We start from the raw sequence: 274,893 nt of genomic DNA on the forward strand, positions 1-274,893 counted from the left end.
GTTAATATGATGTCTGCTGATCAAACTAAAATTTCCATCTAGTCTCCAAGAAATATAGCTACCATGTGGGTACTATATAATTCTGTTCTGTTCCTAGAGGAGTAAAGCATGTAAGAGATGTGGCCTTAGACACGAAGATTAACTCTCTTCTGGAGCTAAAAAGATAGGAATGACTAGGATGAGATTCTGCCTTTTAATGCTCAAAGTACATTTCCTTAAATAAAGTACACAAAGGAACCAAATCATTGTTACCAAGTTTCATATTTTTTTTTTAGTTTTTGCAAGGCAATGGGGCTAAGTGTCTTGCCCAAGGCCACACAGCTAGGTAATTATTAAGTGTCTGAAGCTGGATTTGAACTCATGTACTCCTGACTCCAGGGCCTGTGCTCTATCCACTGTGGCACCTAGCTGCCCCCAAGTTTCAATTTTAGAACAGGATCCATTTTCCTCCTTCCTGGTAAGTTATACATAGAAGAACAGATACCTCTTTCCTTGCTTTCATATGATCACAAAGAAGTTAGGGGTGGGAGGAGGGAACTAGTCTCTAATAGAGAAGCCTACTTCTACCTAGGGGCTGCTGAGCCAGAAGAATTCATCAGTGATATGAAATCAAGCTACTGAGCTCTTGAAATGCTCTTGCCATTTTTGGTGAATCATACTTAGAGCTGGTCCCAAGAGTTGATGGAAGAGGCAAGGCTGAGCAGTCTTCCACTAACTTCTATGTGGTTAGGGAGCGAAGCAGGCCATGACTCTTCTCATCGCCTCTTCCCTGATCTTTGATAGATGAATAGGGGGACATATTCAGGACTATCAGCAACATTGTTCTGAATGGTCAAGAGGTCTTGGGAAGCCAGCAAGAATGTGCCTGCAATGCCCCAGAGTGGCAATGGCTAATGGCAGAGGAGTCTGCATCAAGATCATAAAGACCACAAAAAAAAAGACAGATAAGGATATGAAAAGATAATCCCCCAATTCAATTTTTGAAACTGATATTTTACAACCAGAGGTAAAATGGAAATTGAAAGATTCTACCAACCACCTCCTGAAAGAGATCCCAAAATGAAAACTCCCAGGTATAGCCAAATCCCAAAGCTCCCAGATCAAGGAGAAAATATTGCAAGTAGCCATAAAAAATAAATCAAGTATCATTGAGTCACAAGAAGGATAATATAAGAGTTAGCAGATTCTACACTAAAGGATATGAATGCTTGAAATATGATTTTCAGGAGGGCAGAGGAGCTAGGATAACATCCAAAAATCACTTACCCAGCAAAACTGAGTATAATGATTCAGGTAGGGAAGTAGTAGGGATTAAATGAGATGGAGAATTTTCAAGTATTCCTGATAAAAGGACCAGAGTTAAATAGAAAAATTGACTTTCAAATACAAGATTCAAGAGAAGCATAAAAAGGGAACCAGGAAAGGGAAATCTTTTTTTAATTATTATTATTTAATATTTTATTTGTTTTCCAATTATATACAATAGTAATATATACCCATCATTTTTTGCAAGGCTCTGAATTCTACAATCCCCCCCTTTTCCTCCCCCCACGGAAGGCTGTCTGACGGTCTCTACATTGTTTCCATGCCATACATTGATGTAAATTGAATGTTATAAGAATAAACACCCCCCCCCAGAAGATGGGAAACCTTAAGAAATATAAGAAATGATTAGCTCAATGACCTTAGAAAAATAAAGATTGACTTGCACAAAATAATCAAGAGCAAAATAAGCTGAACCAAGAAAATATTGTATATAATAGCAATACTATTTTGCAAACAACTTTGAGTGATTAAATTATTTTGACTATTATTAATACCTAAATTGACTACTTATCTGTATCCAGAGAGAACTAATAGATATACAGAATGATTTCACATATAGTTACATATTTGTATCTAATAGTAACCTTCTCTGGAATGGGGGAAGGAAGAGAATAAAAAAGAGGGGAAAAAAAGTTACATGATATCTTTAATATAGATTTAAAAGGAATAGTAAATTGTACATAATAGATTTGCAATTTCACGGGCAACATTTTTTAATTGTGTCATGGAAATGATTTTTCATTTCTGAAGTTCTAAATAAAATAGATTTTAGAAGTCAATGAATTTGTCATTTAAACCAGTGTTGCTATTGGCTGTAATTTCTTTCCACTTAGCAAGGAAATCAAAACTTTCCTTGCTGGACCTTTTTGTCTCCTCCTTGTGACAACTATTTGATATTGATTAAACTTTTGCTGGGAATTGTAATTAAGGTTAAAATCTTTGCCACTTATCACTGGAGTGCACCAATTGCTTGTTTGAATAGGTCACTACTCTTGTAATTATTCATATTATCTTTTCATCTTTATTCTTTCTTCTAACTTACCATTAACTTTTACTTTTTCTTTAACTAGGTGACGATTTAATTGCACACAGCAGATTCTGACATGACTCACATCCATGACCAGTTGTTTCCTGTCTGTTGAGATATAGTTAATTTTTCCTTTTAGAGAATATTGTTTTTTGGGGATCATCATGTTCAATACCTTCCAACTCTTTTCTAGGAGAAAGAAACAACCTTACTTATAATTACAATATAATTAATATGATTAATAATGTGTAGTCATGAAGTTTTTGAACGATCTACAAGTTTTTGGCATCTTTCATTCTTTAGAACTGCAGTGTATTGGGCAACATTTTGACCTTCAGTCCTTATATTCACATTACTACTAAAGTCAGAACAATAAGTTACTTGTTAATTTGATGAATCATGTCAAGTTCATCAAATTGCTCTGCCTCTATCCTCTGCAACAGATGTAATTATTGTAATAGATGTACTATATATCTTCATGATCATCATTTTGTTCATGTTTATCATAAACACAGCAATATGACATGATGATGTATGCCATGAAATAATGATTCTTATTGCTTTTAGGTCTACCCTGAATCTAATTCTTCCAGATCTTTTGTTGGCATCTTAAAAGAAAATCTGTAAACCATCCTGCAATTTAACTTCAAAGTTCCTTTTGTCTCCCGGTTTCACTTATCATAAGAATATCAATATTTATGTGGTTCAATTCTTCTAAGAGTATGTCAATTTATTGGTCTCCAAAGATCTCACACTTAGAGTACCCAAAGTTAACACTAGACTTTTTCAATATATTGATTGTTATTGTTGCTTTTTTTTATTATTATAAGGGATGGCTCTCTGGAAGAAGGAAGAGAGAGAGAGAGAGAGAGAGAGAGAGAAAGAGAGAGAGAGATAAAAGACAGAGACAAAGACAGAGAGAGAGAATCAGAAATGTAATTGATGTAATAACAAAATATATCAATAAAGATTTGTTTTTGAAAATTACCCTAAATATGCCTCCTACTTACTCTTCTACTCATTGCATAAATGTAGTAATCCCCTTCATGCATTCTCCATTCCAGTCTAACTGATCCAGTGTGCCTTATCTGAATGTCACACATTCAATCTCACATCTCCATGCTTTTGCATAAGAACTATATGGATAGATAAAGAGATAGACAGACAGATAGACAGATAGATAAAGGGATGTGTGTATAATATCTTCACTTTCATCTCAGAGAATTATTAGCTCTCTTCCAAATACATATCAAGTCCAGTTCTCATAATAGATCTTGCCTGATTAGTATTCTTTCCATTTTTCAAATCACTTTTTTGTCTTTGCATATATATCTCACATTGACTTGTTTGGGTTAAAAAAAAAAACCTTAGAAGAATGTAAAACCTCCTAGAGGGTAGGTATTATTTCTATTTTTCTCTTTGTATTTCTAGCACAGGATCCTGAATATGGTAGGTACTTAATAAAATTTTAATGGAATAAATTTCTACAGTCAAAGAACTCATCTACTAACAATCATCCTATTAGTAACAAGCGTCTTCATATTTAGATTGATCTTTGGAAAGCAGACTCATAATTCTGTCACCAAGATCATATCCAGAGTTTTTTCCATTGTGGTAGAAATTTCCAGAACTTGGACTCTATTAACATAGTCTTCATTGTTCTCCCCACTCACCTCCTCCCCCAAAATAAAAAAAGTAGGTGTTAGAATACTAGGAAACATTCAAATCATTAACAAATCATGAACAAATTAAAAATAAATAATTGTAAAATATCATAAGTATTGTGCTTAAGGGAAACTGGTTTTGATTTGAATGGAGGAATTAAAATTTTGTGGAACAGCTAAAAGACATTTTTAAAAATTTAAGAAAATAGAGGTCAAATCAAGTCAATAAACTTTTATTAAATATCTACATCTCAGGCACAGTGCTAAACTTTAAGGATACAAAGAAAGGCAAAAAATAGTTCCTCTTCTCAAGGAGCTCTCAGTCTAATAAAGGTAACAACATGCAAATGTAACCTTTGCTTCAAAGGGCATTTTCTTGAGACTCTTTGATGAAGATTGATGACTTCATGCTCCTTGCTTGTGAGAAATGAAAACTTGGTTCTGATTTCCAGCTTTAAGAAAGAAGACCCATTGTTTCAGACTCTCTTTCGTTCCCTGAAAAAAAAGAGAAAGATGCTAAAACAAATCTGACTTGGGCAGGAGATTGTTCTTCAATTGTGTCCCTATCCCTAGTTTACTAGAGGCTTCAGGGAATTTCCCCCTAGGTGAGATAGACTCTTCTGCTTAACTAAGTTAACTTGCTGGAGAGTTCATTCTCTTTGAATATTGTCTGGCATATTCTTAGATGTATAACTTCTCTATTTTCTGTTTGCTGTTGATTTGGATAAATGGAATTTTTCCCAATATGCTCTATGTATTCATTAAGGAACTGGTATTTGTTGGGGAGACAAGCCTTGATATACTACTTGAGACACTTTGTTGTTAAGGAAGCAAGGCTTCCTTGTTTAGGAGCACAGTTTGAGCCTTAAAAAAAATTATGCTCCTTAGACTAACAATATTTAAGGGAGTAAGTAAATATAATCCTTACCTAGTACCTATTCTCTAAAGAGAATAAACAACCCTTAGCTCTAACCTTATATTTCCCTTCCTGGCAAGAATCAAAGCTTCCCTTAGAAAAGAATAGGGGGAGGAGATTATAGGGCTAGCTATTCTTGCCACCTTGTGAATCCCATCTGGACAGATCCAGGTGGACACACATAACCTATGTGGACAAAAGTACAGAGGGTACATATGCACGCACACATACACACACACACAAACACACAAAATTGTGCATAAATATGATATATGCAGAATAAATTCGAGATAGTCTCAGAGGGAAGACACTAAGATTAAGAAAAACTGGGAAAGGCATGTGATGGAAAATTTACCTTTAGCTAACACTTGAAGGAAACCAGGAGGCAGAGATGAGAAGAGAGAGTTACAGGCATAGCAGACGGCCTGGGGAATGCCCAGAGTTGAAAAAAGAGTGTTCAATCCACAAGAAACAGCCAGGAGGCCAGGAACACTGAATTTGTATTTTAACTAATTTCACTTTAAAGCTATATCTTTTATTATCCTTGATACAGCTTTAAGAATAGTACAACTAAGCATTTTCTTAAAACAGTTTTTTTGACTTACAAATGGAAAATAGAACTAGAAACGTAACTAGACATAATTTAGAAAATAGAGAAAGATAAAAAAAATCTTTGCTTAAAAGTGAAGTTGTCAATATCAAAATATTTTTTAGTGGTAGAAGAAAATGGAAAGAAGGTGGCGTAGTGGATAAAGCACTGGCCTTGCAGTCAGGAGTACCTGGGTTCAAATCCAGTCTCAGACACTTAATAATTAATTACCTAGCTGTGTGGCCTTGGGCAAGCCACTTAACCCCATTTGCCTTGCAAAAAAAAAAACCTAAAAAAATGGAAAGAAAAGAAGTACCTATCAATTGAGGAAAGACTGAAGAAAATGGCATATTAATATAATGAGAAAGTACTGCTATTAGAAATTTTGAATATCAATTCAATGGGAGGCTGGGACTGTCCATTAAGCCAGCTACTTACCATTGAGTCAGAACTGGAAAAGATTTTTAAAATCTCTTCACCTTGTTCAGCTTTCTGCAAAATCTGGTAGTTTGCTCTCCCTACCTTTCATAGTTCATAAGCTTGATTCCCTAATCCCTAATTGAATATTCCACCTGAGAAGAAGAAAAAAAAAAGACAAAAAAGACAGAAACAACAGCAGGGTCATGAGCTCATGTGTGACATGGAGGCCAATCCTTGTAGGGAGATAAAGGTCTGAGATTTTTCTCCCCACCCAAAGGCTAACTCAAACATAGTCTCATGGGGAAAAGGGACAGAATAATCTCATTAATAGTATTCTCAGTTCTAACCCTTTCAAACCCTTTCAAACCCTTCATAGGGTAAGCAGTCCTGAAACGATACCTTCATAGGCTCTGAAATGCATATGGGGATTGCATCAGCATATTGTGCTATACATGCTCATAAGAACAGGTTTCCCCTAACATGAGGAATTCAGAAAAACCTAGGGGAATGTATGAACTGCTGCATACTGAAAAAAGCAAAACCAGGAAAACTATAAACAATGGCAATGTAAATGAAACCAACCCTAGTAATATATTTGGCACACAATAAGCACTTTATAAATATTTTCTCATCCATTTACTAAAGGTAGGTGAATTCATAAACATGTCCTTTTCCTAAAGTAGACAATGAAAGATATCCCCTTCTTCTTGACAGAACTGAGAGATGACAAATTATCAGTCCTGGTTACTTGATGGGTTAGTTTTGCATAAATGTTTAACTATTATCTTATTGGCAATAGAAGATTCCACTAAACATAGGTGGTATTAAGAAATGTCTGGGGAGGGGCGGGGTGGGGCAGCCAGGTGGCACAATTGATAGAGCATCAGCCCTGGAGTTAAGAGGACCTGAGTTCAAATTTGACCTCAGACACTTAATAATTGGGCAAGTCACTTAATCCCATTGCCATAAATAAAAAGAAAAATTTTTTAAAGAAATGTCTGTAGTATAGAAAATAAAAAGTATCAAAAAATGTTAAAGTGAGAGAGTTCTAAGGGTAGAATTAGCTGAATTGTGCAGGGTAAAAGGCAATGGTAAACATGAAAACTTATGATCTCCTTGAGAGGGAAGAGAAGGCAGGAGAATGGGAAGGAGAGGGAAGGAAATGGTTTTATTAGGTTGAATCTAATACAGTACCACTATTGGTCCAATTTAACTTGGTTGTATTTGGAATGAATATTGAATAGAATGGTAGGCAGAGAGAAAGGACAATTTAGCTGTTCTGTGTATAAGGCAAGTCAAACATTGCTAATTCTTGCTCTTGTAAGAAATTTTATTGGAGTAGAAAAAGTAAAGAATAAAACTGGAGACTATCTAGTGAATCTAGTTACATAGTTACATAAAAAATCTGGAAAAATCAAGTTTTAGTATGAGTATTGAATGACTTCTGTTTAAAGATTTGTTTAGAATCCAAAACTGGTGTCCAGAAGGCTTGCTCCAGTTCCCTGGATCATTGTTTGTCTCTCATCTTCCTTGCCTTAGCTATGCAAATTTAGCCTCAGGAAATTATCCAAGTCCTTTTATTCAGTGATATGGGAATGTTTCATGAAGGCTGGCAAGAAGAAAAAGAGAAACAAATGTAGACCAAATCAGAAGGACGAGAGGAAGCAAAGAGAAAATAGAACAAAGAACCAAACACTTACTTGCCACCCTGCCACATGAAAACTGGAGCCAACTTATGATGCATTAACCATGTTGCAGTCTTTAAAAGGTACATAAGAGTTTAAAGCCTCCACCAGCTGGTGTTATAATGCCTTATATTTAAGTACTTAAATATTAGTTAAACTAAATTTAATATTGGAAACTGTCTAGATCAAATGGATAAAATGGTATTATAAAGATACCAGGATCTTCAAGTCAAATCCATATGGGGCAAAGAGAAAAATTTTGCTACAGAAAAGAGAATGCTTATGTTTTATCCCCATCAACTATAAAGAGAGTCAAGCTAGATAATTCACTTTGTGGTCACAGTTATTTACATTGACTTTCTCTATTACTCGACTTTAACAGGTAACTACCCTAGGGCCAGGCTTCAGCTGCACAGGCTAAAGGAACCTAAGACAAGTAATTGGTTGGTGAATTAAATAAACATATTTCATCTAATCTGGATAATCCAGGTCAAGAAAATTGCTTTTTTATGCAGAAATGCTTTTTCATGAAATGCCAAAAGTTATGGTGAGGTCAAGACTACAAAATGACATGTGTTAAATGAAGAGAAGAGTTCAAACGATCACCCAGATTTAGGTTAAAGGGGAGGAAAAAAGCAAACAAGAGTTTAAATGTAAACAAGAATTGTTGACCCAGAAGTTCTGCTGTTCAGGAAAAGGGTTTGGAATTGAATTGTCCAGATTAAGTTTTGACTTTGATGGAATTCATTACATAGTTATTACCTTTCTTCCTAGTCCGCATATCCTGATCTTCAGCCAGGAATTTCAGTTTTACCTGAAAACTAAAGTTTATAGATGGCAACATCAAAGGGAGACTATCACTACTATGGATGAGCCTTACAAATCTGGGCTCTACCTTCCCAGGAAAACCAGGAGCCTAATAGGGAGTTTTCATAAATCTTTTTATTTATTTATTTTTCTGCAAGGCAATGGGATTAAGTGATTTGCCCAGGTAAATTAAGTATTAAGTGTCTGAGACCGGATTTGAACTCAGGTCCTCCTGACTCCAGGGCCAGTGCTCTGCCCATTGGGCCACTCACCTGCCCTTATTTTTCATAAATCTTAATGTGACATCTGCTCTTTAAATTATGATTTTTATCTCACATCCTCAAACCAGGGATTAAGTTCCTAGTAGAATCTGACACGGTCATTGTCATAGTAGAAGACTAGATGTACTTAACAGTACTTAACAGGCAATTAAGGTGTTCTTAATTGTCAATCATATTACTTGTAATTGGAAAAAAATATGATTGAAAAAACTAGGGGTGGCTAACTGGCACAGTGGATAGAGCACCAGCCCAGAGTCGGGAGTACCTGAGTTCAAATCCGGCCTCAGACACTTAATAATTACCTAGCTGTGTGGCCTTGGGCAAGCCACTTAACTCCATTGCCTTGAGAAAACCTAAACAAACAAACAAACATAAATAACAAAATTAATTAATAGAAAGAATCATTCATAGTTCACAACAAGGCCTGACCAGCATCAGAATTTGTTTTGAAAATTTGATTAAACAGAAATTTCCAATCACTTTATCATGAATAACTTCTTAAAAAACAAATTAGATGATAGATATGGCCAGCACCAAATAACACCATAAAGAATGAAATAGACTATATTTTACTATATGAAAATAGCTATCTCTGAGTTTGGCATCCTATAATCAACTAATCAGAGCTAAGGTCAAAACCTATCTTTTTTTGTTGTTTTTTTTTGCAAGGCAGTGTGGTTGAGTGACTTGCCCAAGGTCACACAGCTAGGTAATTATTAAGTGTCTGAGGCCAAATTTGAACTCAGGTCCTCCTGACTCCAGGGCTGGTGCTCTATCCATTGCACTACTGAGTTGTCCTAGATCAAACTGTAGCTTTAAAAAAAAAAGAATGAGAAAAGGATATGGCAGGTAATTTAAACAATGTAAGAAGAAATTCATTGATAAGCTAATTTTTACTTTTTGAACATTTTTATTTGAAGTTTTGAGTCCCAAATTCTATCCCTTCCACCTTTCCTCCCCTCATTCCTCTCTGAGATAACAAGAATCAGATATAGATTATACATGTCTAATCATATAAACTATTTTCATATTAGTCATTTTATTCAAGAATACTCCAATAAAAGAAGAAAGTTAAAAATAACTTGTTTCAGTCTGTATTCAAACAATACCAGTTCCTTCTTTGGAGTCAGATAGTAAGCTTCATCATTTGTTCTTTGGGATTGTCTTGAATCATTGTGCTGCTGAGAATAGCTGTCATTCACAATTCTTCAAAGAATAATATTGTTGTTACCATGCACAACATTCTCCTGGTTCTGTTCTTTGCACTATGCATCAATTCATGTAAGTCTTTCTAGGTTTTCCTGACATCATCCAGCTTCTCATTTCTTGTAGCTCAATGATATTCCATCATAATACCACAGCTTGTTTAGATATTCTCCAATCAATGAGCATTTCTTTGATTTCTAACTCTTAGCTACAAAAAGAGTTACTATAAATATTTTTATACAAATAGGTCCTTTTCCCTTTTTTTTGTCTTTGTGATATAGAACTAGCAGATGGTATTGTTGGATCAAAAGATATGCAAAGTTTTATAGTTCTTTGGATATAATTCCAAATGGCTCTTCAGAATGGTTAGATCAGTTCCCAGCTCCACAGATATTAAAAACAATGCAAAATTAAATAATTTAAAGAAGAGCAAAATAAAAATAGGAACTAGATAACACAACTGACATGGATATCTACTCATATAATTTCAAAATTAAAAGAATGAAAATGAATTGTCACAATAAGGAAATTAAAAGAATCCAGAAAGTACCCGAGAAAGCAAACATCTAACTTATTTGCTATGTTAGAATATAAACTCTTGTATAAAATACATGAAGGATGATTGATGATCATAAACAATATGACCTCATATAGAAGAGAGAAACAAGGGAGAGTAAAATCAGTTTAAAACAAGGGTAGCAAGATAGTCAAGGAAACAAAATTATTACAAAGATATTCAAGTGTAGGGGAAGGTCTGGAATACATACACAAACCCCATCAGCTTGCTTAGTTGATGCAATATCTCTATGTGGCGAATGCTAGGGGCCTTGGAGAGACTTTGAGGTACGCTAACATTCTACAAGTGGTTCTGCTAACCATTGAACCACCAAAGGTTCTGTGGCCAATATGAAGTGGGAGCAGGGGATGGAATATCTCTGATTCACTTTAAGTTTATTCAAAAAGGTCGGTTAGGTTTAATGACTTCCTTTTAGTTTCTTTTTACTTCATTTTGAAACTCCTTCAGTTTCTATATCTAGTAAGGCATCATATTATAACAGAAGCCTTAGAGCCTTCTCCCCTATGAGGCCATATGGCCCCAAGAAGCAAGCTTTGCCTCCCTTTTTGTTCTTTTCCATTTAAAAGAAGTGCAGCCTCAGGACTTCATGAGTCCAAAAGGTAATCAGAAGGGGACCTCATCAACCCACTCTTCCAGAATCAGTGCAAAATGGAAAAGCTCCAAAATAAGAAGTGATAAACTTGGTAGGATCAATAATGTGTAGGAGTTGAAGGAAGTTTACAATCTACTCTGCAGAGAATGAGGTAGTATATGGAAAAGTATACCCTGAAAGCTTTTGGTGGTGTTCAGTTGTTTCAGTCGTGTCTGACTTATCACTAGGGAAAATATTTGTATTTTGTTTTTGTCATGCCTTGAAAGTAAATATACATTTATAAGAAAACAACATCAACAAAACTAAATGAGATAATTAATGGGGTCTTTCAATTTATACTTTACCCTTTGGTCCTAACATATATAGGAATTTTTTTCTTTAGAATGTCTTGAAATATGATTCCTAGTCCCTTTTTTTGATCATAACTATAAGGTAGCCCAATAATTCTTAAATTATCTCTCCTCAATTATCTCTGTCTCTCATGGAATTATTACCTTCCACTTGACCAATTCTGATTTCTCTTAAAAGAGATCCCAAAATGAAGATTCCTAGGAATGTTATAGTCAAATTCCAAAGCTTACATATCAAGGAGAAATATTGAAAGCAATCAGGGGAAAAATTATTCATTTATCATGGAGTCATAGTCAGGATCACATAACTTTTAGCAGCTACCACTATCAAGGACCAGAGGGCTTAAAATATGATATTCCAGAGGTAAAGGAGCTAGGATTATAACCAAGAATAACCTACAACAATGGAACCTTACTCTATTCTGAACTGATTCAAAGAGGGAAGAATGCAAACATACACACACACACACACACACACACACACACACACACACACACACACACACAAACAGCTGAGTAAAGAAATGCTCTTTGCCCAACTAAAGATAAAAATATGTACATTATTTATGCATATTATATACATATATATGAATATGATGGAATACTATTGTGCTATAAGAAATGATAAAGGGAATGATTTCAGAAATACCTGGGAAGATCAGTGGGAACTGATGAAAAGTGAAATGAGCAAAACAAGGAGAACAATCTATACAGGAATTGTAATATTGTAAAGATAATAAATTGTGAAACCTGGAATCTTTATTATATGAATATATGTTATCTTATATAATCTTTTCTTTTTAAGTAAATAACAAATTCAATGTTATTTTCAGCTGTGTTTTTTTCCAGACTTAGTTCTAATCATTTATGTATAATTGTAATGCTTTATTAACCCACTTTTCTTTTTTTACTTTGGGAGAGGTATAAAATCATTGCTAACCCCCTTTCACTACCAAATGCTCCAAAAATAGAAAACAGCAAAACCAAAATTCTTATAGCTAATTTCCTTAATCAAACAAAATAAATTTACACATTGACATGTTTGAAAATATATTCAGAACCTTGAAGTTATCACCTCTCTGTCAGGAGATAGATGTGTAGCATCCATCAGTCCTTTGGAATTATGGTTGGCAATTTATAAGTTGAGGGATGACTTGTATTTTTATAAATTTGACTCAGTTCTCTCTATATTTGAGAAATTAGTTCTTTATCAGAGATATTTTTCAAAAAAACTTTCTTCCCATTTTCTGCTTTTCTTTTAATTTTGGTTGCATGTGGTTTTGTTTGTGCAAAAACTTTTTAAATTTTAAATAATTAAAATTTTCTATTTTGTGATTTAGAAAAGTTCTCTGTTTTCTTTGGTCCTAAATTATTACCTTATCCATACATCTGACAAATAAATTATTCCATGTTCTTCTAACTTGCCTATGATATCACCATTTATGCATAGATCATGTGCCCATTTTTACTTTATCATGATATATACTTTGTTAACATTTTTTTGAGACAATCTGGGTTAAGTGACTTGCCTAGAGTCACAAAGTAAATGCTTGCAGCTGGATTTGAACTCAGGGTATTCCTATCTACTATGCACAAAGGACTATACCTTCCCTGCCTGTATCTTCAGAGTCCAGAATGAAGAGCTCTTCAAAACCAAGACCATGCAGCTTGCTGCAAACTTTCAGAGCCCCTCGGGCATATTTACTAATTAATTCCTTCTCAGAAAGAATTTTGAGGTTCTCCTACTTATGTCTTGGTCCAGAGTTCGACATAAGCTGCATTACCTTGAGGACCTCCCACCGGGGACTCTTCTGGGCAGGAGAAACTCAAGGCATTGTGCTTACTATCCCCATTTCTCTGGTGGGGCCCTCCCTAGTGCTTGTAGTCTTATGGGTGACTCTTTTGCCAACCTGGGCTGAAACAAGGTAATTAATATAATTTTATCCTTATTTTTTAATCATTATTCAATTGAGAACTTTTTAATTTAACCTTTCCCTGGCATGTGGGAATTTGACTGCTATAGTCCTTATTTATTCTACCACCTTGTACCAAAAATCAGAAACTACTATTTTTTTTCCAGAAAACTCAATAGCTAGTTTTCTCAAAACCCTAAAACAGTACCATAATCCAAACAAGTAAGCAGTCAAGGGTCATCATACTTCTTACATTATAAACCATTTTATGGAAAGAGAGAATAAATCAGATATTCAGGAAAGAAATAACAAACAAGACCCAGAAATATGGTATAATAGTGACAAGACAACAATTATTCAGATCTCTCCTCTTTTGTTTCCTTCTCTTCTCTTTCTTTTTTTCTCTCTCTCCTCCCCTTCACATAAAAAAGAACAGCAGATAATTTCCTGATCTGCTTTAATGAGAAGAATAAAGTGAAGAACACACAAGGAATAATTTTATTTTTTTATTTAATTCCCATCAACAGAAAGATTGCTGGAATAAAATGATGGGAACTTTGGAAGTGAATATTTTTTTTAAAGGTGTGGGGGGGGGGGTTAGGATAGAGGAGAGACAGAGAGACAGAGTCAGAGATAGACATAGATTTTGGGAGAGTAAATTTCAAAGAATTCAAAGGGAAGATGGACCCCATAGTCTAAAATTCTACAGAAAAGGTCATTCCAGGACATAAGAGCAGTTCTTAAGAATGAAATCCTGAAGACACAAAGGGAAACTATTCTGAATAAAGATGGAAAATGGGGGATAGTCTAAAGAGACTAATGGAGAATTCACCAACTAACTTAGATTTTTAAAAGACATTTGTAGAAGATGGAAGTAAGGGCATGACTTATCTGTAAAGCAGAGTAATTGAAGTTTAAAGATTAAACTGGGGCGGCTAGATGGTGCAGTGAATAGAGCACCGGCCTTGGAGTCAGGAGTACCTGGGTTCAAATCCAACCTCAGACACTTAATAATTACCTAGCCATGTGGCCTTGGGCAAGCCACTTAACCCCATTGCCTTGAAAAAAAATCTAAAAAAAAAAAGATTAGACTGGACTAAGGCTGATGAGGAAAGCAGATAAAGATAATCAAAAGAGATGGGCTCTTTTTCTTTAAGCTATACTGGGAAAAAGATGGATGGATGAAGGGATAGGACTGCTACTTGAGGGGGATGAGATAGTGTGTGGTGTTTAACAAGGAAAATTATTTTATACTGGAAAATATTAGACAAAATGGTCAATTGGAAACAAATTTTCAAGACAGATGAGAGAAACCTATCTGCTTTTGTTAAGTTCAAGTCACCTGGCATAGTTGAACTACGTTCTCAGGTAACTGACTGCCAGGTTAGTGCTCTCTTAAAGATTTCTGGGAATAGATTTTTTTTTTAACTGAAGGATTAGAGAAAGACAGATGCACTGATTTCCAGAAAAAGAAAAGATGATTGATTGATACTGTAAACTTTAGACCAATACAACTGACTTCAATTCCTGGCAAAAATCTAGAACATACAATTAAAGACATGGTTAATGTGTCTCTGGAAAAGGAAGCAGTGATCACAAAGAATAGCATGGTTACATAAATGATATATAACCATACTTCCTTTTATTTTTTATTTTTAATATTTTGGCATATTTTTATTATAAACTTAAGAAATAAAATAAGCATTTTCAAAAGAAAATGGAATAGAAAAAGAGAATTGTACCTGAAACTGCAGATCCATTATGTATAACTTTCTAGTCCTTTCTCAAATATACTATAAAATTATCATGTAACTTTCTCTTTTTTTTCCTCACCTTTCCCCTAGAGATGGCTACTTTAGGCACATAATATGTGTATGTGAGTGTATATATAATATATATATATATATATATATATATATGTGTGTGTGTGTGTGTGTATAAATATATATATAAGTGTGTATATATATGCTATATTTTGTATCAATATATATATGTATTTTTGTATCTATAGGTATTTGTATTTTATAGCTATAGCTATAGTTATCTATACATCTACGTCTATCTATGTCAGTACTTTCTCTGGATGCAAACAGTATCTTCCCTCATAGCATCATTGTAGTTAATTTGGGTATTTGTAATTGAATGCTTTGTTCGCTCAAAATTTTTCTAAAAAAACCAGTTATATATTATTACCATATACGTTTTTCTGTTGGTCCTGTTTGCTTTGCTCATTAAATCATGCAGGTTTATCCATTCTTTTCTGAAATTATTGAGTCTCATCATTTCTTAGAGCAGAATAATATTCCATCATGAACATATACCACAATTTCTTTAGCCATTCCCCAACTGATGGCATCACATAATTTTCAGTTCTTGCCACTATGAAGAGAGTTGCTATAAATAATTTAGAATATATAGGTTCTTTTCTTTGTTCCCTAATCATCTTGAGAAAGAGATCTAACAGTGGCATTGCTGGGTAAAAGGGTATAGGCAGTTTAATAATTCTTTGGACATAATTCCAAATCACTCTCCAAAATGATTGGATCAGTTCACAGATCCATCAGTAATGAATTCAGGTCTCAGTTTTTCTACACTTCCTCTAATTTGTCACTTTTTCCCTATAATTTTAGCCAATCTGATAGTTTGTTTTAATTTGCATCTCCAATCAGCAATGATTTAGAGCATTTTTTCATATGACTATAAATTGTTTTGATTCCTTCATCAGAAAACTGCCTATTCATATTGTGACCATTCATCAATTGTGAAATGATTCATATTCTTACAGATTTGATAAAGTTCTTGATATATTTAAGATATGAGACTTTTATCCAAGGAGCTGTCTATAAAAAGTGTTTTCCCAATATTCTACTTTCTTTCTGACTTTGAATACATGTTTTTTATTTCTACAAAACCCTTTTTTAATTTAAAGTAATCAAAATTATTTATTTTACACTTTACACTATTGCGTCTTTTTTGTTTGTGAATTTTTCTCCTATTCATAAGTCTGATAATGTGTTCCACATTCTTCAAATTTTCTTGTATTATTTCCCTTTATTTCTAGGTCATGTATCCATTTTAACTTTAACTTGGTAAGTAGAGTAGGATATTTGTCTATGCCCAATTTCTGGCAGACTGCTTTCCAACCTTCCCAATAATTTTTTTTCCCAAAAAATGAATACTTATTTCTAAAAGTTAAGTCTTCACACAACTCAACCACCAGATTACTAGCTTTGCTGCTGTAAATTGTTTTACTCTGTTCAAGTGATCTTCCTTTCTATTTCTTAGCCAGTACCAGATAGTTTTGATAATTACTGCTTTAGTTTAAGATCTAGTACTCCTAACTTCCTTTGTATCTTTTTTTTCCATTAGCTTCCTTTGATATTCTTGACTTCTTGTTCTTCAAAATGAATTTTGCTATTATTTTTGCTAGTTTGGTAAAATAAATTGGTATGGCATTGAATATATAGATTTTATAAAATTAGCATTTTTATTATATGGACTCTGCTTACCAATGAACAAAATATTTCAGTAATCATTTAAATCTAATTTTATTTGTATACAGAGGGTTTTTTTTTTTAATTTTGTTCATATCGTTTATTTTGCTAAGTATATTCCCAGGTATTTTATTCTATCTAGAGTTCTTTTAAATAGAGTATCTCCTAGTTATCTCTTCCTGCAAGGTTCTGTGAGTGATATAAAGGAACACTAAAGATTTATGTGAGTTTACTTTTGCTTCTTTGTTGCAGTTATTTCAATTAAATTTCTACTTGAGTCTTTAGGATTTTTCCAAGCATATCATCATATTATCTGAAAAACATAATAGTTTTTATACTTCATTCCCTATTCTGATCCTTTTTATTTCTTTTTTTCTCTTATTGCTTGGATTTTCAATACAATCTTGAATAATATCTGTGATAATGGTCATCCTTGTTTCACATCTGATCTTAGTGGGAAGGCTTCAAACTTATCTCCATTACAAATAATGCTTGCTGATATTAGGTAAATGCTTCTTATCAATTTAATGAAAAGTCTATTTATGCCTATAAGTGTTTTTATATGCCTTTCAAATGAGTGCTGTATTTTTATCAAATACTTTTTGTACCTCTATTGATATAATCATATGATTTTTATTATTGATATAATCATTTATCTTAATGATTTTCCTTATGTTAAACCATTCCTGAATTTCTAGTATAAACCATATTTGGTTATAAATTATAATATTTGCAATATATTATTGCAATCCTTTAACTAGTATTTTGTTTAGGAGTTTTGCATCCATATGCAATATTGAGATTGGTATATAATTTTCTTTCTCTGTATTTATTCTTCCTGGTTTAGGTATCAGTATCATATTTGTTTCATAAAAGGAGTTTGGTAGGACCTCTTTCTTTTCCTTTTATGACAAATAATTTATATAATATTGGAATTAGTTGGGCTTTAAATGTTTGATACCATTTACTTGTAAATCTATCAGGGATGCTTTTTTCCATAGGAAGTTCATTTATGATCTGTTCAATATATTTTTCTAAAATAGATTAATTTTCCATTTCTTCTTCTAATCTAGACTTATTTTTATAAATATTTTTCCATTTTAATTAAGTTGTTTAATTTATTGGTATGCAATTTGGCAAAATAACTTCCTATAATTGCTTTGATTTCATCTTCTTTAGTGGCATACACACTTCATTTTTGATACTTGTTATTTGGTTTTCTTTTCTTTTTTATAATCGAATTAATTAATGGCTTATTTTTTTCAAAATACTGACTCCTAGTTTTATGTATTAATTCAATGGTTTTCTTACAATTTTATTAATTCTACTTTTAATTTTTAAGATTTCTGATTTGCTGTTTGAAAATTTTTAATTGTTCTTGTTTTTTTAATTGCACACTCAATATATTGGTCAGCTCTTTCTCTATTATATTGATAAAAACACTTAGAGATATACATTTTCCTTTGATTACTGCTTTTACTGTATTCCATAGGCTTTGATATGTTGTCTCATTACCATCATTTTCTTTATTGAAACTACTGATTGTTTCTATGATTTGTTCTTTAACTCACTCATTCTTTTAAATCAGATTACTTAGTCTCCAATTAGTTTTTTTTTGGGGGGGGGTTTCTATAGTCCCCTAATAAACATAATTTTATTGCATTGTATTCTGTAAAAGAAGCATCTAATATTTCTGCTTTTAACTATAAAATTTTTATGCCCTAATATATGACTAACCTTTGTAAAGTTACCTGTCACCACTAAGAAAAAGGAATATTTCCTTCTATTTCCTTTCAATTCTCTTCAGATAGCTATCATATCAAGATTATCTAAAATTCTACTTACTTCCTTAACTTTTCTTCTTCTTTTTTGGTTAGATTTACATAGTTCTGAGAGGAGAAAATTAGAGCTTCCACTATCATAGTACTACATTCTATTTCCACCTCTAATTCATTTAACTTTTCTTTTAAAAAGTTGGGTGTAATAACATTTGGTGCATATAGGTTCAGTACTGATATTGCTTCATTGTCTATGGTACCTTTTATCATGATGTAGTTTCCCCTCTCTTTTTCTTTTAATTAGATCTATTTAACTTTGAGATATGATTGCTACCCCTGCTTTTTTTTCTGCATTAGCTAAGGCATAATAAATTCTATTCCAGTCCTTTATTGTAACCCTGTGTGTATCTCTCATTTTCAAATGTGTTTCTTGTAAGCTGCATATTGTTATATTCTGATTTTTAATTTATTCTGCTATTGATGTTTCTTTTGAGTGAGTTCATCTCATTCAGTTATAATTACAATTTGTATATTTTCCTCCATCCTATTTTTCCTCATCACTGTCCTTCTCATACTTTTTATCCTATCCTTTCTCTAGATTACTTCTAACTTAGTCTCCTCAGTCCACACATTTTTAAAGAATCTCTCCCTTATCCTTTTCCTAACACTCTTATTCCTCACTCTGCTTATTCTCACTCGTTTCCTCTCTTTCCACTCTTCCTAAATCTTAATCTACATACTCTTCTAAAATTCTCCCTCTTATCTAGTCCCTTAACACTCATATTATGCAATTCATATATTTTAAATTTAACTCAGATCTGAGGAAATTAAGATTCCAGCACTACTGTGCCCTCCACCTCATCTGTTTCTTCTATATCAGATTTTCCTCTTGCACTTCATTTGTTTGAGATAATTGTTTTTTACCTTTTCCTTGTTTTACATAATCACCCTTTCATACTCAGTTCAGCCCCAAACTTTTTTCAAAGTATTTAAGTACTGATGATAATCTTTTTTCTTTTATTGAAGATTTTATTTAAGTTTTACAATTTTCCCCCCAATCTTACTCCCCCCCCCCCATCCCTGGAAAGCAATCTGTCAGTCTTTACTTTGTTTCCATGTTGTACATTGATCCAAATTGAGTGTGATAAGAGAGAAATCATATCCCAAAGGAAGAAACAAAAAAAGTCTAAGAGATAACAAGATCAAACAATAAGATATCTGTCTTCTTCCCCTAAATTAAAGGAAATAGCCCTTGAACTTTGTTCAAACTCCATGGCTCTTTATCTGTTTACAGATGACATTCTCCATTGCAGACAGCCCAAAACTGTCCCTGATTGTTGCACTGATGGAACAAGCAAGTCCATCAAGGTTGATCATCACCCCTATGTTGCTGATAGGGTGTACAGTGTTTTTCTGGTTCTGCTCATCTCTCACTCTGCATCAGTTCATGCAAATCCCTCCAGGCTTCCCTGAATTCCTGTCACTCCTGGTTTCTAATAGAATAGTGTTCCATGACATACACATACCACAGTTTGCTAAGCCATTCCCCAATTGAAGGGTATTTACTTGATTTCCAATTCTTTGCCACCACACACAGGGCTGCTATGAATATTTTTGTAAAGTGATGTTTTACCCTTTTTCAAATGATGATAATCTTAAGAATACTGATAACATTTTCAAATATAAGAAGTAAACAGTTTGACTTTATTGAGACCCTTGGTTTTTGATGTTTACCTTCTGTTTCTTCTGAATCTTATATGTTGAATTCTTCATTAAGTACTTGGTCTTTTTTTTGACAAATATCTTATAGTGTGTCAATTCATTTGAATATTCTTTTATTTATTTTTCAGGATTACACTAAACTTTGCTGCTTAAGTTCATTTTAGTTGCAACTCCACTTCTTTTCTTCTTTGAAATATAGTATTCTAAGACCTACAGTCTTTACATGTAAAAACTGCTAGGTCTTGTGAAACCCTGACTATCTCTGCAATAACTAAATTGTTTTTTTTTCTAATTGCTTATAACACTTTCTCCTTAATCTTGGAGTTTTGAAACTTGGTATCATAATCCTGTTGAGTTTTATCCTGGGATTCTTTCACACAATGATCAATAGAATTTTTCTGTTTCTACTTTAACCTTTTGTTCTAGAAATTCAGGGCAATTTTCTTTAATTATTTCTGAAGGTATTGTGTCAAGGTTGGGTTTTTTTTATTATAGTCTTCAGGTAGTACAATAATTATTATATATTCTCTTCTTGATCTGTGCTCCAGATCAGTTGTTTTTCTAATCAGATGTTTCAGATTCTTTTCTAGCTTTTCATTTGTTCGATTTTATTATTACTTGTTGCCTTGTAATGTTTTTCAATTCCTCTCACTCAATTCTAGTTTTTAAGAAATTGTTTTCTTAAGATTCTGAATCTTTTTGCAGTTGATTAACTTTCTTTCATACTTTAAATTACTAGAATTGTTCTTGGTTTTTTTTTCAATTTTTTCCTCAATCTCAGTTATTTGGTTTTAAATGCTTTTTGAGTTCTTCAGAGAATTTGGGGTAGGGGGGGCTTATGACCATTTGACATTGCTCTTTGGGAAGGAGTGGATTTTCTTTTTTGCTTCAGTATTGTCCCCTGAATAATGAACTTAGATCTTTATCGCCATAGTAGCAGTCTATGGTTGGATTCTTTCCCCTTTGCTTACTTATTTTTTATTTTATCTTTAGCAGCTTATTATTATAATTAGCTCTTGTCCTGTGCTGCTATTTTCTGACCTTGACCTAGGCCCAACTTCAGCACTTCTCTCCTCCTCCAAATGGTTGCAAGCAGCAGAGGAAAATTTAGGTTCTGTGTAAGGAAAATTTCCTAACAATTAGAAATATTTAAAAAATGGAATGAGATGCTTTTGGGTATAGTGCATGGTCCTTTACTGGAAGTCTTCAAACAAAGACTGAATGATTTCTCCCCTGCCATGATGATTTTCTTCTCCCATTGGCAATTTTCTTCTGAGGTTGTTCAGGTTACTGGGTTGACCAACCTTCATTCCTGTCCAAGAGATGCTTCTGCCTCTTCAGACTTTGACACCTGCCCCACTCCCCTCTTCAGATCAATTCTGTTCATTGTTCTAGGGTAATGTAATGTAAACTCTTTGACAGTAGAGACTGTCTTTCTGGTTGTTTGCATTTGTGTCCCTAGTCATTAACAATGTTTGGCAGACTATTTCAGATTGTCTCCTATTGGGGGAGAGGAGAGGGGAGGGAGGGAGAAAGAAAAATTGTAAAACTCAAAACTTCTCAAAAAATATGATTAGAAACTACCATTGAATGTAATTGAAAAACAAGTTAGATATATTAAAAAAAATTTGACAGATAATAAATGCTTAAGTGATGCTTGTTGCCTTGACTTCTCATTGGATATGTCATGGAAGGGATTCCTATTGAGGAACATTTAAGCTATATGGTCTTTGAAATCTCTTCCAAACCTATAGTTCTATAATTGTATGATTCTGTGACTACAGAGTTCACTAAATACACTACCTACTGCCATAATCAATATGTACAATCCCAGTACTGCCATTCTTGACATAACATTCATTTTTTGAGAGTCAATTTCAGCTGCCTCAAGCTGGTACTAACAAAAATGTATTCTGTACTAAGAATTAGAGTTAAATAGCCTTTAAATTATTCCCAGTAAAGGCAATTTGAGTTGCTTTTTAATTTCAGATAGTGTGTATTTGTTGTTTTTTTGCTATGGTTTTATAAATATATATTCAATCTTTTCCCTTAGGATTCAGCTTTGAGGCACCCAACTATAGTCCCTATTACTACTCCAGAATCTGGAGCTGATGGATCTCTTGAGCTCAGAAGTTTTGAGCTTCAATCAACTAGGTCAATGGGGTATCTGTACTAAGTCTGTAAATTCCTAGGAGTCAAGAGTCATCTAGCTGCCTAAGAAGTCACCAACTGGCTGGGATCAGAAATGGAGGGGGTCAAAATGTCTAGTCTGTCAGTAATGGGATCAAGTCAATGAAGTCCCCTTCCCCTTTCAGCCTGGGAGGCATGGTCGGCAAAACAAAACAAAGCTAAAAGTACTGCCAATTACCCTTTCCTTTTGGTGATGAAATCAATGTTAAATACATCATAATGTCTTTTATACCCCTTGCCTTTTCTATATGGGTTTCATTTAATAGTTCACTTTGAAACTACATAAATTCTTCTTCCCCTTTGAATCATTTATGCTATTATACCGACTCTTTAAAAAACTCAGGAGCATAAAAACCATTGTCACAGGTGTTAGATTTGGTTTCATTCATAGGATGACATTTTAGATAGTGGAAGACCAGTGGATTTGAAAGTAAGAAGACATAAATCAGAGACAGATATGGAGGAGATCTTAAAAGCCATTAAGTACCATCCCTTCATTTTTCATATAAGGAAAATGAGGCACAGAGTCAAATGATCTGGCTCTCTCACCACTCCAATCCATCCTACACACTACTGCCAAAGTAATTTTCCCTAAGAGCAATATACCTTTCAAAGGAATTCTATTCCCATGGATTCTAGTCTCATCTCTATGATTTTGGATAAATTATTTAACTTTTCTTAAACTCAGTTTCCTTAATTAAACAGGGAGAAATATACTACCTCTTTCCTCAGTCTTTTGCGAAAAATGAATATACTTTTTTCAAATATTTAATTTTTTCTAATTATATGTAAAAATTTTTTGTTCTTTTTTTTGAGACTGAGTTTCACTGTGGAGTTTTAATGTAAACCAAAGCTTACTATTTTCAGTTTTTAAAAGCTGTCTTAGGTATTATGTTTTTTCTAATGCTTTTTTTCCATTTTGATTTGATTCTTCTTTTACAACATGATTCATATGGATCTATGTTTCATTTAGCATATGTATAGCCTATATGAGATTTCTTTCTGTCAGGGAGAGGAGGGAGAGGAAAAAAATGTAAAACTCAAAACCTAGCCAAAAAAAATGACTTTTGAAAACTACCATTGCATATAGTTGGAAAAAATAAATTAAAAAATATTGTTTCCTGCAAAAATAAAAAAAGATTGTGAGTTCCAAATTTTCCCTCTATCCCTCACTTCATTCCTGGTTCATTGAAAAGGCAAGTAAGGGAGCAGCTAGGTATCACACTAGCCTTGAAATCAGGAGGACCTGAGTTCAAATTTAGCCTCAGACACTTAAAACTTACTTAGCTGTGTGACCTTGGGAAAGTCACTTACCCCATTGCCTTGTAAAAACAAAAAAGAAAAAAGAAAGAAAAGGCAAGTAATTTGACAAAGGTTAAACAGGAGCAGTCATGCAGAATATATTTCCATCTTAGTCATATTGCAAAGAAAACAGACCAAAAAAAGAAAATAAAGCTTTTAAAAAGGGCTTCAATCTGTGTTCAGATGGATCTCTCTTTCTGGAGGTGAATAGCATTTTTCATCATGAGTCCTTCAGAATTGTCTTGGATCACTGGACTGCTGAGAAAAGCTAAGTTATTCATAGTGGATCATTTTAGAATATTGCTACTTCTATGCACAATGCTTTCCTGCTTCTTCTGCTCACTTCATTCTGTATCAGTTCATCTAAGTCTTTGTTTTTCTGAGTGCATCCTACTCATCATTTTTTTATACAATGTCATCATAATCATATACAACGGCTAGTTCAGCCATTCCCCAATTGATGGACATCCTCTCAATGTCCAATTCTTTTTCCTCTACAAAAAGAACTGCTGTAACTATTCTTGTACATATAAGTCCTTTTCCTTTTTTAAAAATCTCATTGACATAGTAGTGATAGTGCTAGGTCAAAGGGTAATTTTATAGCCCTTTGAGCATAGTTTAAAATTAATGTGCTTTAAAATAGTAGGTTAATGTGAGCTAGTATTTTAGCTCTGTCCAGTTTCTGTGATTTTCTAGATCACAAGAAAGGCAGTTGATTTCTGTCTATAAAAATATCTGCATATCTGCTTCACCAGAAAACACAGATAGCTATGCTAATATGTGTTATCTACATACTTCAAAATTTTTTAAACATTAATTAGTCTGGATACATCCTTCTGAGGCTCCTAGCTCTACTAATTACTATCCATTTCACCGCAGCAAAGTTGTGTAAACGTCTCTGGAACCTGTTTACTCGTTCTCAGGAGTTAGACTAACTAAGAATAAGTTAGACTACCAAATTCCCTTCCAATTCTGAATCCTATAATCCTACAAATCCCTCTATGCCTCAGTAGGTAGTCTCTAAGAATTATTTTAGAAAGAAAATGGAATAAAATAACCTGGTGTCAGTCTTATCATAAGCTTCTTCGAACTTAACTGGGGTAGGGTGGGTTTGTAGAGAAAGACACTAAGGTCATGCTGGCCGAGACGTGGAGAAGTCAGGGTCACCTCCAAACCACAAACTACCAGAATTCCTTCCCTTTCTTCCTTCCTCCTTTCCTTCTCTCCCTCCCTCTGCCCCTCCCTTCCTCCTTCCTTCACTTTCTTCTTTTCTCCTTTCTTTCTCTCCCTCCCTCACATTTCCCCTCCCTTCCCTTTCCTTCCTAGCTATTCAAGAGGAAATTCTTGTAGACTGAGTAGCTTTAAAAACAACTTATAGTCAGAAAGATTCAGACTTTTAAACTAATTACACTTGAGTAAGGATCTCTCGGAATCTATCAACTGGCAAGTTTTCAAAGGCATAGACACCTGGTGAACAGTAAAATTCATTGCTCTCTGTGTGTGTGTGTGTGTGTGTGTGTGCTGGAAGGCATGCTGAAAGTAAAGCAATATTTATAGCTGAAGAAATTTGACTTCATATAGTGGTCATTATAAACAAGATCTTTTCGCTAATAAAATCACTGCAAAACGAAAATCTGGGAAACCTAAGTGCTTCCCTATGGTGTCTTTTTTATTTCACTACAGATGCCAGGGTGTTTGCAGGTGAAAGGGATTGGGGAAAAGGGAGAGAGAGAGAGACACAGAGAGAAGAGAAGAGAAGAGAAGAGAAGAGAAGAGAAGAGAAGAGAAGAGAAGAGAAGAGAAGAGAAGAGAAGAGAAGAGAAGAGAAGAGAAGAGAAGAGAAGAGAAGAGAGAGGAGAGAGGAGAGAAGAGGAGAGAGAGGAGAGAGAGAAGAGAGGAGAGAGAGAAGAGAGACAGAGAGACAGAGAGAGAGAGAGGAGAGAGACAGACAGAGAGAGAGAAGAGAGGAGAGAGAGAGACAGAGAGAGAGGAGAGAGAAAGAGCGAGAAGAGAGAGACAGAGAGAGAGACAGAGAGAGACAGAGACACAGAGAGAGAGATGAGAGAGAAGAGAAGAGAAGAGAAGAGAAGAGAAGAGAAGAGAAGAGAAGAGAAGAGAGAGGAGAGAGAGAAGAGAGGAGACAGAAAGAGAGGAGACAGAGACAGACAGAGACAGAGAGACAGACAGAGACAGAGACGAGAGAGAGAAAGAGAGAGACAGAGAGAGACAGAGACAGGAGAGACAGAGACAGAGAGACAGAGAGGGAGAGACAGAGACAGAGAGACAGAGAGAGAGACACAGACAGAAGCAGAGGCAGAGGCAAGGACAGAGACCGAGACCGAGCCAAGGACAGAGACAGAGTCAGAGACAGAGACCGAGCCAGGCAGCGCGGGAGCGCTGGGGCCGGCGCGGCAGAGGCGCAGTCCGGCGGGGGCCGCCGGGGCCGCCTCTCTGGCCCTGGGCCGCCTGTCTCTGGCCCTGGCCCGCGTCCAGGCCGCCTCTTTCTTTCCACTTCACATTTCAGACCCAACTCCCCGAACTCTTTGATCTCTCTCCCTGTCTCCTTACCCGGAAGAGAACCCTTCGCCTTCTCAGCTGGGAGCGGGGAGCACACGTGGAAAGCCTGGCGCGGCTCCACGCTTTTGCCAAATTTAGTCACACAAAGGGGCCGGCGAGGGAGGGGAGCCGGGATGAAAGCGGCGGCCGCCGAGACTTCAAAGGCGGCGGCCGCCCCGCCCGGCCGGCTCGCAGCGCCGCCTCCGCCTCCATAAGGGGCGGCTGGCGGAGGGGGCGCCCTCCCCGCAGTCCGAGCCCGGGCCCTCGGCGCGCCCCCCGCGCTGCCCGCGGGGAGAAGGGCGACGAGGAGGGGCGCGCCCCCGCGCTGCCCGAGCCGCGCTGCCCGAAGCCCGCCCAGGGAGGCCGTGGGAGCGCGGGGGGCCGCGGCCCGGGGCCCCACGTGTACGAGCCGGGACCCCGCGGCGCCCCCGCCCCGCCGGGCCCGCGCTGGCTCGGGGTAGCGGACGGGCCGCGGCTCCCAGCCTCGAGGGCCCCGCCGTCCGTCCGGACGAGGGGCCCCAGCCTTGCGCGGGGCCCTCGGAACCCGGAGAGGGGAAGGGGCGCTCGCGCTCCCCGGCCCGCGCCCCGCCCGCCCGAGCCGCCCCGGGCCGGGGTGCGGAGCTGGGCCTGGCCGGGGGACCCTCGGGCCGGACGCCGGTCACCCTCCGGGGCTCGCCTCGCCCCGCGAAGCGGAGACGCGGGGCGGGGGCCCCTCGGCGCCCCCCGACGCCTCGAGGCCGGCTCCCCTGGCCGTCGCGCCGGCGGCCCGCCGGGGCCTCGCGTTCGGATCCGGCCGTTTGCAAAGTCAAACATCAGCCGACGGTGCGTGGCCCGAGGTAGTTTCGTTAGAAATGTTTCCAGAGACTAATAAAGATGAAAGGGAAGCCCCCGTCCCGAGGCCCGAGGCGGCTCCTCGTCAGGGTCCCCCCCCTCGGTCCCCTCCCGGCCGCTCCCGCCCAGGCCGCGAGGGAGCCCAAACAATTAACAGGAAGGAGAAAATGGGATTCGAATTAGGCTTATCGCTCGCGACCGTGGTGGTCCTCGGACTAACTGGGCCTGCAGACCGGCCCCGAGCCAGGGCCGGGGCCGGGGCCGGGCCGCCAAAGTCCGCCCTCACCCCCTCTCCTGGACTTCACCATGAGAAGGGCACCTTCGGCTGCTTTGGGGGGACCCAGTCGTCTATTTTCTTTTCCTTCCGATCGCCGTTCACATCATTAACTAAAGTCTCCCGTGTTTGCTCACATTTTCTTTAAACCCTCAGACGATATGAACGTTTATGATTGTATCTGGCATACAGAGATCATAGATGGTATCAAAGGAAGCTTAACACCTCCACGCTCCAAGAAAGAAACAATGAAAGAAACAAAGAAAGGAAGAAAAAAGAAAAAAGAAAGGGAGAAGGAAAGAAAAAACACAGAAAGAAAAAGGGAGAAAGGGAGAAAGAAAGAAAAAAGAAAGGGAAACGAAAGAAAGAAAAAGAAAGGTAGAAAAGAAGAAAAAAGAGAGAGGGAAACAAAGAAAGAAAAAGAGAAAGAAAGGAAAAAGAAAGGGAAACGAAAGAAAGAGAAAGAAAGGGAGAAAGAAAGAAAAATGAAACAAAGAGGGAAACAAAGAAAGAAAAAGAAAGGGTGAAAGAAAAAAGAAAGGGAAACAAAGAAAGAAAAAAGAAAGGGAAACAAAGAAAGAAAAAAGAAAGGGAGAGAGAAAGGGAGAAAGAAAAAAAGAAACGAAGAAACAGAAAGAAAGAAAAGAAAGGGAGAAAGAAAGGAAAAAGACAGAAGGAAACAAAGAAAGAAAAAGAAAGGGAAGAGGAAAGGGAGAAAGAAAAGAAAAAAGAAAATGTTTTTTTTTCTCTAACTCTAGCATTAGTCTACTGATATGCTGTGGCAAGATTTTGTTTTTGTTTTTCCTCTAAGGGATAAAATTGTCAGCTGTTCAAAGCGGATTGAATTTCCTTCACTTCCTTCTCCCCTCGCTGCCACCCCTTTTATCCTCATCCCAAACTCCCCGTATATCACTAATAATGTATCTGCCATGCATGCATTATTCATGGAAAAGTAAAGCCTTCAAATGTTTTCATTCTTTAAAAGTTGTTTAGTAACCCCCACGGCCAAAGTAGCCAGCAGTGGTGACATTTTCGATCCCGTGCCCAGCGCTGACACGATCCCTCACCCGAGGGGCAGTTTTGTGTGATTGTTGCCTCTGGGGCACAGCTGTTTTCGCATACTATAACCAACGTCCTTTTCGTCTCGAGCGGTTTGGGGGCTTTCCTAGATGGCCGGTAGCGGCCAGAACTCAACGTGGATAGCGAAATAGAATGACTTTCAGAAATTGTGTTTTCTAACCTTGGTTTCCCCTAGATGTAAGAAAGAATCAACACAAGGGCTGCCCAAGCATAGCGCCGCCTCGCAGCGCCGGGGACGTCTGAGGTCGGAGCTGCCTTCTCGGCTCCGTGCAGGGGTCCCTGGGGCGCGCGGCCCGGGCTCTGCCCGTGGGGCTGCGGCTCTCGCCCTTTGACAGCTAGGACGGCCTGTCGGTCCGCCCGCGCCCCCCGTGCGCGGGGTGCCCACCCTGTCGTGCGGCACCGTGGGCGTCTGCCTAACACGGCCCCCTCCCCACTTCGCGCGTTCGATCGGAGCCCGCGGGGGCCTGTCCGGGGCCCCGCGCGTTGGCCGCCCCGCGCGCTGACCGTCCCGGCGCGGTGGGGCGCACCGCCGGGGAGGGGCACCGCCGGGGGGGCGCGGGTACCTGCGCCGGCTCCCGCCCGCTCCCCTCCCCCTCCCGTGCCCCTCGCGGAGCCCGTCCGCGCCCGTCAATCAGAGCCGCGGCCTCGCTTTCATCTCTGCGCGAACCGGAGACGGGGCCGGACGGGGCGCGCGGGCGGGGCCTGAGCAGCGCCGGCCGCCCCCGTGCAGCCCTAGCTCCCGGCCCCCCGGGCCCGGCCTCCCGGGACGCGCCAGCGCGCGGAGGACCGGTGCTGCGGCTCCCAGCGCGGGGGCAGCCCGGCCGGCGGGGGGGGGGGGCGGCGGCCGGACGGCTCCGGAGCGGCCGCCGCGGAGGCGCGGGGGGCGGGAGGCGCGGGAGGCGCGGGGCTCACCTGCGGAGCGCGGCGCGGCGCAGCCCGGCCCCGCCGCCCCCCGCCCCGCGCGGCCCCGCCCCCGCCCCGCCCCGCCCCGCCCCCGGCTCCAGGAGCCCCGGGGCCTCGGCTGGCGCTGACGGAGGCGGCGGAGCCGGGAGAGCATGAGGGCCGGAGCCCGACGCGGCCAGGAGACAAAGGAGGGTCGGGCTCCCGTCTGAGGCCGCGCTGGGCCGTCCGGCCGGCCGCCTCGGCGCCCCGCGACTGCCGCGGACCTCGGCTGCCCGCTCGCCCCGGGCCCCGGCGGGCTCGGAGATGCCGGGGCGCCTCGGACAATAAGCCGCGGCCGCCGCGGCCGGAGCCGCCCGCCGCTGTGGCCGCGCCCGCGGAGCCCCTCGCGCCCTGAGCGCCCGCGGCCGCCGGGCCCCGCCGTCCCGCCTCGGAGAGCCGCGCCGCCGCCCGCGCCCCCCAGCCCCCGGCCCCGCAGCCCGGCGCGGCCCTCGGGGCCCCCGCCCGCGCCCCCAGCCCCCGGCCCCGCAGCCCGGCGCGGCCCTCGGGGCCCCCGCCCGCGCCCCCCAGCCCCCGGCCCCGCAGCCCGGCGCGGCCCTCGGGGCCCCCGCGGGGCCGGCCTCCGTCCCGCTCCAGCGGCCGCGGCCGCGAGCGCCGCCGGCATGCCGCAGCTCTCGGGGGCGGGCGGCGGCGGCGGCGGCGGGGGGCGACCCGGAGCTGTGCGCCACGGACGAGATGATCCCCTTCAAGGACGAGGGCGACCCGCAGAAGGAGAAGATCTTCGCGGAGATCAGCCACCCCGAGGAGGAGGGCGACCTGGCCGACATCAAGTCCTCCCTCGTGCACGAGTCCGAGATCATCCCGGCCGGCCCCGGGCACGAGGTGAGCGGCGGCGGGGGGGGGGGGGCTCCGCGGCGGGTGCACAGGTGTGTGCGCACAGGTGTGCGTGCGTGCCGGCCCGACTTCTGAAGCCGGGGCAGCGCGGGGCGGCCGCGATGTGCTTGCGCGCGTGGGCGCGTGGACCGTGCCGGCACCTGCGTCCGCGGGGCCCCGCGCCTCGGTGTCCCCGGTGCGCGCCGGCCTCGGCCGCCTCCCTTCCCGCTGGGTAGCCAGAGAAGCGGCCGAGGGGCCGGCGGAAGGTCTCCCTTGGAGGCGCGGCCCCGCCGGCCAAGCCCCCGAAACGCGGCCGCGCGGGGCGCCCCCGGCCCCCCCCGAGGAGCGTCAATAGAGACACGTGGGCGGCCGAGAGGAGCAGCCCCGACCCCTGACCCCCGCAGCCCCCGGGCCGGCCGGAGTGTCCGGAGCCGTCTGGGCCCGGACGGAGGTCCGGGAGCGCAGGCGGGAGCCCTCCCGGGCTCGCAGGGCGCGGACACAGAGCCAAGCAGGCCCCGAGCCTCCGCCTCCGGGGGGCAAAGAACGGGGAGCCCGGGCCGGGCCCCGCGAGCCCGGCCCGGGGCAGCGGCGAGGGGAGGCGCGGGCTCCGCAGGAGGAGGGGTCGGGCCCGGTCCGGCCCGGCCCGGGGCAGCGGCGAGGGGAGGCGCGGGCTCCGCAGGAGGAGGGGTCGGGCCCGGCGCGGCGCGGCGCGGCGCAACGGGGCGGCAGCTCCTTCCCGACTCCCGGGCAACTTCGGGGATTCCTCGGCCCGGGCCGGGGGCTCGGCCAGCGCGGGCCTCGAAATCTCGTTTTCAAGAAGAACACAGAATTTGAGATTCAGCCCTTCCCCGCCAAAAACCGTTCCAACCAGATCGTGGGCAGACGTGGGCAGATGTGGGCAGATGTGGGCATGTGGAGGGCATGTCAGAGCAATGGACTCAAAGGGGCTCAAAACTTTCTAATGGAAATAAGGCTCCACGTGGCCTTGAGATGGCTTCCTCAGCATCACTAAGGTCAGCTGTATGTAGAATCTAAGACGTATACACACACATAGACATATACTTAGATATATGTATGTTTATCTGTGTATATGTATTTGAAGCTGGTAAAGACTATCAAAATATTGAACAAATGCATGGTCAAAAAATACATCATAGGGTGAAAACTTAAAAGGGATCTGAGAAGCCACCTTATTAAAAAGTGAGTCTCAGAGGAGTTAGATGATGTGCTCAAGATGACACAAGTAATAACCGTCAGAAAGGAGATTCGGACCCAAGTTCTTGGCCTGAATCAGTACTTAAGTTGTACTGTTATTCTTTGATTTTTTTATAGGTAGGCGAGTATTAGCTTCCCCTTCCTCTCCCCTCTTCTTATTCTTCTTACTTTATGATTAATAGGCTTTGACAATACTTAATCTATATTTTATCACATTCTTAAAATCTGTTTTAAAATAATTTTAAAATTCTGATCCTCTTAAAAATACTACCATTGATAAAATATATATATATATAATTACATAGCTATTTAATCTATAGGTAATATAACTATAGAGATATCTGTATATCTTTGACTAGATACAGGTTATATGTAATTTTATATATATATTACATATATACATATATATTACATGGTTATAGAGATTTTAATATAACTATAGAGAGTGATCTCTTGTCTATATTCTAAATTACCACTATAAAATAATGTTAAGTTTGTTAGGCGGTTTAATTGCTATTTATTGTTGCTATAGACCATAACTCAAGATTCTCTTTCTTTTGCTGACATGGGTGGCTCGTGATTAGGTGGTCAGACAAGCACAAACTTCTCAGGACTCATACCATGACAAAGCCAGAGACCACCCGGATGAAGGTAAGAGTGCTGCTGAATACTCTAATCTGACATCGTCCTTCTCTTATATACACACAAGTGACCTAATTTGACATCACTTTGTGAGATTGTATATGTAAGGCTTATAAATTATAATACAAATGAGAAAATGTGACTGAATTATTTGTTTTTTAAAATCTCTATATTTTGGTGGACATGTAACTCTCTCCATCTATCTATCTATATGTATACATAGATACATACGTATATCTATGTATAGGATATAAACATTTGGAGTAACAATTTTTTCTTCTCTTTTTCCCCTTCCCCTGAAACCATTACCTTACATTTTGAATGATTTAAGCTACTGATATTTTATGCATTATATGAAGTTTAATTTTTCTTCTAAAATAAGAATTGTGTTTCAAAAAGTAAGATATGAATTATAATAGATAGCCTATGCCCTAGCTTTTTGAAGATATAGCTGTATATATTAACGTCTTGGTTGGGGTAAGAAAAGGTAGGCATGGTCTTTGTGTCCCTAGTTCCTAGCACATAATAGACTCATAATAGATACTGGATGATAAGTTAATTGATCGCTTAATTTTGGAAGATGTAGCTTTAAGTTTTGCATTTTAAAAGTCAGTCATAATTACAAAGCACTGATAACCCATCTGGGTGACCTTGGCCAAATCATTTAACTCCTGGGCCTGTCACCTCTGATTACTCCTCTCTAAAATGAGGGGGTTGTACTATGTGATCTTTCAGTGGTACCTTCCAGCTCTAAATCCTGTGATCCTTTAATCCCCTATGATCCATTTCTGGCATTTACCATTTGTTTTGTTTTGTTTGGGGGTGAGGGTAGGCTGTGAGGGGAAGATTAAAGGGAGAGCTTCATACGAGCTAATAGGTCCCAACAGTTGTTAGGGTTCTCCAGTATGCCAGACTGTATCTGTTCTCCTTAATTACTTAAAATTGGCATGACCAGGATGAATTGTTCATCCATGCAACACATCAGCCAGCAGAGGAAGTGAAGCTGACTTTATGATGCCATGCTCTCTTCTTGGCCACAAAGTCAGTGGTCGAGAGACAAAAATCTATATGCACAGAACAATTCCAGACACTTGCTGCTATTGACAGGATGTTGGTGTTGTTTTAAATCAAACCCCAGAGTAAACCTTTTATAAATTTAGATTCTTGCCCATATTTGTCAGATAAAACTCTCTTCCTGTCAGTTTGACATTTCTTTTCTGATAACTAAGATAGGGTTGTTTTTTTTTAACTGTTCCTTTTATTGGTGAACTAAATGAAAGACTGAGATATGTCAGGAGAGTTGATCTAGGTTTATGAAACCTTGGTACCATATTTGTTCTCCTCAGGGTCCCTATGTTGTCTTAGTCCACCTCGTCAAACTGAGTTGGATGGACAGAATTCATTTTTTTTAAAACATCAGTGTATAGTTTTAAGTAAATTAAACCATGTGTTTTAGAAACATCTGTTTTATAGCTTAGCTTTTTTAGAGCCCAAGACCACAGGTGCTGCCAGTTTAAAGTATAAATATAGAGTATAAAATCTTAATTAAAGTATTCTATAAACAAGTCTTTTCTGTAGGGTGAATATTTGCCTTATGACTATTGAGCTTTGAAATGCAGAAGTAAATTGACCTAGAAATTAAAAAAAAAATCAGTGGATCATTTGTTGTTTGCTTGTTTTTTTTTTTGTTTTTTTTTTTTTTTTTTTAGCAGCAAAGCATCCAGACGGAGGATTATACAACAAGGGCCCATCTTACTCCAGTTATTCTGGGTATATAATGATGCCAAATATGAATAATGACCCTTACATGTCAAATGGATCTCTCTCTCCACCTATCCCTAGAACAGTGAGTAATAAATTTCTATTTAAAGCTTCCCCTCACCCAAACTCCAGTGATTGTCTTTAAGTATTTGGCTAAAAAAATACTTGAATCTTTAGATGTTATACACCAACTCTCAGTGAATAAATGCTTTTATGATTGCCGGATTTGCTGTAACGCTGATTTTGGTGAGCTTGACCTTGGAATGTGAATTGGAGCTTTTGGATGTAAATACCAATTTTGTTTTGCTCGGTTTTAATAACTACAAACATTGTGCTCTTCATAGAGAAAGGAAATTTGTAATAAAATCTTCCAGTTATACAAGTACTGTATAGTTTTTAGTGTTCAAAGGTTATCAAAAAGGAGCAATATGAAGTAGAAAGAATTAGAGCCTACAGACAGATATAGGGTACCTTTCAGCTTAAAAAAGCAATGGCTTTCTGTTTATTTATCAATGCCAGTGTCACTTTTCAGCTCCACTTTGAATTTTTGCAACTAGTATATGAAGATATTGCATAGGGGACTGTTTCTCTTTAAGGTAATAGATTGAATGCAACTTTGAAAAAGTTCAAGCTGTGTTGGCATAATTCATTAGAATTTCATACTGCATTAATTGTTGTATGTTCTGTGTTCCTGGGAAAAGTAAATAAAAGACTTCACTAGGTAGAAGACAGTCTAATTGAAAAGTCTGATATATATAACATTTGAATATTTGTTTCAAAAACAAAAATAGGTTGGCCTTTTTTACAGAGAGATGACATGTCTGACCTGTGAGTAGAGCTTCTCTGAGTTGTTTGTCCTGTAGTGGTTATATATTTGTGTTGATTGACATAATTAATGTTTTTGTTAAACTGTGGTCTTAGAAAAAATAAAAAATAAAACTAGCTGATATCTGCAGCATCTCAAACCAGTCATCTTGGTTTTATTATAGATTTCATGGGGTATTAAATCCAGGGACAAATAAGGTATTTTAATAAAATTGGTGATTGATGACTAAGAAAAAAGTTATTCTGTTAGTATAAGAACCTTCCAGGATCCACCTAATTAATTAAGCCCTTTAACCTCACCCAAAGAAAATCCTCAAAATTACCCAAGGTTGATTAAAAAATATCAATAGCAGTCAATTCATGGTAATGATTATTTGTGAGGATCTTGAATATCTTTTATTTTTACCTTTGAAATGATAGAACATTAGCTACCTAGACCTAGAGTTATGTATTGTGAACTAGAAATGATTATTTTTTTCTATAAAACATAAAAAACATGTTTGAAGTTTTACCTAATGACAGTCTAGCAGAATTTGAAAAGTATTTTGTTTTTCAAGTAATTGATTTTATTTTTTAGACCTTTTGGTTTCATCATAGAATGTATTTAAAAATACAGACACTGCTCTCCTTCCTAAAAAAAGATGAATAGAATTAGACATTCTGATTCTTAATCATAAAATGTTCCTGACTATTAAAATTTTGCAGATATGCAAGAGAACATATTTGGTGGACTAAATAAACGTTAAATATGAGATATTCACTTTAATGTTTTGACTAAATGAAGTGAAGCTAGTCCTTATTTTTTATTTTAGTTCTAGAGTCCTCGTAGCCTTAATAAGGATCATGCAAGCAGCATTTTAGCATCTGGCTTACCAAATAAGAGAGCTTCTGTTGAAAAATATTTAGAATAACAAATTTTTTGAACATCCTGAATTATGGCATCCAGCATACTGATATACACATATGGCCATTAAAAAAATCTCATGCCTCTTTATTTATGATGAGACTGGCCCGACTGATCTTCCTTTTAAAGTTTTTTTATGAAGTTGACCCAACCCAAATTTTCTGGCATTGATAAACAAGACCCAAGAAAACCCAAATCTTTCCTGCTCCTTTGAAACCAGTGTTCTTCCTTTCCATTGCTCAACTTAGTCCAGGAGAAACTACTTGGGGATTTTGATTATGGGGTGGCTGGTAGAAAAGCACTTGGGTAAACCTCAAATCATTTGTATAAATGTGAGTTGTTGTTCTGGCAATTATTTCAGGGGAGATACTGGTGATCAAATGAAGCCCTGTATTTTCAGGGAATTGATTGAAACTCTGAAGTCAATCTGTTGAGTAGTTCTTTGCTTGGGAAACACTTATGGTGGAATCAATATAAAGCGTGCTTGTGCGGGCACGTGTGTGTGTGTGTGTGTGTGTGTTTTGATGTGAAGACTGTGGGTAGAAAGCATTTCTTGCTGACATGGTTACTTTTATCCACCATTTTTTTCTATTACACTTCTTTTTTTTTTTTTTTAACAGATTTCTCTTAGGCAATGTTTTCTCGTGGTACTCTTGAGTTTGCATAATTCCAGAAGCTGTTCAGGTCTAGCCACAAGGCTATGTGTGTTTAGTTACAAGTATGTTTTTTAGAGTCCAACTGAACTGCAGTCTTTGCTTTTTAATGCTTAACAGCTGGATTTTTGGGTTTTTGGTTCTTTTTTTTTTTTGTAATGTGTAAGAGATCAAAAACATTTAGCCGGAAGACAACCTCTCAGCCTTCCTCCCACTCCCTTCAGCCTTCCTGCTCCTTCTCTGTATTCTTAGATTCCTTGAGTTTCTAACTCTTCCTAGAGCCCTCACTAGCCTCAGCTCAGTTCCCATCAAAGGTGTTAGAGGCAGGTGACCATTTGTGTGAGCTTTTGGGTCTTGGGTAGCAGTCAGTCACCCTGTGGCATCCCTACCATTTCGTATTTGCATAACAAAGCAATCCCTTGTGTGCCGAATCTGTTGCCTGGAGGTGTTAGGACTGGTAACCTCAGTTCTTTCTCCCACTCCGTTCAGAGCATCCTCAATGATTTGTATTTATTGATAGATGAACCTGAAAATGCCATTGATGGCTAAAAAGTGATAGATAGCTACTGAGGGGTCTGTGAACGGAAGACATTTCTTTAATCCCAAATACAATTGCCCTCTATTAGGTCCACACACACTCAAACACTCGTTAAAGACTCTGGTTTTGTTTGTTGTTGATATTTTTACCCTTTCCAGGTTTATGCAGATAAATTTTTACAAGATGTTTATGGGACATCCAAGGGAGGGGGAAGAGAGTGGGTCTCAGAAAGTTGACCTTAAGAAGAAGCTGTTTAAAGAGAGCTAATTAGGTCTTAATGTGTTAACTCAGTAAAACTTTGAATTTATCTTGACAGATTAAAAAGAAGATACAGAAACTTCATTAGATGCTTTGAAGCAGGAACCTAGGAGAGTTTATTAGAAGCACACTGCAAAATTTTTCTCAAAACCAGTGAGTGAAATTGGTTTCAGCCTTGCTGACCTCACTGGTGAAAGTTGCCTTTATGTGGCTGTCTATTCATCGATGGTGTCAAACTTCCATTTGTCCCTTATGGCCACACAAAGACACTTACACCTCAGAAGAGATACAATTTGTTTCTCTTTAGCTATATAGAGAGAGCAAAAGCAGCATTGATAATCATATTCAGGAAGCCAGAGTGAAAGCTGCTGTTCAAATTCATACCCAAACTACAACACCACCTGGGCTGTGTAAATGTCATTCATTTAATCCTTCATTTTTTCTTTTTGTTGTTTCTCTGGTGAAGAGAGGAAAACAGTATCAGAATCAATTTTTTTGAAGGTAACATTTTTCATATACAGTAAGGTCTTTTTAATTTAATTGATTTGTATCATATTATTGAGAATTTTAACCTATTTCACTGTTACATGATTTTTATTTTAAAGAAGTTTACATTTTAATTGTTTGATGGATAGAATTACTCTCAAAATAATTTTCTTTAAATTCTTCTCAATCTCACATAGACATACAAATGTATGGACAACTTTGAAAAAAATCTTGGGACATGTTTTTGGATACTGAAGTGATTTGCCATTTCCTTCTTTAGCTTATTTTTCGGATGAGGAAACTGAGACCTATAGGGTTAAGTGACTTGTTCAGGGTCACACAGATAGTAAATATCTGAGGTGGCATTTGAACTCCCGGCCTATGTATCACTATCCAACCACATCTTTACTTGACTTTACTTGAATCCTTATTGATATGATCCATTCTGGCTTTAGATTTTATGAGCTTTTTCATTACTAAAAGAAATTCAGCATTTTCATGCCTTGCCACTCTTAAAAAAAAAAGTTCCATGAATTCCTCTGCTTTTTTTTTTTTTTTTAATTACTACCTGCGAGTCAGGGCCCAGGGATGAAGCTTGGCCTTCCCATAATCATACAGTCAGTCTCAGCCTGAGCCACATTCTGAGGCTTTCCAGTTTTGTAGCTCCTCTGAAAGCATGTGCTCTGCTAATAAAGAGAGAGAGAACTAAGGGGCCAGCCAGTTCTCAGCCTGAGAACTTAGGCTTGTTCTTTGACAACCTAGCGAAACGCATTCTCATTGAGGCATCAAAGTATGATGTTAGGGGAAGTACTTATTGATAATGTGGTTTATTTATTCTACTCCACCCCCAGCCTGGTCCAGGGAACATATTTTTAATTGTTTAATTTAATAGAAGATACGTAGACTATTGAAAATGTAATGTTTTGTTCCCAGACATAAAAGGTAGGAAAAATAAATGGGTGCAGATTTCTCTTCTGTCTTTCATCAGTTCAGCTGGCTTCTTCAAGGCTAAAACAAAAGGCCTTTTGCCCGATTGATACTCAGAAAGTAGAAGTCCAAATAGGGTTCTCCTTGGAATCTCAGGATCAGTACTGTTTCACCATGATTACATCATTTAAGACAAGTCATCTTGGTAGAAAGTTTACTACTCCAAAATGTAGAGATTTCTCAAGGACAAGAACTTTTAAAAAATACTTTTAGCTATTTTCTACATTAATGTGTTGGAAAGATATGAAGAAATGGTATTAATTTTAAAATTCCATCTCCTTTTCCCTGGAACAACTTTATGACATTATTAGTGTATCTCTAATATTCCTCGAATTATATATTTTGAAGTGTTAAGGTGGACTGTATCATTTATAGTTATGTATGGTGTTTGCAAAAACCATCCAGGTATAATACCTAGGTAAGGGAGGAGTTACTTCCTAAGTGATTTATTGCTCAATTCTTGGAGTGATAGAACTATCTTTGTAAAAGAAGAATCATAACTGTCACAGATGTTTATAAGTTAATTTGGAAAAAAAAAGGAAGACACTATGTCTGTCCTTCAGTTAGAAACTACTAATTCATATGGACTTTGAGTCATATTTCTAATAGTGAATCTGGATTTATAGTGATTTATCTATATTCTGCAACAATTCTCTTTGTGCTAAGAGGAGGCTCAGTTAGAGTTGGCCATTTAGTAGCAGGTTCTGAGGTTCTGGAAACTGGCCCATATGGATTATAATATGTGGCCTTAGTAGCACCATTATGGAACTGCTCTGCCATCTTTGATAGGCCCCTTTTAACTAATCTTGGGAGACTTATTCCTTAAACATAACTTTCCTTGATTTGTAACTACTGTATTTTTTTCAAATAAGAAATTAGACCAATTCTTGATTTTGAATCACGTTTTTGGTCAGAATTATCTTTTTTTTAAATGCATAATTATATCGAAATAGTTATAAATGGACCCCTGGGGGTGTCTGGGCTCTAGTTTAAAAACCACTCTCTGTGTATGTTATGTGTGCACATGTATATGCAGAATATACAGAAATTTCTGTTTTTGAACAAGATTTGAAACTAAGAAGAAAAAATATGTATGGCATCAGAAGGGATACATGAGAAAACACCAGAATGTTTGTTTTGACAAAGAAAAGTATACTTAGCTTATCCTCAGGTAAAACCAAGATTCAACAGTTTGTTGGTGTTACTGAGTTGGGGGTAATCCTTTAAAAATCTTCTTTTAACTAGTGTCTTAGTTACAGTGACTTTGTTTCCATTAAAATGAACCTCCCCTCCCTTTTCTCTCTCTGTATACCTCTATCTGTGTGTACATACACATACTGGATCTCCCCATCTCAACTGCAAAGTCTACCCATGGGCCTAATCCCATTACTGATCAACAGGGAGCTTTGACCAACATGGGTTGGTTCAATTTTCCTTAGCCTAACTGGTGCCCAACCCTCACCATATTAATGCCAAACTGAGTTCAGCCATCCAATTAGTAAAGCTGCCTTCAGCTCAAACTCTGGAGGTGAGAGATCAGCTGGCCTCAGGCTCCTCAGGAAGCCAGGATTACAGATGGCTGTGGCAGGTACCAGTATATTATCTAAAGCAGCTGTTCTTAACTTGGGTTCTGTGGTCTACCCAGGGGTCCATGAGTTGGTTAGGTTCTTTTTAATACATATTTTTATAACTTTTAATGTAATTAGTTTTCTTTATATTTTACTTTGAACTTTTAAAAAGGTCATTTTGAGAAAGGGTGGGTAGACTTTATCAGAAGTCTGTAAAACAATAGAAATTTAAGAACCACTGGTCTAAAGTGTCTCATCACTTCTCTTATCACATCTCCCATGCATTTCCCACTTGTATTCTACTCTGGACTAAAAACTGGGGAGAAGAGAAAAGTCAAAAACAATCCTTTTGTGAGAGAGTTCACAGTCTAATGGAGGAGACAAGACATGATTAAGGGTTGTGTCTTTGTTTTGTACTTCCAATGCTTAGTGCCTCAATATGAGGGAGACATAAATATGTGCAAAATACATAAAAATAAATACGAGCTAATTTTAGGAGGGGAGAAAAGGTACTAACATCTAGGCTTCTTGTAGGAAATGACATTTTGACTGGGGGAAAGACAGCCTTTGAACTTCATTGAAAGAATTAAGAGAAAGCTTTTTAGTTCTTATATATGTACATGTATTCTAAACCCATGGCCTACATGTTTATACACACACACACACACACACACACACACACATTTATCTACCTTTTTTTTTAACTTGTGACTCCATGGAGTGCAGTCACAAGACCTTTCCTCTGATCCAGTAGTCAGTTGTAGACTAAGTTGATTTCTCAATGTTCCTGGTTTGAGCTGTTGTCCCCAAAACTTATACAATCCTTAGAAGTTCTCCATGAGATAAATCTGAGAAGAAAAAGGGCCAGGAGAGAACACAAGGCCCTTTAGGATTAGATACCCAACTTCTAGGTTTTGGACTATTTAGAATGTTGTCAGAGAGGGAGATTTTAAGTCTCTAAATTTATATATCTCCATATATTTACATACTGATATTTGTAGCTGACCAAATCTCTTAAATTAAAGGTTTGTGTGGCTCATAACTCTAGGGAGAATGTGTTAGACATTATGCAATGTAAGCAGGAGACAGAGCAGAGGAGATAGGTTTGGTTGCCTGTCTTTTTCTTTTTCAACAAGTAAAACATGTTAGGGGTAGAACCACATAGGAGATAGTTGAAGAGTTTTTTTTAATTTTATGTTAGGCAAAAGTGTTTGTGAGATCTTTAAAAATTTCATTACTTACCAAATGTCCATTCCACTCTTCCAAAAATGATACTGGGCAAGATTTCTCATTCAGCAAGTATTGATCGACTACTATGTGTCTGTCCCTGGGTCTAGATGCTGTAGAAATAAAGTCTCAGAAGAAACAGTCTCTGCCCTCAAAGAGGTTACTGTCTGTGGAGGAGACACAAACACATGTATGTGTATTATGTGTTTGTACATGTGTATGTTGCACATGCGTGTGTGTTTGTACATGAGTGTATGTACATATGTGAATGTTTATTTTCATGCATTCTCTTTCTGCATTTATATATTATATAGAGTGAATGCATTAAAAATAAATTACATCTGCGGACATAAGGAAAAGCCTCTTGAGATGCCTTTTGATCTGATCTTTGAAGGAATCTAGGAATTCTAAGAGATGAGGTGAGGAGGAAGAACAATTCCAGCACGAGGGACGAGTTCTTTAGAAGCATGGAGAGATGAGAGATGAAGTGAATTGTGTGAATAAGAGTGAGGAAGGCCAGACTAGAAGTGTTGAAGGGAAATGAAATCTAATAAAGCTGCAAGAGTAGATGGGGAAGCAAGTAATGAAAGGTTTAAAATGCCAAAAGAAGTTGTATTTGCCCTACAGGTAATAGGGGAACCAATGGAGTATAAATTCCAATAATGAGCAGTATTGTGACATGGCCAGACTAGTGTGTTAGGAAAATCACTTGGGCAGTGGTTAACATGTTATTTGTAGAATTCAGTAGTTCCCCCACCCCCATAAATCTGTTGGTCTTTGAGAAGGATGGAGTAGGGGAATTTGAAGTTTTACTCAGCACTAACCTTAAAAAGAGAGATGTCTTGGAATCAGGGATGAATTTAAAGTCCCAAGATGTGAGTTTGAATTCTAGCCCTGCCACTTACTATTTGGTCAAGTCAGTTGGGCCTCAGTTTCCTGATCTGTAAAATGAAAATTGGACTTGATAGCTTCTATAGTCCCTTACATTTCCAAATCTATCATCTAAAATATGAGAATTATGAGAATAGGAGTGACCTCATTTTGTAGTTTTAATTTCCTTTTATTTGGTGGTGCTATCAACTTCCAAATAAAAGTATAGACTGAAAAAAGAATAACAGAAGTCTGACCTATTATATTTTCCTTAGAGGAAAAAAAATTCTCTTTTAAAAAAAGGAAATTGTAAAGGATTGCTCATGAACTTCAAGAATTTTATTTGCTTGTACTAAATACTCATTGCCATTCTTTCTTTACTTTCCAGTGTGAATGGTGAAATAGAAATGCTTTTTATTGTTGGACCTTTGTTCCCAAATAATCCATCATATTAAACCAAAGATGATTAGAAAAGAGCATCATTTCCAGTATTTTAAATTAATTAATTTTAGCATTTCTCTGATTTAAAATATTTTGCCTGGGGAGTTGGGAGGGGGGAAGTGGAAGGGGAGAGGAAGGCAAAAACAGCAGACTTGTTTTTTAATCCTGAATCTCCTCTGAACAACTTAAAAGATTTAATTATAGAATATGAAATTTTCAGGTAGAAATTTAACAGTCATTATTAGGTGCTAAAAAGAGTGAAATTTGGATCCTGATCTAGGAGGAATGTCATAATAAGTCATAGAATCTCTCGCCTAGGTCCTACCAGTCTGGCAGATAAAGGGCTGATAGGAATGTTTTTTTTTTTTTTTCAAAAGAGTGCTTGAAATGGAACGTATCAGTAGTAACAAGAAAACTGCCTTTGAGGTGTTTTAGTATCATATGGTTAATTCTTTGCAATTCATTTTTTGTTCTCTACTAGATTTGGAGGTGGGTGTTTTGGTTTGTTTTTTTGTTTTTTAAGCATTTGAGATATTTTCAGACATTAGAAAAATGTTTGGTGTGGTTTTTCTGGATATTGCAACATCACCATTCCTCTAATATAGTGAGTTATCAGCAGGGGATGTTCCTTGCAGGGTACAGAAGAATTTCTTGATTCTTGTGTTAGTAGATATGGGAGTAAAGAAGGCATAGGTGAGAAGCCAGTAGAGTGAAAAACTCCAGAAGGGAAATAAGATTTTTTTTTAATAAAAAAAGGAGGAGATGGAAAACAGCTGATCCTTGCTATTTAGTCTCTCCTTTGTCCTTGCCTTGTAAGGAAAATGGTGAATCAATGCTGAAAATACTTTTGAACATTAGGTAGAGGAATTTATATTAAGATATTTAAAAATCCTTTGACTAAAAAAACCAAATTCTCATTTTCCTAAAACGATCATTCTGTGATAAAAAGTGGACTAATCAATCACTCCAGGCTTCACAAATTTATTACCTGATTTTGAGACTCAGGAGAGTTCCTGACTTTCCTCTGTGTATCATCACCCTCAAGTAATTAGATAGTAAATACTTGCAGGCCAAATCTACAAATGAAAGTCTTTAATTCTCCTATTAGCATAGTAATCATAAAGGTAACTGATATCACTGAGTACTAGAAAGATGGGGAAGAATAGTTTAGGGTGAAATCAATCAAAATTTAAAAAAAAAAACCTTCATCAGGCTTATTTACCCCAGTGGAAAAATAACATGCAAAAATCTATGGGTCTATGAATGTACCAAACAAACAGATGAGTCAGTTTTTTTTTCCCTTAGGGATTTTATTGAAACCCACACTGATTTCTTCAGTATCAGTGTTACTCAACTTTTTTTCAGTGTCATGAACCCCTTTGGTAGTCTATGAACCCTTTTTTGTAATAATGTTTTTAAATAAATAAAATAAAAATATAGGATTAGGATAGGTAGATATAATTTTTCCTCTAAATTTATAAATTTCCTCTAAAATCTATCCATTGACCTTTGGAGTCAGTGTATGCCAAGTTAAGAACTTCTTCTCTAAAGGATTCAAAGACCAAGAGATTTCTTGAAAGGGCAGTGTGGGGATGGGGAAATTTAAGCTTCTTTGGGGGTGGGGGGAGAGGCAGGAAAGGAGTCAGTAACCTAAAAAGAACCAGTGTCATCTCATTATCAGGATTTAAATCTCTTGGTAAACTATTATGAATAGTAGATATATAATTGTTGTAGAGCCAACAGTTTACATTCAGGATTGAAAACAATATGTATGATTTTTCTCTTCTTTGTTTTCTTTAAAAAATAAAAAATCTTAGATGATTAGTTGAAACGAAGGGGAAAAAGTAGCTTACCAAGAAGTCTACTATCATCTTTTATACATACATTATGTTTTCTCTGAATCATTGAGATGGAACTAAAAACATGATAGGGAAAAAAACATTTGCTGCAACTGTGGTAATCAGTAAGAAAGCTATTTGCCAACAGCAGGAGGATAATAATAATCTAAGTATTCTTGGAAAACCTGGAATCCATTTATTCCATTTTTGATCATTACTTTTATATTTGAATTTTTTTAAAAAAAATCTCCAGTTTGAAATTCAAGATTTTAGTTAGTCCCAACAGATTGAGTTGAAGAATTTTTTTTATTAAAATAATCATTAACTGTCTTTGAATGTTAGACTAATTTTCAAATGATTATAAGCAAAATTGGTATGACTATATTGTAATTATGACTTTTTGATAATTTAATAGATTACCTTTAAAGTTGGTATTTTGAAATGGTTTGAGATGACATTTATTGTAGTCTGCATTTTTTATAAATGAAACCTTTTTTTTAAGAAAGATTTTATTTATTTTGAGTTTTACATTTTCCCCCATTCTTGCATCCCTCCCCCCACCCCCCACAACAAGCATTCTGTTAGTCTTTACATTGGTTCCATGTTTAAAGTCTCCATTTTTAGGACTTATTTTGTTTTTCAAAAGTGAAATCCTGATATTCTTCACACAGATAAATAAATGTCTAAAGGTTTCTGTTAAAGAAGTATCTGTTTATTCATTGCTAGTGGTTCATTTTTAAGAACAGATACCCAAACTTTAGGTAGCTCCTACTTCACCCAGAAGGATGCCTTAAAAAAAATATCTCCAATGTCTCTGTGATCTTGTTTTGTGGGGCCTGTATCTTGGGTACCAAATCACGAAAGTGAATTAAATCTGCAGTTTGTGTCAGATGTTATTGAAGTATTTTGGTTTTGCTTTTTGTTTCAACTTCAAAGATGATTCCAATTTTTATTTTTAGAGGATGTGGTTATTATTAGACTTAGTACTACAGAATCAAAAACTTTCACCCTGTCGATTTCTATGACATGTCAATGCTTCTTTTCTAGTTATCTAATTTTTATGTCTCCCAATTCAGATCCCAGTATATCACTTAAATAGGTTTTGGGAAATATTATTAGAAGAAATCTATAAAGAAGTTGCTGGACTTCCACCAGCTGCCTAGAAAAGTGAATAGTCATTTGGGCAACGTGAGAATATGATTCTCTGGTTCTTGTGTATTATGTACAAGTAAAGATAATAGTTTCTTCAAAGGAGTTTGAGATATATTTGTTAGTGCCATTTGTTAGAGAATTGATGAAAAAAGATTCCTTCTGCTTGTATGTGTATACATGTATGTTTAAACCAAACTGAATTATAAGGCTGAAGTTTACTCTGTAGGTTTTTGTGATGGCAAAATCCTCTCAGTTCTAAGAATACTAGAGGATCACTTATCTAGTTCTAGGCCTCATAGTACAACCTTTCATTTGATCTGCACAGATCATAGAAAAATCACAGGAAATAGAAGAGTTTGTTAGGGTAAGTGTTTTCAGAAGCAGACAAATACATTTTATTAAGATGTTGGGTTTTTTTTTTAAGGTAATTCTCAGTGTTTGTTCTCTCTTTCATTATGCCTCACTGTGCCGTTTCCCCCCAAGTCCTAAGTGGACAAGATAATTAACCAGATGGCTTTGGAGTGCAGAATTTTGTGCCTTTTGGAGTCTTTTAGGTAAATGGGGTTGCCTTTACCATGCCAGTGTTGACTCTTTATGAGAAAAATTATCCTGTCAGAAAAAAAAGTGTTCTTTGTACATAAGGCAATTAAAATGTGGTTTGTGTTTCATTTCTTAGAAGGAGTTGTTAACTATAATTTTTGTGATGCCATGATGTTAGGCTAAGTAAGAAAAATTAGTTTAGAATCATACATAATCATGATCACACCAGGGAAGTTGTGATCACTGTGCATTTGAGTTTAAGTAAAAAGGCAAACTCCAAAGAATATTTCTCTTTTTGAAGTTATTAGCCATGCACTATGTCTCCTTAGTAAAATGAATGATGTGTTTTTTTCCTCTCCTTTGTTTCATCCAAACAGATGGGATTTACCTATGTATGCTCACTCTAAAGCTACCTCACCCTGGGATATGACTTATTCTCTTATTATACTGGCTTGATCTTTTACCCATTTTATCACAGGAAGGATTTTACTGATCTTAAGAGATGGATATTTAGTGTGTACAAGAATTATCTCTGGGACTGTAAACATAAGTATAGTCTTATTTCTGTGCTTCCCCAAAATATTTTTTACTCTACTAGATGAATAAGCCATTAATTTTTTTAACCTATGGATAAGCTATAAGCCTTTGCATTCTTAGTTCTGTTACCATGTTAGTGTCTTCTTATTGACAAATGCACTAGAATTATGATCAAATGATTTGTCATTTTAGGAGTAGATCTATCTTATGTTGATAATAATTTGTTTGCATGTTGTCTTCATCATTAGAAAATAAACTCCTTAAGGACAGAGACTGTGACTTTGCCCTTCTTTGTATCTCCAGTGCATAGCATGGTATCTTCTCCATAGTAAATATATAATAACTAGCATTAAATATTCTAAGCTTTAAGATTACAAGTTCATTTTACAAATATTAACTCATTTGATCCTCAAAACATCTCTGTGAAGTAGGTGCTATTTTTATCTCCATTTTACAGATGAAGAAACTGAAACAGGCAAAGATTAAACAATTTTTCCAAAGTCACACAGATAATAAGTGTCTGAAACTGGACCCTTATTTGGTTTTGACTGATTAACTGAACAGCCACTATAAAGAAAATTTATTTCTCTGTCTTTCTATCTCTTTGTCTCTGTGTCTCTTTCCCTGTCTGTCTCTCCCTCCCCCCCCCCCCCACTCCTTCTCTCCAGACTTGTGATTCTGTTGATCTACAAAAACTCCACCAATAAAAATTGGCAATTTGTCTGCAATGTATAGTTTCAGAGAATTTCCTGGGCCATTTGCCTAGGATCACAAAGTCAGTCTATATCATAAAAAAGGACTTGAACCTGATTCTGAAGCCATGCTCTGTTTCTTGTACATGTGACAGCTAACTCTTTGGCATTTGGAGTTGTAGTTGTTATCTGACTTCATTCTCATGGAAGACTATAACATCAGTGAGGTAGGTGATGCCATGACAAGCAAGTAAGTTTTATTTAAGAGAAGGAGGACTTTACAAAGGTCCCAGCCTCACTTTCTCTTATAGAGCCATGGGGGTCCAGTGGCCAGATATGGATCAGGATGACTAGAGATGATCCTGGATGCAGGCGTAGACAGACCCAGGAGAGAGGACGTTTGATTTCCATACACTGACAAACTGTCCTTACAGGATTTGAAAAATTGGATAATTTTTCTTTGTCAGGGCTTTCTGTCCAGTTTCTCATCCATTCAGTGGGTATTTTAATATGTTTCCACTCTAAGAGATCTATGGGAGGAGCTGTGAGGACTGCCAGCCTCTGGGAGGACTTAAGGACTTTCCTGACTAGGAGGTATTTTTTGGACAGATAAAAAATCACTGCAAGTCTAGGGCTGCCTCAAGCCTGAGAAGAATGCCTAATTCCAGAGAAATGGGCCTAGGCCATCAATTTACTCCCAAGGGCACTATGCCAGAGACCTAGGCCTTATTTCTGTCTTTTGGAATTTAGTGTCTTAAAAGGTACTATTCACATTTGTTTATGAGTTTTGTTGTGGTTTTCCCCCGTTTTTGTTAAGAAAGCTTTCCATGCAATACTGTTATTTTAAGGTATTATATTTGGAATATTTGGTGGATTTGTTTCACAGGATATTATATAAGCTTATATTAAGCTTAGATTTTTTTTCCTTCATTGAGAATGTAAAATTGCTTGAAAAGTAATTGAATGAGAGTGGATATTAAGTAAACTGACAGACAAAGGCTCATGACTATTTATGGGGCAATTTCCTTTTTTAATTTTATATTTTATTTCCCCTCAATTACATGTGAAAAACCATTTTTAACACTTGTTTTTGACATTTTTTTTGAGTTCCAAATTTTCTCCCCTTTCCAGCCTCTTACTCCCCAACTCACCCCCATTGAAGAAGGCAAGCAATTTGCTATAGGTGAGACATGTGCAATCCTACAAGACATATTTCTATGTTAGTCACATTGTGAAAGAAAACATAAATTAAAAAAAACAAGAAAAATAAAGAAATTCATGTTTCAATCTGCACTTATAGTCCAACAGTTCTTTCTCTGGATATGGATTGTATTTTTCATCATAAGTTCTTCAGAGTTTTCTTGGATCATTACATTAATGAAAATAGCTAAGTCACAGTTGATCATCATTTGATATTGCTGTATTACTCTATACAGTGTTATCATGGTTCTACGCATTTCACTTCACATCAGTTCATGTAAGTCTTTTCTTATAGTACAATAATATCCACCATAATCATATGCAGCTTGTTCAGCCATTCACCAATTGGTGGATATCCCCTCAATTTTCAACTCTTTGCTACCACTAAAAGAGCTGCTATGAATATGTTTACACATATGTATCCGTTTCTATTTTGTTTTTTATCTCTGGAACATAGAACTAGTAGTTGTATTTCTTGTTCAAGGGTTATGCATGGTTCTATAGTCCTTTGGGCATAGTTACTCTACAGAATGATACAATTTCACCAACAGTGCCTCAGTGTCTCAGTTTTTCCCTCATTCCCTCCAACATTAGTAATTTTCCTTTTCTGTCAGTCTGATAAGTGTGAGATGGTACCTCAGAGTTATTTTAGTTTTCAACTCTAATCAGTAATGATTTAGAGCATTTTATATGAATTTTTTAAAAAACTCCCTTTTCATATCCTTTGACTATATTTGAGGAATGTCTTATTTCTATGAAGTTGATTCAGTTCTCTATATATTTGAGAAATGCAATCTTTATCAGATAAACTTGCTGTAAAATTTTTCCCAGTTATGATTACTATAGATTTCCCTCCAGTATACTCACTCTCTCTCTTCCTCTCCCTCTCCCTCTCCCCTTCCTTCTCTCCCCCTCTTCATTTTCTCCCCCCACCCCATCCATTCTCAAAAATGTTTTGCTTCTGACATTACTTACCCAGTTTGCCTTCTTTTCTATCAACACCCTTTTCCCTATTCCTTTTCTCTGTATGTTAAGATAAACTTCTACACAGAACTGAATATATGAATTATTCCTTCTTTGAGTCAATTATAATGAGGGTAAGGTTTATGTACTTCCTCCGTTCCCCCATTTCCCTTTCCACTCCACTATAAAAGATTTTCAAACCTGAAAAAAGTCTGATAATTTATTCCATTTTGCCTCTTCTTTCCTCTTCTCCCAGTGCAGTCTTCTTTATCACTCCTTAATTTTTTTTTTTTTGGTAATTAGCCCTTTGTATTCAACTCTCACCATGCCCCCATCTATATTTACCTCTTTTCAGAATGAGGAAGTATTTAGTAGTTGCCAGTATCATTCTCCCTTGAAGAAATGTAAGCAGCTTAACCTTAATGAATCTCTTATGATTTCTCTTTCCTGTATACATCTTTGTGCTTCTCTTAAGTCTTATATTTGAAAAAGAAATTTTCTATTCAGCTTTGATCTTTTCATCAGGAATGCTTGAAAGTCCTCTATTTCATTTGTTTGTTCATTATTCCACCTAAAGGTTTATACTCATTTTTTTCTGGGTAAGTGATTCTTGGATCTTTTGTCCTCCAAAATATCATATTCCAAATCCTTCTATCCTTTAAGAACAACTGCTAAATCTTGTGTTATCCTCACTATCATTCCACAATATTTGAATTATTTCTTTTTCGCTGCTTGCAATATTTTTTCCTTTATCTGGAAGCCTTGGAATTTGACTTTCCTGGTAGTTTTCATTTTGTGATCTCTTTCAAGAGGTGATTGAAGTGGATCTTTCAATTTCTATCTTACCCTCCAGTTCTAGAATATCAGGTAAGTTTCCTTGATAATTTCTTAAGGACATCAGCCTAGGTTCTTTGTTTTTGTTTTTGTTTTTTGATCATAGCTTTCAGATATTCCAATAATTCTTTTTTTTTTAGGGTTGTTTTTTTTTTTGCAAGGCAAATGGGGTTAAGTGGCTTGTCCAAGGCCACACCTGATCTGAACTCAGGTACTCCTGACTCCAGGGCTGGTGCTTTATCTACTGCTCCACCTAGCCGCCCCTTTTTCCAATAATTCTTAAATTATTTTTTCCTGGATCTATTTTCCAGGTCAGTTGTTTTTTCCACATTTTCTTCTATTTTTTTATTCTTTTGATTTTTTTTATTGTTTCTTGATGTCTCATAAAGTTATTAGATTGTACTTGCCCAATTCTAAGTTTTAAGGGATTACTTTGTTCAGTGAGCTGAGCTTATGTACCTCCTTTTCCATTTGGCCAACTTCACTTTTTAAGTAGTTTTCTTCAGTGAATTTTTGTACCTCTTTTCCCCTTTGATCAAGTCATTTTTCAAGGCATTCTCTGCATTGAATTTTTGTGCTTTTATCATTTGGCTTATTCTATTTTTAAGGTATTATTTTCTTCACTATTTTGGTGCCTCCTTTTTACCAAGCTGTTGTCTCTTTTTTCCATGATTTTCTTGTATCACTTTTACTTCTCTTCTCAATTTTTCTCTTGATTTTTAAAATCCTTTTTGAGCTCTTCCATGACTTGACACCAATTCATATTTTTCTGTGATACTTTGGATACAGCAATTTTGACTGTATTGCTTTCTTCTGAGTTTGTTTTGATCTGCCCTATAACCATGATGTAGTCAAGACATTTTTCTGCTGTTTGATCATTTTTAGCCTATTTCTTGTCTGTTAATTCTATGTTAAAGAGGAGCTCTGCTTCTGAAGTGAAGGGTGCACTGTCTCAAGCTTCAGGATTTTTTGTGCAACTGTTTTCAGAGGTAATTTTGGGGATCTGGAAATTTTCAGTTCTTCCAAGATGCTCTGCTCTGAGGAGAGGTATGTTTATTTCCTTCCTGGCCTGTGTCCCAATTGCCCTTGGGCCACTGGGACTAAGACCCAGAGTCCTGCCCCTGGTGCCAGTGAAGGGACCCACTTACTATCTGTGAGCTATTGAGAATTCCAGACATTGCTGCAGTGACCCTGAAGGCTTCCTAGTTGGTCTTCTGTGGCTTGATCTATACTGAACCGCACTCCTCTCTCATCCTGGGGCAATAGACCTTTCCTGCTGACATTTTAAGTTATCTTAGGCTGAAAAATTATTTCATCTTATTCTTTTGTGACTTCTGTCCCACTAGAATTTATTTTAAGGCATCATTTAAAGTTTTTTGGAGGGATTTGGGGGAGAGTTCAGGCAAGTTTCTGCCTTTTCTCCAACATTTTGGCTATAACTGTGTCTTAATATGATTCTTCGTGTGGGTTACTGTTTTAAATGAACAAGTTATTAACATAGCTGCCATATTAGTAGATCAGGTAGGTGCATGTGTGTAGAAACCAGCTCTTTTTGACATTGTGCTTAGTGTTCTCACACTCATTTATTAAAGCTGTCCCCTGGAAAGTTGTTTAGTCTATATTTGGATGGATTTATAACCCTCCTGATACAAGTGGAAATTCCCTTCTGAGGTAGAGATCCTATATGGTCTGTCTCTTCCTGTATGACTTGTCCCAGGCCTCATATATATATCCTTGCCATGGAGACCCTCTGTATTGAGGAGATTACTTTGTGTTGGGACCAGTCAGTCATCCCTTGTTCTGGCTCCATGACTCCCCTGATTCCTATTTAGGGTATAATTTCTCTAAAAACTATTCTTTATTTCACTTTTGTATAAACCTGAATGATGCTCTACAATTTATTAATACCTACCATTTATCCACTGATTTTTGTTTGAATGATCATTTTGTCTTTAATCATTAACTTATCAAATGTGACTAGTAATACTGTGTAAATACTACCATCCCTCTGAGGGTGGAGTTTACATATTCATAGAATTTGAAGCTGAGTATAAATGGATTAGAGAAGTAAGGTGGATGAATTTTTTAGAGTCTAAAAAGAGGGGCAGCTAGGTGGCGCAGTGGATAGAGCACTGGTACCTGAGTTCAAATCCAGCCTCAGACACTTAATAATTACCTAGCTGTGTGGCCTTGGGCAAGCCAACCCCATTGCCTTGCAATGTGTGTGTGTGTATATATATATATATGTATATATATACACACACACACACACATATATACATATATACATATATATATACATATATATATATATATATATATATATATATAATCTAAAAAGAAAGGATGTAGCATCTCTTTCTCTAACCCCAGTTCCATTCCAGGAGCTTCCTCTCTGGTCTCCCCAGCCTAAGTGCTCCTCTCTGTAGTCACAATCATTCCATACAGCTGTCAACAGAGGCTCCTTAAGGTCCAGATCTACTCATGTCAGTCTCATGTTTCAAAACTGTCATTTATTCTCTCTTATGTCTGGAATCAAGGACTTATTTTTCAAGGCCTGAAGTTCCCTCCCTTTTCATTATTGCCTTTCTAAATCCTTATTTTCCTCTTGGGCTTGGCTGGGGTGGTGCTTCCTCCTTGAAGTCTCCTTGGAACCTCCTAGGTTATGAATGCTCTCTTTCTCTCTTCACATTGTTTTATGCTTCTCTTAATTGTGTTCAACTTTCTAGTAGAATGTGAGTTCCTTGGGGCAGGAGGAACCCCATTGTTCTCCCCTTTCAGGACTTTTGCGTGGTTGATATTCCCTTCTGACTTCAGAGATCTCTGGCCCAGCTCTTCATTGGCCCCAGCCTCCCTGCTAGAGTTGCATCCTCCAGATCTGGAATTCTTCCTGGGCCGACAGACCCTCATCACTCTATGTCTTCATGACTTTCCTAGTGCTTTTCTGCCTCAGCTATCTCACAACTCCACCTCATTCACCCCTCAGCTACCAATGTAATTTTCCTAAAACAGAGATCTGATCATGTCACTCTTCCACTCAGTCCTCTCTTTTACTCAATCCAGGGGCTCCCTGTTGCCTCCAGGAATAAATTCAGAATACTTTGCCTGGCTTTGGAAGTCCTTCATCCCCTTGGCCCACTCCTTCCTTTCAGTCTTATCTGCAACAGGTGCTCTCTGATCCAGTGACACTGGTCTCTTGGCTGTTCTATGAGTAAGGCTTCCCATTTCTATCTCCCAGCATTTTCTCTGACTGAATCTTCTCCCTCCTGGTCCAACTCTGACTACTGAACTCCCTGGCTTCCACCTACTTACAAGCAGACTTCCCCAGCCCCTCTTGATTCCAGTGCTTTCCCTCAGCTAATAATTTCCTATTTGTCTTGTATATAGCAATTCTGTTTGCACAATGTCTGCTTCATTCAGTTCTAAGCTACTTGAGGACAAGGACTTTCTTTTTTCCCTCTTTTTGTATTCCTTCAGTGATTTCCTCTATTCTCTAGTATAGCATATAAGATCTTCAAGCTTTTCATGCTTGGATTCCAACTTATCTTTCCCAAATCATTTCACTTTACTTCCCTTCATGAATTCTACAGTCCTCCTAAATTGATCTGCTTCTGCATTCATAGCATCCCATCTCCCTTGATACTTGGGCACACGTATATGGTCTGGAATGTTCTCCCTCCTCAATATGCACTTCAGAGAATTCTGAGCTTCCTTAAGACCCCAGCTCAGGTGTCACTTCTTATGGAGTCCCTCTCCTGTCCTCGCCTGGTCTTTGTGCTCCCCACACAGTCTGGAACCATCATGTGTTAAAGTTATCTTTGAATATGGTTTTGTCACCTTTGAGAATACAAGCTCCTTAAAGTCTAGGATTGATTAATGATTAATTTTTGTCATTTAACACAATTTGGTATATAGAAAGTGGTCGGCACATGCTTATTGAAAGATCCAGATGGTTCAGAGAACCACTGCTTTCTCTTGAGATGGGTCCTGAAAGAGACAGATTGTTTTTTCAGGATAGAGAGCTCCTTGAAGTCTTCAAATACTAGGAGGTTGTGATTTACTCCCCCCAACAGGAGGCCCTTTTGATATAGCCAGCTCATTACTAGATGCTGAAGGTGGTGGTGACAGTAAAAATGACAGTTTTTTACATTAATAACTGGCAGGAGACAAGACTGGAAGTTGAGTCTTCGCTGCCTCTGAGGGTGACCCTCCATGCTGCTTCCCAGAAAGGGTCCTGATCCAGAAGAGTGATCAAAAGGAGCCAGGAGGACAGCTGTGATCATGAAAATTCTGGATGACTAGCTTGAAGCCATTCTTGGGGTTGAACGAATTGCCTTTGAAAAGCTCCTTTCCTCTTCTAAGCCCATACCTTGCCAGTTCTCTCCTCAGGGTTTACACTGCTCCTTCCTCCTAGTCATAAGGCAGATGACTGCCTTACCTTGAGGCATGGGGAGTCTGCCACAAGGTGTGAGATGCTTCCAGTTGTTGGTACTTGCACAACAAAGGGGTGTGATCCTTATCTCTTCTCTGAGTTCCTTGTTTCTGGACAGGCAGTTGGGTGGGTGAATCTTTCTGAGCATCTCTTAAGTCAGAGGTCAGATAGCCTCTCAACCTTGAAAGAAGGAGGAAAGGAATTATTTTATTTTACCAGATTTAGGGAAATAAAAGTGAAAGTCAGCAAAAAAAGTCAGTCTTGTAGATTGATAGATTTCGGGGAAGAATGAGATTTTTGTCTCCTATGAAATCACACTCAATGCTTCAAAAGAATATATTGCTGAGATTGTGGCCACCTGTTCTTACAGTGTTGTATAACCTTGACGATTCTCCTTTTGTTAAATGGTTCGTAGAATCACAGATTTAGTGTCAGATAGGACAGTAGATCTCTCTTTTTAGACCTAAGGAAACCAAAACTTAGGACTTGCCGCCACAGTGGTTCAGGTTTGAAGCGACAGAGACAGGATTTGAATTCAGGTCTTTGGTTCCCAGTCCAGAACTTTTGCCTGTTGTGTGCTAGGTGTTAAGGATACAAATACAATAAAAATAGGGCAGTTAGGTGGTGCTGTAGATAGAGCACTGGCACTGGAGTTAGGAAGATCTAAGTTCAAATCCAGATTCAGACACTTGATACTTAATAACTATGACCTTGGGCAAGTCATTTAACCCCATAGTCTCACCACCACACACTCCCCCCCAAAAAGAAAAAGGAAATGGGTCTAGAAAAAAAGAACTTGCATTCTAAAAGGGGAGACACCAAGTACATGCAAAATATGTGTAGTTTACAAACCAACTGCATAAATACAAATGAATGCAAAGTAGTTTAAATACAAGGGGATTTTTGAAGAAGTTGCCTGAGCTTGAAGGAATAGAGGGATTCCACAGGGAGAGGCAGTCAAGACAGAAGCAGAGAGGTTGGAGATGGGCTGGAATCGTGTGTGTGTCTGTGTGTGTGTGTGTGTGTGTGTGTGTGTGTGTGGCAGAGTGGAGACTGGGGTGGCTAGATCGAAGAGTGCAGAAAGAACAGTAACATCAATGAGTCTGGAGGGGGTTGGAAGGAAGGGTAGAAGGAAATTTTGTAATTTAAAAATAGACATATGCATATGGATGAATATTAAAAAAATGTTAGATGAACTTAAAAAAAATATTAGGGAACTACTTCCCAGAAAATTTAGAATATTTTATAATAAAAGACAAATCATTTCTATGTTGAGAGGGAAGTAATGGCTGCAGCTGTTTTTAGGGACAACAAATAAATGCAATATGGAACAGATTTGCCTGTATTTTAATAGCAATCTACTCTCATCATTAAAGACAGTGAAGCTAGGGCAGAGCCAAGATGGTGGCATGAAGGCAGGAATTCCCAGAAACTTGTTTCCCAAAAAACTCCAAAAGCCATCAAATTATGACTAGCCAAAATCTAGAGGGGCAGAGCCCACAGAAAGACTGAATGATACAATTTCCCAGTCCAAGACAACTTAGAAATTCTGTGGGAAAGGTCTGTTTCACTGGGACCAGGGGTTGGAAAAAGTCGCTGCAACCCACTGAGCACCTAGATCCCTGGGGGCACCTGGGTCCGTGGCAGAGGGGGTGGTTTCCAGACCTCCTGGCCCAGGGATTACCGGGAGCAGCTTGGAGGGGTGTTGAGAGAACTGTGCCACACCAGAGTGAGTGCTGAGTGAGCACTGGCCTCAGAGCAGCCCTGCAGTGAGAAGGGGAAGCCAGCCTGTACCTCCAGAGAGCAGTCCACAGATGGTAGAGGTGGAGGGAGACTGCAGAGATCTCTGCTCTCCCTGGGGCAGGACTCAGCTGTTTGCCCACATCCAAATCCAGGTTGCCGTTTGGCCTTCCACACCACCATAAATGAGCAGGGAACCCTCCTCACAGCTCCAGGGCAGAGGGGAGGGCCTGTGGGTCATCCACAGACCAGAGCACAAGCAAGAGAGCAGTCAGAGCCTCATAGGACCTTCGAAGAATTAAGATCCCTGTTGATTGTCCCCCAAACCCCCCAAAGCCTTGGAAGTGTGGTAAATCAGTCATAGGCTGAGGAAATGAGCAAACAACAGAAAAAGAAGAATCTGATCATAGAAAATTACTTTTGTCCCCTGGAACATTCAGAAGATGACAGAATTGAAATTTCTATACCCAAAATCTCCAAGAGAAATAGAAAATGGGCTCAGGCTATGGACGAGCTTAAAAAAAGACAGAATGGCAATTAAGGGAGGCAGAGGAAAAATTGGGAGGAGAAATGAAAATGATGCAGAAAAATCATGAAAACCAAGTCAGCAGCCTGCTGAAAGAAATACAAAAAAATACTGAAGAAAATAATACATTAAAAACCAGTTTAGACCAAAGGGAAAAAGCATCACAAAAGGCAAATGAGAAGGAAAAATGTCCTAAAAAGCACAATTGACCGGCTGGAAAAGGAAATAAAAAAGCTCTCTAAAGAAAATAACTCCTTCAAATGCAGAATGGAACTGAAGGAAGCTGATGACTTTGAGAGAAATCAGGAAGAAATAAAACTATTCCAAAACAAAACAAAAATTAGAACAAAATGTGAAATATCTCATTGGAAAAACAACTGACCTTGAAAACAGATCCAGGAGAGATAATTTAAAAATTATTGGGCTACCGAAGTCATGACCAGGAAAAGAGCCTAAACTTCAATTTTCAAGAAATAATAAAGCAAAATTGCCCTGAGATCCCTAGAAGCAGAAGGTAAAATAGAAATTGAGGGAATTCGCTGGTCACCTCCTGAAAGAGATCCCAAAAGAAAAATTTCCAGGAATATTATAGCCAAATTCCAAAACTCCCAAATCAAAGAGAAAATGCTAAACACTGCCAGAAACAAGCAATTCAACTACCATGTCTCTATAGTCAGAATTACACAGGATCTGGCAGTATCTACATTAAGGGCTATCATAGGGCTTGGAATATGATTTTCCAGAAGGCAAAAAGATCTTGGTTTACAAACAAGAATCAACTACCCAGCAAAACTGAACATCCTCTTTTAGGAAAAAAGATGGACTTTCAATGAAACAGGGGACTTTCAGACTGTTCAAACAACCAGAGCCGAACTGAACGTTTGATCTCCAAGTAGAGGACTCTGGTGAACCATAGAGGGAATAGACAAGAAGGACTAACTATGAGGAACCTAATGATGTTGAACTATTTGTATTCCTGCATGGGAAGAAGATACTGATAATTCCTATGAATTTTCTCATTTATAAGAGCAGTTAGAAGGAGTATATGTGGTCAAGTCATAGGAAGTAGCTAAATATAATGGTATAATACAGTGAAAAGATGGAGTCAATGGGTGATAAAGGAAAGTACTGGGAGGAAGAGAAAGGAGAGGAAGAAGGGGCTAAGATATTTCACATATGGGGCGGCTAGGTGGTGTAGTGGATAGAACACTGCTTGGAATCAGGAGTACCTGAGTTCAAATCTGGCCTCAGACACTTAATAATTACCTAGCTGTGTGGCCTTGGGCAAGCCACTTAACCCCATTGCCTTACAAAAACTAAAAAGATATTTCACATAAAAGAGTCAAGAAAAAGGTTTTGTAATGGAGTGGAATGGGGGGAAGATGAGATGGAATGACTGAGCCTTCATTCTCACTAGAAATGGCTCAGAGAGGAAATAACATACACGCTTAATAGGGTATCGAAATCTATCTTACCCTAGAGAAAAATGAGAGGAAAGGGATGGGATGGAGAGGGGAAGGGGGGAGTAGGTGTTAGAAGAGAGGGAAGATCGTGGGAGAGGGTTCTCTAATACAACACACTTTGAACAGGGCCAGGATGAAAGGAGAGAGAGAATATAAAATAAATGAGAATGGGGAAGGAATAGAGTGGAGGGAAATACAGCTAGTAATAATGACTGTGGATAAAATACTGAAGCAGCTTCTTTGGTGAACTCATGATAAAGAAGGCAACTCATTCCAGAGACAGAGCCACTGGAATCTGAACATAGACTGAAGCATATTTTTTTTCCTCTCTCACTATTCTTGATGTTTTTCATCTTTTTTTTTTAGGGGGGGGGTATGTTTACTCTCACAACATGATTATTGTAATGATATAAAATAAATAAACCAAAAAAATAAAAAAAAAGATATTGAAACTATCAGATTTGGACACTGACACCTCACTACTTCATATGCTATAGGAGGAAGAATAAATGACATTTAAAAAAATACTAAATGAAGTGAATAAGACCAAGTACACACAAAAGAAATCCATGCTAGAGAAACCACAATCTTTTTACCTTTTTGATGCTTGAAGTTTCAGAAATTGAAAACTTGTTTTAACTCTTGAAGTCATTGAAATTACAAAACTCACTGGAATTTCTCCTTCCCCTATTCTCCATTTTATGCCTCATAAAAGGTATGGTGTCCATTCATGGTGTCTATGAACTTTTTTTTAATACTTAGATAATCATATTTCAATATAATGAATTTAATTTGTAATCCTAAATTTGTTATTTTTTTGCATTTAATCCCATGTTTGTGAGAAAGGTTTTGTAGCTTTCATCAGATCGACAGAGGTGTACATGATACAAAAAGAATCCCTGCTTAATGGCTGTATTCTCAGATACATTGTAGGGGATGTTATCTTACTGTTTATTGTTCAAAAGGAATTGTTCCCTTTAATTAGATTGTAAGCATCATGAGGATAAAAACCGTGTCCTTTTTCATTTTCCTATTCCGTTGCACAGTCCGGCTGAATGGTGGGTGAGTCGGCTGAGCATTAGCAGGCTGTTGTGTTGCATGGGAGCCAGTGGGACTCTACATATACTAGAGTGTGGCCATCACCTTGACATAGGTCTCCATGCTGTGTCCTAATGACAGGGTTTGTTTAGCCTGGAGAAGAGACACTTTACAAGGTCTTTTGGTTTGAGGCAGGCTCTTCCTCAGTATCATTTTCCCATGAAAGACTAATGAAAAGAAATGGACTTGAACTTTATCAGGCTGGATTTAGCTGAGCCTTATCTTATCTGACATCAGAGTAGGTACAGGTTTCAGAATGAATGGGTGACCAGAGGAGAACTTGACATCCCCTTCTTTTAAAGAAAAGACACTTTTTATTTTTTAGGGGTGATTTTAATGAGAGGCAGAACTTCCAAAATAGATCGATACCCAGCCGCTAAGGCACATTGACTACTTTCTGGCTCAGTGACCCTGGGCAAGTCACTTAACTGGCTGTAGGCAACTTGAAGAATAATTGTTGAGGGAGTTTCCTCATCAAGAGTTCCCTATCAATTAGTCATTCAGCAAGCACTTATTAAGTTCTTTCTCCAGGGTGGTGTAGTGGATAGAGCTCTGGCCTAGGAGTCAGGAGTATGAATCTAGCCCCAGACACTGCTACTTACTAGCTGTGTGAACTTGAGCAAATCACTTAACCCTGATTGCCTCATAGCCAGGGCCATCTCCAGTCATCCTGATCCATATCTGCTCACTGGATACAGATGACTGTCGGAGAAAGTGAGGCTGGTGACTTAGCACAATCCCTTCTCACTCAATTCCAATTCATGTGCTTATCATGCTGTCAGCTCCCTGATGTTGTGGTCTTCTTTGAGAATGAAGGACAGAACATCATCTCCATCTTAGGCATTGTGTTAGATTTTGGAGATTACAAATAACAGAAAAGAGGCAATTCCTTTCCTTAAAGAATTTACATTCTAATGAGTAAGACAACACAAACAAATGAAAGTATATGCATAATAAATAGAGGAGAGGAGGCTGAGGGAGGGGTTGAAAGAAAGGCTCCAAGTAGAAGATGGTCTTCAAAGAAGAGGGGCGATTTCTGGCAGGGTGGCACGAAGCTCAGGAAGGCAGCATTGTGTGTAAGAAACAGCTCTAGAGTGAGAAAGAGCTAATGAGACTGGAAGTCTAGGAGGAGGTCCTGTCAAATCAGATAGAAGTTGAGGCCTGGTCCTAGAAGCAGTAAGAAGCCCCTGGAGTTTGAGTAGAGAGCTGGTATTGTCAGAGCATCCCTTTGGCAGCGTCACTGAAGCTGAGTTGGGGTGGTAGCCAACTAGACTTGTCCTAAGGTGGTCATGTGAGTAGAGAGAAGTTAGATGAATGATGATAATAGCATTTATAGAGTGCTGTAAAGTCTGACAAGTCTTCCCAGACACCAGGTGTCTCAAAAGTCTTGGTCAGGATGGAAACTATTGTAGTCTTGAAGGGCTTCGTTGGGATCTATTCAATTATCTCTAGCTTACAGATAATAACTGTGTCCAGCATTACAGTTAGCATGCACGAGATAGTGTGAAGGTAGAAATAGCAAGATCTGACCCTATACCAACAAAATTACAACTCTATACCAAAAAAAAAAAAAATACAAAAGCATGCGTGTCCAACCTTTTAGCTCTTCTGAGTCACATTGCCCAACAAAAATTTGTCAAGGAACACATACAGAATTTAATCTTAATTTATGACCACCAGGTAACCCTTATTTTCAATGAGTATAAATTTAAAATGTAATAATGCTGCGTGAATGAGCTTTGAGGGCCATATATTGGATACACCTACATAAAGGGTTCAGCGTCCTAGGGTTCCATTCTCTTGTTACTATCCTGTGTTCTAATTGCCTCTGTCAAGCCCCTTCCCTGTCCCTCAGCTCATACAGGTTTTTTTTTTATCTTTGGAGAAAAGAGCACAGATTTCCAAAAATCATATCCCCTTCTTTTTTTGTAAATGCAATATGAAGTTCAGTATAAACCTTTTATATAAAGGAATGTGCCAGACCCCCAATATAATAATCAAAAGGTATCACTTCTGTTTTTATATGTGCCAAAAAACTTTTAATTCTGAAGTGATTTTCACTAAAAGGGATGAATGTATTTCACTTGGGGGATATATGGATCTCAGGCATCCTGAGGTCCCCATCCACATCTTTTAGGTTGCCAGTACAGCTTCTCCCCAAATTAAACAGAAAGACCGGGGAGGGGGGCGGTTAGTATTCTATACCTCCTGATCATTCTCCTCCCCTTCCATTATGATTTTATAATGAGAGATTTTATAGGGAGTGATTCCATGTTATCTTAGTGGTTGTTCAGATAGAAAAGGCTTTTTCTAGTGATCTGAGCCCACTGTGGCCCTACCACAGAGGACCTTGATGAAGGTGCTGGGCTCACAAAGTGCTTGGGGAAAAGTGAACACTTGAGAAAGAAACATGAGATTTTTGTGTTCATAGCTCATAGTCATGGTTTTAGAGCTGTCATATACAACCTTCTCATTTTACAGATGAGGAAACTAAGGCAGTTTCCTCCAGGGTGATATGAGGAAGGATTAGAACCCAAGTCCACCTCAACTCCAAATCCATCATCACTACTCTGAATCAGTTCTGTGGTATGAAAAGACAGGGATGCCAATCAGAAGGAGAAGTCCATGCTTGTCTATCTGCCCCCTTGGACAGTGGAGGGAAGGGTAATTGTAATTATAAATGAAGTGGTCTTTTCCTGACAGTGAGCTAAATAAAATTGTGGGTTTGGGATTTGGGACATTGAAATAAGCTTTTTAGGAGTACAACATTTTTGATGGTACTTGGTTTTATTCCTGCAGGCCCTTAGAAATTTGACTATTAGCAATAGAGGTTGTTGTCATCAGAATCCAGAGGCAAGATGTAGGTCAGAACAACAGATGATGGTCCCTAACATTAGAGGCAGTGACTGGCAAAAGGTGTCTTGAGGGGTGAGGAATTAAACATGGAAAGCTTTATGTTTTTCTTTGAGGACAAAAGAGTAAGTCTTTTTTTTTTTTGGAAATGAACCAGAAATTGTAGTTTTGAAGAACTGTCAATTATCATTTTAAGATTGAATTAGTTTTTGTAACTCAGTTCATGTAATAACAAAACTTCAAAAAAATAAAAAGGCAGCCAAACAAATTAAACCACTCAGTCCCTTCTCAGGCAGCACTGATAGTCCAGCACTGTTATGGCTGTAACTTTTTACCCTTTATAGATAGCCAGAATACTAGAATTCACAATAATTGGAGGCTGCTTTGGTGGATCTGCAGTTTGCATTGAGCATTGAATTAGAAGTCAGGAAGACCCAAGTTCAAATCCTGCCTCAGATACTTTAACTGGCTGTGTGACCCTGAGCAAGTCATTTAGCTCACGTTAAAATTAAGGGGTGGGATTCAGTGATCTCTAATTTCTCTTTAGACTCCAAAACTTTGATTCTGTGATCTTTTGAATTAAGAGAGATACTGTAGTGTACAAATTGATTTTTGGACTCAATCAGCAAAATGTTGCAGCTTTCTTGTCCCTTTTGGATCATTTTTTCTAGACATGGAAAAAAAATGAAGTGTAGTAAGACCTTTGTAGAAAGAAAATATCCACAATTTTTTGGAAAAAGAGAATGATTTAATTTTTAATTTTTGTTTTTTTCTTTTAAGTTGACTTTTAGTTCTTCCTCTTTCCTCTACTGTTCTACTTTTACATTTCTCTATTAAATTAGGAATTTATTTCCTTATATAAGCAAGTAGTTTTCAGAGCTGCACTTGAGGAACTCCTGCAGAAGGGTCTCTCAGGGCTCTGTCACCAGAGATCAGGGGCTGGTGCCCGACCTCACCCAGCCCTGTGGACCTGGAGGGGTGGGGGAGTGATCAGCGTTGGTCTGACCACCATCATTCTCCTTCATGATGGCTTTATATTTAGCAGGGTGCTTTTCACAGGGCTGGTCTTGGTTTCTAAGAGTGCTTTTTGCTTATTTTTGCCACAAACTAAAACCAGAAGCGGCTCTGCCTCATGGCCTTCTTTGATAGGAATGGAGGGAGCCGTTCTCTTGATTATTTGGGGTTTCTCATGTTGGTGGAAATCTGTCGGATTTTTTTAGTGGCTTTTAGTCATCAGGAATATAAATAAATGTCATCCTGGCAGGCTGTCTTGGTAGGTAGTGTGTTTCTGTGCATCCAGAGGCAAAAGTGAGATGCTTGAGGAAGATTGTTTGACTTTTATTTTATTCCTTTCTCGTTCGTGAATTTGCCTGCATTTCTTTTTTCTAAAAGCAATCCTGTAGTTGGTCACAAATATCATCCAGGTTTCACTGAACACAAAGGATGACTTGGGGTGGGCAGGGGGGGAGGGCTGGTCCTTCAGCATTCGGGGCTTTCACCTTGCATCAGGTGTGTGGAAAGTCATCAAACCAGATGCAGGTTCCTGTCTCTTTCCTGATCTGAATCACTTACCCAGTCATTTTCATTTTAGCATTTAGGTTTGAAAAAAAAAGTGTATGTTTAGCCATCAATTCATTTTGTGTGGTCTGAGTTATAAAAATCCCCCCCTACCCCCTGCTGCTTTTTTTCCATATGAAAAACATGTTTTTCATTTGGGGGAAACTTATATAATTTTTGTGTGCTTTCTTTTGTAGTCTTTTAAATTAAAAACAAATGTACTCCCCCTCCCCCTCTGTTTCTGCCCTCCCCCCTCACCCAACCCCCCATCTTTGCATGTTCCAATTACAGAGTTGTGAAAATAAGTCATCTTTTCGGCTTTTGTTACTTTAAAACAGCTATCGGTGATGTCAGAGTCAATCCTAAAAGCATTAAGCATACTGGCAGAATGTAATACAGCTGCAATCCAACATGATGTTGGAAATGAGGTTGAGAGCATAAAGGCTCTCCGTATTCCCAGGACGCACAACTGCTTGCGGCGGCGGCTTTGATCTCTTCAAAGGCTGCTGCCTCCTCCTCGATGGGGAGACTTGGCTGCCACTCGCTCGCATTGAAAGAAGGCAGAGGTCTCTATTCAGGCAGAAATCAATCACTGGGCAGAAACAATTATGTGTAATTCAACCATCATGAAAACAGGACGAGATTATGGGTTTGTTACCTGAGTGACTGTGTGGAGACGGGCCTGGAGAACACAGGAGTCCCGCTGACACGCCTCGGCTTGATGACAATTAGAGACCCGCGAGTAGGGGGGTTGGGGAGGCCTGCTGACAAATGGGGGTCCAGCCGAGCAGAAAATGAGGCCACAATGGGGAGATAATGTGGGCATATGTAGCCATATGACTCCAGAGGATGGGCTATCACAGACTCTAGGCCCGGGGGTGGACGTGTGGGCACCATAGGACAAGAGCCTGAGGATGGGAGGAGGGAGGGAGAGAGACAGACAGACAGACAGACAGACAGCCACAGGGAGAGAGGAAGGGAACTGAACTTGGGGTTCTTCTGTTGGCTCCAGATTTCCTGAGGTGGAGGAGCTATCCTAATACCATGTGGAGAAAGCACTAGCCTTTGATGCCTCACAGCCAAGTAGTAAGCATTTATTAAGTGCATAAAGGGAGCCAGCCACTATTTTTTAGTAGTTTTTGGCTCAAGCCTGTGATTATCATTTTTATTTATCTTTTATTTATTTATTGGTGTTCTTGATTTGTGATCCACTTGGCAGATAATTTTTCATTAGTGTAAGAAGGCCATTTCTTCTGAAATGCTTTTATAATTTCTAAAATCAATCACTGAAATGTATGATCATTTCCTTTCCTTGTCAATTAAAGACTTGATTTTTTTATTCTTATTTGAATTTGTTCATGTGACCCAACAAAGGTTTATAATAAACCTTAAGATATGCCAGATAACCCTAAGGAGGGGAAAAAAAAAGATTTAAAAATCTAGCAAAAAAGAGGGTGGGAAACCTAGTTATAAATATGACCTTACTGCTGCTCAGTTTGATATATAGGACTGGGTTTAGCTTTTATTCAACTCCAGTTTAGACATCAGAGACATAAGAATTACTTCAAGTTACAAATCTTCAAATAATGAGCTAAAACAACAACAACAAAAAAAGACCTAGGGTCCCTGATGCAGTTAATATCTAAAGATAAAAGAGAAAAATAACGTTATACTCAAGCAGATAGAGGAAAGGAGCTGCTGTGCCGAGGAAAGGCAGAGAACAAGCAGAGAGTTGAAGCGGGCCTCTTGTGAGCCAACATCAATGAATTTTTATCTTATCAAAAAGTTTTTAGGGTTGCCAATTCTTTTCAGACTGAATCCAGTCTGCTTCAGGGCTGCCTGAAGCACTGGCTTCAGTAGAGTTGCTTCTTTTTCCCCACCCTCCCTCTTAAATATAACCACATAGGAATTAGATTGCTTTTCATTCAAGGTATAAAACTTGCCGCAGACTTCAGCAGTAAATTAGGGGGTTGATAATCCCTTGATATTTTGAATATAAATTAAGTGAGTTTTTTTCTTTGACTGTTTAGCAAAAGCTGTAGATTTACATGAAAAGCAAGCCAAATCTCTACAGTTAGTGTTCTAGTTTCAATTTTTGAGGAGTGCTGTAAAAACTCTATACTTTCATTTGTAGGAAATAAAGGGGTTTTTTTCCCCTTCATTTCTTGTGAAAGATCCAGGTTATTTTTTATGAATCCAAGTTCAGTAAATTAAAACCTGGTATGAGTATTCGTTTTCTTAAAGAAAATGACACTGGAGACATCACTGATCAGTTTTCTTCCCAAATGAGCTTGGTGATAAGCTTCATGGTCTCTAGATCTACATTCACCCTTCTTACCTACTCACCTCTGCCCTACTCCCACTATGGAAACTGATTTTTCCTGTGTAATTCCTGCTGGACTATTTCATGAGATAGATCCTCTCAGGAATTCAGTTCGAAAGCTCTTCACATTATCCTGAAACCAATCAATAATTTTAGTATTTGGCAAATTCAAAATTCTGAACTAAGATACCCTGATATTAAGGATAACAGCAAAAAAAGAAAAAAAGGGAAATCCTGATGCTTTTCATTTGGCTAGTTTAAAGGCTGCTGGGGAGCCTAGAGTCAGGAAGACCGATCTTCTTGAATTCTAATCTAGCCTCAGAAATTTATTTAGTTGTGTGACCCATGAAAAGTCATTTACTTAATCTTGTTGCCTTGGTTTCCTCATCTGTAAAATGAGCTGAAGAAGGACATGGCAAACCATACCATTATCTCTGCCAAGAAAACCCAAAAAAGGGGTCATGAAGAGTTAGACAGGACTGAAAAAAATGATTAAACAACAACAAATATCTTGAAAAACAAGCCTAGTCAAAAACCAAACAACATACTGTTTGTTTCAACTTAAGTTTCCTAGTACAAACTCCGGGAACAGGAAAAAAAAATGGCTTTCATATCCACCTAGCTATGGTTTTGTTATTATTAAAGGTTTTACTCTAGCATGAACATTGTAGTCCAATAAGATTTGCCCAAGGCAAATAAATGGAATGGGACTCCCTTCTAGTTTATTGTAACCTGACTACTCTGCAGATTACAACTACCTACCATTTCTAATATAAGTACCCTCCTTTCCATATTTCCGTGCCCACAGTCTTTTTTTCCCCTATCCTTTTAAGCCTAAATATTAGAAAATGGGCTAAATGGACTGGTTGGGTACATGTAAGAAAAGACAAGAGAGAAAGAATAAGGACCCCACAATAGGGATGAGGTTAGAGATACCAAGCTCCTCCTAGGTCTTGGATAGAAATACCATGAAACCTTAAATTAATGTCATTATTATGACATCCCAATTTCCAAGCCTTGTTATCCATCCTTTAGATATGTTCACTTGGATCCAGCCAAGCTGACAGAGCATTGATTGGTGAGCAAATAAACCAAGCAGGACATATTCCCCTAAAGTGAATGATGTTATGATTTTCGTTTAGTTCTCATTGATATATCAGCTTTCTGTATGTGGCATCCCAGATGTCTTGGTGCAGAATTAAAGTGGTAAGGATTAATTCTCTTAAGTAAAGTTTAATCTGTACAGTTGACCTTGCTTCCAGAAGCACAAATGATACAAATTATAGTCTCATTTTATAAGGGACTGGGGCAAAGAGAGGTGTTGGGTCTGGAGTACCATGTCTAAATTTATGTTTCTGCTGAAGGAACAAGAGCAAGAAGTGTTTCCTGTGGTTTCTCGGTGGTGGTTCTGGGGTCTGGTGTGATAATGGAACACAATTTATCACATTAAGAACTTATTAAGCAGTAATGTACAAAATGTTCAGTAATTTGCCATAAAAAAAACAACAACCTGAAACCATCCTTTCTATGTTATCCGGATTTTTTTCCTAACACACTTTAAAAAAAGAAAAAAGGTCATTAACTCATTGAAATGGAAAAGTTTTTAACTTGCATGAAAATGTAAAATCCTGGCATAGTCCCAGATATGCTAATTAGACTTTGTGGATATGCCCTATAGAAAAATATTCAGTTCAGATTACAAAGTCTTCATATGCATGAACTCCACTAGCATTTGGAATGGGAACCAGAGAACCAAGTTAAAGTCTTTCTGAATATCAAAATGACACATATTGAGTAAGCAGTTCAGATTTTCAGTCTCCAATATATAAATAAGTGTGCCTGGTGGCAAGATGAAGCCTCCCAGTCTAACAAGAGCAGGAGACTCCAGCGAGAGGTAAGCTCTTTTTATCCTCTGTTGGGATTGCCTTTTTTTCCCACCATCAAGCCCAGGCCTCAGTCATCAGGCCAATAAACAATCAGTGCAGCTTTATCTTTCTTCTCTGATCCCCCACCCCCTAGAGTCTTTGAAGTTAAACTCCACATACATACCAACTTCAAATTGAAAAAAAAAGTGTCACTGGGAGAAAACAATCTTATAATACTATTAAAAATATTAAACCTCCTGGACTAATAAGGAGTTTCCAAGCTCTGATGGTTTTCATGGTTTTGAATGGGGGGGAAAAATTATAAAAAACAAAACATGTTTTTGATCTCAAGTTATTTTAATCACTTTAAAAAAAACCATCATTCTTTCTTATACTGAAATTTAATGACCTTAGTAAGATCTTTCAGGGAAATGACATCAAAATATAGTTTAATGGAACTAGTTAATTAAAATAAATATTTAAGATATTTACAGTAAAGAAAAATAGTGACATTTTGACAGACCAATGCCAGAGCCGTAGTTTTCAGAGAAGATCAAACAGTAAGTCAAAATGTCAAGGGAAGATATGGAGCCCTTAGTTGTTACTATTTAATTATAGTGTTATATCTTATCTTCAAAAAGTTACTGAATGTTTTATCCTTTTGGGGGTGTCAAGACTATTGAACAGCTAGCATAAATGTAATTGGCTTAAGGTTTGCAATGCAATTTGCACATTATCTCATTTGATTCTCAGGACAACCCTGGGAGTGTAGGTGCTAATATTATTCCCATTTTGCATATGCAAAAAACTGAGGCAGACAATGTTTAAACTGTTTGCCCAGAGACATGTAAACCAGATAGTGTAGCGTCCAAGGTGAAATCTGAATTCAGTTTTTCTGACTCCAGAATTGGAGTCACTCATTGCTCTCTCCACTGGAGTAATGATTGCTTTCTGAACTTCACAAGTATCATTTGGTAGATAAACCTACAGACAAAATTTTTGAAAGCTAGTCTATTCAGAAAGCAAAAAAGTCTGTAATTCTGTTATTATCATTAACTACAGTCATATATAGCCCCATTTTCCATTTCATTTCAGTCACGTTTGTGAGGCCATTGGAGTTTTCTTGACAAAGATTCTGGAGAGTTTTCCTTTTTCTTCTTCAGCTCATTTTACAGATGAAGAAACTGAGGCAAACATGATTTAAGTGACTTGTTAGGGTCACACAGCTAGTAAATCTGAGGCCCGATTTGAATTCAGGTCTTCCTGATTCCAGTGTTCTAACCCATTTTGTCACCATTTTCCATAAGTATGCTGTTCACTAACTTCAGGAAGGTATTGATTAAAAAAAAAAATCTGAGGCACTTATCATGTATTTTATTCTACAAGACTGCCTGCAGGTTTGAAGGAGTTATCCAAATATAGAAACTTCTCCAGCATAGGCATCTAAAGTATTTTCAATAAGCAAAAAATAAATTTAAGAAGGATAATAACCCAACCTTGTTGTCAATGTGTTTTTGCACATACATGAGGATGCATGTATGTAAGGTTGGACTAATAAAGAATATGGTTCTATTTTTTATTTTTGCATTTATGAAGATTTAAGATTCTTTATTGATCAATTGATTGATTTTATGTGTTTATCAAACTCTTTGTCATTGAATATCTAGTAGACCATATAGTTTTTGAAAACTTACAAGTTTTGAGAAAAAATAACTCTTGGTAGGCCCAATCAGTGGGGGGAATGGGGTTAGGGGGCAAGGTGGGGGGGGGGACAGGAAGTATGTTGATTGATGCTAAATGAAGTGCTACTTGAAAAACTCAGTATTTTACATTCTAGGAAGTTTTGTGGGCAAAAGTTGAATCGTTCAGCAAAAAATATTTAATTTTGGGTGAGATCTTCCTTAGAATTATTGAGGTTTTGGTCTAGTACTTATGCCTATTGAAAATGATTTTGTAAATACTGTGTCTTTTTTTGTTTTTGGTTTTTTGCAAGGCAAACGGGGTTAAGTGGCTTGCCCAAGGCCACACAGCTAGGTAATTATTAAGTGTCTGAGACCGGATTTGAACCCAGGTACTCCTGACTCCAGGGTCGGTGCTCTATCCACTGCGTCACCTAGCCACCCCTAAATGCTGTGTCTCTAAAACTGATAGATGCACAGTCCAAAAATATTTTTATATTTTATGTAATACTTTATGTTTTGACAAATATCCAGAATATTGAGAAAGAAAATGATTTACTTAATTTATTTTACCAGACAAAAATCCCTGGTAGTTCTCACTGGTTCAGTGTTAAGAAAAGTCAGCCAAACGTTTCTGTGTGTGTGTGTGTCTGTGTGTGTGTGTGTGTGTGTGTCTGTGTGTGTGTGTGTGTGTGTGTCTGTGTGTGTGTGTGTGTGTGTGTCTGTGTGTGTGTCTGTGTGTCTGTGTGTGTCTCTGTGTGTGTGTGTGTGTTTTCACTGAATTCAGGAGACAGAATTTATTATTGGGGAGAGGGGCGGGAGGCAGGTCTGGCATTAAATTCCTTCCATTTATACCAATCAGCAGCTGTTCTTCTGGGGAAAACTGAGAAATCAAGAGTGCTGTCCAAGGTCACACGGCCAGCCACTGTATGGCAGAAGGCTGGCCTCGAACCCAAGGTCTCTTAAAGACGAGGCCCACTTTCTATTGACTTCCCAGTGCTGCTTCTCACAACCTCACACAAGCTAGATGTTTTACTTGAGTTTGAAATTGTCTTGGAAAGAACACTAGATTTGGAATGGAAGAACTCCAGCTTGAATATGGGCTTATTAGGTATAACATTCACAGTCATGGAGTCACCTTATCTCTGAAATGAGAAGGGGAAATGTTTTTAAAAGAGTTGTGTTCTTACTTAATTATTTGGTAGCTTATTCTTCAGTCAAAATCTGCGATTGAGAATTTACAGAGGGAGTCAAGCTAAAGGGAAGTTGTATGTCCTGTGAATCTAGATATATGAAACCTGTCTATAACAGTAACCATCGTAGATTATGGGAATTATTTTTCAAAAAACTTTTGCCGCCTTGCTCAGTGATTTTATGGATAAGACAAATGGGTCAACAGTTCGGCAAGATTGCTACAAATATATAATATCATCTTTCCCCTTTTTTTCTTATATGGTATTTATTTTGACCAGAGATGACATCGATAATTTGTGGGGGAATAATAATGGTTTGATTATCCTTTCTAGATTAAGTCTATTACTTATGAGTTTAAATCTATGAATTTATTAATCCTTGTACCACAGTAAGACATATATTATATTATATTGCCATCTCTTACAGTAAATCTATCCTTGTTCCTCAGGCTACTAGAACCTTCCCCTCAGAAATTGCCTTTCATATATCATATTTAATTTGCTCTGTGTTTTCTTTCTTTCTACCCCATTCCCCACTAAATATAAGTTACTTGAAGACAGGCTATTTCTTTTTTGTCTTTTGATTTCCAACACCTAACACATATTAAATATTTCATAAATGCCTGTTGATTAGCCAGCCATTCTTCATGCTGAAAAATGAGGGGAAGGAGAGAGAGGAAGGCAGAGAGAGAGAGAGAGAGAGAGAGAGATCAGTCCAGTGACAGAACAATGGCAGACGGATATTTCTTCTTAATAAACTCTAGTATTACTTTTTCTTTTAGTTTTACCAGTGAAGTGGTTAATATTTCCTCTTTTCATTTGAATTAATTTCTTCTGCATTGCAAAAGGAAAGAAGGCTTATTTACTGACCACTTAATTTACGCTCACAGATTTAAAGTTAGAAAGAACCACATTGTACAAGTCCCTTCTCCCATTTTGCTGATCTGATGAGGCAATTAAGATGCAGAAAGCTTTAGTGATATACCCAGACCCACACAGATAGAGAGTTCTGAGGTGGAATTTGAACTCAGATCTTTCTGATTCCAAGTTCAGTATCTGTCTCTTAAAAATTTTGTGGATTTGGGGCTCTAGGTGGTTCAGTGGATAGAGCACCAACCCTGGAGACAAGAGGACTTGAGTTCAGATCCAGCCTCAGATGCTTATTAATTGACCTGTGACCTTGGGCAAGTCACTTAATTCCATTGCCTTAAATAAAATTTAAAAAGAAAATTGTAGATTCACTGTCATGGATGGAGAATGGCATAAGGAGGAAATAAAGAAATTTGAAGAAGGATCTCCTGTTGTTCTATAAAGTTGCATAGTATTTTGTACTGTCAACGAATAACCTGAGGAGGATTTACCTGCATTATAGAACATATAGGGGAAAGATGGAGCCAGTAAGTAGGACACACATGACCAGAATAGCCATACTTAACACTACTGTGTAATTTGAAGAGTGCTGTCAAGCTCTGTCGGACCAGAAATAGGTCCTTTCCCTAATCTACACAAGCACCTCTCTCTTCCTGGTCCCAAATTCCTACCATTTCAAGAATCTTGGTGGGGTTATACAGCAAAAACCAGAAGCATTGTCTCCACAAGGTTATTGAAACTGGTCCTATAGTCATCAGCTCATAGATTCAGCAGTGACAGCATAAGACCCAGGTCCTTTGACTTGGTTATCCCTAGCAGCTTGTATGCTTTCTGGTTTTTGTTTGTTTGCTAGTTTTATATTTTCAGTGTCCAACACAGGATTTTGCAAATAGGAGGCATTTAATAAATTCATTGAATTGAGTTAAAATTGAATGATTGGTGTATCTTTTTTTTTAGTAGATGACTTCCAAAAGCATTCTTTTTAGTATTTAAGAATGCAAACTAATTAGGCAGCCAGAAAATGGATAGAATGCTGGATTTGAAAAAAGACGACTATTCAACTTTTTCTGACATTTAGCTGGGTGACCCTAGGAAAGTTACTTACTAAATTCATCAAGCAACTAACTCCCTAGTTAATTGTTTACTCAGCAAGTCATAGACTAGTTGGTAATCACTAAAAACTGAATTAAGTTTCCATCTTGAAAATTCCCCTTTCAGTATACATGAAGTCACAGATCCAGATATTAGTTATAAATGAAGGCTGGTCTTCCAGGACTTATCCTACTTCTGGGCCTTATTCTACTTCTGACATGTTCTGTACATAGGTGACCACATCACCTAACTTTACAGTAGTTTAGCAGCTCTCTAAGGCTGCTTGTTGTTGATTGGCAAAGGTAAATTCTACCCTGGGGGTTTCCATATCCAGAATTTGGCACAGGGATGACATCAAAGGACCAAGCCAAAAAGTAAAGGAATTGAGCTTTCCTTTAAGGGGATATGCACTTCATGTTTTTTACCAAGGCATAGAGCTAATTGTAAAGATATTTTAAATAGTTTTTCTTCTAAGATAGTTTTAGGAAAGGGATTGATAGGAAGATAAAAATTTTTTGTTATCAGACATTGAATTCAATCCCATGAAAATAGATGGGCAAACAAAATTTAGGCTTAAAAAATAGAAAATTTTTGAAAAATGAAATTTAATGTAAAAATATTGACTTCAGATTTTTCCATGGGTGAGATCTAAGAATATGAGTAGTTAAAAAAGAAGAGGTTATAGAATACATGACCATCATAGCATATAAACTGATTGTCCCTGCCTCTCTTCCCCTTCCCCCCAATTTCTTATTGGTTTATTTCTTGTTAGTGAAAAAGCAGATGGGATGATAGCAGAAGTAGTGGGTCAAAGTAGTGGATTTGTTTTATCCACCCTCACTACCACTGCTATAGAAAATATGTCATGCTTTAAGGTTTACAAAGCACTTTACATCTGTTATCTCACTTGGTTCTCACACCAGTTGTAGGGGAGGTAGGGGATATTACTATTCCCATTTTACAGATGAGGAAACTGAGATTGAGAGAAACTGGATGATTTGGGATTATACAACCTGTAAGTGTCTGAGGCAGGATTGAATTCAGATCTTCCCGTGCCACCTAGTTTTTGCAATTAAGATGGAAGGCAACACTGTTGATTTGATCAAAGTGACCCTTGATTCTTCCAAACTTTTCTTCAAAAATTACAGGTAGAAGAACCGTGTCTCAGATTTGCCCTGTTTGGTAGAAATTGAGTATGTTCTCTCCTCCATGGTCAGCAGATTGGGGCTGAGTTGGGGGGGAAACAATTGAGATCAGCATGCTCGGTCAAAATTGTGAACTTGATAGTTGGTTGTTTAGTTCCATGTCTTCTGAATGCATAATGAATAAAATTAAAGGGGTGTATATGTGTGTGTGTGTGTGTGTGTGTGTGTGTGTGTGTGTGTGTGTGTGTGAAATGCTAGGTCTTCCATAATTTAGTTTTGCCCTATTTCTTTGATTTATTTCTTTACATGTGCTTTATGCTTAAGCCAAACTTGACTATTTTCTCTGGCCCCTCTACATTATCTTACTTATCTCTGCCTTTATTCATGCCTAAACTATAAATATTTTTTCCACTAATTCTTCTTGGCCTTTAAAACTCTCTTCTTTACCTAGCTGTGTGGCCTTGGGCAAGCCACTTAACCCGATTTGCCTTGCAAAAAACCTAAAAACAAAACAAAAAAAAAAACTCTTCATTTGCTACCTTTTCCAGGAAGTCTTTTCTGATTTTTCTCTACTTATACTTCACATGGTATAGGATATGATCTATACACACAAGTAATTGTGTAGATGTCCTTTCTCCCAAATTTTAAGTTTAGGATGGGGTAAGCATCATATATTATTCTGACCTAGTAATTATGTAATGTTTGTTAAATTTGAATTGAGGTTTTGTTTTCCTGTAGTTAAAAATAAAAGTATGTTATCTTTAACAAAAAAACAACAAAAATATCTGCTTCCTTGTACTTTTTTATACTTTTCTGTATTTTTTCCAAATTTTGTTGTCTCAATTTTTATTTAATTTTTATTAAGTTAAACTTGATTAGCTTCATCCAAACCATTCTTGTTTCTTGTTTTTGATGGCACAATATTCCATCAGCTACTTATACCGCAATTTGTTCAGCCATTCCTCAGTTTTTGGATTTGTAATTTCTCTCCCCTTTTTTTCTTCTGTTACAATTAACACTATGAATATTAATGGAGAAATAGATTTTTTTCTTGTCAATAATATCCCTAGGCTATAATCCAAGTCTGAATTTGAATTTTAAATACATAAAGGTATTAAGAGAAACTACTATTTTAAAAGAAATCTTTCTGTAACAAGGATAAAATTATCTCCCAATTTATGTATTATATAAGCTAGGGAAATGTCGGCATTTTTAAACTTCCTAATATTTTTCTTTTGATATATTCCAGTTGACTTAGTTGTATGCTGCCCATCAGAAATGTATATTTTAGCTGTGATGTGAAATCTAATACTTGACAACCTCTTAAATTAGAGATTAATGTACTTCTTCACATTTCTAGAGCTGTTCAGTTACATTCAATTAAAAAGCAAATTCTACCTAAATAGATGTAAAGAGAAGAAATATGAAGGCATACATAGAAATATTATCAAGTAAATGTTGAATAATCTAATTTAAATCAACTAATTTATTATTTGTTTGAAATTTTGTTTTATTGGTGGATAAAGAGCAACAATAATATAAGAATTTTTTGGCTTTTGTTTCCCTTCCCATGACTCTTAATACTCCTGATCAAATCTGAAATTCACCCACAAATGGACAGATGCAGAGAAGTTGTGATTATAAAGAGATGGACTTTCACAAGCCTTGGGAAAGAAATGGTCTTATTCCTTGTTAAGAAGAGTCCTTGGTCTGCAAGCTGCTCCCAGGACACCAGCTCCTCCCTAGGAACCGGTCTGGGGACTCTGACTTCAGCCTCAAGGCTTTGACCTTTCACTAATTTTTTTCTCTACAATTACTGAACTCCAAGTGAATCACTTCGTGCTGGACTTCCCTACCCCCTTGAGCCATCTTATTTCTCTGGCCTTAGAGATCTTCCACAGCTAATGTCTAAACGTCCCTCCTCCTCAGTGGCTGATGTGTTTCCAGGTGTCCAGGTTTTAGTGGCTTCTTCCCTCTTTTCTTCATACTATAAGAAGTAGTAGTTGCTGCTACTTGCCACTGCCTTTGTTGTTTCCAGTCACGCCCAACTCTTCTTTACCCTATTTGAGGTTTCCTTGGCAGAGATATTGGGGTGCTATTTCCTTCTCCAATTCATTTTGTGTATGAAGAAATGGGGGGTGAACCGGGTGAAGTGACTTGCCCAGGGTCACACAGCTAGTGTCTAGGAACTGGATTTGAACCCGGGTCTTTTTGACTCTAGATCCAAGTCTCTATGCACTGTGCCATTTAACGGTCCCAGTGGGTCATTCTGTGGGGTTTATTTGTCTAGGACAATAATCAGTAAGGCAGCTGAGGCTAAAGAGCTGGTCTCTTGAGTCAGAAAAGCCAGAGTTCAGGTCCCACTTTGTTCACCATACTGGTTCTACAACCCTAAACAAGTCACTTCTTTGCTTGGTATCCTAGAAAAATTTCTAAGGCTCTCAAATTGCAGAGAAGTTGCTGATCTACATTGATAGAGGCCGTTTCCTCATTGGTCTTTCTCTATACTAGTGAAATCACAAGTCTAGATTGAAAAAAAAAGACAAAGAAAAGAGAAAATACAAATTTAGAGATAATAAACAGTGTAAGGTTACTAGAAATGCCTATAAAAATGGGAAGGTACTGAATTTTCTTAACCTAATCCTTAAAAAGAATTGCCTATATCTAGTGCTGTCATAGTTTCCCTCAAGGTTTAGAGCCTTACACAATGCTGTTCTCTCCTCACTGTATGTCCCCAAGGTAAATGGCATCCCACCCCCATACTCCATCTACCTATCTGGGCTACCTGGAAAGCTTTCCTCCATCCCACACTTACTCACAGTTACTATTTATGATGGCTTTTGATAGACTGGCATGGTGATTATGTTATTGTTGTATTGTTGTCATTTAACTTCCTTTCTTTCTCCCAGTTCAGATAGAGATGGAAAGAACCATCACATAGCAAGGCATCTGTCAATCACCTAAGTTTTTCCCAAAGAGTTCATAAAAGATACTCCCTTCTTTGTTACCCACTTTTAAATCTTTATTTTAGAAAATATCTTTTCTGTACCTAGTGCCCCTTTCTCATGCTGTATATAGTATAACTGTCATTCAGTTATGACCTACACTTCATGACCCCATTTGGAATTTTCTTGGCAAAGATTGTGGACTATGCCATTTCTTTACCCGGCAGTTTTTTGATGAGAAAATAGAAGCAAGAGATTAAGTGACTTCCCTGTTCACACAGGTAGTAAGTATCTGAGGTCACATGTGAACTGCAGCCTTCCTGACACCAGGTCTGGTAGCCTATCCGCTGTGCTACCTAGCTGCCCAATGCAAAACAATACCACTTTTCTATTTTAAAATTTTTTTTTTATAAAATATGGTGGTTGTTTTTTTCCCAGTAAAATGCTGTTAACATACAATGGATTTACTATTGTTTTTAAATGAATTAATTAACATTTATAAAATTTTATCAGTTTTTTAATTTTTAATGCTGTAAAATGCAATATCTATAATCTACACAAGCAAAAGCTTTTTGTAGGTTCTCAGTAATTTTTAAAAATTTAAAGGGGTCCCTAATAATTTTAAGAGAATATAAATGAGTCTTGTAACAGAAAGGTTCAGAATTTCCAGAACTGAGAGGTTGTGATTTGCTCAGGGTCACACTGTCTTCCTGAATCCAAAGACAGCTTTATCCACTGTACAATGTTGCTTCTCACCTCTTACCTACCCATGATTGTTAGTTTTATAACTCTTCATGAACTTTCTTCATGACAGCTGATCATCCATCCTCCTGCCAAAGACCTCCAAAGTTGGGCTATTCATTATCTAATGAGAGTGTTGGATTCACAATTCTATAGACCCTTGCATGTTAATACTATCCGTGGAGTTTTCTTAGCAAAGATACTGAAGTGATTGATCACTTTTGCTTCCAATGGATAGGCAAACATATGTTAAATAACTTGCCCAGGGTCATGCAATTAGTAAATAGCTGAGGCTACATTTGAACTCATTGAACCTGACTCTAGACCCAATGCTTTATCTACTTGTTAGGAAGTTCTTCATAGGGCCCCCAAGTTCAAGCTAGATGGGACTGTTGAAAGGATCTCATTCAATTCCCTCAATTTTTTTTTTTACTAATGAGGGAATTGAGACTCAAAAGGAGGTGGTAACTAAATCAGATAGTAACTGACTCCAGATCCATTGTTCTTTACACAGTCTGGCTGCTGAACCAAGGCCCATCCCTAACATCCACACATTAGTCCTAGTTCTTTTCTTTACCAACAACAGAAGCAATAATAGAGAATATCCCTTTTTGCATAAGTCTCTTCAAATATTTATTGCATTATCACTTATTAGCTACATTTATCCTTTAATCAGAACACTCCTTCCATGTCCCCCCCCCCCATTCCTTCCCTAATGATTCTCATGGAGTGTCTTGTGTGACTCCACTATTCTGTTTTCTCTCCTTTGGAGGCATGTCAACTCCCTTATTAAAATGTGGCATCCAGAGCTGGATATAAACTCCTAAGTCTGACCATTGGAGAAAATTAACTTCCTTCTTTAGGACACTCTATTTCCATTAAGGCAACCTACAATTACATTAGCCTTTCAGGGTCATCTTCACCAGACTCTTAATTGATTCAGCTTCTAATCGACTAAATATTCAAGCATCTTGCTCATGGATAGACATCTGACCCTCGTTTCGCCCCCTTCTACAATCCTTGAATTGTGGAACTGAAGAAATCAAAGACCTTGTGTTCTTCTCCTAGCTAGATAGACCACCTTTCTTCCTGACCTTCCCCCTTTTACATTGAATGGATGGAATAGGATGAAAGATCCTCTCCAAGAGACAGCAAGCCACTAGCCTTTCCCATCTGGCCTATGGGGGCCTCATAAAGGATTCAGGGCCCTCCCTTAATGCTTTCCTTCTATTTTTTGCATTTTCCAGCCTCTTCATCTGTCCCATCACTCCTGTCCTTAAGACTTCTAGGCCTTACCGTCCATTGAGGAATTGATTTTTTTAATGTGTCATTTCCCTCAATTCCTAGAGAACAGTGACTATCTCAATTTGTTGTATGCATACCTAGCTAGCATTTAATCAATTCTTTTTTATTCATTCATTCAACAATAAAATGAGAAGTCAAGACTAGATGATCTCCAAGGTCCTTTCCATCTCAAAAATCTATTATCCCAAGATCTAACATTTAGCTTGAATCAGTCTTGTGAAGTAATGCAGAGAGGGCTAGTTTGTAGGCTTATGTCATGAAGACTTGAGTTTGAATTCTGCCTTATATGCCAGCTGTCTGACCCTAAGCAAGTCACTTAATTTCCTCATCTATAAAAACGCAGATAATAATATCATCTACGGGAGGAAGGGAGAAAAACATGAAGCTGAAAACCTTGGGGGAAAAAGATTGTTGGGAAACTGTCTTTGCCTGTAGTTGGAAAAATAAATAATAATTTTGAGAAAAAATAAAATTGCTTCCCTCAAAAAATAGCATCTACCTTACAGTGTTGTTGTGAGAGCTAAGTATGAAAATAAGCAAAGTACTTTGTAAATTTTAAGCATTATAGGAAGGAAGTTTTTATTAAGTATCAATGTGGCAGGTCTCATTTGATCCTCACCACGACCTCAAAGGTAGAAGCTATTATCAATCTCACTTTACAGATGAGGAAATTGAGGTAAACAGATTAGGTGACTTGCTCAAGGTCTCACTACTAGGAAGAGTATGAGGTCAAATTTAAACTTGGGTCTTATGACTCCAGTTCTACTCCACTTGTTGTTATTATGTCCCTACTAAGATCTTTTGAAATACCTTCTTATATGGCTTGGAAAGTAACTTGAATTTCCAAGTGACCTTGGGAAGTAAGTCTTAAGATTTTGAAATGTAAATGTGATAGGATCTAGCCTACCCAAAGGTATGACAGCTTCAAGATTAGGGCCATCTGTAGGTTGTTGTGCTTGTTGTCCAAAGGCCTCATTTCATTATATTTTGACAGAGTCCACTCCTAAGAAGGTTAGTCACCAGAAAATGATCTTTTAAAGTCCACAGCAACTCATGAAGTTGATCTTCTGAGACTTAGTTTACAATCCATACCATTGTAGGGGAAACTCACACCAAGTCTTTTACTGACATCAACTTTATCTTATTTAAATTGATCTACCTATCCGTGTTTTGATCTTTTTTTTTGGATATTATTTTTCAATAAAGGTAGTTGGAAATAGTTTCGGAGCAAAAGAGAAATTAATGTAATGACCATTTCCATAATATAACTTTTGACATATAATTTCATATTTTATATCTTAGAGAAAAAATTATCTCTAGCTTCAACAATAAATAAAACTCTGTTTGCAAAATCAGGGTACGTTAATTCCTTGACCTAGTAACTGTCAAAAAAAGAAAATATATTATGATCCTTTCTTAGTGAATCCAGGCTGGTTTCTGACAATCACCACTTTCCTTACTAAAGTATACCTGTTTGTATCTCATTAAACAATTCATTCAATTGGAGGGGAAGGTTGAATTTATAATGAGTTCCCAAGAAGCAGTTAAGATCAAGTAGAAAACAAACCAATTAGCTAGGGAGAAGTAGTAGCTAGTTTTAAAAAGAACTTTAGATATGCTGTAGGTAATTTATATTTAAAATCATGGAATAATTGAAACATAGATTCATGTTCTCCAAAAGGGCCATGAGGGTGTATTCCTTGCCTTCAAGCAACCTTCGCTAATCTGGTGCAGGTAGATAGTGATCTGCTCTGTTCTTAAAGGTTTCAATTATGGGCAATTGCACAAACTTCACCAGCAGTTGACTTTGGTGTTTATCATGACTATCAGGCATTTCTTTCTTATCCTTAACCTAAACTCCTCCTGCTGCCTTCAAGACTATCTCATGATTTTATTCTCAAATCTTGAGAATTAGTGAAGACATTAGAAGGAAAACTTTAACCCCTCCCTCGACCTGAAAACCAAACTGTCTGAAGAGGTGGGGAGAAGCATTATTCCATTTTACTAACTGTGGGAGAAATGAAATGGAATCAGCTGCTTTGTTGTTCTTAATTCTGTAAATAGCATCTCACCTAATAAAGAAGAGAAAAATTACAGAGAGCCACGTTTCACTGCTGAGTGCTGTAAGGATGCCCATATATAAGATGGACAGCCTCAGCTGCTCTCACAAAACACAATAATAAAACATTGCAAGGTTTTTCTTTAAAAAGAAAAAGTAACTATGTTCTGTCTTTGAGAGTGTGATTACACAATTCATTTTTAATTAAATTCTTTTCAAATAACTAAAATATACCTTCTCTCTCCTATGCCCCTCCCAAATTGAAAAAGAAAGAAAAATAAAACCTAGGTAATCGAGCACAACAAATTTCCACATCCAGTTGGTTTTGAATTAAGAGAGTTTTGAATTAAGGTTTTGAATTAATTACAAACACAATTCCAACTTTAAGTAAAGACTATGAATTCAAGGTTTAACGGGAAAGTGTGTTGAGTCTTTTGTGGATAAAAACACTGAGAATTCTGAAAGGAAGTGAAGAGAAAGGCTTCTGTTTTATTATTGAGAAACTTTTTATGTGATTTATCTTTATGCCTTTCTTTGTTTTTTCCCAGTCACTTATTTTATTCCTGTCTTCTGTAGAGGACTGTAGGTCTTTTTTGGCCAAAAACATGCAAGGATTTTGCAAGCAAAAATAGGTTGACCTTGCAGCTGTTCTTCACTAGGCATATTTTGGAGCAAATTTGAGGCAGCTAGGTGGTACAATATCTAGCTTAGAGGGCCAGTCCTGGAATCAGGAAGATTTGAGTTTAAATGTGATCTCAGATACTTACTAGCTATGTAACCCTGGGCAAGTCAACTCATTTGTCTCAGTTTTCTCATCTGCAAAAGTGGGGTGGTAAGAGCACCTACCTTCCTGGATCAAATATATACATATACATATATACACATGTATATGTGTGTATTTATTCATCCATATAGAGAATATATCCAATATAGAGAATTTAATATTTATTTTAATACTATTTGTGGATAGATATACATACAGTATTTGTATAGAAATATATATATGCAAATGTGCTTACATACATACATGTATGCATGTGTATACTTCTGATTGTGATCTGAGGTCGGATTTGAACCCAGGTACTCCTGACTCCAAGGCTGGTGCTCTATCCACTGCACCACCTAGCCGCCCCTAGAAGTTCTTTTATTGATTCCTGATACTCAAGAAACAAGATGATTCCTTACTTCCTTCTGATGGTTTATCAATTTACAAAAATATGAACAATACTGTGCTCACTAGAAATATAATAAGAAAGACTTGATCCAAGAAGGAATTTGTACAGTTTCCCGGCATCTGTGCTTTCCTTTATTTTTGCTTTCCAAAGCAGCTGTTTTGCCAAGAGATAGAGAGGGACAGGAAGAATCCAAGGGAATGCATAGAGGAGGCTTCTGGGGTCTTTTAGTCAGTCACAGGTGTCTATGGGGAAGAGGGAAGCAATAGCAAGTGGTTCTGGTCATTCTTGAAATTTTCTTTTTTCTAAAATTTTCTAAAATTTCTTTTCTAAGTTTATCCCCCAAAATCATTTCTGCTCAGGTCTGTGCATGCTTTCAGAAATTAAATATGCTAAATTAGTGGCAAATGGTTTGTTTTCAGTTAACACTTGGGTGGACCAATAATTTCATTGGTCAAAGGACTTCCTAATTGGGTTGAACAAACTTAGAAATAGTGTGGGGGGGCGACAACCATGTTCAAAATACATCTACAAAACTAAGATAAATCTAATAAATGTTTCTTGTAAAAACAACAAAATTTCCAGAAGAAAGCACTGGAGTAATCTATACCCTTTCACCTTGTCTTCCTGTTTATGTCTCCTTTAAATGTCCTCTCCTCCTTCCTCCCAGCTTTAACCTGTAATTATATAACCCTATTATTTTCCCTTGGGTTTTTTTTTTTTTATTATAGATGGCATGTTGGTTTCTTCTACCATCTTGCTATCCTTGTATCTCCAGGATGGTTGTAAATACCTGAATGTACAAAAGAACTATGTTTTTCCGTCATTGTAGGGCAGTCCTTCCTCCAATGCATACTACGTGTTTATGACCTAGGAGGTGTGTACTGGGGAATGGTTTGAAGATAAGGAGAGGTTTAGCAACTTGCCCACAGTCAGCCAGGAAGTGAGCTGGCTCGTTCTTGACCCCAGGACGACCATTCTATCCCCTTTATCAGTGGTATCAAATTCAAATAGAAACATCATAAGGATTCCTCCCAGTAGCATATTGGCTTTAAAAAGCCCCATATTACCATTATCTATGTTTTGCTATATTTTCATTTAATTTGTTAAACATTTCTCAGTTACATTTTAATCTGGGTCAGGCAGCCCTCCAGCTATGTGTTGGACATATCCAGTGATTCCATTTTTTTTTTTTTTATGAGAACAACATTAGGCAGCATAGCTTAGAGCGGGGTGTCCAATCTTTAACTTCTGAGCCATGGCATTTATAGAATTAAATATTTTATTTATTTGTCTGTCTGTTTGTTTATTTATTTATTTATTTATTTAGCTATTTACTTATTTATTTATTTATTTAGATTTTTGCAAGGCAAATGGGGTTAAGTGGCTTGCCCAAGGCCACACAGCTAGGTAAATATTAAGTGTCTGAGACCGGATTTGAACCCAGGTACTCCTGACTCCAAGGCCAGTGCTTTATCCACTACGCCACCTAGCCGCCCCAAATATTTATTTTAATAATATTTAGAGGATGGAGAACTGGCTTCAAGTCCTGGATTCAAGTTCTACCTCTGACACATTCTGATTTTGTCCCCCTGGACAAATCACACCTGCTCTAAACATTTCTTTAAGTCAAGGGTTCTTCACAAAAGATTCATGAACTTGATTAAGTTTTTTAAAAAAATAAAATAGCTTTAAATATAATTGGTTTCCTTTGTAATCCTGTGATTTTATTTTATGCATTTAAAACTTTATTCTGACAAGAGGTTGATAGACTTCATAAGGCTGCCAGAGGGGTCCATTACACAAAGCAAAGTAAAGAAAGGTTAACTTGTATCAGTACAGGGAACTTTTTCATCTTGAGAGTTCCCTTCTCAGTGAAATCATAGGTCTAGTCCCTATCTTAATGCTGAGGAAGAAATGATTGATTTATATTGTAAACATTTATTCTTACATCTTTCCCTTGCTGTAGCTTTTTATTCCTTTTTCAATTTTTTGAAAGGTTGGCATTTTTCTCTGAACTAATTTATTATCTGGACATCTTGGGAACCATAAAATGCCATTCAGCTGTGACCACCAAATAGGCAACTCTTAAATGTGGAAAGATCAGTCTGTATTCAACAGTCCAAGGACAAAGATCTCACCCTTCTTTCAGTTCAGTTTTAAATTTTATTTTGGAGCAGGCTATCACTGCTACTTTCTCCCAGCACTACAGAACAAGGTTCCTTCCAGCTGTCCTTACTTCAGTCAGTAGTTATTGAGCTTCTAGTATGGGTGTGTATAGGGGATGGGGAATGGAAATATTGGCTAGCTCATGATTCTAGGGATTTAGTGAAAGGACCATAGGAACAAGGAGACAGTTGGTTTTAAGAGAAGACCTAGAGCCATGCTGTGGAGTCCTTGAGGACACCTTTCAGGATCAAGCATTTGTCTTTTTTTAGGCACCTTGGAGATCATGTATTCTTTTCCTTTCTTTCCTCCCACCCTTCTTTAATGGTTAAGTACAGAACACCATTTTTATCCAGTTCAGAGTACCTACAAGTGATTTATAGATATAATTGCTTCTTTTAATATCTTTATTACTTAGTAATGTCTTTGAATTTACCTTTTTAAAAAATTTGTGAAATTTTTACATCTAAATATATCATACAGTTTTCTAAAGATGTCATATACTAAGAAGTATGCATATTCCTTTCTATTATCATTCAATAATTCCCAGAGGTCCATCATATCCATTTTTTTCTAAAATTCATTTTAATTCTTTAATTTCTTTATTGGGTTACATTTATTAGATCTAAAAAAGGATAAATTTGAGTTCTCCACTGTTATAGTTTTACCTTCTTTTTCTCCCTTTAACTCAATTAGCTTTTTTCTTAAATGTTTAAAGTGTCCTATTCATTAATTCATTGAAATCTTTCTAGTATAGGTATAAATATTCTATAATATTGATTTTATTCTATTAATATCAATACTAATATATATTAATCAAGGATGGTTATATTCTGATAATGATGATAATTCATTGTATATGGAAGTAATATAATTTCCCTGTTGATCTCTTTTAATTGAGTTTATTTTTGCTGTTCCTCATCTGAGATTATAAATGCGTGTGTGTGTGTGTGTGTGTGTGTGTGTGTGTGTGTGTTTATGTGTGGTGTGATCAGCTTTTCATTTTACTTGTGTCAGTACAAACTGTAGATCAGAGCTGTTAAGGAACTTGTTCAAAGCAAAGCAGTGATCTGATTGGCCAACCTTGGGAATCAACATGCTGATCCAGCCAAAATATTCTCAAAAAACTTAGCCCCAACCTGTAGAAATGATGGGACAGGTTAAAGGACTGTTGAAGCAGTTGCATTGTGTCTTCCTTTCCATAGAATCAAAGAGATTATTTATCCAGGGGTCTGATCAATTCAATTATGGATTGTCCATGCCCCTTCTTTTTCTTTAACTCATAGTTCTATAAGTCACCTTGTGACTACATTTTATTGGCATTCTCAGTTGGTACAAGAACAGGGGAACCTAAAAAGAAGCTAATACTTAAACCAGTCATTTTTCTTTATTGGCAACTTTGTTAAAAGATCTGGGAGATTGAGGTCAGATGACTTGGTTAGTTTCAGTTTGTTTTTGATGCTGCAGAAATTATATGTGTATAGCATTATTTGAGATTCCTGGAATTTTGAGGAAAGTTGTCTTTTGTATTTGATGCTGTGCTTAAGAGTTTGAAAATCTCTCCATGATCCATCAGGACATTGGAATCCTTCAGGACACTGGATAAATATTTTGGAATTATTCCTATTAAAAGTACATAGCTAAAAAAAAGTACATAGCTAGATTAAAGAAAACTCAAATACTGAATTTGGGTTTTTATGGTGAAAAGGTAAATACCTTGTTTATGTTTTCATGTTTTCTAAATTTAAATAAAAAAATATATGATTACCTCCTCATCAGAAATAAACTGGACCATCCTTTTCAGTTCCATAAACCATAACCACCTTTTGAAAAAAAGGCTGCCTCAGCTTCAGTTCTCTAGTGATGAGTCTTCATGTCACACCTTCATTCTTGAACCATCTGTTGTGAGTCGGTTGTTTGCAAATTAAATTTAAATGCCAAACTGTTTTTTCAAAAACACATGCTTGTTTGGGGGATTTTTTAAGCAAAACTAAGGAGAAATCATGAGCAATGTAATGAAAAAGAAACATTAGAATTTCAAAATCTTGAAAACATTTTTATATCAGTCAACTCACATGAGAGTTGCAGACTCAGCACATTTTTAACTGGTCTGTCTAGTGCATTTGAAACCCCAGCACTGAAGGGGAAACTTCTACTGTCAAACCTGTAAATGATTATAGCCTGAGCAAGCTAGTGGGGGGGGGGCGGAGAGAGAGAGACAGAGAGAGAAGAGGGAGACAGAGAAGGAGAGAGACAGATACCGAGTCAGAGAAGAGAGTCAAGGAGAGAGACAGAGAGATAAGGGGAGAGACAGAAAGAGAAAGATAAGGAGAAAGACAGAGAGAGACAGAGATACAGAAACAGAGACAGTGACAAGGAGAGAAACAGAGATGGGGGTAGAGAGGGAAAGACGGGAGAAAGAGAAAAAAGGGAAAGAGGAATATTGTATGGTCTTGCCTTGCTTAGGTTATTGTTAATAGCTGTGTTTTTGTTGGGTAGAGAGAGCAAGGAAGAGGAAATATATGAGAGATGCAATCTGGACCTTTACAGGATAAAAATTAGGTGGATTAGAATCTAGATAGTACTAACCAAATGATCTCTGTTCCAAAATCTATTTTCAGTTAAACTCAATAAGCAATTAATAAAGTGACTCTTGAATTCACAATAGTGTTAGTTCTTTCTGGAGGAAGTATGAAGTTCTGAGAAGATAGGTGCTTTCATTGTGTTTAGGGCTCAAAATTCAGGTTGTCAAAGGGAAGCAAAATATCAAGGGAGGGAGGTGGGGTTTCTAAATTAAATGTTGGAAACTGGAAGGGAAGAGTAATTCTGATAGTCACCCAGACTTCTATAAGGAGCAGCTGTTTGGTAGAGTGGATAAAGCACTAAGCCTGAAGTCATGAAGACTTAATTTCCTCAGTTCAAATGTGACTTCAGATACATATTATCTATGTGACCCTGGACAACTCATTTACCCTTGCTATCCTAAGTTTTCTCATCCATAAAATGAGATGGAGAAGGAAATAGCAAACCTCTCCAGTATCTTTGGCAAGAAACCCCCTAAATGGTGATTTTAAAACATTCTTCTGCAAAGGGGTCTAATGTCAGTAGCATAAAAATATTAATAATACTCGCCTTGAGTAGTCCTAAAGATAGGACTAATTTTGCCTGATTTTACCCAGGAACTCCCCATACAATTTTGCCCATAGTTCTAGTTGAGGAGGATACAAAAAATCCAAAAACAAAGGAAGGAGGAATACCTTATTACCAGGAGCATTTCATCCAAGGGGATGGGAGATTGCCCCATGATAAAAACTGTACAGTTAGAGAACTGTAATTTGATCTTGAATTTTTTGATCATTTTCTGCCCATTTCCCTATTTGCAAAAATCAAGGTAATAAATAACATACTGCCTTTTTTTATTTTCCATTATAGATAAAGTTTAAGAATTAATTGAACTTTCTTAAAAGAGGGTCGATTTCCTCCAAAGAAAGGCATGATCAAACTATATAGGACTCAAGGTAGGATTATTAGAAGACTTGAAACAGGGATTTATGAATTCCTGATTGTCTTGAGGAATCGGCCAGTGCAGTTTACTTCCAGGCAAAGTTTCTTACTGACCATCATTATAAACAGTTTTTCTCTGCCAAGGCTAGGTCTCTCTAATAAGAGGTATTCATGACTGCCTTAGACACCAGTATGCCAGTATTCTGGACAGAAAGTATTTACCATGAACATTGGAGCAGTAGGTTTAGAGAACAGGAAGAGGGAGGTGGCAGATCTGTGATGCCCGGAATGTTGGAGTGTTCTTCTTCTAGGCTTTTATGTCTGGCCTCTTCTCTCAGAGTAAAAATGAAACCAGACTCTCTTATCAGGTGGACGCATGAATATCAGTTTGGTTTTTGTAAATCAAGATTTTTTTGGGGGGGGGGGAGTACTTTTTGCTCAAGGTAAATAAACCTAGTCCAGGAAGAACTGTGTACTCCCAAATACAAGGAGTGCAAGTGTGCTTGTGGTAATAGTCCTAGACCCCAAAACTTAATGTTATTGTTCAGTATGTCTGATTCTTTGTGACCCCATTTAGGATTTCTTGGAAAAGTTACTGGAGTAAATTTGACATTTCCTTCTCCAAGTCATACAACTAGTAAGTATCTGAGGTCACATTTGAACTCCAGTTTTGCCGACTCCAAGCCTAGCAGTCTACCAACACATTTTTTTGTGGAACATTGTTTTAATCTTTTTTTTTGCACTGACATATCACTATTTTTAAAGGTTTAGCCGAATTCTCACATGAATTTTGCATATAAATATGATTTTTCTCAATTTAGCAGTTAGCTCACAATAAATTCAAATTGATGACAGTTTAGTCTTCTCTCTTGGGAATAGTTTTTCTTGAGCCCCTTTTAAAGAAGGAAAATTATGCTATCATCAATTTGAATTAAACTTTGCAAATTGTTGGAAAATTTTAAATCCAAAAAAAAGAGTCATATTTGATTTCACAAAAGCTTTAACAGCATGAATCTTTGTGAAGGAGGAAACAAGAATTCTGTTGGATGAAATGAGAAAAAGTGGGTGAGTATGTCATTATTTTCATACAAGAAAATTTTGAGCTCAGAGAATTCTTATTCTTCCCCAGTATGTTAATGAAGGAATTTGCAATCTGGTTGTCACTTTTTTTTTCTATTGAGGAACATATTTACCTGAAATACACAGACCAAATTTTTAATCAGCAGTCATTCTTCCTGACACTTAAGACTCAAAACCCAAATAAATTGAGATGAGAGGAAAATCATGTATATATAAATTTCAAAAAGTGCAAAAAGAGACTCTTAATGCCACCAAGACTGCCCTAAAGTAAAATTTCCATCCAAAATCCCATATCCCTAAATGAAATCTATATCCATATATTCATTTATTCTATTTGGGTTATTTTTCCTAGTTAGAAGGCAATACAATGTACCTAGGTTATATAAACACAGTTCCAGCTACTGGCAGTGGAGAACTCCATATGACTCATGCCCATCATACCAAAATTAATCCATGAAGCCCAGGATAGAACTTAAGGTATATGCAATTCTCAAATGATAAAAATACCAATTAAAATTTTTGTTAGACGGAAAAAAAGGACTTGAGGAAAAATTGCAAATGTAGGTAATATGAAACCCCCAGAACAGGTTAGGTGAATGTGGTGTATTATACTGTCTCATTAAAGAAAATGAGTCAAGATGGATGTGATTAACCCACACAATTCAGCACATTTTACCCACTATACCAGATGTCCCAGGCAGTAGCAATCTAGTGCCACAGCTGTTTGTTTAAATTACTCAATGAGTCATTCTGGGATGGAACCTTTAGCAGATAAATAAATTATTTGAAATCTGTGTTTTGTATTTGATAATAATCTAACACAAGTATTGTAATTATCTACTTGGAAGAGTACCTGGCCTAGAGCTTTTTCAAGTTAAAGGTTTCTTCAAATCATTGTTAGAAGAAAAATGTTGTATAATTTGGTTTATGTTGAATGCACAGCATCCTTTCTAACCCTTCACTAATTTTGTATTAGAATACTGCTACTTACTTTCAACAAAAACCTTGGGTCTTAAATGATTGTAAAGAAAATGAGACTTCTATCATCATGGAATTACTTTTATGTATAATCATAGATTTTATAAAGAAATCAAGATGAATTTTAAGTAAGAAATTACATAGAGAAATCAAAATGAATATTAAGTATTTCAAAAGTCAATATTATGAATAATAATTGACAAGTAAATATAGAAAAATGGCATTTCAGAAAAGCAAAACTGGAGAGATCCAGGAGTACCTGGGATCAGATGACTCCAACCATGCTGGTTGTATCACCTTGGGTAAATCCCTTCACCTCTAAAAGCCTCCATTTCTTCATTTATAAAAGAAGGTGTTGATGAGATGGAATTTGAGGTCCCTTCTAGGGTGACATCCTTACGAGAGGAAAGCGTGAATTTCTTACTGGTTTTTAAAATTGGCAGTGAGTCCTTATAAGTTCTTTATTCCAGTAAAAAATACCAGTGATAACACAGTAATGGTGCCTGTTTCATACTTCTCTTCTACAGTATGTATTAAATTGAATTGTCTAGGTTCAATCTCAAAACGACCAGTTGAATTACTTTGTCTTTCTGGTCCTCAGAAGTGGTTAGAGTAATGGACTTGGAATGAGGAAGACTCTTTACAAGTTCCAGTCTGGTCTCAGACACTTGCTAGCTGGGTGACTCCGGGCAAGTCACTTCACCCTGTTAGCCTGTTCCTCATCTATCAAATGAGATGGAAAAGGAAATGGCAAACCACACCAACATCTTTGCCAAGAAAACTCGCGAGTCAGACACCATTGAAATGACTCAATTATAAACAACAAACACTGAGAAACTTGGATAAACCACATGGTTTCTATCTAAACTCCTTTCTGGCTTCAGGTATCCTGTGTGTGAACAGACAACTCAGAAGGCAAGAAAGCCAAATTTAGGGAAGTCTTTCTTTCCCTTCTCCCTCCTTTTGTTCGACATTCTCTGCACTCTTCCCCCCCATCCTTTCGGCCTCCTTCCCCACCTCCTTGACTGGACTGTTATCTCAAAATGTGAGACAGTTTAATCAGAGCCCTGGGAAAGGTCAGGCCCCATGGCAGGTGGCACTCCGCTCCTATGGCCATGTGCTCACTGCCTGCCTGCCGAAGCTTCAGGCCCCCACCTGAAAGTCTCAGCTGCTGACGGCTCCTGACTGTCCACCTCATGCCCTAGCTTTCCCTTCCTCTTGTATCTCTCCCACCACTCTTTTCCTTTCCACTTCTCCTTTCCTTTCCTATTCTTCCTTCCTTTCTCCACACTTCTGTTACTTTCTTCTTTCTTGGGGGGGGCGGGGTGATGTGGAAGATTCAGTGCCAGATTCTGTGAAAAAAATCCTCAAATCTCTTTTTAAAAAGAGATTGGGAATTACGAGTTTATTAAGTGTGTTCTGCTCTGTTATAAAACACCTCACCTAACTGCTTTCACTCTCATTTCAACTGACCTCATCCATTCATCAACATATTCTCCGATTGGCTTCTTTGAGTTTAACAGGCTCTTTTCTATAGATGTAAAGATTTATCAAAACCATAGCAATGTAATATTAAAATAATAATTTACATTTATGTAAATACTTATTTTCTTGATTGATAGTATACTTTTAAGCCAACAGGGGTACTGAAAGGCTAAACATAATTTAACAGGACTTGACCCAGAGCAACCTGACTCCAAAGTGAAGTGTACCATTCCTCCAAATTATATCTTATTGCTACTCAGGTAGACATTTTAATTTAAAGTACTCACCTATTTTATTAGCTCTTTGGGGCTTCCATAGTCTTTGTGGCAGCTGGAGTCAAGAAGGCCTGGGTTGGGCCTTAGTTCATTTGCCTGTAAAATGAGGAGGACCAACTTTTAAGGTTGTGTCCAGGTCCATGATCTGCATTCAGCTCCCTGGAAGGCAAGTTCCCAGGGCACTCTTTTAATAGTTCAGGTCTTGTTTCTAGTGCAGATCCAAGTTCTCCCTCTCAGTTTAGGCCTAAACACATTTAGAACCTGAGCCTCAAGAGTTTAGTGTTGCAGTACAGCCCTAGAGGCTGGTGATTTCCTCTTGGATAGTGCTTAGATTATATGACCCACTGTCTAAATGACAATAAGGGTTAATCGGATCTAAATAAGAACAACGAATTTTCAACACAGCATCTTTTCTTAACTAAAATAACTTTTTAAAAATAATGAAAGGAGCTAAACCACATTTTATATGTAACACAGTTGATTACTTAATAGCTGTTAGTAATAGTTAACAGTTGCAAGGTGGCCAGAGAATCATCCTTGTACCTGAGGAGACTTGGGTTCAAGTCATATTCTTGATTCAAATAAACCTTGTAACCTTGAAGTCACAATTGTAGATCTTTTTTTTTTGTGGAGGAAGTTTAAACACTAAGAGTCCCCACACTGATGAAATCATAGCATCTGATTCCCCCCCCAAAAAAAAAAATTAAAGAGAAATATTTAACCATTTTCTCAATTACATGTAATGACAATTGTTAACTTTCATTTTTAAAAAATGAGTTCTATATTGGTCATATTGTAAAATTCTCTTTATAAAAAGAAAAATGCAAAAAAGTAAAGTAGAAAAATAATATTCTTCAATCTGCATTCAGACTCCATCAGTTTAAAGAGCAAAATTTAAAGAAATAAACAGGTACAATTAAAGACTTTCCTCAGGAATCTTAAGTTGTTTTATTACTAACTTCTTTTAGCTCTATTTTTTAGGGATTTTTTTTTGGCAAGGCAGTGGAGTTACGTGGCTTGCCCAAGGCCCCATACAGCTAGGTAATTATTAAGTGTCTGAGGCTGGATTTGAACTCATGTACTCCTGACTCCACAGCCATTGCTCTATCCACTGCACCACCTAGCTGCCTCTTTTAGCTATGATTTTGATGAGAATGATTCCTTGCAGTCATTTTAATATTCCTTTCTTAGAATCCAAACCTGCCCAGATCATGAGAACACAGTTTGGGACTAAGGTTCTATTTGCTATCTCTGTTGCAATTTTGAATTCTCCTCCAGGCTGAGAGTTAACCTCCTTCACCTAAGATACTTAACAAGTTAAATATTGTCTCTCAGTTAGTCTGAGAATGGCAGTGAGAGTCCAGTGTCAAGACACAGAAGTGGGCTGCCCAATTCCTAACTTCAGTTCTGCCCAGTCCATGACCATTTGCAACTCTCCTGACTTCAGTTAGCTCATCTGCAAAATGAGGAAGGGGGCCCTTGGAGGCCTATGAGGTAGTTTTCCTCTGTAACATGCCATCAAAATCTATAGTTTACCTTTCCAACTTTTGTGATCATCACTCCCATCTCTTTGGGCAGGGCAGAAGCCTAGACTTTATCTGTCTCAATCACACAAATCCTACCCAAATGTTGCTTCTCTCCACTTGTCACACTGCCCATATTTATTTTGCTGTTTATGGTTCATCTGCTCCTCTTTTCTTTTTTTAAGGTCACTGTTCCAAATGCTTCCCTCTCTACTATGACTAATTTGAATAAATGAGCAAGCGTTTATTAAATTTCAGGACCATGTAAGCCCTAGGGATAGAGCTACACATCAAGCAAGACCACCTCTGCCCTCAAGAAGCTTACATTCCTGTGTCAGAACACATGGAGGAGTGGCAAGCAGGGAGACATTTGGAATCAGATCCTTTCTAGGAGGGATGCTATTTATTTGATTACTGTTCTCAGAACTGGAGTTTTAAAGTTAGAGAAAGCAAATAGAGGTTGGGGAAGGAAGATCATAGAGATGATGATGAAGTGGTGTGGTGGAGCTGGGCCTAGACAAGATGAGGGGAAGCTCACCCAGCAGAGTTAGAATTCCAGGGGTCCATGTCCTGCCTCCAGATGAAGGAGAAGGAGGGAGGGTGGAGGTGGTGAAGGCTGGTGAAGGCTGCCAAGTGACTTTGGAAATGCTTTCTACTAAAGCAGATTGCACCTGTACTGCAATTTCAGGTATTAGAGTTTGCTAGGTGTAGGGGTACCAAGGGACAATGAGACTTTGGCCAGTGTGTCAGAGGTAGGATTCAAATGATAAGCTTCCTAATTCAGAGGTCAGCTGTATGTAAAGAGAGTTATAAAACTCTTATAAAGAGAACTTCTTTTTTTCCCTTCCTTCCATTCTGTTCCTTCTTATCTTTCTTTTTTTCTTTCCCTTCCTCTTTCTACCTTCTTTCTTCTTCTTCCTCCTCCTCCTTCTTTTCCTCTTCCTCTTCCTCCTTTTTTCTTCATCTTCACCTCTCTTTCTCTTCCTTTTTTTTTTAATCTCTCCCTTCCTTTCACCTTCTGGCACGCAAGGCAACATTCTTATCCAAAAAAGTCTATTTCCAAGCATAGATGCCTAGAGCTAGAAAGGACCTCAGAAGCCATCTAATTCAACTTCCGCATTTTGTACAGATGAGGAAATTGAAACCCAAGGAAATTAAGTGCTTGACCCAAGGTGAAACATAGGTAGTGAACACTAGAGAAAGTATTTAAAAGCAGATCTTCTGATTCTAGAACCAGCCTTCTTTTTACTGTACTGCTGCTAGATCCAAGACAGAATTAGTTATAAACTTCCTTCTCATACCAGATGGGAACTCCTTGAGGGTAGGTATATGTTTTTCCCTTCTCTTTCTTTCCCCCAGCCCTAAGCCCAGAGCTTTTCGTGTAATAGACAACTTAATCTGCGTTTGTTGAATTTGCTGAATTCTGTTGTAGCATTTGACATTATGAAAATATACACTTAGAGTAAATATTGATTTCTAAAAGGACCACATCTTCTCCATAACACACCATTTTCAGTCAAGATTGGAACATTGACATCCAAGGATTTTTTTTTAAAAGGTTTAAGGAAAAACAGGTAGGAATCTGATTTTAAGACTCACTCCTATAGTTCATGCTCCAAAAGACCCTAAGAAATTCTACTGGTCATCAGTCTAACCTGACCTCCTTTAATAGATTTACTTTCCCACTTGTTTTCTGACATCTAGCTTTTCTTAGCTAATTCCTGTCTTCTTTCTCCTTTTATTCCTGTTCCCTACTTAGCACAGATATATCGATAAGATACAAGGATAAAGTTGGAGACATTTGAAACTGCATATAATAATTGGGGATGCTAGGTAACACAGTAGGTAAGGTGCTAGACCTGGAGTCAGGAAGACCTGAGTTCAAATTTGGCCTCAGACACCTACTAACAGTGTGAGACCCTGGGCAAGCCACAATCCTGCTTGCCTCAGTTTTCTTATCTATAAAATGAACTGTAAAAGGAAATGGCAATTAATGCCAGTCAGTATCTGTACCAAGAAAACATGAAGTGCCAAATATAACTGAAATAACAGAACAACAACAAAATTTATAAAAATCTTCTAAAAGTGCAAAATCTACCAGTTTTACCCTATAAACCGCTATGCAATATGATCATCTTTTTTTTAAATTCAACCCTGATTGCCATAATGTCTTAAGAAGAGAAGTCTAATTTGGGGGACCCCATGGCAAAGGCCAATTGTGGCTGAGTTTGCATACAACCTAAATATGACTGTACCTATGAAGCATAATTTTGTGGTTATAGTCTCCCTCCACTAGAACATGAGTTCCTTGGGCAGCTAGGTGGCACAGTGGATAGAGCACCGGCCCTGAAGTCAGGAGTACCTGAGTTCAAATCTGGCCTCAGACACTTAGTAATTGCCTGGCTGTGTGGCCTTGGGCAAGCCACTTAACCCCATTGCCTTGCAAAAAGCCTAAAAAAAAAAGAACATGAGTTCCTTGAAAGCAAAGGATGTATACCTTCTCTTTGCATTTCCAGCAGTTTTGCACACTGTAAAATGCTTCATTCATTCATTCATTCTATGCCAAGCCCTGGTAGTAGCTTGCAATCAATGAAATAATTACTCAAAGGAACTTGCATTCACAAGAATATTCCAGAAAACTATAGGTTTTTTGCTAATTCTAAACTCTACATATATCCCATTCCTGTGTGCGTGCTGTTTGTTCTTTCTTAGAATTGACTTTTCTGTTTTTTTTTCCTTCCCTGTATATTTTCCAGATTTTTAAGTTGGTCCACTATGGCATATCTGCCTCTTAGAATGGCATTTTATTGTCCCAGATGTTCCATTCTCTGAAAATATGTCCTTCCTATCTTTCCTCCTCTTCTCCCTGTTCCTCTTACCTCTGAAAAGGTTTTCTAAGAGACCAGAAAAAATGCTCACTAAAAGAAGTCATCTTTATTTATTTAAGGCAATGGGGTTAAGTGGCTTGCGCAAGGTCACACAGCCAGACAATTATTAAGTGTCTGAGGCTAGATTTGAACTTAAGTCCCCCTGATTCCGGGCTGGTGCTCTATCCACTGCACCACTTAGCTGCCCAAAAGAAGTCATCTTTAAAGGGGAAGGTTTTTCCCTCTGACTGCTACGCCTGAACCCTTGAAAACATTTTCTGAAATTGTTAATGAAGATCATGCCATATACCTCTGCCTCTGCTATCTCTACCTGTCGACACCTTTCATCTCCTTTTATCTTTCCCCTGCACCACAGTTCCTCATCACTAACTGCTTGCTATACCTCTACCTGGAAGTCCCAAAGGCATCTTAAATTCAATGAGTTCAATGCAGAGCTCTTTAAACCCTCCTATCTTCTAAATTTTCCTCATTCTTTTGACACTTCATTCTACTAGATTCAAGGCAGAATTAGTTAGAAACTTCCTTCTCATACCAAATGAGAAATCCTTGAGGGCAGGTGTGTTCCATAACCCTTCTGGACCCTCAGGTTCATACTTTAGAGACAGTCTGGGCTCTGCCCTTTCCTTTCAACCCCTCCCACCCCCATTCAGTTGTTGGTTTGTCAGTTCTTATGGATTCCATCTCCACAGCATTTTCTCCTTTTGTCTTCACCCATCCATCACCTCTTGCCTGAATCATTAAAATAGCTTCCTAAGTGGCTTCCCTGCTTCCATTCTTTCTAGTTTCTACCTAACTGCCATGTCACTCCTTTGCTCAAGAACCTTTAACACTTCCCTAGCACCTTTTTTTTTTTTTAGGTTTTTGCAAGGCAAATGGGGTTAAGTGGCTTGCCCAAGGCCACATAGCTAAGTAATTATTAAGTGTCTGAGACCGGATTTGAACCCAGGTACTCCTGACTCCAAGGCCAGTGCTTTATCCACTGAGCCACCTAGCCGCCCCCCAGCACCTTTTGGAAAAAAAAAAAAAACTCCTAAGCCTGACTGTTAAGAGTCATCATAAGCTGGTACCAGCCTATATTTTCCAGGCTTATTTCAAATGACACACTTGTATTCCAGCACAGCAAGACTTTTAAATGTTTCCTAAACGTCACTCCCCTGCCTACTTATATTCTTTTGGCATGGACTGACCCTTAGACTTACCATTCATTCCCTCTTGTCTTCCAGCTTTCAGAATCCCCAGTTCCATAGGAAGCCATGCCTGATCCCTGCCTCCTCTTTCTCCTCCAGTAGTCCTGTATCTATTTACATTCCCCAGGAGAATGTAAGCTTGGTGACAGGTAGAATTGCCTTCCATTTTTGTCTTTCCATCCCCTATTACCTTGTAGCTCCTGTTGCAAGACTTGGAATATGAGAGGTGATTAATAATTGTTTGTTGGGTTGAATTAGATTGTATTAAATGTATAAATTTTTGCTAACTTGGAAAAATAAGTCAGATAGAATATTTTCTGATGATTCAAACTTTTGGCAAAGTCTCTTTCTAGCAAGCTGTAAAAAAAGAGAAGGTGGGGAGGAATGAGATGGGACAGGAAATTGCTAGAAAAGAACATTTGTTGAAAATCTAACTTACTTTAAACTCTGCAGATGCTTTCCTTTTATTCTTTGTTTTCACATAGCTGTCTTTAATGAGTCCAGCATCCAGATCTTAAATCTCTTACAGCTGAAAGCAGAGAAAAATCAACTTTCAGTTTGAATCTTTGTTTTATTTTACTTAAAAAGAGGATTTGAAGCAAATGGTGATAATGGGTGGCCTCATGGTAAAGCAGCCACATGTCTCATTCCACTTTCTACTCTCCTCCTCTTTCTTCTTCCCTTTTGACACATGTACCCACAGTTTATTCATGATGCTGGACCTCCCAAACATTCATATTGCCTTTTTTCATTCAATATCCACCCACTTTAAAGAAGACCAAGGAGAGATCCTGTTGAAAAAATTTGAAAAGCATCTTGTGTTTTGAAGTCTGGGCACAATAACTTAACATTATCTTGCAAAGAATTAGAGTTCAGAGTGCTTTTGACCCATGGCAAAAACAGGATGTTGCTGAGCCTGACAGCAGAGGCCGAAGCTGGTCGCAAGCAGACTGCCTCCTTGACGTTGCTTCCTTGGTGCCTTCCCTTCCTTCACCCCAGCTTCCAACACATGGTCCTGCGACTTGACCACAGAAGGGAACCTTTGGTAGCAGGCTAGGGGAGGGGATCCCCTTCCACCTTGGCCTCACCCCCAAGAACTCCTCCTGGGGGGGTCTCTGTCAGGGGCTACGTTTACCTTGCCCCACTTAAACTTACCTTGGGGCCCCTCCTTCTGTCTGCAACTCTTTGATTTCCATAGAAACAGCTTGAGAGGCAGAAAGATCATTGAACTGAGGGGACATGAAGCTACTAAATCTGTTAAATGAGAGACTTGTCCAGTACAGTACAACACAACACAGTACAATTCAACATAGTACAGCACAATACATAACACAATACAGTAACAATGTCAGTTAGGTGGTGTACTGAATTAGAGTTCCAGGTCTGTCAAGAAGACTCCTCTTCCTGAGTTCAAATCTGTCCTCAGACACTTACCACCTGTGTGATCTTGGATAAGTCACTTCACCCTGTTTACCTCAGTTTCCCCATTTGTAAAATGAACTGGAGAAGGAAATGACAAACCAATCCTATGTACTTACCAAGAAAAACCCAAAGGAGGTTACAAAGAGTCAGGCATGACTGAACAGCACAGCAATACAATAGACATTTGTTAAGTTCTTACTATGGATCAGCTATTATGCTAACTTCTGGGGATACAAAAAAAGAAGTAAAAGATAGTCCTTGTCCTCGAGGAGCTATCGTTAGAAATTTGTAGTTTTATTCATCTGTCATTGGTTGATTGGTATGATCAACTAATCAACATTAATGGATCCTCCTTATAGGGTTCTAAATCAAATAGGACTGCTTTCCATTAACCAAGGCATAAAATTCAGTATTTTTTCTTTTAAAAAGACTTTCTGGAAATGTGATGCTTTTAATTAAAGGTTCAAATTAATTATCTGAATTTCAAGCACTACGGCTTTAAGAGAAAATATTGTGGGATAGAGCTTTTCTAAATAGTCCACATAGCCTGGATCCAAGACTGCAGTAACCTTCTCTTGCCTATTTGAGATGCATTGAGTCTATGCAGATCCTAGTGGCTATTATTATTTTGCAATATACTAAGTCTATTTAAAAAACGTGGAGCCCCAGAGCAACCTGCTGTGTCTGTGGAGAAGACTTCTGGACTCCTTCCTCCTCTTGGCCTTCTTGAAGCCCTTGCTTGATGGCACCTCAGGGAGCTGGTCTTGACTGCAAGCAGAGGTCTGGTGTTTGTTTCAAGGAGGCTGCACCAAGATGGCAGAGCCACGTCAGCCCTGAGAAGACTGGGAGTCTCTGGTCAGGACGGCTCGGGGCTTGAGGAGGCCCTCCTGCCTCTTGAGCCCTCCAGGGACGTAGGCAGCCCTTGAGTCAGAGCGTGTTGAGGTGGGAGGCTAGCTTCTGATCAACCCATCTTGACACATCATCAAGCCAAAATAAAGCTTTCATCAAGGTTTCCTCTTTTCCAAGACCCTTTATCCATCCCTTCTTGAGAGGGAGATAAGAACTGGACTAAGGGCAGCAGAGTAAGATGCGTAGACTTGCCCATATCCTGCTGAGGTTTTTTATTCCCTCCCACTTTTAAGTCACTTAGTTGGAGGGGATCTACTCATAGAAAAAGCTAGTTGCTGAAATAGATGGTGAATTTCTTTTTTCCTTTCTTGTTACTTCCATTGCTTAGCAAGTACCCCAGCACACAGTAGGTGCTTAATAAATGCTGGTTGACTTATCAAAAATTTATCTCCAGATACAATAACATCAATAACTAGTGTTATCCTTTCAGGGTATTATTCCCAGTTTAGGCTTAAGATCAGGGGCAGTGGTGGTGCAGTGGATAAAGTGCAGCCCTGGAGTCGAGAGTACCTGAGTTCAAATACAGCCTTGGACACTTGTTTCTTACTAGCTGTGTGACCTTGGGCAAGTGACCTAACCCCATTGCTCCCTCCCCCCTCAAAAATGAAGATGCCTTGAACAATTGATAACACATTCCAGTATTGACTGAATATATTACCTTGGACCAGCCACTTTACTCTAGGTCTCATTCCTCATTAGATTAGATGACCTCTGAGATCTCTTCCACCTCTAAATCTCTGATCCTCTCTTTTCTCTGCATCTCAGTTTCTTTATCTGTCAAAGGAATTCATTAGATTCTGTGCTGCTTAAAGACCCTTCCAGCACTGATATTCTGGGACAAAGATAAAACATGATGTGCCTCACACTTCTGAGAGGTATGAAATATTGAGAAGGAGGTTAAAAGAAGGTGGGACATCTTGCTATTGGTCATTCTTTATTCTCAAAGAGGACCAATGACAACTTTATTGATTTTCCAAAGAGGTGGTGAGAACATTGTTTCAGTAGCTGACAAGAGGATCCATCAGGATGATGGGTTCATTTTCAGCGAGATGTCACAATGTCAGCTAAAGTAAAGAAGAGTTGAGTGGTGATTTGCCCTGGGCAAATTAACCTCAGCTACAGTTTCATCCACATAATGGTGCCAATAATGCTCTTATTTCTCACAGTGGTTGTGAGGATAAATAAGATAATATATATGAAAAGCAAATTTGCAAAACTTAGAGCAATTGTATATAATACCTTTCATCATCGTCACCGTTACTTCCTGCTCCGTTCCACTTTCAAGGCACAAGGAGAGGCAGAAGGCGCAAAAGGCCTTGAAGTCCCTTTATTCTGAACTAGAGATGGATGGTCCTAGGATCCTGTTGACTACTTCAGAGCTCTGAGCAGATCCTTCTATTGGCTCAGCTTGGAAGAGCTGAACCTCTAGTCTTGTTGAATGTTTGGATGGAGAGGGAGCTTGTGACTGAGGACTTTGGAATCATCAAGTCAGCCACATTTATTAATGGGCTGGGATATAGTTAGGTAGCCCAGTGGACGGACTGCCAGACCTGGGGGCAGGAAGACTGGAGTTCAAAGGCAGTCTCAGATACTTAGAAGATATGTGACCCTGGGAAAGTCACTTCAACCCTCCAAACTTCACATCTGGTTTGTGAAAAAGCATGGTGTTGGATCGGATACGGTCATCTCAGGAAGATCATTTTGACCAGTAAAAGAATCCTGTCCGTGAGCAACTTTTTGGCCACAGGGAGGGATGTTGGGTTGGACTGGACGACAGTAAGGCCCCGTGTATGGACAATTCCATTTGAGAGGAAAGAGTATTCTGGGAGGGGGGTTAATGGGGGAAAGGGGGGGTTAGAAAATGGAAAACATGCCCCTTGAAAAAACCATTATAATATGGATTGACCTCTGGGACTGGGTGAAAAACTGCAGACAGAACAATATCAAACAATTAAGAGCTGCTTGGGACATGCTAATGTTCCGTCTGACAAACTGTTTAGTCAAATGTCCCCCTGGCTCCTTCAGCCTCCCTGCCCCCTCCCCCAGGGCCGGGGCACTGCCCAACACCAAAGCTGTGGGGCGCCCGCCAACGCTGTTGCTGCCTTCCTCATACCCCTCCCCTTCCAGACCTTGAGGAGAAGGTGATAATTGCTTGAAATACTGAGAGAAAGTAATTTGGAGCTGTAGGCTGGGGACTGGACTGCTGGGGAACTTGAAAAGGGTGGGGGGCTCTATGAGGCCCATTCCCATGGGACTCCGCTAACTAACCCACTTAAAGAATTGGGGAAGGGGGTGTGTATCTGTGTGTGGGTGTGTCTGCGTCTGTGGTGTGTCTATGTCCATCTATGTGTCTGTCTTTGGTGTCTGTGTCTGTCTGTGTCCGTATGTGTTTCTGTGTGTCTATGTCTGTCGTCTGTGTCTGTCTTTATTTCTATGGTGCATCTATGATGTGTCTGTGTATCTGTGTCTTTACCTATCTATGTGTCTGTCTGTGTCGATTGGGTGTCTGTGATGTCTGTGTCTGTGTCTATCTGTATGTCTGTGTCTATGGTATCTCTGTCAGAGGTGTCTTTGTCCATCTTTGTCTGTCTGTGTCTGTGGTATGTCTATGTGTCTGTGTTTGTGTCTGCCTGTGTGTCTCTGGGTCTGTGTCTATCTGTGTGTCTGTTTGTCTCTGGTCTGTGGGTCCATGTCTGTGTGTATGTCTGTGACTGTGTCTATGTCTCTGGATCTGTGTCTACCTGTATGTCTGTGTCTATATCTGTGTCTGTCTGTGGGTCTGCCTGTAGACATGGCCTATTTAGAGAGTCCCCAGAGAGCTGGGCTCATCATCCCAGGTCAGTTCTGTGAACATCGCCTCGGGAGGGCCCCCTGCCCCATGCAGGGATGGGGAGTGGTGGGGGACAGGGGGCAGGGAGGCTTTCTGCTCAGCAGTTTGTCAGGCAGCATATTAACATGTCCTGAGCAACTCCTAATTGTTCTGCCTTTTCCCCTGCATTTCTTCCTTTTGGGCAGCAGGCCTCAAGCAGCTGGTGGGGAAGGTGGATCATTAAGGGAGCTTCATGCACCGGGGGTCCTGTGGAGCATCGAAGAGATGAGGGAGGCAGACAGGATGGGAGAGGCGCCAGGCCCCAAGCCTGGAGGAGCTGGGCTCTTGGGTGGGACCAAGGAGTAGAACTACTCTGGGAATAAGAATATTTGCATTAAAATAGAGGTGTGTTTGACAGTCCTGGGACAAAAAAAATTTTTAAATGATGGTTGACAAGCCATTTAAGAAGAACTGGCAAACTTTTTTGGATGAGCCCTAGAGTCGGGCAAGGGATAACGTGCAGTAAGATAAGAAAGCTAAAGGAGGACCAGGTTGTTGAGGTCTGTAACCACCAGAGCTCGGAGTAGGAGACTAGCATGGGAAGACCATTCCTTTAGAAATATCTCTTTGAACAACCTTGTGGAGAAAGGACTGAAGACAATAACAATAATTTGACACTAACTTTGCTTTGAGGATAAATTCCTTGATAATGGGTTTTTTTGTTATTTTTTTCTTTCATTTAAGTAAAGCAAGTAGAAAATTATTTTTCTTTTAAATGAGTTGGATGCTTCTGGAATTTCAGATATATATTCAGTCAAGAGTGTGTCTATGTATGTGACTATTATTTAAAGTAATGAAGTCTTTAGACTTAGATTCAAGTGGTTAATCTGCAAAGAGGTGAGAGAATATTTCATAACAGAAAACATCAAGTAGACCCATTTTGTTGAATCAATCAGTACCAGAAAGGGAAGCTGTGTGTCATCGGCCTGAAGAGACAGGCCCCAGCCGGACTGTGGAGGGCCCAAAGGTCACTCAGAGGAGATCAGTGGGGAGACACTGGACCTTATGGTACCAATGAGTGGGAGGTCAGCCCTACACCTTTGCTGTGTGAAGCCTAGGCTAAGTCTGATGCATCGGCTAGGGTCATGACAGTGATACCTAAAGCTGGCTACCTTGCAAGGAGTTTTTAAAAAGTGGATTAGCTCTCCTTTTGACTTTTAATTTGTGATTTTTCTCTTTTAAAGTGGTAACTTGGACATACCTAAAGATTGTGTGCCTATACCATAATAGTAGCATATTTTATAAACTTGTATCTGTCATCAGTTTGTAAATCCTGAACATTGGAGATTTAGCTCAGGGTTTACGATTTTACATAGAGACAAAGCCCATCAAAAGCTCAACAGAAATAAAGTCTCCTTATATTTTTTATTGACTTTATTCTGTTGGGGGAAGAGGAGAAGAGCTGGGAATGATTTAAAAAATTATTTGCTTTTTTACTCTTGGCACACAGCTTTGTTAAGAAACATAATTCTTTATTATTTGCCCCAAGTGAAAGTGTGAACCACAAGTGAAGGTTAGAGAGTAGATTCTCCTCCATCTCATTTTGGTAGGTTGTGCTGTTTTCTTCAGAGGCCTGAGCAGTAAGGATGGCTCTCTGTGAAAGGATGAAAAAGCAGAGAAGCAAAGAACTTTCAGTTCCTCCTGAGTGGGTTATCACAATGTAATCTTAATCTAATTTTTAAAAGTCTTTTTTGTTTCATTTCAAGATGACTGAACACTCATATTTCAGTGCAAGTTCAAAACAGATTCAGAAAGAAATATACATTTTTATTCATTTAATGACTCTGTTAATATAAACAATCAAGGATTGGCTTCTGTACTATAATTAATAATTATCCAACATAGAAAGAGACCCAGAAAAATTGAGGATTGTTATTACTATGGCGCAAGATTCTTAACTTAGGACCCCATAAACTTGTTTTTTTAAATGCTTGATGATTATTTCAAATTTTATTATTTTATAATCCTACATATTAAATTTTATCCACTTTAAAATATTCTGAAAAGGGTTCCATAGTTTTACCAGATTGCCAGAAGGGGTCCATTGTGCCAAAAGGGGTCCATCGTACCAAAAGGGTTAAGAAAATCCCTGCTGTAGTATAATAGCTAGATCAAGGTTTAAGGAAAAAGACCTCTTAATGAATCAAATTGGGGCTGAATCAAAAGCAGAAAAAAAGGAATGCTCTGAAATACTGCTGAGAAGATGATAGAATGAGAATTTGTCATAATCACAATGTTATTTATTTTGTTTTTAATTCTGCTTAAAGCAGCTGAAATATTTTGGAGAGGAAAAACTATCAAAGTGTAAAATATGTTTTCCATATAATCAAGGATCCAAACTTAGATGAACATTCTAACAGATATCTTATCTCTTTAATTCAAAGTAAAGATCAGGTCCCCCCCCCCCCCCATTCCTACATTTGACTTGTTCAGTAGTTTTTCAGTCATGTCCAACTCTTAGTGACCCCATTTGGCATTTTCTTGACAAAGTTATTAGGGGTGGTTTGTCATTTCCTCCTGGGAAACTGAAGCAAGCAAGGTTAAGTGACTTGCCTGGGGTCACACAACTGACCAAGAAGTGTCTAAAGCCAGATTTGAATTTAGGAAGAAGTTTCCTGATTCCAGGCCTGGCTCTCTATCCCCTTATCCCACCTGGCTGCCTAGAGGAAGAAAACCACAAGAAAAATGTGGGTCTTACCTCCCACTTATTGGAGTGGGTGACAGCCCTTTCCATGCTGGAGGGATGGCCCTTTTCTTCACTCTCTGAGGTTTTTGCCCTCATAGGCTTAATGGCCCTGGTTGGCTTCTCAGCCTGCTTGTGTTGTTTTACTACCGTGTCCCTTCAGTTTCTGGTTACTGGATCACGAAGGAACACAACTCCAGGGTTGAAAGCACCTTGGAGGCCAGAGTGTCCTCCAGATGAGGCAGCTTTGTTAGGTGAGTGACTGAAGGTCATCCCTCAGGTAATGAGCATCAAAAGTGGGATACGAACACACACACACACACACACACACACACACACACACACGCACACACACGTCTCTTGGAGAACCTTGAGTTATAATCCTTAGTCTTCATAGGGATGACCTCAAATGATGCAGGCCTTGAAAAAAATCTTCTATCTTTGTTATACTCTATGGTACTCTTTTTCTCCTTCAATGAAATCAAATCTTTTTGCAGAAGTGATATTTCCAAAAAAATAAATGTTAAAAGGGAGTTTTCAGCAACAGTTTGTGAGGCAGTACACAAAATACAAAAAAGTGAAATGCTGAGAGCATCCAGGGCTTACTGGAGGGGTTTCGGCACACAAGTCCAAGAACTCATTTCTCACCATTTGATGGGCCTGTGATTGATTATATAATGAGAGATAAGAAGTTCCCCATACTATTGAAATGTCTTTCAACACAGAGTGACAATTTCTTATGTTGTCTGTTTTTTTGTCAGAAAAAAACAAAATCTTCCTTTTCATATTCCCATAAGTTCTGCTTGTGACAAGCCATCCATATCAGTATACCCTCAAGATGATGAGATTTTGCATTCATGTTGCATAAAAATGATGAAGGTGGTAATATAGGTCTAGTCATATTTTCCATTGAGATCAATGAGCCTTTTTATTTCAAGGGGCATGTGAAGTGTGGTTTGGGGTTGGCTTTTTTTTTTTCCATCAAGCTCAAATTTCCAACCAATGGATAGACTCTGTGTGTGATACATAGTTTGTCTCGGAAAGGCCTCTCTGAGTCATTCTCTGCCTTCTGTCGGTCCTCTATCTTCAATCCTTCTCCTAATCCTTCCATTTAAAAATAGCAACAAAAACTTTGCTTTTTCAAGTTGTCGCAGAAATGGAAATGGAAGCTATCCTTTCTAAGTATCTATTTTCTGGATAAACAAGTTATAAAACACACACATATACACACACACACATTGTTTTGACTATCTCAAGTGGAGTTTGTTAAAAAAAATTTACATTTTCTACTCATGTTTAGCTTCTTTTTCAAATACCTTTTTGCCTACATTGTCTTAAATAGATTGAAGGGATATATAGATATAGATATAATATATATATATGATGCCATTATACTTTTTCTCTTCCAACAATTATTAAAATTGACATTATATTTAAGCCTTTACATAAATTTGCCTTTGTCTGGGGAAAAGTAGCTAATGAAGATTCTGAGATGAATTTTTTTAAGTTCAAATAAATGATAGTTTTGTTTTCATTGCTTCAAACTATAAATGTGTTGTTACATCTCTTTATTTATAAATAAGCCTAATTATTGTTATGTAATAAAAGAATGAATTTATATTTAAATTCTACTTAATTCATTACAAATAATTCTGAGACTGGGTAGAATGAACCTTTTTAAGATTGAATTTTTTTTTCTTGAAATTCTAAGAAGTCTTTCAAGAAAAATAAATTCAGTTTTAAGAGGTTTCATTCTCCCCAGGCTATCAGCAAGTGAATACTACAATGAAATCCTCAGAGCCAATCTAATCCTTTAAGACATTTATTGTACAAGGTTCTGCCTAGGACCCTGGAGAGACTGAGGAAGCAAAAAAAATATCCCTGTCCACAAGTAAATTCCAGTCTTCTGGATTATAATGTAAAAATACATATACATGTACATAATAGGCACATATACATGTTTTACACATGTGTATATAGTAGATATATAAATATATATACTTATAGGGCTCTCTCTTTTAAAAGTTATGTATGTGTATCTATTTATACATGTGTAATTGCTTGAAAAAAGGACATCAACTGCCTGGATGGTGTAGTAGAGAGTGCTGAACTTGAACTTGGGCTTCTAGAAGACTGTACATTAAATTGACTAGGTTTGTGAGTATGGATAAGCCTTCTTTGATTGTGTCCTCATCTGTTAAAAGGGGGGGGCTATTAGGCTATTGGCTATTAGGGCCTTCTGAGGTTCCTGGGACCTTGTGAACAGGAAGCCGAAGGAAGAGAGTGAATCAGGAAAAATTTTCTAGAGAAAATTATACATGAGGTGAGCCTTGAAGGAAGCTATAGGATTCTCAGAGGCAGGGGTGAAATAAAAGCATTCCAAGCATTAAATATAGCTGTACAAAGACCTGGAACTGGGAGCTGGAATTCCAAGTTAGAATAACTTCAGGGAGGGCCTTTTGCTTGGAATGTTCAGCATGCAAAAGAATAATGTGGAATAGTCCGCCCAGGTAGGCCAGAGCCAGACTGGGAAGGGATTTAATCAGTGCCCAGGTGAAGAATATGTTCTCCACTCCTTAGAAGGGGGCAAATAAACAGGTGGTCTATAGAGTGTTTTCAAAGGCAAGGGAAAAAAACATTTCATGATACATTTGGACCTAGTGTATTGTTAGACTTATGATAAGCATAAGCAGAAAGACTACCATGAAGGTAATTGAAGCCTCAAGACCAACATATGTTTCAAAGGATGAAGATGTAGATAACAGTCTGAAAATATGTCCTACAAATTAAGTGAATTTATACTTTAATATTTGATATTGCAAAGGTGGGCAAAGGGTGGTGGTTATTTGTCCATTTTTCAGTTGTGTCTGGTTTGACTCATTGACCTCATTTGGGATTTTCTTGGCAGAGATACTAGAGTAGTTTGCCATCTCCTACTTCAGCTCATTTTACAAATGAGGAAACTTAGGTAAACAGGGTTAAGTGACTTTCCCAGGGTCACATAGCTAGTAAGTGTCTGAGACCAGATTTGAACTCACAAAGAGCAATCTTCCTCCTGGACCATCACTCTACCCACTGTGCTATCTAGCTGCCCTGGACAGAGGGTAGTTTGGCACAAAATATGGTTTCATGGTTCATCATTAAGAAACAAAAGAGATCAAAGATGTGCAAACTATCCTGATGCCTGATGTCAAAAGTGACAGGGTACCATCATTAAAAAGGACTTCATTCTGCATAATATAGTACATCATTCTTTAAAGGAGAAGAAACAATCAGTGACAATGCAGGAACCATTTATGAACTAGTTGTATTTATGTGGCAAGACTATGGATATGCTAGAACAGAGATCCCAATCAATTCCAAATTAAAAGAAATGGTAAAAAGGAAACTAGCTATGGCATTCAGCCTGACTTATTGAAGCAAAAAATGATAAATGAATTTTTTAAAACTAGACTATCATTATTTCCTAAAAGTTCAGCCATTTTAAATCAGTGATATCCTTGTAAATGACATGAGAAGGGAACAAGGAGGCTTTTGCAAATTATATTCTATAGAAGATTAGAAAGAAGGCAAAACTCTTGAGCACTGGGCTAAGCATTAAGGATACAAAAAAGAAAATTGAGATAGTTTTAAGAAGCTCATGTCTTAATTGGTGAGGGCCCATGTTCATGGTCAGTTCATGATAGATGGAAAGACCAATAGTTATGAGGCTCTGGCAGGGCAACTTAGAGGACAGTAAGTCCAAGAGTTAGAGAGGAGAGGGCCTCAGGGTTACCATTTTACAGACTATTTACACCTGTCCAGTCAAATGAAAAGTAGAGGGAATTACAGGATCCTACTGGGATTAGACACGTGTGTATGTGTGTATTTTGTTTCATTTGTGTCTGACTTTTCATGGCCCCATTTGGGGTTTTCTTGGCAAAGATTCTGGAGTGATTTGCCATTTTCCTTCTCCAGCTCATTTTACAGAGGAGGAACTGAGGCAAGTAGTTAAGTGACTTGCCCAAGATCAACCAACTGCTAAAGTGCCTGAGGTCAGATTTGGATTCAGAAAGATGAAACTTCCTGACTTCAGGCCTGGAGCTCTATTTTATGCCACCTAATTAAACACTCCTCAGTTGCATTTTAATTTCATTTAGACAGCACTGGGAGTTTTGTGATCCCAAGTCTAAGGCAACTTCTGTCCTAGGCAAACCTCTAAGATGGTAAATTTCATAGAAGGGGCTGACCTGTATAGGTAGAGGCAGTTTCTTCATCTGAGAGTTTGCTATACCAATAAAATCATAAGTCTAATCCCTGCTCCTATAATTAAGCATTAAATATTAATCATCCAAATTGAATCTTTGCTTCCTATTTGCACAAGGAATTGGACTACATCACCCTTAATGTCCCTTCCAGTTCTAAAATTTTATCATTTTATGAACTTAATGTTTTCTGAAAATTAATAACCTTCCCAAAAAAATCACCATTGCTGATATAATGTAAAAGTCCAGGGTAGAGTGAAAAGTGTTTTTATTTTATTTTATAAAGATTTTATTTATTTTGAGTTTTATAAATTTCCCCCCATTCTAGCTTCCCTCCTCCCACCCCCACAGAAGGCAGTCTGTTAGTCTTTACATTGTTTCCATGGCATACATTGATCTCAGTTGAATGTGATGAGAGAGAAATCATATCCTTAAGGAAGAGATAGCAAAATTACATAATAAGATAATGGGGTTTTTTTCCCCTAAATTGAAGGTAATAGTCTTTGGTCTTTGTTCAAACTTCACAATTCTTTTTCCTGAATAGAGATGGTATTCTCCATTGCAGATACCCCAAAATTGTCCCTAGTTGTTGAACAAATGCATCAAGGTTGATCATCACCCCAGTGTTGCTGTTAGGGTGTACAGTGTTTTTCTGGTTCTGTTCATCTCACTCAGCATCAGTTCATGCAAATCCCTCTAGGCTTCCCTGAATTCCCATCCCTCCTGGTTTCTAATAGAACAATAGTGTTCCATGACATACATATAGCACAATTTGTTAAGCCATTCCCCAGTTGAAGGATATTTACTTGATTTCCAATTCTTTGCCGCCACCACAAACAAGGCTTCTATGAATATTTTTGTACAAGTAATGTTTTTACCTTTTTTCATCATCTCTTCAGGGTAATAGACCCAGTAGTGGTATAGCTGGCTCAAAGGGTTATGCACATTTTTGTTGTCCTTTGGGCATAATTCCAAATTGCTCTTTAGAAAGTTTGGGTGAGTTCACAGTTCCACCAACAGTGTAATAGTGTCCCAGATTTCCCACATCCCTTCCAACATCCATCATTGTCCTTTCTGATCATATTTGGCCAGTCTGAGAGGTGTGAGGTGGTATCTCAGAGATGCTTTAATTTTCATTTCTTTAACAAGTAATGATTTAGAGCAATTTGAAAAGTGCTTTTAAATGAAAATTTTTTCATTAGTATGAGTGTTTAATTCAACTCAATGACATTTATTACCTGACTTGAGTCAAAGGCAAAAGTGAAAGGAGATTTTATTCTGGTTGGAAGAGGAAAGGGGAGATGCTACAAGTGGGCAAATAATATAGTACAAGGAAAATTGAGGAAAGGAAGAGGACTGATATCTGGTTGAATGTGGGAAGACTTTATGAAAGAGCTCAAGTAAAGTCTTAAGGAAGAAAAGAAAAGGAATATGAGAAGCAGAAAGGAGGAGAGCAGATTCCAGTGTCAGATAGCATGGGTCAGTAATATGGTGATTGGGAGATGCAGCATAGGAATTCAGGTAAAAGCTCCAGTAGTCCAGTTTGTTTGGAACATGGAGCTCACAAAAGGGAATAGAATCCAAAAAGACCAGAGAAAGTGGTAGAAATCAGATTGTGGAGAGTCCTCAAGTCTTGTTGGCACCCTGGGGAGTCAAGAGAGATTCTTGAGCTTGGGGATGTGGGGGACGTAGTCAGCCCTATTTGGCAGGGAGCTCTGGCAGCTTGGGAATGAAGGTGGAGGACCAGGGAGAGGCTGCAGTCTGGAGACAATGTAAGTTGTTCCCACAGTAGCTTAAATAAGACTCAGGCTTCCGAGAGGAAAAGAAGAGATAGCTGGCAGAGGTATTATGGAAATAAGTGTCAGTAGATTGATGGCAAGGTAAGTTGCATATCAACAGCATTTCATATAGTTGTGGTTTTTTTTTTTTAACAGTCTCTTGGTTGTGTCTGTGGCTTTTTAGCATATTCATATTCAATGAACACTTTAAAAACTCAGAACAGATGTTGTTTTGGTAAAGAGAATGCTGTGAAAATTATTCCAGATTTATCCATCTAGGTTAGAAAATTGCTTCTCTTCCCCTCCCCATACACCTAATTTATGTGAGTCAATCTATTTCTCTGCCCCTCTTTGCACTCCTTGAAGACCCTAAGTCCATAATAGTAGAGAGTGACTGAACAGCTCTTTACAAAGTGCTTTCCTCATAATAAATCTGTGATTCTTATTATCCCCTTTTGAAAAATGAGGTAGCTGAGGCAGAGAAGTTAAATAATTTCCCTTGAGTCAACCAGTCAGGAAATGTCAGAGCCAGGACTTGGAGTCTCTCAGTGACTAATAACAATTAAAAACATAATTACCTTCAGAATTAGTCCTGTTCTACCACTGTTGTCCCCATCTCATGTCTCTAAGCCCTGGGTACCAGAGGGGGTCCTGGAGATGATCCAAGACTAGGCGTGTCTTTGGGTTGCCCTTAGTTGTTTTAAGGTCATTCTTAGTGTCACCCGCGCAGAACCATATCAGCTTCTGAGAAGAAGGAAGTGTCTTGTTTGCCCTACATATTTTCTTTAGTACAGCTCAGACCTTGAAAATCCTGATTCCAAGCAGTGCTGCAGCAAAGAATATTTTCAGACAAAGAGAGTTGAGCAAGGAGAGCTTGCCTGCCCAAGGTCTCAGAGAAACCAAACAGCAGAGCTGAGATTTGACCTCAGCCATCCAACTCCAAACCCTGTGCTCTATCCACTACTACACTGTCCTGCCTTATTTTATGGAATACGAAAAATATGGTGGCTTTGGAAAGTGAGGCCCCTTGCCCAGTATGCCACAGCAGGGCAGGGGGAAGATGGAAGAGGGTTAGTTTGTCACACCTGGTGACTGCATTACTAGTTAGGCCATATGGTACATAGAGAGCTGGAATCAGGAAGACTCTTCTTCAAGGAGTTCAAATCTGACCTCAGACTCTGTATGACACTGGGCATTTACCCCTTTATGCCTCAATTTCTCATCTATAAAATGAACTAAAGAAGTACATAGCAAACTATTGCAGAACCTTTGCCAAGAAAACCCCAAATGGAATCAATGAAGAGTCAGACATGACTGAAATGACTAAATAATAACGACAAAAAGAGGGCATAACTAAGAGATATGATTGAAATTTAAGAAAAACAGATTTAAGTTTGAGGTAAGAAAAAAATTCCCATTATTAAAAATGTGCAAAAGTGAGATGGGCTGCCCGTTACAAAGATGTTACCCCCTTGGTTGAGGTCTTAAATTAGAGGCTATATTGATTTAGGCATGCTGGGGAGAGGAGTCTTCTTCAGATATAATTTGGACAAGTCAGCCTCTGAGAGCCCATGATAACTTCCATAACCCAGTGTAGTCTCTGGAAGATTTGAATGTGGAAGCAGGATAAGATCTTTTACAGAAGGATGAGAGAAATGAGCCAGTAGTAGAACCTGAGATGGAGAGCTAGAAAGGCAAATCATACAATGAAAAGGGTGGTCACCCCGGGAGAAGGGAAGTATAACCCTGAGCCAGTCCCTCAAGGATCCTCCTGGGGATGAGAAGCTAGGAGTGGGGCTTTGATCCAAAGGCTGATGGTTACCCTTGTCATCCGATGGCATAAATAGAAAAAGGACAACAGGAGATATGGACCCCTGCATGACTTCCTCAGAGAAGGAAGTGCCATTCCCCTTGCCAGTATCCTGGAACAAAGTCCATTTAGGGCATGTACATACAGCTCTGCCTCCAGTTATCTGTGGATACCTGAAACCTATGGATTGATGATTGACCCTACCAGACGTATCTCATTTTGAATTTGTCTCCCTTTTAAGGCTGGGGCTGTGTCAGATTTATCACTTTATTTATCATTTATCACTCTTAATCAGCAGAGCTACTGTGCCACCGCCACCCCCACCCCCACCCCAGCAAACACCCTATCTGGGCATAGTTGGAAAGGCCAGTACAAGGGCGAGTATTCAAGGCAAACTTGGATTGGAGGAGTGCCATTGACCTTGTTGGTCTTATACCCATAGAAAGGGAGTTAGCAGTGATGGACTTTTGGCCCTGACAACTACATCTCCATCAAAGAATTCTCCCCCTGCCCCTCCTCTACCAATTAGCACAGACTCATGGGCCTAAGCCTTATTATGAATTAGGGCAAACATAAAAGACATTTTAAATGACCCAGTAAGAATTTTAATAAAAAACTGAAATGTTTTCACCCTCGATTTTGATTCTATTTGGGTCCGATTTCACCCTGATAGACTCAACTCTCTTCATTGCCATTTCCTCATTGTCATTTTATTGCATATAAGTTTGAAGATTGGTATGAATTTTCAGAATAGCTCACACTTTTTAACATGCCAAAGTTTAATGATTATACTTGTATAGCCTCTATCAGATTACTTGCTATCCTGGGGAAGGGGGGAGAAAGGTAGAAAAATGTAGAACTCAAAATCCTAATTAGAAAAAAAAATAACATTCAAAAAAAAGAAAAAATTAATATCAAAAAAGTCAAAATTGATCAACTATTACCCTTCTAAGAATCTTATGAGGTTAAGAGGAATGTATGTGTTTATGTAATATATACGTATATGTACATATATATTCTCTCAGGCTTATGTACACATATATGAAATAGTATAAAATCCATGTATTATGTTTGTGTGTATATGTGTGTGTGTGTGTGTGTGTGTGTGTGTGTGTGTGTGTGTGTGTGTAAAACTGTCCTCTTTTTATAGGTGAGGAAACTGAGACTAAGAGAGAATCAGTGATTTGCTTGTCATCATACAAACTGCATTTGTGAATCAAAACCTAGATTTGAACCTCTATCCTCCAACTCCAAATGTCTCGTTTTCTAATGTCCCATCAGACTTCCAGGCTAATAATTAGTTTGAAGTATTTCATAAGGACAATCTTCATGTTTTTTCTTTCTGCCTTTTCTTTCCGCACTCTTAAAGAAAGTATCTGGCCTTGGAGTCAGGGGTACCTGGGTTCAAATCCGACCTCAGACACTTAATAATTACCTAGCTGTGTGGCCTTGTGCAAGCCACTTAACCCCACTTGCCTTGCAAAAAACTAAAAAAAAAAGAAAGTATCAAAATCTTGGTTTAAATAATAAAGATAACAATAATGATGATTTATGACAATTTGCATTTATGTAGTGCCCCTTACAAAGCACTGTTTGGTCTGAGGTAGTGGCTCTTATTGCTCCCATTTTACAGATGAGAAAATGTGAAGGGTCACATAACTGGTAAGAGTTGGAGACAGGTTTCTGACCATTCTACTGCCCCGCCTGGCCTTCTGGCTCCTGAGCAGAGGCTGCTCTCTCCTTCTTACAGATGAGGAAACTGAGACTGGGAAGGGTAACTGACTTGCGCATGAGAGCCTGCGCCTGGCTTTGAACACAGCCCCCCAGTTCTGGAGTCAAGCGTGTTTCCTGTGCCCTTCCAGGGCCATGGCACACTGAACCCTTGCACTCTGGAGACAGTGCCAGTGCCCGCTTGTTCCCACTTGCCTGTGCCTGTTTCTGGCTCCGGCTCCTTATTCTGCCATAGGCCTGCTCTCAGTGGCCTCTCCATCCTCAGCCCATGCTGTCCATTCCCCGTTCGCAGGGATAGAGGAGCCTTCCCATGAGTTCAGCAGTGGGCTGACACTTGAATGCCATGGCAGTCAACATGCCTTGGGGAAAGTGACTTCGCTTGGAAGTTGTGGGGCCAAGAATCAGTGTTCAGCAGATAGAGGAGGTTAGTGGAAGATTGATTTCTGAACTGAATTTTTGCTTGGTTCTTTGAGGCCATAGCTCAGGCAAATTTCAATGATAACCCTACTAACCCTACTTTGTGCCCCAATAGTTAGGTGTTTTGTGGCTATAGTCATCATGCCTTATCCATTCAGGAAATTAGACTTCTTTACTGACTTTTTTTTTCCAAAGGGAAGATACAGATCTATACAACAGCATGAATTCTCCCTCCCCGAAAGGCAAAAGAACTTGAACAAATCTTTTTAGTAATCCCTTAAACTCATTCCTGTTCATCTACAGTTACCCATCATAAAGAGAAAGAGATTGCCTTCAGGGAGTTATACAACAGGCTGTAAAATGGAGAACATTCCAGAGATCTCACCTCTGGCCCCTCTCCTATTCAGCATGCAAGTATACTAGGAGCTACCGGGCTTAATTTTGATATTCAGAGAGATATTCCAAGAAATGTGCAAACCTGGTTTTCCTTTTTGTGAAAATACATTTGTAAATAGTTAATTTTTTTCTAAATGATTCTAGTAAGCCTTCTCTTCTGTCCTTTTTGCACCATTAACTCTCGCTTAACAAAAGGGATAGGGGCATAGAAGTTCATTTCTCATTTTTTTTAGTTTCTTTTTACTATTGTACAGTGAATGTCATATTTTAAGGAGTAGCTTAAATTCAGAACAGTGTTAAACTTGAGACTGGGAATTCATCAGATAGAGTCCATCTGATAAATAGCTAAAAGGAGGTCGCAGACCAAGGCATTCTGGAGGGTGCCAAAGGAAGGGCTCTGGAAGGCCCCATTTTTTTCTGAAATTTTCCTTCTTTTGTGACAGTGATCAAAATGACAATCTTTGATGCTTGTCAGTAGAAAGAAGAAAATTAATGGGGGGTTTTGCACCACAGTATTTATGGATTCAGTGATCCATACCTGGAGAACCCAGACTGTACCTAAGGAAAACAAATTAGAGTTATTCAGAATAAATATTGAATTTTATACTGATACTTCCCTCCCCAGATCAGTGATGGAGAAAATATGGATGTTTAAAAAGGAAACTTCTTTGCTCACCTCTTCATCCTATATTTGTGAGCCACAGGGAAACATGGTCCTCTTTAATCTTGGCTGTTTTTGTCTTGCCATAGAACATCTTTTCTGCAACATGTAAATGCATTAGAGGAGTCTCCAAAGGTCATTATATCTCTTTTCCTCTTTCTGTGTCTCTCACATGACCCTTACCACTGAAACAAATATATTCATTTCAAAAGATTTCAATTCTCATTTGACTCATTAGTGACGGTAAATTGAAGGGGAAAAAATAGTCACTTTCTCTCGCTAAGAGTTACTGTACTCCACCCCCATTATCCAATAAGCTACCTTCTGTCTGCTATCCTCATCATATAAATTTCAACTAACCAATTTCAACTTTTAAATGAAATGAAAGCCCAAGCAAAGCATATTGTGTAGAATGGAATCTTAATAAAGGTTTTTAATTCCTCTTTTCTTGAGGTTCATAATCATGTCCTGTTTTAGCACAAGGTCTGCAGCTGCTGCTGCTGCTGCTGTTGCTGCATCATTTTCTCTCAAGAAAGAAAAACAGCAATGTTACTCCAAACAGCCTCTAAGAATAGTTAGTGGGAAGGAATGCAGCTGCTTGGCGAGAGGACAGATTGATCCGTGACTGGAAATGAGTGGGATTTTTTGTTTTGTTTTTAAATAACCTGAACTGATAGGCATGTTGAAACAGTTAAATGGAGCCATTAGGCTCCAGACCATTTGTTAGAGTATGTAAATAACACTCCATTTACTGTCACGATTATTTAAGACTGTATTTTATAATGAATAGTTATATAATCAGTACACACTGTATATTGTATATGTGTGCATATATATACACATTATGTATAATAAATGTATGATTATAATAATAATAATATTTGTCATTCATTTTCAAAGAAGACCACGGTTCAGGGAAGTGTTGCCATGACAAGCACTTGAATTGGATTTGAGTGAAGGGAGTTGTATGATTATATTGTTTACATGTCACACAAACACAAATATGTACATGTATATTTAGAACCCAGAGAATATACTAATTTCCTTAGGGCATGTGTGTATTATATTCATACATTAACAGAAATGGGTTTAAGCAATCCTAGTATTGCTAGTGGTACCTGGGCTCCAAAAATTTTCTCTGATTTTCAGCTCTGGGTTACTAAGGAGTACCTGTTAAATATATTATTAGTAATATTTTATTCAATCAACTCCATAAAATAGAAATTAATTTTGCTACTCATTTGAAACATGTACAGCAGCAATAAAACTGCTGAGGTACTCACCTGTCACCTTAAAGTTAGGTAGGTGTTAGGACCACATAATCAGAAAATATCCTCTTATAACATCCAAGCACCTCTCACTCATTTTAGAGGATAAAGATCACCTTTCCCTGGAGACAAAATGTCACACATTCTGGGGCTCTTTACAGTATATTAGACTGGAAGAATTAAAAGAACAGGTGAAATCAGTTGCTGTGATCATTGTAATTCCTTTGTGAACCATTCTGTCTGTTTTTATTAAAAAAAAAAATATGTAAGTACATTCACTCCCAACAAGTTGGGAAGGACACTCCCTTTGAGTTAACTTCTAGCCTTCCTTAGCTACTATGTAAGCATCTTCTTTTTCACACTCCAGATTACTGGTTCAGCCCTACTGAAAACCTTTGAGAGTTCTTCCAGACTTCTGTCTCCTCTTTCTCTCTCCTAAGAGGTAATAAGGCATAGTGTATAAAGGGCTGGACTTGGAGGTATGAAAATCTAAGTTCAAATCCCTCCTCAGATACTTAATAGATATGGGACTCAAGATATCACTGCCTCTTGGATCTCAGTTTCTTCATTTGTAAAATTAAAGGGTTGAACTCAACTTCTAAATCTAAGCTCTAAATCTAAGATCCTTTAAGTTGGTAAGTATTTTAGCTCATAAAAACTTCTGTGAAGCTTCTAGAGGTCACATTTCTCTAAGAATGTGGATTTGGTAATGGTTCTCCTCAGGCTCAAAACCTTGGCAAGGCCTCAAGGCCAATTTGTCCAGTCCCTATCCTTCTTCCTCCTGCTTCCAAAAAATAAATTAGGAAGGAGCCTCTTTTTTTTGTTGTTGCCCTCCTCTAGTACTTTATATCAGTATTTTGCAACTTTTGTTGTTCATTACTTTCAATTATTTATTATTTTTCATGATCCCACTTGGGTTTCCTTGGCAAGGATGTTTGTACCAGCTCATTTTACAGAAAAGGAAACTTAGGTAAATAAGGTTAAATGACTTGTCCAAGGTCACACATCAATTCTGAGACTGTATTTGAATTCAGGTCCTCCTGGCACTCTATTGACTGTGTACTAGGCATTTAAGTACCTATTGTTTGAAATGCAAAGGCAAAAAATGAAAAATAGTCTTCATATTTTAAGTGACTATTCAAGTTTCTAGTTAGACTTAGTATGAAAGAACAGTTAATTAAATAAATGAAAGGCTAAATAATTTGAAGTCAGTTCAGTTCTAAAGGTGCTAAGTTCAAAAGAAAACTATTTTCAGTGTCTTGCCAGCAGGTATGATTAATTCCAAGGGAATACTATTTCCTTCCCTTGGGAATCTTGAGTCCTGAGAATTTGCTTGCCTAAGACCAACTATCAAGCTGGTTATAGACCCCTAGGAACCCTCCCTCTTTGGGCCTCCTGGTGATATAGCAACCCCAGAAATATTTGTACTGTTTCAGAGTAGAATTGTGCTGGTGCTCTTTTAGGTCCAAACCTTTGAGAGAAAGCATTGGATTTCTAAACTTTTGTATAAGACACCCCCCTCCCTTCTTTCACCTTCTTTTTCATCTTTGCTCTATTATTGAAGGAGCCTTTTTTCGTAGTGATTATCCATTGCTGCTGAAGTCACTCATCTCACACAGAGAACAGCCTGGAGAGTTGGCCTCTTGTTGAATATGCTATTAAGAAGCCCTGGGTTTCAATTCTGCCTCTGATACTTTCTAGCTTTAAGACCATGGGCAAGTCACTTAACTTCTCTGAACCTCCCTTTCTTCATTTTTAAAATGGGGCTAACGCTGCCTGTAAAATTTACTTTACTCTTAAAAGGCTCAGCTAAAATATTGTATAGAAACTCTTTTGTAAACCCTTGAAATGTTATTATTATAACTAACTTTCACTTTTATTGTATGTTGACTAAATAGTTCTCTTTTAAAGAGTGTGTTACTCCATGTCCAGACTTCGACTTCTTTTGATTTTTAAAGTTTTGTCTGCTTTTTGACTCGACCTCTATAACCTTATAAATTCCAGTCTCTCAGTCTTGGTCTTCCATTCATTTTGTCTCTAAAGAGTCTTAGTAGAGTAGAATCTAACTGAATCTCAGGTCAGAAGATGAGTTCAAATTGTATTTCAGCAGTCTTTGCTAGCCTTCATTTTCATCATTTGTAAAAATGAGGGAGGGCATCTACATGGCGCAGTGGATAGAGCACCAGCCCTGGAGTCAGGAGTACCTGAGTTCAAATCCGGCCTCAGACACTTAATAATTACCTAGCTGTGTGGTCTTGGGCAAGCCACTTAACCCCACTGCCTTTCAAAAACTTAAAAAAAAATGAGGGAGTTGGGAAAGCAGAAAGATGGGTAGACAACAGGTATAATCTAAAATCATATATTAAGATTTTGTGGTTAATCCTTCATTCTTGAAGGAGATCATGACATCACAAGCGCATGAACTGGATTTGAGTGAGGGGATTCTGGATTCGAACTCCTATCCTCCTGACTCTGAGGCCAGTGCTCCTAGTTGCCCTATTATATTGCCTCATATTGAGATAAGATTCAAATGAATATATATGACTTTGATATAAAAGGTCAGCTCATAAAGAAATTATACAAGCAAGAAAGAAAAATGCCTTTAGTAACTATGAATAGAAAAGTTTATAACCGAACTATGTATAGAAAGGACCACAGAAGGACCATTTAGATTATGCAGTATAAAAAGGTTTTATACAAATTGGAGTACAGTTAAAATTAGAAAAGAACCAATTAACTGGGAAAGAAATCTTTGCAGAAAATTTATCTCTAAAAAATAATATTGAAGATATTTCCCAATAAATCAAAAAGTCAAGGGATATGAATCAGGCATTAATCAAAGGAAGAAATCTTAAATGTAGAGGAATTCAAATTAAGACAACTCCGAGGTTCCATGTCATCCCTCAGAATGAAAAATATGGCCAAAAAAGGAAAAATGACAAATGTTGGAGGGGCTGTGGAAAACAAGGCCAACTTCGATGCCCTTAGTAGAGCCATGGATTATTCCAGGCATTCTGGAGAACAGTTTAGAATTATACCTACCAAATGACTAAACAGTGCATACCAGACAGACCCTTCCCCAAGGAGACTACAAAAAGATAAAAAGGAATCAGATAGAAAAAATATTTATAGCAGCTTTTTGTTAAAGGAGGGAGCTAGAAACTTAGGAGTTGCACATATTAATTGGGGAATCTCTGAACAAATTATGGCATATTAATGCAATTGGATATTAAGAAAGGATGAGTACAATGGTTTCAGAGAAACTTGTCTTATAGACTTAAATGAACTAATGAGGAGTGAAGTGAATAGGAGCAGGAGAATAATTTTATAGTAACACTGTAAAGACAAACAGTCTAAAAAAAAATAGCATCTCTGATCAATGCAGTAACCAGCCATGATTCCAGAGGACCAATAAAGAAGCATCTGATCTCTGGACAGATGCTGAATGAGGCATAGATAGTTTGACAAGGCTACTGTAGGAATGCATTTTTCTTAACTAAACATTTGTTATAATGGTTTTCTTTTTCTTTTTTTTTTCAATTCAGTGAGAGGTGATGAAAGAGAGAGTGGAGCTAACAGTAGAGTAGCCAAAGAATAAAAAATAAAATGTAAAAATAGAGGTAAAAAAAGATGAATGACACTGAAGGCAAAACTGCCAACACTATAAGACAAGCAAAACAATTTTGAAAGTTATAGGCTGGAATTACATATTTTAAAAACTGTACATAATAGATTTTATTAATGTTACCATTTTATTGTTTTTGTTTTTAGGTTTTTGCAAGGCAAACAGGGTTAAGTGGCTTGCCCAAGGCCACACAGCTAGGTAATTATTAAGTGTCTGAGACCAGATTTGAACCCAGATACTCCTGACTCCAGGGCCAGTGCTTTAACCCACTACACCACCTAGCCACCCCCAAAGGTCTTTTTTTTTTTTTTTTTTTTTTTTTTTTTTTTTTTTTTTTAGGATTTTGCAAGTCAAATGGGGTTAAGTGACTTGCCCACGGCCACACAACTAGGTAATTATTAAGTGTCTGAGGTCGGATTTGAACTCAGGCACTCCTGACTCCAGGGCTGTTGCTTTATCCACTGTGCCACCTAGCCGCCCCCTAATGCTACCATTTTATTAATGGGTAATTTCAATATTTTAAAGATCTAATGATTTTAAAGGACTTGTATAGATCTACGACTCTCCTCCTGAATCCTTCCTTTCTTGTAACCAGCTCATGGTCTATGTCCTCTTTATCCTTTACCAATACTGCCTCTTTGTAAGCATACAATTTTTAACCCTGGTTCTGATTGATTAGTGTATCTCCATTATCTCATGAGATGTTTGACATTTTGATTCATTGATTCATTTTGATGAAAAGAAAATAATAGTAACAACTAAAAGATATAGCAACCCTACAGTACTTATATAGTATAGTGAGGATAGTTTAGAAGAGGAAAGAAGATTATGTGAATAACCACAGTCTCCATTATCCCATTGTTTCCCTGCTTCACTGTTTGCCCATAACCTTCTTCACTGTCCCTTCCCTCTCTGACTTCCTGGCTCTGCTATCCTTACTCCCCATAAGATCATGAAGCCAATCCTTACACTCTTGGTAATTCATGAATGGCAAGATTCAAGACCTCTTGAGAGTTCCCTTTGTTAAGCACACATGACCTAAAAAAGAAAACCTTGGAAGACTGCAGATAATTTTGTGACTTGGGGATTATACTTAAATTTAAAAGTCAATCCTCCAGTCTCCTTCATTAAAGCTGTAGCTTGTCTTTTGCTGTCCATCTCAAAATTAGGGGATGCCAGTTCTGTCTAGTTACAAAGACTTTTGTAAAATCCTTGAGCTCTGACCCTAAAATTGACCTGGAACTCATTCCAATCTTAATTCTTTCTGTTTTCTTAGATATTGGAGGCAGGGAGCTAGTAGAAATAGTCTAATCTGTCCTCTTTATTCATTTCTCTCTGAACTGCAATCCTTGTCAACTTTGATTATATTGTGAATACAAGCAATCCTGAAGTCATACCCTCTGGTTAGAAAAGAAAAGGAAGAAAACTACAAAACTCACCCTTAGAGCTTTCTGGTGTGAGTAGGATTAATCCCATGGATAATTACAATACCAAGTGATAACATGTGGAATATCATATGCATCTTTTTAAACAGGGTAGTTGGTATTCATGTAACGAGAGGGAAGAAACATTAGTTAGCTTCTTCTTATCCTGGGGTTTTGTCTCCATATTTGTATTGTGAGTTTCTCTCCCTACTCCCAGGAGATACAAAACTGGCAATGATTCCCAGTTTTCACTTTGAATTTTATTATTCTCAGATATTTGAAGAACATTATTGGAAAATGGCACAACCAATTCTATTCATTCAATTTCACCTTATTCCCCTGATTGAACAGGAATTATGATGCCCTGATTATAGAATGTGATATCTATTATGACAGCTAGTGGCAAAGTTAGAGAGCTAGCCTTGGATTCAGGAAGACCTGATTTGAATCTTGCCTCAGAAATGTGTTAGCTGAGTGACCCTGGGAAAGGAATCTGGTGGTGCTTCAGTTACCTTATCTGTAGAATGGAGCACTTAAACAGACTTGTTGTGGGGATCAAATGAGATAACATTTTTCAAATCTCAAAGTGTCATATAAATTTTCACTATATGAGATGTTTTTGCTAAATAGTTTTTCTTTGATAAACAGGAGGGTGGTTCAGTCTGGGGGTAAAGGGGAGTTGTTTTTTTTCTCAGAAATGACTGTGATGTGAAGACACGATGAAAAACAGGAACCAAAGTGCTCCCTCAGACACATATCAAGCATTTTTAGGAATTTAGGAGAATTAGTCATGTTCTCCATTTGCACAAGACTTGCCAACCTGCAATGAAATGTCTTCATCAGGAGTTCCCAGCCCCCAGTAGGGTGCTAGTAACTATTTAACAACTGGCTCTTCCCCTCCCCACCTTCCAAAAAAAATCCACAGCACATTTTTAATGTTTAATCTGCATTATTAACAAACACTTTCTCCATCACTTTCTTCAGCCGAGACTATCAACAAAACAACAAATCCAGCCCTCTGATATTAGCATCTTTCCAAGGTGTAAATGATCACACTAAAAAATCTAATATTCCCACTGCCTCCAGCAGGTTATGGACCCCAGAACATGGGGCCAAAAACAAAAACTCCCCTGTCAATTCTTGTTCATTGCAAAGCATAGTCAGCAAAAATTGGCATAGGAAAGAAATCCTGTGAGCACTCTTCAGTAGGGGTTTGGGCTCTTCCTTTTACAATAAAATCTAATTGATTCATTACTTTAAAGTTTGCAGAGTTCTTGACATCCATCATATCATTTGTTCCTTAGAATAACTCTGTAGGTTGGTGATAATAATCATTATCTCTAGCATTTATGTAATGCAGTAGGGTTGTTAAGTCACTCAACACATATTATCTCATTTGTTCTTCACAACTACAATGGGAGATAGGCCATATTATGATGTCCATTTTGCAAATGAGGAAACTGAGGAAGTCAAAAAAAAGGTAAGTTACTTGCCCAGGGTCACAAAGCTAGGAAGTATTTGAGGCTGAATTTAAATTCAGGTCAGTACACCCTACAATTTTGTTCATGGACTGTGGTTCCCTTGACAGTAATAAAGAAGTGAGGAAGAGGAGAGGGTATGAGGGGGAAGGATAATAAATTCAGTTTGACCAGTCTAGACCTAAGTTACATTAGCTAGGCATCCCTGGCAGTAGATAATTGAATTTTGAAATGCTAAAGTTGATCTGTGATCTTGTTTATTAAAGCATTATCTTCAGTGGTATAAATGGAATCTCATCCATCCTGCCCATCCATGTGCAGGTTTGACACATCATCTCCAAAGTTCATCTTCTTTGACTTCTCTTGATATCATAAGAGCATCCCCAGTAATAGATGACTCTACTATCCATTGCCATCTTGTTATCTTGCTACATGTCCAACCTATCTTCTCCTGATTTATAACTCAGTGATAGCATCATTTACTTCTGTTCTTCCCATTTCTTGATTGGTCAGCATGTTCCCGTCTGTTCCTACCTCTCAACGTGAACTTCTCCATTAGGATAATATTTTCAGTTTTTTGGAGACAGTAGTGTTCCTTATCTTGTTGCCATATAGCAGTACCGGTAAAATGTTAGCATTGAAAAGATGCTCTTTTTCCTTCTTCATAAGTTGAGTCAGTAGTGGAACTTCACATTTTCTTCTCCTTTTCAACACTGATCCCAGGTTCTTGTCCATCTGTGGCTGTTTCAGTCATACTGTTGGGTAAGCTCTGTAACATGTTAAATGGATGTTGAAATCTGAAATAGTTGTTCTTCATCACTTGGTCTTTGCTGTGTGGATGGACAGTTCCATTTCCTTTGTATGATTATAAATCTCTTCTGGGATTTCCTGCAGATTGACATAATCAGCAAAATGCCATCCACAAACAGGAGCATCTGAAGGACCTCACTGTCCATAGGAAATCCCTCTCCATCATGAACTTTGGCAAACATACATATCCTTCTTTTATGCCTCAACTAGAGTCCCTTATCAGGGTGTCATTAAAGAGTTATTTCTTTTGTTCCTTGGAAGATATCATTTTGTTCTATCAAATCAAATACTTTTTCATAATCTAAAAACAATAAACACGTTGGGACTTTGTGCTCTATACTTCTTCCAGTTGATTATGAGGTAGAATAAATGTGACACTTGTCAAACGTTTCCTGTTCAAAATTGTTGTTGTTCAGTCATGTCTAACTCTTCATGACCTCATAAGCATCAAACTATGCATTTTCTTAGCAAAGATACTGAAGTAGTTTCACATTTCCTTCTCCAGTAAATTCAGGCAAACAGAAATTATATAACCTGCCCAGGGTCACATGGTTGGTAAATGTCAGAGGCTGGATTTGAACTCAGGTCTTCCTGACTCTGGACCCAACACTATCCACACCTAGCTGCCTCCATTTACAAGTACATACTCATTAAGGATTCCCTCACTTCATATAAAGATGATTCTTACAAAAATGTCTTATGTATATAAGTCGGTGGTCAGGGCTGTTTTTTTAGTTATCTTGTAAATATTCATAAGGTACAAGGTCTTTTCACATACTTTTGGTAATTTCTCTAAGCCTGTTTATTCATCTATAAAATGAGGATAAGAATAATACCTGTCCTCCCAGGGTTGTGGTGAAGAGCAAACCATATCATTTATGTACCATCATTTTCAAACTCTAACATGCTGCTTGACCAAGGAGCTGCAAGTCTCGGATGCAACATTCCTAGGATATCCATTGTCTGCTAGTTAAGGTCTTCTACCTCCAAAAATAGGTTCTAAGTTCTAATAACTGATGATTTGGATAGGTTGAGTGGGATTCTACACTCAGTAGTGACAGCAGTGATGATAGGATTCTAGAAGGGAGAATGGCACAAGTAGGACCATTTCCCTGCAGTCAACAAATATAAAGTTATTTATTTAATTATTAAGTAGTATGCTGGGCTCTCTTTTGTCCAGAGAAGATAAAAATAGGCCCTGCCTTCAGGGAGCTTATGTCTAAATTGGGGGGACTATATGGAAATAGTTGTTTACAAAATATATGTTCAGTGTAGGTTGGAACGTAATCTTATAGAAAAATCAATATGGCTTAACAGTGCCCTGGAAAGGGTTCTTGTAGGAAGGATTTGAGTTGAGACTTAAGAAGACTGGGAAACTAGGAGGCAGAGATGAGAAGTGAGAGTAATCCAGGCATGTGAGGGAGGCAGTACAAATTCATGGAATTGGAAAATATGTCTTAGACTGTCGTGCAGGGAACAGCAGCAAGGAAGTCTGTCTTAATGCATGGAAGAAGACTGGAAATGTAGGTAGAAACCAGATTGTGAACCTTTTTAAAAGCCAAACAGAGGATTTTATACTTGAGCCTAGAAATAATGGGAAACCCCTGAAGTTTATTGATTTGGGACCAGAGGGAGGCATGGCATGGTCATAACTTTGTTTTAGGAAGACTGGTTTGGCAGATGTTAGAGGATTGATGGGAATAGGGAGAAATGCAGGGAGAACAACCAGAAAACCTGAGTGACAGGGAGGATGGTGGTACCACTGATAGAATAATCAAGAAGAAAAGAGGGTTTTAGGGAAAAGATTAGTTCAATTTTGGATGTGTTGCATTTAGATGTCTATGAGATATCAGTTGAAAATGTTTAATAACTGGTTTGAGCTATGAGATTAGAGGTCAACAGAGAATTTGAGATGGGATAGATAGATTTGAGAATCAAATGATCAATACAGTAGAGATGATCACAGAATCCATGGGAACTGATGAGATCACTAAAGTTATACTACTTCTATTCTGAGGGAGAAGAAAAGAAGTTCTGGGTCAAAGCCTTTTGGGACAAGATACTATTCTTGTCTTTAGCTGTAGTATTAAGGAACAGATGAGCCCTGGGGAAAAATATTAACTATTAAGTGGGCCTTTTTGACAGCAGAAGTAGACTGAATTGAACATCCACTGTGAATTTCCATTGACTTTGCCCACATACATAGAGAGCCCACCTGAGTACTCAATGCTGATACAAAGAAAAAAGTGTTAGAATTGTCCTTTAATGGTGGCAAGTTCTGGATAGGTGTATCCTTGCCTAAATTATAATACTAACCTATTAAATTGGTGGACTCCCTCAGATATTAGGCATCGATGGCAAGAATAAGAAAAAAGAAGTCTGAAGTTAAGTCTAATCTCTGATGCTTATTAATTGTTTGATCAAGGGTCACTTAGTCTTTCTGAGACTCAGTTTCACCAGATGGCAAAATGGTGATCAAAGTACTCATTCATTCAGCAAAAACTTTATAGTGACTATCTTCTTTTATGAATGTATCAATGTACTGAGGAGAAGAACATAAAAAGCAAGACTTCAAACAATTTATCATCATAAGGATATAAGGGAAGACAATATAGACACAAAAAAAAGTCCTTGGGGGAACACTAACACTGAAGGAATTGGTCGAACTTCCAGGTTGAACTTTGTAAAAAGGTTGGCTTTCTTAGAGATAGATGTAAGGAGCAAATCCATTCTGGGCATGGGCCTGAAGGCAAGAAGTACAATGTTTTACAAGAGAAACAGGTAGTAAACTGGTACGAGTGGGACCTAGAGTAGGCTTACAAAGTAGAAGAGACACAAATTGGGGCTACTTCAGAAAGATTTCTAGCACTAAATATTCTTTTAAATTCTTAAATTCTTTTAAATTCTGTTTGATGGAAGAATTCAACATGTCCTCTTGGAACTAGAAATTAAATCTGCTCTTCATTGTTAGACTGCTTGTGAAGCTCAAATTCAGGGAAGTGAGAGGAACACGATATTAAATTACATGCTTTCTATTTCACGACTACTAGACTTTAAAAGAGTTTAATAAAAAGTTAAATGCCACCATAACGATTGAGGCCAGATGGAATTTCCCATCTCAATAAGTTGGTGGAGTGTTAAAATTCCCCCGGATTCAGTTATTAACAGGATAACTATTGGTAAAATGCACAACCAATTGAAAAAGGACTTGAAACCTTTATGCACAGCTAGAGTCTACACTTTGAGTTTTAACAGAAATCTGTACAAGTGTAGAATCGGCAATAGTGACCCTTGCCAGCAGGTATCCCCACTCCTGCCCCAGAATTACCCTACTTAACCAGCAGGTAGTCTAAGCCAGTAGGGGGCTTTAGCTTTTTTTTTTTTTTGCCAGAATGACATTCATTTTCTTAACAATGTATATCCCTATTGGCATTGAGTTATTTCTTGATCTGATGCTTTGGGAGGATGGGGTGATTCTTGGAAGGAATGGCCCCCAAAACATTGGTGTCCATTGAAGTTTGAAGCACTCACAGAATTGTTATTTGGCAGACATGACTTCATCTATGATAAAGGTGATAGAGTGAAGAGAGCATGAGGTCAGGAAGTCTCAAATTCAAATGCAGCCACAGATACTTAACTAGCTCCGTGACCTTGGACAAGTCACTTAACTATTTCCATAACTGTAAAGTGAGAATAATAATAGTACCTATCTTATAGAGTTATTGTGAGGATCAAATGAGGTAATATTTGTAAAAAGCTCTTACATGTTGCCTAGAACATATGAATGGTGATTCCCTTTCTGCATCTGTGATAGAACAACCTAGATAGAAACCAGACAAGTTTCTGGGAATGTTCTTCAGGGGTCTGAAAAGCCCAGTTAGGATCAAGTCATAGTTGCTTCAAGAGAACTGCTAGGCTATAGATATATAGAGCTTCACAAGTCCATCATGTTTTACAGAACAGAAAACTGTGACCCAGAGTAATTCAGGACCTTGTCATAGAGATTTCACAGGTTGTAAATAGAGCCAGAATGTAAACCTATGTTATCACTTGAAATCCAGTAGAAATATTCTACCAAATATTGAGCATTTTGTTCTACCAGACATTGAGCATTAGTTATTTGTTACCTTTGTAGAGATTCTATCTTTGCAGTGTTTACTTTTTCTGGAATTCAGATCACAAAAGAGCACAAGGACCTGGAGAAGGAAGACCTGAGTGCAAATATCACCTTGGATACTTATTACTTTGTGACTCTGGGCAAGTCACTTCACTCTGTTGGCCTCATTTTTCTAATCTATGAAATGAGGGTCTTGATAGCAACTACCTCCCAGGGTTGTTTTAAGGGTCAAATGATGTAATCTTTGTAAACACCAGCTGCCCCTCTTCATCCTCCTCCTCCTTCTCCTCTTCCTCCTCATCATTATTATTTAGCAACTCATAGAAGGCATTAAATAAGTGGTAGCTGAATGTCTGAATCTTTCTGGATGCTTGCAGGAGGCCTCTTTAAACTCCTTCATCTACTGTGTCAAGCCTCTCTTGGGTCATTCCTCGATCCCTGAGTAAGAAGGATGGTTCATGCAGGATCAAAACTGGTGAATGAGGAGTGTGGTAAGAAGGAAAGGAGACACAGAGTCAGGGAAGAAGCAGCTACCCAGGATGCCTGAGAGCTGTGAGAAGATCAATAAGAAACATTTATGATTTATATATTTTAAAAGATTTCCCTGGGATTGCTGCCTGAAAAATTTGGGACATTTAATGAAACCAAAACTACTTGGTCTCTTCCACCTTGTGCATAAGGGGGGGGGGGGTTTAAATAATTTCAGTCATTCTCCCTTCTTTAGAGTTTCAAGGCTTTTTTTTCTTCAGCAATCACTTGAAAAGTGAAGTAAAATATGAATGGTTATAGTAAAATACTTTCTAGTATACTATAGTCATTGTCTTCCTCACTGTGTATGTGTTTTTCAAAATAACTTCATAGTGATAACTGCTGATCGGAGAGTGAGTCCACAAATTTAGGAGCTGATTGGACTTAACTAGACTGTGTTAAACATCCGAAATGTAGGCTAGAATCCACTTTATTCAGTTTATTAAAAGTGACAGAGATGAATGCCAGGAGGTGAGAGAGAACCCTTAGCATTCCACTCACATATTATTGAGATTTCATATTACTTTTATTATTTGGTCACAAAAATGGACATAAGCCTTGTTGGCTTCAACACACCTACTAGTGCTGCTTTCTCTCTTCATCTTGCAAAATATAAGACAAGGCCAGAGCTTAAATTAAAATCCTCGGGTTCTTATCTCTTTCCCACAGGAAAGCAAATCTGTGTTGAAAACCGTAAAATTAAGAGCAGAGCAAGGATAGCATAATTTAGCAAAAATTCATGGCACCAGATTCTGAGCTATATGACTGGAGGGAGAGGTCAGACATTAAGATACCGCCTGCTAATGCAAGTTTCTTAAAGGTAGTGCTCTGAAAACAAGAAAAGTATGACACACAACTCTTGTGTTTGTAGATATACATACATATATACATATAACTGGAAACATATACATATATGCACACACACACACACACACACACACACATATATATATATATATATATATATATATATATATATATATATATTGCTTTCTTCTTTGATTAAGTTTCATAGGTACCCATGACATTATCATGACCCATTGTATTACAAGCACATTGTTTTTTCCTGAACTTGAACTCTGGGCAGACTTTATTATTCGCTGCAATTCTTTTGAAACATAATCCATTTTGCATCAGTATTTGGATATCAAGAACAGTGTAGGCTTCCATTTTAATAAGATTTTTCTCATATGAATGCCCCATTTCCACAGTCCTTAATTCCTGGTGTTTAATAGCTCATTCTGTGTATTTGGTGAATTGTATCATTAGCACTTGAAAAACACTGAAACATTTTTTAACCTCTTCTGCATATAAATAAGCTATACTGAGGTATATGGAGAATTATGGGGTGGCTTTGATAATGGTGCTCTCTCTAATATATGCCGAGGGCATAACTAGTAGAGTCCTGCTATTAGAGAAGAGCCGATAATTATAAAATAGGAGGGAAGAGGGACTATGCAAATTGTATTATTGTCTAAAAAAACACATTCTCTCTCTCTCTCTCTCTCTCTCTCTCTCTCTCTCTCTCTCACACACACACACACACACACACACACACTGTATTTTCCCCTTCCCTCTCCTCAACCCTATTGGGTAGAGGTTGTAATGATAGGGTGTAAAAGTGAATTAAGTATTACTAGGATAATTGCCCCTATTTTTCCTCAGGGTAGTCATGCATGTTTCATCCATGGCACCTCTTAACATTACACCTAATTTGTAGAAAGCATCAAATGCAAAATTAGAGTGTGTTATAGTATAGCTAGTGTGACACAGACATAAACATGCTTCAGAGGCATGACTCCCAAGTATGCATTCTTATGCATAAAGAGGACAAACTGGGCAAGTCTGCCTCCTGTACTTAATTTAGTTAGCATTTGTCTGGAAGGAAAGAGACTTCACCCATCATTTAGTTTGCATTACAGTGAGGCCTAAGCCACTCCAGACTAATTGTAGGAAAGGCCAGTCTGAACTGGCAAAATGTCTGAATTAAGGAATATTTTAAATAAGTGAAGTTTTGATATTTCAAGTTCACACATTTACTCAGTAATTACTTAAGGATGTCTAGAATTTCACCTTGGCTGTTATAATGAATAAGACTCACTTTTAATCAGCAACTATATTTGCATGCAATATTTTATGTGCTAAACTTCTTTTAAACAGTTTATTCCCTTAAGTAAGTTAAACATGCCCTTGCAATCATGTTTACATGACTAGAGAGCACATCCCAGGCAGAATTATCAGAGTCCAAATTATTGGATCCTAAATGAAGATGTTTACATATTTCTTAAAAGATATGCTGCTACCTAGTTTGAAGATTACAAATTAGATTGGTATTTTTTCAAAGGCTTTTCTGAAAGTAGAGTTCATAAGAGTTATGGCAATGAAAATTTCATGTTGACAGGTGGATTTCCTACATAGTTTGACTTGCTGGTGGATGTCCAGTCTTGCCTGCATGGCTTACAGAATGAAGAAAGGAAGCTAAGGAAGAGGGAGATGGGAGACAGATTGAATTAAGCAAGCTTTAAAGCTTTTTTAAAAAGGGTGGTATTAAGGTGATTTTTAAACATTCTAAAATACTGAATAGTTTTGAATGAGTTAAAAAAGTATGAGTTAAACTGAATTTTTGTCCAGTGGAAGACTAAGTAAATCCTATCACCTATTTAATTGCAATATTAATATCAGTTATTATCATTTTATTATATATTCAACAATCAACATTTTCTATATAATATAAATTTAAAATATGTTTTATTATATATTCAACTACTGAAATTACTCAATTTGATTATTTCAAGGATACAAATGTAAGATACTCAAGTATTGCTTTAGAATATATGAAATAATAGCAATGAAAAAATAGCAGACATGACATAGAGGATATCTTAAAAACGGTTTTGATTTTTTTTTAAGTTATGTCTTTTGCTTTACCCAAGAGGCCTCAGTGGTTATTGAACAAAGGTGGGTGACATATTGTCCATTCCTAAAGCCTGTGCAGATCATCAGATGACTGAGCTGCCAAGGCATTAGATATAGGTATGATTATTAGGACATCACCTCAGAGTGATTGAAGGCGGGGAGGAAGGGATGTCAGGAGTATTAACGGTTGTTCCTGTTTTGACTTTGCAGTCCAATAAAGTGCCCGTGGTGCAGCCATCTCACGCAGTCCATCCTCTCACTCCACTCATCACTTACAGCGACGAGCACTTTTCACCAGGATCGCATCCTTCCCACATCCCATCAGATGTCAACACCAAACAAGGTGAGAATAACTGCCTTCTGAATCTAGAGCATGTGACGGTGGTTAGCTGATGGTTTGTTCCTAAGCTCCTTCGTGTATGTCAAGCTCCCCATAGCATACTAGGCACGTTGTTACAGAATTCTGGGTACCAGTGTCTGGATTATCTTGCAAATGATGATGCTGCATCCCACAATGACACATGAATTATGGGTGCTTACCATCAGACCAGAGCCATTTAGTTGATGAGAGAGAAACAATTTAAAAGAGGAAAGAGAGAGGGGGAGAGAACCCACAACAACTTTGGGTTGCTGTTTTTATTTTTTTTTTTTTCAAGAGGAGAAAGATAAGGAAAAACAGGCTGAACACTTTCCACATCATTTAGTTCCTTCTAAACATAAACCACAATGTAAGAAATGATTACCCCAGATTTAATCCTTAGCGCCCTCTATTGTGTTTACACACATCAGCACATTGTTTTTTTAGAAAGATTTTATCTTGAGTTTTTCCATTTTTTCCCCAATCTTGCTTCCCTCCCCACCCCCCACAAAAGGCAGTCTGCTAGTCTTTATATTGTTTCCATGGTATACCTTGATCTAAGTTGAATGTGATGAGAGAGAAATCATATCCTTAAGGAAGAAACATGAAGTATAAGAGATAGCAAAATTATATATTAAGATAACAGGTTTTTTCCCTAAGTTAAAGGTAATAGTCTTTGGTCTTTGTTTAAACTCCACAATTCTTTCTCTGGATATAGGTGGTAATCTCCATCACAGAAACCCCCAAATTGTCCCTGATTGTTGCACTGATGGAATGAGCAAGTCGATCAAGATTGATCATCACCCCCATATTGCTGTTAGGGTGTACAGTGTTCTTCTGGTTCTGCTCATCTTGCTCAGCATCAGTTCTCCATCAGCACATTCACTGTCTAAAGTGAATTAAAGAGACTCAGAAGAAGATTTTAAACACTAATTTAACCATTCTCAACTTATAAATATTTTTTCATTTTATAAATGTATGTATGCATTAACATCCAGAAGAGTTTCATGGTTTAAAATTCTCAATCACCTCCTCACTATTATTTTGTTCTTCTTCAGTCATTTCAGTGGTGTCCAACTCTTTGTGACCCCATTTGGGGGCTTTCTTGGCATAGATCCTGAAGTAGTTTAGCCATTTCCTTCTCCAGTTCATTTTACGGATGAGGAAACCATAAGGTAAAGTGACTTAGCTCTGTGACCTTTGGGCAAGTCATTTACCCTGCCTGAGCCTCAGTTCCCTCATTTATAAAAGGAGGGGCTTGGATTCCCTAGCCTCTGAGGTCACTTCCAGGTCCAGATCTTTGATCCAAACAAGATTTTCTAAGGTTATCAAGGGTAGCTAAACTTTGTTCCAACTGTGTTAACAACTTGATGACCACAACTGTCTTTCTACTATTTATAGCAAATTAGGTAGCTGGAGATAAATGAAGTCAGATGCTCTTTGATTAGAGAAAACAGTGGGCATCAGCTCTGTCCTGTGGTTATCAGAGGTGAGGACTGGTCTATTTTTTGAATGAAGTTTCCTGAAAGCTTCAAGGGCTTCCTTCTCTCTACACCCTCCTGTACTCTAAAGAGGGACGTGACCATGTAAATGTTCTTACAGAACTAGACAGTCAACACATCTAACTGCTTAGGTTTTATTCTTAACCTTCTCTTGATCATCTTACAGAAGTGGAGGGAAATCTGATTGAATGGGTATATGCCATTCCAAGAACGTGAGTGTTAACACTTTCCTTTGTAGTAACTCTGGGCTAGTTTCAAACCTTAACCTAAAAAATATATATATTTTCTTAATCCAATTGGAGAACCTAGAAAATTTACTGTGATGGTGCAGGGGATAATGGGAGAAGCCCAGTGCTGCCTCAAGATTCAGTGGATCTAACCTGACTAAGCCTCAGCTTCCTCATCTAGAAAATGGTGGGGAGTGAGATGGGAATAAATCTAGGATTCCCTTCCACTCTGAAATTTTGTACTGTTGTGTGACACTTGAAGGATATTTGAGCTCCTGTTTTCAGTATCTGTTTGTGTTGAGTGCCAGGGGCAACAGTAGACTACTTGGTTTGATGCCCCTCCCATAGTCTTTTTTATTTTTTCATTGGGGGTGGTAATAGGCTCTAAAATTATGTGGCAATCATAAACATCTTCAAAACAATGAGTTTTTTTTATCTAACGACCACCTATGTTATTCACATTTATTTGCTCTTTTCCCATCTACTATTACTATTCCAGTTCTATATAAATATGAATTATTAGAAACAGCTAGGTGAATAATAGAATCGGGAACTTCTGAGTTCAGATCCTGCCTCAGACACTTAATAGCTAAGTGATCCAGGCAAGTCTATTTGCTCCTGTTTCCTCACATGCAGAATGGGGATAAAAATAGTACCTATCTCCCAGGATTGTTGTGAGGATCAAATGAGACAATATTTGTACTATGCCTTGCAAAACTTAAAGTGCTGTAAAAATTCTAGCTTTTAGTAATTATAACTATAACTAATATATATTAATTATAATTATTACTAGTTATAATTAATTGGATCTGAGAGGCAGCTAGCATAGTGGAAGGAAAGCAGGTTTTCTAGTTAAAAAGACCTAGGTTCAAGTCCTATCTCTGACTCAAACAAATTCTGTGATTCTTGGCAAGTCATTTTATTTCTCAGTTCCAAGGCAACTCTCTAAGACAAGAGTTCTTAAACTTTTTTATGTTATGGACCCTTTTGGAAGTCTGGGAAGCCTATGGAGCCTCCCAGAATAATATTTTTAATGCATAAAATAAAATACATAGGATTACAAAGAATGCCAATTATATTGAAATGCATTTATCAAAATATTTAATTTAAAATATATATATATACACGTACCCAGACCTTGGGTTAATAAGCATCTCTAACACATTAAGTTATAGATTTGCATTGGTAGAAGGAATGTCCTCACTGGAATTACCTTATAACCAGTGAATTCATATTTCTAGACCAAGAAAAGAAAATATTTTCTCCTCAACCAAATACTTTCCCACCTTGTATTCTTTTATGATGATTATTTAATGCTTGTAATAATCATTTAAAGCCCTTTATAAAGAACACAATGGGTAGTAACATTAACAGTACTGGTAATTGTCACTACTATAAAAACTTTAAATGATCATTATTGATGATAATATTGATAATAATAGTAACTACAACATGATTCTAGGTTTCTCCTTCAGAGCACTGATCTCTACCCACATGAAATGTAGCTTCCAGTGTGGTAGCATGGTCTGTACAGACAACACTGAATTATTCAAGGACTTATTATTTAGGTCTTTTGCTTTTGTTCTTCCTTTCTCCAGCTGCCTGCCTTTTGGGTATTTCTTTGCTAATTAGCATGTTAGTTAGCTCAGTTGGCTAGAGCATGGTGCTAATGAGGCCAGTGTTGCTGGTTTCATCTTCCTTATAGGCCAGTTAATTGTGTAGAGAGAAAATATCTCCTCCGTAGGCTCACTGCAGCCCCTCTTCCCTGACCCCTGATCCCAGGTAGTGTTATAGCAGATATATACCCTTTCACAGTATAAACCTACTGCAACTACTTCACATCACCTTTGAATTGTGAAAGGACAGAATTGTATTCACATCTCCTTATGAGATTGTTGCCATCTTGCACAGAATCCCGGAATCACCAAATCCCCAAGCTGGAAAGGATCCCAAAGTTTATTGCTTCAGTCCCCTAACTGTAGCTCCCATACAACACCCATGACAAATGGTTGCCCTATCCACTGCGCCGCCTAGCTGCCTCTAATGGTTGAAACTCTGTCCAGATTCTTCATGATACTTTGTTTGGATCTCTGTAGTATCTCACCTTCCCTTGTATAGTCACCCTCCCTATCAAGATATAAGGTAAATGGAACAGGAGAGGAAGGGAAGTTTGAACCAATGGATTTGGCAGCTCCCTAGCAAACTCTTATTTTAAAATACTTAGTTCAGTATTTCAAGGATCTGTGGTTAGCCCTTCCACTAACACAGATGAACCCACTACAACTTGATCAGCAATCTTTGAAAGTTTCAGTGTCCAGGGGAAAAACCCCACTACTCCCCCTCAAAACCAATCTGGTGATGAACTTTTCTGAATATCACCAGACTGGTCCTTCTAAAACAGTTAACCAAATAATCAATGATAAAATACTTGGCTAGCAATTATTCTCATCATCACCATCAACCTTAAATTCTGACTGATAACCTACTCCTGCTTCCTGGGGAGAAGTACCATCCATTGTCAAATTATTTGAATTTGTGCATAATTTGAACTTTTGTTTTGATTCTGTGTTTCTGAAGTACCTTTTTTTAATGTGCCACCTGAGAATATAGTTACAATGGAAACTCATTCCCTTTTATATCCTTTAGTAAATATTTCATTAATATGCAACTAACTATATTATGGAGCCAGAATCAATGATTTCTAAGAAGTGGAAGGGAATATAGGAATCCCTTAGACTAGCATCCTTCCAAATATTTGACTCCAACCTGTATCTTTGAATTTGGTGGATTCTGTTACTATTTTCAGTTTCAGAAAGATTTTTTTAATTGTCTTGTTTTACACCATTATCTGCATATCAACTTTGATACTTGAGATGTCTATATATCTGAGCAGCTAATATATTCAGAGTAATGGGGATTATGGACAAAGAGACCCTGTAAGAGACATCTAAACTCTAAGGAAATGACCCTCAGGCTATTAAAACTCCTCCCAAATAACTAGAATCCACCCAGTTAAAAGTCAAATCTAATGGTAAGAATACAGTCTTGAACTGTTTTCTATGGCTAGTCTAAAGTTCCCAAACTTTTTGGTCTCAAAATGACTTTACATTCTTAAGAATTATTGAAGACCACTGCTCCAAACAGCTTTTAATTAATCAATGGGGCAGCTAGGTGGCTCATACTTCTTAGCATTGTGCCTCTGGGCAAGTCACTTAACCCCAATTGCCTTGCTCAAAACAAATAATCAATAAGCATTTATTTAATACCTACTAAGTGTGCTAAGCACTGAACCTTTAAAAAAAAGTCAAAAGAGCTCCCTGCCCTCAGAGAGCTCAGTCTAAATAAACCAATACATGTTTTCCATATTCAAAACTAAAACATTTTATTATTATTATAAAAATAATTTTGGCCTGTAGATCCCGTGCAAAGGTCTTAGGACTCTCCAGTGTCTTCTGGATCACTCTTAGAGAAATTCTGATTAGGACAACGATTCCCGACCTCTTAAGTGTGAGGATACAAAAATATGTGTGTGTATCTCTCTCTCTCTCTCTCTCTCTCTCTCTCTCACACACACACACACACACACACACACACACACACATACATACACATATGATAGTATATTTTATATATATAGTGTCTATGTATATATATTTTATATATATATGTGTATGAGTATGTGTAAGTTTTTTAAAATAACATTCCCTTTCCTCCTTTCTGTGATAGCAGTTGAAATGAAAAATCAAAGTGAATAATGCTTATTGTATTTATGAATTCAAGGACCTCTTGCAGTCATTCTACTGCCCATAGGTGAGAAAAATGATCTGGAGAATGGAACCCAGAAGAAAACCTAAATTTAGTCTGGATTAGATAACGGCATACTGTATCATTGCCAAAAAAGTTATTTAATCCCCTTTAAAAAAATGAATTTAAGGATAGATGGATCTCAGGTGAGTAAATACTGGAACTCTGGGATCTAAGGCAATTATTCTCAACCTTTTGAATACAAGGGTGTTGTTTTCAATATTAAAAAGAATTCTGTTAATTTAGATACAAAATTTCCAAAGATTTCCTATACTGAAGTTTATCTTTGAATTATTTTTGAAGAAAGCATTAGCTATGCAAATAAACTCATCAATCAAGTATTTAAGAATGTAAGTTTGCAAGAAGGGTTTGTTTCATTCTTTGTATTTGGATCCCTAACAGCACAGTATCTGATCCTTAATAAATTCATGTTGATTAAGTTCCTGCCCTAGAAGTTTATATTCTCCCAGGAAAACTAATTGTTCATAATTAGATATGCACTGACACATGCAAGATACTAGGTAACCTTGGAGGTGAAGGCATTAGCTTTTAGGAGAAAATAAAAAAGAAGTCTTACAGAAGGTAATGATGCTTAATCAGAGCTTTGAAGGAAGCCAGAAATTTCAAGAGGTGAAAGTGAACAGGAAGGTCATTCCAGATGCTATGGACAGGTATGGAGACAGGAGATGGTATGTCTATTATAAAGAGCATCCAGAAAAACCTTTGAGGCTGGACCTGAGAGTGAATGATACATTAGAAGGCTAAAATGAGATGAAACCAAGTTGTAGTGAGCTTTAACCAAATTAAACAAGTAAAATAAATTGAAAGCATGAATAACATTTTGGGGAACTAGAGAATAGTAAGCACATTTGTTTTAAAGATTTTTAGCATGTAATTGTTTTGAAACATAAATGGTCCCGACCTCCTAAAATGCATCTTAAAAAGTAAATACACATCGATCTTTTTAAAACTGTTTATTAGAAACTTTACATTGAACATCAGTGCAACTAATAAACTTGATTAACAGCTATTAAAATGTTGATTAGTTCATTTCAAGTTACGAAATCTCAGGAGATATAGGTGGTAGGTTGTAGAGCCAGAGAGCTGTTCTTTGAGAAATGAAGCTAAGGTTCAAGTCCCACCCTGAGAAACACTGCTGACTGTGTGACCTTGGGCAGGTCACTTCACCTCTCACTCTCAGTGCTGTTTCAGAACAGTTGCCAGTCTGCACTTTCTTCTATGCTGATAAAACTGGCAGGCACTTAGCATCCACTGAATATTTCCACCGAGATGTCTGACCAGTACATCTTAAGGACAGCATCTTCATCATTGCTCTTTTAGTTGATGGTGCCACCATTTCCCCAGCTTCTCAGAAGCGAAGTACTCTTTCAGTCTCCCCTCTCCACCTCCATAACACATTTCTCCCCAGCCTGGTTGGGGTCTTTATCAGACTTCTCATTTGGCTTGTGGTCGCAGCCTCTGCTCTCCTAATCAGTGAGCATCCTGCTCTGGGCTGGCCGCCAGGCTTAGCCCTGACCCTCCCCTCTCTACACACAGCCGCCCAGCTCTGAGTATGCCCTGCTAAAAAGCCCTTGGGGGGTTCCTGCTGCCTATGGAATAAAACACAAGTTCTTATGCCAACCAACATTTCCAGGTTTGAGACCCTAGCTCTCATTTGCAGAATGAGATTCACCATACTAATAGAGTTACTTAGTTCACAAGGTTGTTGTGAGGATAATATACATAAAGTACTTTGTAGATCTTAAAAGTTATAAACAGATTGAGCTAGTATTAGCTTAAAATTCTGGAGTTTTCACCAGATTAGACAGTTTTCCCCCTTTAGTTCCATATGGAATTAGTGAATTGATTTTGAGTCTCTATAAAATATACTTTGTAAATAAAAAGTTACATAAATGTTTGGATTATTAACTGTAATGACCATTGTAAAGGAACATCTTTCTTCCTATACAGTGCATTATTTTTTTAACCATACCTGTGATTTTATTGCCATGAAAATCTCTCTCTCCCAAATCTTCTTTTACAATTTAGGTTTAAGAGTCTTAGGTTTCAGTAGGCAAGATTTTAACCTAGGTCTTATGACTCAGAGGTTAGTTCTCTAACTATGGTGACTCTGATTGCATTATGAGTAAAATTATTTTCTTATGTTAAGAATTTAACCTGAACTTCTCAGTCTGAGATTTTGATAGAATTTTGTGTGACTTCCTCTATATAATAAATGGTAAAACCAAATTGTACATGGACAGCCTCAGATTCTCACCATTGAACAGCATATTAGTCCTAAGCTGATAAAGCCATATGATGAGGCTGGCTCCCATGGTAGTGAGACTGTCAGTCAAAAGTCTTTATGCAATGTTTGCTAAGCCCCAGGTCACTTGGCAGAAATATTCCAGACTTTTAAGGATTTCACATTCTAATAGAGGAGATAATAGGGAAGCCAGGAAAAGACTTCCCAGGGAGTTTTGGGGCTTGAGCCTGAGTCTTTAAGGAAGCCAGGGAAGAGGCAGAAAAGAACACATTCCCAGTCCTGGACATGACCCATGCAAAGGTGTGCAAATGCTAAAGTAGGAAGGCCCAAGCTGGGAACACTAAAGAGGACTTTCTATTTGATCTTGGAGGTAGGGGGCAGTAAACTGTCAGTTTAGTGGAAAATAATATGTGGAGTAGAGTAAGACAAATTAGGAAGCTAATACAATCATCCAAGTAAGAGTTCAAGAATTTTTGCTGCACTAGAGTAGTGACCATGTAAGTGGAGAGAAGGAAGCATGTGGATGATAGATTTTGGAGAAGTAGAAATGGCAGTGAAGTTGAGGATGACGCAAAAGTTGAGAATCTGTATGACTGGAAGATTGGAATTTTCAACAGTTAAAGGGAAGTTGGGAAGATGATAGGGTTTTGAGGAAAAGTTGACAGGTTGTTTTGGACATTTTGAGTTTAAAAGGTCTATGAGATATCCAATTCAAAATGACAGGTCAGAAGACAGTTTTGATGCAAGACTAGACTCAAGAGAAATGTTATGAATGGATATGTAAAACTGAAATAATTTGCATAGAAGTGATCACAGAACACACTGTTATCACCAAGTGAGATATTATAGAAAGGGCAGCTAGGTGGTTTAGTGGATAGAGTGCCAGCTCTGGAGTCAGGGGTACCTGGGTTCAAATCTGGCCTCAGACACTTAATAATTACCTAGCTGTAATAATTACCTAGCTGTGTGGCCTTGGGCAAGCCACTTAACCCCATTTGCCTTGCAAAAACCTAATAAATAAATAAACAAACAAACAAACAAATAAATAGGAGGGAAAAGGGGCTCAGTTGGAGGATGTCCATAATTAATGCACCTGACACAGATGGGAATCCAGGAAAAAAAATTGAGGAGTGGGTGGAAAGAGAAGCAGGGGAGAAAAGCAAATATCCTGGAGGAAAAGGTGATCCAAGTAAGTTTAAGGAGTAGCTAATATGGGGCAGATAGGTGGAGCAGTGGATAGAGCATGGGCCCTGGAGTCAGGAGTACCTAAGTTCAAATCCAGCTTCAGACACTTAATAATTACCTAGCTGTGCGGCTTGGACAAACCACTTAACCCCAGTTTGCCTTGCAAAAACTAAAAAAATAAAAATAAAAAAAAAGAAGTGGCTAATATCCTTGAGAAAAGATCTGAGAAAAAATTTCAAATCAAGTTGGTAAGCATTTATTAAACATCTACCATATTCTAGGCATGGGGGCAGGGGGATGGGGGTGTTACACAGAAAGTGTATTCTCTATTCTCTACCCTAAAAGATCTCACAGTCTAATAATAATGATGTTTGTCCTTCATTCTAGAAGATCATGACTTCAGGGAGGTGGTGCCATGACAAACACATGACTGGATTTGAGTGGGGCAGGGGTGCTAGGTCACCAGCCTTACTTTCTCCTCCAGAACCATCTGAGTCCAGTGGCCAGATAAAAATCAGAATGACCATCTGAGTCCAGTGGCCAGATAAAAATCAGAACGACTGGTGATGGTCCTCCATGCAAGGCAGTCAGGGTTAAGTGACTTGCCCAAGGTCACACAGCTAGTTAATGTCAGTTGTCTGAGACCAGATCCAAACTCCGGTTCTCCTAACTCCAAGGCTCAGTGCTCTATTCACTGCACCAGACAGTCCAGTGAAGAAGACAGTAAACATCTGTGTGCAAACAAATGACTAGGATTATATAAATTAGAAATCATTTCAGAGGGAAGGACTAGGAATTTAAGCATAGAAAGGCTCATGGCTAAGGTAGCATTTTGGGTGAGATTTCAGGGAAGCCAGAAGGCAGAGATAAGAAGGGCAGGTAACCTAAACATGTGGAAGAGCCAGGAAAATGCAGAGTTAAGACCATGTCTTGTACGATAGATAGCATGGAAGCCCTTTGGATCATTGAATCCGTGGAGTAAAATATTAGAAGACAGGAAAGTAAGAAATTTGGAAATCAAGAGATAATTGATCTCTTGGAAACTGTACTTTGGAAAGTACAGTTTGATTTGAGCAAGAATACAGAGTTTAGAAGTGGATATGGAGAAGTGGTGATATCCAATGCAGATGGCTTTTTTAGGAGTTAGCTGGTGGGATAGTCTATCAAGTAGCTACATTTGTGTGCAAGGTTCAGTGAGATGACGAAAATGAAAATGACTGTAAAATATCTATGAGTAAGGATTCCACTGTCACACAGATGAGTGTAATACATGATAAATGATGTGATGGGAACATCTGAGGAGGGAGAGAGCATGTCCTGGGAGAGAGTTAAGAAGGACTTTATGAAAGAGGTAAAACTTGAGCTGGGCCTTGAAAGAAGAGAAGATCTCATATACAAGAAGCTCAGAAGAAATGACCTTCCAGATGGGGAAGTTCAGAATGAGTAGGGAATTCCAATTTGGCTGGATTAGAGAGTACATAAAGGAAAATTATGTGAAAAAAAAAACTGTAAAGATGAATTGGAGCCAGATTTGCAAGATTTTGAATGCTGGGTTAATAAAGAGGTTATTTTTTTTTTAGGTTTTTTTGCAAGGCAATGGGGTTAAAGTGGCTTGCCCAAGGCCACACAGCTAGGTAATTATTAAGTGTCTGAAGCTGGGTTTGAACTCAGGTACTCCTGACTCCAGGGCCGGTGCTCTATCCATTGCACCACCTAGCCGCCCCAAAGAGGTTATATTTTAACCTAGGCAACAGGAAAATATTAGATATTTTTGAGCTAGAGAGTGAAATGGTCATTAAATATACATTAGAAAATATCATTGATGTTTGTCCTTCATTCTCAAAGAGGACCAATCAGGAAGATAATATATTGACTTAAGTGAGGCAGGGCTTTACAGAATCACCAATCTTGTTCTCTCCTCAAGAGTTATCTAGGTTCAGTAGCAAGATAAAGATCAGAACAGCTAGAAATAGCTTCAAATGCAGTGGGAAAACTTTTTAGGGCTAAGGTCTTTCCCAGGTCCCATTTTGTCTGAGGCAACAATATAGAACAATAGTTTTCTGGGATGGAAGGATTATGTGAGCATCTCTTGAGGATTGGGGGAAATGGGCATGTTTGTAAGATGTAGGAAATAAGGCATTAGAGAGGGAGAGATTGAAGTGAGAGTGGACATGACCAATAAAATGGGATCACTTGTATAGGTAAGAGATCACCTCTTAATGTGAGACAGGGCACAGGAGATAGTGGCAGAAGGCACCTGAATGATGAGATGAAGAAGAAAGAAGGGACTCTTGTTTCTGTAAAATGTCAAGGTTCTCAGCTGAGAAGCCTGAGGGGGGAGCCAAAAAATTTAGGAAGATGAAGAAGTTTGAAAGAGTTGCTAAGAGGATACTAATGAGTTGATGAGGAATGTTATTGTGATCACTATGCAAAAGAGGGATTGGAGAGAGAGAGAGGGAATGGAGACAGAAAGAATCATTAGGAAGCTATAAATCTAATGAAGTCTGAGTTAAAGTTGAGAACGGTATAAGCTAGAATGGGGAGGCAGCTGGTCCAAGAAATGTCAGGAGTTAGAAGGAGAGGAAACATGGAATTGGATGAAGCAGCCCAAGTCTCTCATTTTACAGATGAGGAAACAGAAGTCAAGATCAAAGTCTTCTCCAGAACCACACTGGAAGGAAATAGCTAAGTGAGAATGACAGCTGAAGTTTCGATTCTAGGCTGAAAGGAGAGCCCACGTTTCATTTAAGGGGGAAAGATGATGAGTTCCATTTTTTTTATCACCACCTGACCTCTAGCTCTTTTACTAAAGAGAATCAATAGCTTTCCCAGCTCCAGAATGTGGTCCAAAGTTTTGGGCTCTTCTTGCACTTCCTTGTTGGAGATCTTTTGTTAATCCTGCCAAAAGTAGTCTTGAATTGAGCACAGAGTCAGGTAGTTGATGATGATCTTGTCCTGTATCTTCCAGGTGACAATAGCTTGTTAGTACCATAGACAGGGCTATACCTCAAGTCTCCTCACTTCTGGCTCAGGGTATGTTTTCCTGCTCTCCTTTGCCTATGACATATGATTCTCATTGGAATACTCTTTCATTACCAGGTATTTCTCAGTTATTATTATTATTATTATTATTATTATTATTATTATTATTATTATTATTATTGTAGTAGTAGTAGGGGTATTTAAAGGGATGTATCTTTAACATTGGAAAATCTTTAGGAAAGTTTCAAAATGTCTCTATTCAATACAATCATTTGCATATTTTCCAGTTTAGGCATGAAATTCTAGAATACTCTGGAAGAATGATTCTTAACTTGATGTCTGTGAAACTGATTTTTAAATATTTTGGTAACTACAATTGTTTTGTTTCCTTTGTAATCCTATATATTATCTTATTCAATTATAAATATTATTTTGAAGAGTCTCCAGTCCTCTTCAGACTACCATGACCACCAGGAGATTGGGGGGGGGCATAGTTAAGAACTTCTACTCTAAAATAAAATTTTCAATAATTTTAGACTTCATAGACTTTAGATTTCCCATTTTTATTTTTTTTTAGATTTTTTTTTTGTAAGGCAAATGGGGTTAAGTGACTTGCCCAGGGCCACACAGCTAGGTAATTATTAAGTGTCTGAGACCAGATTTGAACCCAGGTACTCCTGATTCCAAGGCCAGTGCTTTATCCACTACGCCACCTAGCCACCCCATCCCATTTTGATTTAATCCAGTGAATCATTCCTTCTATTTCATATTCCAAGGAATGCAAATTTAGATATGATCTAAAGTGCCTGTGTTAATATCACAGATCATCCACCCTGTAAGAACCCAGAGCATAAATGCCCACTTCAGACTTGTTGCCAAGTCACCCAATCAGAGAGTTTAAGAGTTGGAAAGGACCTCAGTGACCGTACACCAAAGGATACATATAATGTGTCTAACAAGTGGACAGGCCCCTAAAATCCAAGTAACAATAGAAGAATCAATTATTGAAAATTTATTAAACACCTTCTCTACTTAAGAATCCTGGGAATAGCAGTGAGCCCTCATTCTCAGACCAGTGGTCCTGCTCCCTCTTGTCCTACATGGCCATCACTAAAGGCAGTGACCTCTGTGAAAGAGGTACCTACCATCAGTACCACCCAGAACCCCTAATCAACTGCCACCAATAGATGGGGAAGCCCCAAAAGTAGAAGTCCCCCCACTCCCTCAGTCAGCATCCAAAGTAGGACCCTTTATATATAGATGAGACCTGGCTACTACTTGTGTGGGTACCAAGTCCTTGGTTGCCTCAGAAGCCCCAGCTGCCAGAGACTTAGTGGGGTTAGGGGTGGAATTCTCACTGCCAAAGGCCCTGTTACCAACGAACGGTTCAATATTCAATAGAAATGACATTAAAGAAATTGTACAATCATGTACTTTGCCTCTATGTCCTAAAAAATATGAGATCTTTCCATCTTACTGGTTGTATCCCCCTCTTAAAATGTGAGCTTCTTGAGAACAGGGATATTTTAACTCTTTTTATTTGTATCTCTAGCATCTAGTATCATGCTTTATATTCACTTTTTCATTCATTTATTTGTATTCTGTACCCGGCTATGCTAGAACTCAGATTATTAACAAAGACAAAACTGAAGCAGTCCCTGACCTTGAGAGTGCCCCAGAGTGAAAAAGTAAATGCATACAAGAGGAATTTTGGTGATAAGGGTCAGGGGCACTAGCGACTGGAAAGGCTGAGAAAGGACTATGGGAAATAATCCTGGAGCTAAGCTTTGAAGAAGCAGAGGTGAGGAGGGCGGGCATTTCAGACGTGGAACCCAGAGGAAATGAAATGTCATCTATGAGCAACAGCGAGCCCGAGGTCAGAGACTGCGATCCATAGAGTGTGAAGGGCAATAATGGAAGGGAAGCTTTGTAAGAACCGCAGCGGAACATCCCAAGGACACTTTAAACATAAAAGCTGTCTGCTTCATGGACTTGAAATCTGACAGGTTAAATGTTGCCAGTGTACATTTGAGTAGCAGCAAATGAATCTAGATTGTCCACCAGAGTGAATTTTCTTTCTTATCTGCATTGAACAACTTTGCAGCAAATGGAGTTCAGAAAAAATACCATCTTCTATTTTTAGTTTGTGCTGATTTCTTTTAGCTTTAAGATCCTGCTTTTCACCTTGTCTTAGTGGTGCCCTTGGATTCTCAAAGGTAAGGTCAAGAAAGGATCAATGCCAATCCCTAGTATGGACCTAGCTAGTGTCTCGTATGGACCCCTGTCATCCAGGGACCAGTCCAGTAAAGTTCAAAGAGATTCATTTCTGGCGACTGATGTGTTTTTTTCCCTTGAAACTTGTTAAGATGCTCTATTAAAGGGTGAATGCTTTTAACCTATTCAACGGAGGAAGTAGCCACACTGACAAAACTATGAATCTCCACAAGTATTGAAATATTACAGTTTTTATTCTTTTGAGGCCTGATTTTGTAGAGTCAAACAATGGCCCCTGTTGAAAGGATCCTGGATGTTCAAAGGCAGGAGCTGCAACATCATACATGTCTATGCGTCAGAACCAAGAACCAAGCATCTCATCCTGAATAATATTTTCAGTTGTCAATCTACACTTCCCATTTCTTCTGGAAGCTGATTTGAACCCCACTCCCACATCCTCCCTGTCCCCTTTTGTCTCCTACAGCCATAGCTTTGAATAGCCTGTGTTTTCATAATGTTTTCAGCTCATGTAATTCCAGGTCAGTCTAGCCAAAGGAAGAGAATAGGCATTAATTAAGCTCATTCTGTGGACCCAGGTACTCTGCTAAGCTCTTTAAAATATTATCTCAGTTGATCCTCATGACAACCCTAGTAGGTAGGAGCTATTCTCCTCATTTTACAGTTGAGGAAATAGAGGCAGTTGGAGATTGTGTGACTTGTCCAGGGTCACAAAGTTAGGAAGTAAATGAATCTGGCATCTTATCCATCTCATCATCCAGCTGTCTTTGCCAACACTTCAAATGCAACGAACCAAATGCAGATATAATTGGGAAATATTGAACAAAATAAATAGACCATTGTGCAGCCTGCAAAGATTCTTAGATATTGTTTAGTGGGACTTCCATTTCCACTTGAGTTTGACACCAATGTTCTAGATCAATGGAAGCCATAAGGATGAAATCATAGATCCATCAATGTACCCTCAGAATCAAAAGAGGCTTTTGTGGTCCTCAATTCCAATGCAGACCTATTCAGGAACCTTCCTCTACAACAGGGGATTCTTATATAGATTATTAAAAGTTGGTGAACTTAGATGAGGAATAAAGTACATCTCTATTTCAACATAACTGGTTTCCTTTATAATCCTATTTTATTTTATGCTTTAAGCCATTACTCAGAAGAAATTGAAAAATGGGTCTGTGATTTAAACAAAAGAAAATAAGAATTTCTGGTCTGTAGCATCCTGGAGAACTGATCCCCTCCAGTGAAGGGGAGCCCAGTACCTCCAGAGGCAACTCATTACATCTTGGGGCAGCTCTTATCATTTTATATACTTTCCTTGCCATCAAAATAAAATTTGACTCTTCAGATTCATTCATTGTTCTTATCTCCTCTAGGGCCTTAACTTAAGGCTTTCAAATATTTGCAAACACATTTGCTAACAATTTTCAAGTTTCCCCTTAAGTCTACTCTTTGTCATGCTACATACACACATGTACAAATCTTTCAACTTGTCTTCTGCCTGGCATGGACAACCCTCCTTGGGATCAAATCTGGTAAACCAATGTCCTTCTCAAAAATGTGTTACCAGGATTGAACACAGTACTCCAGATAGCACTGATAGGTGGATGGAGAGACCATGGGTCTTGGGAGTCAGGAAGAATTTAAATCTCACCTTGAACATTTAATATCTGTGTGACCTGGCTGGACAAGTCACACAATCTGATTGCTTCCATTTCCTCAACTGTAGAATGCTATGTAAGAATAGCACCTACCACAGAGTTTTTTGAGGTACAAATGAGTTAACATATTCAAAATGTTTTTTTAACCTTAAAAAGATCTATAGGGGCAGCTAGGTGGCACTGTGGGTAGAGCATAAGCCCTGGAGTCAGGAGGACCTGAGTTCAAATTCAGCCTCAGACATTTAATAATTGCCTGGCTGTGTGTGACCTTGGGCCAGTCACTTAACCCCATTGCCTTAAATTTAAGAAAAAAGCTTTATAAAATGGTAGCTAATATTAAAAGCTAGTGAATATATGGTTAGAAAAGAACAAAATATAATAAGCTTATTACCTCCTTTGTTCTAAATGCAGTCTGATCCTATCTTAACAGAGTTTTAGATTATATTAGCCATTAGTCAATGTGCATATGTATCAGGCTATAGATAGATACAAAGGCAAAAGTGACACCAGTGTCTTCTCTTAAGGAGGTTACATTTGGGGGGGGGCTGTATATGCAGAGAAGCAGAAAGGAGGGGAGACACATTACAGGTGTGGGGGGACAAGTGAATTCAGAGACCATCTTGAAGATAGGAGACCTTTGTATGAAAAATGACAGACAATTAACTCACAGCAAGCTTGTGGTCTTCTAAACCATGCAGATAGATCTTTTTCACAGGAACTGCTCTCTAGCCATTCCACCCTGTCCCTAAGCAAGAAAAGGAATCTATCCTATGTGATAGTTGATCTTTTAAAAGAAAGGAAGAAGCGTTTCTCTTTGTCCTCACATTTCCTAACTTTGGAGAAGGAAATGGCAACCTACTCCCATATCTTTGCCAATAAAGTCCCAAATGGGGTCACCAAGAATTAGACATGATTGAAAACGGCTAGAAAAAGAACAGCAATTTGCTTCCCTGAGTATTAAGTAAGATTTTTCTATTCTCTTTAGTTACTAATGCCCAGCATGTGTTGTTGTTCAGTTGTGTCCAACTCTTTGACACTTTTGGAGTTTTCTTTACCTTCTCCAGCTCATTTTACAGATGAAGAATCAGAAAAACCTGCTTTAAACCTGACTAGCCATGTAATTCTAGGCAAGTCACTCTCAGCCTTAATTTCCTCATCTCTAAAGTGATGCTAATAATGACACCTATTTCATGGGGGTGTTGTGAGTAATAAATGAGATTATATATGCAAAGCCCTTTTCAAACTTTAAAAAGGTGAATAAGTGCTGACTATTAACAATTATATTAATTATTTTATATTACCTGTCAAATCTGAATAAGCAACATTGATATTTCCTTCTTGGAAAATTCCATTTTCAATTTCACAATTTTTACTATCTCCTAAAATCCAGATAGAACTCTGGGATTTTGCATGGAAAGGAAATGTCATATAAATTTTTGATATACCCACTCTACCTTGTACCACACACATCCCAATCATCTGTTCTCTTGCCACCATTTCAACCTCCCATGTGTATGTCTCTTTAGTTTTCACACCTCCAAAATGTGAGCATAAATATTGAAATAGTCCTTTAAAGGAGTTGATTTAATGTGTTAGGAAGCCTTAATAGCTTTTCCAGCCTTGGCTCTCCTTCCCCAAACATATTAAATAACAGCTTTTTATAGGCTTGCTCATGGGGTTCTCTCCCTTATTCCTTTTTCTCTGATAGTCAGTCTTAGGTAAAACCATGAGCAAAGGACAGTCATCTGGGACTTGGATTAGGTCTAATCTGAAGGTGCTTCTTACAGTTAAGGGGCACTCTGTGGCTTAGAAAATGAACATTTCTAGTGGGACGTTGTCTTTTCTCTGAAATACAGCTGATGTGGACCGGGGTGACCTTGAAGCCCAAAGGTCTCAACTTGCAGAGCTTAGCTGAAAATGAAGTGGCAGTCAGAAACCCAGTGAATCATATCAAGTGTGGTCATGATGATGCTGGAGACAATTCCTAATTAATCACTCAGTTCTCATCCATGAGAGAGCCAGTTAAAATTGTTCAAAGCAGGTTCCTACCTAATACTCAAGGAACTCTGTAGAAGGCTGTTCACTTTCCTGGGTCGCCATTCCCCCCTCTTTTTCAGGCTGCACTTCAGAAGAGTTGGGAATAAAGTGGAATAAACAATATATTTCTAAAATTAGATTTGATGAGTTTGAGTTAATGTTGCATTTCACTGATTCCTCAAAAAAGGAAATGTTATGCTTGAATTACTAAAATATGAATATGTGTGTGTGTTCAGTGAGATGTTTTTTATTCCTTAGAATTCAAATCCTTTTGAAGTGAGAATAGTAACATTCATAATAATAGTAACAGTAATAGTGGTAGTTAATGTTCCTACAGTCATTTATATAGTGCTTTCCTCACAACTTCTTCCAAATTAACACAATGAAAACAACTTGATTCCATCTCTTGATTAAAGTATAAGGCATTTTATTCCTTTTTTTCATTCATCTCTTTGCCCGGTGGCCTGGTGAATCTAAAAGTTGACATCTCCTCTGTTCTTCTTAACAGGCATGTCCAGACATCCTCCAGCTCCTGACATCCCCACCTTTTATCCCCTGTCTCCAAGTGGTGTAGGACAGATTACCCCACCTCTCGGCTGGTAAGAACCCTTTGACAACTTGGAAGGAGAATATCTGTACTTTCATACTTTCCTTTTTTCATTTAGTCATGTTAACTTTATGAACAGTACCATGGAGTAAAGAAAATTTCACTTCGTGAGGAAGATGGTCAATTCATTTCATTTCAATTTAAAAGATTAAAAAAATGTAGACTCTGAAACTGGTTGAATCTGTTTTCTAATATGTGTAGAAAATGAACATATAGCATTTTTGCTTTGAAGCTCATAGTTGGATGGATCCAGTGTGTTGCTTTGGGCATTTGGTATGACTGCAAATGGACAGCTCTTAGGGGAAAACATTTTTAAAAGTTTTTAGGAACAAACTTGTCATTTCTAGCAGCAAAAATGAACACATAATTTTTTTTTTGTTAATCATGTCAAACTGGGAAGAAAGAACTATTAGCTCTCAGTAGAACAGACCTTATATAGAAATCCAAAATTTGAAAAAAAAAACTTGAATTTTGAGAAAGATGGTGTGTACCTTGAACTTCAACATCAATCAAAAGCAGTTATATAGGACTTTCTTCCCTCAAAAATTTAATATTGAAACCTTTTTTAACATTTTTTGCATGTTTTTATTTCATTTTTAAAGGCAGTTTTAAAAAAAATTATTGTTGTTTAACCAGAATTATAAAGGCAAAGGAAATTGTAATTTTAAAAAAAAAAAGATATACACAGTATATTGCCTTTTTGCTCTCTTTGGTACCCTCTTTTTTTTTTTATTCTCCTCCTCTTGGAGTACACTGTTTTTTCTTTTGGGATCTGTGATGAAACTTCAGTCTATGTTTCTTTCCCTTCTACTCCCCACCCCCCTAAGCTAAGAATTCTTCTCTTCTCTTCCCTTCTCTTCCCTTCTCTTCTCTTCTCTTCTCTTCTCTTCTCTTCTCTTCTCTTCTCTTCTCTTCTCTTCTCTTCTCTTCTCTTCTCTCTCTCTCTTTAACTATGGCTTGTCATCTTCGTTGCTATTAAGGCCAGCAGCTTTGGAAATGGCAGTTGTGGTCTTTTTTTTTTTAAATTAAAGCATTAAATCTCTTGGTCAATAACTCTGTTTGAATTTAATTGATTGTGCTTACACTTTCAAACCTGAATCAATTATTCCTTCTGAACTTCACTACTTAGGGGGCATTAATCCTGTGCTGAGTCCCATCAGGAGTAGTTAAAAGGGGGGGGGGGGGTGTAAACTAAGTATGCAAGGCAGTGTAATGTTAGCTATGGGAAAGACAGAGGGAGGGAAGCAGAGATGGGATCCGAAGGGAGGATGGAAAAGAAAACAGAGAGCTTTTGTTTCTTGAAGAAATATGTGAATAAGAAAGAGGTGTGTGTGGGCATGTGTGAAAATGTTTGGTCACTGAGATTGATTTATCCAGTTTTTGTTTATTTTTTATTTCCATTTCCTAACAGTCTGCAGACTTTTCAGATGAAATTCACTGACTGGCTACTTTTTTTTTTAGCAGAGAAGACCTGACTCATAAGCCTTTCTGTTCAATCACTAATATGATTTTAAACTGGTGTGTGTGTGTGTGTGTGTGTGTGTGTGGGAGGAGGGATTTCTTAAAGGAAAATGGTTCTTTGTGGGGTGGGAACGAAATGGGGGAACCCTAACTGAAGAAATTGAGGTGGGGGGGACTATTGAAGCCCCAGATATTATTATTTTAATTCTGCCCTCCTCTCATTGTTATTGTTAGTTGGTAACTCTTGTTTTATTATTGATGGGCTCCTTTCTTCTGTGACCTCAGGCAAGGTCAGCCTGTATATCCCATCACGGGTGGATTCAGGCAGCCCTACCCATCCTCACTCTCAGTCGACACTTCCATGTCCAGGTAGGTGGAGGAGGCGGAACACTGGGGCAATTGAATACAAGCTGCTGCTTTTCTCTTGCATCTTGTATGCCTCTGCTTGCCTTGTAGACAGCTAGGAGCGGGACCTCGATTTCAACCACATGTCTGTCTGTAGATACAGGCTGCCTGGCTCCCACACTAGAAGAGCTAATTAGATGTCCCAGGTAGGAGCCGCTGCTGGAGACAAGAGATAGAAGCTGGAGAGGCCAGTGATCCCGGATCCCCCCCCAACTTGGAAATATCTACTCCCAAAGGGAAAGGGCCTCTCACACATGTACACGTGGGGGCCGAAACATTCTGATGCTGCAATTTGCAGCCAGTTTGCTTGATAAACTATCTTGGGGAGGTGGGGGAAGGGTGGTTTACCACTTAATTTGCTTCCTGGACACAAGTCTCAGTCCAAACACCCAGATTCTGCAGGGCTGGTCCTAGCCCCAGGCTAAAGCTTTTCTGTCCAGGCTGTTAGGACCAGGGGATGTCTGTCCTAGTGTGTGAAACAGGCCATGTGTTGACTTAGTAATGCAAGCCATGCTCTCGAGACCTTCCCTGCCATCCTAGAAACTGCTCTGTGTAATACTGCTTTTGCACCTGGGAAAAGATGGCTTCTGAATCCTCTGCTTGATGTATTCACACAAGATTGCAATGTATCAGCTGTGCATTTAGTGTGACTTTCTCAAAGGAAACACTATCATTAAATGGGACATCATACTGTTTTGATTAATAAATGGTAATCAACATTTTTTTAGTTTTTTTTTTTAATTTTTAATCTGGATTTCTTAAGTACATTATAATTTCTTTACCCTCTTCTAGATGAAATACAGACATTTCAATTAGGGAGCCCAAAACAAAATTAACTCTTTTCCCCCATAGGAAAAAAAAAATTACACCCACTTCAAGTCACACTGTTAGAATCATCTAGTGACAGGGTTTTTCCCCTAACAAATAACTAGTATCATATGTTGGGGGGGGGGTTGGTTTAATTCTAAATTTAGTAGATTCATTCTCTGATGAAAGTCCTGCAGTATTGATTTTATTTTTTTATTTGTTTCCCAGATAGTACATATTCAAGGAGAGTTCATTCTTTTCTGACCAGATGAAAAGAGCTTAATTTTTTTTTCTCCCTAAAGGCCAATTTGGGGATTGAAATAGTTGAAGAGAGCCACCAACCAGCCTTGGATGTGGGGGAAGGCCACGCAGGAAGAGGAAGGCTCTTCTCAAAACTTTAAAACACTTTGAAAAGCAAAAATTTCTTAAATAAAGCCAAACCTATCTAAAGAATGTGTTGAAAGAAGATGACCTCCAAGGTCTCTTCCACCACTAAGGCTATGATCCTCTGACTCTTATTTGTTTAATTTTTCTTGCTTGGCAGTTTCCCTCCTTTGTATTCATTGGTGGTGGATATTTTAAGACCATTATGACTCAATGAAAATCTTAGGAAATGTATTTGCTTTTAATACATGTACATGTACCTGGCTTTCTTTTAGTATATCAAGTACAACATGGTACTTGTTTAAAAAAAAATGTCATCTTGAACTTTTTAGTAGTTTTCCACAAGTCGGAATTTCTTCAACAATCTTCCTAGTATTGTATCAGGGATATTCTATGCAATAAGTACAGAAAAGTATCTGGGACTATTTCAATTCTGTTTTATTATTTGAAGGAAATCTTCCTTTTTTCTTTTTTCTTCCTGCTTCTCCCAATCTTTGGATAGGAAAGAGAAAAAGTTGGATGGATGTCTGGGGTGGATACTTTTCTGCAAGTGGAGAAGATAATCTTTTTGTTTCATGTCTTTGGTCTCTTGTTGAAATTATTTTTAAAAAATTCCATAATGGAATGTTATATTCCAAATAAATGTTCCTTTTGACATTATTAATGGAAAAATTTTTCAAGGAAAAAAGAAAGAAAGAAAAATGTATATTTCTCATAGATCTCTAAAGACCCTTTTAACAGTAAATCTGATTTTTTTTAATCCTTGACCTTATGACCTTAGGCAAGGGATCCAGTCTCTCTGGGTCAGTTTCCTCAAAAGAGAGAATTGGGCTTTACCAGCTTCAAATGTATGATACTCTGGTCCTTTGAGTCTTTTCTCAGTCCTTTAAACTGGTTGGGAAATTTTGTCAGCTGTCATATTTTGATCATGTGACTTAAGAAATACAGTTATTTTATGCAATAGTTAAGTTTTGTTGTATTCCATGAACCAGTGTTTATACTGTCAGTCCAATAGCAGGCCACTACCTGCTTGTCATTCTCATATTTCTTCGGAGTGTCCTATTTACTGGCCTCTCCCTGGTTTTTCTATGGTGGTTTATGAATAGGTATTTATTTTTATCTATTTTTTTTCTTTTAGGTTTTCACATCATATGATCCCTGGTCCTCCGGGTCCCCACACAACTGGAATCCCTCATCCAGCTATTGTAACACCTCAGGTCAAACAGGAACATCCTCATGCAGACAATGAGCTAATGCACGTGTAAGTTTACTTCTGGCTTCCTGGCATCCTCACCACCTCTCATCCTCTACTTCTCATATGAGGAAAACTTGCTTTGCATGCCTATTATCTCTGTAGGCACTGAGAAGCACTTTGATGCCCTATGTAGAGTGAACCCTAAAACTGTAAAAACCTTAAAAATACAGGGTTGAAACAAAATGACAGAAAATATAGGTTAGTCATTTTAAGTTTAGTTTTCTCTAAAGGCCTCTCACCTGTAGGTAGAAGCCACTTCCTAAACTGGGAAAGAGGGGAAATATTGATGCAAAAACAAAGAATAGGAAAAATTACTAATTTGCTTTGTGGTCTGACCATAAAAGTTTCATAATATTAACTTGTTCAAATGGCTCTTCAAAGACTATCATCTTTGTACAGTACTATCTAATCTCTTGTTTCTTCCTGGCAGAACAAATCTCCTAACCTCCTGATCATAGTCCTCCTGAGTTTGTCATGAACATAAGGGAAGATACCCTGGAGTCTTAATTTCTTTTTTACAGGAAAAGGTGATTGATGTGAAGGCTGAGCACTCTAAAGAAATCAGTCTTTTTCCAGGAATATAGTTTTGAGAAACTTTGACATTAGGGATCAATCTTCTCCTTTATGTTTCAGAAGACTAGTAGTAAAATATATATCCCCTTCTAAAGGGATCTCCAGATCTTGATTCATGAACAGTAGACTGGTTTGCCAGGAGGGCACTGGCTCCAATTCAGGTCATACAATAAAGATGCTATAAAGGGCTACTGAACATCCTAGAAAAAAGCCATATAAAATAAAATTGGTATACTGGCACCCTTTTTTACTCTTTTACATCCACATTCTGATTTGAAGCCTCAGAAATGCAGAGATTAGGGACAAAACCCATGCCTCAGGATATGTCCTATTAGTGCCAAACCCATCCCCCTAATTTCACAACAGGATTGAAGCTCAGGAAGGATACTACAGTTAGGAGAGAATGATGACAGGCTTTGGTTACATGTCTTATAATTGATCTGGGGAAAGAGCTGGGCATGGTTAGCCTGGAGAAGAGGTGACTCTGGGGGATCAATATAATTGTCTTATTTTTGAAAGACTGTTATGTGAAAGAGGGATTCACCTTCTTCCATTTAGTGCTAGGGGAGAGAACCAAGAGCCCATATACAGAATTGCAAAGATGTCAATGTAGGTTTGACTTTAGGAGCTATTTCCTAACAATTAGATCTACCCCAAATAGAATGATCTTAGAAAAAAGGATATTTCCCCTTCCTTTTAAGTCTTTAAACAGAAATTGGAGGAACCCTTACTTATCAGGGAATCATGGGGATTCCTTTCAGGAAGGAGTTAGACTAATTAGCTATTGAGTTGACTTCCAAGTCTCAATTTCTGTGATTCTGATTCTAGGATAGAAGTCTCTTGAGGACAGAAGAGCTTCATTTTAGTTTTTCTATCTCCAGTGCTTAACATAATTAATTTGATTGATAATAAAGAAATTTGCACCCACAGTACATACTCTGCTTTAAGTAGACTGAGGAGAGGGCGCCAAAGAACTGAACAGCCCTTTCCTTTTTCATGGGAAGAGTTTTATAAAAGCAGAAAAGGCCTTGATCTACAAAGAGTCAGTGGTTTGCTGGTTTAATCTGTCCAGCTCTCTCTTCCAGGGCAAGGGCACAGGGGTCTAGAGTGGGCCCACAAGCTATATTCCTAGGACTAACTTTGGCTATTGATGATAAACAGATCCTCTCTTCTCCTTCCCTTGTGATCCCCTTCTCACCACCCCCGACCCCCACCTTTTAGGAAGCCTCAGCATGAACAGAGAAAGGAGCAGGAGCCGAAAAGACCTCACATTAAGAAACCTCTGAATGCTTTCATGTTATACATGAAAGAGATGAGAGCCAACGTCGTAGCTGAGTGTACTCTGAAAGAAAGTGCCGCTATCAACCAGATTCTAGGCAGAAGGGTAAGTGTATGGGTGTTTACAGTTGCCATAGAAACATTTCATTAAATCCCACCCAAAAATTCCATGACTCTCTAGCCTCAACATGATGGTCAGTGTTTATCAGCTCCTCCTTCCCCCCCCCCCCCCAAAAAAAAGTACCCACGGTATACTTGAAGGTTTAACCTGCATTGTTAATATTTTCTACATAGGTCTCGATACTAAACCAAGCTCTGATTTGTATTACCAATGTCTAAATTTCTGAAAATTTAATAGTCATTTCTCATGAACCGACAGTCTTTCATGGCAACTTAATCTAGTATGTGCACCTGGATCTTGGGGAAGAATTGAAAACAACTCAGGTAGCCTTCAAGGAGCTTATCATTTAATGAATGAAGCAGGATAGCATCCAAGAAACCCCTTCCCAGACACAGAACAGATTTATTACAGCACAACAGAATGATATACATAGCTGGAGATGTGTCAAAGAATTTTACAACCTGCTTTTTGTTTTGTAAATGGGAAAAGTTTTATGAAATCAGATGCCTATCCACAGTGGACTTTTTTTTTTTCAACAGTCAGCTCTATGCTGAGAAGTTTTCTTATTTTTCCCTTCACACTGTGGAGACCCCCAAGTTCCATATTTCAATCCACATCCTGTATAAGTCTGTTCCCTAAGGCCTGCAAGAGGAGGATGGCTAAGATTGTCCCAGGAAGCAGAAGAGGCTAGCCCTGGACCTGTTAGCCGGGATCCTCAGTGCCTGGTGGTGCAGCCTGTCCCATCTTGGGCACCCAGGGGGAAAAGAAGCAGCCCACTACAGGATTCCTCTTTTGGAGCTCCCTCAGCTTTCTCCTCTAGGGCTGCCCACATAGCAGGGACAGAGCAATATATTCTATTGGAATGTCTCCATATCCACGCTGAAAGACCCACAGGATGAGCCACCACTGGCATTACTAGAGGGAATGCCTACATCCCTGAGATCACAAATCCATCAAAGTATTGAACTTACCCTTCAGAAAGTCTGTGGTTCGTTGGATGTTGTTTAGAGACCTGTTTGGATGATTTGAATAAATAAACCCAGTGGCTGAATCTGAAATGGTCTTATGGAAGATTGAATCTAGTGAGCAGATGTGAAAAAGATAGCAATGTGGCCGGGTCCTGAGGCTGTGGCAGATAGGGAAGAAGGATGGTATGGTGTACTAGGGGAAAAACAGCAACTATGAAGAAGGTTCAGTGTCACAAGCAAATTAATTCAGTTTAATATCATTTACTGAGATTATGAGTTGAAAGAGAAGTAAGGCTGTGTTGAAGCATTTGAGGGAGGACCTAGAATTATAGCCTAACCTCAGTCAAACATTGGAAAGGAAATTGGCAGCCATCTAGTCTAATCTTCTCATTTCACAGATGAGGAAACAAAGTCACACAAGTATACAGATTGGTAAATGACAGAGCCAAGGACTGAACCCAAGTCCTCTGACCAACATCACATTTGTTCCCTGCTTCTTACCTAACGGGGGAAAGAAAGCAGTGTATCTCTAGAGCCCCCTTCCCCCATCTCTTCCCTAAATCTGTAAGGCAAAATATGAGGAATCGTTTCCTAGGATCATAGATTTGGAGATGGAAGTGAAATCCTTCCATTTTATGTTTAAGGTCATCAAGGTAAAGAGAGAAAGGGAATGACTTGCCCTAGGTCACAAGCAGCAAGTGGTAGAACTGCGATCCAAATCCAGGTCTGTGCTGTGTCTTTTCCTCCATAGCATGCGACCAGCTCCCACCTCAGGAAGAACCCTCAGCAGCTGTCCATCATTGTCCTAAATCTAGAAGACTAGGTCACACAGTGACCTAGGCTGAACTTGGAGTTAGACACTTAACAGAGAGACCCAAGGCATATCATTAAGGTCTGGCTGCCTCAATTTCCTCAACTGTAAAATGGGAGTAACAGTGGAACCTGCTTCTCAGAGTTATGAGGAACAAAGAAAATGACATCTGCTTAGCACATTAAATTTGCTATTGTTCGGTCATTTTCAGTGGTGTCCTTATCCTTCATGACCCCATTTGGTTTTTTCTTGGCAAAGATACTGAAATGGTTTTGCCACTTCCTTCTCCACTTCATTTTACAGATAAAGACACTAAGGCAAACAGGATGAAGTGATTTGCCCAGGGTGCCACAGGTAGTGTTTGAGGCAGATAAATCTTCCGGACTCCAGGCCTAGCCCCTGTACCACCTAGCTGCCCCCCCAGCTTCTCCCCCTGGCCCAGAGTAGGAACTTATTGAATGATCCATTCCCTTCCCTCAGCTGTAAAATGGGGGTAAATAATAATAATAATAATAATAATAATAATAATAATAATAAGCACCCACCTTCCAGAGTTGTTGTGAAGAATAAATGAGATAACCTGTGGAATGTGCTTTGCAAAACTTTAAACTGCAATGCCAGGTCTATTAAGATGCATCCTTAGTGGACTATTTTAATTCCCACTTGACATGAAAGATAAAAGCAGTTCTGAATGGTCTGCCCCAGCGATGGCAACTTCTGCCAGGGAAGCAACCCATCTGCCTGTTCTGTAGCAACACCAGAAGCACTGGACCTCTGGACCTCGGACTGGATGCTGGGTGGGGCCCTCCATCATTTCTTTGGGCCCAAGGAAATAGAGCCTAATCCAAAGGATTAATGGAGTCATAGAGATTGTAGAGTTTTAGTGAAAGAGAAGGGATTTTGAGATTATCTAGTCCAACTCCATCCCCTGCCACCCCACACACCCTTATTTTACAGATGAGGAAACTTCAGTCAGATTAAGTGATTTAACCAAAATCTCACACTAGGGACACAGTGGATAGAATGTTAGATCTGGAGTCAGGAAGACTTCTTTGTGAGTTCAAATTTGGCCTCAGCTACTTACTGACTTTGTAACCCTGAAAAGACACATAACTCTATTTGCCTCAGTTTCCTCATCTGTAAAATGAGCTGGAAGAGGAAGTGACAAAACTACTCCAATGCCTTTGCCAAGAAAACCCCAAATGGAGTGAGTCACCAAGAGTTTGGCACAACTGAATAACAAAAACTAAAATAACAACCATTCAACCAGAACACAGCTCCTTCTTCTTTCCTTACACTCGCTGGTGCCTTATACAATTTTCACTTCCACCCACTGCCTCCCACACAGCCCGGTCCCTGAAATAGAAATAGCACTAGAAATAGCAAATTTCTAAACTGCAAAATGTCTGTTGAATTTTTGTCAATTAATTTGAGGGTTTTGTGTACTTACAACTGCCATTTTTGGACACACTTGATCTTAGTGTTTGAATAATATTTCATTTGGAATCATTTTGATTTTTATAGTCTGAGGTCTGCCAATTAAGCAGTTAAGGATCTATAAATAAATAAATACTCATTTTCAGAACGCTGATTTAGTTCTTAGAGGTAGCTTCCAGTGAGGAAGCCCCTTATCCATGTCGATGGCCACCTGGTCTGTAGTTTCTAAAATAAGAGAATTGTCTAGAGCAGCTGAGGGTTTCAGTGTCTTGCTTTTTGCTATTTATCCAGATAACGTGTATCAGAGGTCATTGTACTCGTACTCAGTTCCTCCTGGTTTCAAACCATCTCTGCTTTGTGAAGCAAATATTTTTTGTAATACACATACACTGTTTCTCCTCCTTTTTTCTTGCTCCTCCTCCTGCTTCTCCTCCTTCTCTTCTTTGTTCTCTACCTCTGCCTCCACTACTCCTTGGCCCAATCCTACTATTGATCAGCCCCAGAAGCTTTGATCTGGGCTGGTTCGATCCTCCCTGGGCACCCTAGTGGTCCCCTGCCCTCAGGAGCTCACCTTATTGATGCTGGTTTAGCCCAGCGCAGCTCAGAATTCCTGAGCTCCAGCGAATCACCAGCCCAGCCTCCCCAGGATCCAGGATTACAAGCCCTTCAGGCTTAGTTGGTTTGCAAGCTTTTAGGACCTGACTCTATTCTGGCATCTGTCATGTAAGTTAGCAGTTTTTTGTTTTTATTTTTTAAGCAAAACTTGGTTGTATCATTAGGTACACATGAAAATGCTTCTTAAGACATATAAGGTCATGTTTTATCTGCTATTAGAAAATCACTTTAAAAAATTGAGTAGAAACAATTAACAATAATTAAGACCACCAGTCTTTTTAAGTAGGAGAAGGTGTCTCTGAATCTGAGTGCAGTTTCACAGCCTTAAAAATTCTTCTCTTCTCTGCAATAACAGACTGGTAGGGAAAAGAATGAGGGAGAGCAAATTATAGCTTTTCTGGTGTCCTACATAGGATGCCTGGGACCCAATAGCTTCTTAAACATTTAATAACAATAATTATGATCATTCCCCTTAGCAAATCATCACAGATGGGTGATTCCCATCACCCTTGGAGGATTCTAAACTATACAAGCTTAAAGGCTAATTGTCATTTCCCTGACCCCATAAAAGAAGGAATCGGTGCAGAATCAGAGTTGACATTTTTATTGAGGCCATGTAATGCTCTTAAACCAGTTTTTTTCTTAGTTGAAGGATCCCCAACCCTCCAGCAGGAATTATTTTTCCTGTTCAAGAGAGCAAGCCAGGAAAAGATACAAGAAGGCATGCTTCCTTCCTCTTCCTTCTTCAGGCATATTTCCAGCAATTACTACTTTCTCAGCTCCCTTAACGACTCCCAGATCAGGGCATGTGTCCTGAATGATGCTTCTTATTTGGGGTCCCTCTGTCTTTGATTTGGACACCTGTTTCTATTTACAGGTCTCTGAGCTTTGATTAAAATCAGGTTTTCTATTCTGATAGAGGTCTCTCTGGCTTGAGCAGGGCCTGCTAGCCCTTAAAAGTTCCTGGGGTTATTTTTTTTTAAACTTAGCATTGAAACAATATTATCTGTCTTTATAAAAGAATTCAGTAACGTTCTCTTTTAAAGGTTCGACCCAAGTTCCTCCAAGCAAATTTATTTAATCTTGTAGTTGCTGCTGTTTCTTAACTGTATCTCTAAAAGTAAAAAAACTATCAATTCAATTAACAAGCCAAAATTGATAGTCTCAGCTGTCTTTTGAAATCCCATTATGAACAAAATAGTTTAAAGATTTCATTTTGGAAATAACCAGAGTAGGAGAACATTAGAGAGAAAGAAGAATTTCCCCGATAGCCCGGTTTTATTTCACTCATCTAAATTTCAATGTGACCAAGCCCTGACTCTTAACAGGCATTAAGTAAGATACAGGCAAAACTTGATTTTTCATGAAATGATGAAGATAGAAAATGGGGAGCCTGTGTTGGAAAAATAGTCCCATCTTCTAACCCGTGCCAATTTCAGTGCAATTATTTTGTACAAAATTTCAACATTCACACCACCACTGTATTTTTGTTTTAATCTGGTATGATTCCTTTTGTTGTGGTTTATATTTTGTGATAACAATCTTGTAACAAAATCTATGGCCAAAACGAGTACAAAGGGAATCCAATTAATTGTAAATGCAAGCTAAGAATTTGTTCTTTTTCTTTTTTTTTTTTAGGGTTTTTTTTTTAAGGTAATGGGGGTGTTAAGTGGCTTGCCCAAGGCCACACAGCTAGGTAATTATTAAGTGTCTGAGACTGGATTTGAACCCAGGTACTCCTGACTCCAGGGCTGGTGCTTTATCCACTGCACCACCTAACCGCCCCTGAATTTGTTCTTTTTCAATACACCTCTTCCTTTTTGCTCAGTTTTGTGTGAAGTGATGGAAAAGAAGCAATACTTGAATTCAAGTCCCAGTTCCTCTATTTACTAGCTGAGTAATCTTTAATAAACTACTTAGTTTATTAATACCTGTTTCTTCATCCATAAAATGAAGATGATAATTGTGCTACCTACTTTACAAGGTTGTTTATAAGGAGAAAATGTATGTGGAAGCCTCTGTAAATATAGGTTGTGATTATTATATCAACCAAATTTTGAAATATAGGGGGCATGGCTAGTAGATAGAGGACACATTTTGAAGGCAAGAAGTTCTACTGCAGATGTACATTAGATATATGATTCTATCAAAGTCTTTTAACCTCTCAGGGGCATGGGATACAGATCTGCATCAATGGAGAAACAATTTATATCAATAATTTTCTTTTTTTAGAATAATTTTCTATAGTAATAAAATCTTTGAGCTGGGATCCCCCCTTCCCCTCAAAAAATGTTTTGAAACTAAAAAGGGTTGTATTGTTTAGCGTATAAACTATACACTCATCTCCATTCTTATTTATGGATACCTAAGTATGTTTACAATGTTATTTTATCTCTGGTCTATAAAATTACTCTAGATTATCATTTATATCTCCCATTCCTGAAGATAGTGAATCCCCCTTATGTCTTTCTTTGTATCCTCACTATTTAGCATAACACTGAAAGGTAATAAATAAATACTGACTCATTTACTGAATGGTGACTGGCATGAGTATGCTGGGGTGAGAAGGGAGAGAACTCATCTCAATATTCTATTGAATAACTGAATGAGTGAATATAATGGATAAATGATGGAATAAGTATTGTGCCTAGCCTTTTTTTTTTTATCATTTTCCATGCTCTAGAGTTATTTCTCCATTCATTGAGTACAGTCAATTCCTAGAAGATTATTATTCTTAATTATTCTCAACTAAAATCTGTGTATGTATATGAGTGTGTGTGTGCTAATTTTTATTTTTGCACAGTACACATATTTTATTCAACATCTCTGCTGTTGCACCAGTTCTACAGAAACAGTTCATCTATGATTAAATATAAGTAGTAAATTGCTGGTAAAATTAAGACCTTTGTAATTCCTCCCCCTCCTCTGGTGCATTTATTTAATTGTTTTGCTAGACTGGCAAAAAATAAATAAATCTCTGTATGTTTCTAATAATTTTTCATAGGAGTAGTTTTTGGCTCCTTCCCCTTAATGCCCACCCATTTTTAAATAAATCTCACACTTATTCATTTTTCTTGAGCCCAAGTCATGAAATTGTCTTTCTCTTAAATTTTAGATGCTTCATTAATGTAGCAGTTTAAAAAGAAAAATAAATAAACTTGTTTTTATTAGGAATCAAAATTTTTTAAAGGAATCTTCAAAGTTAATCTATTGCTCTGCCTTCAGACTTGAAAAATCAAACCTTTGATACCAATACAAACAGATATTAAGCAAGCTCTCCTGACTGCCTGACACTGCTGATACAGAAAAAGGGACCAGACAGTAACTTAACCTCAGGGACCTTACAATCTAATAGAAGAGACAACCTTAAAAACAATTGTGTACAGATGAGCTAGAGACAGGTCAACTTGGAAGTAAAGAACAGTGGAAAGAACCTGAAATTTAAAGGGCCAGGGAGTAACTTCTTTGGGAAGGTAGAATTTTGACTAGGACTTGAAGGAAAGCTAGTAGGCAGACAGCCACAGAAACTACCCAGAGACGGGAGACAGAATGTCTTATTTGAGGAAATCTAAGAGACCAGTATCAATAGGTCACAGAGTACATTGTGTGTTAAGGGGGGAGGGGGGGACAGGAATATGTGGGAAGATTAGAAAGGTGGGATAAAAGGCTTTGGATATCAAACTGAGGATTTTATATTTGATCCCAAAAGTGCTAAGAAGCCACTGTTTTTTGAGTAGGGAGAGATGACCTAGTCAGTTCTGAACTTTAGGAAAATTAGTGACTAGTAAAGAGAGGATGGATTGGAATACAGATAGATTTATAGCAGAGAAATCAATCAGGAGATTATTTCAGTAGTCCAGGCAGTGGTACACTGGGCTTAGAATAATAATAATAACAAATATATCTCTGTACATTTTTATTATTTAATATAGAGAACAGTTTTTGACTCTCCCCCTTTTTTAATTAAAAGTCTTGCACTTCTTAATTTTTCTTTGAAACTTACAAGCTGTGTAATGCTGGGCAAGTTACTTAACTCTGTTTGCCTCAGTTTCCTCACCTATAAATTGAGATGGAGGAGGAAATGGCAAACCACTCCAGGATCTTTGTCAAGAAAACCCCAAATACGGTCATGAAGAGTCAAACACGACTGAAACATCTAAATAACAACAACAGAGGTGATAAGGGCCTTCCAGAGTGATGGCAGTGTCAGAGGGGGAAAAAAAAGAATATAGGTTTGTTTTGGGGTTTTTTTGCAAGGCAAATGGGATTAAGTGGTTTGCCCAAGGCCACACAGCTAGGTAATTATTAAGTGTCTGAGGCCAGATTTGAATCCAGGTACTCCTGACTCCAAGGCCAGTGCTTTATCCACTGCACCACCTAGCCGCCCCAGAAAAAAAAAAGAATATAGACAGAAAATGTTTCAAAGGTAAATTCTATAGTCCTTGGTAACTAGATTGGATATGAAAAAGTATAAGGAGTCAAGAAACTGTTTTAAGTTGTGGGTGACTGGAAAGATGGTGGCACTCTGCTTAGAAAGAGGGGAAGGTTTGGAAGGAAAAATAACTAGTTCAATTTTAGACATGTTAAATTTTAAGTTGTCCGCAAGACAACCAGTTCAAGGATGTCCAATAGGCAGTTGGAGATTTGCATCTAGAATTTAGGACTGAATAAGTAGATTTGAGAACCATAAGCATAGAGAGATGATAGTTAATCCATAGAAGCTGAGGAGATACTATAGAGAGAAGAGATGAGGGCTCAGTTAATGGGCATGACCTGATGAAAAAAATTGAGGAGTAATCAGGGAGAAAGGAAGAGAAACAGAAAAGAGTGATGTCATGAAAGCCAAGAGAGAACGGAATTATCAAAGAGTGATCATTGCAATGTGGACAGCTTATATTAGAAGGATGATTGCCTGGCAGATATTCCTGTTGTTGGGGAATGCCCTATCTCCGTACAACAAAAGAAGATGAATTATAAAATTTCTCCCAAAGGTTATTTATCATTTCTTTTTTTAATTTATTCATATCTTATTTTTTCATTGCCTCAATTTCCCCCTGTATCTCTCCCCTTCCCCCTGCATAGAGCCATCTCTTATAAGCAAGTTTTTTTTTAAGAAAAAGAAGAAAAGGAGCAGCTGGGTGGCACAGTGGACAGAGCACTGGCCCTGGAGTCAGGAGGTCCTCAAATCTGGCCTCAGACACTTAAAAATTACCTAGCTGTGTGACTTTGGGCAACTCATTGCCTCGCCCCCCCAAAAAAACCCAGCAAATCAATCAATATATTGAAACTATATGAAAATATATTTTTCTCCCCACCTCATAGGAATATGTCATCTCATACCTTTCCAACCTTTTTCAGTCAGTCTGTCAGTCAACAAGCCTTTCTTAACCACTTACAAACTTAAGTTCTTACAAACAAATATGCCCATGTAGATGTACCAGAAGATGTCCCCAAGGGAAGTCTTTAGTAGGTAGTCCCAGGGAAGGCAGGAGTGGCTTCTTACAGAAGCTGAGACTTGAAGGAAGCCAGGAAAGAAAGGGGGAAGAGGGAGAAAGTTCTACTATGGGAGGGGGTAGCCAGTGAAAATGAGGAGCTAGTAGAAAAATCTTAGTCGGGAAACAGTAAACAGGCATAGAATATATTTAGGGGAATAAATTATAAGAGTGAAAAGAAGGAAGATACCAAGTGGCAAAAGGCTTTGAATGTTAAATTTTGTATATGATTCTGGAGGTAATCGGAAGCCACTGAAAGGTAATAAATGGACAGGATGGTACAGTTACACACTTCGGGAAGCTCAGTTTGGCAACTGGAGTGGTAGGAGACCTGAGGCAGGCGGACCCTCAAGCAGTTCTGAAATGGTCCAGGGATGACATGATGGAGGACCTACACTAGGATGGTAGCCATGGTAGAGAGAGAAGCATATGCAAGAGATGTTAGAAAGATAGAAATATAAAGAACTTGACAAATGATTGGGACTGGTGAGTAAGAGAGATCAAGATGTCCACAGTGACTCCAGGTTCTGAGCTTTGGTGGCAAGAGGATAGTGGTGTCCTTGATCATGATAGAGAAGTTTGAAAAAGGAGATGGATGTTTGTATATATCCACATGTACATTTTTTTACACATACATGTTTATCTATGTAATGCAGCTGCTTATACTGCCTAAATGTTCCATTTTAACATAATGTACATTATCTAGAAATGTATCAATGCAGTGACAGTTTACTATCTAGATTTGCCAAATAAGATGATTGAAACCAAGTTGATAGTAAAATTAACATGACTTCTTAATATCTATGGGAAGGAAGATAAAATGATGGTTATAAAGTACTGGCATAAACGTACAATGTTTTTGGTAGCCTCCCCAAGGACAGTTAGAGTGTATATATGTGACCTTTGATGTGTTGCTATGTGAAAGGAAGCATCACATGAGAGAATCTCATTTCCTTTACTTACAGAATGAGACCTTTTCATGTGACATTATGAGAAAGTATCCACACAAGAGAGAGAGAGTGCAAAAAAAAATCTGGAAATTTTTTTCATTTTGCGTGAATGGAACTTTACACTCAGATATGAGGACTTGACAAGAAATAATAACAATGATAAAAATAAAGAATGCAGCAAAAAATAAAAATGGCGCTGAAGGAGATCAAGTAAAGTTTTTTGAAATTACAGAGGAAACTACTGAGAGAAAATCATAAAAATAATTTTTCTTAGAAAAATTTGATTGACTTCAATGTGCTTGGTGATAGAATTAACCTAGAAAGAAAGGCCTAAGTTTGACTTCTCTGTAGCCACCAATTCCAAGGTCTCTGCTTATTTAAGGGTAGATCAGAGTGAATAAGTTTAATATTCTAAATCATTCCCAAAAGTTTGAAAGATGTCTTTATATTGCCATGATCACCTATTATAGGCATTTATGTTTGTTTGTTTTTTCTCTTGCTTGCAGTGGCATGCTCTCTCCCGTGAAGAACAGGCTAAATATTATGAATTAGCTCGGAAGGAAAGGCAGTTACACATGCAGCTCTATCCAGGCTGGTCTGCAAGAGACAATTATGTAAGCATATACTACCTATGGTTGCCTGTTTTCATTTGCTTTTTTTTCCTACTGCTGTCCAGAAGAAAAACTGTTTTAAAGTGTGTATATTTTAGGCATTGCCTTATTTAAAACTAAGAAACTTAGGATGACTATATAAGTTTGTCTGGAAGCAGATGCTACACTAGAATGGGCACTGGATTTCAATCCTGGCTTTGCTCTATGTGACCTATTTGACTTTGGGAGAGTCATTTAATTTCTTTTTGCTACCTCTGTTTCCTTATCAGTAAAATGGACCATGTTGGACAAAATGACCAATAATGTATTTGCCACCCTCAATCTGATCCTAATAAGGTAAATCTTTTCCCATCACTGGAGGTATGATGGATGACTCCTTTAGGAAATGCAGAATTTGGACTAGAAGATCATTAAGTTCTTATGAAGTTGTTGCATTATGCCTTGGAAATGATTACTGCAGTCCTCATTGTGCATTTGTCTGGGTCCTTGCTTTACCAAAGTTAAAGACTGGTGAGGAAATATTGCTGTTAATGATCTATTTTGAAGTGTCGTCACAATTGTTACTCTGAGAACTTGAACTATGAACCTAATTTGAAAATAATTCTCATGTCCAGTGCGTGGCCAACATTAGTGGCACCAATCAGGAAAATCTTTAAATATCCCTGTGAGAAGGGCAAAAGTTGAGCTGCTATTATGGTTAGACTTACATAGTATTCAGTTCTCGACCAAAACTGCCTGTTTCCCTTAAAATACTTATACATTTCATCCTGAGAGTTTATGACTTCATAGATTTTGGAAGCTGGAGAGAGGACTTTGAAATGCTACTATCTTCTCCATTCATTTTAATAATAAAGAGGAGGTGCATCTTGACCAAGACTACTGACTAAACCTAGTTAGTGATGATACTGAGAATAAAATCAGGTCTCCTGACTTCCATTCCTTATTTCTCCCAACTCTTTCTTGTTAGATATGTTCCATGCTTTCTTTTTTTTATATATAGCATGCTTTGGATAAAAAGTCCTTTTAGCAGTCTGGGAATTGAATTTAAGCATTAGAAAAAGTTAATGGAAAAAAAGAATCTTCTAAAAACGTCATATTTTTATGAAGTTTGTCACCTCCTTTGGACTTAGGAGGAATATTTTGACACAGAGGGTTATATGTCCTATTTTTTTTTTTACAGAATCCTAATATCCTATTAGTGAAAAGATAAAATATTTAGATTTCAGTGTCCTATTTTGAAAATTCCCTCTTTGGGTCAGCTAGGTGGTGCAGTGTATAGAGCACCAGCCCTTGGAGTCAGGAGGACCTGAGTTCAAATCCAGCCTCAGAGACTAGCTGTGTGACCTTGGGCAAGTCACTTAACCCCATTGCCTTGCAAAACAAAAATGAAAATTCCCCCTCTTATAATTACATCTTAGATTTCACTTTATAATAATTTATTTAAAGTATTTTTCTCACTGGCTATGCTCAAAAAGGCACCTCTGTTTTTGTCAGTGCTTTTATTTTCTTGGCTTTGGTATATATCTTTGCTGTCAGTAGGTCTTAAGTAATCCTTCATTGTCGTACCAATCAGTGAATTGAACGCCTTCCTTTTTCTGATGATTGAATAAAAAGTTGAGAATTTTTTTTAAATAGTTACATATTTTTAGAAACACAATATTATTGGAAACCATTATTACTGAATTCTTTTGTGAATTTTTCATCTCTGTAAAATACTTTGAATATATTTTGTTCAGTTTAAGGATCTCCCGCAATCAATTAAAAACCCAAATGTGTTGCATACCTTTTTTTAACCCAGCACTTAATCACTTTGATCATGAATGGGACCATTTATTATGGCACACTCCACATTCCATTCAAGTAATTCAGAGACAACCTTTACTCTTTTAAAATTGGTTATAGTCTCCTTAAACCAAACAGAGTAAAACTGAAGGACGCTTATCACCAGAGCATAATTAAAAGGAAAAAAATGTGCTGACATCAACTGGAAGCACATTGGTGCTGGGTAATCCATAATTTCATAATGAAAAAGAAGCCTGAGAAATAACAAAAAAATCCTAGCAAAATAAGTAAGTTTAAAATTTCACTTCCTTGTTTTCATAATGGATGATTTTGTAAAACAGTCAACTCCACATCTTAGATGAGAGCAATCAAAAACTTTTTTTAATAAAATTTTCTTTGTCTAAGCCCAAACACCTTTGGATTCTGGGGTACTGTGTTATATATAAACTATGTTTTAATGGAAAGGAGACTGATCTTTTTTGTGTTTTCACATGCTTAAGTACAACCAATTTTTGTGTTTGGGGCTGATAAGGATTTGAGAAACCAATTTATGTCCAGATTGTAGTGCGATGTGTTTTCACAAAAGCTTTAATTTAGTATGTGATAATAGGTTATAATATATGTATGGTTATTTACATGATTATAATATATATGCTTATATATCTCCACCATACTCTCTTCTTTGGAAGAAATTCAGATGTGAGAAACACATTTGAAAAAAATTGGAGAAAAATTTAGCATTAAAAATGTGTTCATATATGTGTGTGTGTGTGTGTGTGTGTGTGTATTTCCAGCTTCTATATGTAACTTAGTTTTCTATGGAATTTTCTCTCTAATTTAGTGAATAGGAGATTAGATTTTTTTTCCATTGGTTAGAAAATTATAGAACATTGTCTTTTTAAGGAGATAGTTAAATCTCTATTTTGATGGTTCCTCTGATAAATATTGCATAGAATTAGCAGGCTTCAAAGAATGTCCTCTCCCTCTTCTCTGTCTCATCATCTCTGCCTCTTTTGTCTCTTGCTTTTTCCTCTATTTCTATGCATATTTTATATACATATAGACGTGTATTTTTTGCATATTTTACATACAAATACAGTTTTACTATATTGCATTTACTACTTTTTATGCGTAGTTTTTTTATTTTAATCTTGTTGAGCTCTTACGATCTTTCTGGAGTCAAGAAAAAAAAGGAAGTAATTAGGAGTGAATGGTGTAAGAGACCACAGGTTTTCTCCCTTTTTCTCTTTTATTTCATTATCATTCCAAAAACATACACACACACACACACACACACACACACACCATATATAGAATACAGTTTCATTAGAGTTCTTAGATTAGCTGCTAGTTCTTCTATCATGTGTAGAGAGTACCTTAAACATATAATTTGAAAATGACATCCTAAATCAAATTTGACCATTTTCTGTATGTTATATAAGATACTGTACTATTTATAGTACACTCTGTATAGACTGTAAATGGTAGAGGGGTTGGACCTGAAGTCAGAAAGACTCATCTTCCTAAGTTCAAACCCAACCTGAGACACTTACTAACTGTGTGGATTTGAGCTAGTCACTTCACCCTATTTACCTTAGTTTCATCATCTATAAGATGAGCTAGAGAAGGACATGGCAGACCACACCAGTCTCTTTGCCAAGAACTGCAAATGAGGTACAAAGAGTTGAATATGACTGAAATGACTAAACAGCAAGAAATTCTATTAATGAATTGACTTTAATGGCATTTATTACTAGGGAAAATTAGTAAGTATAAAAATGAAGTTTTAGAATTATAAATGGGACATAAAATTTTCAACACATTCTTGAAACAAGCAGGAGCTTTTGAAGCATTTAAAGTAAACATGTCTATGCTAGCCCAAAGGGGGGATCCCATTAACTTCCCTTTTCCTTACTCTCCTTCTCCCACCATCATCCCCCTCCTTTTCAATCTGTCCCTTCCTCTTTTTTAAGGTCTCTCTGTCTCTCTGTTTGTCTCTATATCTATCTCTTACTTTCCACGAATAATATAGGAGAGAAAGAAATAGTCTTACCTCTAGTCTTTTTCCTATTGATTTATACATGTCATATGTGAATGACATGATGAATTCCCTGTTTTCCAGGGTAAGAAAAAGAAGAGGAAGAGAGAGAAGCTACAGGAATCCACATCAGGTATGCCGAAAGTGACTTTTTGTGTCTAATTCACATGCTTCTAAAACCCTGTGCTCAAAATGACAATACATTCTCTCTTAAAATGTTGCCATATTCTAGAGTACCAAGTTGTTTTTCTTCTCTTTTTCTTTCTTAAATGCTTTAAAAAAATTTTTAAGAGATTTCTTTTAATGTGATTATGTGAAGATGCATTAAAAAACCCCTTTTACTGTGCTAACTGTGTTTGAATTCTTAATTCTTTCTTCTGTTGCTTGGCTGTGTTCTCTTTGCCTTTACCCATTTTGTCCTTTTTCATGTGCATAAATCCTGAAAGATGTTTTATTACATGATTATCATAGGCTATAATAAATTATGTACCCTTGAAGTCGTTTTCATAGTTTTGCATGTTATTTAATGCAAAACACAAAAAGAAGTTCATCTTTCTAATAGATATAGGCTCAGTGCATCTGTGAGGTCATATTTTCCTTCATTAAAAATGTTCCTAGTTCCTCTATGCCACAAATAAAAATGGCTTGTGTTAGAACTGCAAAAAACAAAGCCATTCCTTCCACGTTATGTTATAGCTACGTATTTGGAATGTACAAAAACCCCATCTTCAATGAATCTTTGTTAAAGGACACAATTTTCTCCAGGTACAGGTCCAAGAATGACAGCTGCCTACATCTGAAGCATGGTAAGAATGTCTCTCTAGCCTTCCCGCCGAAATGAGTTATAAAATAGGCCTTTGCTTATGAAATACCTCCTTGCTGACACTGCTTCCATTCAGTATTATGGTATTTTTAATCAAGAAAATACAACATCCAATTCATGGCATCAAGTGTATTTTCAGAACTGATAGTTTCTATTTTGGCTATGTATTCAAAATGACTTTTCTTTTACTTTCTTCTCTGATTTCCCATTTGCTGCCCTCAATCACACCTCCTTCCTCTCAGTCACCAACCATGCTTTACTAATTGATTGGCCTCAAGTCTGTTTAACAAGCATCTTAACTTCCTAAGGGGGATAGATATGGCCTCTGCTTTCAGAACCTTTTTAGCCTGAGTGAGGAAGGGAGTCTGTTCTTGATTGGAATGAGGTACCATTCAACCAAGGCATTCCCATTCATGCTAGGTTTCAGACTTTTCTGAGTTAAGTGAGTGATAACACTTAAAAATCAATTTGTTTCTCAAGGAAAAGATAACTATTCCCTTTTAAAATCCCAAGTCATAAATTTTCAAATGGATGAATTTTCCTCTCCTAGAAATAGGTACTTATTCTTATTTGCATTTTTTCAGAAATGTTATATATTAATTTAATTTCTTTTTATCTTAAATACTTCTTTTTTTTCCTTCTGTGATCACATCACTAAAGTTCATTGAATGAGTATTTTCCAGTGATGCTAATACTGTTTTCATCATGAACCAGGTTTCATCTTTGCTAATTGATGGCAATAATTAACACTGTGGCTTATTGTTTCAATCTTGCGACCTCTCCTCAAGAACCCAAATCCCTTAGAACTAAGCATTTATGGCTTGTCCTCTAGGGGAAATTAGCTTTTTGCTGAAATTCACACACATATTGTCAAAGAAAATTCTTGAACATTATAATGCCTATTTTTTTATTTTTAATCATTTATTTCTATTTTTCATATTCCTACTTTTCTTGAAAGGATGGGGTTTGAGGGGACTTGAGCATTAATTAGGAGACCCTAAAGACCACAAATAAAGTTTTTCCAGGTATTTCTAATACCATTGTAAATTACAATTAGATTCTGATTATTGCAAATAATAAATCCCCTTTAGAATGGTCACATTCAAATTTATGCTGCACATTTCCATTTGGCTAGAATCCCATTGCCATATTTGATATAATTAAAACATCCAATAGTGCCAAAACCTTTTAAGGGGATTCATTATTTACACAAACCAGATCTAGCTATAGGAACTGCAGAACAGTCTCAGCTTTCGTAAGAAAGAATTCAAAGCTCACAGATAGTCAGCTAGACATGATACTTTGAGCTTTATCTACAAGTAAAAATTGTCTCTTCTTGTCACCAATAACATGATTGTTTTCCTTCCCCAGATTTAGTCTCAGTGTCTTTTCTTCACTTGGAATTGTCATCCTTAAACACTTTAGAAGTAAAAATGGCCCTCCTTGGTTAAGCTTTGCTTCATTAAATCATATATTATCTGATGACATATGCTTTAGACTGTGATTTGTGACTGAGCAAAGTGAACAGAGCCTAGAACCTCAAACCCTTAAAGGTCCTGATGTTCTTAATATCGCCAAATAAGATATAGGGTACTTTTGTGTACCCTAAATGACTCCCCTTCTCTTCTTGTAAGGATAAACATTCGGATTGTCATACTGGGTAAAGAAGCCTATAAGTGGAAAACAGAGAGAAGGTCAGTTTAATTAGATTGTAGAATATGGGAGAGGAATAATGTTCAATGAAACTGGAAGGGTAGGCTTGGGCCAAGTGGTGATAGTTTTAGAACTAAACAGAGGTGTTTGTATTTGGTCCTTGAGGTAATAGAAACTCAGTGAAATTGGTTGAGTGAGGGGTGTAATATAGTCAGACTTCCAGTTAAGGAACATGTCTCTGGCCCACAGATGGACCAAAATGGGGGGAGCCAGCGGCATAAGAGGAATTCTCCATTGAGTAAGAATTGTAAATAGTTGATATTAGATGATTTCTAATTCCAGCACTCTAATTGCCCCTCTCCTTACCTTCCACAATTCTGTTTTATCTTCTTTGAGGTATATTGGTCAAAACTAATATATGTTCTACTGATTCCTAGAAGCAGAGAAGCCTCCACTTTTCACTAGATGTAAAGTCTGCTATACCCTCAATTCTGTAGGGGTGCCAGGATTCCCTGAATTATTTTAGTCTTTGAACATAGCCTAAAATTGCGCAATTTGAGAACATGGGCATGTAGACTATTGGACATTTTTAATTTAATAAAAATATCTATCAAAACTAACTGCTATATAATGAAAATTATATGTAAAGTCCTATGGGACTTTGCTTAACAAGAGGCTACTTGTACTTTCCATTTCCTAGGAGACAGTCAGACAAAAGAAGAGATAGGAAGAAATAAAATTCTGATCTTTCCCCTGTCCACCAAAAGAGCAGCCTTCTTACCACCTTTCCCAGAAGCAAAGTCGATAGCCCTCTCAGGTTATTCTGTTGTTCCATCTTTGACTAAAGTTAAACCCATGTAGTACTTCTGATCAAATGTTTCCAGGCATGTACAAGGACCAGATGCTGTCCCTCATCTCCACTCCTTGATCACATCAGTCTCCTGTTGTTGGCGCTGCCAGGAAGGAGACCTTGACAAATCAGCATCCCCCCGCCCCGCCCTGGCAAGAGGGAGGTGGGGAGGAAGTGGGTTCTGTTACCTAGCCAGGTGGAGATGGAGACACCCCGGAGCATATCCAAGACTGTGAAATCACATCGTGTAAAGGCAGGATAATGTTTGCTTTGTTTTCCATACCCTTCACAGGTAAAGCAGTGCATTAGGCCCTGAGAAGATGAGAAGACTAAGTGTATTTTGAGGTTTATGTAACACATGGGAAGGGATTCATATCCTTAGTTGACCCAGAAATCTTATTTCCTGCCTTCCCATTCTGGTTTTTAACATTTATTTTGACAACTAAATTAAACAGAACTGGTTTCCTTTGTCATCCTATGTGTTTTATTTTGTGCATTTAAAAACATGATTTCAAGGTTTCCTTAGGCTTCACCAGCCTAAGCCTTGGATTTGGGTCCCAGCTAATGTCTGGAAGGACATTATTCCTCTCCCATATTCTACAATCTAATTAAACTGACCTTCTCTCTGTTTTCCACTTACAAGCTTCTTTACCCAGTGTGACAATCTGAACAGTTATCTTTACATGAAGAGAAGAGGAATCATTAGGGTACACAAGTACCCTATATTTTATTTGGAGATATTAAAAACATCAGGACCTTTAAGGGTTTGAGGCTTTGGATCTCTTGAGGCTAATGAAAGACACTCCTTTTTTATCCTTGCCTGAGCTAGGTTAGAGGTGACATTGCTGCTGCAGGGTAGGATCTTCACTTTCTTTCTGAATCTCTTTCAGGGTCATCAGGTTGGGTCACTCTCCCTTTTCTTCTCCCCATCATCTTTTATGGAGCTGGACTTTACTCCATATTTCCTTGAATGAAGAATACAGCATTTCATTAGTTGAGCCCCCAAAGTCTTCCCTAAAGCCTCAGGATGCTCTGCCCTAGACTTTGTACCTTCCTGTACACCATTTTTAAAAGATCTCTGTCATCCTAATATTCTGGAAGGATTATTTTTACCTAATTCTGGCCTATTTCTATATGAAGTACATTTAGTAACCTATTATTAAGACTAAATCTCCTTTCCTATAATGTTAAGCTTCTTTCCCGATGGTTCAAAATTTAGAATCTGGCCTAGTGTTCCTTTTCGTCTTATAGGTTGAGGCATCATCTCCCTCAAAATTTCCCCTTGTTTCTAGTTATTTTCTGCATCCTTAAGCTCTTTTTTATGATCCTCACTCTGGTACTGTAAATGGGAGTAGTTGTCCAGAATAATAAAAAAAAATTTTCTCTAGTACAGTGTAAGTAGATTCAAAACTAATTAAATGGCATCTCCTGTATCACAGTTTACATCAGCACTAATAGACCCGTTAGAGCTAGAGGAATCTTAGAGATCATTTAAGCTAATCTAATTTTATATCCTAGGAAACTGAAGCCCCATAACCTGGACACAAATACAAGTTATGATAGCAATGTTTTCTTCAATATGCTATCACTTTTTAAAAAATTATGTGTGTGTGTATGTATGTGTGTGTATATATATATATATATATGTATGTATATATATATATACATACATATATATATATATATAAATGAATAAAAATTATTTTCTTTCTGTTCCCTTGGGAAGAAAAATAAAACCCTCATAACCAACATTATATCTTGTGTAATGTGACAAGATGTAAAATAATTTTTATATAGTTTTTTTTACCCACCCTATCTTTAAATCATTTCACACCATTTTTTAAAAAGGTTTTAAGAATACACAGAGTAGGGGCGGCTAGGTGGTGCAATGGATAGAGCACCGTCATGAGTAACTGAGTTCAAAGCTGGCCTCAGACACTTAATAATTATCTAGTCGGGCAGCCTTGGCCAAGCCACTTAACCCCATTTGCCTTGCAAAAACCTTAAAAAAAAAGAATACACAGAGTAAAGAGGTAGCTAATTGCCTAGCTGTGTGACCTTGGGCAAGTCACTCTTAACCCCATTGCCTTAAATTTAAAAAAAAAACAGATAGTGGTGTGTGTGTGTGTGTGTGTGTGTGTGTGTGTGTGTGTGTCATTCTCAATAAGTAAAAGAGGAGACTCAGTTCTTCACAAAGATAATTAAATTGGCATATGGGAAAATATCCTGAGAATATCGCTATTTTGTGTTTGAAGAAACTATTTCTATTGAGGCACTTCAGATCACCAAAAATGTATTGATGATCAGCAGTAGGATTTCCATCATCTATTCACACAGAAAAGTCTAGATTAGTTGTAAGAGAATGAGGAATTCAGGTCAAGTGATTTTAATGTATTTTCTCACAAGATTCATTTGAACATAAAGATTTCTTTGATTGAGGACACTGCAGTACAGTGGCCCATGGTTCTGCTAAGTGTTTGTTGAATAGTACTTTCTCGATGTAATACCTTCTAAAAATTGAAGGCTCCCACCCCAAAAAAATAGTCAGTTGAGTGTTTCAGTTAGTTGGACTCCAATGAATCATGATCCTTTCTTCCTTTCTATTCTCATTTAGTCTTAATATTTCTATAAAATTTCACTTTTAGAGACTCTCCTATAGCTCCAGTCATAGGTATGTGAGTAAAAAAAGCAGTTAGATATTTGCACTTCCCATTATCAGAATTAACTGATAATTGTAAGTGTAAATATTCATACTCTGCCCTTTTGGAGGGAAGAGGATCTAGAAAATTTATTACATGTCTGGTTGCTTTATATTCAGCATTTTGTAAGTCAGGAAATTAAGGAAAAGGGAAGTATCATGTACAGGTTTTTTTTGCATATAGGGCCAGAGGAAGAACTGGTCATTCTTGCTACTACTTCTTCCAATTCATTAGGTTATGCTGCCTCCCAATGTTCTTTATTATTTATGATTCAGATAATTATGTGAACCGACATTAAGGAATTTTTGTTTACTTATTTGTAAATGAACAAAATGTCTTAACATTAACCATAAGATTAAACCATTAAATTTGTTCCCATAGCATCTTATTGTTATTCCTTAGCTTAATTTTTTTTTTTTTAGCTATCAGAGCCTATATAAAGAGACAACCTAATAAAAAGAAAAGAATACTAGATTGTAAGTAGAGGAGATGGGTTTCAACTCTTGAATGGAGGGTGCCATCTTTCTCTGGAGACTGTAAATCACATCAACTCCCTCAAATTTTCCCTTGTTACCAATTTCTTTCACTCCCTCAAGCTCTTTTTTCGATGGTACTTTTCTGTAGTACCTTATGACTTTATGCAAGTCCTTAAATTTTCTAATCTGTAAAATATGAGGAATTGAATTGAAGTTCCTCTAAGGTTCCTCCAGTCCTCAATATATCAACTATGATCTCTGAGGAACCTTGGAGGAAACCAGCACTAAGCAAATATAGTTCATATTTTCCAGCTACTGAGTTCCCAGATTTTTTTTGGGGGGGGGGAGTATTTTAGACAACTGTAATGTGGTTATTGTTCTTTGAAAAGCAAACAAAATCACATGATATATTTCCCAATGACTCAAAACATTATGCAAATATTCTGAAAGAATCTGACACCATTAGACATCATGTCATATTTTTTTCAGCATATTTGCACATTATAGTTGCCTAAAATACCCCCAAAAAATCTGGGAACTCAATAGCTGGAAAATATATAACTATATTTGCTTAGCATTGGTTTCGGTGGTAAAAACATCAAGTTATATCCCAATACTCTTTCTTTAAAATAAGCTTCAAAATATTAGTCAGATCCTCCATACTGTCATAAAGACAGCATAAACAGGATCTTAAAAACATTGTTTGTCAAGCTTATCTTTATAAAAGATTTTATCTCTCCTGGGCACATACTGGCACCCAATAGATGCTTAAGAAGTGGTTATTGATTGACCTGTTCACGTTCTCCCACTCTTCTTCCATATTTACTTTGATATGTATTTATATAGATATTTATGCCTAATAACCTAGGATTTCATCAGTGTGAAACTCAAACGTTCCCTTTATTCTCTTCATTAGTCTATATTGCAGCCCCTTCCTCTCATGCCTTTTGTAGATGGCAAGAATTGCAGGGGCTGAAAAAATTTCTCACCTGGTGTTCAGCTCATGAAGGCTAAAGATTCCTGTCCTCAGATAACGCCTAAATTGGGGGAAGGTGGGGACAATTCATACTAATTATATAAGCATTAGATAAAGCTATTTATAAAGGTAAATTCTTATATAAGTACAACCCCCAAAAATAGAACATTCCTATCACTTTGAAATGTAATTATGGAATGACTGTAATGATTATATTTTGTACTTCATTCTCGAGGAAGACCATGACATCAGGGAGGTGGATACCATGACAAGCACACGAATTGGATTTGAGTGAGGGGGGTGTTGTGTGCTAAGTCACCAGTCTCACTTTCTCCTCCAGAGCCATCTGGGTTGAATGGCCAGATATGAACCAAGACAACTGGAGATGGCCCCTGACTGCAAGGCAGTCAGGATTAACTGACTTATCCAGGGTCACACACCCAGTAAGTGCCAGATGTCTAAGGCTGGATTTGAACTCCTGTCCTCCTGACAGAGCCAATGCTCTCTCTCTGCTGTGCCACTTAGCTGTCCCAGAATGATGATCAGTTATATGAGAATCAGCTTTCTCAAGTCACCAGAGTCATGTCAGTGTGCCCATATGTGCTAAAAAGAGTTCCTAAAATCCTAGATTGAGGCCTTAATAGCTATTGTGTCCAGCCCTTTCATTTTACCTATGGAAACTGAGGTCCAGGACAGAGAACTGACTTTTCAGGGCCACCCCGATACTGTCAAAAGCAGGATATGAATTCAATCCAGGGGTGTTCTGGGACTGCATATCCAAAGTAGAAATAGATTTCAAGTTATGCAGAGACAAAATAGTCTAGGAAAAACATTGAAATAAAGAGTAAAGAGACTTGGATTTGGGTCCCAACTCTACCATTCACTTTTTTTAACATTTATTTTGACAACTAAATTAAATAGAACTGGTTTCCTTTGTCATCCTATGTGTTTTATTTTGTGCATTTAAAAACAAGATTTCAAGAAGGGTTCCTTAAGGCTTCACCAGACAATCAACCTTATTTAACAACCTAGGAAACTTGAAGCAGACAGAGGTGAAAGGGACTTGCCCAGGATCACAAAGCTCTAAAAATCTTTTATAATCTTTTATTGGAGGTAGTGAAAGCATATTTGCCTTTCTATCTGATATAATTTACCATGAGAATTCGAATAGAAGGTGTTTGCTCTTAGCAACACACAACTGTGTTCTAATGCGGTCATATTTTCTCACTTTAGTGTATTGAGTGCCTTCAAAATGGGTGGCACTATGTTATATTAGCTCAGCTTCAACTCATATTTATTTTAAACATATTTTATTGAAACCTTTTGTCTTTTAAAAATTAATATTTTATTTTTTCCAATTATATGTAAAAACAATTTTAGCATTCATTTTTATACGTGATCAAAATATTTCCATATGTGTTATAAAAAAAGAATTAGAACTAAAGGGGGAAAAACCATGAGAAAGAAATAAAAAACATAAATTTTTTAAAGTGAACAAAGTATTTAGCATTCATTTTTACAAAATTTTGAATTCCAAAATGTTCTTTCTCTATCCCTCCCCATTGTACTGCTGAGAAGAGCTGGGTCATTCCAGTAGATCATACTGAGTTGCTGTTACTGTGTATAGATAAAGTCCTGGGCCTGGAGTCATGAAGACCTGAGTGCAAATCCGGTCTCTGACATTTGCTAGCTAGGTGACTTTTTTTGGCATCTGCCAAATATGATCAGTTTTTGCTTTATCTCAACAGCCTAAAGAATGAATGAAATATTTTTAAGTTTGAAAGAGTGAGTAAATTACAATAATTAAAGAATTATAACTTTACACATTGAGGTTTTTATGTCTTTATCCAAAAAAAACCCACCCAACTACCCTGTTTTTTGAGAAGCATTTCAATTAAATGGTTTCAATTATTTGATTTTTAAAAACAGGATTAAGGAAAAAACAGGATGAAGTCTTTACTTTTGGCACCCTAGGCCTTATCTTGGAGATTTGCACTGGTCTTCCTGACTCCAGATCACTTCTACCACTGGTTCACCTTCAGACCCAACTGGATGACCTTTAAGATTGTTCTTCCTTCTAAATCTTTGATCACTGGAGAAAATGTTTGAATGCTTCTTACAAATGTTATCTCTTCTTCTGGCCACTGTCCTATACTAGGACATTAACAGCAAAAAATAACATTTATATCATACTTACTTCATCCCAGACACTATGCTAAATGATTTACAATTATTTCTGTTTTATCCTCACAACAACCCTGGGAGGTAAGTGTACTTATTACCCTTATTTAACAACCTAGGAAACGTGAAGCAGACAGAGGTGAAGGGGACTTGCCCAGGGTCACAAAGCCAATAAGTGCATATTTGAACTCTTCCAGATTCCTGGCTCAGCACTCTGTCCAGTTTGACACTGAGCCGCTAGAAGATGACTCTTTTATTGTCCTGGCTCTGATTTCTGTTTTGGAGCCCCAGGAAACATGGTTAGCAGTGTCCAGCCTTGTTCAACAAAACCTCCATAAAACTTAGGAAATAGAAGTCAAGATATTTTTTAATAAATAGGAAAGAAACAGTCATAAGCTTTATTCATGCTTTATTTGTCTCATCCAGAGTCTCTGAAGATTAAAAAATTACAATTCATTTTCTGTTCTTTAATCAATATAGCATAATCAGCTTGTTAAGAATCATTTTCAAAGAAAAACAAAAAACCAACGTGTGCAAAGTAAGACCTGAGCTTCAAGCCCTATCTCTGGCACATACAAACTATGAAACTGATCTAGACATTTCTCTAAAACTTTTTAGACTAGAATACAGACTTTTTCTGTGTTCTGGATATATTTGGCAGTTTGATGAAGCCTATGGACCCTTTCTAAAAATAATGTTTTTAAATACATAAAATAGATAGAATTACAAAAGAAACCAATTATATTTTAAATATCACCTCAGAGTTCCTTATGTCAATAAAATCACCTTTCCAGGTCTTTCCCCTCTTTCAATTCTACTCTTCAGGGCAATGGAAATACCCAACTCAGTCAGAGTCTTACTAAGAAAGCCACCAGCAGGCCTGCAGAGTTTGAGTAGGCAGTGAGAGAAATAGAAATCCAGAAGTGGGAGTCTGAGCCCAATGTTTAGGATGACTTATAAAGAAACACAAGGTTATTGGTCTCTTTGGGTCCCAAGAAGATTTCAAGTTAGTGCTTTCAAAAAGCTACAACCTCTGCTGATCTAAGGTCTTAGATCTAGTTCACTGAGGTTTTTTTTGGTCATATTTGCAAAATGGTGGGTGGTCTATTGGGCACCCTCCTGAAATGAGCCTTCTGTGATGATGTTTTGCTGATCATTTGCTTACATTGACAACTAGACAATGGGGGTTTTGAAACTCTAAAAAGAAGAATCTAGTATAAGTAATTACCTCCCTGGTCATCCTCCTCCCCAATCTCTTAATTGATACAGTTGGAGTAACTACATAGCACCCGTTTTCCAAACCAAAAATTACTCTTTGTAGTCTAAAAAGGAATATTCCTTTTGCAGGAACCTCCTTAACCATACATTTATTCCTATGATTCCTTTGGTTTAGAAAAGAATAGAAGCAGTTTGGCAACTGCTTTGCAAATTAGTCTTAGAGCATTGTACAGAGCACTGCCTAGTCATACAACTAGTATATGTCAAAGGCTGGACTTGAATCTATGTCTTCCTGATCCCAAATCTGGCTCTCAATTCACTTCACCACAAAACCATGACAGTAGTAGTACATGGGAAACTTTACTGTACTAAGAAATAGAAGCAACAAATAATAATAATAATAACATTTTCATTTTCTTAAAAACAAGTATCAACCCAGAAAATTCAAGTCATTTGGTCATCATGAGTAAATATAAGGATGACAATGGGAACCCTTAATCCACATCTTTCTGTATCCTTTCAGTCTCACAGCCCCCGTTTTCCTTCTCCTTCCGTCCAAACTGCCATATTTCATTATTGTAAGAGCCACATGTCCCTGGTATCTATCTGCAGTCCACTCTATAAAGATTATGAGAACCAGGTCATGGACCCTTACCTTATATTTCTCCTTAGTACAGCATTCATCACATTGCCCAGAATAGAAGAGGTTTTACAATCCAAACAGTATGGTTAACCTAATGGGTACATAAATGTTGTCCAGTTCACAAAGTTATGTCCAGTACATAATGTTGTCCAAGTTCACAGAATCAGAGCCTTCTCTTAGCCTGCCTTTTGTTCACTAGCCACCAGGTGACTGCAGGTTCCCTAAGGCAAAGGTTGAAAGCAATTCAAATTAAGAATAAGAGTTACATGGCCTGGGAGATGTAACTTGAAGTTAGAGGGATGATCTCAAACCCTGCCTTGAACAATTATCCTGACCCCCCCCCCAGGGCTGCTCACTTAAACTCTCTTAGTTTCCTCATTGATAAAATGAGGAGGTTGGATTCAGTACCCACTAGGGTTCCTTTGAGCTCATAAGCTATTATCCCATTAGAATCTCAGAGCAGGTCACCATGATGGTTCACTCCTTCAATATTCCTTGGGATAAAACTGAATGGAATAAGAGAAGCCCTGTAGTTAATACTCAGGGGCTTGTCTTTGGAGGAAGGAAAAATGATCCTGGTTGACTTGTGCTTAGCAAAGAATTCATCTCTTAGGAAGAATAACTCTTACTAAGTGTGAACAGACATCTTGGTGCCTTCTGAGAGAGAGAGAGAAAATGGTAAACATTCAACTAAAGGCTGCCTGTCTCATTTTTATCTGCTGTTGATTTTTTTTTTTTGGTTTTTTTTTTTGGCAAGGCAATGGGGTTAAGTGGCTTGCCCAAGGCCACACGGCTAGGTAATTATTAAGTGTCTGAGGCTGGATTTGAACCCAGGTACTCCTGACTCCAAGGCCAGTGCTCTATCTACTGCACCACCTAGCCACCCTGCTGTTGAATTTTAAATCTACCCTTAAGCATCCGTTTCTTGCACATTTCTTTGGCATTGCTTAAGAAGCCCCATGTTCCTCATCCGGGCCTCTCTGGTTCTTATCTTACTTTGAGGCATTTGGGATTTATTTTGTCTTGGAAAACACTTTTAAATTATTGATCAGCACTGGTATTCATTTTCCATCTATTATTAGAAGTTCTAATATATATTTCCTTCATTCCACTCATTCAAGTCAAAACTTATTAATCAGGGCCAGGCTGGTACAAAGCAAAGATCACTGATTTTAGAGATGCAAGAGCTCAGCTCAAATTCCAGCTTTATCATTCACCACTCTGTAGGACTTGGACAAGTCAGTTTCTCTGTGCCTCTGTTTCCTCTGAGACTGTTGGATTCAATGATCTCAAAAGTTCTCTATCTATGACCATCTGGAAGGGATGACCTCCAAAAATCCCTCCCAGTTCTCTATGATCTTAAGTGAAAAATAGAGATATGCAGAGATATGAAAAAGCAGGGCTGTTTGTTTAAAAGGGGAATAAGATTTGCATTTGTCTTCCCAACTCATTTTTAAAATTTATGGTATTAGAAAAAGTCATAGTGATTAGAGAAAAAGGGGAGATGGATAACAATTTGAAATTTCTATATTCTATATATTAGATTCACTTTGTTATTTATAATCATTGAATACTTTGATTTACCTGAGGACAGTTTTGGAAAAATCTATTTTTCCATAAATTGTCCTGTTGGAGGCAGTTTCTATGGGAGTGGTTTTTGACCAGTCTTATCTTTGAGAAGGCCCTGTGAATCCATCCAGGGACATTAATTCATTGTGCTTGTTCTTCACCGGTATTATGTGTATACTTATAAAGGGGACAACAAAGGAACATCAACAGAAAAGAGAAACCTATAACAAAGGACATAGGACAAAAATACAAGCACCTGGAATTTTTTTTTTTTATTAATAGCTACAGGGTAACCTCAGAAAGAAATAATTCTGGTTTGTTCGAAGTCTTTCTGATATTGCCAAAGTAGAATGTGCAGTTGAGCTCATTTTTATTTGTTGTGCATTCTATGATGCAGGCTATGAAAATATTCTTGAACAAAGGTGGAAGATGATTTCTTGGCTCAGCCTCAATAAAGACAAAAGTTTAGGATGAAGCAAAGAACTAGTGATAGCTTGAAACACCCTTTCCTCCCTCTTCCTTCTGCTCTGTCTCCCCACCCCCACTTCCCCCCATGCTGGGAATCTTCCCTTTACATTAGTGCTTTGTGGTTGGTGTGCCAGACCATGGGTATGGGAGTGGAGGCTAACACAGCTGTATAAACAAGACTGGGTTATGGCCATCCATAACCAAGCATTATCATTTTTACTTTTTTTTCTTCTCAAATACTTGGTAATGCCTCATTCCAAGACATAGGGACAAGTTTTAGGAAGCTATATATTTTTTTTAATCTTAGAGAAGGATTAAATTTTCAATCCAGGTTTTTATTCCTTTCACAAACTTATATTTCATATCCTTCCTTCACAATGAGTTAATAAGTCATTGTTTCCCATGGCCTATGGGGCTCCATTAGAGAAGTGACAAAAGAATTTATGTTCAGTGGAGTGACCTAGTCTAAGAAAATAGGGGGGAAGTGTGACATCTCTTTAGAATAAACCCCCCCCCCCAAAGACAGGACTCTGTATAGGCATGACATTTCTCAGTGGAGTGGTTCACACCCCAAAATGAAATCACAGGTTTAGGAGGGTTTTTGTCAGTTTTCCCCAGGGCAGTGAAATTTCAAGCATTGGCACAAGGTGTGTGGTGTGGTGTAAAGCAATTTCTGCAATTAAAATCTATGTCTCTTTTCACCTCTCATAAATCCAGCTCTAATCTTTCTCTCCTCCCCTCCAATTTTCATGTCAGAATTGAAACCAATTTTTTTTCCCTTTTCCATTTTTTTCTTTTGGTTGTTGTTTCTGGAGTGGCATTGTGGGAAGAAGGGAGAGGGGGAACTTCCCTTCTCTTTCCTAGCACCAAGTCTCAATCTTTAGAGTATTCTTTCCTCTGCAGGGTCTTGAAAAATGCACTGGGGAAAAAAACTAACAAAGAAAAATGCACTGGACCAGGCAAAGTGCTACAGGGACTGAACAATGGAAATGTCCTAGATACATCCCCTCTGCCACCACCTAACCAACCTATGTACTTTGTTTATTTTGTCCTTCCTGCATGGAGTCTGCCTCGGAGAAGGAACTCTAAGGAAGCATGTCAACATCTTGTCTTTAATACATTTCATGTTTGGACTAATAAGCAAGCTTCTCCTCTCTGCTCCCTTTCCCCTTCCATGTTCTCTTTCCCTCTCTTCCCTCCCACAATCTCTCTCTCTCTCTCTCTCTCTCTCTCTCTCTCTCTCTCTCTCTCTCTCTCTCTCTCTCTCACACACACACACACACACGCATACACCCCCTTTCTCTTCTGGATGTCCTTTGAGTCAGGGACTAAGAAAATTTCAGGGTAAAAATAATTGATTTACCAAAAGTAGGCCTTTTTAAAAAAAAAAAATTAAGCATTTATCATCTCTTCCTCCCACTGTCCCTTTGCAATGATGTTTTCATAAAAAAAAAATAAAGCCCTCATAATAAATATATACAGTCCAACAAAGCAAATTTCTACATTGGCTTTGTACAGAACGTCTCAATTTGCATTTTAAGGTCATCGTCTTTCTGGCAGGAGGTGAATAGTGTCTTCTGAGCTCATCGTTTACATTGATCAAAGTTCTCAAGTCTTCCAAAGATGTTTTTCTTTATAATGTTGTCATTGCATAAATTTTTATCCTAGAGCTACTTACTCCCCTCAGTATTGTTCCTAGAATTCTAACATGAAATCTTTTAGTTACACAAAAGACTTTCCTTATGTTCCCTCCTCCTTCCTCCTCTCTTCTCTCCCACCTCTTCCTCACCTTGTAAATTCTCTATTTACATTTTGCCAACCTGTGTTGTAGATCACACTTGACTTGGTTTGATCCCTGAGAACTTCATGTGGATCATTTCCATTTTCCTTTTAGTAACAACTGTTTGGAGGGCTCCCCTCCCCACTGAGATATCCCCTACAAATGGCCCAGACAGTGGCTCTCACAGTGGATCAAGCCCAAGACTTAACATATGTAAAATGTGGCTCGCAGCACTGTCTTTGAAGCCTAACCACAGCCAGGGAGCTGTAATTGCAGCCTTTGATTGCGCCGACTTCACTTGTGGATTGGGCTTTGCTAGGGCATGCCTGGCTTGGCAAGGCTTCAGCTGCAGCCCCCCAGTGAAGCCTTAGATGTGGGGAGGGTTCTGTCTCCTTAGCGCATGCCTGTGGTTTCTTGAAAAGAATCCTGATTTGACCTGTTTTATGTCTGTAAAGCTTACCCCAAGGCCCCCATTCCTTGTGCTCTAAGGTGGGTATGCGCAGGGTGGGAAACTAAGATCGCTGCCCCTTATCTCCTCTGGGGAAGGAATGGCATTACTAGCTGCTCAGGGTAGTTAGTGATTCAATCACCTTTTTTTTAAAGGAAACAAACCCAACCAAGGAACAGCAGGTCCCTGGGGAGATCTATCCCAAGGTGTTAAATGCTTAGGACAGTTGTCCAATCCAGTGGGCTCACAAAGCAAGCTTAAACCAAAAAAATAAACAAACAAACAAATAAATAAATAAATAAATGTCTTTTGGTTTATTTATGTTTAGTTATGTTTTAAAGGAAGCACATTTTGCCTGAGTGTATTTAGAAAAGTCTTCCTGGAGTCTTGTTGGAATACTGGGAAACTTATTGAGTATGTAAGGATGGGGTGGGGGTAACAAAGAATGTGAGATAAGACTTTTGTTTTTAGCTTTATCAAGGTCAGATAAATTCAAGTGGCCCAGTAATCATTTTACATTGGTGTCAGAATTTTAATCATTTCATCAACAATACCTTTAAAAGGTCTATATTACAAGGTCCATGTTCATTTGATGTCATGGTCTCCTTAGATTACAGAGGACGACAATCAATAAATATTAGAATGTGTTTAGAGGGCTGTAAGCCTCTTGACAGAGCAGTGAGGAGTACAGTGAGGGCTTGGGCAAATACATTGCATTTTTAGGACAAGTAAAGGTCTTGTTTAAAAATGGAAGCCTGGAGCAAGGCCATGAAAGTTATCTTAACCTTCTGACTTCAAAGGGGCACTTGCTGGTAAGAGAAGGGAGTGAGGAAAAGCCACAGCAGAAGAACACTTCATTTCCTCCAGAAAAAGAGACATTTCTGGCTTTTAATGAAGAGCCCACTCTGAATCACCACATTTGTATCAGGCTGCTCTTAGCTACTGGCTTGGAGCCTCAAGGCTATTCCTCAACAGGAAGCTGAATGTTTTTATGTAAGACTGAGAGGAAAACCTTCCCAGGAAGAGTGACCTGGACCAAACCTCTGAAAATCTGGGATGAAAAGGCATCAAGTAAATGGAAATCTACGGGGTGCACTCAGCCCCATCCAAACTGTTTGCTTGCTCTCTTCCTTTCTCCTTGGAAAGGTAGAGACCTTCCTATCTCTTTGATCCCCATGCACCACTGGGCAGGGCACTACTGCAGGAAACTGATATGTGATGGGGGTTGGAGAGGTGTGAGCTCTTGTTAAGTCAGAAAAGGTCTAATTTTACGAGAAAATAAAAATTGAATGTTGATAAAAGGCCTCTTTAGTTGAAAACATTACTTTTTTATGTAGACATTTGGCCTTAGCTTCACAAAGCATAGTTTCAGGCCAAGGATTTGGTAGCCCCCATGTAGTTTCATCAAAGAGAAGTAAAGTTCAAATGACTCAGTTATCATTTTATACTTATATCAGTCTAGTACCATTTCAATCACTCCATCAACAAGTCTTTTTATTAGGCGCCTAAAAAAAAACTCAGACAACATTTCAGTTTACTATCCTATGTTGGATTTAACCAAATCTGTGTTGTCAGACTTTTATTTTTCCTCATTCATTCTTAGTCTTCTCAAACATTCCCAAATAACAAGCAGATGGAAATCCGAATCATCTAAGTTTCTGAAGAAATCATGTCACCGGGGCAGCTCGGTGGTGCAGTGGATAAAGCACCAGCCCTGGAGTCAGGAGTTCCTGGGCTCAAATCCGGTCTCAGACACTTAATAATTACCTAGCTGTGTGGCCTTGGGCAAGCCACTTCACCCCATTGCCTTGTCAAAAAATACACATAAGAAATCATGTCACTGTATAGTGGTCCCATCAAGTTGAGCCAGTTGGATACAATATTTCTAAGATAATCAGACCTTCTCTTCTTCAAGGTTGTGTTTAAAGTAAATCTATCCCTAAAGTGTTCAATGAGTCGTTTCAGTCACTTATTGTGGACCCTATTTGGAGTTTTCTCAACAAAGATCCTGGAGTGGGTTGCCATTTCCTCTTCCAGTGTTTTTGACAGACAAGGAAACTGAGGCAAACAGGGTTAACCAGGGTCACACAACTACTAAGTGTCTAAGACCCAGATGTGAATTCAGGAAGAAGAGCCTGACTCAGGCCTGCCAATGTCACCCTGCTGTCCCACTGCCAGCCTAGGGCAGTTGCCTATTTCTAAAGTCATATGGGAAAAAAGTTTAGAGAAAAGTGCTTTCTTCAGCAAAGATCCTGAGGTGTGATATCTTTTGTCTTATCTTATTACATATAACCATGAAAAAAGGTCCATTTCTTCCCCTATCACTTTTGAGGTCTGTTGTCTTCTCAGCTTTTCTGGTATTCAGGATTCATCATGATTATCATTAAACACTATCCATTTCACGTGTCCATTTACCTTTTGGTACTTGGCACTTGTGCTGGTTGTCCAGAAGTCAGTTGTGGGGTTTTTTGTTTGTTTTTCTAGCCCTTTAGAATACTAAGATTAAAATGGAGATATTAGATGGTCTCTGGGGTCCCAATCAGTTCTAGATTATTGGATCATAATCCAGTGATAGACTTACAAAGGACCTAGTATGCAAAGAAGGGGTGATGCTTGCCATTAGAATATTAGCAATGTGTTGAATAAATTGTAATACACACTATGCTAAGTTGGCCTCCCCAGTTTTTTTTTCTTTTTCCTTTATAAATATCATATAGGCAAATTTTTCAGAGTTCATTTGTTATGCAAGATAGGGTTTGATGTGTGGAGGGTTTTAAGATAATTTTTTTTTTTATTAGAAAATAGTCATTACTGAGCATACTGGGTTGTTTTGAGTGTTATTCAACACAGTCACAGAGATCATAAGATTTAGAGATCTTAGAACAACCACCTGGAGCCAACAGCCAGCCAGCACTCAATCACCTGCCCAGCACCCCATGAGGAATTTGTGAAGCCCTTTCCATCTTTGTTTCTGTCTCCATTGTTTTCTCTCTTCCTTTCTCCCAAACTTTTTATTTTAATAACAGTGCAAAAGGATCAACTTTGTTTGCTTCTTTTTTTAAACTTGAATGCTTTTATATTTTTAACTTTTTAATTTCCTTGGTGTATATTTTACTAGCTATGTGATCTTTTAAATAAAATTCAAAGATCTGGAAAAGTATGATCATCATCATCACCATCACCACGGTTATCTTGTGACTCAATTCTAGTGTTCTTTCTGCCACCTGCTCTAGGAGTTTTGCCTTGCAAGGCAGAAATTTGAATTCAAAGTATTGAAAGTAACATTATAAGGTTCAGTGCTCAATTATGAAAAGAAATGTAGTTTTCAATAGAAAGAAATTACTGTTGATTCATTTCTATTTTCCAAGGTGATTGTTTTAAGTTTGTTTGTTTTTAGCCAATCTAGCTAAATGGCACAACAGATGCTGCTAACTCATTAAAAAATAAAAATGTGCTTAATTAATCAAGTTTGTGGTAGAAAGTGCATGGATCCAAATATTTTGAAAACTCTGATGTTGAAACATTCTAATTGTGTTGCCTGGAGCCAGAGTTCCACTTGGGACTAAACATCATCTTTGGGATAACTGAGTTGCCCGAACAGATAAAAGAAATGCAAAAGATTTTTGATGATCTTGTACTAGAGACATTTGTTAAAAAGTAGAGTTGTTTATTTTGTGGGTAAATATCTTTGGATGTTTCATATTAATAGCATTTCATCTGTTCCTTCTTGAGGTGGAAAACGAAACTCCTTCCCGACGTGCAAAGCCAAGGCGGCAACCCCAGGGCCTCTTCTGGAGATGGAAGCCTGTTGAAACTCCAAACATCTCCTTGGTCTGAGCAGTTGACCCCAAAGGAGTCTTGATGTTCACTTTGACCCTGTGGTTACTGCTAGAGACAATGAACCATAAGGACAATCACTGCCAAACCCCTTTGCTTCTACTGCAAGAACCCAGTCCTGAAAGAAAAGCGTAAGATTTTAAACCAACAACTGTCCCCCCAAAAAAAAATTGAAATGCACATGAGAATGTTTGCAGGCTTTGGGTCAGTTGAGCAGCTTCTCTCCCTTCATCTCTGCCTTGTACTACCCAGAGTATTTTGCATCCATATCTGTACTTTGGGCAAGCAAGGAAACCTGGCCATGTCTGCCTGCCTGCTGCAACCACCTGGAGCCAACAGCCAGCCAGCACTCAATCACCTGCCCAGCACCCCATGAGGAATTTGTGGAAGCCCTTTCCAACTTTGTTTCTGTCTCCATTGTTTACTCTCTTCTTTTCTCCCAAACTTTTTATTTAATAACAGTGCAAAAGGATCAATTTTATGTTTGCTTCTTTTTTTTTTAAACTTGAATGCTTTTATATTTTTAACTTTTTAGTTTTAATTTCCTTGGTGTATATTTTACTAGCTATATGATCTTTTAAATAAAATTCAAAGATCTGGAAAAGTATGATTTAAAAAAAAAACAAAACTGAAAGAAGTCCAAGAGAAATCTTGTCTGAAAATGTGGCTTCTCTGTGAACAATATGTAACAAATAGTGGCCTCTCTGTCTTTGTAAGGTGTCATATAGAACTAATTAAGTGTAACCACCAAGTCAGCTTGTCAGTAGACATGTCAATCCTGCTTCACGTTAGTCCTCTTTGTAAACCTAAGCAATACATCCAGCAAATTGGTTTGCAGTGAGTTTTCTCTTAATTCTTTATCTCTTACCCCTTTCTTCTTGTAAAAAGCCCAGCACTTGAATTGTTATTACTTTAAATGTTCTGTATTTGTATCTGTTTTTATTAGCCGATTAGTGGGATTTTATGCCAGTTGTTGAAATGAGCATTGATGTACCCATTAAAAAAAAAAACATAAAACTGCAAGGCACAGTCTTTGCCAAAAAACTGTTAAACTAAAGTTTTGTCATTCCAGTTTGAGTTAATGTGCTGAGCATTTTTTTAAAGAAGCTTTGTAATAAAACAACAAAAAAGTGTCACTTCATTAAGAGTGAGTTGTCTGATAAAATTAGAATAGATCTATTATTTATTATAAATAACTTCTCCATCCTTCAATATCCTAGCAGGTCTATATGGTAGCCATCCTAAAAAAGATTGTTGAAACTTTCTTGAAATGGAAAGAGAGTTTCTGGAGATACACTATACTTGGAAATACAAATACACAATTGCCTTTGGATGTAATAGAAATAGTTCTTTGTCTCCTGCCCCTTCTTCCCATTCTCCACTTAGGAAAATAATCAAGGAGCAGCTAGGTGGCGCAGTCCTGGAGTCAGGAGTACCTGAGTTCAGGTCCGGCCTCAGACACTTAATAATTACCTAGCTGTGTGGCCTTGGGCAAGCCACTTAACCCCATTGCCTTGCAAAAAAAATCTTAAAAAAAAAAAGGAAAATAATCAAATAAAATCTGTGCAGCTTTGCCTTGCCCTGTTTCAAGTGAAGATACACGTCCCAATTCCTTGAAACTTACGTCACCTGTCCTTTAATCATTTTCATTGCTTTCCTCTGTACCTTCTCCAATTTCTTCTCATTCGGTCCTAAACTATAATCAAGAATGGGGAAAACACCTGACAATTTAGAGCTGGTCTGATGATGGGGCAGGGTCTCTTTTTAATTTGTCATTGAACCCACATGACTTACCCACTTAAACTGTTCCCAACTGATCATCTTTGGAATACTCATTCATCTTTGACTCATATGCAGCACTATAAAAAGAGGCAAAAAATGACTTAGAAATATGATTCTCTGAAATATAGGAGAACAAAACCCTCTGGGAACTAAAACCTTGGTTTCGGTGTCTGACACATGGCATCTTAAACCTGCAACTGGAAGGAACGAACCATAGAAGCCATCTTCATCCAACCTCATTTAATAGATGAGGAAATTGAGGCCCAAGAAGTTTAAGTAAACGATTTGACCAAGATCACAATGTTTAGCATCAGGGGCAGAATTTAATTCCTAAACTCTTACTGGGGTTAGGACTTCTCTAAAATAGCCATTTATTATGTGTTTGTTAACTAATCATTGATTCTCTTGGATTCTGGGTGGAAAACCATTCAAATAAAAACTATTCATTTTAGCGGGTTAGAATGTGTAGTAGCAACACTTGGTTCAAAGAGTGACATATCCCTCCACTTGTATACATCCAAAGAAAGAAAGAAAAGAAAAAGATGGAAAGAAATTGATTTTAGCTTGGGTTCTTTGTACCAGTCACCATCTCCCATACTCCTTCTTAGTCTTTCCCTTGATAAATGCATTCTTAACATCCCCAAAAAACTTTGCTTTTTTAGGTGTCACTGGGTAAGTAGAATGAGTGCTGAAGGTATGAGAACAAATGCTCTGGAGGCATCTGTGAAGAAAATGCCATGGCTTCTGTCTCCTGTTCTTCCTGATTTCATCGTGGTTAAAGACTGTTGCTTTATCTTCAGAAAAGTATGTACTTAAGAAAGAAGTCGGCTCAGCCTCCTGGGAGATATATTTTAAACTAGCAGAGGTTCCAACTGGCATCCTGTTCATTACCAAGGGTTATTTTTCCCTGTGACCCTGGTTTATTTGGTTACTAGGAGTAATGGGAGAGCCACCTTTCTCTACCATAGCTGTCAAGTCCTTTTTCTTATCCTGTAGGTTTTGGTCTGAGCCTGGAAATAACCTTAAAGACTGTAAAGGCAAAAGACCAGTAAATAATAACTAGAAGTCTGGGTTATTTTCATTTTTAGAGGAAGGCAATTACAGACCAGTAACATCTTTAACAAAAATGAGCAGCTCACTCAAGATCATATTGATGACATTATTGATAAATGCCACATTGCTCTTGGGCCAAAGGACAGCAGGCCTTCTGGGATGTGAGGAGAGAGCTTAGCAAGATTTGTACTGTTTAAATTCACTTCTGAGAATTCCAAGGTGAATTCTAGTTACCCTCATATGAAGATAATGTTTATTTCAACAATAATAGCAGTAGCTTTCATTAACTTTTATATAGGTGATTTTATTTGATCCTCACAACAAACCTGGGAGGTAGATACAATTACAATTCCCTCTTTACAGATGTGCAGACTGAGACTGAGAGCTTAAGTGATTTGCTCAGCATCAGACATTAGTAAGTATCCTAGACAGGATTTGAATTCAAGTCTTCCTGGTTCCTGCAGCTTATGTAGCTGCTAATTAAAAACTATTTAATTGGTCAGCAGACTACAGTGGGAAAAATCTCCATAGTCAGAGCTTTGGATCAAGAGACCTGGCTGCAAAATCTCTGATCTACCTGTGGCTAAAACTCCTCTCACCTCAGACTAGATAAGCTTTAAGTTTCAACTCTTAAGTCTAGGCCTAAATCATAAGCGCCTCCATGCAGAGTGCTCTTTTATATAGACTGCTCTCTCTCTAGAACCCCAAGAAGAGATGACAATCTATATCAGGGGCTGAAGGGAAGAGGAGGGTGTTCCCTCCCCATGAAATTCTGGGTCTGACCAACTTCTCCAGTGCCTCCAAGGGAATTCTGCTTTCCCTCAAGAGAGAACCAATTGTCTTGCTCAACCCAGGGAGAATTTTGTGGGCATTCATTGCCTTTTTAGTTGCCCATAGTAGATGCTCCGCTGGTTTCAAGTTCAGGGCTCTTGATTACATTGGTCTAGGCTGCTGGTGTGGATGCTAGTAAATACTGGGTTTAAGTTCTTTGGTTCTTGTCCCCTGAGAAGGACATTTCCCACTTTGGCATCTTTGCCTTGTTCTGTTTCAGATGGAGATAGACATCCCCGTTCCTTGAAACTTAAATCACCTGCCTTTGTTTATCACTTTAAAATTTTAACTTGCATTATTTTCTCCATCACTTTCTTAAGTCTAGATAATCAACAAATCAAGCCTGGATTTGAAGCATTTGTGAATTTTATGGGTATAAATGCTTACTCTGAAAATTTAACAAACTGACTCACCAATCAGTTCAAGTTGGCACCAGCCTACTACTGGAGGGGGCAGCAGGTAAACCCATCTACCAGTGCACCTTGTCTACAGCATCATAGATTTCAGAAGTACCTCAAAGCACTGACTTGTCCGAGGTCACACACATGTCTTAGAGGTGGCAATGAACCAATAGCCACTCCTTCAACCCTGCCCTCAAATGTCACTTTTCTCATTGTTACTTGACATCCTTTGTGTAAACAGCTACAGAGGAAAACACTAGAGTTGTGTGTCTCTAGGTAGTCCAACCCCTCCTTCAGACTCTTCTACTGTGCTGCCCCTCACTGCTTTGGAGGATATAAATAAGGAGGGTTGATGTAATGCAACCCAGTGTTTAACCAGACACACATTAGAAGAACATCTGGGTTTAAAGGGGACAGTGTGTCCTAAAGAAATTTAGTGAAAACTTGTTGTTTAACTCATTTATATTTAATGTGTAAAGATTTTTTTTGCCAGACAAGTATCAAAGACTGCATTGCATTTTAATTTTACATTGATCATATATGGGGGGGGTAGTGAGGAGGGAGAAGAGGAACAGAGGAGAATAGCTAAAATAAAATTAAAACTAGGAATTTTGAACTAATAAAAAATTTTATGATTGTTTCCAAGGTAGTTCATGATTCTGATTTTTTTTTTTTTAGTTTTTCACAAGGCAAATGGGGCTAAGTGGCTTGCCCAAGGCCACACAGCTAGGTAATTATTAAGTGTTTGAGACCGGATTTGAACCCAGGTACTCCTGACTCCAGTGCCAGTGCTCTAGCCACTGTACCATCTAGCTGCCTCCATGATTCTGATTTCTTATAAGGAAAATTTACTCCAGAAAGTGAGGTAACTGGCTCCACTAAAGGCAATTTGGTGTTGGACAACGCCAAGTTAGACTATAAAAAGTGCCTATTTATAATGCTATACATTGGCAAGAGGAAAACTGAACTTGTAGAAAAGGGCTGAACTTGGTCCAGAATCAGACATCTTGCCTCTTGTACATAGTAACTTAACTGAACACGAACAAGTCACTTAATGTCTGAGTGCCTTTGAGTATCCCCTAAAACTCTTAAAAACAGTTACAGAGAAATTGCCTTTAGTGGAGCCAGTTACCTCACTGTGAGTTACCTTGGGGAATCTCAAGTATGAACAAATGAGCCTCTGTGATTCTCTTGCTCTCACATATGTGTGTGTGGTAGTTATTTAATCATTTGCAGTCATGTCTAATTCTCTATGGCCCCATTTGGGGCTTTTCCTGTCAAAGATCCAGGAGTGGTTTGCCATTTCCTTCTCTAGCTCATTTTTACAGATGAGAAAACCAAGGCAAACAAGGTTAAGTGACTTGCCCAGGGTCATGCAGCTAATAAATGTCTGAGGCCAGACTTGAACTCAAGAAGAGTCTCCCTGACCCCAAGCCTGGCACTCTATTTTTTTATGCCACCTATTGTCCTTGTAATTCCCATATATAATTATTCATTATACCTGTGATTTCATTGGTGTAGAAAACTGTCAGTGAAAAATCTCCCTCTACCAATTTAGCTGGGCAACCAGAACCTAAAAGTCTTAGAGAATTGCCTGGGGCATTACAAAGTTCAGTGATTTGACCAAGGTCACAGCCAGGAGAGGGCAAAGGTAATTCTTGAATCAAACATTCCTTCCTCCCAGGACAGCTCTTTATTCCCACTGCCGCACTGCCTCATATGTATGTGGAGGTGCGTGTACTGTAATAAACAAGCCGTAAAAGGAAAGTTGCTAAATGCATATGGACAACTATTAGAAAATGATGAAATGATGTAGGATAGATACTTCCTTTTCCTGAAGAAGCAGTTGGTAAGGGCGGTGATCGCTGCTAAGCACAACAGTCCTCAGTTTCAAAAATACACACGTCAACCACTTGGTTCAATAGCATTGCTTCAGTGACTTTGTAGGATGTACGCAGTCATTTTAATGATTAAGCTACCTAAATATATGGTAGAGGCTAATTTTAATTCTCTTCTCCATTAGGGAAGCAGTGAAGTATACCTTTGAGGAAAATAGAGAATCTGGTATTAGATTAAAAGAATATTGGAGGGGTGTCTAGGTGGCACAGTGGATAAAGCACTGACCCTGGAGTCAGGAAGACCTGAGTTCAAATTTGGCCTCAGACACTTAATAATTACTTAGCTGTGTGGCCTTGAGCAAGCCACTTAACCCATTTGCCTTGCAAAAACCTTGAAAAAAAGAAAAACAGAGAAGAGAGTAATCAATATTATGAAAGGCTGCAGACAGGTCAAAGAGAATGAGGTTTGAGAAAAGGCCACTGTATTTGGCAACTAAGAGATCACTGGTAACTCCATAGAGAACCATTTTGGTGTAATGATGAGTTTGGAAGCTAGATAAGAAATTAAGAAGAAAGAGAAAAGAAAATTGGAGTCACCTATTGTAAAGATAGCCATTGCAAAAAGTTCGGCCACAAAGGGTAGAAGAAATATTGGACAATATTTAGCAGGGATGGAAATATAAAAAAGTTTTCTGAAGATAGCATCTCAGAGGCTGTCTGGTCTAATGCTCTCATTTTATAAATAAAAACTAAGGTTCAAAGAAATGCAAGGACTTGCCTAGGATTACAAAAGTGGGTCTCAGTCCAAATCCAGTACACTTTCTACTAGATCACGCTATCTTATACTTTGCTCTGTTCCCTTCTGTATCCCCTCCCACATTTTCAATTTGTCTTCTAACCAGAATTTAGAAGAAACATGGATTACATTCAGTGCAGTGGTCTTTCTAGAATGTTCATTGGTTTTTAAAGTTAGGAATCTTGAGAGCTGCTCAGTTAAAAATGTTTCAAATAAATTTAACAAGTACTTACAAAATGTCTTTTGGGGCCAGTCGCCATAGTAGAACTTGGGGATACAAAATAAAATATAAAGCAACCAGTGACCTCAAGGAACTTAAATTCATTGAAAATATGTTTTCATTGTTCACTGATTTGTAGTGGTAGAGTTGAAATAAGACTCAGAAATGCAGTTTCCTAATTGGAATAGGACTCCAAAACATGCTTTCAGAATGAATTTAGAATTTAGAATATTTAGAATTTGGAAGAGGAATTATTACAAGAGTAAGGGTTATTGATATTCTTTTGAACCATGCGACACATTCTGAAGTTTCCTAAATTTATACGTGTATGTGTGAATGCCAGTATGTACAGAGATTAGGCAGGGAAGTCACTAACCCAAATTGACAGAGGGAATTTGCACACCTGGGTGTTTCCTATACAAATAAAATCAAAGTTCTTCTTGCTATTTTTCTACATAGATACATCCCAATGCACAGTGGAATTATAGACTAAGATATCTTGTCTCCATTTATGCTCACTCTTGGCTCCACTTTAAGATTCTTATTGGGTTCTGCCCTTTTCTAAATACCTCCTTAGGAGAACTAAAACCTGCCCCCTCCATGACTAAATGCATGCATTGGAAGTTCTTGAAACTTGGCTCTAAGTAATTTCTTCCAACCACAACAATCTACCCTCCACCTTTTTCTCCTTAGGAAAGTGCATATCCTCAGAATTAGAACCTGAAGCAAGACTGAAGAGAATTATTTAAAAAATAATGTTCAACTTTTATTTTTAATATTTTTCTACTTATTTGGAAAAATAATTTAACCTTTGGGTTTTTTTTACAATTTTGAGTTCCAAATTCTCCACCATCCTCCTGTTAGTCCCCCATTATTGAGCAGGCAAACAATTTAATATAACATTTGAAGTCATGCAAATATATTTCTATATTAGTCATATTGTGAAAGAAAGCAGATAAAAAAAGAAAAATGTAAGTGAAAAATCATATATTTTGATCTGCATTAGATTTCATCAGTTCTTTCTCTGGAGGTAAACAGCATTTTTCATCATAAATTTGGCAGAATTGTCTTAGATTCTTATATTGTTGAGAATAGCTATCATTCACAGTTGATCATTATACAATATGGCTGTTACTGTAAACAGTGATCGCCTGGTTCTGCTCACTTCTCTTTGCATCAGATCAAAGGGTATGCACAGGACATAGTTTTAAATTATTCTTCAAAATGATGGAATCAGTTCACAACTCTACCAACTATGTATTAGTGCTCAGTTTTCCGCAAGCCCTGACTGGAGGGGATTTTAAAGGAGAGCAAATGGATAATCCCAGAGATTAGAACTGTAGAATGAGACACAGTGGGGAAGCCACAAATCCCACAGACTGAGAGTCCTTGCATTGGAGATTCATACCATAGAACTTTGAATAGATCCATCAAGATAAGGTTGAGGAGTTTGTTCCTGAATAGGTGATAGGAATATAAACTGACCAGCACATTATTGAAAATGACTTGTACCAAGAAGTAGAATAAAGTTGTCATTCAGGATGGGAAAATTAATAATAATATTTATGTAGTGTGTTCCCAGACACTAGGTTAACTGCTTTATATTTGTTATCTTATTTGATCCTTATAACAACCATGGGAGGGGGATGTGTTCTTGTTATTTCTCATTTTATAGATGAGGAAACTGAGGCAAACAAGTTGAATGACTTGCCCAGGATCACACAGCTAGGAAGTATCTGAGGCCAGATATGAACTTTGTTTTTCCTGACTTGCTCTGTCCATTATACCGCCATCTCCAATGGGGTTGGATGAAAGATTTATGAAAAGACACCATCCTCTCCTGAAATCACTCAGAATGAGAAGCATGAATGGGGCTTGAGTGGTGAAGAAAATGACCACAGAAAAGAGGTCACAGATGGGGAAAGTGGAAAATTAGAAAATGGGGGGAAAATTGAGAAACTACTTCAGACTCAGCTTAATGCCATTTTCTACAAGATACCTCCCCTGTTTCCTTTAACTAGGGTTCTTCCAACAGCCCTCAAAATTGTTTTGTATTTTCTTGTTTTGTCTGTCATTTCCCTTTCTACCTTTCCCCCTAGAACATGTAAGCTCCTTGAAAGCAGGAACTGGTTCCTTTCCATCCCTACTACTGAACCCAGTTCCTGGAGGGCACTTAAAAGTCAGCACTAAGTAAGCACTTATATGCTTATTGAATCAATGAATGTTTTTCCAAGTTGAAATGAATGTTAGCTGTTGACATAGCTCTTTTCCAATGCTAAAGATTCACCCACTGATTACCCTTTGCCTATCTGTACAAAGTTTGTTTTTAAGAAGATTGCCATAAATTTGTCTTCTGCTTAATATGAAGACTTTTGGGTTGTAGGTTTTTTTTAACCACTTCTATCATTTTTTTTCACTTTTCCCCCCTTATAATTACCATATACCTGCTTTAAATATATACCTGTTTGAGGTGAATTTGAATTCAGAAGTTGGTTCCAGAGCTGAATTTTTCCACTGTTCCCCATTAGCAACTGAAATTTAAAGAGTTCAATTACAATAGGATGGATTAGAGATTTCTATCAGACCTCCAGAATTTAGTATGGGGGCAAATAGGTGGCACAGTGAATAGAGCACCAGCCCTGGAGTCAGGAGGACTTGAGTACAAATTTGACCTCAAACACTTAATAATTACCTAACTGTGTGGCCTTGGGCAAGTCATTTAACCCCATTGCCTTGTAAAAAAAAATAGTATGTGTGGATCCATCCTGGAGGGCAGCTGGGTGGCACAGGACAGGATTCTAGATCTCAAGTCGGAAAGATTTGAGTTCAACAAGTCACTTAACATCAGAAGAAATGAAATTTTTTTTAAAAGTGTATGTATTGTGTATAATACAAAGTTTTGTTGTAATAAAGACTAAGAGATCGCTAAGGGATTCAACGGGATATTAAACAAATGGGATCAATTCAATTTAGCAAACATTTATTATGCACCTTCTAAATCTCAAGTACATAAAAACCCTTCTGCCCTTAAGGAACTTTACATTCTATTGGGAAGAGGAGATACAATATATTCACATAGATAAAATTATGCAGAATAACTCCAAAAGATAAAAGCTCTAATTCTGAGGCAAAATGAGAAGAACATTTCAGTCATAGGTAAAAACCAGGGAAGTCATAGTGGTAAGGGATGAAACATTGTGTTCTATGAACTAAGTCAGACTAGAACAGTGTTTGAAACTTCACTGAGACAGATTCCAGAGCACAAGCACACATATAAGATAATAATTTTCCAATTCATACCACATAGTAAACATTTTTAAAATGCTTAACTGATTGCCCACCTTACCTGGTGAAGGGGGGGGGGGAACACTGTGTGGACAAGGCCAGTGGGAGAATTTGTTTTGTTTCACTATACATGTTTGTAACAGAGGTTTGTTGTTATCTCAAAGGGAAGAAGAAAAAGATGGATTTTAGTTTATTTAAAAAAAACAAAAATTTCAACTAAAAAAGAAAAAACATGAAAAATATTAATAAATATAGCAGAAGCAAAGCAATATTCTATATGTACCTTCATCCTTTCCCAGGTGTTGACCTATGGCTAAAAACCTTCATAACTTTCTTTGTTGAGAAGCTTTGATGCAAATAGGAAAGTAGATTTCCAAAATGCCTTCCTTCCCAGATGGTGGCTTCCAAAGCTCCTCTTCCTTGTCTTTTCTGACATTCTTTATATGGAAGGCAAAGACATTGATGAATCTTCTTCCCTGGTAATTTTCTCCAAGGGCACTTGCTTGGATTATGGTCAATCTATTACTTCTTGATGGAATCATCTAGTAATTATTTTTCCAAAGAATGAGTCTGAGGTTCTTAGACTCAGTAGAGTGACTTTCTCTCTCTCTTCTAATGGATACCTTTCTGCCAACAAGGCCTTTCCTCAATACCTTGAACTTCTGATTTTATATTTTTATTTTATTCCCCACCCTAACCGCTACATGTAAAAACAAGTTTCAACATTCACTTCCAAAACCTTGAGTTCCAAATTCTCTCACTTCCTCCCATCCCACCACTCCCCCTTATTGAGAAAGCACATTACTTAATATAAGTTAAAATTTACAGTTTGACCTTCTGTAAAAACCCAGGGAAGGCTGGAGTAATCTCTGGTTGCATCAAAGTAAATCAATCACTTTCAATAACTGTGGCTTCTTAATATCTTCCCACAACTGAATCTTGTAGAGAGAATCTTTTGAAGCATTTCTACTATCATTAAAAAATATTATCAGGTTAAAGCCACATTTTTCTTCCATCCCAAACATTACCGATCTCTAATTACCTTATGTATTTGGGGGAACCTCGGAAAATCTCTTCTTTATCCTCTTGGTTATTTTTTTCTATTGGCTTAAATCATTCACAACCCACTGCTGATAGGTGAGATGTAACTGACCCAGGTGACCTAAGGTAAATATTTTCTCCTGATTAATTTTGACCAGACTCATCCTTAGAAGTTTAAAGGAGCTCTAGAGATGGAATGAACAACTCTTGGGGCTTATCCAACAGCTTAACTTCAAACCATATGCTGCTGTATTCTGCACTGTACCCTACAACCTTTGGATCAATTTCCAGCAATCAATAAGTCTTCATCCCATCCCTCCCTGGAGCTAAGTGTACAATCCAACTTAATAAGAATTTAGGAAGAATCTACCTACTATGGGCTAGGCACTGATGATTTTTGCAAAGACAAAAATGGAAGAATCTACCTACTATGAACTAGGCATTGATGATTTTTGCAAAGACAAAAGTCTCTACCCTCAAACACTTTACAGTCTCTATAAGGATAGGAGTAAAGACTAAACACATGAACACAGATAAGTAAATACATAATACATGAGAGGGAGTTATGGTAGATAGAAAGTTGCCAGAGGTCATGAAGACCTAGGTGAAATTCCAACGCTGATACAAGTTCCATTCTGACTATGGAATTCTGGATAAATCACCTAAGTTTTCAGGGGCCCTAGGCAACTCTTTCAGACCATAACTTGCAGAACAGTTACTGACCTTAATTGGTAAAGAAAATGCCCTTACTAAAAAGGTCCTCAAACTAATGAAATCACAGTTCTAAACCAAAAAACAAAATATCCCCAAAACAGGAAACATACAAAATAATTGGGGGGGGGGGGTAGGAGAGAAGCAGGAATCAGAAAAGGCCTTGTTTTGGAGGGAACACTTGAAAGGAATCCAGAGACCTAGGGGGCGATGGATGGGTAGTCCAGGGAAACAACCTTTGCAATCACACTTATAGCAGTTTTGGTCCTGGTTTCCAAACCAGTTGACAGTGGGGTATAGCCAATTTTAAAAAGCAAAACAGCAATAAAAATCGTGATGGGAAGTAAGACCATAATGACCATTAGGAGAGAAAAGCAATACCAAAAACTGGGTAGCTCTTTCAACCCCACTTTTTTTGAACTGGAGACTTTTCCTTTAATATATACACTGGAGACACTCCACTTCTTTCCTCAAAAAATTTGATACCTGAGTCACAATTTTTCTCTCCTCCTGAACTCCTGCCCACCTACTGGTTAGAATACATACCAATCTTCCTCAAACACCCTAATCCATACTTCCTCCAATTACTCATTTCATATGATACACCCCTTCACTCTACCTCAGTCACGTACAAAAATGGTTAGCCAGGGGCGCCTAGGTGGCACAGTGGATAAAGCACTGGCCCTGGAACGGCCCTGGAGTCAGGAGTACCTGGGTTCAAATCCAGTCTCAGACACTTAATAATTACCTAGCTGCGTGGCCTTGGGCAAGCCACTTAACCCCATTTGCCTTGCAAAAACCTAAAATAAAAAATGGTCAGCCAACAACATATGACTTCCAACTTCATGAATCTAAAGCTCTCTTATCTAATCATAATCTGTTGCCTTTCTACCTCTCCCTCTACCTTACAACTCCAAAATCCTATTTCTTGTCCTCACTTTGAGCATTACTCCTTTGATCGCACCAATTACACCCTATTCCCTTCTCTATCTTGTCCCCTTTTTGAAACAGGTGAACTCTACACTATACATAACCTCTTGTCAAATCTCAGCCTAGGATTACTCCCACCATACATTGCCTTTGTTCTTAGACATGTGCTGATGAACAGACTAGAAAAATCATGCCACCATTCTGACTGGGGCCACTACAAATTTGTGTTACACAATCTTAACTTAGCCTACACTATGGCAAGCTCTGATTATACCTCTCTGATTAATTCACTATGGCACTTATGGCTGTTCTTCCAAACATTTTCATCCCTCCTCATCTCTGATGATTCTCCTCATTCTCTCTACTGAGAATCTTGCCTCATGTTTCACTGAGGAAAATAAAATGGGCCCATTCTAACAAGAGCTCCCTTTTTTCCCCTTTCCTCCTCATCTCAATTACTCAGGCCTTCTGCCTCTTATCTTACCTTCACCCCTATCTCACACGAAGAGGTGACTCTTCTTAAGACAAATTCACTTACAAGCACAAATGATCTCATTCCATCCTAGTTTCTCCAGTCAACTGCTCTTCTGTCATTTCCAACCTCTCACTTAGCCTCAGTCTCTCCTGTTAACTACTTCCCCACTACCTACCAAATTACTTTTGTCTTCCCCTTCTCAAAATTTTTACTTGATCCATTCCTTAGCCACTAGTTTGTAGTCCACATTTCTCTTTCTTTGGGGGGCTGAAGTCCTTGAGAAGGCTAACCACAATTATGTACCTCCACTTCCTTTCTTCCTCTTACTAGAAACTAATCAGATTTCATTCAACTGAAACTGCTGTCTCGATACCAAACCATCTCTTAATTGCCAAATCTAATGGTCTTTTCACAGTAGTCATCCTCAATTTCTCTTCAACCTTTTATGATACCAATTGTCCATCTTCTCTTTAGATTTTCTCAACTGCTTCCTTGACTTATATGACCAATCTTCAGTTTTCTTTGCTGTATCTTCATCCAGATGATAGCCACTAACTGGGTTTTTCCCAGGGTTTTGTCCTGGGTCTTCTTCTTCTTCTACTTCACTTGGGGATTTCACGAGTTATCATGGATTCAATTTCATCTCTTTGTGATGATCTAACCCTAATATAACTCTTGGCCTCCAGACTTGAATCTCCAACTGTGTATTAGATCTCTCAAACTGGATATTTTGGTTATTTTAAGTTCAAAACTGAACTCATCACCTTTCCTTCCTCAGAACTCTATTACTGTTTAGGGTTCCTTCCAGTCACAAAGTAATTTTCCTAAAGAACAAATATGACCATATCATCTCCCTAGTTGCTTCCTAATACCTTTAGGAGCAAATATAAACCACTCTGAATTCATTGTCCTTCATGACCTGGCCCCCTCCTACCTTTCCAGTCTTACTCCATGTACTCGGGAACCCGACAATGTCTTCCTTGTCATTCTTCACATTCCATTTTCTTATTACTAGCTTTCTTGACTTCATATCCCAGCTAAAATCCCATCATCTACAGAAGCCTTTTTCCATCACTCTTACTGCTAGTGCTTTCCTTTTATTAAGTTCTATTTATCCTACACATATATACATGTATGTACATAAAATATATACAAGTTGTACAATTATTTTCATGTGAGCTCTTGACAACAAACTATCTCTTGCCTTTATTTGTAGCTCCAGTGCTTTGCACAATGACCATCACATGGTAAAAACTCAAAGACTATTTGATCCTGAAGGCAATAGGAAAATATGGATCAGTTCATGGGGTTCAACTAAGTAAATTGTCATTTACCTATTACAATAATCCAGGTGAGATGTGGTGATATGAGTAGAAAGGACATACATGAGAGATGCCATTAACAGGCAAGGAATTGGATGTGGGCTAAGTGAGGGTTCCAGTCAGGAATGACACCAAGATTGTGAGTCTCGGGGACCAGATTGGCGGAACTCTTGACAGCCAAAGTTGTCTGCAAAGTGTAGAGTTCCAGAATTCTTCAACTTTGAAATGTTGGGTTTGAGAGACGTTCAAGGGGCAGTTAGGGATGTGCAGAAGAAAGACAAAATGTACAGACCTAGGAATTATCTATATCACATAAAGCCACAAGATTACCAACTGATAGAGTGGAGAGTGAGGACACCTTAGGTGATGTCCAAAATCAGCAAAGGAAAAGAGAACCAGAAGGAATATACAGAAACCCAGAGATGGGAGAGACTATCCAATAATGACACAGAAAACAGGAGCATACAGATGTAATAGAAGGGAAAAAATGTGATTTATCAAAATTTTGTGCATGTCACATGTGGGAAAGGGTATGAAGCTAAGTCCCATGGTGTAAAGGGCAGATCCTCTCTCTATAGTATGGTAAACTCAGACTTTAGAGTCTCAGTTCCCTCATCAAATGAGGAGGGTGTTGGAGTAGATGTACATTTTCTTTCACCTCTAGAGCTGTGATTTTGTGAGTTAAAAATGCTCAGGGGGTATTCTTAAGAGTTTGATCCCTTTCCTCAGCCGGATGAAAAGTCAGCATGACCCCTCCCACATGCTCACATTGCAGGCAGAGTCTGGGTCTCCAGAGCCTGGTTCTTGGATTTTTAAGCTGCCTTTTCCTGGCCTTCAGGATTCATGAAAAGCCATTCGGTATCCAGGGCAGGGCACCATATCCTTTGGTGACTAAGCTGAGGCACTTAGACCCAGAAGCCCTCCGCTAATCCCTTTGAAGGGGAGGAAAAAGCACATTCCTCTGCCCAAGGATTGAGCAAAAAGGTCAAGAACCAGCCTGAAATAAAACCAAGAGACCAGAGTTGTTAGACCACATGGTTAACCTTTATTAAATGGAAGTAGGGGTAGCAATACAGGTGTTTCCTTTGTTTTCCTAGGAAATATTTTATATAAATGTTCAGAAACCTCAATTTCTTTATACTTTTTTGAGCATTCATCAAATTTTGTATATATATTTATATGAAATCTCATACATATGTTCATTTGATTTTTACTAATGTGTGATTAGACAATAAAGTTCCCTTCCCCTAGGCCTGTGGGTTTTTTCCCCCAGCTTCATCCCAGTATTTTATATCTTGTCCCCCACCACTGGGGTTCTAATTTCCAGCTCAGCTGTGTGACCCTGGTCAATGCATTTAACACCATTTGTAAAATGAGGAAGTTGGACCAGACAATGCCCAAGATCTTTTCCAATCCTGATAATCCATGAAGGTATCTGTAAAAGTATCTTTGCTTAGATTCCTTTACTCAAAGAGACCGGTCAGAGATCTCTTTTTATACTGTGCTCCTCACTGGAAGGAAAGAGAACCTAAGAAAATGAGTGTCTCAGGAAGACCTAGACCAGAATGACTTCCTATGTCCCAATCCCCATCCTCATGCCAGGCCTGGGGGGGGGGGGGGGGGAAGTTATCACTACTTAAGCTTACTAAATTCTGTTTTTTTTAGAAGTGCTACTATCAGTCATCCTTTGGTATTGAAGAGGACCATAGCAACCACCTGAGTGAGAAGAGGTGTGACTTGCAAAAAGGGCACATTTTAATTAAATCCAATCTGTATCATATTTTCCAAAAGGGCCAAGGGAAAATGTGGATAATCAGGAAATCCTGAAAAATGGTATCTCCATGAATCCCCAGAATGCTTGTTCTTAAAAAGGGTTTATATTCTTCGGCGTCTGGTCAGATTGTTTCAAACTTGAACAGGGTGAAAGCTCGTTAGGCAGGTCAATTATCACACATTCCAACAAGGCCAGGTACACACCACCACCTGCTGGATGAGAGTGAGTATAGCACTCCACCCACACACACACACACACACACAGTCAAATAGACTCTCACACACACACAACATACACACTCACATACAATACACATGCACATAGAGACGCACATATACATCTCAGAGAGACACATAAACCACAGACACAGGCCACCAATAGTACACGTATGTATTCCTCAAACAGGAGAGGACACAAAGAGGCATCACCTTCTTTATAAGCATATAATTTAGCAAGAAAAGGAATTGATTCAAAGGTATCACTTGCTCCAAGGCACAAAGGGCACAAGCTTATAGAAAAATAGAGACAGACTAAAAAAAATTTAGTTCTCAAATGGAGAAATTTGTTATTATATTAAGTGCAAAATAATCTCCAGGCAGATCACAATCAAACTGCACAAGGATCAGGGCAGGCTAGGGGAGGGGACATCTGCCCAATAGCATTTCCACTGGCCCTTGGGCAGCCACCTGGTGTTTGTTGGCAGAGACCTCCTCCCACTCGAGACACCCAGGCATCACTTGTATTTATAAAACCCTTCTCCCGTCTTCCTGCCAAACTTCTTTTCTTGGACCAGTTTATTTAGCACTTGGGTGGGTTGGAATAATGGGTTCTTCGAATCCATTTCATGCCATCCTAATGAGAAGAAAGAAAATAAAAGGCCTACCATTAAAAATTGTCCCTGTCATTACTGTATTGTCTGGTTGATACCTGAGATTAGAAAGAAATGGTGGCATTCTGCTCTGAACAGTAACGAGAAGGGTAGAAATTCAAACATTAAGGTAGTTATGTAAATAGAATGCTGCATCTTAAGACTTTCCATATGAAGGGGCAGCTAGATAGGGCAGTGGATAAAGCACCAACCCTAAAGTCAGGAAGACCCGTGTTCAAATCCAACCTTAGACTCTTAATAATTACCTAGCTGTGTGGCTTTGGGTAAGCCACTTAACCCCCAATGCCTTGCAAACCCCCCCCCCAAAAAAAAGACAGCCTTCCATATGAAAATGTCACCAGATCAAAAATATTACCCGCATACTGTTATATAGTGAATCAAACCTGAAACTCACATCCTCCTCAGTTGAAAAGTTGGGCAAAGTATATGTGAAAAGGCTGCTCACATTGTCATCAGCCATACTTTTTCTTTATTTTTATTTTCCATCCACAAAGGGGTGAAGAAAACAAAAAATAAAACCAAAAAAACAAGTAAAAAATTCAAGCAGTCTCTTAACCTTTCCTCCAGAATCTTTCTATTCAGAAGCCTCCCTATATTCATAACCTTATTTCCTAATCATTTGTTATAGATTTTCTCATTTATTTATTATGCTATTTCCACCCACCTATCCATCTATCCATCCATCCATCTATCACAAAGACTACAGATATGTAAGATAAAGAGTATATATATATAGCTATGTAAGACTGTACAAAAAGTATAGAAATACATATTTATATCTATATACTTTTTTTTTTTAGGTTTTTGCAAGGCAAATGGGGTTAAGTGGCCTGCCCAAGACCACACAGCTAGGTAATTATTGTCTGAAGTCAGATTTGAACTCAGGTACTCCTGACTCCAGGGCTGGTGCTCTATCTACTGCGCCATCTAGCCGCCCTGTATCTATATACTTTTTGATTAAAAGGTCTTCTATTCATAGATCTGTATTTTTTTCTACCACATCTATTCAAAGAACCAGAGCAGCTAATGACTTTGTAAGCTAGAAGAATCATTTTTTTTAGGTTTGTTTTTTTTTTTGCAAGGCAAATGGGGTTAAGTGGCTTGCCCAAGGCCACACAGCTAGGTGATTATTAAGTGTCTGAGACCGGATTTAAACCCAGGTACTCCTGACTCCAGGGCCGGTGCTTTATCCACTGCACCACCTAGCCGCCCCATGGAAGAATCATTTTTAAATTGAATATGTAGGCTCATCTTTCCTCCAGTCTCCCTGAGCCCTATCTTGGGGAAGTCAGCAGGATTCTAAGCATGACTATAATAAACCATTGTGGTGGGGCCATCAGACTTACTCCATGGAAAGGGGTGTATTTTTAAAGGACAAATGGACAATTTAGGAACATTTTCTTCTCTCTTGGCACATATTAACTTCAGTCTCAAGCTGAAAGTGGTGAGGAGAGATGTACTTCAAAACTGGTCACTCAAATTCCTTATTTCAGTTTTTTTAAGTCTTTGTTGTTATGGAGTAGGTTATAGTTCATACCTTCTGCCCAGGGGTGGGGGGAAGGGGCAGAGAAGAGGGAGGGGAAACTAGTGATTTCTTACCATCCACGATGAATTTTGTGGTATCCAGACCAACATAGTCCAGTAATTCAAATGGGCCCATGGGGTAACCAGCTCCCAACTTCATGGCTGTATCAATATCTTCTTTTGATGCTTCTCCTAGAAAAGAAAAGGTTCATTCTCAATTACTGTCACCTTTCACCATTCCTACATCCTTCCCTCTGCTTACTTATGGGAGAAAGTGAAAAAGCCTCCTATGTTATCTTTGTAAGAACCCTGCAAAAATCATTTTATTATCTTCATTTTGCATCCAAAGAAACAAGTTAAGTAACTTGTCCAAGGTCAACCAGTATCATGGGTCCATTTGAACTGCCACCTAGTTTCTGGGCAAGTTTCATACCAGAAATTAGGAATACAAACATCATAGTAGAGATCTCCGTTCTAGAAACTTTTCACAACTACCAGCCAAAAGACAAACTAAGATCCTTAAACTATTCCAAGACTTTTTTTTTTTAATATTCCAAGACTTCTTACTGGATCAGATGGAATCTCATCTCATCCATTTCACACACCAATAGGAGGTACCCAACAGTTCTGTTTTGGGAAGGACAGAAAATTTTCTCTTTTTTTCAAATTAGAGTCAAGAAGTCATACTTAAGGATACCATGAAGAGGCAATGTTGACAGAAAGCCTGCCTGAGTCTGAGTCCAAATCTTGCCTTTGATACCTCCTGGTTCTAGGACTCTGGGTAAGGTAACCTCTAAGTCTAAGTGGCAGAGGAGGTACCACTTGCATTAGAAGCGAAAGTTTCTTCTTCTTGTAAGTTGACTTTTTCCAATAAAAGTCTCTAGCCCTATCCTAGCTATAATTTCAAGAGTGGCAAATAGAATACAGCCAATTCCTCTCCCAACTCCATGTCTTGAATGTCTTGAGACGCAACCAAGATATATGACAATCTGTCTCTGGCCACTAATATCAAGTATGAACCAAAAACCACTAAAAGACAAAAGACGACTTTTGCAGGGTCTAGTCTACCACGCACTTAGCCTACTAATATGCATCAGGCTACAGACCACAATGAATTCCGCACTGTTCCACTCTCTTCCATGGCTGGGAAACAAGGACCCACCGCACACATCAGAGCTGGCATGAACAATAGCAAAACAAGGATGAGTTTCTGGAAGCCAGCCAGCCCACCACTCCTGAGGTAAGGAAGGCTCTCTGCCACATGCTGCCTTTTTAATCTGGGCACAGTCTGCCAGCTTCCCACACCAGCAGTGTGAAAACCCAAGAAAAGAGAACAACAACAAGGCAGCAGCCTAGTAAACTGGGAGGCCAAAGACGCCGATCTTCAGTCTTGATTGGAACCATATCTAGCTGTGAAGGACTGGGAAAACCTACCTAGGTCCAAGTTTGTACATTTACAAAATGAGGGCTTAGGACTAGTTCAGGTGCTTAACCTGAAGCCCTAAGACTTTTTAAAATTGCCTTTGTGAACCTAAAATATTTTATTTTATGTATTTAAAAACATTATTCTCAAAAGATCTCATCAGACTAACACTGGGGTCCGTGATATTAAAAAGCAACACATTAAGAACTTCTGAGCTAGAATACCTTCCAGCTCTAAAAGAGAGAGAGAAGAAAAGAAGAAAGAAGAAAAAAGAATGAAGAAGAAAAGAAGAAAAGAAGAAGAAAGAAGAAAAGAAGAAAAGAAGAAGGAAGAAGAATGAAGAAGAAAAGAAGGAAGAAGAAAAGAAGGAAGAAAATAAGGAAGGAAAAGAAGGAAACATTTTTATGATTTATACTCAGACATACTATCTCTAAAAAATGTTTTTTAAGTGACAGAATATCACTGTAAGAATAAAGCTATTAAGAGGTAGATCACCCACATGCTTTATTCAAAAATAGAGTATTTTATTAAAAGAAACTGTCTTTCAAGACAGCGCAAATTGCTTCTCACTCCCTTTGAGGAGTAATTAGGTATATTTGTTGATGGATAAACAGAAATGTTGGTTTGATCTCAGAGGGAAAGTGAAGCAATTGCTTCCAGAAAACAGGGGGGAAAAGTTTTGATATTTAAAAAAGATTTTCATAAAAGCAAACGTGCTTTCATCTCTCAGGAAGTGCCAGTTAAAAATGTTTTGTTTCAAAAGTGACATTCTCAGGAGCACGCAATTGTGAATGGAGTAATTGAAAACAATTATGCTGCTTTTTATCCAGTCGAATTAAAGCATGTTTGCCTTTGAAGCAGACATGATAGTTATCTTCCCAGAGCTGGGGGAAGGGAGGACAAGTGGGAGGAAGCATTTCATTTCACTCTGGGTGATTGCCCCCCAAGCTGTCTATTTCTCAGGTAGGTAAACTAAGGATCTTACCTATTTTCTTGATCCATAAGGAGTGATTCAAGAAGCTTTTCCTCAAGCCCCAGGTGGGACACTGCTAAGAACATTGCCATGATCTGTCTTCAAGGGTCCTTAGAACTCCATGGAATGTTAAAATGGGAAGACCCTTCAGTCTGACAAGCATTTATTCCCTACTATATGTGGGCACAGTGCTAGACACTGGGGATACAAAGACAAAGAGGAAGCAATCCATTCATGAGCTTCTGTGCTACTGGAGGGGCACAGAAGAGTGCAATATATATTAAGTTACTTAGTAGTGATTTTGAAAGAATATTAGCAACTAAGGTTGGAGGGAGATCAGGAGAAACCTCATGTGGCACCTGAGCTGGGTCTGAAAGGAAGCTAAGGATAATGAAAAGCAGCATTTCTGATAATGGAAAACCACATATGCAGAGGCTGAAAGAAAAGTAGGAAATGAGAATATCTGATATTTATGTAAAACAGATTCTTAATCTTTTTTGTATTGTGGACACTTTGAGCGGCCTGTTGGAGCCCTTTTTAAAAGGTTTTTAATGTAAAACTCAAATACATAATATTATAAAGAAAATCATTTTATGAAATAAAGAAGCAATCCCCCCCCAAGTTCATGGATCCCTGAAATATGGTTTTGACTGAAGTCAGACTGAAGGGTCTTCCCATTTTAACATTCCATGGAGTTCTAAAGACCCTTGAAGACAGATCATGGCTATGTTTCCTAGCAGTGTCCCACCTGGGGCTTGAGAAATATAGTCTTTTCTTAAGGACCCCTGATTTTAGAACTTATTTTAGGGGCAACACAGATAATTTTGCAATACATTATCTCATCTGATTCTCTAAACTAGACATGGGGCAGCTAGAGTGAGTACTGGCCCTGGAATCAGGAGTACCTGAGTTCAAATTTGGCCTTAGACACTTAATAACTGCCCAGCTATATGTGACCTTGGGCAAGTCACTTAAACCTATTGCCTTAAATTAAATTAAAAAAAATAATAAATCTTAGAAATCTATTGTCACACACCAGGTAAAAGGTGATAAAGACCTGAAGGAGATGAGACTAGAGAGAATGTAACTAGATAGAATAAGATGTTAATGAGGGATGTTATGGAGGTGGAAGTGATAAGACTTGTCAAATGATTAGATATGAAGAAAAGGAAATAAGCATGGAGGACACCAAGATAAACAATCTGATGAATAGAAAAAATGGTGGTGCCCTCAAAAGAAATAGGAAAACTTGAAGGAGGAAAGGGTTGAGGAAAATTTGAATTCTTTTAAAGATATGCAGAATTTAAGCTGCTGATGACTGCTAAATCTAGATAGGAAGATAGTCGACATAGAGGTAACTGAACCAAAAAATAACTTAAAGATGAGTTAACAGACTGAGAAGAACATGGCTCAGGACAGAATCATGGAGGGAAAGCACATAGGAGTAGGAGGATAATAATTAAAGAAAAGAGAGAAGAAAAGAGCAGGATGTGGCAGAAATTAGGTTTTGACCAAAACTCACAGCACAAGCCCCAAATAAATACATGATATTCATATAAAAGGTTATATAGGGGGCTTTTTAGGTTTTTTTTTTTTTTTTGCAAGGCAATGGGGTTAAGTGGCTTGCCCAATGCCACACAGCTAGGTAATTATTAAGTGTCTGAGCCCGGATTTGAACCCAGGTACTCCTGACTCCAGAGCTGGTGCTTTATCCACGGCACCACCTAGCCGCCTCTATAGGGTTTTTTTTAAAGAAAATTAGAAAAGGGGCAAGGCTGTTATGGCTAACAGAAAGGAGAAAACTATCAGCATACTTGACCAATCAATAATAATAATAAGATAATAATAATAATAATAATAATCAACAGATGCAAAAAACCCACTGCCTTGCAAAAACAAAAAACAAAAAAAGGAGAAGGCACAGTGGATTGTGTTTGATCTGAAGTCAGATCAATTTCTGTTCATAAAAACACTAGAAAGAATAGGAAACAATGGAAATTTCCTAAAAATGGTTAGTATCAATCTAAAAAGACCAAGAATTATTTGTAATGGCCTTTCCAAATAAGATAAGAAGTGAAACAATTATGTCCATTATCATCATTGCTATTCAATATTGTACTAAGAATGTCAGCTATAATAACAATGGAAAAAAATTAAAGGAATAAAAATAGGCCATTAGGAAACAAAACTATCGCTCTTTGCAGATGATATGATGATACACTTAGAGAACCCTAGAAAATTAACTAAAAACCAGTTGAGGGAACAGCTAGGTGATGCATTGGATAGAGCACCAGCTCTGGAGTCAAGAAGACCTGAGTTCAAATTTGGCCTTAGACACTTAATAATTAACTAGCTGTCTGACCTTGGGCAAGTCACTTAACCTCACTGCCTTGTGGGAAAAAAACAAGAAAGGGGAGGGGAGGGGAGGGGAGGGGAGGGAAGGAAGGAGAAATATTAATTGCTCGTGGGTAGACCAACCCAATATAAAAAAGGTCAATTTTGCTGAAGTTTATTTATTTGATGCCATGTCAATCAAATGACCAAAGGATAATTTTATAAAGCTAGGAAAAAAATAGTAAAAAATTCAGCTGGAAGAACAAAAGATAAAGAATATCAAGGTAATATCGATGAAAAAAAAAAGTGAAGGAAGGTGGCCTAGAAGTCCCAGATTTCAACTATATTCAAAGTAGTAACCACCAAAACCAATCTGGTATTCATCAACAAATTGAGTGGTAGGGATCATTGGAATAGATTAGGTAAACAAAACACAATGGCAAATGATCACTTCCGGTGTTTGATAAATCCAAAAATCCAAGCTTTTGGGATAAGAATGAGTTCTTGACAAATTTGACAAATATTTCTGGGAAAACTGGAAAACACATCACATCATATAGCAAGGTAAGGTAAAAAAGGATAAAGGATATGGACATAAAGGGTGATGACATAAGCAAATTTGGGGAAATGATAAGAAGCATGGAAAACTCGCATGGACTAATCATTGTACACATTAACAACAACTTTGTGAGATAATCAACTACGATGGAAGCAGTTTCTCTTAGCAGTTCAGAGATCAAGGACAATCCTAAGAGAAGTGCTATGGACAGTGCTATCCACAGGCAGAGGAAAAAACTATGGAGTCAGAATTCAGAGCAAATATTATGTTCACTTTTTTAAAAACCTTTGTGTTTTTCCTTTCTTTCTCATAGTTTTTTCCTTTTCCCTTATTTTTAATTCCTGTTTCACAACTTGACTAATATGGAAATATCTTAAGCACAATTATACATGTACAACTTTTACCAGACTGTTCACTGCCATGGGGAGGGAGGGAAGGGAGGGTGGGAGAAAAATGATGAACTCAAAAATTTGCAAATGTTGAATGTTGAAAAACTACTTAGTTTTTCATGTAATTGGAAAAATAAAATTTCAACTGGAAAAAAAAAAAACCAAATTAGGGAAGGATGAGAAAATGTGCCTGTCAGACCCAGATAAGGGAAAGTTTTATGACCAAACAAGAGATTGAGGAGGTTACAAGAAATAAAAAAGATAAATTTGATTACATGAAATTAAAATGCTCTTATACTAACAAAATTAATGCATCCAAAATTAGAAGAAAACAGTAAAGTGGGAAAAAATTTTACAACTTTTTCTGATAAAGATCTCTTTCTGGAACACTAATGCATTGTTGGTGGAGTTGTGAACTAGTCCAACTATTCTGGATAATGATTTGCTCAAAGGGTTATAAAACTGTGCATATCCTTTGATTCAGCATTACTACTACTAAGTCTGAATCCAAACTCATCAAAGAAAAGGGAAAAAGGACTCACATGTGTGAAAATATTTAAAGCAGCTCTTTTAATTGGGACAAAGTTGGGAAGTTGAAGGGATGGAAATTGGAAGAACAGGTATAAAGGCAGAGAATGGAGCTCACAATGAATATGAAGTAAGGCAAAAGGAGATGTATGGTCTACATGAGAAATCTTAGTGTGTTAGATCACAGAGGTGAACACACCAAAACCCTATGGTGTGGAGTGAATGTAGAGTTTACAGGAGTTTAGAAAGTTATCTAATCCATCTCATTAGTATCACAGATGAGGAAATTACATCCTGGCCCTAGCCTTCCAAGATCAATACTAAAAATGACTCTCAAGGATGCAGTCCCACATGTAGTTTGACAACATTAGCCTTTTGCAAAATAAAGGGTAGAAAATTACCTCTTTCCAACATCCTGATTGCTTCCATAAGATACGGTACAAGGAGACGATTTACAATAAATCCAGGGCTATCCTGTTTTATGGGGGGAAAGAAATAAAATGCATCAGATAATCACAGTGCTTTGTCAATAAAAAATTTTAAAGTTCTGATAAAATAAAATTATAAAAAGTTTTGATAAAATAAAATAAAGGTAATAAAAGATAAAAGATAAAATAGTCACATTGACATTTTTGTTGGAGTGGATGGACAGATTTGTTGAAAATTTTTTTCAAATTCCACATTATCTTAATGAGCTACAGACCCATTTAACCAAGTATTATAGTGATTTAAAAACAAAAGTCCAAGAACAATTTACAGGTGGTGAAATTCATTCATAGAGAACATGTGGTTTCAAGAAACTGGAGAACAGACAGGGAATTTTCTGATTTCTCCATTGAAGAAACTGCTCATAAGGTTAATTTTCCAATCTGGCCAGACCTTTTTTCACACACCTTGATGCTTATGCCACAGTCTACCCCTCTCTTTTATGTCCCCTGGGGTCAGGCTTTGGGGCACTGAAGTATTTATTAAATAAAGTATTTACTAAAATCACTTATTATCAAATGCTTCCACAACATGTAAGAAAACACTTGTAAAATTCTTTCTCAAAATACTCTTTTAGGGGCAGCTAGGTGGCATGGTAGATAGAGCACTGGCCCTGGAGTCAGGAGTACCTGAGTTCAAATCTGGCCTCAGACATTTAATAATTACCTAGCTGTGTGGCCTTGGGCAAGCCACTTAACCCCATTTGACTTGAAAAAAAAAACCTAATAAAAAAATATTCTTTTAGCTTCTGAACTAGAGAACAAATCTAGCTGTCCTGACTACATGGAAAAACATATGCTAGTATTAGACTTTTGGACCAGCAAATAAGCCCCAAATCCATTCTCCAGAAGAATATATATTAAAAAAAAAAGTAAAGACTGCCCTGCCTGCAACTTCTCTGCAGATGGTAGGTGGTGATAAGAGGCTGAGGGGGGGGGGGGAGGGGAAGTTGGTTAGTCATAAGACTGGTAATAGGTGTGGGTCCCACAGTGGCCCCCTCTGAGTTCAGGCTTCTCAGCTATAAAATGAGGCTAATACTTCTATCATCTACCTCATAGGGTTGCTATGAGGAAAATATATCACACATATTATTATATAAATTTGAAGGGCTTTTTTCCCCTTTGCTTGGGGGAGTTGGAGGAAGATGACAACAAGAAAAGGGTAATTTGGGAAAGACCCATGATGTCACTAGGAACTTCTGGTGAGGATCCCCTCTTCCATGCAGAATGGCAATAACAAACAGATGTATCTACCAGTATTTGCAAGAAAGAAACTCAATGATTGAGGGGTGAGAAGGCACCATTAAAATGCCAAGATGTTCTTTTTATAAAGGGGAAAATACGTCAATTTTTCATTGATTTAAAATTTCAATTAATAAGAACTGTACACTTTCATCAGGTTGATTCAAACATATACAACTGTGATTTGAGGTGCCTTATTTGTGGAAGGGAGTGGGGAAGTGAATGAGAGAAGGGAAGGGAAGCATAAAAAAAAAGAAAATGTGAAAGAAAGGATAAAAGGAGAATGAAAGGAGAAACAAGAGAGAAGTAAGCAGGAAAGGAAAAAAGGAAGAAAGGAGAAAATCTGAAGGAAGAGAAGGAGAAAGCAGAAGGGAAAAAAAGAAAAACGGAGAGAAGAGAGGAAAAAGAAGGCAAGAGAAGGTGAAGCAGAAGAACTGGAGTATTTTTCTAATCATACTAGTGCTACAATCTACTAGATCTCTTTTCCAATGGTGAATATTCCAAGGAAGGAGAGCTAAAAACCCTACAATTCCAGATTAAAATCCACTAATTCCCCAAACTACCCCAGCTTACCTTGCAAGATACTGGATTCTTTCCCAAAGCTTTGCTAAAATCCGTAAGAGATTCAAATGTTTTCTGGCTGGTCATTGGTGTCTTGATAACCTGGTAATGTAAAGCATAAAACAGTAATGACTTGAAAGCTGTTCAAATAGAAACCTCAATAACACAAAATGAGGAAATAATCAATAGCAATGGTCCACAAAACCCCTTAAAAACCAGTGCAAAACTAGTCTATATTATTGCTCATATCCTAAGTGAGTTCCAAGGAGAAGCCTAATCACAGAGCTCTGCTGTGTAAGGTAATGAAGTGTTAAGAAAGAGCCATAGATTCAGGAAGAGAGAATCTGTGTTCAAATCCCAACTCTGCTAATTGCTACCAGTAAGGCCTTAACTAATTAAACCTCTCTGGAATCTCATTTCCTCATCTGTAAAATGAAGAATCTCTGGCTCCTTATTTGCAATCAGTTCTTGATCTCTACATAATCATAAACAATCTAATGTTTCAGCAACACGTTTTAGTCTAACTGCTCTTTTTTTATACTCTCGTGAGTATCTATTTAGCTCTTTGACAAGTCCTTCCCATCTCCTAGTCTTGCTACTATTCCTCCTCCTCCTCCTTCTCCTTAACCAACAAGTTCTCTCTCACCAAAGGTTCTGTCCTTGGCCAATGCTCTCTTGTCTCTATCTTCTCCCAAGGTTTCAATAATCACTAAAGCTTCAAACTCAACATGTCCAAAACAGAATTCAACTTCCCCCACAATATACTGCCCCCCTCCTATATTCTTTATTCCTACTAATCACAAAAAGCATAGTGAAAATCATCTAATCCAACCCTTTCACTTTATATGAGACAACTGCTAACCAGAAAGATAAGTGGCACACATCTAATAAGTAGCAAAGCCTAAACTGGACCATAGATTAGTTATTCTCCACCCTAGCCCACACTGTAATCACCTTTACTCTACCTCCAAATAACATCCGATTCAATTTCCAAATCCCACTGATTCTAAATCCTGATACTATCTTTTCTATCTTGTTACCTCCTTTTCATTCCTAGATAAGCAATCTAATCAGGCCATCCTTCTTTGTCACCCAAACTACTGTCTTCAATTTTCTAGATTTCAGTCTAGCTTTCACACCCAGATAATCTTTCTAAGGTATGACTACAATAATCCCTATCAGTCCTTTATTTAAAAAACCTTCAGTGGTTCTCCTACTGCTTAGATAACAAAATGTAAAACACTGAATTCTGGCTTTCAAAGTTCTGTACAAACTGGCTCAGTTTCAACTTTCCAACTGTATTTTGCACTCTCTATTTTTTCATATACTCCATTGGCAAGTCAAATCAACTCTCCATGCCTCAGTTTCTCTACCTATAAAATGGGTATAATTGTGCTTGGCACATCCTTTTCTCAGAGGGGTGGTTCTATGATTTAATGAGTTAATGTCTATAAAGGGCTTTGAGATCCTTGGATGAAAGGTGCTATATAAACGTAGAGTATTATTATAAATCATGTTTAAATGTGATCATGGATTAGTTAAAAGCATGGGGTGTGGCAATATGACTTAAAAAAAAAAAAGACTAAAGTACCACCTGGAAGGGAGGAAGAAGAATTAGAGTCCAAGCTGGAAATATCAAATATTGGAAAAGAAATCCAAAGAGACTATATTCTTAAAAAAAAAAAAAAAAGTCTTATCTCAGTCATATCTGATTAAACAAATGGTTAGGACAATGGAGCTGGTAGGTCTGGAATTTATAGAATAACCTTCTCACCCAATGTTTAATAAAAGACCCAAGGAAGAAGAAAATGATCTTGAGGAGGAGAGGAAGGTCAGAACTAGGGCATGGTATTTTATAAAGAATCACTTGATTTTTATTGTAGTGGAAAGTTTGACAAGGAAGAAAGGTAAGGCATGTGTATTTCCTGCCCCCTCCCCGAATAAAGGGGAAGCAAAATGGCTTTTGTAATGGTCCTCTTATTTCTATGTTCAACAGCCAAAGGCAGGTATGAATAAATGACAGTTAAAGTGTGAAAACTGACTAATATAAACATTAAATAGGATTAATCATTGAAATAACATGAAGGAAAGAGTTTTTTCAGAAATACTTTCAGGGAAATGTTAATTTCAGGTACACATTGTTGACATCAATATTAGCTAAGTTTGAACTGATAACTTAAACACATTCATGTTTCATGTAACATACACACAAACACCTAAATACCTTTTTTTAACATTTTCCCCAATAAAAAATAGAATGACAGTCCCAGTTCAAGCATAGCTTCAGAAAGAGTGATTGTTTCATAAAATCACAGAATTTGGAAGAGGTCTCAGAGACTGTGCAGTTCAGAGTTCAAAACTTTCCTATGTCATGGTCCAATTTGGTGATCAAGTGAAGCTTATGCACCATTTCTCAGAAAAAAATATTTTAAAATAAATGAATTAAAATATCAAAGATTACCAAGGAAACCAAATGTATTCAAAATGTCAGAATGTGAAGAGGGACTATATGAAAAGATATGTAAGGATAAGTGAGAAGGGAACAGTCATAAGTGAAAAAAAAAGAACAGACACCAATGTTCTTTCCCAGGAGAAGTCATGTCACAAGTCTCCAGAGCTTCCCTTGGCTCCCAACACTCTGGATGTGGGATGCCTTCCCCCACACTTCGCATGGCAATAACTCTTCAACCATGGAATAAATACTATTTTAATAGCTGCTACTCTTCAGACACTGTTATTAGTCCTTATAAAAGGCAAGTTGCTACATTTTCAGGGGCAAATTGTCTATTGTGAATGCAACTCCCTTTAAAACAGAGTCTCTAAGCAAATGAACAGAAGCAACACAGCAAATGATTAGGCATCATTGTGGACATCCCTCCCTGGCCATTTGTTCCCAAACATCTCTGGCCTAGGGTGAGAAAGTTCAAAGCCACAACAGCTATTTTTAATAGTCCTGTTCACAATTTATGAGATCATAGATCTATGGTTTGAAGGGACCTTAAAGGTCATAGAGATGGGCCTGGATTGAAATTTGGCTCCAGATGATTAAATTCAAATAATCTAAAGGACACTAGGAAAAGTCCAAATAGATTCACACCAAGAGAGGTGGCGTGTAGGACTCAAGAACTTAAGGCCCAACTATCTCTGGGGTTCTCTCTGATTCATTCTTCTTCCTCTCTTATTTGCATCCTCCCTCATCCCTTTTTCCCATTTTTTCCTCTCCTTCCTTGGAAAAGATAGGCTTTGCAAGAGAAGGAAACATCATGGATGAACACAAGAACATTTGAGTACATGTCAAGAGTAACAACTTAACAAACACATATTGTTATATATACAAACACAAACCTCTACCAGCTTCATCATGGGCACAGGGTTGAAGAAATGGAGACCTCCAAATCGGTCTTGCCTGGTGGTAGAATTGGCTAACTCTGTGATTTGCAAAGAGGAAGTATTGCTGGCAAAAATTGTGTGTCTGCAGAGATTAAAAAAAAAGTGCAAGTGATTATACATCATTGACAATGATGCTGACTTAGATCTTAAGAAGTAGCTACAGATTGTAGGTGTCATAGGTACCAGTTAATTCATCCCCTTTGAGGGAAAGGAAGCAAAGAAATATTACATTTCTTCAGAAATGCACCATATGATCTTAATTGTTTAGATTTAAATTAAGTCAATCTATGATTTAAGGGGAAGTCTGTCCCCTTTCCACTCTTTTTCATCTCCTAATTCACATGAAATAGAGAATAAAATTCTCTTATGTACATAATTTAACAAAATAAAATTATAAATATAAATGGACAAGTTATCTAACAAATTCAGTACTAAAAATAGTAAAAATAGAATATATTTTAAAAAGTAGGAATTTTACTCCATCATGATAAAGTCATCAACACAGACAAAACACACACTGACTACATTCCAGAAACCAAACTAAGAGTGGGAATAAAAAGATTAAAAAGTCTCTCTCTTTTCAATATGAAAACAACTATATGCAAACAAGATAAATTGAAAGTAATCAACAAAAGACTATCAAATTTAGGGGTATCAGGAAATGCTTCTTGAAGAGAGAAGAATTTGAGGGGGGGGACTTAAAAGGAAGCCAGGAGACAGAAATCAGGAGGGGAGAAATTGAGGCAGGGAGACAAGCAGTGAATGTGTGTAAGTACTATTGTCACTAGATTATAAAGAAAGGAGGGTAGTGAGGTGAAATATAACTGAAAATGTAGGAAGAACTTTAAAAATCAAAAACCACTTAGGTTCATAAGAGCACAGAAGCCAGAGTTGTAAGGAACATTGGAGGCTATCTAGTCTAATCCCCACATTTTATAGATGAGGAAACTGAAGTCTTGGGATGTTGTACAATCTTCCCAGGGTCGCATAGATAGGGGCAGAGCTGAGATTCAGTATCTCAGTGTTTAGTATCTTTTCTGCTAAACATAACCATGTAGAAACTTGTATTTTCATTTTACAAAAGGAATTCTCACCTACAAAATGGCAGTGAGCTTTTCCTATGTCCTCATGTTGTTGAGTTGTTTCAATCATGTCCAATTCTTCAAGACCCCATTTGGGTTTTCTTGACAAAAATATTGGAGTGATTTGCCATTTCCTTCTCTAGCTCATTTTACAAAAGAGGTTGAAACTGAGGCAAATAGGGGTTAAGTGACTTGCTCATGGTCACACAGCTAGTAATGTCTGAGGTCACACTTGAGCTGGGTCTTCCTGACTCTGGCCAGCACTCTATCCACTGTGCCATCTTCCCCATAGGACTATTTAAAGAATCCCACCATCAGAAAGGAAGACTTGTGTCGTTAGAGACACAACTCTATCCCTCACTAAAAAATAAAATGATATATAAACAAACTTCCATCTAGACAACTATGATGACGTACATTAAGACTTTTCCTTTAAAAATAATTTCTGAATATAAATTATCTAACTTTTTGCAATACAATTCAGAAAAAATTTCCAATTAAATTTTTGGGAAAATACAAAGTAAGATTAAGCTCAGGATGCATTTATCACAATAATCTCCCCTTTCTCCCACGAGATTTATTTTTAAAAATTAATTTGAAGGCTAGATTACAAGTACCAATAGGTAAATGAAAAAAATCGCTTAAAGAAGTTCAAATATAGTTACCTATTCCTATTGTGCCACCTTGTGGCAAAAATAGGTAATGGAAGAGTCTGGAAGAGGAAAGTTAAATAAATCTGATGGTTTATTCAATCAGGGACTGGGTCATTGGAAGGAGTATGAGAATTATCTGGCCTCTACTCAAGGAGCCAACTAGGCTTTACTTGAAATCTGCAGGAAAAGCAACCCATTCTACCAAGACAGATCTTTCAGTCACTGGAAGAGCGATGGGCTAAAAAGAAAAATGATATACCAGAAGGTATTAAGTTTACCTAGGAGTTACTGAAGCATGTAAATGAAGAACTTCCTTATACTGTAAGCTCAAGAAAACTGAAAGTATAGAAGCATCAAAACAAAGCTCAAAAAGGGCTCAAAAAGAATATTTACTTCTATTCTCCATTTAAAAGGAAATTTTATTTTGATTTTGGTCTGAACCTGAGAATTGACTTTTGCAGGTAGGATTTAGGACTTCAGATAAGTCACTTAGGTAAGTGACTTTCAACTTTCAACAACTCCTTTGAACCTACTTAGACTCTGACATCTTAATACTAGCTTATATTTTTTTAGTCAACTTTATTTTAATTTTTTTTAATTTTACAATTTTTCCCCAACCTCATTCCCCCCACACACACATAAGACAGTCTGATAGTCTTTACATTGTTTCCATGCTATATACATTTATCAAAATTGATTGTGTTGAGAGAAAAATCATACCTTTAAGAAAAAATAAAATATAGGAGATTACTAAGCTTATATTTTTAAAGATTTATCAAGTGTTCTCTTCACAACCCCAGGTGGTAAGTGGTTGTTTGTTACATTATCTTTATTTTAAAGACAAGGAAATCAAGTTCAGGATAATTATTAATATTAACAATGATATAAATTATAATAAACATATTAAAGATTGCAAAGCAACTTACAAATACTATCTCATTTTATCATTAAAACTCTAATTTAGGTATTAGTATTTTATGTTTTACAGATGAAGAAACTGAGATTGAGGTTAAGTGACTTCCAGGGTCATCCAGCTAAATATCTGAGGCCACATTCGAATTCAGGTCTTCCCAATGACAGGCTTGGTACCTTATCCACAGCATACCTGGCTGATTAAATAACTTGCTCAATATTAATCAACAGATAAACTGACCTTCCAAGAGCCAAACACCAGACTAGAAGTGAGTATATAAAGACAAAAATGAAGCAGCCCCTGCTTCTAAGGAGCTACTACTGGTTTGTTCAGTTCTCTGGCCTCCTCTACCTCTAGCCTGGCTCCCTCACCCTGAAGACTCCTTTTCCCTGCATTCTATTCTCAAGACTGGAGTGTCAGGACCACTATTTCAAATGAGGGTATTTCCTCTTCATTTGGTCTCCCTAGCCTTGCCCCTTTGAGGGTAAGCTCCTTTCCAGCTCTGCCTGGGTTCTGCCTCAAGTACCAGCTCTTCCTTATGGGGCATCTCTCCCCAGTAAGCTCCACAGAAGGGCTCTTGTGTATTTGTGCAACTCCACGTTAGAGCTTAATAAATATCAGATCTGTAAATGTAAGTTGTATCCAATTCTACATGATCCCATGGACTGTCCGTGGAGTTTTCTTGGCAAAGATACTGGAACAGTTTGTCATTTTCTTCTCTGGTGTATCCCCATTTTTCAGATAAGGAACTGAATCAAATAGGAGTTCACCGAGGATCACACAGCTATTAAGTGTTTGATGCTGGATTTGAACTCAGATCTTTCTGATTCCAGGCCTGGTGCTCTATCCATTGTGCCACCTAACTTTTCACCTACCTACCGACTTGGGCAGTGCAGGCCACTTCCAGTGTGATTTTGGACAAGTCACTTACCTTAAAGTGGTCTAGATGGGTCTCTTTCAGCTCTCAGTCTTTGATATTATGATCCTTTCCTATGTTAAAAACTCTAATTTTCTATCTCTCCATTTAGAGTTAAATTATTTTAAAGTCTGAGACTGTGCTTCTAATTTTGTTGTCATATCCAGCTCAGTCATATCCAACTCTTCATGATCCCATGGATCATATTGTCCACGGGTTTTCTTGGCAAAGAAGTGAAGTGGTTTGCCATTTTCCTTCTCCAGTGGCTTAAAGAGAGATTAAGCGACTTGCCCAAGGTCATAAGCTAATACCTCTCAGAGGCCACTAGCAGCCTACTATGATTTAGGCACAGAGCTAAGCATTTTTACAAATATTGTCTCATTTGATCCTCACAACACCCCTCCAACAATAGCTTCTATTATTATCCCCACTTTATAGTCGAGGAAACAGAAGAAGACCAAGGATAAGTGACTTACCCCTCCTCACACAACTAGTAAGTATCTGAAGCCAGATTTAAACTCAGGACTTCCTGACTCCATCCCACTATACAGCTAGCCCCTCTGAAGTCTCTTCTGATGCTTTGCATGACTACACATGCACCACCTTTACCAAAATGCTTCTCATTCCAGGGATTGGGGAGGGGAAGGAGAGAGGGAAAGAATTTGAAACTCAAATTGCTTTTACATGCACTTGGGAAAAAAATAAAATTATGTATGCAGAGAAACATAACTTTATTTTCTTTTTTGATCATCTAAAAAAAATCAAGTCTCTTCTAGTTCTGATATCTCAAGTTGCCACCATCTTAGGAAACCAAGGTTACTTTGTTGTTGATGTTACTTGTTAAAAAAAATACAAACTTTATTTTTATAAGATCCCAGAATCAAAGAACCATGGAAGCTTAATGCTGAAAGTGAGTTCAGGAATCAGTCACAGGCTTAGAGTTAGAAGGGACCCTGGAAGATAATTAGCTTAATTCCTTCATTGACTGATACAGAAAGTTTGAATGATTTTCCCTAGGATAAGTGATCCTAGGTCTGCCTCTCAGAGAAAGGGACCATCACTGATAAGGAACCCATCTTTCAGAGAAGTGACTTATCTCTAGCAATAGACTATGTCCCAGAAGAAGCACAGGGCTGAGTTGTTATCAGAATGATTTTATACTATCTTCTGTTGTGAGAGGAGGGCTTCTATGACCACCTATTCCACCTTTTCATCTGGGGTTGATCTTAGGTTGTGTTTGCTTTAAGCTATTTGAGGAAGACTTCGTTTTCTTATAACCTCATCCTGCCTCATTCCAGTAGAAAAGTAGATAGAAAAGCCAGAATAAGCTTTGTTCTTATGTGTTCTTGGAATCACTTAAGGCAAAATAGCAGGTTACTCAAATAAGCTAGCAATCACAGAAAGAGCAGAACATTTAGATGGGGAATTATCATTAATATATGTAGCATAGGGGCAGCTAGGTGGCACAGTGGATAAAGCACTGGCCCTGGAGTCAGGAGTTCCTGGGTTCAAATCCGGTCTCAGACACTTAATAATTACCTAGCTGTGTGGCCCTGGGCAAGCCACTTAACCCCATTTGCCTTGCAAAAACCTAAAACAAAACAAAACATATATGTAGCATAGAGAACACTAATATCTGACCCTCTCCTTCATTGAACACTTATCCTGGGTGGTTCCAATGAAGACCCCTTGGGACTGATACAAGACTGTGTCTGGTGCCAGCTCACTATACTGACTCTCCTTCCCTGAAGGAATCAAGGAAAGGAGTGATCTAACCAGAGTTACAAAATGCCATTCTTTGGGAGTAGTTAAGTAAAGCAGATCCTTTGATCCAGAGCCTGGATCAAAGACAATATGAAGTGGGCAGATAAATATTCCTTTTATCCATTTCCAATAGTTACATTAGTCGATTAATTCTAATGATTAGGAAATTATCTAGTATTGTCTAGAGTTGGGCTTGGAGCCAAGAAGACTTGGATTTAAATTTTACTTCAGATACTAGCAGTGTGGACTTGGGCAAGTCCTTTAACCTCTGCCTCAATTCTCTTATCTGTAAAATGAGAAGGACTGGCTTAGAAGACATAGGTATTACCTTCTGATTTTGTGATTCTAAAATTCTTCTCTAACAATAAAATCATAGTTAGATCAGAGGTATAACCCCAAAAAGTAGCAAGCTAAAATGTAACTGGGAATTATTTAACAAAATAAAAATACAGTAACAGATAATATTTTTTTTTGCTTTTTACAAAGCAATGGGGTTAAGTGACCTATCCAAGGTCATACAGCTGGGTAAATGATTAAGTGTCTGAGGCCAGATTTGAATTCAGGTCCTCCTGACTCCAGGGCCAGTGCTCTAATCCATGCACCACCTCCCAATATTACATTTTAAAACTAAGTCTTCAACCTGTGGTCTGTTTCTATCTGAGTTTAACACCCATGGCCTAGACGATCTCTAAGGCTTTTTCCAGCTCTAGCTCTATTCTACCTACTTTAACACTTTATTTATTATCCTTGGTTACTCTCCTACCTTTATACCTATGACCTTCTTGTGCTTGTTTGTTAGCCAAGATGAATCTAATTGCCGTATCTTTGGGGAAGGAAAGGTCCTTCCTCAAATTGACAAATCCATATTTTAGGGGGAAGGGAACAAGAAAGCTTTTCTGAACCAGGAAGAACCCAGAGTTCAAGTTGCCTTTCTTCTCTGGCAGGGACACACATAGCCTTAATTTTTTCAGAAGGATGGATGTACTTTTCTCAATGTTTTATAAATATTATTTCAGGTTCATCTTCCTTTGGGAGGCTAGGCAGCTCTTGGGGAACATGATCTCCCAGATAAACTCTCTTGCTCCTATACCGTTCCTGACTGTTTATCCTCTCATGGTGGCTGTGTTTGCTAATCTCTCTCCCCCTTAGCTTCTGCTAATCACAGCAATATCTAAATGAAAATTTCTGTCACTAAAATAAATAAATATTTCATTTCATCCTCATAGCAAGCCTGGGAGTTAGATGCTATTATTGTCTCCATTTTACAGTTGAGAAAACTGAGGCAGACATCAATTAAATAACTTGCTCAGTAAGTATCTGAGGATATATTTGAACTCAGAGCTTCCTCACTCCAAGACTAGTAAGCTGCCTCTAAGAAAGGCCTCAACAGGTAAGCCCAAGTGGTTCCTTTCCTACCTCCCTGTAACCCCTGTTACAGGGTTTTGGATTGGTTAAGATAAGTAATATCACAGTTATTTCTGTGAACTGGTCACTATTAATACCTATTGCCCAGCAACCCTCTGGTGATGATGCATCTCATCAACAACTATCTTCATACTATAAATTTTATATGATCATAGCCTTCAAGAAGGTTCTCTGCAGGGGTGTCTAGGTGGCGTAGTGGATAGAGCACCGGCCCTGGAGTCAGGAGTACCTGAGTTCAAATTTGGCCTCAGACACTTAATAATTACCTAGCTGTGTGGCCTCGGGCAAGCCACTTAACCCCATTGCCTTGCCAAAAAAAAAAAAAATCTAAAAAAGAAGGTTCTCTGCCTTTAGTTTGTGGCTTCCATAGCAAAGTTGTTACTCATAACTTTAAAAAAAATAAACTGAGAATAAATACTAATTTTGGAATCATGGAGCTGAAAGGGGCCTTCTAGCCAGTCTCTCTCATTTTGCAGATAAGGGAGCTGACACTCAAAGAGATGAATTGAGAGATCTCCAAAAGGACGAAGTGAGAGATATTTTCAATTGCTAAGAATAATAAAAATATTCTGACATCTACACCAACTCTACTGAAAGAACCACTATTACTGATGATGACTCTCAGATCCAATGTGCTGAAGACTCATTGGCTTCCCTCCTGCTGATGTAGGTATTGTTTTCATCCAAAAGATCAGATAAAGATGAACAAATAGTCCATTATCCCCAGACAAGGGATAAATTCATCCTGTGATTCCACTGGACTTCTATGGGAGGAAATTCCCCTCTAAAAGTGCAAGACAACACTTTCAATGTAATTCATAGTCTGAGATATTGTTTAGAATACTAAAAAGTCACACAAGATAGCTGCTTCACTAACTTCTAATCCAAAATGGATTCTGCCCTGCTTTCTGACATTGTCCCATGCTTTCCTGCCTCCTTTCTTTGTTTTGTTGAAACCTTACCTAACCTTCAAGGTTCTTCTCTTTACTGAAGAATTACACACAAAAAAAGTATTTCTTTCTCTGGCACCTCTTCTACTGAAGCCTTCCTGATGACCCATGATTTGTTTGAAGCACTTTAGAAAGGACTTGAATTCAGGTTCACCTGACTTCAAGTTCAGTATTCTTTCTTTTTAGGGTTTTGCAAGGCAAATGGGGTTAAGTGGCTTGCCCGAGGCCACACAGCTAGGTCATTATTAAGTGTCTGAGACTGGATTTGAACTCAGGTACTCCTGATTCCAGGGCCAGTGCTTTATCCACTGTACCACCTAGCTGGCCCCTGTTTGAAGCACTATAATGGTGATAGTATGATTTGGAGATAGAAGACCTGGATTTGAATCTGGACTCTGCCACTTGCTACCACTCTCAGCCTCAGGCCTTTCATATACAAAGTGAACACTAATATTTGTACCACCTGCACTCACAGGACTGATGGAAAGAAATCATTTTATGTAATTCTTTAAAGTTTACAAAAATGAACTATCAAGATCAACACCTCAATGATTTGAAAGCTTACAAGGGGTAAAAGCCTACTCAAAGTGCTGAGGGTCCAACCCTCTAACGGTCACTATATTCAAACAGAAAAAAAGGACAGAGATGTTGTGTAGGCAGACTCAACAGGACTTAGCAACTGACTGGATATGGGGGACTGAACATGGAGAAAACTGACTGCATAATAGGGAATCTGGATGCCTAGAAACATGGCAGCAAATAGAACAATTGACAGAAAAAAGAAGTTAGGAAAAGGAATGGGTTTGAGAAGAAAATTAAGGATGATATAGGTTCCTGTATACATACTCTGCTGCAAACTTGTCCAGTCTCTGGAAAAGCTCATTTTTCAATTTCAGGTTCTCTACAATAGCCTCTATTACCAAGTCTGTGCTGTGGACCACAGAAGCTGCATCAGTACTGAAAGATATATTGGCCATGGTCTTCTTAACAAGGTCGTCACCAGCCTAATGAGTGTGGAGGAAAGAGAAGAAAAAAGTCACAAAATATTTTTCATAATATTGCCAAAACAGGGTGAGAAAGACCAAGAAACCAATGTGCCCAGAAAATATTGCTATGTGCAGAAAACGAAATCTTCCTATAAGACACTTCAAAGAAGCTATTCCGTCAGTCTAGTTCTAAATAGGCATGCCAGTCTTTATGTTCACAAACTGTCTGCCCCAGGCTACATAACCAAGGAAGCAATGCCAATTCTCCAACTGCTTAGGATCAATAACACTACATTCTTTGGTACTGTTCTCTCTAGTCCAATACAGGTCAGGCAAAATAAGGAAACTGGATAGTGTGACAAAGGCTTTGTCAAATTCAAATGTTTCCTTTATTCTCCATTAATAAAAGTATTGTCTAGGGGCAGCTAGGTGGCGCAGTGGATAGAGCACCAGCCCTGGAGTCAGGAAGACCTGACTCCAATAAAAGTTCAATAAAAGTATTGTCTTGTTTTATAACTTATTTACTAGTGGTTTTCCTAAACTTCTCTTAAAGAAAAGTATGCCCATTTGGAAAACTATTTGAAGTCTATTTCTATAATCAATGAGAAAGGTGCAAAGGGTCTGAAATTCTAGGCAGTGACTATATAAGTATAAAGAAAATGATTGATGTAAGAACAGTAGATTCAGCAGTGGCCTAACAAGGCATTTTCATAAGGGCCAATAGATGGGTGCTCTGAACAAGTTAGAGATGTTGAGGAACTTGCCAGCCTCAAAGCCCCATTAGGGTGACTCTGGTGCCTATGTTCCCAACTCATTCTTGGGCTTCTTGAATCATTAAACTCGCCTGTTGCCCTTCCCCCTCTCCATTTTCCTTGCTTAACAGAAAAGGTCCGTTTTCTTGGACTCCTTAACTAATTTACCCCATAGAAAGAGCACAATCAGTTTCCAAATGGTTTGATTTAAAAGTATCAAGACTAAAATGGTACCTGAGGATTGTCTGCAAATTTCTTTTTGGCCACTCTCCTGATGCTCTCTTCAATTCCTTTTTTGGACTTGGCCAGGATCTCATCTGACTGGTCCACTAACACAACCGTGTGTCCAGTTGTCGCAGCCACCTGGAACAAAAGAAACACCATCCACAAAATGTAAACTGGCCAAATACAGGCGTTAAAAATTCACAACCAACCTGAAACAGGAATCTCAAGCTTTCTGCCAATGCAACCTAAATTCCCTGTTATAATTACTGAAACCAACTTTGGGAACATGCAGACCACCTAACTCACATTTAGGCAAAATATAAAAATGTCAGGAAACCTAGGTTCAAATCCTACCTCTCAGACATCAGTAACAATGTGACCTGGCAGTCAGGAAAACTCCCTGGGCCTAAGTTTGATTTGATGACCTCTAAGGGGGAAACGGAGGATGAGGCAGTTCAGTGGATAGGGCACCCCAATTGGAGTCAGGGAGACTTGAGTTAAAATCCTGCCTCAGACACTTAACATTGTTTATGACCTTGACAAGTCACTTAACCTATTTGCCTTAATCCACAGGAGAAGGAAATGACCAACTACTGCAGTATCTTTGCCAAGAAAACTCCATGGGGTCATAAAGAGTCAGACAAAAATGAACAACAACCAAGGAGGGAAAACCATAAACATTCAAGCAAGGCTATAAAAATTAACTTCTGTGCCTCAGTGGCTGCCCATGAAAATAAGGAATATGAGGAAAGTAAAGAATAAATGATATATTAACTAAAATGTGAAACCCTGGGCAAATGTCTGAGGCTGAATTCTTGTTTTTAGTTAAGAAATGCAGTCAATCAATAGTTATTTCCAATTGACATTGGGTAATGGGGAGGTCACTCAGGAAAGACTTCATTCATGTAAGAAGGTGGCAACTGAACTGAAATTTAACAGGATCCTGAGAGATTGATGTGGAGGGAGTTTGGGAACAACTAATCCAAAAGTCTAATGACTAATGACAGAGTACTAGGTATGACAAAGAATAAGGAGGCCATTTTAGTAGCCAGTCAATCAACAAGCATTTATTTATTAAGCTATGTGACAGACACTGTGCTAATTAGGCACTAGAGATACAGGTGGCATAGTGGATAGAGCATTGCCCTTGGAGTCAGGAGGACCAGAATTCAACTCTGGCTTTAGACACTGGGCAAGCCATCTCCAATCGTCCTGATTCATATCTGGTCACTGGACCCAGATGGTTCTGGAAGAGAAAGTAAGGCTGGTGACTTAGCACAGCCCCTCCCCCAATCCAATTCATTTGTTTGTCATGGCATCACCTCCTCTTCTTCGATAATGAAGAACAAAACATTATTATCATTACCACTAGGGATACAAAGAAAGTCCTTCTCAAGAGAGCACAGAGGTTGGGGCGGCTAGATGGCGCAGTGGATAAAGCACTGGCCCTGGAGTCAGGAGTACCTGGGTTCAAATCCGGTCTCAGACACTTCATAATTACCTAGCTGTGTGGCCTTGGGCAAGCCACTTAACCCTGTTTGCCTTGCAAAAACCTAACAAAAAAAAAAAGAGCACAGAGGCTAATGGAGAGAATGCAAATGCAAATAATGTACAAATTACACATTATACATACATACATATATATAAAACATATTTAGAACTGTGTATTTACATATATGTATACATAACAGAATCACAAGGATTAGAATTTCATTTTCAATTAAAAATAATAACAAAAGTAGTTTTAAATTCTCAGGAACAACTATAAAACTGAAAGGTAATGATTATTATCCCATTTTCACTAGTTTCAACCCCTAGTTCTTAGTTGCTTCCATTTCTATTGGTGCTGTAGGTAAGTTCCTTCCCAGAGCTAACCTGATGATCTTCCTCTCTCTTGGTAATTATATGTGTTCTCATGGGTTCCATCATAATCCCATGATCTCCAAATACAAACATAGCCCTATTTTCTCCCCTTAACTTTGTTTTCTGCCTTAAGAGAGCCAACTTTTTATCATGAGATAGATTCGCATTACTTCTTGGATGATCCACCAGCACCTGAAACACATGTTCCATACTGAGATCATGATCTTCCAACCCCCCCACCTGCCCCCCCTCCACAATTCCCCATTTCTCATGATGCATCTATCAGATTTGAAAAATTTTAGATGACCGCAAAAATTAAATTTTCCTAGAGGCAATAGAAAAGTTCAAATCTGAGACATCCTCTGTATCGATTCCTTTTTTTCTTCACCATATAATCATATCCATCTAGCAACATCTCCAGTTTCCTATCCATCTTCAATTCATTTTTCTAACATCTGTCAAAATGATGTTCCTAAACTGGGCGCAAGTCTGGTCATGTCACTTCCCAGATTTTAAGAAAAAAATGCAAGCCTATATATGCAAGGCTCTTAACACTTTGGCTCCAACCTACTTTCCAATCTAAGTTCACATTACGCACCCTTAAGCTCAGTTTTCATTCCAGGAAAAATGAACTGCTAGCTGTTCTAGGAATCTGACACTTCATCTTCTACTTCAGATTGCCCATACTTTTCTTTTTTAAAATAAATTGTTATTTTTAACACTCCTTTTAAATTTTGAGTTCCAAGTAATCTCCTTCCCTCCCACCTCTCCTGTACTCACTGAGAAGGCAAACAATATTATATCAATTATACATGTGATGATTAATATAGGTTAAACATGACTATATATGTACAACCTCTATCAGATTGTTCTCTGTCATGGGGAGGAAAGGGAACATGATAGAAAAATGTGCAACTCAAAAGCTTGCAAAAGGATGAATGTTGAAAACCATCTTTGAATATAATAGGAAAAAATAAAAGTTTTACTGAAAAAAAATACATGTAAAATCATAAAGTTTCATTTTGGCCATATTCCTCCCCCAAAAAAGAAAGAAAACAAAAACAAAGCAAGAAAATATGTTTCAATTTGCACTCAGAGTTTATTAATTCTCTTTCTGGAAATGAATAGTATTTTTGTATCATGAATTCATTGATTGTCTTGGATCATTGTATTGATCAGAGTAGCCAAGTCTTTTTTTTTTAGGTTTTTGCATGGCAAATGGGGTTAAGTGGCTTGCCCAAGGCCACATAGGTAATTATTAAGTGTCTGAGACAGGATTTTAACTCAGGTACTCCTGACTCCCGGGCCAGTGCTCTATCCACTATGCCACCTAGCAGCCACCTAGCCACCCCCTAGCCAAGTCTTTTAGAGTTGATCATCATAGCATTGCTATTACTGTGTACAATAGACTCCTAGTTCTATTCACTTCACTTTGCATGAGTTCAGAGAAGTCTTCCCAGGTTTTCCTTAGGCACAATAGTAATGTATCACATTCATTTAACACAAACTTGTTTGGCATTTCCCCAATTCGTGGGCATCCCTTCAATTTCTGATTCTTTGCCACCACAAAAAGAGCTCCTATAAACATTTTGTTCACATAGGTCCTTTTACTTTTTCCCCTATTCTTTTTGGAGTACAGAACTGGTGGAGGCATTGCTGCATCAATGGGTATGCACTGTTCAAAAGCCCTTTGGCCATAATTTCAAATTGTTCTCCAGAATGGTTGGATCAATTCACAACTCCACCAACAATTTATTAGTGTACCTATTTTTCCTTAACCCCTCCAGCATCTGTAACTTCTAACAGATATGAAGTGGTACTCGGAGTTCCTTTACATTTACATTTTTCTTATCAAGAGTGATTTAGAGCATTTTTTCGTGACTATAAATAGCTTTAATTTCTTCTTCTGAAAAGTGCCTGTTCATATCCTTTGACATATTTATCAATTGTGGAATAATGACTCCTTCTTAATTTTTAGCGACTCCATTTTCTATATTTTGAGGTCTTTATGAAATTTGCTATAAAATTGTTCTGATATTACCTCATTGTCCATGGTACAGAGCAAACTGTAATTTCCCTGATTATCTCTTTTAATTAGGTCTATTTTTGCTTCTGCTTTTTATTTGAAAACATGATTGCTACCCCTATTTTTGCTTAACTTCATCTGAAGTATAATAGATTCTATGTCAACCCTGTATTTTAACTTCAGGTATGTCTTTTCTGTTTCAAATATTTAAATAAAAGATAATTTTATCACAATATGATTGATAAGGGATACATTTAATATTTCTGCTTTTCAGCATTTGGTTGTGAGGTTTTGATGCCTCTACAATCATTTTTTTGTTAAGAACTAAGGACTACAGGGCAGCTAGGTAGGTAGAGCAGTGAATAGAGCACCAGGCCTAGAATCAGGAGGACCTGAATTCAAATCCACCCTTAGACACTTAATGGGCAAGTCACTTAAGCCCAGTGCCTTGAAAAAAACCAACTAAGTGTCATAGAAAAACAGGTATATTACTTTCTATTATCTTTCTATTTCTTCAGAGTTCCACCATAGCTAACTTTTCTAAAATTCAACTTATCTCCTTAACTTCTTTCTCTTTGATTTTTTATTGCATTTATCTGGTTCTGAGAGGAGAAAGTTAAGGTTCCTCACTTTTTACTGTCTATTTTCTCCTATAACTAATTTAACTTTCTTAAAATTTTGGATATTATTCCATTTGTTCCATGTGTTAGTAATGCAATATAAAGTTTCCTTCCTTATTTCTTTTAATTAGGTCTATTTTTGCTTTTGCTTTGTCTGAGATCATGACAGTTACTCTATTTTCTTTTTACTTCAACTGAAGCATAATAAATTTTGCTCCAGCCCCTTACCTTTCACTTTGTATCTTCAATTGTGTTTCTTATAAACAACATATTGTAGGATTCTGGTTTTTTAATCTATTCTGCTATCTGTGTTCATCCCAGTTATGGTAACTATTTCCATCCAAATTATTTTTCCCATCTCTCTGTGTCTCCCTTTCTCTTCTCCAACCTTTCTCCCTTTCACATTTCACAAATGACATTTTACTTCTGATCATCATCTCCCCCCAGTCTGGCTTCCCCTCTATCAGTCTCCCTCTCTCCTCTTATTCCTTCTTACTTTCCTATAAGGGTAAGATAGATTTCTAAATCCAATTAGATGTGTATAGTATTCTTTCTCTGAATCACTTCTGATGAGAATAAATTTCAAGAGTTCCCTGTCACCCTCAACCCCCATCTTCTTCTCCTCTGTAATGGCTATTCTGTGCTTCCTTTATGTGAGAGAGAATTTACCCCATTTTATTTTTCCCTTTTTTTCCTCAGTGCATTCCTTTTACCCTTAATTTTGTTTGGGTTTTTTTTTTTATTTCTCTCCATCATAGTCAACTCATACTCTCACCCTCTGTCTATATACTACTCTAATTGTCCTAATAGTGATAAAATTCTTAAAATTTACAAGTATCACTTTAAGGAATATAAACAGTTTTAACATCATTGAATCTCATTTTTTTTCTCTTTCCTGTTTACCTTTTTATGCTTCTCTTTAATCTTATATGTGAAAATCAATTTTTTTTTTGCTTAAGTCTGGTCTTTTCATCAGGAATATTTTTAAGTCCTCTTTTTCATTAAATACTCATTCTTCCCCGTCCCGTGCCTCTACCCATCCAATTTTGCTGGTCGATTTTGTTGTTGTTGTTAGCTTATTTTCCTAGCCTATTTCTTCATTTGAAACTTTGTTAAAGTTGGATTCTGCTCATCTTGGGGTGGAAGAACTGCCTCAAGCTTCAAGCTTTTTTTGGTGCTGCTTTTGTTAGCCCTAGTTCTGGAGGTCTGCAAGTTTGGGGTACTTGGTGTGATGTGGGGAGAGATGTGCTCCCTGCTCTCCTGCTCTGGGCTTCTGGTTCCACTACAGCTGCCAAATGCTAACACTATTCTTGACCCTGGAACTACAACAAGGTCCCCTGTTCACAAATGCCTCCTCTTTACCTTGGAACTGTTACTAAATCTCCTATTCCTTTGTAATTGACCCTAAGCATTTCTTTCCACCCTAGAACTTTTTAACCCCAAAATGAGAATTGTTAATAGAGTTATCAATTGACACCAGCTACATCCAGTGCCTACAAAATGGTCCTCTGTCATCTCTTTCTGATCAGTTGTCAGACCTCCTCCCTGACCATTTCTGTGCTGAGTACTCCTGAAACACTCACCAGAGAAAATGCTATACCAGCAAGAAAATAAAGTGATTATAAGATTTGCTAGGCAACTGTTTCAAGAGGGCAACGCCTGTGTGTCAAATGACCCTGAGCCAAAGTGATTGAGGGGATAAAATTATGTTTATTTTCCCAGCTCACCTGGGATGAGTAAAGCCCAGTTCACTTGGTAAAAAGCTGACTGACCTCACTGGGTTATCACAAATCATATTAATGAATTCTTTGACCCAGTTTCCTTTCTAGTCTCAGCCAGGTAATTTTGTCATTCTTCAAAATCCTCGCGGATCTTACCTATCTAAACTGGTCTTTCTGGTCCCCTAAAGAGTCAAGAGTTGAAGCCCCAGTAGCAATTTATACATTTGGCTTTAGAAATTCTATTCCAACTTCCCCATTCCAGTTTTTCTCTTGGCCCACTGAAAGCATATGACCTAAGACATCAATCAGAAATGTAAGAAAGGTCACTCATATCCAAGTCCAAATTTGGCTTGAGGGAGGTCATGAGAATGGAAAAACTACAGATGGGGGAGGGGGAATTTAATCACTTGTGAATAATTGTTATTCATATAGTTTATTATATTTTCCACAACACATTGCACATATTCTTTCACTTGAGCCTCACAACTACCTTTTGAGGGTGGTACTAAAGATGGTGTTTTCCATTTTAAATGAAGAAAATGAGGCACAGAAAGATTGAGTTAACTTGCCTAGTCTCACAACTAATAAGTGTCACAGCCAGGTTGTGACCCCCTGGTCTTCCCTGACCATAAATCTAATAAGTTATTCCCCTACAAATCCATTACACCATATTAAAGACTCATGAAATCTTTTCCATTAGGATAAAAGCTCCAATTTCCAGCCTATTTCATGGCAATGTATACTGTGCCGAACACTGTCCTAGAGGTTGGATTTGAGACCAAGGTGAAGGAAACAATCTAATGAGGGGAATACAATGTATACACAAAAAGTTATTATTCATGCAAGATTAAAACAGAGCTGAAGAAGCTGGGCTGCTTGCCCAGGGTCCTATGCCCAATTAGTTGAGTTTGGAAGTTTGTCCATGCTCATGACAGAGCAGGAACTCTAAAGGAAGACTGCCCGCTGTACTGTACAGAAACTTCACTTCAGAGCAGAGGTAAGATTCCATCACACAAAGAAGTATTTTTAGACTGGGCTGTTACAAAAATAGCCAAGATGAACAGCACCCTTGTCTGAGGAATCAAATGGTGGTTGAGGGGGAGGGGGTGAATACAGCTAGATTTGGGGGAGGGAGAAGGGGAGAATATCTACCACCAGACCTGCAGCCTGCCTGTCTTCTAACTTCAGCCATGAATCTACATAGTAAATCAAATGATGTGATAACAATTCTTTTTAATTTTCAGGATTCACATTTTTGAGATTTGTTCAACTCTTTGTGACCCCCATTTGGGATTTTTCTTATTGAATAGAATGTAGTACTTTGCCTTTCCCTTCTCCAGCTCATTTGACAGATGAGGAAACTGAGGCAAACAGGGTTAAGGGACTTGCCCAAAGTCTGAGGCCACATTTGAACCCAGGACAAGGAGTCTTCCTGACTCCAGGCCCAGCACTCTTACCACTGCACCACTTAGCTGCCCCCTACAAGCATTTATATATCATCTTAAACTTTAACACCTGGTTTCCCCCAACTGAAATTTTCACTTTTTTAATTAAGCTTTGATTTGAAGATGAAAAAACCCACCCCCCCTCTTCTATACAGAGATTAGGGGCTACTGCAATGAAATAATCAGATTTTGTTGATCTATTGCTTAGTATAGCTAAAATACTTTCTTCCCTTCTCTTTCTATTCTATTCTTTAAGCAGGGGAGAGAGGAGGGACATATTCAACAAAAGATATCAAAACAACAACTCTGGTCTTCTGTCCCAAATTAACTGAATCAAATGCAAGTCTTTCCAAATCAACAGAATTTGGCTCACTATTCCAAGAGTCCAATTTGTTCTTCTAGCTCCACCAAGAAGGAATCTTCCAGGCAAGAATTGAGGTTTCCTTCCCAGAGTCCTTGTTAGGCCTCCATTAATATCCATTGAGAGCCTCTCATTCTTCATGTGAGATTAATATTCTCTTTTCTCATGCCACAGGCCAAGTTCCCATGGCAGCGTGATCAATCAACAAGCATTTATTATTATCAATAAATCATAAGACATCCCACAAAGTGCAAAGACGAAAAACAAACAGAAAGCACTTAATAAATGCTTGCTGACTCAATAGAAACTCCTTGAGGTCAGGAACTAGCTGCTTTGGGGGGGGAGATCTGGTGCAGGGTCTAGCAGAGATGCTGGGGAAACAAGTATATGTCTAAGTAAGTAATACAAGTGGATACAAGGGAAGGAACAGAGATAGGAATGTGAAGGGAACTCATTTCAAGGTACAGAGACAAAACATCTAAATGAACACAAATTGCTAAGCACTTTATAAACCTCTCATTTGATCTTCTCAAGAACCCTGATAGATGACATTATTATACAAAGGAAACTAAAGCAAACAGAAGTGAGGTGACTTTTCCAGTATCACTCAATTAGGACAGGTCTCGATTTGAACTGAGGTCTTCCTGACTTCAGGTCCAGAACTCTATCCATTGCACCTAGCTCCCTCTAGAGTAGGAGGAGAGAAACATGGAAAGATAGCGTGGAATCATTGCAAAGGGCCTTCCTGAGCTCCGACAGCTCTGTGGACAATGGATAAGAATGCAGGCAAATGGAAGTGGGCATATATTCAACCACATCAAGATGGTTCTTTGCTAAATACTTACAATTTTAGTTAACAAAAACCTGAAGGCTTTTTAAAACTCCCTATCTCTCGGCTGGGTTAAGAATACCTACCTTTCCAGTCTGCACTTATCCTATGCTCCACCTCTCTATGGACTAACCAAGATGAATTATTTATTGACTGAATTTTTATTCTTTCCTGTCTCTGTGACTTTACCCAGGCTACACCACTCTTCGACTTGTTGAAATCTTTCCCAAGCCTAGCACAAAAACCACCTTTCCCATGAAGCTTTCCTTGTCTTCCTCTCCCATGGATAAAAACAATGGACTTGGTGTCAAAAGACCAGACTCCAAAGCTACCCTCAAATACTTCTTAGCTGTGTGATCCTGACCTATCTGCCTCAGTTTCCTCAATCATAAAATGGGGATAAAAACTGAGTCTAGGGCGGCTAGGTGGCGCAGTAGATAAAGCACCAGCCCTGGAGTCAGAAGTGCCTGGGTTCAAATCCAGTCTCAGACACTTAATAATTACCTAGCTGTGTAGCCTTGGGCAAGTCACTTAACCCCATTGCCTTGCAAAAACCTAAAAAAAAAAAAAACTGAGTCTACCCTCAAATGAAATAATATTTGTAAAGTGTTTTGCATAGGACCTAGCCCAGGGTAGATGCTTAATAAATATCTGTTCCTTCCTTCATCTCCAAAATGGAAAAGTAACTTTCTATCATCAGATATCACACAACACTATTCTTACCCTCCCTCCTGTGAATTTGTATCCCACTCCAGTTCTTTCTTGGCATGTGGATCTCATCTTAAGCTCTCAATTTAGGCCAACATTTTACAAGATCTGGTAGGATCTATCCAGTGTGAATGGAAAAGCATTTATTAACCACTTACTGTATGCCAAGGACTGTGCTAATAATACAAATACAAAAGCTAAGAGACAACAGACATTGAGGATATGGCCCAGGAAGGAATCTTTGGTCCAGAAAGGCATGGGACTTTAGTGGGAACAGACTGAAAAAGTGGGAGATTAATAAATGTTCACATACTCCGGCAATTCAAGAAATGAAGATGTAAAGGGGTTATGATGCTCTCATTTATAGGAAGTAACCATGCAGATAAAATCACAGATTTGTTTAGAGCTGGAAAAGGTCTTGGAAGTCTGGGAAAGTGATTTGTTGAAGTCTTCTCATTTGATCCTCACCACAACCCTAGGAAGTAGGTGTTATTATTATTACTACTAATATTATCCCCAATTCACAAATGAGGAAAATGAGGCTGAGAGGTTAAGTGACTTGCCCCAGATCACAGAGTTAGGAAATGACTAAGGTCTTCCTGACTCCGCTGCCCATCACAGGAGGGGAAACAAGGTAGGAAGAGAACAAGCATCTATGTATTTTTCTAAACTTTACAATAATATCTCATTTAAGTCAGGAGTGTCTTTCCTCTCCCTGTCCCCCTTTCACACCCTTCATGGAACATGCTTACTCACAATGCTTAGTTGCAGGTGACCATGGAAAAGGGGAGGGAGAAGGCTGCTACTTCCATCCAACTATAACTTACAATTGCTGATTTACTCAATGCACAAAAATAAGCTCTGAACTTCCCATCCCTCTTCTTAGGAACAAATTCTCTAGGGGTGCAAAGGAGAAGGATGTATAATTTCATTTATGAAATATTCCTCTATTAAAAAGTAAGCTCCATAAAGGCAGGGACTATATCTATTCTAAACTTTGCATTTCTGTATTTCTGCCACCTCCAGGGCTTTCTAGATTGCTCTGAAAATGATATTTTCTTATTAAACACTGTTTTTTAAAACACTATTAACTGTAAGAAGACAGCTAAGTAACCAAGTGAATAGAGCACTAGGCCTGGAGTCAAGAAGACTCTTCCCGAGTTCAAATCAGGCCTCAGACACTTACTAGCTGTATGACCCTGGGCAAGATACAACCCTGTTTACCTCAGTTCCCCAACTGTAAAATGAGGTAGAAAAGGAAATGGCAAACCACTCCAGTATCTCTCTCAAGTAAATTCTAAATGTGATCATTAAGAGTCAGACATGACTGAAATGACTGAACAATAACAATCAAAATTAACTGTAAGTGGTTGTCTGGATTTCCCTCCTCTCCCTCAATCACAATTATGGAATCTGTTGATGTTTTGTTCCTAGTCACAGTGAGAGTGAAACACTACTCAGGGAGGATAAGGCAAAGGTTGTTGGACAGAACCTAGTCCAGGACCACAGCTTCAAGCACCAAGGCCCTCATCTCCAAAACCAGGATCCAACTAAAAAACTAGACAAGTAGGGGAACAACACAGATCCAATCTCTCTTCTTCCCAAATGCAAGAAAGAGAACTGAAATTGCCCTCTGGCATCATAGAATTTTTGAAAGCAGGAGCCCTGACTCCATGTTCAATCTAGAGGTAGCATAGTATAATTCAGAGTAGTGAGACAGAGGTCTGTCAAGGTTACCCTCAATCTGGTTGAGCCCATCTGTTGAGATGGCTTTCTAAAATATGACCATTTCACATGCTACAGCTTCTTGGGAGTCACAGGGGAGAGCTAAGTGAGAAGTGTACAGCAAAGATGGAGGAACAGTCCTGAAAAGGTGTCATAAAGCCCTCTCTGATGAGCTGGTCTTTAACACCCCATACACTTACACATTGATAACCCAGTCCAGAATTTAGCAGTTAACCACTCACTCCAGGTCATTCTCTCTCCCCTTTTCTCAAGGAATTCAAGACTCTGTCATCTTCCTCTCCACTTCAACTCCTGCCTTTAACTATTAGGGACTTGAATACAAAGCTATCCTCTCAAATATCCTGGCCTCCCAATTCAGTAAACTCTCCAGCTCCCATGATTATGTACACCTTCACACCTCTGATCTGCTGCTAGCCACATTGGTGTGGTGTTGCCAAGTCAACTGCAGGCAGGACTCAAAATTCAATCAATCTAACAGCATTTTAATGGGTGAATTAATTAAATGTTTGACCAAATATGGCCTGCAAATGATGTTATAAAATATCCAAATAGCACATGGCAAAAAAAAGTTTCCCACCCATGCTCTTTGACTGAGACTTTTGAAATTCCACTGGCCATCCACCTCTCCATGGGCCTCACTTGCCTTATTTCTCTTCTTCACTGTCACCATGACCTCCAGTGCTTCTACCCCCTCAGTGTTCTGACAGATAATCTACTCTATTCCCTTTGTCCTTGCTTTCATCACACTTTAATTTTGACCCCAGCTATAATAACTGCTTCTACTTTATACTCTCCCCTTATCTTATCTTTACTCATACCATTCCAAACAAATTGGACTACTGCCACCATTTGCCTTCTCCCCTCCTACTCACTTCCAGATGGAGATCACACAAGCATTTCCAATTTACAGTATCCAGTCTCAACTGGGCCCTCACAACTGCATGCTAATCTTTTTGCCATTTTTTCTTCTATCGTTCTATCTCCATCCAGTTATTTTCCCAAATCTTTTTTCTTCAAAGCTCCATATTGCCCCTTTTACCCTCCCTTCCTCTCTCTCTCAGAAGATCTTTCTAGAGACTTTACTGAGAAAGTCCATTCTTCTTCATTCTCTATCTCAAAATTAATATCATTTCTCAATTTTCTCTTCCCTTGCTCCAGTATCTAAAAGAGGTGGCCCTTTTTCACATCAAAGTCAATCATTATTTTTGTGTCCTTTACCTCATACCTTCCCATACATATCTATTGGCTTCTTCCCTGTATTCTGTAAACATGCCCAGGTTTCTTCAATCCCAAACAGATTTCACTTAACATCTCTCTAAGTTATCATTGTTTGAGATCTCTCTTCCCTTTAATAATCAATCATTGTTTGAGATCTCTCTTCCCTTTAATAATCAAACTCCCAAAAAGTATTATCTACCCACATTAGCTCAGTCATTTCCTCTCCAATGCTCTCCTCTCCCACTTCTCAGTCCCTTGCAAATCTGGCTTTCCACCTTTTCACTCAGAAGTCACCTTCTCCAAAATCTTTAATGATTGTTCAACTAATGGTCTTTTCTCAGTCCACATCTTGATTTCTCTGCAGCATTGACATTATTTGACCCAGAGTCTTCTTCAACCTTCTCAGTTTCTGAATTTTTGTGACATTTGGTCTTTCTTGGGTATCATCCTACCTATTTGAGATTGCCCCCATAATGTCCTTTACTGGCCCATCATCTTTGTCTCATCCACTAATCATAGATGTTGCCCAAGACTGTTCTGATTCAACTTCTCTCCTCTTTCAGTACATCCAATCTCTTGAGACCTAATCAAGAGAGACATTACGGTATAGTTCAATAGCATTAAATTCCCTTGTATGCTGCATATTAATTTTAAAAAAATCACAAATCATCATTGTGTTCTATTCTTTTCATTTATTTTGTATCTTATTTATTATAAATTTATAAAAAATAAAATTTGTTTTATTTATATTAATTATAAATTAAAATAGTTTGCTTTATTTATAAATTCCTAAAATTAAATTTTACTTATAAATTTATAAAAATAAAATTCGTATACATTTTGTTTAAAAATTCTTAATTATATTTTACCCTGGTTGTGGTTTGCAGACCACATACGGATTCCCTGAGGCATCCCTCCTAAGACACAAAGTCTTTCTGGGCCTAAGTGTTCTAATAGGTAAAATGTAAGGGTACCACCAGACAAGCCCAAGGTCCCTTATAAGTATAAATCTATGATCTTATGACTCCCAGATTGATGTATATGGCCTTATTTCCCAGCTCTGGTCTTCTCCAAATAGATAGGCATCTGAAACTCAGCATGCCCAAATGAAACTCATCATCTTCCTCCTAAAACCTACCTTCCTTTCTAATTTTCTTGATCCATTCAAGGGCAACATCATTCTTCTTGTCGCTTAGTCACTTGAAACCTTGACTCTTCACTTTCATCATGCTTCAAAGCCAGTCAATCTCTAAGTCTTATCTAATCTACCTCAACAATACCAGCGTAATATTGTGAGCAGAGCAATGGACCTTGAACTTCACATTTATGCCTGTGTAACCTCTGCCTGCACACTACCTCCCCATAACAGTTTCCTCATCTATTGATGAGGTTAGACAAAAAGGGCTTTCACAAATTCCTTCCCAACTGGATCTCCCATCCTTTCAAGCTTAAATCTAGGATAATAAAATCCTTCTTTTTATTCCACTTGGGATTCTATCCACATTCAGGCTCTCAGGACCTCTTGCCTGAAATACTGCTAAAGCCTAGGTCTCCTTATCACAATATGTGCTCCACAGAGCTGCCAAAATAATCCTGAAGCAAGGTATGACCCTGCCACTCCCCTGCTCCAACAGCTTCACTGGGCTCCCATTTCTTTTAAGATAAAACACAAACTCTACACTTTGGTATTTAAAGCCCAGGCTTATTATACAGACTTTGTATTGCAACAAAACTGGCCTAGTCCCCAGTTCATTCAAGAGAACATTTCATCTTTTATCGTTTCTCATTACAAGCTGGATACCTGGCTGGATACTTCTCCTTCACTGCCATTTCTCCAGTTTCCCTCAAGGCTGAGATCAAGTGCCAGTTCCTACATGTAACTTTTCCTCATCTTCCCCAGTTTTGATTTCCCTCAACACTCCCCTGAAATTATGTTCTATTATTTCCTTATCTTTGCACATGTTGTTCTCCTCTAACAAAATGTAGACCTCGGGGTGGGGGTAGCTGTTTCTCTGTCTCTGAGCAGAGAGCACAATGTCTGGCTCAAAAGATGCATTATGCAGCAAGCACAAGACTTGGAGACAGAAACACCTGAGTTGAATCCTGTCTCAGACACTACAGTCTGAACTGAATGGCCCCGGGCAGTCATGCCACCTCAGGGAGCCTCAGTTTCTTCATCTTTAAAAGGAGAATAATAGCACCTACTTCTAAGCCTCAGTTTTTTCATCTGTAAAGAGACTATCTACTTTTCAGTCTCATTTATCTGTAAAATGAGATAGCATCTGCTTCTCAGCCTCAGTTTCTTCATCTGTAAAATGAGAATAATAGCACCTATTTCTAAGCCTCCAGTTTTTTCATCTGTAAAAGGAGACAAGCACCTACTTTTCAGTCTTGTTTCTTTATTTGTAAAATAAGATAGAATCTGCTTCTCAGTCTCAGTTTCTTCATCCATTAAATAAGAATAATAGTATGTACTTATAATGATCAAATGGAGTAGAGGTGGTTCATTAGAAAGAGCCTGAAGTCAGGAAGACCTGAGTTTAAAATACTGACTAGCCATGTGACCCTGGACAAGTCAGTTAATATAAGTATATATTTTTTGTTATATACCTATGTACTTAATATTTATCCCATTAAATGAAAAAACACAGTCAGTAGATATACCTCCTTCCTTTTAAAAAAATACAATGACCTCTACTATCCAAGGTTTTCTAAGTGAAGTAAATTTAATGTCAGTATTAGCATCAGGTGGAGGATGAATTGGCAATCATTTCAAGTCAGAAGATAAAGCATTAGATAAACAAACACATTAAACAAGTTAACTCCATTTAAATATTAACTCAATGACAAAAATCTTCCAAAGGGAGGATGCTTAAAGTAGGAAAAATATAGGTGAAACATTACCTTCTTGGTAGTGAATAAAGAGACCCATCTGTTATTTCAATATAAGTAATGAGTCAGTTAACTTGCTTGAGAAATTCACCTAAATTATCCCACAAATGCATTCGTCATCAAATGAGCCATTAATATAAGTTAAACAACCTTAGAGTTACTATTTAAAAGAGAAAAAAGAAATCCACCAACTTTATGTCTTTCCTGCTAAAATTCAGTATGAGTTAGGACACTGTTTGATGCTTATTAAGAACTTGCTGAGTACAGAGCACAGTGCTAAGGGATAGAAGAAATACAGAGTCTCTATCCTCAGGGGAGTAAGAATTGAGCAAAAAATGTTAAGCATGAAAGAGAAAAAAGCTATTAATGAGTTAGAATAATCCTTGATTAAAAGTTCTTAAGGGCAGCTAGGTGGCACAGTGGATAAAGCAACAGCCCTGGAGTTCAGGAGTATCTGAGTTCAAATCCAGTCTCAAACACTTAATAATGACCTAGCTGTGTGACCTTGGGCAAGCCACTTAACCCTATTTGCCTTGCAAAAACCTAAAAAAAAAGAAAGTTCTTAAAAAGTCATAATTTGTCATCTGATGTAATCAGTTTAATGGGTCTTCATTGTTTTTAAGCATTCCCAAAGGTTCTCAGCAATCCAAAATTTGCCAGAGATCTTAAAAATTAGGTCAAACTTGGTTGGCATATGCTTTGTTCTCAAACATACCCAATATATAAGCAATGCCCACTGGCATGATAATTATTTTGTTCAGCTGTTCAGCTAAGGTCTTCATAACCTCATATGGGTTTTCTTAACAAAGATGCTAGAGTGGTTTGCCATTTCCTTCTCCAATGGATTAGGCTAAGTGACTTGCCCAGGATCAAACAATTAGTAAATTGTCTGAGACCCGATTTGAACTGCCAGACTCCAGGCCCAGAGCTCTAACCATTGAGCCACTTAGCTGCCTCCACAATACTAATGATCCTTAAGTGTCATTCAATCACAATAACAGACATAAGGACAAAATAAGAGGCTAACCAACATTATATGATGATTAACTATCTCTCCTTAACTGCTTTTCTCAGCAGTACAAAAATTAAAGACAATTCTGAAAGATTTTTTTATTTTGAAATTTTATTTAAGGCAAAGGGGTTAAGTGACTTGCCCAAGGTCACACAGCTAGGTCATTAAGTGTCTGAGGCCACATTTGAACTCAGGTCCTCCTGACTCCAGGGCTGTGCCTCTATCCACCTAGCTGCCCCAATTCTAAAAGATTTATGATGGAAAATACATCTACATCCCAAAAAGGAACTATGGAATGTGAATATAAATCAAAGCATACTATTTTCAATTTTTAAATTGTTTTATATCTTTTGTCTCATGTTTTTTTCCCTTTTTGTTCTGATTCTTTCACTACATGAGTAATATGGAAATACGTTTAACATTGTAATACATGCATAACCTACATTAGATTTCTGGCAGGGGGAGGGAAGAGGAAGGGAGAAAATGTGGAACTCAAAAACCTTGTAAAAAATGATTGTTGAAAACTAAAATTTAGTTGGAAAAATAAATTTATAAAAAAAGATAAGAAGCTAGCCAAGAGTAATGAAGACAGCAGTCAAAAACTTCTCTTTCAGTAAATATAAGGGTCACAAAGTCATATATATTATATAATTAAGAGTAGTATGCCTTAACCTAATGAATAGAGGTCTGGTTTCTACCTCATGAAGGCCTAGATTAAGTCCTGCTTCTAATATATGAGGAACGTATGATCCTGGGGAAGACACTCTTCCCATCCAGACAATTTTCTAAGACTATGTTTCTGAATAGGTCCAGAACTGCATAAGCAGAATTTTCTGATCAGGGAATTCAATGAAATCAGATCTGGGCACAAAACAAAACAATATAGTTATAAGATTACAGATGTAGCACCTGGAGGAAACTAAAAGGTCATCTAATCCAAACCCTGAAACTGAGAGATGCTAAGTGACTTAACCAAGATCACACAGCTTCTGAGTGGCAGAGCCAAGATGGAAACCCAAGCCTTCTGGCCTCACAACCAAGCAGACTTATTGAGTATCAACCTAAGAAATAAGTGTGTTGGATGAAAAGTGCAATAGAAAAAAACTCAGTTTAGAGGTAATTAATAATTTTATTAATAAAAAGATGTTTATTGGGTTTTTTCTCATAAAATAAAAACCCCTTCTGGAGGTTTCTTGATGCTATACCCTCTGATTAATAAGAGAATGAATATTATGAGAGGTGAACCTATTCAATTGAGGGACTGGGAACAAGACTGATTAATTCAATTCTTCCTCTCTTCTACCCAAACAACCCCAGTCTGCAATCTAGACAAAGGGATCTACCTTCCCCTCAAGTTTGGATGAAGAGGACAATGGATTGGAATCAACAAGATAGATTCTCTTTTCTAGTTGAGTGTCATAAGACTTCCACCTAGATAATAAGATGGTCTAAGTGAGATAAAATTGAGGACAAGATCAAAAATCTCCAGGAGAGTGAGTGAACTTTGAATGAGGAAATAGAAAAGAAAGAGAGAAAATTAACCATTTCTCTCACTAGTCAGGGATTACACAATTTAGGCACAATTTAGGACCTTGTTACAACAAAGTGTCAGAAAGAGAAAGAAGAGTAAGGCCAGGAGGGAAGTCCCTAGTACCATGTCCTGACCATCATCATGACAAGTGTACAAATCAATCGGCGATAAAAATCCACCAGAAGGTTTGGTACTGGGCCAGCTGTAAACTAAGGACCAAGAACTGCCACACTGGCAGAACAGTGGCCCCATCAATGGGTCTCCTTGTTCAATACTATCAAGGGATGGATACATTTGTTCAAAGAGCCTGGTTGACTAACCTGAGGTCAGGGACAAAGACTAAATGTCCCAAGTTAAGCAAGACCTATGATGTTTTCTTGAAGCCTCACCAGTGAGGAAGGCCCACCCTACAGATGAAGAAACTGAATGATTTCCTTGAGTCATAATCCTAGTGAAGCCATGAAGCTGAGTTTCAAACCCAAGTCTCTCTAGTCTCCAAATCTAATAAGATTTCCACTTATACACAAATCCATAAGCATTCATTTGGCACCTAGTAAGTGTCAGGCATTTGGTTGATGAGAGACAACACAGACATAAATAAATACAAAATAGATACAAAGTGGAAAATAAGTAAACTATTAAGGAAGGGACCAAGATGTGAAGGTTTGATTACCTCCAGTGAATCTGTGTACTCAAAATAATACCAGACTAAGTTATCAATTGCGCAATTAATCACAGAACCATAAACCTCTTTAGAAAAAGGGCAGAGGACTTTGGATAAGTGATGAGATTAGAAATTCCTTGAGGGCAGAAACTGTATCTTCTCTCAAATCAAGTCGTTTCCCCTACTCTCTTTGGGGATCTAATGCAATTCAGAGCTTGGTGTTAAAGGAAAGAGGTACAATATGACTTTCCATCTGCCCAATACAAATTCCTTGGGGAGGGGGAGGGGAACCTTCCTTTATCCCCCTCAAAGCTGGGAAATACAGAAGAGAAATACGGAGGACTGACCCTGTGATTTCATTAGGAAAGAGAATTTCCCTGTGAGTAAATTCCTTCCAATTCATTCAAGAATGGAACCTTCTTTGCAAATTACTGTCTTAGTGAGGTTAAGTGATTTGTCCAAGTCAGTATGTGTCTGAGTCCAGAATTGAGTCCAGGCTTTCTTAGGTTGGAGTTGTTTGTTCCATAAATTTGTTATTTTTTCAGTTGGGTCTGACTCTCATATGATTGATTCCATTTGGGGTTTTCTTGGCAGATACTGGAGTACAGATGAGGAAACTGAGGCAATCGTGGTTAAGTGATTTGCACAGGGTCAGTAAGTGTCTGAGGTCAGATTTGAACCCAGAAAGATGAGCACCGAAATCCAATGTGCCAACTAGCTGCCATATTCTCTAAACTACAAAGTAGGAAATGATGGGGAATCACTAAGAAAGCAATTAAACAGTTCTTTGGAGATAATCTTATCTTTTTCAAATCAATCAAATATTTACTAACAATTTGCCAAGGAAGTCTAATGTTATGGGAGTAAAATCACAATATTGTACATAAATTTACTGTATAGCAGCAGGCCCTTTTCTCTTTGTTGACTCAGAGAGCAACCCATAAGGTAGGTGGGCTTAATTTTATTAATCTAATTCTACGGGTTGAGTGATTGGTTCAAGGTCAGTCAGTCAGTAATGCACTGAAAACTATGCCTCCTGCCTTTTTTCCAGTCTCCCTTCAAATACTACTTTTTTCAAGAGGCCTTTCCTCAATGCTAGGGCATTTTTGGATGAGTTAACTTCCCATTTACCCCATATGTATCTTGTATGTCTGCATGGAACCGTCTGGATGCAAACTCCTTGCGGGGTCTACTCTTTTCTCTGCATCCTCAGTATTTAGTAAATGCTTGTCGGACACACTAACTCATATCGGGTCGGATACCATGCCAAGTTCCAGACACATCTTGGTTAGTACCAGGCCTCCCGTGTCTCTGGGTCCCAGATCTTCCTTCACCTGCAAAGGAAAGGGGCTGGGCCTGCAGTCCGGCGAGGCCTCCTCCAGCTCTAAGTCTACCCGGCGGGTCCCGGCCCAGGACAGCAGCCTGGCTGCCACTCCGGGCGGCTCCTTGGCAGCCTGCAGCCCGCGGAGGCTCCCACCTCGGGCTCCGGAGGAATCCCGGCATAAACGGGCGGACTACGGGGCCCGGCTCCCCGCCCGGGCTTTGCTGGCCAGGTGCGCCCTCGCGGGGCGGGGAGTCGGGCCCGTGCGGGGCACTGTGCCGCCGGCCCCGGGGCTGCAAGCACAGGCCGCGCCTCCCCCCCCCCCCCCCCCCGGGCCCGGCCTGCAAGCCGAGGGGCTCACCTGCGAGACCCCCGCGCCCATGAGCCCCCCGCCGATCACGGTCACGTGCTTGATGAGGATCTTCTTGGCCGAGGCCGAGGGGCCGGTGGCGGAGGAGGAGGAGGCCATGGAGCGCGCGAACTGCCGGGTGACGAAGGCCATGGTGCGCGGCGGGGAGCGGCGCTTCTGCAGGCGGCCCCGGGGCGCGCGGGCACGTCGCGGAGGGCCGAGGGGGCGGGGGCCGAGGGGGCGGGGGAGCGGCCCGACCTCCGCCACCCCATTGGTCGCAGCCTCGGCTCGGAACGCCCGCGGGTTGGCCGCCTGGCCCCGCCCCGCCCCGCCCCGCCCCGTGACCTCTCTCCCGCTTTCCAGCCAGGCTCCCTCCGGGCCCCAGAGGGGCGGCGGGGGAGGGGCGGCGGGGGAGCAGCCGCGCAGCACTTGGTCCCTGGCCCCCGGGCTCCCGCGGCGGCCCGGACCGCTTCTGGGGGAGCCCAGGCACACCCCGATACTGAAGCACGCAGTCCTAAAGCCAGGGATCCGGGGCGGCCCGGTGGCGCGGCGCACAGAGCACCAGCCCGGAGTCAGGCGGACCTGAGTTCAGGACCGGCCTCAGACCCTTCATAATGACCCAGCTGTGTGGCCTGGGGCGAGCCACTAACCCCCGTGGCCTTGCAAAAACAACAAAAAAAGTAGAGTTTGTGAAAGGCTGTGGTATGAAATAAATCTAAAAGGGAAGGCTGGATCTAGGCCCTGGAGGACCTTTATGCAAGGACGAGGAAGGTTTTACTCTTCAAGTGATGAGCTGCCCAAAGTGTAGGAGTGACATGGTCAGATCCTGCCCTCCTCAAACACTCAGAGGCATCTGGCTTAGCGCGTGTTGTCTGCAAAGATGCAGCAGCGACCCACACGTGCTTCCCGTCCTGTCCAACTCCAGCCAGTGGCTCACCATGAGTGGCTGCAGGGCCACCCCCTTATTTTGCCACATTTGTCTTTTTATTCCTCTACAGGGACTGGAACATAGTGGCCTCTTCAATGCTTGAAGATTGATATTAGGAGAGTAAGGGAAGAACGCTTTCTGCCCAACCCAAGTTATAACATTCACTCTTGCAGTGAGGTGGACAACATATATAACTGTCCATTACGATGTGTGTTTATGTGTGTATGTGGGGGGGAAGGGGAGACAGAGGAGAGACTGGATCTATGCTTTCATTGGTTCCTCTATCCAAGTCATTATTTTATCTGAAATGTATGGCCTTAGACTAGCCATCTCTTTTCATCCTTTTGGAACTTTTCCTCTAGGTCCCTTCAAAGCTCAGCTCAAGTACCAGCTCCTACATAAAGTCCTTCCTGATATCACCGGTTGCCAGGACTCTTCCCTGTCTCCCTGAAATTACTTGGTATTTATTCTATCTTTTTTTCAGGTTTTTGCAAGGCAAATGGGGTTAAGTGGCTTGCCCAAGGCCACACAGCTAGGCAACTATTAAGTGTCTGAGGTCAAATTTGAACTCAGGTCCTCCTGACTCCAGGGCCAGTGTACCACCTAGCCACCCCTACGTGGCATTTATTTACCTCTGAATATAATTCTTTCAAATAAAATGTAAAATCCTTGAAAATGGAACTATTTCATTTCTGTCTTGGTACTTTTAGTAGATACTCACTGAGTATCTATTATATAGCTATACAAGCGGGCCCTTCAAATTCTTGATGATTTAAAGGGAATTAATAGCAATAATGATTGTACTGGTCAGGTGACAGTTGCATCATATCCATTAGGGCAGCTAGGTGGTTGAGTGGGTAGAGCATCAGCCCTGGAATCAGAAGTACCTGAATTCAAATGTGACCCCAGACACTTGACATCTACTAACTGTATGACTTTGGTTAAGTTGCCTCACATCCAGGGCATCTTGTTTCATAGAGGACCACAGGACTCAGATGGCTTTGGAGGAGAAAGAGGCTGATACCTAAGCACCCCCCCACACACTCAAATCCAGCTCATGTGCTTGCCATGGCCTCACCTCCCTGATGTCGTGGTCTTCTTCAAGAATGAAGGACAAAGATCATTATCTATTAATAGTTTGCCTTTTGCCTTCTTCAAATTGTGGTTTTTGAGCTCTCAGTGACCCAGTATGGTGTTAGTAATGACATATATATATATATATATATATATAATATTATAATGATGATGATGTAATGATTGTAATTTATACCACACTTTAAGGTTTGCAAAGTGCTTTACAATGATCTCATTTCATCCTCACAACAATGCTGGGAGGAGGTATAATTATCATCTCCATTTTACAGATGAGATTTTTAGTTTTCATCTTTATCCTGATGATATACTCTCAGGAAAGTCTGATTTTTGCATCTTATCTCTCCTCTTTCCTTTATAGCTTTGGAGGGTCATAGATGAAACTGTTTCAGTTGAACATTGAGGACTCGACTGACTTCCCCTCTGAACTCTAGGAAATAATGCATGATGGCACACCAGTTGAGACATTTGATATTAACTTAAAGGAAATCACTGTCATTGAATACAAAGTCACTGAACCATTGTAAAAACAGAATAGGAACTTTGAGTGGTATGTCATGAGGGAAAATAGTGACTGGCAGAGTGATACCACACCTTCCAGAGCTCCATGAGGGAAAAGTTAGAAGAAAAACATTTTCTATTCTTTATTATTTTACTTTAAAAATTGCTGTCATTTACCCCTGTAAACTCTCCCTCATGACCAATGCCAACAGCTTCAAAATTGGATGAAAATGTTGACAACCCGATGACTTTTCAGTCTGAGCAGTTCTCCTCTGATCTCAGGGTTACCTTCACCTTCTCATTCCCCTTCATGTGGGCAGCAGATCCAATCATTTTGCCTTCTTCCTTTTGCTACAACAATTTTCATAGGATATATTTTTGTCTTTTTACTAAATGCTATTGACAGTGTAACTATTTGGGAAATGGTTCTTGGGGAATTGTGACAAGGAAACTCACTTTTTAGAATATGTTAATAAAAAAGCTATATCCTGTAAATCAAGTTACAAATCCAGAGAGGGAGAAACATCAGTTGGCACTTAGAGATGTGTATCTCCATGGGGCAAGTGGGCTTCTGAATATAAACTATTTTCTACAGGTGCTTTACAATATACAGAAATACAATGACATGGGTTGACAACTAATCAGCCTTTGACCTTGAAGGAAGTTTGTTATGTTTCATGAGAAGGGAGCAGAGACTTTTTAATCTTTAATGATTTGCTAGTTTCCCCACTGGCCTCAGGAGTTAAGATTTGAGTGGATTACATGGGTACAAGAAGTGATGGTAAAGCAAGGAAAAACAGGTAGTCAGGTCCTCCTGACTATCCATTAATACTTCAAGTCCCAGGGGCAGTTAGATGGCACAGTGAATGGAGCAGCAGCCCTGGAATTAGGAAGACCTGAGTTCAAACTTGACCTCAGACAGTTAATGATTACCTAGCTGTGTGGTCTTGAGCAAGTCACTTAACCCCATTGCCTTGCAAAAACCTAAAAAAAAAAAATACTTCAAATGCCCTAGGAACAAATAAATTCAAGGAATATCATTTTCTGTATAGGTGAACCAGGCAAATTACCTAGAAATTTCATTTTTGCCCTCATAGCAAAGATTTCTAACTCCCTCCATAAGATTACTGCCTTCCTTGACTTGCAACTATATAGCAACATCATGAAATGGAGATGCCAAAAAAAAAAATGGGTACCTATAGAAATTATCAGCTTTGGATCATCTATTATTAGATATGTAATTTCCCAAAATCAATGCAGTCTCCTTGTGTTCCAATTTTAGAATCAGCTCAGACGATCTGCTATAGGATTGCCATATTTATCAATGAACTAACTTAATGGTCTCCCTATCCAAATTAATATCGTAATCTGGACAATGTATTTTAATTCACTTTGTTTTTCTATTGTGGATGATGAGTGAATTTATATTTTACTCAAGACACTTTATAGTATTTGCAAATGCAATTAAATTAGTATAATGTGCTCTGCTATTAGAATTTGAAGAATAAAAAAGATAATCTTTTTACTTGTATTCTACATAGGACATCCTCTATGACACTGATGTCATAGAGTTCAGCATGTCTTACTTGATATAACTACTTAATAGATTGTTAGTTATATTTCCATGATCACATATGCTGTAGGATCTCAGAGTACTTGGGTTCATCCACCTATTCAATGTGTCATTGAATCTTATGTGATTTTAATGTGTGTGTAGAAGAAACTTTGAGTAGAATTATTTTTCTTACTATTAATAAATGTATTTTCTTACTATTAAACTGGATGCTTTTTGTTGTTGTTTTTGCAATACAATACAAGGTCACATAACTAGCAAGTATCAAGTATCTGAGGCCAGATTTAAACTCAGGTCCTCCTGACTCCAGGGCCAGGGTTCTATCCACTATGCTACCTAGCTGCCGCAGGATACTTTTTTCCTTTTTTTTAAACCAGTGTCCCCTTATTCTCTGTACCTGTGAGTTAGTTATATAGTTATGAAATACAGTGATGCACTCTGAACCCTGCCCTGAAGGAAGGAAGGAAGGGAAAGAGGTAGCCATAAATATCCAGACTGACTGATGAGTAAACAAATGTATCCCCTAACCCAAGGGAATAAATTCTAACATGCTTTGTGTTTATCTTAACATCCTTGAATTTGGTGCCATCACTACTAGTACTTGGAGTCTTCTTTCCTCTAATTGCTATTTTTGTAAAAGAACTTGGGTTTCTTTTTTTTCTACTTTCATTTAAAATTACAGACCCCCTTAACCATTTGGGGCCATTCTGAAGCACCTGTTATTGACAGAACTGATTTCTTGAGTTTTAGTCATATGGATGGTTTCAGTTCCCAAACAGGATGTGTCAGGTCCATTTTTATCTGAACTTTATTTTAAAAATATATGAGAACCAGAGGTAGTTAGATGGCACAATGGATAGAGCACCAGCCCTGTAGTCAGGTGGACCTGAGCTCAAATCCAGCCTCAGACACTTAATAATTACTAGCTGTGTGGCCTTGGGCAAGCCACTTAACCCCATTCCCTTGCCAAAAAAAAAAAAAACCTAAAAAATATGAGAACCAGATGAAAATGACAATGGTATCCATTATTATCATCATTATAATGCTATCAGGATGATATAGCTAACAGATAGATTGATAAATTGAAATAGATAGATAAATAGATAGATAGATGTGTGTGTTGTCCTTCATATACTTTGTATTACTTTGTGAGCATATACTGTTTTCTTCCTCATCTTCAACTTTTGTAAATGAGCTTGTTATTATTCAATCATTCACTTGTGCCAGACTTTTTGTAACCCTATGGACCATCTTGTCTACCAGGTTTTCTTAATAAAAACACTGGAGTAGTTTGCCATTTCCTTCTCCATTGGATTAAGGCAAACAAAAATTAAGCTACTTGCCTAGGGTCACTCAGCTAATGAGTCTAAGGCTGATTTGACTCAGTTTTCCTGACTCAAGGCCTATTGTTCTATTCACTGAGCCATTACTGCCAAAAGAACTAGTTCAAACAAATACTTAAGAGTCAGATAATTAACTTCATTGATACTTCATTTACTTAATTACAGAGACAAACTGCATTGGCTAAAGAAGGGGGCAGAAAAAAGGTGTTCCAAATTAGAAAAATTTAAGAATCTTGTAATCTTTAGATTTAAAAGCTTAGATTCTGGTAATCCTCTTGATCTAGATCTGCAGGGAGCCCACAGGCAGCTGAGATATCATTCCCATCTTTCCCATGGTCATTGAGCCATTACAATGATGCAAGAAAAGAGTGAGTCAGCATCAATACCCTTCATTATCTCAATTCTCATATTTTAACAGAAGCAAAAAAGAGGAGAGAGAGAGCAGGATTCATTGGGAAAAGGGCAGAATTTTCCTTTGACTTGCAGGAAATTAAAAAGTTCAGTCATATTGGGAACCAGTTTAAAAAAACAAACAACTGTACAGATTATTTTAAAATTTTGCCAAGTAACAAGCCAGGAAGCAGCTGCTGTATATGACGCAACAGTAAAAGACTGGCAGTTCACTTAATTGGAAAAACTAATGAGATATTCTTGATTAATTACAAAAACATTACTATAACTATTGTTGTAAATAGCTTGGTTAGGATGTTGTTGAGAGGGTTGTTTATACTTTCAAATGCATTTAAAATGTATTTTAAAAATTATGTGGTGATTAAAAAGTTTCATGAGACATTTTCTGGGTAAATTAATCATTTTATTACTAGGGAAAATTTGTTAATTAAAGGTTGATCATTTGGCCATCTCTCTTAGACCAAAGACAATCTTGATAGTGATCTCAGGGCTTATATATTCTTTTGGAAGAGGAATGGCTATCAACTCTTATCAATGAATAATTAATGGGAGAAAGAATATTATGGTGAGGGGCTGAGAGTGACATCATGTCACCCTTGGATAGAGAGACTGTCTCTATACCCAGATTACCCTTGTCTCAGGCAATCTATTCAAGAAATTATGTCTCTCTCAAGTTGCAGCAGAACACAGTCCAATCTCATTATCACCAATGTCCTTCAAGAGACTAAACTTTTTATAAAAATCAGAACTTTAGAAAAGAGGGAAACTCTGGATTTTCCCAAAACATTTGTTAGTAATATGTATTTCTCTCTAGTAGAAAATTCAAATATATGATGAAAATCTCTGTGCACAAGACCAAGATGTCAAATTATTTTATTTCCTTTGGCATTAAAAAAAAAACAAGTAGGGGGAGCATAGGGGAGAGAGAAGATAAATGCTTGTTAATTAAAATAAAATTAAGAGAATAGGAAAAAACAGATAATATTTCTCATTTTTCTTGATTTTCCTTACTTTTCTCAGATTTCTTCATAAGGAGTAGTACTTATTCCAAATGCTATTTTACGCCTCTTCTTCCCAGATTTGGAAAGTATTTCTTAATGATCAAACAATGTGGTACTCTCAGTTTTGAACTGATCAAGATTACCAAGATCAAGGAATATAGGTGATGAAAATCTTGTTTGGAGCAAACCTTAAGGATACATTTTGTTACTATTGAGTCAGATGCTTTTTTGAACACCAAATAATGCAAAGCCATAACTGTACTTTTTTGATAAACCTTTCCTGCAAGTGAAGCTTTTTTGATTTCCTGATAATCACATAAAGTTCTCTTGAATTGGTGCAGAGGATAGAATGCCAACCCTGGAGTCAGAAAGACTCATCTTTATGAGTTCAAATCTGTCCTCAGACAGATTCCTAGCTGTGTGACCTGCACAAGTCACTTAATCCTGTTTGCCTCAGTTTCTTCATCTGTAAAATGAGATGGAGAAGGAAATGGCAAACCACTCCAATATCTTTGCCAAGAAAACCCCAAATGGAGTCACCACTGAACTGACTGACACTTAAATATCTATTAATGTATCTCATTAACCTCATAAACTGACACATAACACTGATGATCATCCCAACTACATAATAAAATGTATGGGCAGATCCTAAAACCAGTAGCATTTATATTAGGATGGCATAAACCTAGCTTTTGTGCATACAGCATTTGTAAATATAAAGCACATAATTAATGGAGTGTAGGAGGGTTTAGGAAATAGCAAAATATTCCCTTTTAAGGGAAAAAAATCAAAACCATTTGTAATATAACTGAGAGGCAATATGACTCTGGGTTTAGTTCATATCCCATCTCTACTGCTCACTATGTGACCTCTCCTGGCCTCCATTTCAATCTCTGATATAAAGTAAGAAGGTAGCTGGAAGTATTCTTCAAATTTCTTTCCAATTTTATGATCCTTTTTTTTTTTACAAAGTTAGATTTAAATCTTTACTTTAATGAACCAAATTTCCTTTCATCCTAAACCTTTTTCTTTCTCACTTTTGTCTCACTTCTGTCATTTATTGAGACTTACTAAAATCTTTCAGAAATGATACTGTATCTCTGGCCACTTTTTCCAGTAGAGATTGCCCTTTCAATTATACCTTCAACACATTGGTTATGGGGAGGGGAGGAAGGATCAGAATGATCTTGCTTCTATTTCTACTCCCAGATTCTATCTCTACCACCATGATTCATCAGCTTCTTCCTTGAGGCTCAGGCTACCTTAATTTGTTGCTCAATCAAAATCAACCATTTATCATTCTATCAACCCTCAAGATATTTTCCTTCCTGACTCAGTAAGTTCTGGGCCTGGCTCACTGTGTCTCACTCCACTTCCAAAACCTTCATCTTAGTTGACTTCAATGTACATACAGTCGCAAATACTCTAGATTCCCTGTTCTTTGATCCACATTTCTCAAGATCTTCTCCTCCACCTCACCTCAGTACACACAGAGATGATCCTAACTTTGATTTTGCCATCATGCTTAAATATTCCTTATCCATATTCAAGCTCTTTGAATTTTTTCATCCAATGATAATCTCTTACCTCATCTTCTCCCAGATCTTGCCAAAATCTATCTTTATTAACTCTGAAATTACTTTAGTGCTAAACCTTTTATCATCCCATTTTCCCCTGTATCTTCTGATTCCTTATCCTGTTCTTCATCTTCACCATAACTCTTCGCCAAATGCTCCAACTCTCAGTTCTTTCTTGGGTCTTCATCCCTGCAATGCCTGCACTTCCCTTCTTTCCCTATATTGACCCCATGGTGAATCAGTTTGACTCAACATTATCCTCTACATATATATCCTTTATGATCTTGTCCTATGACCAATCACACCTTATTAAATCTCAAGCTCCCATCATCTGTTTCATTCTCTTCTATTCATGTGCTGCTGACCAGATCTGGAGAAATTCATGAAATCATGGTAGATTGAGTCCTTTACAAACTTAGCTATAAAATCTCAATTGAACCCTCAGTGCAGCATGGAAATCCTTTCACATCTCTCTAATCGATTCAGTAACTGAACCATTTTATCACTCATCAGCATCCCCCAACTACCACTACATCTCTCTCTTTATCCTCTCGTCTGACAACCCTGCCTCATTCTTCAGTGAAACAAATAATATCCTTTGTCAAAAAGCCCTCTCTTTTCCCTGCCTCTTCATTTCACAATACTCAGATTTCTTCTTAGGAACCATGTCTTAAACAGAATTCACTTTGACTTTCAATGATTGATCAATAATAGGTCCCAGGCCAAGTCTCACTTGATCATTGTTTGGGCCTGATTGGCTCAATAGATGTATAGCAATTTTTTCTGTTCTGGTCAGAAAACTGGAAGCTCTTCATCTCCCAGATTCATTTTTTTTTGGTGACCATTCATTGCTTCATTTCTTTCTTACCTAGCCTTCATTACAGAATGGGTATTGCCTCGGTCAAACTGAAACCTGGGGAAGACATTAAGACCAAGGTCTCCCATTGCATTCAGGGCTATCTCCATTCATCCTGATCCATAGCTGATCACTGGATCCAGAGAAGAAAGTGAGACTGGTGATTTTGCCCAGTCCTCCCTCACTTAAATCTAGTTTTCTCGCATGTCATGTTGTGGTCCTCTTTGAGAATGAAGAATCAACAACAAATCACAATATTCTGATAATTTCTGTCACTATCTTCTTTACTCCTGTCTCACATGCAAAGGTAGCCTTTCTCCTTGCCAAGACAAACCTCTCAACATGATTGCTTTGTCCTCCAATCTTCCATAAAAGATTGGCCTCTCCATCATCTCCACCTTCTCTGTAATCTCTGATCTCTCCTTATCTACTGGTTCTTTCTATGTTGCCTACAAACATTCCTATGTCTCCTTTAAAATACCTTCCAGCTTGATCCAACTATTCCCATTAACTATTATCTTCTACTCATGTGCTGCTGACCAGACCTGGAGAAAATCATGAAATCATGTTAAACTGGGCAGTCTTCTTCTTAGCTAAACTCCTTGAGTTAGCCCTTTTTTTTTTTTAGGTTTTTTTGCAAGGCAAATGGGGTTAAGTGGCTTGCCCAAGGCCACACAGCCAGGTAATTATTAAGTGTCTAAGACCGGATTTGAACCCAGGTACTCCTGACTCCAAGGCCGGTGCTTTATCCACTACACCACCTAGCCGCCCCCATGAGTTAGCCCTTAGAGCTCTACATATCTCATCTCTCTTACTATTAAATCCTCTACAGTTTTGTTTTTCAACCCATCATTCAACTGAAACTTTTCTCTCCAAGGTTTCCAATGCTATTCTAGTTGCCAAATAGTGGTTTGGCCATTTCTCAATCTTCATCTTTCTTGACCTTTCTAGAGCTTTAAACCCTGTGAATCACCATCTCCTTCTGTATATTCCTTTCTAGGTTTTTAATGACATCATTCTCTCTTGGTTCTTCTCCTGCTTCTATGACTACCTCCTTCTTATTCTATTTTGCTAGAACTTTATCCAGGCCACATATACTAATCAAATCTTTGTCCTTTTCTGATCTACCATACTATCTTTCCTGATTACCTATTCAGTTCCCATGGATTCTTTATCCTTTTTATACAGATGTTTTCTAGATCTAAATTTACTCCCTCTCCTAATCTCACCTGTGACTCCAAGAAACTGTGGCACAAGCAGCAGCCATATCCTGGTAAGACCATCTCAGCAGATGGCTAAACCAAGTTGAGGGTAACTGGCAGGCCTCAGACCCATCTCATGGTTAGAGGGTGTCTACCCTAAACATGTGAAGACTTCCCCTGATCTCACTATGAAGAGTTTTGATCTTCGTTAAAAATTGATGATATCAAAGTCATGCACTGAATCCCAGATCAGTCAGTCACCTTGACTTTTTTCTTGCCACTGGATTTTGATGACTCTAGAAAAGAAAATGAGGTTGACAACTTTGTGCAATTCTGCCTCACTTTCATCCAATTCATGAGTGAATCAAGACATTATCTGTGATATCAGTGGCCCTCTTCAAAATGAAGGATGAACAACAGTCTCTTATCTCCAACTGCCCTTTGGATATCTCAAATGAAATTTTGGTAGGCATCTCAAACTCAATATTTGCCAGATAATGCATTATCATTCCTTCAAAATCATCCCCTTCTCAACTTTATTATTAATGTTGTGAAAACTACTATTCTTTCAACTACCCTTTGATTCACAATCTCGTCCCTTCCTACCTTTCCAGTTGATTTGCCCTTTATTCTATGTACTCTATAATCTAATTAAACTCATCTACTTGCTGATTCTCAGAGATGATTCTCTTAACTGGGCCTTTTCACTTTCTGTCCTCAATGTTGGAATGTTGTCCCTCCCCATCTTTCCTCCCAACCTCCCTGTTTCCTTCAAAAGTCAGCTCAAAAGCAATAAGCCTTTCCCAGTTCCTACCTACCCATTCCCAAACCCTTCCCTCTGAGATTACCTTACTATCTATCTACTTGCATATACATATATATATATGCAAGTAACTATATAAAAATTTAGTTATGTATGTATATAAACACATAAAATAAATATAACAAATAAATATAAAACATGTATTATATAATTATGTAACTATATACAAAAGATGACATATGTGTATATACAGGTAATATACATATAAAGATAAATATGTTCATATAATTACGTAACTATAGACATAAAAAGATATGCATATGTACACATATGATAAAATATGCTAATATATAATGATTGTAAGTATACCTATATAATCTTTTATGTAAATCTTTAACTTGCCCATTTTCTCTTCTCATTTCCTTATAACCAATCATAATAACTAGCATTCATATAGCTCCTACTATGTGTCAGGGAATCTAAATGTTTTACAAATTTTTCTCAAGAGATCCTTACAACAACTCTGGGAAGTTATACCTCCATTTTACAGATGAGGAAACTGAGGCACTAAATTGACTTGCCCAGGGTCACCAAGCTATATTTGAACTCAGACTTTTTTGACTTGGGGTCCAGGGCTGTTTCCATTGTGCCCCCTAGCTACCTATGTGCTACTTTGACAAAGGTAAAGATTTTGAGAGCAAACTGAGAAGTTGTTGACTTTGGCAGGCATCAAAAAATCTCATACCTGCAGTTAACCATAGCAGAGAAAGCTCCAACATAAATAGATGGTTGTGAATGAAGTCTTTTCTTGATAGGGTCCTGATAACTGCTACTTGGTATGGGCTGGTTTTCCTTGAGTTCCCCATTTTGTGTATTCTCTGCACCCCAAATCTGAATATCAAATGAATTCTTGCCTAAGAGACTACTTTACAGCGAACTCACACAAGGCAAACACTCACATGATGGTAAGAAGAGACTCTCAAGGTCTCTCTGAAGAACTTTGAACATATTGATCTGATTAATTAGACACACTGTAACTTAACTCTAACATAGTGATGTCATTTAGGTCCTCTTCGATTACAAAGGATAACAACCAATCAATTTGAAGAAACAAACTACCTATAGGTAAGGTAAGTCACAAATACAATGTCATGTTACTCAATGTGTAATCCAGGTTTGAATCATTCAATAATTATTTCTAGGTATTCTTTTGCATCATTCTACACCTCCTCCTGGAAGCTTTTCTTAATCCACCAGACTCTGAGTTAGTTCTATCCCAGCAGTTAATAATTCATATCTATGCTGCTTATTTTGGGGAGAATAGTTTATTATTTTTATTTTTTTCAAGTAAAAGTTACTCACTCATTTGCCCTTTTCCATATTGAACAAATTTAAAAACAACAGAAAACAAATACCTTAAATACATAACTGCATGATCCAGCAATACAAATTCCCTAGCCATGCCCCAAAACGTACATCTCTTTCTTCATCTAAGTTTACCACCTACTTGTCAAGACATGAGTGGAAATTTTCATCTCACTTCTTTTGAATTCATCCAAATATGTATGTCTCTATTTGTCTGGCCTCATAATTTATCATTTGCATTGTTTTTTTCTCTATTACACAGTTATCATTGTATAAATTATTCTCCTAGTTTTGCTCACTTTGCTCATTCTTAGTCCATAAAATTCTTTCCAGCTTCCTCTGAGAAGGTTCATTCCCTATGGAATGTGCCACTCCATTCATATGACAGATGGGGGGGGGTTGTTCTGTTTTGTTTTTTGTTATTCCATAATAGTTTCTGATTTTTTGGCTGCTATGAAAAGAGCTGCTATAAACATTTTTATAGATAGATTTCCTTTCCTTCTTTCTTTGAATTCTTTTGGAATATAGGTTGTGACAAGCACTCACAAGATGGTAAGAAGGGATATGAGGACACTCTCAAGGTCTTTCTGAAGAACTCTGAAGTTGATTGCATGACATAGGAGACACTGGCACAGGACTGCCCAGCATGGTGTGCCCTCATCCAAGAAGGTATTGTTCTCTGTAAGCAAAGCAGAATTGAACTCACTGAATGGTATAATTTTCTTCAGGTCCTAGAAATAGCACCTATTGATGCCACTGAACCTTTCCTTTAGTGTTCTGGGTCAGCCTGTCCATCAATGTGATCAAAATGTTCAGGTTGTGGCTCTCTCTGAAGGTGGTAAGCTCTAACTCCAGACTTCTTGATTTCTGACAATATCAACAACTCCCTAAATGGTTTACTTCCAAAGTCTCTTCCTTGGACAAAAGTAAATCCTGGTAAGAAAGCTTTAATCAGAGAAACATTTCTCCAATAATGCCATAGTAATTATGGGAGCTTTTCACTTCCAGATCAATGAACAGTTAATAAACAGAAGTTTTAATTTAGTTTACAAGCACAGATATGTGATAAAGATATGGTGACATTTAGCTTTTCTGGATGTGTCCCAGTCCCTTGTCTCCACCTAGTCAGAAGGGCAGGGTATTGGTTATTCTTGTGAGGTTTAGAAATTCACCAAATTTGAACTGTCTGATTTAATGTAGAAGGGACTTTTTAAGCCTTCGAATGAGTCAAGGGAATGTTAAACAAATCAGGAGCCAATAAAATCCAAAGAATTACTCTGTTGGTTTTTTAGGGAAAATTCATCCTTGCTGAGGGAGACCAGGGAACCTTGTTCATATCACAAACTGTGCTCCATAGAATTCTGATATTGTAGGAGGCATGTTTAGGGATACTATGCAAAATTCTTATTTTGTGTCTACCTCAATGTGGTCTAGTGGAAAAAAAATCCTAAAAGGACAAGTTCAAATCCTGTCTCTTTGTTATTGCCTGTGTGACCTTGGACAAGTCACAACCTCTATGGGCCTCAGTTTCCTAATCTGCCAAATGAGGAGTTTGGACTATATGATTTCCAAGATTCAATCCAATACTGGGCCCTCCAAGTTGCTGAACTCTGCAGCAGTTTGATGGCTTTGATCCAGTCAAGAGAGAAAAAAAAGAGGAAGAAAAGGACCTATATGTACAAAAATATAGAAACTTTGTGATATCATGATGCTTGTCCTTGGATTTGAGTGAGAGGGGCTTGAGCTAAGTCACCAACCTCACTTTCTCCTCCAGAATCATCTGGGTCCAGTGACTAGAAATGGCTAAGATAACTAGAGATGGTCCTGGATGTGAGGCAAACACAGTTAAGTGACTTGCTCAAGATCATACAGTGGTATCAGATTTGAACTCAGGTTCTCCTAACTCCAGAAAGTTATGAGAAAAAATACTTACAAGAAGTGATCAGGAAAACCTTCATAGAAGAGGTAATATTTGAAAGGGATTTTGAAGGACAGGTTAAGTATTTAACAGGCAAAGAAGGGGAAGAAGGGAATAAATATGTATTTAGCATTTGCTTTGTTTTAAGGCCCTTTACAAGTCCTTTATAATATCTCATTTGATCCTCCCAATAATTCAGGATGGGGGGGTAGGTATTATTATTCCCATTTTACAATTGAGGAAACTGAGGCAAACAGAAGTTAACCTCTAAGAGACCTGCCCAAAGCCACAGTAGTGTCTAGTGAGGATCTGAGGCTGGACTTGAATACAGCAGGTCTTGCCTCCAGACCCAGAACACAATGCACTATGGTACCACCTAGCTGCCTCAAAAAAGGGAAAAGGATATATATTCTAAGCTTAGGGAATAGTATGAGCAAAAACTGGGTGGAAGGAAAGTATAAGTAATAAGGATCTTAGGCTGATTTTGGAGCAGAGTTGTGATGTGATCAGCTATATAAAGGATGGATTGGAGGTAGGAGAGAAGTGGAGGTAGGGTAATCTGGTAAATTAACTACTCTAAAACCTAAGTAGATGGAAACACTAGGGTTAGACAGAGAAGACAAATGTATGGTTTATTGATTGAACAAGACAATTTCCTTGACAAAGGAAACCCTTTAATTCATTGGAGGCCGGCCTTTGTTTAGTAATTGAAAGACGTAGAAAATTGGATGGGACACTGAATGATTAGAATCCCACCCCCAGTAGGCTTCAGAAGTGAGAGTGGAGCTCAGGTTCTTCTAGTCCTCTAAGTTTATTTCTCTCTTCAGTTTTGTCTACAATCTCTCTTGTCCTCCCTGTGCCTTCCCCCACAAACCTTCCCTCAGGTCTGGAATTCATCCCTTTTCTTATCACAATTCAGGTGATACCTTATCTGACACCCAGAGATGAGAATGTTTTCTTCCTCCTCAAACTGTTCTTTAGGAGAATATTTTTTTAAAATCCTATCTCTTGTGTGTCTGACTTGAGTAATAAATATGTCATATGATATGCCTGGAAGGCACATCAAAGACCAGCTTAATCCAACCCTTTTTATTTTATAGATGAGGAAGCTGAAACTAAGGAAGGTTCATTGACTTTACCTAAAGGCCACCCAGGTGGTAATATCTAAAGTGGGATAAGGGAGGGCAGGATTTCAATCAGGTCCTCTTCCTACAAAGACCAATATTCTATAGACCAATATTCTATATACCATATTGCCTCAGAATGATAAGAAATTACAACCAAATAAAATGACCCCTTCTTTGTCACAAGGTCATCAAGAGACCTGTGTTTCATTTTAGTGTTTAGTTGTTTTCAATTGTGTCTGACTCTTTGTTACCTTCATTTAGGGTTTTCTTGGCAAAGAAAGTGGAATGAAGCAACTGAGACAAACTTCTTTAAAAGACTTGTTCAGGGTCACACAGCTAAAGTGTCTGTACTAACTCCAGTCCCAGTGCTCTATTCACCATTCTACCTAGTTGTTTCTTGCTAATCAGAATCAACTGCTTTTCTGCAATCAACAAATATTATAGTAGAATCATATCTTCTCCACATATGTCAATCAGTTGTATTGATTTTGAAAATGTAGTGTGTTGTAAAAAATCAATTGCAAAAACTTGCCTATTGCTTTCTGTTTTCATGTAAGTATATCCACAAAATATATAATCATTCTCATGAAGAGGTGATAGGAATTAGAAAGTATGTATTGGATCTGGTGATTACCAACCCCATAATTGTCCTTTTTAACAAATAAAAAAAAAATTACTGTGATCCCTCATATTCTTTCAGAATCTTCCCTTCTTTGAGCTATCATGAAACTTAACCCTGATTTGCTTTATACTTGTGTCCCATCCAGTGTGGATTTCTTTGGCATGTATTTGGTCTAGTACAAATACTCTGTCCAATTTCAGCTTCTTAAATAAATACAACTTACCACTTATTAAATGCCTATTATGTGCTCAACTAGGTGCTGAGGACACTAAAATGAAAAAAATTCAGGATAATCTCTCTCTTCTCCAGAATTCTGTGATCCCATTGGGGTGAAGAATATGGTCTGAACACAGGAATAATACAACATAGAGTGTGATAAAGCAGAGGAGCACTAGATACAGTGCTCTAGGAATCTTGGAGTTATCTATGCTTCAGGGAGTTGGAGGAAGATGGTGATCCAGTGATAGAGTCTGAAAATTGATAAGCAGTAGAAGAACCAGGAAGAAACAAAGATAGGAAAGATTACAGAGGAAGAGAATCAACAATGTTTGAATATAGTAGAAAGATTAAGCAAGATGGAGGCCACACAGCCAGGTAATTATTAAGTGTCTGAGGCCAGATTTGAACTCAGGTCCTCCTGACTCCAGGGCTGGTACTCTATCCACTGCGCCACCTAGCTACCCCAAGAAGGGGCTTTTGAATTTAACAACCTAGAGGTCACAGTCATTATACTAAGAAAAATCATCTCCCAGTGAGTAAGTAGTAGTAAGTAGACAAAACAGCACTCTCTATTGTATTTACTTTTTAATTTACTTTAAACTTGTATTTACTATTTAATTTACTGTGTAAAGTATTTTTTTATTTTCTATTACAATAATCTTGTTGTGATAGTAAACATAAAACCCCTCCCCCCCCAAAAAAAGATAGAGAAACCTCAAGAAAAATAAGATTATTTCAGTCTGTGTTCATATTCCATTGGCTCTGTCTCTGGGATGAGTTGCCTTCTTTATCATAAGTCTACCAGAGAAGTTGCTTTGATGTCTTTTCCCACAGATGCTATTACTAGCTGTATTTCCCTCCACTCTATTCCCCCCTACTCCCATTTATTCTGTTCTCTCACTCCTGTCCTGCTCAGAAGTGTGTTGTAGCTGAGTACTCTCTCCCATGATCTTCTCTCTCTTTTTTTATCTACTTCCCCCTTCCCCTTCCCCTTCCCCCTTATTCTATCCCTTTCCTCTCATTTTTCTCTATTGGTAAGATAGATTTCTATACCCTATTAAGTGTGTATGTTATTTCTTCACTGAGTCATTTCTGATGAGAATGAAGGCTCACTCATTCCCCCCTCACCTTCCCCCCTTTCACTCCATTACAATAGTTTTTCTTGACTCTTTTAAGTGAAATATCTTAGTCCCTTCTACCTCTCCTTTCCCTTCCTCTCAGTACTTTCTTTTATCAGCCCTTGACTCCATCTTTATACTATTATTAAACCATTATAGCCAGCTCCCTCCTGTGCCTTGTCTATATATGCTCCTTCTAATTGCTCTAATAAATGAGTTATCAGTATCTTCTACCCATGCAGGAATACAAATAGTTCAATATCATTAAGTTCCTCAAAATTTATCCTTTCCATTCACCCTCTCTAATGCTTCACCTGAGTCCTATACTTGAAGGTCAAACTTTCTTTTTAGCTCTGAGCATTTCAACAGGAAAGTCTGAAAGTCCCGTTTCATTGAAAATCCATCTTTTTGGGCAGCTAGGTCACATAGTGGATAGAACACCGGCCCTGGAGTGCAGAGTACCTGAGTTCAAATCTGGCCTCAGACAACTAATAATTAGCTAGCTGTGTGGCCTTGTGTAAGCCACTTAACCCCATTGCCTTGCAAAAAAACCTTTAAAAAGGTCCATCTTTTTCCCTGAAAGAGGATGTTCAATTTTTCTGGGTAGTTGATTTTCAATGGTAAACCAAGCTCTTTTGCCTTCCAGAATATTGTATTCCAAGCCTTATGAGCCTTTAAAGTATTCACTGCCAAAGCCTGTGTAATCCTGACTATAGAGCCATGGTAGTTGAATTGTTTCTTTCTGGCAGCTTGTATTATTTTCTCTTTGACCTGGGAGTTTTTTAATTTGATTATAATATTCCTGTGAGATTTTCTTTTGGGATCTCTTTTAGGAGGTATTCAGTAGATTCTCTCAATTTCTATTTTACCCTCTGCTTCTAGGTTCTCAGGGCAATTTTGCTGTATTATTTCTTGAAAGATGAAGCCTAGGCTCTTTTCTTGGTCATGGCTTTCAGGAAACCCAATAATTTTAAAATTATCTCTCTTGGATCTGTTTTCTAAGTCAGTTTTTCCAATGAGATATTTCACATATTCTTATAAGTTTTCATTCTTTTGGTATTGTTTTATTGTTACTTGATTTCTTGCAAAATCATCAGCTTCCTTTAGTTCATCCTACATTTGAAGGAGTTATTTTATTCAGAGAGCTTTCTTATCTCCTTTTCCATCTGGCTAGTTCTGCTTTTTAAGGCATTCTTCTCCTTATTTGCCTTCTGGGCTGCTTTTTCCATTTGGCCTGAACTGATTTTTTTTTTTAGTTTTTTCAAGGAAATGGGGTTAAGTGGCTTGTCCAAGACCACACAGCTAGGTAATTATTAAGTGTCTGAGGCCAGATTTGAAATCAGGTACTCCTGACTCCAGGGCTGGTGCTCTATCCACTGTGCCACCTAGCTGCCCCTTCTGAACTGATTTTTAACATACTATTTTTCATCAGTATTTTTTGTCTTTCTTGTACTAAGCTGCTGGTTTGGTTTTCATGATTTGCCTACATTGTTCTCATTTTTCTTCCCAATTTTTCCTCTACCTCCCTTGTTTTTCAAAGTCTTTTTTGAGCCATTCATAGCCTGAGCCCATTTCCTATTTCTCTTGGAGGCTTTGGATACAGAAACTTCAATTTTGTCATCTTCTGTATGTGTATTTTGATCCTCCAAGGGACCAGAGTAATTGACTATAGTCAGGTACTTCTTTTTCTGTTTGCTCATTTCCTCAGCCTATGACTAATTTACTGCACTTCCAAACTTTTGAGAGGCTCTGACAACTCTTTTCCCTGTGCTCTGGTCTGTGGATAACTACAGGCCTTCCCATCTGCCCTGGACCTGTGAGAAGGGTCCCTGCTTCACTGTGACAGTATGGGGGCCCAGACTGTGACCTGGATCTGAGTGTGGGCAAACAGCAAAGTCTTGCCCCAGGGATAGTAGAGAGACCTCTGCAATCTCCGCCGACCCCCTTACCATCTGTAGGCTGAGTGCTTTGGAAGTGCTGGGTGGCTCCACAGTTTTCCCCACAGGTTCCCACTGCAGGGCTGCTCTGAGTCTAGCACTGGCCGGGGCTCCACACCTATTCTGGTGCTGCAGAGTTCTGTCATTGCCTCTTCAAGCCATTCCTAGTGATCTCTGGGCCAAGAGGTCTGGAAACTGCCCCATTGTCATGGGCACAGACTCACCCAGGGACCCAGACAACCCTGGGCTGTTCCTGGATGGCTGGACTAGTTTGCTCTGGCCTGGCTGTGCTGCAGCTCTTTCCAGTGAAATAGATCTTTCCTGCAGATCTTCTAAGTTGTCTTGGACTGGGAAATTGTATCATTCAATCTTTCTGTGAGTTCTGCCCCCTAAATTTTAGCTAGAGTCATAATTTGATGACTTTTGGAGTTTTGGGGGGATGAGTTTCTGTGAATTTCTGCCCTCGCACCACCATTTTGACTCCTTGTCTATGGCACAAATCACAAACTATTATTAACGGAATGAAAAATATTCAGATCACTCATAAGAGAAATACAAGTCAAAACAATTCTGAATCCTCACAGAAAACCAACAAAAAATGACAAAAGACTAGAGGGTTTTAGGGAAGTAACAACCCAATACATTTATGCATTATGGGTCTAAACATTCTAGAAATAAATTTGGAAATGATTAAAATATTCACATCTTTGTTCCAAAGATTCTACTGTTAGACATATACCCAAGGTAGTTATTGATAGAAATACAGGATATAAATATACAAAAAAAATTCATAGCAGCACTTTCTGTAGTGGCAAAGCACTAGACACAAAATAGATGTGGAGAATCACTAAATAAACTCTGGCACATTAATGGAAGGGAATGTAACTGGGCTATAAGAAGCAATGAGTATGATGAATGTGGAGAAGCATGGGAAGGCTTATGAACTGAACAGAATGAAGTAAGCAGAATATATGCAATAATACTGTGATAATGTAACTGGATAGCAAGATAGTGCCATACCTAGAGTCAGGAAAACTTGAGATCAAATGTGCAGAAACTTACTAGTTGTGTGACCAGGAACACTTAACCCTTAAGGTTCAGTTGATGGTTAGTACTTTTTTAAACAATGAAGAATTTTTAAATTATGTACATAACAAATTTACACTTATTAAACTACTGTATAGTATAAATATAACTTTCATATGCACTAGGAAACTAAAAAAATCATGAGACACTTACTTCTGTGTGCTTTAGTAAAATGAGCTAGGGAAGGAAATGACAATCCACTCCAGTATCTATGCCAAGAAAATCCCAAAATGGGTAATGAAAAGTTGGACATGACTGAAAATGACTAAACAATGACAACACAACAATGTAAATTGAAAGAACCATTAAAACAATTGAAATGAATGCTGCAAAATTTTAATGAACAAGTTTGATCCCAAAGAAAAGATATGAGAAGACACCTCCCTACTTTAATTCCAGAAGTAAGTATCATCAGATTTTTTTTATTCATTGGTTGATGATCTGGGTGACTGAGAGGATGTTAATATCTTCTACAGGAATAATAGAAGAGAAGAGGAGAGTTTGAGAAGAAAGATTAGTTCAATTTTCAACATGTTGAATGTAAGATTTCTTTAGGGGGATCAAATTCAAGGCATATAATAGACAGTTGAAGATCTGAAACTGGAGGTAGAGAGAGAAGTTAGGACTAAGGAAGAAGAGAACAACTTTTGTCCTCCTGACTCCTAGGCCAGCACTCCATTCACTGTGCTACCTAGCTGTCCCTAACAGATCCTTAGTAAATATGGAAAGGGCAGTTTCAGTTAAATGAAGTTGAAAGCAAGACTGCAAAGAATTAATATGAGATGCAGAAGAAAGGAAGTCATGGGGGTGATGCTCAACCTCGATGGACTAGTTCATTCCATCAGTGCAACAATCAGGGACAATTTAGGGCTATCTGCAATGGAGAATACCATCTGTATCCAGAGAAGGAATTGTGGAGTTTAAACAAAGACCAAGGACTATTACCTTTAATTTAGGGGGGGGGGGGAAACTGATATCTTATTGTCTGATCTTGATATCCTCTTATACTTTATGTTTCCTTAAGAATACGATTTCTTTCTCATCACATTCAATTTGGATCAATTTATACCATGGAAACAATGTAAAGACTGACAAATTGCCTTCTGTGGGGGGTGGGGGGGAGGGGGAAGCAAGAATGGCAAAGAATTATAAAACTCAAAATAAATAAAATCTTTAAAATGAAAAAAAAGAAAGGCAGTCGAGGCATAGATTATAGATGGCTTTCTAGAATATGTTGCTGCTTTTGGTTAGGGAGAGGATAATAACATTTTAGAGGCTTTGAATTCTCAGAACAATGAAAAAGCTTAGGGGAAACAAAGAGAGGCCTTGGGGGTGA

The 274,893-nt window shown here is 38.2% G+C and overlaps 2 protein-coding genes across 2 annotated transcripts; one reads left to right on the forward strand and one right to left on the reverse strand.

Moving 5' to 3' along the window:
* The first annotated feature begins 30,142 nt into the window (after positions 1–30,142).
* LEF1 (lymphoid enhancer binding factor 1) lies at positions 30,143–193,469 on the forward strand. Its single transcript, XM_074228738.1, is given in 12 exon segments — positions 30,143–30,181; positions 30,183–30,362; positions 32,153–32,219; positions 33,920–34,056; positions 132,925–133,057; positions 151,480–151,570; positions 153,325–153,408; positions 155,774–155,896; positions 157,685–157,847; positions 168,642–168,749; positions 172,651–172,699; positions 192,083–193,469. Coding segments are annotated over 12 exon segments (1,254 nt in total). The 3' UTR covers positions 192,163–193,469.
* Positions 193,470–208,046: 14,577 nt separating this feature from the next.
* HADH (hydroxyacyl-CoA dehydrogenase) lies at positions 208,047–253,098 on the reverse strand. The gene is made up of 8 exons (XM_074228739.1): positions 252,928–253,098; positions 232,619–232,747; positions 231,493–231,650; positions 222,899–223,025; positions 219,566–219,655; positions 217,667–217,739; positions 211,135–211,251; positions 208,047–209,498 (listed from the first exon to the last, which is right to left on the reverse strand). Exons 1-8 carry the CDS (start codon positions 253,066–253,068, stop codon positions 209,380–209,382), a joined length of 954 nt encoding a protein of 317 aa, XP_074084840.1. The 5' UTR covers positions 253,069–253,098; the 3' UTR covers positions 208,047–209,379.
* Between the last annotated feature and the right edge of the window lie 21,795 nt (positions 253,099–274,893).

The sequence above is a fragment of the Macrotis lagotis genome, chromosome 3 (genome assembly GCF_037893015.1).
Source record: "Macrotis lagotis isolate mMagLag1 chromosome 3, bilby.v1.9.chrom.fasta, whole genome shotgun sequence".
Taxonomy (NCBI): domain Eukaryota; kingdom Metazoa; phylum Chordata; class Mammalia; order Peramelemorphia; family Peramelidae; genus Macrotis; species Macrotis lagotis.

Coding starts and splice junctions, on each gene's coding strand:
- HADH (XM_074228739.1), bottom strand. CDS start 253,068: ATGGCCTTCGTCACCCGGCAGTTCGCGCGCTCCATGGCCTCCTCCTCC. Junction 231,651..232,618: donor AATTTGCAGACAATCCTCAG/GTACCATTTTAG, acceptor CACACTCATTAG/GCTGGTGACGACCTTGTTAA. Junction 223,026..231,492: donor CTGGACAAGTTTGCAGCAGA/GTATGTATACAG, acceptor TAATCTCTGCAG/ACACACAATTTTTGCCAGCA.